The sequence below is a fragment of the Streptopelia decaocto genome (genome assembly GCF_964273445.1).
Source record: "Streptopelia decaocto genome assembly, chromosome: Z".
Classification (NCBI taxonomy): Eukaryota; Metazoa; Chordata; class Aves; order Columbiformes; family Columbidae; genus Streptopelia; species Streptopelia decaocto.
This window is the reverse complement of record NC_138657.1, coordinates 66,704,905-66,933,219: the sequence shown is the minus strand read 5'-3', so window position 1 is coordinate 66,933,219 and position 228,315 is coordinate 66,704,905. Positions and strand designations below refer to the sequence as shown.

The window sequence follows — 228,315 nt, the reverse complement described above, 5'->3', positions numbered from 1 at the left end:
AACCAAATGCAATCAAATTTTCAATCAAATGCACTTTAAACTGTGGAGGCTAGTTTCTCAATTTCCATGTTGGGTTTGGTCACCCACTTTCTTTCTTTTGTAAGAGGAGAAGCAAGTAAATGGGCAATTGTTTAAAAATCAAGAAAGCATTCAGAAAGCCAATGTAGACTGCTGTTCTGCTAGGGCCTGCATCACACACCTTTACAGTAAGTCACCATCAGTGGACTCTAGGGATGGAGAAAAAGGGAATAGAAGAAATCAAAATGACCTCAAGAAAAGTAATGGCATTTCCTGTTGGGCTTAGTTTTTCTCCTATACCCTTTCAATCCTTTCCCTCCCAAATAATCCATGTTTTAATTACTACCAGCAGTGTCTTTTCCCTCAGCATGTTTTCAACTCATGAGCCATACCCAGCACAGCCAGAATGTGCAAAATGAAGGCCTTGCAAGCAACCTGCAGACAGCCTGAAACCTGTGGAAAACCACAGAGGAGACTCTGTAGATCTAAGACAGATTTATTTTGAAATAGAAATGACTGAAGTCTTCCAGACAATCTGCAAACACTCATCAAGAGTCACCTGGCACCTGGCTATGCATTAAACCACAAGCGTATTCAGGTGTGTTGTGTCTCACAGGCTCTGCAAGGCAGGCTGTGGTTGTGCACAGACACTGTTTCACTCTCCCTCTTCCAGCAAACTTCTGCCAGGGGCTTAGAGACTGCCAGAAAGGTACAGTCCTGCCCTGTAATACATTTCCATTAGAGAAACTCTTGCCCCTGTCCATCTGCAGGTGCCTTTCAGATGTCACCTGGGTGCCTTTAACCCATGGATTTGTTGCTTTGCTGTATGAAATCAAGTCCCCTCTGAGGATACGAGGGACACCCTGCAGGGAAGACACAAACACAGGCACACACCCCACACCCTTACAAACCCCCTCAGGAAGGGACATCAACATGACATCAACATACCCTTGCAGGTGCACCCTACTACAAATGTGCCCTGTAGACTGCAGTGGTGGCTTTCCAGCCAGGCAAAAATGCTGCTTGTGCACAGCAAAATTGCAGGAGAGAGTCCTGGGCCTCTTTTTTCACCCCTCTTCAGAGTCCTCACTGCCAAAACCTCAGAGGGGAGCAACATTGGCCTTTCACATTGTGGCACGGGGGTTTTTAATTGCCCTTTTTTGTTTGGTTGTTTTGGGTTTGTTTGTTTGAATTTTTTCTTTCCAAATAGTTGCGTGGTTGTTGTTGAGGGGGTTGCATGTTTTTCATCCCTTTTATTTTTTGCTTTCCTTTCCTTATTGCTTTTGGGGGTTGGGCCTTCTTCCCTCCCCCCTCCTTCCTCCCCCCTCCCCACTTTTTTTAATTTTTGTTTCTGTTTTGATTTGCTTTTATGCTTTTCTGTGCTTTTTGGTTTGAAGAGATTTCTTTTTTTAAATCTGTGTTTTACTTTGCTTTCTTTTTGCCTCCTCCCCACCCCCCGCCCTTCCTTTCTTCTTCGTTTCTTCTTCCTTTCTTTTTGTTTCTCGCGGCTGTTTCTCGCCCGCGGCACACGCGCGTCTCCCGACCGCCGGGGCCCCGTGGCCCTGCGTGGAGCCGCCCCGGGTGGCCCCGGCCCCGCGCGGGGCGGGCGCGGCCGCGGGCGGCAGCAAATCAGCGGGGCCCGGGCCGCGCATAAGAAGGGCGGGCGGCAGCCGGCCCCATCCCTCCCGGCGGCGGCAGGATGCACCATGAGGAGCTGGCGCCCCTGCAGCGGCCCCGCTACGGCTGTGAGTGGGGTCGAGGGGGGAGTGGGGGGCGCTTCAGGCCGTTTTTTTTTTTTTTTTTTGCTAGGTTTGGTTTGGTTTTTGTTTGTGTGGGGTTTATTGTTTGTTTGTTTGTTTTGTTTTTTTTTTGTCCCCTTGCCTTGCCGGCTTTCGTGGTTTAATATTAAAAGAAGGACTTGAGGGAAAGTAGAACCTGGCTAGCAGACGCTGTTGCAGCGTTCCAGTTTACTTTAGGTTTGTTTGCAACGAGCTCCGGCTGGGTTTTGAACAGGTTTTCAGGGGCTGGGTTTTGTTCTGAAACTTTCCGAATGGATTATAGTGGTAGTTCCTCATTGCAACTGCAGAGTTTTAGGTTGTAGCTAGAGCTTTGGGTTATAACTTTATAACGAAGTTGTGACTGTAGTTTCTGGTTGTAACTTTGTAACCTTTGGATTATCAGTGCGGATTACCAAATTGAAACTTTGCTTTCTAATTTTGTAACTTCGATGTAGAACTTTGTAAATATAAATAATAACTGGAGTGAGGTGAGGAGCAGTGCAGGTACCAGGCATCTCTTTTCAGAGGAGATGCATTTAAATCCTAAACCTGTATTCAAGTAAAGCACTGAAGCACCTTCCCCCCTCTTGCTGCAAGGCTTTCTCAGCATTGCTGTGCCGTGCTTGAATCCTGCACCGGGCCGTACTTTCTCCCGGTTCCTGTGGGGAGAGCAGTGTAAGCCTTTGACTTTGCATGTGTGTAAGAAATGCCTTTTATATTTCAGGCATTGAAAAACGTGAACAGACAAATTATTTGCAAAGCTCACAACAACCCTGGCACTTTGTGGTCTGATGAGCAGCTTCCCAGGTCTTAGCATAATAGTATTGTTGAAAACCGGTTCTGAAACCCCTTTTTTTGAAAGAAGCACAAAAACATTTGACAACATTAGGGGCCATATCACTTCCACCCAGGCTGGAAAGAAAAGGTGGTGCTTTGCAGTGAGACCTTCAGCATGGAGCATGCTGTGCACTCCTGAGCATTTTTCTCTACTGGTACCTGCCATTTGGGATAGTCTACAGAACCTGAAAGTAGGTTTTGTTTTTCATTTGTACCACATAGTAGGTGGATGAGAGACTTTTTGAAGGTAGGCTCACTGTTGTAAGTACTAATAATGTTTTCTGCAGTGGTTACTACAGACAAAGGCTGGGTGCCTATGGTAGTGTGTCAGCAAAGTTGAGTATTTTGCTTGTGAAGCCAGTCTCCCAATCATCTTGGCTTGCTCCTGTGGTAAAGCAGTGTATGAACAGTGTGCTGTGTGGTGCACCAGCCCAAGGTCGGCACTTTGTCCACTTGTCTGACATGCAGAAACTCCTCAGATGTGTGTGGTGTGCCTATCAGGCCTCCAGCAACAGGGGCTTTTCTGTGCAGGTCTCATCTGGCTGGTATAAGAACATGTGAGTTTGGTGATGTGGCACTTGCTAGTCTGCTATGAAGTCGAATATGGTCAAAGATGAGGCTTTGACTTAAAGCAAAGGGCTCATCCTTTATGCCTTGGTTCCTATCTGGATGCTGAGGATGATTTACCTTATTGACAGAGACGCTGGGGGTATTTTGAGAATCTCAGGCCTTACTTATTACAAGGAAAGAATGACCTTGTTAAAGATGCTGAATGTATTTTTGAAGAAAAGGTCTGTCCTCTCAGTATTTATACTTCACTGTGGTAGTTCAGAACTTTTTGCAGTGGTGACCAGGGAGAAGTTGGTGTTTGGATTTTTAGCCACTTTCCAGGTTTCTGGTTTTCTGTCCCAGGGACAGGAGCAGATAAGATCATCCTTGTCTTTTCTGCTGCCAACTCCCTTCTGACAAATGCTGCCTGCTTGCTCAGGCCGCAGTGGCTATTCTGTTCTGCCCTGAATGCTGTTGTATCACACTGCATCCTAATTTTTCAGGATGGATTTTTTTTTTTTTTGTCCTGCTGAAACATTTGAGATAACTCTCCTGTCAAGGGACTGGGCAAAAGCTCCTCAAATATGCTAGACTGATGCCTATATTTCTAAAAAAAAAAAAAAATACACCAAAGAACTCCATAGAGAACTCTGTACACCAAAGAACAAACCATAGCCTTGTCTGTAGTGAAATTGTAAGTATGGGTGCATGTTTGGTTTTTCTGCCTGTGCCTAGGAAACAAAATATGCTTTATCTGCACTGTATTTGCCTTCCATTTTGGGACAAGGAGGGAGACAGCATTTTAAAGAGTCGGGGTGGGAGGAAAGCTCCCTAACTAGAAAACTTATACCAGCATTATCTGAACACTTATGAAGCCCATCACAATTTATAGGTTCTTTGTATAGCTAAAACTGCACTTCAGGTCACTGGCAAACAGTCCTTGATGTTGAACGTAATATCTATGCTGGATGTCCTAGAAGAGTTAATAAGTTTTTCAAGTTAGGCTATCAAATTTCCAAGACTCCTTCCTTTAGTGACCTAGTACTGTTTCAAACATTTAACTTGGACTTTTGACTTTGGCTTCCAGCTCATGGCAAAGTTTGTATGTTGCTTTGAAGAAGGTTAGAATTTTACTAGGATAATTCTCTGCTAGGAATCATATGAACCAGTGCATGGTTGTCAGTCATGTTTCATTTTGATAACTACAGAGGAAGATACATGCAAACTTTGGCTACATTTTGTAGCCTGATGGATACCATTTGGGGGGGAGAAAGTGTCCCTGAGCATTAGACCTTGTAGTACAAAACAAGTAACTGAGAAGACATATCCTTGACTTAAAACTAACTTTGCATTACAAGTTTCGCTGATGTAGTAGCACAAAGACATGCATCTAGAAAAAAAATCTTAGAGCTGATCATTCTAATCTTTAAAGTCAGGAAACAGTTGAATGAAACCAGACAAGATGATCCTTTTCTGGGTGGGTGGTACTACTTCAGTATTAACATGGTTCATGGGAGAAACAGGAGCTTGGAGCAAAGCCTTTGAGCCTTCTCTTAGCCCGTTAGGACCAAAGCCTTGTGGCTTTCTGGACTGCTTGTTGAAAGGTACCTCCAAATCTGCATGCCGTCAATAGCTTAAAAAAGATAGAAGATATTTCTGTTTGTCTCCCATTGAGCCTTCAGTCAAGCACCAGCTCAAGTGAGATCACACAAGTAGAAGGAAGCTGCTTATACAGCAGAAAATGTGTTAACAGATGCACCACAACCAAATTTATGTAGCTGCTTTCCACTCTGTGCTGGTATTGAGAAATAAACCAGGCAACAGCTGTAACCAGACAGAAGCAGAGAAATAGGATGTGTGATACAGGTCAAGCTATGAGCAATTTCTACAACAAAAATGCTTGGTACTGTTGAAGATAACAAGGAGAAAAAGTATAAATCTTGGGAGATGCCTCACAGATTAAACACGAAGTCTTGAATATAGGAAGGTGATGAATCAGGTAGTGGTGTATCTTTGAGTATACCTTTTTCCTAACACTTGCAGGTACTTTATAGCTAGTTCTCCCTTTAACCTCTGTGCAGAAACAAATGCCTAAGTTTTTAAGAAGTGTCTGAATGGCTTTGCTGTGCTTCCAGGAATGTCATAAAGGTACAGTGAGTGAGGCCATGAGTGTCTGGATTTGTAAAGGATTTTGGCCATTTCCATACTCAGAGTATCTGAACGTACGCTCCAGGTCCCTGTATACTGATGCATCTGTTGGAGACAAGCAGCTAAAGAAGTCATCTCTCCTGCTGAAGCTGGAAGTTCAGCTTCAGTAGGCATATATCGTTAAATACGGGAGAAACTTGACTTTGGTATCCAGTGATGAGGGCGTTGCTTGTGCTTCTGGTCATGGCTTCCAGGGCTGCTTCTGTTTGGCACTAGGAGTTAGGAGATGAGACAAATAAGCAGCATGAAACATTGTGAGGGAGAGCTGCCCTGCCTGTGAAGACAGGCAGGGCAAACCTAAAGTGAAGCACAGCCTACGCCTCTCTGTGAAACTGTGCCTGGCTTCTTACTTCAGCAGGATGTGAAAACTTGCAAACCACTGTTTTTTTGAAAAGCATTTAACTTTAGAAACTATGAATTTGCCTCTGTCTATTAAATGCAGGGAAACAAATGGTTATTTTTCAATTTAAGAGGGGAAAAAATATTTTGGTAGAAGTTACATAGGATTTTTTAAAGTGAAAACAGATGTTTTTTTTCTTTTTTAAAGCCAAAAAATAAAAGGGCTTAACTGTGTCCTACACATATATATTCTTTTGGGTGTATACTTTCTTGTAGTACTTGTGGTTTATGAGAACACTTTTCTTCTCCTTTTTTATTGATGGGTGTAATTTGGCAACCAAATACACTGTTTATCTCTTCTACTCTTTTGTAGGTTGCTAATGATTAAACTGCTGAATGAGAACTTGAAAAGTTTAACTGCTTTGTTTAACCAAGTGCACGTAATTCATTTGGTAGGAGTGGTTCTCTGTGTGCTTTTTGTACAAAGACTCATCTCCCTTGTAGTCCCTTGGTAAAGAAAGGACGGACCTATGTTACAGCATGCTTAGAGCTACTTGAACACAGTTGAAACAAGAAATATTACTATTGCACTGGAAATGGGATTTATAGCACATGCGAGTGTGCTAGATCAAGTCTAATACTTCAGGCAGGGAAAAGGAAGTACACAGACTTGCAAGCCACCTCTTCTGTTAACTGGAGTTTCATTATGTAGCTGTTCTAGCTCAAGATTTTCTTGATACCATTGCTGATTCAAGCTGACTATGATTTACTAGGCATAATCTTACACATGAGATGGGGAAAAAAAAACGCCTGGCAATGATAGGTAGGACTAGTGGGTCATATTTCAGTGGGATGATAAGCAAATGTGTTCTCCAGTCCTCTGCTCCTTGCAGGAAATTATTAACCTGCTGTGTTTGTTTCATTTGTTCAGGCTGTTTCAGTGTTTTTTTGGAACAGGTATCCTTGAACTGCTGCATGTTGTAGAATGAAAGCATAGGTGTTGGATGCAGGAGAAGTGGTGCCCACCCTGGCCCTCAGAGAGCATGATCAGGGACGCCAAGGGCCAGGTGCGCCCATCCACCTGGCACAGGGGCACATTTGTACTGGTGACCAACACCTTTCCCCTGGCACTGTGCCAGTTCTGTTTTGCCAGCTGCTATGGCATTGGCCAAGGGTATGCTGGTCCATGGTGGTGATGGACTGGTTGGGGCAGGCAGCGCCTGCAGCGTGCTCTGGTGGCCAAGGGCCTTGGTAGATGTTGGAGCGGGCCATGTGGCAGGAGTGGGAGGGGATAGAGTCCTGGTCCTTACATGGAGTTCTTTGGAGAAGAGAAGAGAAAAGAGGTGCTTTGGTTTAGAGATCAACCTCCTTGCTACCCATCAAGGGAGATACTGAATCAGGTGGTGTTCATACAAATTCTGCACAGCTCCCAAATACCTTTTGAAATGTGTAAGCAAATAAACAGCCATTAAGAACCTGTGCTGATAGCTGATTTAAGTGTTAAATTACTGTTTTGTTCAAATGAGTATGCACTAGCAAGAAACACTTACCTGGAGGAATTATGTCAGTTCTCTTATCACTTATTGGCCAAGTTAAGGTCAGCCAGGTATAAATTTTTCAGGAGTCAAATTCAAGGAACACCTTAGAACTCTCACTCATGACTGCTGGCAAACTGCTGCCAGCCCCTGTGGACCTACTGCCTCAAGGTGTGGTGCCTTGCCTGCCTGCCACCCAGGTAGGCAGAGCTGTCAAACTGCTGTCCTCATCCCAGATGCTTCTGTTGGCTTGGGTGTATCAGGCTAAGCAGTCTGTGGCTTCAGCTGAAGTGTGTGATGAAGGATATGGTCTTTGCCAGTTCTCCCCTGTGGACTCTGATCTGCTTCTTTCAAAGTGCAGTAAAAGCTCTCGTGGTATCTAGCAAGGTGTTTAAACTGATTCTTACTAGGCTCCAAAGTCTGATGGGAAATATGTAGTCATGCGTGCCATCATCCTTTACTGGCTGTTCCTCCTGAAAATTAAGGGCATACTCCTGCATTTTTGCTTGATTTGTAAAGCTGCTCGGTACACTGGTTATATTTGCAGGATCAGAGCCTCACAGCTTCTAGGAGTACAGCAGAGATTAATCCAGGGGCAGTCTGAATGTGAAGTGCCCAAACTCTGTAAAGAAATCTGCTTCATGAGCGCAATGGTTCTTTCACAGTGTTGTAATGTTGAACTATAGGCCAGTAAATATTTTACTTGTGTTTTTAAAAGGATGTTTCCAAGCTGTTTAGGGGAATCCTAGATATGTACAGTGATATGTGTCTAATAGTCTGAGTGTTTAGAAACAAGGTAAAAAGCTTGAAAACTGAACAAGGACATGGGTCTGCTTTGCCAAAAAAGCATGATCCTGTATCTTTCTTCCATGAGACAAGTTGCTGTTTTCAACTGTTGTTAATTATATTGGGATCCTATGTGCTCCTTGCTACAGACTCTTGCAACTGGTGAGATTTCAACAGCATGAACTTGCCGAGGTGCCTTCAGCTGCTCTGTCAGACTGCTGTGGTCTTTACCTCCTGCGAATGTTCATGTGATGGCACGGAGATCTAATCTGTCAGGAAGCTAATCTCTCCTTGAAGAGCTGATTTGCAGTCATCTCAGGCCTCTGCAGGGTCTAGCTGCAAACCTCACAGCTGTGCTTGCTGGCCTGAGGCAGGGGGAACTTTCTGGCCAGGTGAAACTGTGGCAGCCAGATTTTAAATGTGCTTAAATTGCTCTGGAACAGCACCCCGAAGTTGTGGTTTTGCATGTGTTTTCAGTCAGCTTTGCTGATGGAAGAAGTGACCTCGACTCCTTCTATGGGATTATTTTTGGCTGGATTAGGTCCCCAGTCTGGCTTGCCACATGAATCTGCAGGCAGGTCTGCCAAGATGATGCAGTAGCTGGAGCAGCGATGAGCACAAGTGGCTGGGGAAAACGGCAGGTTGAGCTGTGTTACGGCTGCATATAGGGATCTGGAAAGTGTATGATGGGGCAACAAAATGTGCAGACAACTCATGAGCATGGACTGGGGAGACACAAGGAAAGACCAGCCTGTATCACTGTGGTCTCCACCTGAGTGCCCCTGTTGTGGTGCCACTGCCACCCCAGTGCCCTGCTGCTGGGGTTGCTCTTGGCTCTGCTGCTGCCCAGGGAGTTTTGAGTTACATAAATGTTTGAGGGAATTTCACTCTTGCACTGTAGTTTAATAAATTTCTAAGTATCAGTAAAGGCATGTCAAAGTTCACTAGGCAGTGGAAAGAAATTATAAGGAAGTCTAAATACTAGACTACTTGAACAAGAAAGGAAAGTAAATGCTTTTTGTATGTAAAGTAAGATTCAAGATGCTTTTCCAACACTTTTCTGTTGGTAAAATTACTCTTGACTTGCAGGGCCTCAAAACTGTAGGGGTGAGATGTCTTGTGGGATTTTTAGGGATTTTTAGCCCAATTGATTTACCTAGTCAATAGCTGTCTGGCCTCTGTTCACTGGTAAACAAGTCTTAAGTTCCATATGTACCATATAGCAGAATAAATAATGCATTGAAATACCAGCATGCATATGTGGTAGTGTAACTGAAAGGAATGCAAAAGAGTCCTGGTGGAGAGCAGGGTTTACATTTAGATGAATCTGGGACAGACTATTTTACCAAGGAAAAATGGTCAGCTGTTTTTACAAAACCAGCACACAGTAAATGTGATTTCACTACATCTGAGCTCTGAAGTTGTTTTGAATACTGCTTTTCAGACCATAGCAGAGCACAGATTTCTTTGCTGTGATTTGGTGGAAGCTGGGAGATGAACCAGCCTTGGTTTGGCATTTGGAACTGTGTGGCAGCTGACTACTGAAGGAAGATTGACAGCTTACCTGCAAGGATTGGATGTGGTTGCCTGCTGCTTTGAATTTATATCACCTCTGACTACAGTAATGAAGTTTAACAAAAGGGTGAGAATGCTCCAGAAAATACACAGCTTTTATCATATGTCAAGTGAGCTCCTTGTTTGTTCTCCGGTTTCTATCTTCATACAGATCATGAGAAGGAAGACCACATGGTTTTGCTGAAGATTTTACTCATGTGAACTATTTTAGAACAAAATGGATCAAATTTCTTAGTATTGTGGGTAGTAATAGGCAAATCAAGGGTTGGTGTTTCCTAAAACACTGAACTTTGGCAGTAACACTCCCTCCTCCTCCCACCCAACCACCCCCTTTATTTTTTTGCTATGTTTAAACAAAATTAAGTAGTTCCAGAAAAGTTTTTATCAGAAGCCTCTGTAAACAAAGGTGGATTTCTGTAACATTTATCTGTATTCTTTTTCCTAAAACTATGGTGGGAGGGTGTTGACTGGTAGGCTGTTTCTGTCCAGGCTGCGAATGCTGCCCATTGACAGGCCTACGTGAACTCCCCAAAAGGTTGAAGAAATGAGCAGCCAAGATTTTTAGGCTCTTGTAGCTGTAAGGGAATTGATCTGTGCTAGCTTCTTGGGCACATCTGAGATGTAAACTTACATCCAGTCAGGTTATTTCCATTTAATTTCCTCAACTTTTGAAGTTTAAACTTCCTTGGAAGTTGACCATTTGCATGAAATCAACACTGTTGATGGATAAGGCTTGTTGTGACACTAGGTATGTACAGGAATAGTTCCCAGATAGAACAGGAATAACAGATTCACCTGGGCAAGATTCTGCTGATAGAATAGCTATGTTTTCAGACTGCTCTGCTCCCTATGGCAGCTGTAAATGCCTTATTGTAAGGAGTCTGATCTCAAAGCATGGGCAGAGTTTAGAGGAAGAACTATTACAAGTCCTAGAAAAAGTCTTGATTTTTTTAAGTAGTGCTTTAAGAAAGGAAACAGACTGTGACTATACGAAATATGATAAAAGTCAGTGATCAGCCCTTGAGGACGTGTATTTCCTTTTTTGGATAGATACTTCAAAACTTGCAAACACATAGCTTAATTTGATGTTAAGCTTGTGTGTTGCTTGTACTGTGGTTGCCATGACAGTGACTGAAAACTAGTTACACTTCCTTTATGTTACTGGTCTTAGTATTGCTATTTCAAGCAGAATGCTTGTTTTGAGGTGCTTACATAATGTTTCCAATATGCTCCTAATATTTTTATTCATGACTTTTTTTTTTTTAAATATTGTTACTGTGGTTCTTTTGTTATTGGAAATGGGTTCAGGGCAGCAAGGAAGCTCTCCTGTGTTAAGTAGTTGTTGCATTAATCCAAACTTTACTCTTTGGAGTGGGCTATGGAGTAGACACAAACAAGTAACCTGAAAAATTAAGTAATTCAAGGTGAGATTGCCAAAGTTTTGTGTTAGTTCAGGGGAAATATGAATTTGGTAGAATTAATACAGTTATACTCACAAACTTGAGTGTATGATTTTTGGTGAAAACTCATTTTGTGAGTACAGCTGTCACTAACTTGTTTTAGAAATGGAAGTACTCCATTAACTGATAAGTTAGGAGGAACATCTGGGTCACTCCATATCTGATTTTTGTAGTGATATGTGTGTTGGTAGAAGTGTCATTGTTTCTCAGAGCAGTTCTGACTCACTATTTAGGTATTGAATGTACTGAGTGGAAGGGTGGTGTCTTGTCTGCTCTTTTCAGACCTTGCTCAAAGACTTAAATCTTTTGTTCTTTTGTTCTCTTGTGTGATTCTAACCCCTGGTGATGAAGGAAAAATTTATTCTTATTACTGAGGGCATGTGAATGAGAAGTAAGGGTTGGAGTTGTCCAGAAGCAGTGTGGGCAATTGCCTGAGAGCAATGTCTGCCTGTCTGTGCATTGTGCTCCTGAAGTCAACTAGCAGGAAGAACTGGGAGGAAGTCACCCTGGAGCCAGCAGTGCCAGCTCCAGTAACTCTGCAAGTACTTCCTCACCTACTGTGGAGGAGAGGCAGCCAAGCAGGTTTTAGGTGATAACTGAGGCCGTTGCTGATATGGGACAACCCTCGAACTGGTCACATGCATGGATACACTGAGTCTGCCTTCTTACAAGAATGTATCACCTCACTCATGAAACAAGAGCAAAGAAAGTACATCTCTACCCTCTGTGCCTTTCTGCACCTGTGTGGACCAGCACAGCTGTCAAGGCCAAGGGGTTGTAGGGTGAGACCCTAGTTTGTGAGCCTGATACTGCATCTCCATCCCTTTGTAGTCATTCATGCTTGTGCTGGACCATCTCAGCTGCAGAAACAGTGGTTTTGAGAGTTGTCTCACAAGTAGCTCAGCTCTCTTCCCAAGGGAACTGGGAATGTCAGAGGGAGGGCAGGAACCCTGTTCTGTTCAGTCTCTGAGTCTGGATGCCCAGGGCCTCTGTTCATCACCTAAACTTAACATATCTGTATGCTGAAGTTCTGCATCATACAGTATTTCTTTACATAATAAATGTATCTGTGAATCAACTTGAATTAGAGACTTCAAAAGTACTGTAATAATCATTTAGGAATGAAAAGCAAGGCAGAGAAATGTGTTATCCAAGTTTAAGGCTGCAGACCTCATGGCATGCATATTTTTCTCTTTTATTCACATGCTTGTGTTTGTATCTTGAAGGAAAAATGTACTGCAATATTTCAGGTGTTTTCTGGAGCTCCTTTGAGAGTAGGAAAAGAGTGAAGCAGATGATTTGTTTGGAGCTGAATTGAAGGACTCTGCGATAGACTAGTTGAGGAAAGAGCAGGGGATGATGAGTTGTCAAAGGAAGAATTAAGACCAGATGTCAGGGCTGGGGGTTTCTACACTGCAGTCTTTCTTATGGTGATTTCAAATTTGCTCATTGTTTAAGTAATGGTCTTGTTTAGGCATTTACTAGACAGGTGTTTCAGTCCTCCTGAGTCTAATGGTTCAGACCTTGAGCCTCATGTAGCACTTATGAGTTATTCAGTGACACTTGGTCACAGCTTTCTCCTCAGGTTCTCTTTCTTTCACTCCACCATTCCTGCTTGCCATCCTCCTTTTTGTTCTCTAAGCTATGCATTACCACATTTCTTCCAGCTGCTTACTGTGCTGTGAGTTTGCTGATAGGAAGCTTTTTGATGTCAACATCCCAATTATCTGAATGTTGAATCCATTTGGCAACTGCTACCTCCCAAACCAATGGAATCATGCTGGACTTCTTTCACTAAATCCGAGAGGCTCTTCCCTTCCCCTCTCTCTGACTCCCCCTGTCCCTTTTGTTCTTGTCTTTCTTCATTTTCACAGCCCTTCCCTAACTAACCTTCAGGTATTAGGGATTTGTTACAAGTTTATGTATAAACTACTGTCCTGGTCTCAATCTGTAATGTGGGTGAGCTTTTTGACACTTTCAAGATAGAAAATGAACAAGTTTCTGATTTAGCCAACAATCCTGTGTAGCATTTTCAGGGCATTATTGGTTACTGTTTAAATGGCCCTAAGTCTTTTGAAGAATAATAACAGCGACAAAAAACTTTACTGGTATGCTCTTCCTTGTGGACTTCAACTAGTTTGCCTTTCAGTGAAGCACCAGTGACTCTTGTCAGACATACTTAGTGTCTTCAGTCTAGGATCCCCCTTTGCCATGGTAAGCCTTGCACTTTCTTCTGGTCCTGCATGTTGACTAGTAAGTCTCAAAGAACTTAACTAGAGGTGATCTTAGCTGCTGTTTGCACAGCAAACTGTCCAAACTGGCAGCAGTAGGAGTGTAATAGAGCTGTGGGTCAACATCAACATGTGCAAACAGATGAGGGGCGGACAAACCTGAATTGGGGTTTCCTGCTGCCAGTGTGGTGAGTTCAGTCTGTGCCCTGCCCTTCCTCTGTATGGTCTCTAGCACATCTTTCCTGTTCTTCCACTCCACTTCTGCAGTAGCTTTCTGCCCTGTACATGATCCACAAATGTTTATGGGTGGAGTTGTGGCCACAGGTGATGGTGATGTGACAACACATAAAGAAAATTGCCTTTGAGGTTCAGCAGAAGGCTGAAGGAACATCTTTTGCTGTTAACTTGCTATGCCTCTGCTTTCAGCTTCTTGTGTAGGGATGAATGCATTTCAGATGAACTTTTCACCCTTTTTGGGTAGTCTTCAAAGTGTTTTATCCTCCACAAGTCACTCCTCCTTCTATGTATGTGTGCATATGCATTTGACTTATTGATATACCTGCAGTTTCTTTCAGAGAAAAATTAAATATAAACTTTCTAATGCTAGAAATAAATTTGATGGCATTTGTGGGCAAGAGATGTAGCATTTTTCTTCTGACTAAAGCAAATTACAAGGTTGTAATCTGTAAGACGTGTGCTGTAGATGCTAACATTTTTCTATATATTTCATAGTTGAGTAGTGTATTTTTAGTTGACTGGCAATATGAAACTGTCCTTTTTCATTGTTTCATTTACATTATGCTTGTGTGTAAGTTGAACTGAGGTCACAACAGTTAAAATGTAAGGAAATGGAATCCATATGGTAAAATTTTGTTTCTTTCATTGAAGATTGTTAATGTATATTGTTAATAAAAAGCAAACAGGTTAAAGTAATTCCAGTGAAATGAATGGAGCAAATGGTGAATGTGTCAAAATACATGGAATTTTAATCACAAGTTCTTTATTTCAGAAAATAGTGGATGTATGAAACTGACAGAGGGAACCTTTCATGCTTTACTATTTGTTTTCTCATGAATTAACCACTGGAGAATGAAAGCCTGTTGGAAATTCCTGCTGGAATGTGCAATATTATTTTGAATGGCTTGAGCCTCCAGTGATGTGCAAATCTGACCAACCAGCCTTTCGAAACAGTATTTTTTAAAAGCCCACATGAAAAATATAACTTCTGTTGTGTGTGGAACCTAAACAAACCTTCCAGCCACTTGACTACTTACCACTATAGCCTTTTCCAAGCTGCCTTCAAATTTGGCCATTTTAATGGCTTTTAGACTATGCAAGTGGAGATAGGATGGCTTGCAAGGGAAAGAAATAACTTGTAATTGCTGTTCATTGTCTCTCCAGGTTCATCAGTCTGAGTGTTTCCTTAGGCTTGGAACTTTTTCAGGAACATGGACAGAAGGCTTCTTAGTAAAGAGTTTTAAGGTCAACTGGGTAATTCATAGAAAGGAGCTAGGATTTTAAAGGTGTCATTTGAGCACCTGAATCTTGGGGAAACCTGTTGTGCACTGAGGTGACCAGCTAGCCAAGTATGCAAAGATAAACAGTTAAAATTTCTTTAACAGGTTACATTAAGTATTGCTGGAAACAGTGACACTGGCAGTTTAATGTAGGTGGAAGTAGTTGAGCAATAGGCTGATAAATGACATTTCATGTTTGTAGCTGTAGATCATGACACTTGAAGCTAACTGAAATTGCTTGGAATTGGATTTTCATATATATTCAAGTCCATTACTGGCTCCTTGTTCTTCCAAACACATAGAAGAATTATACTGAAGTTAAGATTAAATGAACTATGTTATTTTTCTGCACAACATTAAAGGACTCTACTAGAAAAAAGAGGGCCACACTCTGGTACCATTATACAATAAAATAATGTTACAACTACTTGTTTTGCCTCTACTAAAGACTCACTTGATGGTACTATAGAAAGCTGAGGTTTGAAAGTAAAGGATGTGTATACCTATAAGGAGCGAAATGAATGCCAGACATTCTGGCAGCACACGTGGCTACGTGCTGAATGCCAAAGCTATCTTGTGTCTGTGTGGCTACATGAGATTTTTTTTAAACTTTGTGGGAATTTGAGTATCTTGAGACATGTCTGAGGAGTCCTACAGCCTTCTGCCAGTGTTGGAACTTGACAGACTGTGACATCAGTTTTGATGCTTGGCTCCAGGAGCATAGACTGTGGTTGCTGTTGCACCACCATCCCCTTGGTAAGATTGTCCTAAGGTCCATGTATTGTAATACTGCTCTGTCTCTGTAGATGGATGTGGTTGGACTTGTGGGAGCAGATATATGAGTGAAATAGGACTTTTTTTCAAGGAAATGGTTGGAGGAGGACTTAGAGTGAATGCACAAGAATGAGGCTCTATGAGAATGCTGAAGGGAAAAACTGGTTTAGCAAGCATTTTTAACTTTATATCAGGATGCCTTTTTGCTGGACTTCTGCTGTCAACACTCCCATGTTAATGGTCTTTGTTTGTTTTCCCCGTTTGCGCAGTGTCTGGCAGTGAGATCTGGTCCAGAACAGTGACCTTGTAGATCCTTGTGAGGGCAGATAATGTCTATCTGTTGGACAGAAAGTGTGTATGTATTTCTCTATGAAAATCTGAGCCTGCATGCTTTGGACAATGTAATAATTAGATTAGGGGAGACATATCTAATTTGAAGAGAGAGGGAGAGTGGTTCAATGTTGGAAAGACTTGAAAAATACCATACTGAAGAGCCTCATAATTTAATGAAGTGTATTTGTCTACTCTCTCAAGTGAATCTGCTCTTGAAGTTCACAGCTGCTGTAGCTTTTTTGAGTGCTGGCAGTGTTTGCCTTTGTCCAGAGCCCTTTATTGGAGCAAATGTTCAGGGAATGGACTGAATTCCCTCCACTGGAGCCATAGAAAAAAAGCTCAGGCCATCTGGTTTTATTGTTGTGGCACATGCACTAGCTGAATGTGACTGTGTTCTTTAACAGGAAATTTATAAAAAAACCTGTTTGATCAGAGCCTTACATTTTTCATCAAAAGGTAAATGTCCTCTAGTATAACCATAGATCTGGTGGTACTAATGCCTTAACAGAACACCTGTAATAGGTGTGTTGTGCTGTAATTTTAACAAACACATGTAGTAGGTGTTTTGATTTATTCTTAGTATCCTGTTGAATGATCTCTGTTCATATAGTTAAAGTTGGTATACGTTCTTCTGCATATTTAGTGAATCGTTGCATTAGATACCTGTGAATTGATATTGGGAGCAGAGGCTCGGGAGGAAACTCCTCTTGCCTCTGTAGCTCTGAGCAGTATTTTTCTGATATCTATACACATAATTCTGTCCATGGACTTTCTGTTTGCCTGACAGTGCCATAAACTCCTGCCCCACTGCAGTCAGGGCAGCTCAAGCAGCAGTGAGCCTGGCTCAGAGCATCACCAGTTCAGAACTGCTCCAGTTACGGGTGCTGGCTGATGTGGTGTTGGTTCAGTTGCAGCACCTGAATTGCCAACCTAGGAGTCACCATGGAGCTTAACTGTCCTGGACAGGCACTCCTGGGGCACTGAGTATCTGATAGTGCAGATTTTACTGGGAATAAAATATGCAACTGAATATATTGGCCTCTTTCATGCTAGGACAAATTAGTCCTTTTTTTTAATATATATAGCCTAAGCTTTTAAGTCACCTTGACCACATAAAATGCAACTAGCTTTTTCTTGAAACTACAGCACTGAAGTGCGATGGCAAATGCTTCACATTCACAGCTCGTATTCATGGTACAGGCAGACATTAATGGGATGCTGTCTAGACCCTGTTGTATGGGGGCTCAGCTTTCACCAGGGCTGGTTATGGCCAGCAAAGTGTCATTCAGGAGTTTTTGTGCAAGTGAGGCTTGGCTTTTGTTTTTGTGTTTTCAGCTGTTACAGCATAGTTCTGTTAAATGTTTTTCCAATGTGCTAATACTGGGGATGTGGGGATGGGCTCAGGTGGAGGAGGCAGGAAGGTGTGCATTTGGGATAGGCAGAATTTGCAGAATTTTTCACTGGTGGACTGGAGCAATGCACTGCCCTCCTTACTGCATGGCCAGGATGGCACACAGCTGGGACTGCCAAATGTGATTTAGTCAGTGTTTAATTCAAATATTCTGAAAAACTTTTATTCCTGTATTTTACACTATATGCTCGTGTATCTCTTCTCGCTCAATCCTGACTTTTTCTGTCACCCTAAGAGGATTTTATTCTCTGTCCTCTGTTATGTCCTATGTAATAAGCTTCCCTGTTGTGGTGCCAAAAGAGCTGCCCTCCTCCTTACTCATGTCTCACTTTCCATGGGAAAAAGTCTCTGGTAGCAGGAAATTGAGGGGGATTGGCCTTGGGAAATAAAAGCCTCTGTTCCTTTCTTTGCCTTCTTCAGCATAAGAAGTCTATTGGTATGTCTGTGGCAAATGCCTTATTAAAGTGTCTGCCTGCTAGAAGCAGCCATGTGCTGTTCTTGAATTATTGCAGATAGTCATATGTATGAGTGCAAATGAATGGCAAGGAAGCCTTAAATGCTGCTGCATGTTTTGCAGGGATTTTTTTTTTTCTTTCCAGTCTCAGTTTTTTAAAATAACAAAAACTGTCTGTCTGGGGAATTATCTATGAATAACTTGCAATTATGCCCTATAAAGTGTTCCATGAATTTGCATTCAAAATTAAAACAAACATTACTTTTCCTTGCATGCTCTTTGGTTACATATTATGGAAGTTTCAAGTTTAGCTTCATTTAAAAACGCAATCCATGGGTTCATTTGAAAACTGTTGCAAATTAGACTTGTAAAACACCTCTAATTCAATGTTATCTCAAGTATAAAGATACTAATGGGAGAGATCCAGTAAGATCAGTGTTGATGTGGACTGTTTAGGTGACCCTGGGACGTCTAAAATCCTTGGCATGGTTGTGATAAGAGTTAACTCTGCACTTAGGCAACATTCACATAGCCAGGCCTTGTTTTTAAAGTTCTTGTGTAAAATGAGCCTATCTTATGTGAACTTGAAGTTTTGAATCTCTGTCCAGTCACTGTTAGTTAGGTCATGGTTCCAGTGGTTCATGCACACCTGGGCTTGTCACTAGTTTCAGTAATATTATTGCAGCTTCAGAAGCAGTAGCTCTGTAACTGAAAACTTACTCAAATCTGGAAGGTTGAAAAGCTTTTCTGTTGCCTACTAATGCTGAGGCAGACTCAGTAAATGCTGTTTGTGTCATGTTGACTGTGACATGGAATGCCTTGGGTTATGTTGGCAGACCTGTGTTCAAGAGCTGATGAAGTTACAAGTATTAGCCAACAACTGGAGTGTCTGTCTTGGATCAGGACACATCAGGAAGTTTTTCTGCAATTCATAACCAAAACCCAAATGTCTACTAGTCCTAGATATTGTCTTGCCTATTCTTCTGTGTCTTGTGTGATGGTGGTACACAGGACAGAAGTTCTTCAGGCAAAGACTGAGGGTGGATGTGTGATCCATCTGCTGATAGAAGATGCTCAAATCTCTCAATTCATGAACACTCACTAGTGTTCTTTTAGTGACAGATGTGCAGAACAAGACTATGTAGGAAGTTGCTAGTAGAACATAACTTTTACCTTGAAATTAAGTAATTGTGGGAAGGATTAATCTAATCAATTTTTGCATCATACTGAGTACCAGAGTAAGTCTGTTCTCACCAGAGTTCAAAAATAGGTATGACAATTTAATCTGAAATGTTGCTCACTGCTCCATGGAGTGTTTCCTACATCCTTCCTTTAATGTTTTTATTCCATGAAGGAATATCTATAATGAGGGAAGGTGGTGTCTTAACACACTTTGTATGCATTGACTATTGGCTAACACAGTGACAATATCTAATACAAATTGAAATGGAGAGCTCTTAAGCTAGCTACACAGCTGTTTTTATTAGTTCTTGTCAGTAGTACAGATGTACACTTAACATTCACTCTGAGTGAACATTTTGCCTCTTAATTCCAAATCAAAAGTCACAAAATGTGTTAACTGAGTTGTAAGATGTCATTTTTAGATGCCTTTTTTCCTGTTTAGCTCCTATGTAGCATGTAGCCTTGTTCTGTGGCATCTGGATCTCCTCAGAAGCAATATTTAATGTCTGCCTAGATCCTAACTGGGCCTTACCAGTGGGCTGGAGGCCTTCAGGTGAAGTCGAGCCCTGCTCACTCTGCCCTGTAACATCCTTTATTGCAAAACTTTCTTTCCTTGTGAATTGAGCACTATCAAGAAGTTACTGATACAGCAGGAATGTGTTTATTCTTTCATCAATCTTCCCAGTCTTATGACTAATGCTTGCCCTGTTAGTAAGAAAGACTGAGGTTTCTGTCTTCAAACCAGGCTTGTTTGTGTGTTGAACTTGGTGTGGCTGGATTGACAGCTGCATGCATAGGGCTTTTGTCTGAAGTTGAGGAAAGCTATGTGGAGGGTTCCAGTCAAAGTCTGAAGCCTTTGCCAAAAATATTATAGCAGACTAGATTTTAAGGACCCATGGTTTTTAAAGTCTTAAAAGTAATTTCCTCTGCAGCTGAGTCCTGTGGGACACCTCTGTCATACAGATTGTCATTGCTCCTTCTAAAAGTGTCTGTAACCATTTATTTTATGTGATAGCACTGTCACTTTGAAGCCAGTAAGTGCTGGAGGGGGAAAGTGTGTAATCTGTCTTATCAGAAACCAGTGTTGCAAGAGACTCCTCCCAGCACAAGCACTGTAGGTATTGGCACTCCCTGCACTCTGCGTTTTTAGTGCTCAAAAGAGATGCTTTGGCCCTGGCAGGAAAGAAGCCGGATTTCCTACCTGTGAGCTGCTGATACAGTATCTCTTTTAGATAGGATCTGGGTCTTTCACTTTTCAGTACCTTCAAGTTACTTGTTCTTGTTTCTTGACCTTTCCCTCATTATTGGAGAGTTCCCTAAGCAGAACAACTACTACAGTCCCAGAATATTTCAGTGACTTCATCTACCCTCTGAGTCAATATTTGCAAATAACTTTGAGGGATTCGAGGCTGTCCATGGCTTCTTGACCTGGGATGTCCCTGATGAGGATGAGAGGGACCTGTGGATGTGTAGATCCAGGACTAGATTGTAAATCATTAGTGTTATTCGGCTAAATTCCTGGACCACTTATCAAATGGGTTTTGTGGTTTTCTTACTCCTACTGTTGGACATGCTGCCTCTTTCACTGCTTTGCTTATGACTATGGTGAGCTGCTTAGAGGGCAGGTGTAGATGCCTGTTTAATGAGCTAAGAGGAGGAGGCCATAAGACCTGTGTCATAGGAGAAAATGGCTTGGTCTGGTATCAGCTGCCCTGTCCTGGCTGACTGAGCCACAGCCCATTAGGATGGTCAGCTGAGCTCCTCTGATGGCATGTGTGAGGCCCTCATAGCTGAGGGTGAGCAGTGGCATTTGAAAGTGTCCATAGAGTTCAATGTCATGAATGATAAAGTGACATTAAGTTTCAGTGTGGTGGCTTATCAATACTTCTCCTTTGCTTTGGGGAGCCAGGACTGCAGCAGAGGGGCTGTGTCAGGGAGTGGGAGCAGCCTGCCCTGGATATGCCAACAGTGACATGGGCAAGAGCAGCAGCAGAGAAATCTCCATGGCTAGTTTGCCACTCTGAGTGTTCTACTGCCTGCATCATGTGTTTGCCTCCAAGGTAGTGTTTTGGTTTGTAACAAGTGATGACCTGATTACAGTATCTGAGAGCTCATTTTTGAGTGAATCACACTTATCAGAGCTACCAGACTTAAAAGGGACTCAGAGTAAGACACATTCGTTTTATCAGTGTATGAAAATTCTGGGTAATTAGGAAGAGCCATGTTAAAAACAGAGGAAGATGAGAGATAACAAGGCTTGTGGTGATTGAAACTGAAACTACAAAGCTTAAATCAGCTATATGATACGTTAGCAAATGTGTGGTAGCATCAGTTGAAAAGGTGGGTGAGTAGTGTAATTTTTGTGTGTCCCCAGTAAATGCATGTAGGATCATTACTGTGCTGGGGTTTTTTTTGAGGCACAACCTTGAATGTATGCATGTTCTTGTAAAGCCCAGCTTCTTACTTTACTATACTGCCTTTTACTTTATTTGCCTGTACCAGCTACTGGAAGGTGTTTACCCACTACATGAGGCAGCTGTGTCAGGGAAGTGCTGAAAATGTGCTCATGGCGTGTGCAATTTGTGTGATAGTTGAGCTGGAAAAGCACCTCAGTGCATTTGAGGAGGAGAGGTATTCATATATGTAGCTTGTTTTGTTTGTTTTTACTGAGGGATGCATCTTGATGTTCTTGGCTAACCGGCTCATGGGCAGAAAGTGGCTGGCCCAGCCCTGGTTTCTGTGCCCTCCCTTCGGCCAACAGGTTCACAGCAGATCATATCAGGGACCTGATCTCCCTAGAAGCATGTGTCTTTGTAGCTGCTGCATTTTGATGAGGGCTGCCCGTTGTTCTGGTTCATTGACACAGCCACAGCTCTGCTGGCTCTGACATGAGAGGTGATGGGACTATGTGGCTGAGAAACATGAGGGAGGGCAGGGTTAGCTCTTCTGGCAGCTGCTCGCACAAATAGGGTGTCATTTTGGTAAGTGGTTTATGCTGAAGGCTGCTTCCAAAAGCCTTACATGCTGTGATTGAAACTCAGAAGTCAGCAGTACTTTATGGTCCTTCAGGTTAATTGCTATAAATATTTGGAAGAACTGTAGATTTGCTCACAGAGTCCCTATGTACCCTACAAAAACGGGCTACTGGTCATGGGTTACTAGCTGTTAATAACTAGGGTTGTTTGCAGCTGGAGATGTGCACAGTGTCATCCTTAAGCTGAGTGAGTATTTTTATGGGAGGCAGTGTGGTTGCAGTGGTAATTAGGGGTGCGAAAACCACAGCTTGTCACTTGAATTAAAGCCCTCATCACCCCCATCTGTGGGAGGCAGCTCAGTCTGTTGCAGTCTCGTGGGCTGCTGGACCTAGAGCTGGTTCCCAAGTTGCTGTTAAGATATGTTTGCAGTGTGTTGTTGTCTTCATCTCTACTGCTGAGGTTCTGCTTAGCATGGGGCTGCTCCATGGACTGGTCACTTTAAGCTTTCAAGTAAGTCCTCAGACGCCTCTGAAGGCGTGTAAGCTGGAACTCTGTTGGCTACTATCCTCAGCCCCCTGTGTGTGAGTGCTCCACCCTGCCCCCAAATCAGGAAATGGGCAAAGAGAAATACAAGATTTGTTTTGAATAAGTGAAACTTGATGAACTCACTGTACAGAGAATAGCATCTTTTTGGTGATCTAAATATTTGTCCACTGTGCTGTAAAGGCCTTTTTGGGGGAAGAGGATTGGCTATTTTAATTTATTTTCTGCAGTAATTTGCTGAGGTTCTCAGTAAAATCACTCTAAGAATCACTTCTGACATGTGTGTAACCTGATATGGGTTTTTGTTTGCAGCTATTGTGGATGATGAAAGGCTTTCAGCGGAGGAAATGGATGAGAGGAGGCGTCAGAACATTGCTTATGAGTATCTGTGCCACTTAGAAGAAGCAAAAAGGTAAGTAAAGGAAAGCATGCTTATACCTGGCCTTTAAATATGGAAGTTCAGGCCTGTTGTGTTCTCGAGCATTGTAACTTTTAATTCACATTCTTGAATTACTTGGATTAACTTAATGTTGGAATTCTATAGCATGCAGTGTGAGAAACTGATGTCCAAAAGAAATGTTTAATTCAAAGAAGGATTTTAAAATAAGACAATGTCCTCATAGTTAGTGCAGTGACTCTTAAATGAAAGCAGGTGCTGGGTGCTAAAATCTAAGGCTGTGGTTTTGTGAGAAGCTGAGTTGGGATTATGTGACTCACTGGGAAAGTCTTTTGTTCCTGGCTGTGTGGTTGTGCTCCCTTCTTGGCACTAGTGCTTCTGGAGTAACTCAGGTTGCTAAGATGAGAAAATCACATGGGCTTTTACTGGGTTATTGGCCCGTATCATTTTAGTGTTTCAGTGGTAAGTGCAGGCAGGGCAACAAGGTAACCTGGACTCTGCTCTTCTTTTAGTTCCTCTCAGCCATTGGTCAGGAGTAATAATCTCTTGAAGTGACAGCTTGTGACAAAGCACTGATCTGCAAGTGCACAGGGATTTTCTCACCTTTGTGCTAATGTACTGTGCTGTGTACATTTCATTCTCAAAACAAATATTCAACAATATTTTCATAATTACTGAGCAAAGAAACAATGTGCAATATCCTTGTGATTTTGGAGTATCTTGAGGTGCTGCTATTATCACAAGTAAAAGCATATTTTACATTCGTCATGGTCAGAATTTTTCAAAGATGCCTGTTATGTTCTGGGCACCAGTGTTAAGTGTCTTGATCCTGTTCTGCATGTCTTAAGATGATGTTTTTAGTCCTGAACTTATGTTGGGTGGGTTTCTTAGGAACTTCTGTAGAAAAAGGAAAGCTGAATTCTGATTAGTAGTGCAAGCTGGGAAACCTCAGTGTGATGAGAAACCACAGGATCTTTAGAATAGAGAAACCCAGCATACTACAGTCAGGAATCAACCATAAAACATTACCCTGAATTTTTTTTTTTTTTTTTTTTGCAGTGTTCCCCTCACCATCACTGTGTGGCACCGACAGTTACTTATTTAGCAGTCATGGTGCAGCTAGTTCCCAATGATCTTGTAGAGGTGGGGTGTTAAAAAAAAAAAATCAGTCACTTTTACTTCCCGTTCACTTCACTGCCCCATTTGCTATAGCAAATATTGCCTCCTTTGCCCTTTCTTCCTCTTTTCACTGCAGAGCAGTTCACCGTTCACATATTTAACAGGGCGTCTTGCTGCTGCTGGAGATGACTGTCCTGCTCTGCACACTCCTGTTGCCTCCATCATGCAGTTGCAAGAGATTGCCTTTGGTCAGCTCAATCAGCTCACTATGCTGGCAGGGAAGTCATAGCTCTTTTGCTGAGTTAGTTTTGTAGTGGTTTATTGAACTGACTAGTCTGACCAAGGGGTCACAGGAGAATCATTGCTGGTAAGAGGAAGGGGATGGGGTGCAGCCTCCCACTTGAGAGAGGGGAGGGAGCAGGTCTCCACCTCACTTACTGAGAGGCTAGATTAGCTCTATCATCTCAGGAAACTTCAGTAGTCAAGCTTTGATTTTTCTCAAGGTTCTTCCTTGGTTTGTTACAACTCACCTACCTGCTGGCTTCTGGCAAGGCAGGAATAACAATTAGTCTCCAAATTCAGCTTTCTCTATTACTATAATCACTAATTTATCTTCCTGGCTTTTTTTACCCTTTCCACTTCCTAGGGCTACTCATCATACTTTGAACTCAAGTTCTCTAGTTTGTATGAAGCATCTCTGATATTTCACAAGGAAATGTGAAGTTATTTTTACAATTAATTACTTAAATTAGCATCTGCTATGAGTAGCCCACCTCTCTTCCTTATTTTTATATGGATTCATACCATTAGTGTTTCTGTGGTTTGTTTTTAGAATAAATTCTCTCTTAGCTCTGCTTGCAGTTGGTGGGACTTTGCAGGCAGAACAGTCAGTCCCAGGGATGTTAGGCAGATAGAAGCATTTCTGGATCTCAATTTGGAAACATGGAGTTTAATGTTCATGGCCAATACTTGCTGCTGCATGAGGTGGGGATGAATGCTGCAGTGTAAGGAGCCTGGTGCTTCCCCTGCTGAGAGCTTAGGTTGTCATGTGTGTAGCTGATGTGGCAGTCCAATTCTGCTGGATGTCCTTCTCCTCTGCCTCAGCATACTGGCCCCAGTGCTTATTAGGGAGAAGAGGGTGGTGATGATGGGGACAGTGAAGGCTCTGAAGCTGCTCTCAGGTAGACAGAGCTGCTGTGGGAAAAAAGAGAGGGCAAGGGAAACTTTCCTTTACAGCAAACTGTTGGGATAATTCAACTGCATCAGGAGACTTTGCTTCAAGACAGATTCTTAGTAATGTGAAAACAACTTGGCAATGGATACATAGAAGTAAAGTTGCAGAAATAAGAAATGCCTGTGCCTCACAGCTGTGTAACCTCTAGCCCTGCTTCCTTGGTAGAGGAGTAATGCTGTCAAGGGGGACTGGGCTGGTGGCAGGGACAGTCTGGGGTGATGAAGGTGCACAGACAGCCCCACTCTCCCCAGCCTTGCCCTGATGAAACAGCAGCATGAGAAAATGCTATATCTCTTCCTGCACAGTTATTGTCCTCTTTGTGTGCTCAACTTGGGGTGAAATGCATTGATGTGTAGTCTCTGTTCTGTACTTGCAAGGTTACAACATTTTCTTGGTCACAACAAAGCCTAAACAAAACTAAGGAGGCTGAAAAGCAAGATAGCAGCCTTGGAGGGACCAGTAGGGCCATAATTCAAACTACAGCAAATGAGACCAGTGCAAGCTTGGGAGGCTTTGGATGTAGGACATAGACTGCCTCAACAGCACACAGCGGTTCCTGCATTTCAGCCATGCTGGGGGTGCAGTTTGGCAGGTGGTGCCAGGTGAGGGGATCAGCTCATGCTGCTGCTGAATGGAGAGATCCTGGCTGGGTGCTTACCCCTTCTTGCCACTGCTGGAACAGTCACCTTGGGATGCATAGGGCCCCTCCCTCTCTGTGTGCTGCTAGTGGTGAGGCTGGGTTGAGGAAGCAAGGAAGTTGAGGAAGCCTTTGGCCCCAGGTTCTGCAGTCAGTTGTTCAAGGAAACATGGCTGCTACATACTTGCCCCCAGCAGTGCCCTCCTTGGTGAAATGTTGGAGAGGGAATTGCCTCTCTGACATGTTTAGTTTCTGTTTATGATTGCAAGCTCTTTTTGCTTCTATAAAGCCTGAATCCATGGGGAGGATTTCTTAGTATTCAGGATGCTATAGGTAGCAATAACAATAAATATACTGAAATGGGTAAAGCAAGGGAAGTTTTTTCAGTTGGCAGCTGCTGAAAATACTGTTTCAGCCAATTAGCAGTGTGCAAACACAATATGTTTTGGCCCATATTCAAGAGTAAGAAATACTGAAATAAGCAATAAATAGCAAAAGATTAGGACAGAGCATGGCTTTATATACAGTACTGTGGAAGGACTTACGTTCTTTTTTTCTTGCTGTAGTTGTAATCAAAATATTATTTTATAGCAGCTCTGTATTTTGAATGCCAGAGTTAATTAGAAGGGTGAAGAATGTGTACTTTCAGCTGCTTTTCAGACCACTGTTTGCACACTTACTTCCTGTAGCCCAGCTTTAATAAAAACTTTCCCAGTTTAACATGAAAGAAAAATCCTGTTACTGGTAGCTGATGCTTCTGCAAATACCTTCTGTGCTAGGGAGAGGATGTTTTATATGTATACAGCATAGGAAATTGTTTTTTAAACACAATGAGCAGGCTTGCAATATCTGCAGAGGTCAGTTATGTTTGAGTAGGGTGTTATATTTGATAATGGAGGAAAAAAACCCACATTTTGTCCTCTTAGATTGCTGGTCCCTTTCTCCTCAAACTCAGACATCTGATAAATCAAGATTTTCGTTGCTCATATGTCATTTGGCTTATTACTCTTGTCTTGAAGGTTTATTGCATATTAAAAAAGTAGGGGAAAATGGATAGTCTCCAGTATCTTTGAACCTCCTGAGGAGAATAAAATCAAGAATAAGTAATTAGGAGTAAGGGTTTGCTCACTTCAAGCAATATTACTATGGGTGCCTTGAATACAAGCTTTCCAGACACTGCAAGAACACATTTCTAGTATTGCTTGGGAAATTATTCTGTTAAATAAAAAGGTTCAAGGTGGGCATGAACAGCTGTGTTATAAACCCTAATGTCTTATTAGATTAGGTTGATTTTAGTAGATAAAATTTACCTCAATCTTACTTTCTAAATATTATCTTTGTAATACCCAGAATGTCAGATTCTGCCTTGAGTTTGGCTTTTGCTGTTGATTGTCTGTTTGCAGATGTAAATGATCATACAGATTTGAGGGGTTTTAAACCATGATTGAAACTTTGGCATATAATGCAAATCAAGTTTTCAGTAAGGCTGTTGTGGCTGGCTAGGGTTATAATCATCCATAATTAAGCAGGGACTATTTCTCTTTTGCATCTTGGAAATCATAGCTTCTTGTGCTAAGCTTATGTTTGAACGATGGGGGCCTCATTTTACTTGCCTTGCTTCTCTCTGTGAAACAAAGCACATTTTATTTTGTGCAATGTACATTCAGCAATTTCATAACCAGAACTGCCAGCATTTATCTTAGTTATTTTTGCTTTTCTTACTTAACCACCCAATAGGACAAGAACTTCTGTGAAACACTGAAGATTTACTTTCAATATTTGGACAACAAAGACACAGAGAGAGAAAACCATCAAAATTTCTTTTGAGAAGCAATTTTTTTCCTTTTTCCTTTTGGAAATGTAAATCCTAATTATTTTCCAACTACTTTACAATAGAAAATCAAATAATCAATTTTAGGTCCCAAAACCTGCCTTCTTCATTGTATTATAGTTTTTTATTAAATTGCTTTTCAGTGGCTATTTGTGGTATTGGCCACTGAGTTCACAGTTATGTAAAAATGTACAGGCAGTTCAATATACTTAAAAGGTCAAGCCCTGAACAGCTTAATTGGCTTCAGTTAAAGCTAACAGTTTTGAATACTGTAGTATCATAGAATGCTCAAGTAGTTCCATTTGTTAGGACTGTTGGACCATGGAGGTTTGGTTTGGAGCCCACCCTGGTCCTGGAGGGGACTACTGAGGTCCTACAAAGCCTTGCCACAAGTGAATTCTTCCAGGCTATGTGCCGCTGTTTCTCCATAAGCAAAGTTGTGGTAACCATGCAGCTCAGGAGTGAATTAATGCTATTCAAATGCTCTATTTTAAGTCCAGTCCTTTCAGACTACAGGAAACCTTTAAAGCATTGTACTTGGATGTAAATGCATTAAATGGTAATACAGCTGTATAGCTAGCTGACTATAGCGAGAAAGTGTTAAGACACTTCTTGGTAACCTGTTTTGTATGGGTTTGTCAAGAAAATTATTCTATGACTAGAGTCTGACACACTGTAGACTATGAACTTTGGCTCATTTCCCCCTTCTGTCTGCCTTAAGCCTACACCAGTGAACATGTCTATCAGCAGCTCTGTAAAGGCCAAATTTTTGCAACTAAGATGCTCCAAGAAATTAAATTAATCAAAGAATCCCACTTAGCTGCAATATACCTGTCCTTGAAGTAGCTCGGTCTACACAGAGGTGTTGATCAGCAAGTATACTCACTTTTTCATGTCTTGATTCTCAAGAATGCTTACCTACCAGACAAACTGCTAGCTATTGAGTTGAACAGGTTTGTTTTTCTTCCAGATAGTTACACAGTTGTGCAGATGTGCCAGAGTTTTCATATGCAAGTATCAGTGATATCAATCAATCAATCCAATAATTGCTTGGATACTAATATTTGCATATGAAAAGTCTTAATGGTAAGATCTGAAGGGGAGAGAAACCTTCTGTGCTACTATGAGAACTCTTGTTTCTTTACAGGATGCATTGACCTGCTCACTGATATGTTGAGGTAATTTGTGCATGTTATGGGTCATTGCTCAGTGTGTATAGTTGCTGGATAATGGTGCTGAGTAATGATCGATGTGACCTTTGTTTTTTGGAGACTAAACCATATGTCACTTATCCCATAGCATGTCCTGAAGCTAACAGCACAGACACTTCACAGTGGTTCTCTGTCACAAAATTTTCTACTTTTGTTTCAGACACTACCCTCCTGTAAAAGGAATTGGGATTTTTTTTTTTTTCTAATAGAAGAGGAACAAATTTGAAACTAGTTCATGCTCTGATGCCCTTCTATTGGTGTAGTTGTAGGTTTAGCTGAACCAAGAAAGCACGGAGCATTTTGGTTTCTACTTCACCTTCCCCTTTGCAACTTGGATTATCTGTGGTGCAACTCAAAAGCCTGTTTGACTTCATACTCCACCTATAAGACTAGCTGCTTGTCAGATCAAACTGATGGCTTCATTCTGCACTCTGAGTAGTCCATAGTGAATATTCAAGTGTAATCTGAGGTGGCCTCTAAGTTATCAGTAGTAGCTGAGTCAATACAGTAGCACATGAAGCACACCAAGGAGCCTCTCTGTGAGGGACTAGGTTGCTGACAGTTATGACTTGGGAAGAGGCTTTTTAAAGCAACACATGGTCAGACAAAACCAAGTTGGTTAAGTACTGGGGTCGTGTGGGCTGCTGTGTGTACAGTCTGTTTGATTGCTGCTGGTCTCAGTGTCTCACATGCATTTAGAAAGATAGCTTTCTATTCTGCATTTAAATTCAAGGATCTATTAAGAGTTGGGGCATAGCAGTGTCCCAAGGTTGCTGAGGGCATGTATGCATCTCACAGGGTCTTGAATATTTGAGACCACCTCTTCTGGATGTGGAGCCACTGTCATTTGAAGCTGATAGCGTGGCAGCCTCCCATAACTGGTTTTGCTCTTTTCGTTGATAGATGTAGAGATAGGCCTATGCAGGCTTCTGTATGGGGTCAAGTAAAACCTGCAAGTTCCATCTACCTCACTTGTGGTGAGAGCTGCGAAGATGGCTCTCAGTGCTTCCTTGTTTGCTTTTCAGCTGCCCATGCTTCTTCCAATTGCTTATGTACTTCCTACACTGCACAGGGAGGAGAGATCTCAGGGTAATCACTTCAGTCCTGGATTTAACACTGATGGGGAAAAGGTTCTTTAAGCCAAGCCACTGTTTTGAAAATTTAAGTCATGCATCTGTCTTTCAACCGAGTTCAGGAACTGGCACACATTCTTGAATTAGCACAACTTAAAATTACTTGGTTGTGTGTGCAAAGGAATAGTTTCTTTAAAACCCTCCAAAAAGTATTTGCCAAATCTCTTGCCATCACAAATCATGTGAGGTGTTCAGGGGACCTCTTAGAGACCAGCACATGTGTAGATAACAATCCGTGGAGTTACCTGTTTGTTTGTTAAAAGAGAAAGGGTGGCCCAAAATATCCTTGCTGTAACTGTCCATGGTGTATGCATTCAGAATTAGCCTTGTGTTAGCTGCAAGATAAAGAAGTGAGATAGTGGTGGTCTGTTTCTGCAGTGGCAGCAGGACATGGCCTTGAATACTTAATGTATTCTACTGTTTTTACTGCACATTAGCATAGTTCTTGACAACTAAGGTCCAAAATTGGTTTCAGAAATAGAGACTGAGAGCTATGAATGGGTTTTGAGCCTGGCAAATCTGAATCTGGGTGAAGGACTGTGAATGAATCTTCTCAAGTGAACAAATGGAGTTGCTCTCAAGCTTGAAGTGCTGGGAAGGATTTCACACGGCTTTCAGTGACCATAAATGCTAGGCGGGTCCTGGCTTGGAAGCAGAGACCTCCATTAGTTGCAAATGTAACAATTTTTGTTTTCATTTGAGTTGAGAAGTGTTGACAAGTGAGTTGTTATTGTGGTACTGAGTACAGAATTATTCTGGCAGGATGATGGTTAATGGAATGCATAATTTTCCAGCTCCCTAGAGGACAAACAGCTAGCCTGCTCTGTAATGAAAGGTCCCAGATTTGCAATTGTAAAGATGTGCTATAAATGCCTTCAGTGCAGGAGTGCTCTACTTGTATTGTTTTGCATGTCAGCAGGGATGAGAGTCTGGATTCTGATCCTGGCCCTTATTGATCCCACCTGGTTTGTTAAAGCTTTTGGGTTATTGGTGGTGTATTCACCCTGCAAGAGAAGTGATAAACCTAGTCTAACAACTTGAGCTCTTCTGCCATGTACAACGCATTAACTATTTCTAAAACTTGGTTACCACCAAAGTAGATGGGAGTACTACAAAATTTGATGAAGTAAGAGTCTAAGAGGAAGTCTTGTAATGAGTGAAATTGCCTTAAAACCAGTGCTTTTCATGACCTCTTTCATTCTGCTCCTTAACAATCTGCCTACTGGAGGGCTGAAGGCAGAATTTGTGTATGAAGGCAATAAAAGCCTGTAGCCTGTAGCCAAGCAGCAATTGCTGCACAGGAATTGCCCTGTTGTGTTGTAGTTACATTCAGGCACTGGTGTGCTTGTTTCCCAGTGTGGGGAATAGGAAGAAACAGTGTGAGCAAGGTAAAGAGGAATGGTGCACAGGAGTTGTGCAAGAAGTACCCCAGACTGAAGGGCCTGGGAGGAATCTGTGGATGTCCACGAATGCAGGGTATGGATCCTGGCTGCCACTCCTGGACTGGGAGCTTAGGTGGGTGCATGGAGGATTCTGCTGTATGCCTGCCACACTCACCCACAGGGTGCCCTGTTTCTGGTCTTACAGAAAGTGTCAGAGCATCAAATGCATCACAAGTCATATTCTGAGTCTCTTTAAAGCCTGGCTGTCAAACAGGCTCCTCTAAGATGTAAATAGAATGATTTATATTGAACTTATATCTACACATATCAAACATCTTTGTTAAACAAACACAGCAATGAAATAATGCAGCATTGCTGAATGTTAGAAGCTGGAACATCTTCCTTTCCTGACAGCTTCCAAACTGCAGGTTGCATCACCTCCCTTGTCCTGGCCCAAGAAAAGCTCAGTGTGTTTTACTCAAGTGCACCTGCATTTACATGATGTACAGACTTGGTCATGTATGATTTGTTCTGCAGCATATTTGAGGGAGTGCCAGACCTTGGTCTCAGTCACACTCTTCACTGGAACAGAGTTGAATGGTATTTGTGACTGGAGTGTGGTTTTAGGGCTTCCCATTTTTCTGATGAACATCTACAAAAGGGGGAAGAGTCATCTTCATACACCCAGTAACTCCTGAGTTGCACTTTCTTTGCCTGCTTTCAAAAACAGAAATCAAAACTCTTCACTCCTTTGAACATGAGCTGTTGAGACAGGTGGAAAAAATGTGGGTTTTTTAAAATAAAGTATTGATAGCACTGAAAGAGCTGTGTGTTTTCAGGGGTTTGGATTTTTAATAGCAGGCTTTTGCAGTATTTTCACATCTCCTGTTCATGTCCTCTTCCCATTGTTTTGCTCCCCAAGAGCACTGATGTAACTTTTTGATTAACTTAATACTTTATGCTGGAATGGCTACTATTTTTCTTTGGGAGAGCTTATACTTCAGCTGAAGTCATGGTGAATGCAAGAGTAAAGTGTTGACTGGTACTGGAATATTTCTGTTCAGTTTATAAAGCTGTTGGATACTTTTTTCGTATTCCTGCTGCTTTCTGTCCCTACAGAGGGGACCTTGATCTGCTGCTGCTAAATAAATATACCTCTTTGGTTCCAATTTCAACATTTTCTCTACCTGCTTGAGGTCAAAGTAGTATCACTTGATGGCTAGTAGTACATATTGTTTTCCTTATTGAGAAGAAATAGGAGAGAACATAATTTAAGCCAGGAATTTATTCCAGAAGGTGTTATCTACTCATGGGTTTATGCATTCTAACTATGTTAAGGAGAAACTGAGAGTAGAGAGAAACTTCTTGATCATTCTCCAGCATCTTTTCCTTTTAAAAGCTTTTATGATCAGAGAAGACTATAAATGAGAAAGGAGGAGTGTGCCTGAGTTTCCAGTGCCTGAAAGTAATGGGGACTAACCTGTTTGCTGTGGTGCTTACTGGCTGAGATTGCAACAGGATTTTGAATGTCAACAGTAATTATTTTGCTTCTTACCATTTCTTTGCATTTTCAGACCTTTGTGAAGACATCTAAGAAAAGATTAACCTTCTCTATTGTGCAAAAAAAAAAAAAAAACAGGAAAGCTAGGGTAACTGCAAAATTTAACAAGGTTTACCTTTAACCTGAGATGCCAAGGAAGAGGCAATAGACTGCTAAATTGAGACCCACTCTGACATCTGGAAAGGGCTCCTTATGTACTGAGCATTCACTGGGGTCAGCAATACTGTTGTATTTACTCAGCTTCCTGAAAGAGTGGCAAAAATCTGTGTGTTGGCAAAAGACTGTATTTGGTGCATTTTTTTTTATTTGGATTCTGCTTTAATGCAGAAAGAATAGTCTGTCCACCTCTAAGGACTTTTTCTTTCTAGTGGCTTTTCATTAGATTTAAAAATGTGGTTGAACTCCACTGTTGATTCTCAGGTTTCCTAAACACTTTGACACCTACATTGTGGTGGTGAATTTTCATTAAATGTTTTGTTTCTGGCAAGCTCAAAGATGAAACATCCATGCTGTACTTCTGATTTAGACTGATGTCAAGATCCACGTGTTGCAAAAGAAACCACTTTTTCAGGACAGAGCTTGCAGGGTTCTCTGGTTATTCAGTTTCTGTGCTGTCTGTGAACTGAGTGTCACTGGGGAAATTTTATCTTCTGTGAAGATCCTGCTTAGCTGGTACTTCGATAACATGATGAGATTAATAATTAATGCTAAGTGTGCTGTGTGGCCTCTTATGTAACCCAGGATGTGAACAAGCAGGTGACTGCTAGTAAAAATTGGCTCTGCCTGCAGCATATTACAGGATTGGCTTATCTGCAACAACAAAACAGAAGGCATAACAAATTTGTAGAATGTTTTGTTTTTACCTGAATCTTTAACTTGCTTACAGGAATGGCAGGCTGAAAGATAGTGTGAAGACCCCTTGAGGGTTTTCAAGGAAGGGCAAACTCCTTTTGGTTTTTTTTTTTTTCTGATTGTCCTGCAATTGATGAAAAGAAAACTGGTATGAAAATGGCTTTCTGACCTCCAAGAACGCTTTAAGAACAGCACACTGAAATAGTCCCCCCATTTTTTGTAAATTTTTGTAAACTAAATGCTAGGACAGCTTCTTATGATTTTTGGCAGGAATGAAAGCCAGTCCAGTTCTTTCAAGAAAAAACATTTGAGCTTTCGGAGGCACTGAGGGAATGACTTCTTGTTGGCTTTAGTTCTCCCACTGCGCAATTTCATTCTAAGAGGCAGGTAAACAAAGTTCTTCAGCTTTCTCTGCTGGTCACTTTCTTCTTTTAGTCATTTATTTCAGGCCAGAGGATTGTGTGGCAGTATGATGGAATGGGCACCTAGCATGGATGGCCTTTGATTTCTTGAACATCTGTACAAGAGCAGCAGCAGGAGAGATAGCAGAAAAGGTAGCTGGGGGTTCCCTTCTGCTGCAGAAGAGGAACACCTTTTTTTCTGAGTAAGGATTTGGGAAAATGATGTGCAGATTTATTAGCTGAACTAGGCATCCAAATATTTAATGTGAGGCATTCAGATTTTTAGTGTCACTATTAAAATAAGCATGTGTCTAGTGTAAAATGGCTATCACTTTGAAGCAGTGAATCCTTTCACACGGTTTCCTACTAGCAAAACTTCTGGGGAGCATTAGAGTAGGAAAGTATTAAAAAAAAAAAAAAAACAAAAAAACCAACACCCCAACCAAACAAAAAGCCCAAACAAAAAAACACCCCAAAACCCAGAAAAAAAAATACCCCGAAACCCAGAAAACAAAAAAAACCCCACAATAAAACAAAAAACCACACATACAAGAAGCCCTCCTTTGTTCTTTGTTCAGAAGTACATCTTTGGTAATGTCTGATAAAGCACTTTCTAAAATAACAGTTGTTAGAGCTTTTTGTACAATACTGCTTTCACCAATGTCTGACATTTAAATGTTGAAATACTATTGAGTCAGTGTTGCAGAATGTTTTCATGATGACTGTATTACTCTGAGGAGTCTGATCAAGGAGCCAAAAAATTGAATAACCTCAGACATTTTTTCTTCTGCTGCATCATCTATTGGAAAATTTATCTCAAGGCACACATTCAGAAATTGTGATGATGTACCCTGACATAGTATGGAAAGACTAGAAAGTGACTTAATGAGTTTAAAGCACAATACTGACTTGAATAGAAGTCATGTTTTAAAGGTCAAAAGTGCTCATGCTGGTGATAAAAATGAGCTTTTGTTGTAAGTCACTTCTGTTAGCTATGCTGGCTTATGGTGCTACAAGTGAACTGTACTGGGTTTTCTTAGAGGTAGGACTTCAAACTACAATTTATTAATTAGTGTAAACCTGTCAAGGCAGATTAAGACCTTATGGCTTAATCAGCGGAAGTGGTTTTTTAACAGTTGCAAATAATAGGTGAAATAGCTTGAGTCTGGTAGATTTTCCAGGTTGGAGACTGGAAGAAGTATTTTGAATTACAAGTTTGACATACCTGTATAGTAGTCAAAGATGGACTCCTGTGAGTTTCTGGAACAGAACTGTGTGAGAAACATGTAGCAGATGCTTTGTAATGAACCCGACCTCTTTTTCTTTGCCCTGGGAAATATTTGGGATATGTGAGAGGGGATTGATAGCTTCGTTCTTTTTGACTTGTTCTTGTATTCAGCAGGATTGACAGTTTTGGATCTGAACGCTAAGAAAATGTGCACCAGAGTCACTAAGGAGCCTACTAATAGCTATTTTCCTAAAACCTAAAAAATACAATCCCTTAAACTCTTTACATGTTCATCTCTGTGCATGCCTGTTGAAGTCAGCAGCAGCTCTTCTGTTGTGGAAGAATTACAGCTGGCCAATCTTCATACAGATCATGTGCATTGGAGGGACTAAAATACATTTAAGGATACATTGCTCATACCAGCTGCCAAAGTATTTAATGAATTTTTTTTGACACTTTCACTCCCATTAGGTTTCATATTGGAAAAGTGCTTCACTAATGTTATTACAACTAAAGATGTGAATCTATGGATCAGGAGGGCTAAAAGTTCAGATTTTGATGAAGTTATTGTGTTGCTTAAATTTGCCTTTTTATAGGTAAACATGTTGATTTGGGCTTGTCTTTGTCATGCTTTTTCTGCATACTTGAGAAAATACTGTATTCTAGATAGCCTGTCTGGCAATGGTGTGTGCAACACTGAACTTTGTGTGACCTATTTGAATAGATTAGGGATGAATACAGGGAATATCCTGTCTCAGAATCTATAAAATACATTGCACCGTGAATATGGTGCTGCTGTAATGCACATGGCTTTCTGCTAGGCAGGCAGAGAATGAAAACTTTTGAACATGGTGCAGTGCAGATGGTTTACTGCTGTCATTGTGCATCTCAAAGCACAAGATTTGGTGAAGGAAATAGCAATACTTAGACTGGATGTGCACTGGTAAAATAAACAGGTGAAAGATGTTCATATGTTCCTTCTGGTGATATTGCAACCAAATGGTTTCATAAACAGTGAAGGAGAGAAGAGAAAGATTAAGTGCTTTGTTCTGGGTGTGAGGCTTGACTGGGTACTTTTGTCCCATCAGCTGGATCTGAGGGCTAGGGACAGAGTCAGAAGCTGCAGTTCCCTAGCCACTGCTGATAAAGTCTGTTCCAGATTTTGAAGAAAAAGTTGCTCTTCATGTGCTTTATCCTCTGAGTGTGTCTTGGTAGAATCAGCTGGCAAAGTAATGAATGGTCTTTACAGCAGAAATTAACTAGTGTGATGTCAGACAGGCTGAAGTGTGAGCTTGCAGGAGAGGAAATGGCTGAAGAGCAGAGGCAAACATGTTGTCTAATGGTGTGTGGGGGTAGGGGTGGCCCACACAGGGAGCAGAGGAACAGCTCCAGCAAAGTCCACAAGCCTCTCCCAAGAGCCTGTCCCAACAAGGATCACAGGGACCTCAGAAAATCATCTAGTCCAAAACCCCTGCCAGAGCAGGAACACCTAGATGATGTTACGCAGGAAGGCATCCAGGTGGGTTTTGAATGTCTCCTGAGAAGAAGACTCCACAACCTCCCTAGGCAGCCTGTTTCAGTGTCTGTCACCCTCACTGAGAAGAAGTTTCTTCTCATATATAAGTGGAACCTCCTGTATTCCAGTTTGCATCCATTGCCCCTTGTCCTATCATTGGTTGTCACTGGCTCCATCCTCCTGACACTTACCCTTTACATATTTATAAACATCAGTGAGGTCACCCCTCAGTCTTCTCTTCTCCAAGCTAAAGCCTTTCCTCGTAAGGGAGATGCTCCACTCCCTTAATCATCTTCATGGCCCTGCGCTGGATTATCTCCAGCAGTTCCCTGTCCTTCTTAAACTGACGGGCCCAGAACTGGACACAATATTCCAGATGGGGTCTCACCAGGGCAGAGTAGAGGGGAAGGAGAACCTCTCTGGACCTACTAACCACCCCCCTTCTAATACACCCCAGGATGCCATTGGGATTCCTGGCCACAAGGGCACAATGCTGGCTTATGGTCATCCTGTTGTCCACCAGGACCCCCAGGTCCCTTTCCCCTACACTGCTCTCTAACAGGTCGTTCCCCAACTTATACTGGAACCTGGGGTTGTTCCTGCCCAGATGCAAGACTCTGCACTTGCCTTTGTTATATTTCATTAATTTTTTCCCTGCCCAACTCTCCAGCCTGTCCAGGTCTCTGGATGGCAGCACAGCCTTCTGGCGTGTCAGCCACTCCTCCCAGCTTCATGTCATCAGCAAACTTGCTGACAGTGCACTCTGTTCCCTAATCTGAGTTATTGATGAGTATACTGAACAATACTGGTCCCCGTACTGACCCCTGAGGCACTCCACTAGGCTTTCCAGCTTGCATCTCTTGGGGTGCATAAAACCTGATAGTCACTGACCCCTAAATTAAACAACTTCTGAACATGTCAGATTAAAAAGTTTCTACAACCAAGGTACCTGACAATCAAAAAGTAATTTACTATAGTAATTCTGATGTTTAAAAGCAGTGTTAATATACTTAATGTGAATGTGTTTCCTGGGAGTGTTTTTTTGTTTTGCAGATGTGCATTATACTTATAGTCAAGTGTTGAATAGCCAAGACACTTGAAGTGAACAAAACACAACGTTTACCAGAATAGCACTTGAAAGACAGACTTGTGTGCTTGTAGGAGCATAATTGTAAAGCTATCAAACCAATTAAGTAGACTGGAATGGAGAGAGAAGACAAAACCTAAGGAGTTATCAAAACTTGGGATGACTAACATTCTTGGGACGGAGTCTGCTTGGCCAGTATTTCGTACTATCCTGGCAACTCTCCTGTGACCTGTGAATATTCTAAAAAGAAAATTCAGCCAGAAAAAGTCTCATGTGATGTATTCCCTGTCAGCTGTTCAGGATCACTCACTGCCTCCTGCTTAACTTTGCATCTCCTCCTGACTTGCTATTTGTCATCTCCGAGAAGTGAATGTGAAACTTATGTTACAATTCTTGTACTGTGATTTTTGTCTTCTCTTATTTTGACTTCGCATGAGAGGAGAACTTGAAGCATTTGGTTTACTGTACATGTATCTTGTGCAAACTCAAACAATATTTCCTGGGTAAAACATAGAAAGTGTGTATCTTTCTGATTATAGCAGTTATTCTTAACACTGAAAAGCAGAAATATAATCTGTGCAAGAATATTCAACATTTCTTTATGCTGTTCCTGATTTTCTTTTTTTTTTTTTTAAGAAATCATAGAACCCAAGAGCTCTTTTTATTACTTGCTAACTGATGCAGAGTTTTCCTCCCCTGTAAGCACAGCATTGCCTGCTATATTCCTTCTTCAAAGGCTTTCCCTAGCTGCTGTCTTTCCTATCTGTCTGAAATTTATATGCTTGATTTGGAGTAAGCTGGAAATCCTTGACTATTTGGGTAGTCTGAGTAATATTTAAAAAGTTGCTTGCTAGATACTGGCAGGCAAAAAAAAATTAGAATATTCTTAGGGAAGCTTTTAAGAAGCATGCCTTATCAGTGGGAAGGAAAGTAGCTGTGGGGTGAGATCTTGTATTTTTAAACAGATCTTGTTCTTAACCCTAGATGATATCTAGCTAGTGTGTTTCTGGCTTTTTTTGGAAGGGAAAAGCAGCAAAACTCAAACTTCCTGAAGTTTTATAACTCCTGTTCTACCTCCTCATCTTTAGATTAAGAGGTTTTCTTCTGGCTCCCTCCTATTTTTTCTTACAGCCAAACCCAGTTCTTCCTGCTGTTGCATCTTCCTCAGCCTTTGCATTTGGGGTGGTTAAGAGACTTGCTACCTCTATATAACTGGCGCTTAGCTTCCACTCTTTATTGGTATTCCCTGCTTTGCCTAAAACAGGTTTGTATCTGTCTTTATCCTGAATGTCAGGAATAAAAGTGTACAGAATCAATATGATCCCCCTAGCTTTTGTAAAGACATTAAATGATTACTAAAGCACTGTAGCAGTCTTCTTGCATGCTTAGAAAGTTGGTGATACTTTTAAGTTACGTTACTTTCACATTTTAAGCTTTTTGTTCTAATGAGAAACAGTAACTATATGTTTTAAGAGATTTTAAATTCTAGGAAAGTTCATTCCCCCAGGTCAAAATTCTTGTTTCCAAGGGATGGAGGTTTGCCAGTATGCTGTGCTTAAAAGGAATCATTGTGCAATATTTGTCCTTTGAAGCCATCCTACCCCATAAATGCATGCTATCAATTCAATAATACTGTTTTTACATGAGAACAAGTGTGGAAAACAGATCTGCCTTTGATTCTCACTTGATGTTCAGACTGGGGCTTAATAGGTGCAAAATTTGTCAAATCACCTAAACATTTAGTTTATTTATTAATAGGCATGTGTCTGCACCTTAGTGTATTCTGTTTGCATGAGGTTTCCTTTTCATGCAAATCATGCTTCCTATGGCCTAAGCCTCCCTGCCCTGAGTAGCTTTCCTCTTCTTTTGGAGCCAAACCCCAGCACCTGTGGTGTGACCTGGAAGAGGTTTTCTCTTCCCAGCTGCAACTTCTGGGTTCTGGGTAAGGGAACTTCTTGCTGGCTGACATTGTTTATCCCTGGAAAAGAGACTCAATTTGGCTTCAGTACAGCTGTTTATTTTGTGCAGGACTGATACTATTGCTGTGGTGCTAGCATTGTATTCTGGCAAGGAAAACACTTGCTAAAGTGAAGGTGTATGCCATAGGTAGGCCTCCTTACAATAGAAATGTACTCTAGGTTCATTTCTGTTTGCTCAGTTCCTGTTTTCCCAATTCCTGCTGCAGGCAGCCTTGTCAAGGAGGGATAAGAGATCTGTTGCTAGCTACCTGGAATTTATTTTTAGCTAGTAACTCATCCTGAAATGGAAAACCAGAGTCAAATTACATCTGCTCTTTGCTCATTGTTTCTCCACTGCTTCTTTGAATCTGTCCTGTGGATTATTAATCTGTGCCATACATTTTGGCCCTACTGTGGAGAGCAGAAGGGAAGTTTTATTGATGCCTGATTTTTTTTCCAATTGCTGCACTTGAAGGTAGAAACACCAGATACTTTTGGTTCAGCTGCTGCTGTCCTCTGATCCTCAAAGGCTGATTTGATGGTACCCAGATGTTAGTCATTGTCTTAATGCTTGGAACTTGTGGGATGGAAATTAACAATGATTGCCTTTTATCTCTGAATTTGGAAGCTATTGCAATTCACTTGGTATGTCAGTTTAGCATTTGGTGTAGAAATGGTGAGTGGTGCACCACAGTTAGTGCTGGGCAGTAAAGAAAAATAGTGCTGACTGGCTTTCATTTCATCTAGAGATCAAATTGACATTCAGTATTTCTAGGTTGAGGTCCCATCTGATTCTCCCCATCAATGCACATGTGCTGAAGTCCACATATGTATATCTGACTTGCTGATAAGATACTGTCACAATTAAGTAGGAAGTAATTAAATGCCAATATTTGTGGCCTAGCTATTCTTGCTCTTTAGTGTTATCTCAAATAATGAAAGGAGGTGTTTGGCTTCCATTTTACTGAGGAACTCTCTAGTACAGTGTAGATCAGTACTAGAAACAACATTAGTGAGTCAAAGGCTAATTATAATATGTGGAGAAGCAATAATGAAACTTTATGAAAACAGCTTTCTGCTGGACATCAAGGTTGCTCCTTACATAATAATGGCTTGGTTTAGGTTATTGCTGCTTCCATCATGATACTTGTGGAGATTTGACGTATCGCAGCAAGTGTAGTAGCCTGTTCTGGATCAGAATGGGTTAGGCTTAGTTGCTTTACTTTGGTTGAGTAACTGCACTTGGTTAGAGACAGTTGCCAGTCTCCTTTCTGTACAATTTACTGTGATTAAATTGATATATTAGAGAAGTCTTATGTATCAACAATACTGAGCAGATGAAAATTTATCATGAAGGGACTGTTCTGGGGCTTTGAAAAGAAGCAGAAAAAACCCCACCCATATTTTCCTCTTCAATCTTAATGATTCCAAAACATCAGCTTTGGGTTCCTAAGAAAATAATTCTTGATGTTTTAAAGTTATTTCCATCCAGGATGCAATTAAATACCACTTAGTTACAAGAAGAACTGTTTAAACACAGGCTAAGAATAAAAAGAGCAATACATATGGTGTTTTCAGTGATAGTGCTGAACCATTTTATTGGAAAGCAGCTTTTGCAGGTCAGTGTGCTTGTCACTTGAAGTAGTAGTGACAATGACACACAGCCTTTCTATTCTTTTTCTAACTGCTAAAGGTGGATGAGTTACATAGCTGTGTCCAGGTGGCCGACTTCAGATGCTGCATATGTAGCAACAATTTTTTGTTAATAATCCAGACTTGGCCCATAAAACCTGGCCTAAGAATATGGGCAAGAATGTAAACTTACCTTGTGCTGCACGACATCTTAGGTGGATCTGCCCATCTGTGCCTTGACAGTGGAGTAAAACATTTCCAGAAGACTGTCAGTATCACTGTCCTCAGACTCATGGCAATTTCTGGGTTTGTAGAGGAGACGGTAATAGGAAGCATGCAAAGAACAAGTTCTTAAATCAGGTGAAACAGCTGACTTGTGAATGTATCTCCTAATGAAGCATACTGACCTCTGCAACAAAGAGCAAGCATGTAAATCTTTAAGATGTTGGGGTAATGCCCTATAATTTGGTGACAGCCTTTGTTTTCTGCAGACCTCAGTTCTCATTTGTTGTGCTAGCCAAAAGAATTGAGCAGCAGCTGAGGGGAGCAACTCAGCTTTCCAAAGGATAATTAGACTTGTCCATCTTAGTCATTTGTACATTCCATGTAAACACACAAATGTCTAGACATATTTATAAAAAAAATATTGATTAAATTTCAGCCTGAAGTGCTTCTGTAAGTGCTATGTATCAATGCTTTTGGAAGCAACTCAGTAAGTTTGAGCCTTCAGTCCTTGGGAATGCTGCTTGTCTTGTGCACCATCTGCACACACCTGTGCATTCTCAGAGTGCAATTGCTGGAATAAATGACCGAGCTCTCTAACAGCTGTTTAAATAGTGTATAATACTGTCTGTGTGCAAAGAAACCTGAATATTGTACTTCAGATTTGGAGCTAATGAACTGAAGCTAGCTACAAACCTGCTGTATTTCTTCAGGCTTTGGTTATGCTTGCACCCACAAGTTGTCTATAGGTCTTACAAGCTGATCTTCTGAAGTAGGTAGTTCAGACAAATGACAAGTTTTAAAAAATCTCCTCTCAAGTTCTGAGTAATTGAGACTGAAAGGGTTTTGAGTCTAATTAGTTAACACATTTGCATGACTTTGAACATGATGGAGAGCAAAATAGAGAGCTCTGGGATCTGTTGTCCAGACTGTGTAACTGTTGTTCCAGTTTATGTTCTCTGGGCATGATTCTGATATTCAAGCTGTTTTTTGTAATTAAATTTGAAATTAACACAAACATATCCCATTTAGAAGGCTGCCTTATAGACACAGGGCTGGAATTGTCTTAAACTGTTTGCTTTGGGACTGCTGACAGTGTACCTGCCTTGTCCTAATGGCAGGAGTAAACTACATTGCATCAGACTCACTCTGTAAAGTGTGAATTTAACTTTCACCTTTGGATACTGTGAACCCAACTTATTTATTCATGATCACAAATCCTTCTCTGAGCATGACTTAAGAGAAATGTGAAATTAAGATACTTGCCCACATAAGCAGGTGGGAACCTGGTCCTAAAAGTAACAATATTGGAAGTAGTCAGACAAAAAGTGCTTTTTGTAAGTATTTGTAGAACGCTTAACAAAGCAAGAAGCAAATCTGGCTAGTCAGACAGTTAGACTTGGGTACTGGCCTTTGAGTGTGAAGATAAACAGTGCACAGAAAACTGTGCAACATTTTGTTCTGGTTGACAAAACCCAAAATGGTATTGTTGACTAGCTTTTCTAGATCTTTGGTTTTTCATCAGAAATAGTGTTTTCCTCTTGTGGTTTTAACTTGCATGTAGGTATGATAGACTTGACTGATTAGACAAGGTGGACATTGATTACTGCTCCTTCAGCTAATAAGCAACCTGTGGGGAAATCACTCTTTTATTCATAGACCCAATCTGCCTAGTCAGAGTTGTACTGAGGTTCAGGAAGCACAGGAATTAGACAAACCCTTTCCTCCACTGCTTTGAAAACCATATTCTCCTTTCATCTGCCATCTCCACAGGTGCAGAGAAAATGTTTTTCTGCCTTTTTGAGATGTTATAAGGGCTGACTTTGCTTTTAGCTTATCATGCAATTTTAGTGTAGCCACAGGCAGTGGTGTTCCATTTTAGAAAAGCAGATAGAAAACTAACCCTGAATTTGTCTTGAAGCATTTTGCTTTGCATAAATTTATCTAAAATACAAGAACCAGTAAGGTTTTCTGGCATTAAAATTATAAATGTTCAGAAATCCTCATTTACATTTTTTTGTTGAAATACAAACTGTGTGTTGGTAAGCCTTTTCCAGCCCTGCATGAAAACATGGTTTGGTGGAATAAATTATTTTCTAATGTTCAGAAACAGAGCTTTAAAAGTATCTAAGTGCAAAACAGCTTAGGTCAGGGAGCTTTGCTAGTGACTATTTTTTAAAATGAATTTACTGCTAATGTACCATTCTATGATTGTAGCAAAAACCAAGAGGTGGAACTGTGGTGGTTTTTGGTAGTTGAACATGATACAAAACCCAAAACACAAGGCTTCTGTGCTTTCAGTGACTAAATGTGAAGCAGTGCTAGTAGGCAGTGGGGGATGTTGGTCTGCTGATCCTATAGCAACCTGGCAGCTTTGCACTTCTGCAGGATGGTCCTGCAGTTGATGTGACATCTTAGCACATGTGAGTTTTCTCTTGTATATAGATCTAAAGGCACAGATGATGAAGCCCTTCCACTGCTCTTCTGTTGTCAGAAATACAGCTATAGTAGAGAGGTGAGGCATGATGTTTGAGTGAGTGGTGTGGACTGACTCAAGGTAGAGTGGAGTGGGGACAGGGCAGAGCTGGCTTAGAAGTATTTTTTCTCTGTAACCTTCTTCTGCTAAGGAGTTCTTGGCTCATGGAGGGGATCTGGCACATGTGTCTGAATACTGATCTAGCACTGTCTGTTTGTGAGAAATCATTGTGCTCTACGACTGGAGGCCAAAATACTTCAGGATGTTGTGCTCTCTGCTAGAGTTGAAAGAATATAGTGTAGCTTTGGCATCTTATTGAGTAGAGGGCAGAAAGGTGAAGAAGCAGATGACTTAAAAGGAAGTAGAACACACTATAAAATATTGTAACATGGAGAGGGCTTTTTCTAATGGTAATTGTGTTGGTTTGTAAGCTTCATGAAGAGCAGAACCACATGCGAAGTATGTAAGTTGGATACAAATTGCCAAAGTTGTTGTTAATTTTAAATGATTGTTATTACTTTAGTGACCAGAGGTAGCAGCTTCTGGAAAAAGTCTGAGATTTTGGTGTCACGTGAAAGAGATGTACACGTGCAGTAAACTTGGCCACAGCATTTCTCTCTCTTTCACTGTTATTTGGGAGGGGACATATGGTGAAGAAGGGAGACATCAGCACAGCAAACCTGTATCTTGCTCCTGTATGCACCACTGCCTTCAATAAGTGCTTATTCTTTCTTGGAGTAGCTGTCTCCTAAATTTCCCAAACTAAAGCAATTAATAAATCTGTCATTTATATAGCTTAGTATGTAAAGTGATGGTTTCAGCATACAGTTAGCCTTCTGGATTAATAAATACTTTAAATAAAACTCTGCACTTCTGCAAGATCAGATGCTTCCAATATCTCTCAAAATGAGTTAGCGTCAGATCTTACCTAAGCTACAAAATAAAAATCAAAAAGGCAAATAACGTATGTTAATGTGTCCCATACATCTGTATGTGGACAATGTTTCTAGTGTCTTTGTCCGTTGTGGAGAGGCATTTTAATCTTCTGTCCCCATAGTACCCTGGTTCCCAAACTCTGTCAGATTTTATTTCAAAGATTGGCTTTACAAACAAGATCCAATTAGAGACTAAAGAGGAAACATTCTTCTTGGGGTGGATAAGTGTCTGGATTCAGTGGAGAACTAGAAACACTTTTGTGATAATTAGCAATATTCCTCAAAACAGTCTGTAATGAGAATTTTTTTCCATGGTCTTTTGGGTCTCTTTCCATCTACTTCTCAGATTGATTAATTGAAGGGCTGGAAAGGGTGAGTAGAGAAGGCTTGTTGTAGTCCCATGGCCCTGCTTCATGCGCAGGGTTAGAAGCTGCTGCATACAGCTCTGGAAACTCTTAGCTAGCAAATGCATGTAAAGTAGCTTGTAGCTCAATATGCGATTGCATAACTACTATGCATTGACCATTAACAAACCAATACGTGCAAGCATATGATGGCTTCAGGTTTTGGGACTGTACAATTGCGTATCTGCCTGTTTTCTCCTCTAAGACTCTCCTTTTTGTTTAAGCCAATAGTGAGATTTTTAGCTGCTCTTCTGTACTGAGCAGCAACTGAACTTGCATGGACCCCATGGTCCATGAGAACAATAGAAACCTTTGAATCGTGCATTCTTTCATGGTGTGGCTCTCCCCTCATTTTGGAAAGTGACTCACAGGCTAGGCCTGCCGTAGTGGCCAGAAAATGATGTAATTTGGATAATGTAATAGCCCACGTACAAACCAAAGGCTGTTCAGAAACTGGGCTGACAAGAACAAAAAGGAAATAACTGCATATCAGATTCATATCTCAATTTTTAAATCAGTGTAATTGTGTGTGTGCTTATTAAGCACAGAGGTAGTGCAAAAGGCATAAAGAAAAGCAGCAGTGTTCCTTGAACTGTGTTTTCAGATGACTGCAGGGTGGGTAATCCTGTTCTCTTTCTGTCTGCCTTGTGCCAGCAGTAGTTCATGCAGCCAAGCGGTGTCTGTCCAGGGATTTGTTCTGGTCAAGCACTTACACATGTATCTTGTGTTGCATTTGTTCTCGGCAGCATCAGTTCCCTGGTCCCGCTTTCCCTACAGCCACAGGGTACTGGTGTGGCCAAAAAGTAGAATGAAAATGCAGGCAAGAACAAGAAGGGAAGAGCATGTTAACACATCCAGTAGCCATCTCTCTGTACCATAAAGCAACCTGGAAATGATGTCTTTAGCCACTAGCGTGGCTTAACACAATTTCAGCTTAAAATGTCTCATGTATTGAAACAGATCTTCATTGTTTCCCCTTCTCCACTCTGCCACATGGTCCAAAAAGTTGATGTTTACTGATGGTCCTTGTGCTGCTGGTGGGACCAAAGGAAGGGCTGCCTCTAGAGTAACTTGCCATCCTTGGTCCTTCTTTGCCACAGTGGCTTGGGGTGGTCTGTAACCCTGACATGCAGTGATGGGGCTCCTGGCCAGTTCCTGGAATGAGCAGGTAAAGAACTGTGAACCTGCCTCAGATGAGACCCTTATAAAACGACAAAGGCAGGATAGGCCAAGAGGTAAGATTTGGTGGGAGAATAAGCATTCTTATAAGCTCTATTTTTCCCCTCTTTTGTTCCTCTCCTGTCACTGGCAGATGTATCAACTTGAATTCTGCTGCTTTGGGAATGTATGTGAAGTTTCATTTGCTACTAACATCACACTTTCAGATGTCTGACCCTGGCCTGGAATTACAGTATGCAGTGTATCCCCAAGATAAATGAACTGTGCAGCATGTTTCTTATTACTTATTACTCTGTCCCTGTGTTCTGTATTAAAAACTAAACAGTGAATAAAAACTGGCATGTAAACCGACCCACCTGTATTAAGCACAGCACTAAGCAACGTGTCTACATGTTCAGTCTGTGCATTTCATTTCCCTGTGTGATATAGTGCTGGCGCTGCCTATTAGGGTAGTGTGCTTTTCTGCTCCTGCTGCTCCTGATTATTGCAACCAGAATACAAACAGATGTTCCTGGTCAGACCATTAAATATAGTGTTGAACTCAAATTCATTGTAATTCAAACTCCTTTCTGAAAGAGGTCTTTACCCTTCAGCTGTCCCTAACCTAGATCACATCTTGGACCTGTAACTTAAAAGGAGTTAGAAACGGTCATTATTTCACTGCCTTCTACTTCTGGAGAGTGATTTCCCGTTTATGCAGTGATGTGACTGGTAGCATCAGAAAAGATTACTCTTCCACCCATCTGTAACTAAAGAGCATTGAACAGCAGATATTGTTCATTCTGATGCAGATAATTGTCATTCAGAGGTCAGAAATGCATTGCCCAAGGGATGTCCACAATACAGTTTTAAATAACTGTTAAAAACCCCCCAAACCAGGCATTGGGAAAGCAAAGTACCAAACTACATGACACAATTTCTGCAAAATGGAAATGAGTTGCAATGTATTACTTTCCTTGGTTATTTATTTTAAGCCCTGACTCTGAGTTACATCCACATTACTTCAGTATTTCTAGATGCTTTTGAGTGTCAGTAAACACTCCATTTTCCCTTGATATGTATAGCCTCTTTTCTGAAAACTCTGGCGATGCAAACTCACATGTGTTGCACAGGGCTGAAACTATTCCAACACTGAGACTGAATCTTCACTGTGACAAGACTTGTGGATCCAAAACTGGGTAACTGCAGGGCTGTTGGACACACTAATGCATGGGCTTGTAAATGTACATGCTACTAATGGAAGTTACTACAGTAATATAAATTTGAGTCTTGGCAAAACAGCACCATGCAGGAGTCAAATTCTGAAAAACAAACCAACAACAAAACACAAACAAACAAAACCTGACAAAACAAACCAAACTCTTCTAGTTTTCTGAGAAGATGCAACATAAAAGCAGTGGTGATTGCTAAGAAAAAAAATAGTGTTAAGATTTCTCATGTGTCATGAAGGTATTTTGCTGTAGAAAATTAAGTCACTTTGTCAGAGGACCTAGGAGAGACTGAAAAGGGCTTCCTTAAATCAAAGAACTACAGATTTTACAGGTTAGCCTTTTTTATTACATACAGTTCTGCTGTTTCACCTAAATAGCAGAAATGGATACAATACGGAGAATAATACAAAGGCAGAGCTGGACTTCTAGCCACTGTTGAATAGTGGTAACTGGCAATATGAAGACAGTTTTAGTTTTGCTCTCCATAATTTTCTAATATAACTCAAAGTAAAGGCAGATGTGCGGTTACCGCTATATAGCAATTACTCTAATATATGGTGCTGTTCCTTAAGTAAGAGTTTCCTTCTAAATCTTTGTTTTCCTATAGTTTCCTTGACTCTATTTCTTGTTCCACACAGTTGGTGTTTCTCTCTCCAGTTCTTGTAAATACTTCAGCTTGAAATGTGGTGTGCTTGTCATGCAATGCTATGGTGGCATGAGAGTATTTTTTTCAAAGCAAGCCAGAATGAAGCAGAGAGGCAGTGTTTATGTAAAGTAAGCTGTGTGAAAGGAGTGTACTATAATTCAAGAATAACATATATATTTATAAATGTAGAATTAAGTTACTCAAGGTTTTCTTAACAAGCTGCTCATATCTTAAAACTACATCTGTGACCAGAGTCGTGTTGAAAAGAACAGCTTATCTTTCATTTAAGTTGTTTGTAAAAGAATCACTTGGCAGAGAAAATAAACTTATTTCTGAAGAATAAATGCTTACACTCTTTCCCTGACCAGCCATCCTGAACACAAAGCACTTTTGTGCAGATACCTAGAAAAGAATAATTTCTAGCTCATTGTCTGAGTGAGAGGGATATCTTTGAGTTAGGACATCATGCTGTGGGTAAGCTGGGCACATTCTGCTGCTTTTCAGTAGAGCTAAAAGAATTCAAGACTATGTTCTTGCAGCAATCTGTTAATGGACAAAAGAACTAGTCTGGGATTTCTACCAATATCAGTTTTACTGTCTGTTTCAGTGCACAAACATAACTTACACTTGTTGAATAACAACATCATCTATAAGAGTATTAGTGGGAAAACAGTTGCTGTCAAATAATTCGGTTTCCAGTAGCTATCAAGTGAGTTCACTGAATTTACTACTTGGGTAGCACCTGTGTACATTGCATCCAGCTTATTTCCTGTTCCTGTTTGGCTCACTAGGTTGGATGTACATTTTATCTTTTCATATGCTTCCCCCATCCCTCACTTTAAACTGTCACCTTGATATGCTTACAGACTGCCTGCTCTTCACAGCAGTGCCCAGCAGAGGTACAGTATGAGTGACAGATGTTGAGTCACTGGATGGGCAAAACTTGGATCTTGCTGAGCTCTTGAATGCCCTTTGCTCAACAACTTTGCTTGACTGTTATGCCCCATATACTTGGCTTGTATGTTTGCATCAAAATTCCTCAAATGTCTATATGTGTATGTCTATAAACCTCCTTCCCATCCAGATACTGGATTTTCCAGTTACCTTAACAAATTTGGTAGTGCTGTATTTGGTTTCTTCTTGCTTATTAGATACCATCACAAGAATGGAGTTTTTGACAGATCCATAATAGTTGATATGTGTTGTGGTGTGTCTTGCATTTTCGTGTGTCTGTCTGTTTGTTGTTGGTTTTTTTGGTGTTTGTTTGTTTTTTGTTTTTTGTTTTTTTTTTAAGTGAAGCTTTAAGGCTTTTAGCATGTTCCTATGTAGTTTCAGTATGTTTGTATGTGTGGTGTTGAGTCTTGGGACTACAAGGAAGGACACATTGCAAGTATTTTCTGAACAGTTCTGAATTTCAAGGAACTGGACATTTGACACTGTGATAAACCTATAGTCCTCTGGCAAATATGTTGAATGTAGCTGAATGCTTAATTATAAGTTTGGATCCTGTTGCAAAGGTTTTGTTTACTGAAGAATGTGATGTCATGGGAGATGGGGTCGCTTTGCCTTTGGGCAATGTATGACTTAGCAACCAGATAGAGATCTACTTTTCCACTTTGGAGAAACTCCTCTTACCGTAGTGTGGTGATTAAACAATTTGGAAACGGCTGTGTCCATGAATGTCACCTGCTTGTGAGCTGGTACAAGATGCAGCTGAAGTTTTAGTGGTTAACTCTGTTAGGAGGAAGCAAGAATGGCAACATTACTACACTCATTCCCTTTGTTTCATTTGAAGTAGAAGGAAGTCATGAGAGTCTGAGTGGTTTTGAAATCTAGTGAGGAAAAAATTACTTGTATTTCTGCACAAGAAAACTCTGCATCTGTGGACATGGGATTTTAGCTGGGCTTTCCATTCCCATGCAGAAACATTTACACTCCTGAAATAAAGTCTTAGACTATAACACTCACGTTCAAAATCAAGAGCAACTGAGCTGTAAAGTTTCTCTGAATATACATAGTAGTTTTCCTGGGGAGGAAGAGGCAAATATGGAGATATTTTGATTATGTTGCATCTTCATATGGAAAGCTGAAGTAAAATATGCTGTTTAAGGAATTGGCTGGGTATCAAAGGAAGTGTGCAGAAGTTCTGCAAGACATACTTTTTAAAAACTTAGATGAAGGCAAATATCTAAGGATGAAGGCACTCTGTGTCAGAGTTAGAACTGTATATTCCCTAGTTTCAAGTTGCATCTGTTACTGTAATTGTGCATGTACTCTAAGAGTTCCTTTTGAGCTCTTCCCTCTTTTTCTTTGTAAGAATTTGAGTGATTTTTAGAGTCAGTATTTCAGCAAAATATAGTATGAAAATCTAGTGTAACTCTCCTCTGATGTTCAAGCACCTGTTTCAGTTTTCATGTCCAGACTTCTGGTAGCACCAGATGAGTTGACCTGACTGTATGGGTCTTGTGCATTCCTTATAGTTGGGCAAATCTTCCTTTTGCTGGGGTACTACTGTATCTTGTTCTTGACCTAGACTAAAGGACACAACTCCTACACACCCCCTTGCAGACCTCTGTCAACATTGTCTAACAGGCTTTCTTTTCCTCTCTGTAAATCTTGCTGTCCTCATGTCCATCCTGCTGATTTCTATCTGGCTGCTGGTGTGGTTGGCTCTTCCTGCCCATTTCTCTTGTTGACAGGAACTATGTGGCAAAGTGACAGTTACAATCCTCTTCCTTTCCCTCATGGCAGTTGCTTTCTCAGCACTGGTGGATAGCTAGCATCTCCACACCATCCATCACCACCTTGCCTGTCACCCCATAGGCAAATACATTATTTGTATTGTTTTTTAACATTCTGGGCTAAACTTTCAGTATGCTCCAGGAGAGATTACCATGAAAGATAGCAGCATCTCTCTGGCCCTCTTTTACCGGAGGACTTGCTCTGTGCGTTGCAGTCAGGCTCTGCAAGCCACAACTACTGGTAGCTTGAAATATGCAAGCCCTCCTAAAACCATACAAAAATATGCCCTGCAAGTGACAGGAGGAATACAGAATCCCTGGTTTTATGGTTGTGTGGCTTCTGGCCATAACTGCAACAGCATCTTTCTAGTCTCTGTGACTGGCACTGTGCAGGTACTGTACTCACTTGGGATAAAGTGCAGAGAAATGGGAAGATAAAAAGGAGCAAATTCCTCAGTCAAAATAGCAACCTAAGTCACTTAGGCCTTGGTGTAGGGCTGAGAGTTAACAAGCTGTGATGGTTTCCTGATTAACTTGGTTGAAGTGTCTAGGTCATTAATAGGCTTGGCAGCCAGGTAAATTGACTTAAGATGTCTTTTTTTGTTCAAGTTCATGGGTGTGCAGGATGGGTTTTTTCCTGTTTTAAATTGTTGGCTGAGTGTGGATCAGATACTATGAATAAACTTTTTTTCATTAAGAAAATCAAGATTGTTCCTGTAAAGCATTTTAATGTTTGTTCTCTCTTGTCCTATTCCTTTCCACTTATATAAACAGTTGTACTAAGTCTCCTTGGAGGAGTCTCAGTATAGAAGTGCTGTGTCATCTTTTTTTAATGTGAAATTGCATGGTAACTCCTTATGCCTTTTTAAGATGGAGCAATCTTTTTGTGGCAATAGTAGAGTGAGGTCTACCAGCCAAAAAATTAGTTTTCTAATGAAAGAGGGCTGATCAAGATGCTTGGGTGACAGACCTGTGCTTCACTTCGGTGATTTCAAAATAAAAATGACTGGCACTATTTCCATTGTCCAATACAGAAGTTTTTATGTTAATTCATGTGCCTGAAAGCACTTGCAGATCGGGGAGAAGGTAGTACAGAAGTATTTCCAAATAGGGCACCATGTTGTTTGAAGTGGTTTGCACCAGCTTTGTCTCCATTGAGCTTCTCTGCAGTTTTTGTTTTTCAGAGAAATTACTTACATAAAATCAAAAAGCAAACCATTCTCTAGGGTTTGTGTACCTAAAGGCTTGGTAGAGGGTTAGAGCAAGTTGAGATCTCTTTGGAAACACAGACGCAGTGCGTAAGCAGCTTAACTAGTTTGAAATAGTCTCTAAAACTTGTCAAGTTTTTTCTTCTGATTTCAAATATCTTCCATTTTTATTTCCTCCTCATGCATGAACAAGGAAACAGAGCACTTTATGTTTGCTACTTCACATAAACCATTGATATTTCCCATGAATAGTCTTTAACATCCAAAAGTGTTTTTGAGATTTTTCATGTCTATAGCATCTGCTGTCCTGCTAGGCAATCCTGCTTATTCCAAAACTTGTTTGAACAGGGCAACTGGAAATATTACAGCATTTTGTCTGGGATTGTGCAGCTTCTGTGTGCATCAGTTTTGGCATGGGGATACCACTGGCAAGGAGTCGCCTTGTGTTTTTGTTTTTCTGCTGGTGGTTGATGTGATGACACTGAATATCCATGGCTTGTCCTGAGTGGTAGCTGCAGTGGGAAGAGTGTTACAAGGCAGCAGAGCCTCAGTCAGATGTGGTCAAGCAGCAGTTGTGTTACAAGGTGAGGTAGCAAGAGCACTTGGGGTGGGTGGAGGCGGTCAGTTAATGACAGGGATGCTGATATCTAGTTTTCCCATTCCAAATGCTTGTCAAAAAAAAAAGGTTTTGAGTTAGAATAATTTTTTTCTGCACTGGTACTTTAAGTCACATGGTGGTGAGGTTTTTGGCTGACACTAGGTGCCATAATCCACACTTGGTACAGAATTGACCTGGTTGTTGCTGTTGAATCAAGTGATGTCCCAGTAGCTCACTTTTTCCAGCACCTAATATCTTGTCTGGTGACTGGTGTGGTCTTTGAACAAGTATTTCTCGAACCTCTCTTGCTCTTTGGAGTAACCTGAATACTGGGGCATAGATGGTAGATTTTTATAACTTAGAGATTACTCAGATTGATAGCAATATTGCACTGTTTGTTCTTGGAGATGAGATTGTCTTGTGTGTGGAGATGTTGGGAATGGTGATCTCAAAAGCCTTAAACTGAAGTGCTGTCGCCAGACAGTACACTGGGTATTCGTTTTATGAGATACTGTTAATTACACTGTTAAATTTTTACCATACTGATAGGGAGATTTTTTTCCTAGCCTGGTCTTCATTCTAGAGCTTTACTTTCACTCTGTCCTATTGCTACCTAAGTGCATTAATATAAGCTGTTCCAAGGGAAGATTTGAGAGCTTTGCAGCTAAATCAGCTTGTTCTAATGCTTAGTTTCTCTGCTCCATTTTCTTAAAGGAATGGTTTTGCTCCGACTCTTCAAATATTGTCTAGAAAGACATTCTTGAGATGCCTGTGACTATTTTATGCAGTTTTTAGTCATGTCCTCAATAAAAATTCTAACTTGCACTGACAAAATTGTAGCCATGTATTCACCAAGACCTCATACCTACATACTATGTAGAAATCTGTATATCTGCCCTAGTGTAAATAGGTGTTAATTGGCTGCCTCAGATCTCTGTAGAAAACAATCTGTAGTTTTGAAATTGAGATAATGGTATGGTCTTAGAGGATCCAAAGTTTTGTTCAGCAATTCTTAGTTATTGTTCTGATAATAAAGGTCAGGCTGCAGAGCACTTGTGAATGTTTTTGGTGTTTTCTGTTATAGAAAGGCTGCTTATCTTCGCCAGTACAAAGCGATACCATTAATATACCCTTTCATTACATAATGAATTATTAAATGCTGTTATACTGCTGCTTACATTTTTTCTAATCTACTTCAAGCCTAATATGCATATGCTCCTCAAAATTTTATAGATGTCATTGAGTAGGTAGTGGAGTACCATCTTTCCAGCCACTGAAAGTGAAAATGGTAGAGACAAGCAATGGAAGAAGAAAACAGAAAAAGATAACTGTAGGTACTGTTCATGGAGTTTGTCACTTAAATGCCTTAGTTTTAACTTTGTTCCTCTATTTCTTTTTGATATGGGACAAGGTTTAAACTCTGCAAACTCCCTACTGTGGCTGTTTCGTAGTGTTTACATAACACTACATACTTTTAACAGTTTAGCCTTTCACAAGCTGGCTCTTTCAGTCTCTTCACTTGTTTAACATTTTGTTCTCTCATCCATGGCTTTTAATTCTTAATTGGCTGCTGTCCTGCACCCCTCTTTAAGTGTCCCAGCTGCCTGTCTAGTAGCTGTACTATTTGTGTCCTTTTTATGGACTGTGTACCTGCACACTTGTGCAGTTGCTTTGACAAAAGTAACCTTTCTCACAAGTTTGAGAGTAATGTATGAATAACCAAATCTGATCCAGTGGACTTGAACTGGTCAAGGATTCAGAACACCACCATGCATCCTGCCATGCTTGAGTTTGGCTTCTTGCATTGTTATAGGTTGCCTGTCTGGCCTTGACATGCTCTTCAGTCTACAGCTCCTTGAGGGGTTTCTGCTGACGCAGCTGCATCTTCTGCCAAGTAAATATGCAGTTGTGCAGATAGAACTGTCTTTCTGTTGCTTGTCTTGAATTGTGGACTTGGCTTTACCACTAGCCCAACATACAAGCTTTTATGCTGAATCTACACTAGAGTTACTTCCATGGGTCACTCTTCTATCCTAGAAAACGTATTTCTTATAGATATGGTGATAATATTTATACCTATCATCTTGCTTGTAAAGAAAGGCATATCCCTCTGGACAGCCAAGGACTACTACTTGCAGGGAAGGCACTGTGTAGTGGTAACAGGCAAACACACAAAATGCCAGATCTCAGTGTAAAAATGGTGGTGTTTTGATGTTTCTTTAGCTGTCTTTCTGTGTGTGGTTAGCATGACAGCTGCTAGAAACATCTTGTCTGGTAATGTACTGGAGTTTGGGAGAGGGTGGAAAAAAGATGCAGGTTCCATGACAGTCAGGCTGGTTAAGTTTTAGAAGTAACTTCATCAAAGTCACTCTTGGATAGATCACTTTGTAGAGACTACAGCTCTGTTTTCTATGGATTTGAATAGTAATTACTGACATTGTTGTTGTAGACTTTGGGTAAAGATTTACTGTAACTGTGACTTAAGATTAGTAGGGCTATTGCATGATGAGTATGTGAAGATTATCTGGAAGACCTATTATTGGTTGTTTTACTGTAACATTTTTGTGGTTTGCCAAGGGCACATATCTTCTGCTACTCTTCCACTCAAGTAGGTTGCTTGGGGAACTATTAGATTATGCCAGGCCAGCATCCTTTAAGTTGGTGAATCTGAAATACCATATGTTTTCTTTGAGAGGGTGCCTTAAACTGCATTACTGTACTGCAGCTGTAGAAGACATAATCAAGCAAAAAAACCTGCAGTAGCATGTAGAAAGTATAATGTGCAAGTCTAAACTATGATCTTGGACTCTGCAATCAGTGTTTTTCTAAAGCAAACACTGTTTGGGGGAGTAACTTATTTTGTAACATTTCCACACCAACAAATGCTGTACTGTATAAAAATGCTTTTACTGCTCTGTCTGCTTCTGTTTATCAAATCAATGCCTGTACAGACTGATGGAAAAACTAAGTTTGGATAAATTCATATGCCAAATTCAGCTTCCCTCCACTTCAGATAAAAGCATTACTTGATTTGCAGGGTTGGAGAGAGACGCTTTGTGTTTGCATGTGGGACTTGCTACAGAACTCATGTCTGCACTACCTGGAATTTCATTAGTGGTTTGAGTCTGTCATCTGTCTGAAATTATGCTTTCCAGGGGCCACTGAGCCACTACTGCCAGACTAACACAGGAAAGACTTGTGTTTCTGCTGCTGTGGTCTCTGCTGCATCTCAGAGAGAGGGCTATTAAAACAGGTCTGGACTCTGCAGCTGGGTGTTGCATGTCAATCTCAGTCTTGTTAACTTGGTTGCACACAGTTTGCAAGACTTTTAGGGGAAGGCTGATGTATTTCACCCTTTTTTCCCCCTCTTCATCCAAATTAAAAATCTTGTGTAAAAAGGGATACTTCAGCCCACAGCTTTCCCAGATACTTTTTCTCCCTGAGACATTTGAACACTGACTTAACATTGCCACCTTGTTTGCTCAGGTAACCTGTTGGGTACTGTTCTTTCTGTCATGAAGAATTACGTGATGTTTCCTAGGGTGAAGTAGTCACTGTGGCTGTTCAGCCTCCACCAGCATGACAAGCTCCCTTCCTGGTATTGCTTTCTCTCCTGCCTCTTCAGCATTTGTCCCCAGCTCCTGACAGCTTAGAGCAGGGCCACAAGCAGGGAGATGAGGCATCCCTGTGACAATCAGCCTGGGCTTTGTCAGCACTGGATCCTGCTCAGCATGTTGTCTCACAGAGCAGTCCAGGAGTTTGTGGTTGATACTCAGTGTTAAATCTTAATGTCTCTGCAAACAAAGCAGACAGCAAAACAAAGCCTGTTCTGGTTGCAAAGACTGGGGGCTGTCATGAAACACAGACATGTGCTCCTGTTGCCTCTTGGGGTGTTGTTGAAGAGTCCTTGTGGTTTGGGGTTTTTTTCTATTTTTTTTTTTTCCCCACCTTAGAAGTGCTAAGTAAACAGGACTTGGCTGCTGCCAGGTGCCCAGCAGCCTGTGACGACTGCAGGGCTCTGCTGCTGCTCTCAAGGCTCCACAGTGTGTTTCCTGAGGAGCACGTTGCCTTGTAGGCTCTAATAACTGATTAACCCACATAAGGGATGGCTGGGGAAAAAAAAAAAAAAAAGATTAAAACAAGAAATAGTATCAGTGCTGCCATCTTGTGAACCATAATTTTACAACACCTTTAAGATTATTTTGCAAATATAGTAGTGTTGCCATGACAGCACAAATCTGGTGTGGAAAAATGTTGCCAACATGATTTATTACTGATCTAGTCTGCTTTATGGGGTGCGCAAGTCATCACTGCTTCTTCATGCAGGTGTGCACGACTCAACAGAATTCTGTAATGCTCAGTGAGATTCATATTATTTTAATACATGTGCATGAAGAATCCATACATTAATGGTTCATAGTTTTAAGTGTAGCTCTTACTGAAAGTCAGTATTCTCCCTGGTAGAACTGTAATCACAAATATACATTGAGATGCTGCTAAATCTACTAGCTAGAGATGCAGAGATAGGCAACTTTGAACTTGAACTGACTCACAGCAGGGTAAAAAAACTGAAGTACTACTAGTTAATAAACCTCTTGCTAAAGGATTTAGAATCACAGAATCATTAAACAGTTGGGGTTGGAAGGAACCTTCAAAGATCTTCTAGTCCAATGCTCCCCTGCAATGGGCATCTTCAACTAGATCAGGTTGCTCAGAGCCCTATCCAGCCTGGCTTGGAATGCCTCCAAGGACAGGGCATCTACCACACCTCTGGGCAGCCTGTTCCAGTGTTTTACCAACCTCACTGTAAAAAATTTCTTCCTCATGTCTATCCTGAATGTCCCCTCTTTTAGTTTAAAACCATTATCCCTTGTCCTATCCCAACAGGCTCTGCTATAAAGTCTGTCCTCATCTTTCTCATAGGCTCCTTTAAAGTACTTAAAAGCCAAAATGAGATCTCCCCAGAGCCTTCTCTTCTCCAGGCTGAATAAAACCAACTCTCTGGCTTTCCCTACAAGAGAGGTGTTCCAGTCCTCTGATCATTTTTGTGGCTTCCTCTGGGCCTGCTCCAACAGGTCCATGTCTTTACTGAACTTGAGAGCTGGATGCAGGATTTCAGGTAGGGCTGTACCAGCAAAGAATCACCTCCCTCTACCTGCTGGTTATGCTCCTTTTGATGCAGGCCAAGACACAGTTGTCTTTTGGGCTGCAAGTGTACACTGTTGGGTCATGTCCAGCTTTTTATTCACCAATTCTCCTAAGTCATTCCTTCATCTACCAGCCTGTATTGCTACTGGGAATTCCCCTGACCCAGGTGCAGGACCTTGCACTGGGTCTTGTTGAACCTCATGGGGTTTGCATAGGCCCACTTCTGAAGCTTGTCTAGATCCCTCCAGATGGCATTCTGTCCCTCAGGCATGTCAGCTGCACCACTGATCTGATGCTCATTTCATGTGCTGAAGTAGCAAGATCTTGTGTAGTCAAATGAGTCAGTGTCCTCCATAGTGTTATCTTCAAGTTAGTTCTTATATGCAACATAAGAGAAGTCATGCCTGAAATGACCTACACCATGCTTGCCTTCCCCACACTGCTCCAGTGGCCCACATCACAAAGTTTTGACTTGTTTCAGACAAAGTATGTTTTTAGGATAGATAAAACTTCAGATTCAGTAGACACTGTTGCTAGAGTATCAATCTAGAGCATCAGATTTAGAAGATGATGCTTCCAGGGTGTCTGGCTTGAGGAGTAAGTTGGCAGCAGAGGCCTGTATCTATAACTTGAGCCAAGGCTCCTGACTGTAAGGAAGATTTGGGGTTCAATTGCACTAGTATATGAGAAAAAAAGGTCTGAAGAAAGTAGTTTTGTCAGCTGCCTGCTGTCACTGCTCTCCACAGCCTCCTAAGTGAAGCCTCCAAGCTTGTGGGTTTTTTATACAACCCATACTTCTCACTGTGATGCTATTCAAATTGCATATATCTGTTTTCATTGAATGGCTAGAAGCTTTATATGCTTTTGCTTTGGAAACAGCATGTAGTTTGTGCAACAACAGTTTTCTAAGGTTTCTGGTTTAGGAGATATATCATGCTGAAGCCTGCAGTCTAATGAGGACAAATTCCAAAGTTAACACAGACTTTCCTTGTGAACAAATTAATGCTGCCACCACAACCACCCCTGCTCAGCCAAGCAATACACTTACCTTGGTTCTGCCACTCTCTCTCTCCTTTTTAAAACAATATTTATGGGACTGTTGGTGGAAAAAATATTGCATTAAATATTAAATATTGCATTAAAAAAATGAAGAGTTAAGAGCTTAGATTTAACAAATCAGAAAGATTCAGAAACTAGAGAAACAATAATACAGAAGTCTGAATGATGAGTTGTCATGCTTCAGACTTGTGTATTTCTGACCATCTTCAAATAAAGGTTTTGACTTAAAAATAATCTAATCACTTCAGACATTTAAAGTTAGAATCTAGCATTTTGCTTTGGTACTGATTGTTACTCTTTCTCGTAACAAGATTCTTTTTCATCCTTTGTTTGGAATGAGATGGCCATATTGTAGGTCAACAGTCTTGTTTTACTTCCTCACAGTATGTGTGTGCTGAACTGGATTGAAAAGCTGCAGTTGTGAGCCAAGGAGATAGTAAATTGCTAGTAACTTTTCTTCACCTGCCTTTGCTATACCTTTTTAATGGCAGCATCCAGTGTTCTGAGTTTTGGCTCTGGAGTCCTGTCTTTGTATATCCAAAGCTCTGCTTCCCAGGAGGTGAAAACCTGGTGCCCTTGGATCTGCGACTTGCAGCATAAATCTGAAAGGACAGGGCAGCACAAGCGTGAATTTTGTTGCGATATCCAGTCTGTGCCAAATACAATGGGCTTTGGGTGGGCTTTACAATGTATTCTCTCTTTGAACACTGGCTCCAGCATTTCCAGCCCTTTGGCCAGCAGTGCATGCTTTGGTGACCACATGGACTGTCAATGACAACTTCATAACTGGCTAAGTTCGCAGTGTAGCACTGGTGCTTCTAGTTCTCTTGACCCTTGCCCTGAATGAGATCTGGGATTTTTTTGCTTTTAAACTGCAAGTCTGAGCTCATTATACCGCTGCTGTTTTAAGTGGTCAAATGTGGAAACTGGAATCTCCTGGTGAGCAGCATGCTGTTTACTGCTTGTGAGTCTGGCACAGAAGTCACTATTGTTATTTTGCCAGAAATTCACTGCTAAACCTCTCTGCCTCAGATTGCCAAGAGTCAAAACAGAACTGAGCAAAGCAAAAGGAAACTGTACCTTCAGTTCTCACTCCTGACAGGCTTTCCATTACTATGTGTTGGAGTTAGTTTTAGAGATTTATTTCCATTGGTCAAGCCTGGGTTTTTGTTTTCTACTAGGGGAAATTCTCCATTTCTGCACTGGCAAAACTGCAGTATTATGAAAATAAAAGCAGGCTGTATTATGCATACTGGTGTATGATCCCAAGTATCTGTCTCCCTGAAAACGTCTCTTTATGCATGTTGAAGACTTTATGCATGATAAGACTAAACCTTGCATGGCTGTTCAAATAGCAGTTAATGTTTGATGGTGCTACCCAGGACTTCAGGGATGTTGCATGTTTTGGTCTGCTCTCTGAGATTGCCTTTTGTCCCTCCACCATAAAGTGGCATTTGGGTTTAGCTGTAATGAGAGACCAAGTCAATCCTCCCGGTTCATGACTGGTAGTTTTTCAGGGCATACATCTGTCAGTAAGTAAAAGCTGTTAAAAACATGGTATTAGTTATGAGATTGCATTGTAGAAAAAGAAACTTCAGAAATACACGTGGACATTTGATAGCTATAATAGTATTATTCCACGAGATTCATATTAAAGAAAAACGTACTGTCTGACACTGAGTTACAGTTCCTTCATCTTGTATAGCCACTGTATTAACTAGTTTTTGTGGGGAACAGTTTCTGTAACAGACTTAAATCTGATGCTGCAGTACTGTGTGCTCAGGAAACCAGTGGGTGAGCCAAAGGCAACGCTGCTTTTTTAGCCTCAAAGAAAAATAAATTGCTCCAAAGGTACCTATAAATCCTTTTTGTCAGGTCGATATTCTCTGTTTCACTTAAAGAAATAGAAGTAGAAAGATTTGTCTTTTTCAGTTCAGTCTACTCCTCCTGTCGGCACCATGTCATATAATAACTTTCATAAACTCACTGAACTGTGTCTTAAAAAGCAGAACCTCACAACCTGAAAGTAATGCTTCTTTTGGTTTAAAACTGTAATTCCCTTTTAACTGTGCCAGTGTAAAGGGAACAAAGCTATTGTAATTGTAAGCATTGGGAAGAAAAGTGCTACAGATATCTTAATATATACTAGAAGAGAGAGTAAGAGAGTTGAGCAGCTGTATGCACAGCTAAAACTTGCAGGGTTGTTCACATATTGGCAGGCTTTTTTGCAAATCCTGAGGCTTTTCCTTTCTCTGATTACACATGTGCAAAATAGAGAAAATCCTTTCACAGTAGACCTTGTTGTGGCTAAGTTCTGCAACTTCCAAATGTTGGTAAAACTTACCTTAAGTGTAATACAGCTGTAGCTCTGTTCTGAGTCTTGGAGAATGCCTCCCAAAAGCTGTAAGTTACAGTTGCTCTATTGCAGACCTATGAGTTTTTCTAGAATGGATACCACTTAAAGAATTTTAGGTACGAATGGAAAGAAACACTATGCATTTTTCAGGTCTCCTCCACTTCTTTCTACTTCTTTTCCACTAAATTACTGACATTCTACTTTTAAAAAAAGAGATGTTTGCTTGTATGTTTTCTGGACTTGTTGGATTGAGAACTGTTTCCTTTGTTACCCTTATTTGCTGGTTTCTTTTCTTCCTCATATGGTTTCCTGTTTATCCCTGGATGTATTGCATTTACCCAGTAGATAAGGTAGCCCCCTTGTCCAGAACAGAGTAGTTCCAGATTAATCTTAAAGGCTCATCACAATGCTGGAGAAAAATCCACAATGGTTTTGCTGAGTGAATAATAGAAGGTTTGAAAGGTTGAGTAGCTTTCACCTTGGATCAGCATCTCATTTAGAGCTTGTGAAATGACTGTTTTATATGGACTCTTTAATAAAACCAGACCCAACCCAGTCAAATGCATTCATTCTGCTGCCTTTCATAAACAGCAGCAAGCTATAAATAGCAAGCTCTTTGTGTCACAAGAACAAGAATTTGAAGGTTATAAATTATAACCTAAATCTGCTCTGAAGGCTGCTGTTCTTTCCTCGTGTTGTGCCTAGGTGGCTATTAGCCCTTCCTTCTTAGCACTAAGTGATGCCTTGTGAAAACACATTCAACTGTAAGGATGTTAAATGTAATATCTGGGCTGGTTCTGACACATGGAGCTCTTTCTGTTGGTGAACCTCAGTGGTATGGTGAAGGAAAAACCTGAAGAAGAGCTGCTTGTGATGGAAGGGCAAATAGCAGGGTTTGGCTGGCTTTTAGAGGGAGCACCAGCTGGTTCTGGACCAGTCACCTGAGAATCAAGCCAGGGGAAAGTTGCTTCTAAGTAACAAACTTTTGCACCAGAAGGAAGAAAAGCAATTTTGGGGGGCATGAGTGTGTATCTTCAAAGACAGTTCCAGTGTGATCTTTTTTGGTGGTCTGGACTGAAGAGGTCAGAAAAAATGCTTTCATAAGAAAGCTGATACTTAGGAGTGTAAAAAGCCCAATGCAACTTGGCAAATGCTTTTGTATGGGCATATGGTTCATATCACTGGAAATGCTCCATTGGACAACAGGGTCAGTTTCAGCTCGTGGTGAGCTCCTGTGGCTCAGCAAGCTCCTCCTGCTATTCATGCAACTCTTTTCTAGAAGATAAATATTATGAAATAAATTCTATAGAAAGAGCTAACTGGCTCAGGTAAAACCCACATTTGCTGGGAGTTCATATTCTTTTCTTTCTTGTCCCCTGTTTTGGAGAAGACAAATGTCGTGACACTTTGTCTTAGTGTGTGTATTTATTTAGTCTATAAAATGTCATTAATAAGAATGACTTTTGGGACCCTTGGCATGGACCCATAATGTGAACACACAATGCAGGACAGAGCAAGGAAATTTGCCAGAGTTATGATTCTCCTCACTGAAGCAGTTTTTATACTGCAAAACTACAGTTTTCCTAATTATACTTGCTTCATGCAGCTTGGTGTGATAGTGTCCCAGATTTATGGCTGGTGGTTTCCTGAAGAGCTATTTGGGTAGTCTGTGCTTCAGTGAAACAACTTTCATATGTCCTATAACAAATACAAAAGTGTAATGGAGTAGGTCATTTGTCTTGAGTTTTAAAGTGAACTAAAATAATATAGTGAGCTTTTTTTCTTCTCTGTGGTGGGGGAAAAACTGGCTCCATTTCAATTTGGATTCCAGCTTTCTGGTTTCTGAAGTCACCCTTGTGGAGGTGCTGTTAGATTTGTAATGCTGTCTTATGCAGCATATAGCAATGCTGCCTTAGTGACAGTAAGTAAAGAGAACTAATGTCTTCAGCTTTGTTCTTTTCCATTTGTAGTGCTGTTAATGTCCTTCTAACAAGAGCAGAGATTACCTAAGGAAAAAATAATTGGGAAAAAACTAACCAGATTTATAGTTCTTGTAATGTGTTTTAGCTGCTAGAACTAAGAATAATATCACAGGGCCAAAACATTTTAAACACCAATGCAAGGAACTTCTGGTCCAGTGATGAGGTTGCTAATGTTTTTCAGGAGTGCTTTGGTACATCTTTCTCTTGACTACTCCATACAAAAACAATAGATAATGTGGTTTTATGTTTGTTACTGCTCTTCTGAATTGGCTATATATTTCATAATTACTGTTTTCTATCTTACACCATATCTATTGCATCTAAGTAACTACTACTTCGAAGGGTTTAGTCACTGTTTGTAGAGAAGCCATCCCATCTGATGGGTGATGGGCCAAGTCACTGCCAAGCAGACCTCAAATGCATTGAGTACCTTGGGCAGTTTCAAGAAAAAGCTTCAGTCTTTTCTCTGGCATCTCACTGTGTTTCACGGGTAAAGGTGGGGAGTTGCCATGTGTTGCAGGAGGAGGATGAGCTGCAGGAGTGTTTTGTACAGAGATGAGCATTGCAGCAATCTTGGGTTGTAGCACACCTTGGATGCAGGAACTAACATTGACCAGCACATTGCTGGCCCCAGTGCTCTTGAGGTTCAGCCCTGGCATAGGCTAACAGAGCTTTTTTTAAATGCAAACATCAGTAAGACACAGTACTTTGTATTTTGTTCCATTTTCAGCTTAAATTACTGTATTTAAAAGCCTAGTGCTGTTCAACAGATCTGAACATTTTCACACAGCAGTGTGAAAACTCAAAATAAATTAGAGCCCTTAGGGGACATATACTTCAAAGCACATTGTTTGGTTACTGACAGGTTGTGACCACACAGTGCAGATATGATTCTGTCTAGTAATTTTGATCTGCCATGTGAATAAGAATTTTCTCCTTAATCTGTACCTTTTACTAACTGTGATTATGTTGTGGTGGTGACATTAAAAGTATGATGGTTGTGGGTGAAAGATGTCACTTCTAAACCACTAAAATCACAAATAACCATGTTTTTCAAATTATGTCTCTGTAGGTGGATGGAGGTCTGCTTGAAAGAAGAGCTGCCTCCAACTACGGAGCTGGAGGAAGGCTTAAGAAATGGTGTTTACCTTGCCAAGCTTGCAAAATTCTTTGCCCCTAATGTGGTGTCAGACAAAAAGATCTATGATGTGGAGCAAGCACGCTATAAGGTAATAACTTTTTCAGTTCTCTCACCAACAAGACAAAAAAATGTAATGTCTGTCTTCCAACTCTTAAAGATACCCAAGTGTGGTTGATTAATTTTATGCATCTCTTTTATAAGGCTGTCAGGACTAGATAGAAGACACAAAACACTAAGAAGCCAGCACGATAAATTAGAAATACTTTACCCTTAGAAAAACTATGTTAGTGTCATTAAATGTTTTTAATGCTGAACAAATTACACTTCTGGCTCCAGAGAGAACATGAGCTTTATCACTTATACAATTATTCCTTATTAGGAATAGGAGCCAAAAGTAATTCAATAATTAAACCTGATAACTATTCTGAACTTTCCCTATCTTGAATGGGAGGATACTCACTTAATTAGATCTGTGTGTTTATTTTAACAAATTAAACACTGAAAAGCAATGACCAGGCTACCAGTAACTAAACTTAGCTTGCTATGTGTGTAAGCTGTTAATTGCCTCCAAGATCCTCAATAATATAAAAATACATATGTATAGTCATTAGCAGCACTATGGAATGTATTATCTCAACATCTAGAGGTGGTAGAAAAAACTTGAAATTGACATTTTCAAGATATAATCACTAGCTGTTGTTTGAGAGTTGAGAAATCAAACTGCTCTAGGTCCCATATGGTTAACAGAACTATGGTTAAGAATCCCAGTTACATTTAAAGGCTTCTCTTGAAAATCTCCAAAACTTGAGTTCAGGTTTCTTTTAGCCTTTACTTTGACTCTTTAGAAATAATAAAAATAAATAAAATACTTTCCTACTTTGCTTATTTAACGGCCGTTTGTGTAGGCTGTAGGGAGGGTCAAGTATTCAGGTAGATCTGAACAGTGACCAAGAGCTCCTTATCTGTTCTTCACAGTACTGCTACGTAGTGTTACCACTTCTGTATTTTGTAGTGGTTCCTGATATTTGACAGCCAGCTTTTTCTCCAAAAAGCTACTGAACAATCCCCTGAACTTGGCTTCAGGATATAAAATTGAGATGCATCAGGAGGACTAATAACTAGATAATTTGTTTTACACAGTTTTTGTCATCTTTTCCTTCTATGTTTTCAATAGAGATCAGGCCTTCATTTTCGACACACTGACAACACTGTGCAGTGGTTGCGAGCAATGGAGTCCATTGGTCTGCCTAAGGTAAGCCTTAATTTGAGTAAAGAAACTAGCTCAAGGCACTGATTCACTGAGATCCCCTTTTGTCTGCTTAAGCATAGACTTACTGTAAGCACCAGTCTACAAGGCAGGGTAGCTGCAGATGATGGCAAAGCAGTAGATGTGGTCTATCTTGACTTCAGTAAAGCATTTGACGCAGTCTCCCACAGCATCCTCACAGCTAAACTGAGGAAGTGTGGTCTGAACGATTGGGTAGTGAGGCGGTCTGTGAAATGGCTGAAGGAAAGAAGCCAGAGAATCATGGTCAATGGGGCAGAGTCTAGTTGGAGGCCTGTAGCTAGTGGAGTGCCTCAAGGGTCAGTACTGGGACCAGTACTATTCAATATATTCAATATATACTGGCAAATATATACTATTCAATATATACTGGCCTAGTTGGAGGCCAGTATCTAGTGGAGTGCCTCAGGGTTCAGTACTGGGGCCAATATTATTCAATATATTCATTAATGATTTAGACGAGGGAATAGAGTGTACTATCAGCAAGTTTGCTGATGACACTAAGCTGGGAGGAGTGGCTGACATGCCAGAAGGCTGTGCTGCCATCCAAAGACCTGGACAGGCTGGAGAGTTGGACAGGGAATAACCTGATGAAATTTAACAGGGGGAAGTGTAGAGTCCTGCATATGGGCAGGAACAACCCCAGGTTCCAGTATAGGTTGGGAAATTACATATTAGAGAGGAGTGTAGGGGAAAGGGACCTGGGGAGTCCTAGTGGACAACAGGATGACCATGAGCCAGCACTGTGCCCTTGTGGCCAGGAATCCCAATGGCATCCTTGGGTGTATTACAAGGGGGGTGGTTAGTAGATCGAGAGAGGTCCTCCTTCACCTCTACTCTGCCCTGGTGAGACCCCATCTGGAATATTGTGTCCAGTTCTGGGCCCGTCAGTTTAAGAAGGACAGGGAACTGCTGTAGGGGGTCCAGCATTAGGGCAACAAAGATGATGAAGGGAGTGAAGCATCTCCCTTATGAAGAAAGGCTGAAGGAGCTGGATCTCTTTAGTTTGGAGGAGACTGAGGGGTGACCTTATGAATGTTTATAAATATATAAAGGGTAAGTGCCATGAGGATGGAGCCAGGCTCTTCTTGGTGGCAAACAATGATAGGACAAGGGGTAATGGGATCAAGCTGGAACACAAGAGGTTCCACTTAAATTTGAGAAAAAACTTCTTCTCAGTGAGAGTGACAGACACTGGAACAGGCTGCCCAGGGAGGTTGTGGAGTCTCCTTCTCTGGAGACATTCAAAACTTGCCTGGACATGTTCCTGTGCGACCTCACCTAGGCGTTCCTGCTCCAGCAGGGGGAGTGGACTAGATGATCTTTTGAGGTCCCTTCCAATCCCAAACATACTATGATACTGTGATATTCATCAATGACTCAGATTAGGGAACAGAGTGCACTGTCAGCAAGTTTGCTGATGATACCAAGCTGGAAGGAGTGGCTGACATGCCAGAATGCTGTGCTGCCATCCAGAGACCTGGACAGGCTGGAGAGTTGGGCGGGGAAAAATTGAATGAAATATAACAAGGGAAAGTGTAGAATCTTGCATCTGGGCAGGAACAACCCCAGATTGCAGTATAAGTTGGGGAATGACCTATCAGAGAGCAGCAGAGGGGGAAGGAACCTGGGGGTCCTGGTGGACAGCAGGATGACCATGAGCCAGCATTGTGCCCTTGTGGCCAGGAATCCCAATGGCATCCTGGGTGTATTAGAAGGGGGGTGGTTAGTAGGTCGAGAGAGGTTCTCCTTCCCCTCTACTCTGCCCTGGTGAGACCACACCTGGAGTATTGTATCCAGTTCTGAGTCCCTCAGTTTAAGAAGGACAGGGAACTGCTGGAGAGAGTCCAGCGCAGGGCCACGAAGATGATTAAGGGAGTGGAGCATCTGCCTTATGAGGAAAGGCTGAGGGAGCTGGGTCTCTTTAGCTTGGAGGAGACTGAGGGAGGATCTCATTAATGTTTATAAATATGTAAAAGCTGCATGTCAGAAGGATGAAGCCAGGCTCTTCTCAGTGACAACCAATGACAGGACAAGGGGCAATGAGTTCAAACTGGAACACAGGAGGTTCCACTCAAATATGAGAAGAAACTTCTTCTCAGTGAGGGTGACAGACACTGAAACAGGCTGCCCAGGGAGGTTGTGGAATCTCCTTCTCTGGAGACATTCAAAACACCCTTGGACACATTCCTGTGTAACCTCATCCAGGCATTCCTGCTCCAGCAGGAACCAGGCTAGATTATCTTTTGAGGTCCCTTCCAATCCCTAACATTCTGTGATTTTGTAGTTTAGGAAACAAATCTGAAGAGAAGGTTATGCTGACAGCAGTGTCAGTGATGTGCCACTGCTGCTGCTGTGCATGGGCTGAGGCTTCTGTGGATGACCAGTGCCATGGGTAGAAATGCCCAGGGTGCTTCTCCTATGTGTAGCCAAATAGGAACACTAGCAGTGTTTTAGCTATATCTGCTTGCTAGTGCAGTCTCAGTGGGGGCATGAACATAATAGAGTTTAAAACAGAAAACTTAAATATTTGCCCCCTTTAGGTTACTACTTCTCACCATGTCTCTTGCTGCCTCTTCCTTTTAATGTATGTCCCAATTTTTCTGCTTCTACCCTGTTTCCAGACTGTCCTTGCACACTCCAGTGCATCTGTGTGGTCATGCTGCTGCTTCTCTTCTGTCACCTGCTTTCTTGGGTCACCTTTCATATATATCTTCCTCCTTACTGATCTTCATTTGCCATCTACCCTCTGTGCTGCTGTTTCTGGGCATCAGTGAGTCTTTTCCAGATTAAGACTGTTTAAGAAAGGGCTGTGTAGAAACACACACTCTGCTTGTTTGGACTCTTTAGCACCTGCACACAGCCTAAGGGGAGTAATCCCTTGCCCAGGCTGGCCAGCAGCTGCCCTAGGGTGCCTGAGTGGGGCTGGCCCCAGCACTGCCTCATGTACTACGGGGTTTGGCACTGTGGGGTGTTTGGATGGCTGCCTGAAGGACTGTGGGGGCTAGTGGCCAGTCACTGCAGGCAAAGTAATTGCATGTGCCTGTAAGCAGAAAAGGGCATCCACAACTGCCGTCAGAAATGCCATGGAGATGGGGAAAGTCCTGCCTTTCTCAGGTCAGGCTTTTTTTTGTTTCACTTGAGTTCTTCATTCAGCTGGCTGATTTCCACCCTGCCATCCCTCCTCCAAGATGTTTTGGTATTGTTGTGGAGGATGGTTGTGTCCAAAATTTTTCTCAAGTGTCCCTCCTAAAGCTGCTGTGAGCAAACTGTGCTCTTGCCTTACTCAATCTTGTCTTGTTAACCATGGGACACTGCAGCCCTGAGTGCCTGGCCTGGAAGCATGCTGCCAGCTCTCACATTTAGCTAAGTGTTTTTTATTTTATTTTATTTTGTTTTAGTGGAGAAATAGTGTTTAGTGACTGGGACCAAGGCCAGGAACAAATTAGTGGTAGAATCAGAATTGGAACTTATGATGTGACTTTTTGGCTAAATTGCTTAATATTCTTCTATCTGAATATCTTTCTCTATAAATTATGCATTTACAGTTGGGGGTGCTGGCAACTAGAATTTTGCATTTTTAAACCATATTTGATAGTGTTTTGTTCACAATGAGGCTTTGCAAATTGTAACTGCATCCCGGGTTTTGGATGTATGTAGGAGAACACAAGCCCTACTGGCTGAGCTTGTGCTGGAGGACCTTCTCTAAAAATCTTGCTGAAATGCTGTCATCTTAACCTCCTTTCTTGCTTCTTAATAAGTAGCTTTTATGTTTTATCAGTAGTTTTCATAAGGAAGAGGTTATTAAAGTCAAAATAACAGCTGAAGAGGCTTATTCATAACTGTATAGGAGTAACAGTTGAACTTCTGTAAGTCTAAGGTATGGTTCTGCAGAGATATCATTTCAGCTACTTTTCCACTCAGTAATGTGTATTCTCCTTTAACTGCATGTTCTTTGTTTTTCAGATCTTTTATCCAGAAACTACAGATGTCTACGACCGGAAAAATATCCCTAGGATGATATATTGCATTCATGCTCTAAGGTAACTAGTGATGGGAATAAAAGTTACAGTCAAAGCTAGGAATGTAAGTCTTGAATTACTTTAGGCTAATCAGTTTATCAAAACCTGTCAGAATTTACAAGTCCATTACTTTAAAGTTAGAGACAAAAGTCCAAGTTTTTCGGGACTATTAGGCAAATGATTTTCAAAACAAAAATGGACTAGTGAATTTAGCACAGACATCCCTCTCTCAACAAGTGCACCACCCACAAAGTACATATATAAATTCAAAGAACTGCAACAGAAACCAAATAAAGGAACAAAAACTTAGCAAAAAAAATTAGTGCAACCACAGGGCAGGGATGCTGATCAGAATGAAAATGATGAATCAACATCTTTCTGTCCCAAAAGAGGAGCAAATAATGACTGTATTCTGAGGTCATTTATGTGAAAAATAACATCTTTTTTCAAGCTCTTGGAGTTCTGAGGAACATTATTTTAAATGTAAAGTCAGGAAGACTTTGACCTCATCACTGAAGGTAGAGCTTGAAATTATGTCCTGCCTTAAGGATTTTCTTGATGTTGACCAGTAAAAGTACCAAACATCTGCCTTGTGCTGTGTCTGGTGTGTGACACTCATGTTGGTAGACAGCTTCTCCCTCTTGTGGTTCTTCCACCTAATTTCCTGCATATGGAGACCTTTTCCTTTCGTCAGTTTCTTGCATAATATGTTTGCAGAGAACATAACTAACTTCTGCCCCAAACTCTCTTCTATGTTCCTAATAGTGTTCACAACACATCAGTTACTCCAGGGCTACAGGTCAAAAACTATTCAATACGTGCTGTAATTGAAATTTAAGGTCTAATCCTTGAAATTATGTGCACGCTCTAGCACTCTACTATGCACAACCCACTGCTAATAAATAGGGCATACCACCAATGTTCATATTTCTTTTGAATGCTAGGTATTTGGAGTTGATGTTATGAGCAAAGAGCAAGAGTTTTACAGGAGCTGGAAGAACACAATGAGGTTTTCTGATGTTTGCTTCCTCATGTATGGAGGAGGACTTTTTCTACTGTGAATATAAATGCTACAAGAACAATAAACCCATCAATTAGACATCTTCTTAAGATCTGTCTAATTATTGCAATGGCAATAACTCTTTAGATCCTGAAATGAATTTTGCAATGGCAAAAAAAAACCTTTGGCAGAAGTTTTTGTTTCTCCATCTTGACATGCTCCAAGATTTATGCCAGTATAAGAACTGGTCTGTGTTGTCTCAGATTTCACTTCCAAGTTTGTCTTGTTTAAATTACTTTTCCTTGCTGCATATCAACACAAAGCTATAACTCTGCTCTTATGAGCTATTATTTTAGAAATGGACTTCATATCAAATGTGTCAAGCCACACTGAAGGAGAATAGGCCTATAATGCTTTTTCTTATGGTGCTTTCCCATGGAAGTGTAGAGCCACAAGCCTGCATCTCCTGCAGCATGTAGAATCAAAGAAACAGTTGTCAAGATTAATTTATTTCCATACCTTTTCCTAAAATGCATGTTATAAGTCCTTCATTGGAATCTTTCAAATCAAACTTCAGTGTCAGTATTGAATGGCACAGAGTCTACATTGAAAGCAGTCTGAGAAACAACAGAATTAAGGACAGGGCACTTTCCTGGCCAGCAGCCTTCCCAGTTGGGTTGGCATCAGAGGAACACTGAGGTGCAGGAGTCCAGTTCTGTTCTCCTTCATTGTTGTTGTTGTAACTACTGACCTGCTGGTGTCTCTCCCAATGGCTCCATGCTGTGCACCCCACCTGCTCTACTGTCTGGGTTTGTCAGAGCATCCTTTTCAGGGCATCAGTACAGGGTTCGCTGACCCCAGAGAATCCATGTCCCTGTTTTTTTTCAGGGTCCAGCAACACAGCATCTAGAAATATCAATTGCAGGCTGGCTTTTCACCTTTGCAGCTGTAGCATATGCATGTGACCTTTCTATGAAGAATCACCATTGATTTTTAAATGCTAAATTCTAATACATCTTGGAGAATGTGTTCAATTAGCAAAGGCTTATAACTTAAGAAAATTGAGCACTCTCTGAGAGGTGAGTGGTTGATCTGCTTCCCATTCTTTCTTAGTTGTTAGCAAATATATTTCAAAGCAACATGATTCTTGAGCTTTCCAACAAAAAGATGTAAATTTAACACAGCACACTTTCTCATTCCAGTTCTTGCAAATCCTGGACCCATATTTAGCTAAGATGTTTCCTACATTAATTCATTTAGGCACAGTCAGTGTACATAATTAAAGTGTTTAAAATGTATAAGGTGGGTTTTTTTTAATAGCCACTTTAAGAAACATGAAATAGCCTTAACTGCAGGTAATAACAGCAAAAGGATCTGTCTATTCAAAGGGTCTATTTGACATCTGAAATGTTAACATTTCACCTTAAAAGTCTTTGGTTCTTTGGGGTTTTGCTGATCTTTGAGCTGTTAAAGAGTGTGAAGATAGACAAGGACCTTAAGCAAAATGGTGTAAATGTATATGTCCTGGTTCAAGTCTGAAATGATGACAACTGTACTTAAAGTAAGTGGAACAACTTGTGATGTCAAATAAAGCATTGGTCTGCCAGGAAGGAGTGACTTAAACAATTTTGTAGAATCATAAAGTAGTTTGGGTTGGAAGAGATCTTTATTTCAGTGGGGTTGGACTAGCTGAGCTTTAAGCAGAGACATCTTCAGTTTCTAGTCTCCTGTTGAATATAATTAACCTCTACCTTTTCTTCTGCTGAAAACCTAATACTTAAAGCCAGGCTCATAAAATAAGAAGGCATAGTCATCATTTCTTGTATTGTTTCCCTTGTGAAAGTCTAATTTGATTTTTGTCCTGGGCAAAATGAGGTTAAGAACCGCTTGATTTAAATTAAGATGGTAAGTGATTCTTGTTCCTAAATAGCAGTGCTTATGAGATATGATTTTCATTCAAAAATTAGTTTTTGAATGATCTCTGCAAGCAGATCACTGCTATATCCTGGGCAAACTATGCCTCTCAAGCCAGACAGCTACAAAACACTCTTTTCCTAGTAAGCAGTAGAATAACAAGCATAGGTTGTGGGTTTTGTCTCCCACACATGTTTTGGTTTTTTTTTTTTTTTTGTTTTTTGTTTTGCTTTTTTTTTTTTCCCATAAAGCACACTATATTCAGATCTGTTTTTTAAGGCATTTTATACATTAACTAAGCTTAAAACAAGACCTGGGAACCTCTGACTGACATGAATTACAGTTCTGTGTGTGCAATGCAAAGGGAATGTCACCTGAGACCTGTCCTTTCCCTTTTGTTTCTCCCCTGCTCCTGATGCCTCATATCCAACTTTCTTAACCCCAAGACCTCCTACTTTTGATTTTATGTGGATTCAAGTTACTCTATAAAAGCATTAAGCAAGCTGTTTCAAAGGAAATTCTACCTTAATACAGAGTAGAAGTTTCCTTGTGTTCCCTGCAAGACTCAAAACACATTTTCAGCACCATCTGGTGGTTAATGAGTTTACTCAAACAAAGGAGTGTAGGAAGGTAAAACGCATAGCTCAATATCTTTCTAGAAGTCCTGAACAACAAAAATACAAGTCTCTAATGTTCATACCACTTTTCTTGCCTCTGTCTTTTTATTATGGTGACCTCAAAAAAGGTCAATTTAGACCTGTAACTGTTTGTATGATTCCCAATGCTTCAGCAAGGACTATGTTCCTGTCTCAAACTTAGAGTAAAATCTCTTTAAAAGCCCATAAGGAAAGGTTGGCAGGCAGATCAAGGTAATGGAGGGACCTGGTTCATTACTCTAGTAATGTGTGTTTTCTCTGTTGTTGTTAACTTGCAGTTAAGACTGTTTCAAAAATTGAGAATGGCAGCAGCAGCGATGATTTTGAGGGGCTGTAGCAGTCAGGAGTGTTGACCTACATGAAATGTGCTATTGTGTCCATCCAGGTCATGACAGGGCAGAGGAGTAGCTGTGGTAATATGAAAGATAAAATGCTGATTCTGTGTGCTCTGAAATAAATATGACAGCTACAAATACTTGCTTTGAAATCTCATCCTGTAATTTGCTAACAGGAAAAAAAAAAGTAAATGTGCTTCTCTAGAAATAAAAACCCAAGCTATAACACACATTTGCAATGTATAAAGTTGGAGTGAAGACATTTAAATAAGAGGTGCAAAATAATCCATTGGGAGTGAAGTGTTATTTAAGTCCTGTTTTTAAAATCTACCTTTTTTGATCTCTGCTTGCAAAATTCACTTGTTTGTTGAATTTCATTGATAAATTATAGAAACATAGATAAATATAAGTCTTATGTTTAGAAGACATGGAGAAAATATGTATGTGCTTAGCTGTTTTTTCAGATAGCACCCCAGAGCTCTAGGAATAATGAGAATAGATATTTTTTGTGCTATATTGAAACAAAAATTGTAGTTCATGGAGAGCACTTTAAATTGAGATTACTCCATTTTCCAAAAGTTAAATAGCTATTGATGCAAATATTTTTGAGATGTGATCAGACAGACTTACAAGTTCTTTTTACTTCACACTTAGTAAAAAGGTGTCAGTGATTTGTGTGTCTTCAGCTATTAATTAAAGGGATATAAAAATGCAGTCAAAACAGCACATAGATCCAAAGCTATAAGCTGTACTAAAATACATTCACATATTTTGTTTTCTTCCTCCTTCCTCTCATCTCTTTTAGAGATGTTTCTTTGAAAGATCAAGATTTCTCTTTCTGTAAGACTTAAACATAAAGCAAAAAGAAAACTGTAGGGTTAACTTATTCCATATTGGCCAGTTAAAGGGTTAAAGACAAGCTTCATCAAAGTGTTTTTTTCTTGTACAGAAAGCAAACACCTCAAACACATGCAGGACTTTAAATTCTAATTTTTTTTCTTTGCAGTTTATATCTGTTCAAACTGGGATTAGCACCACAGATCCAGGACCTACTGGGAAAAGTAGACTTCACAGGTAATAAACTGCTTATCCAATAACAGATGGTTTCTTTACCCAGTAAATCTGCTAACATAGTACATATTTTCTATTATGGTTTTTCTCATCCTGCAAGGTTGTTCTGAACACATCCTAATTAAATAGGTGGGAGGCTTCTATTTTTAATGAATGTCACTCTTTGAAGGACAGAAGGGAGTGAATTTGCATGAAATACTTGTCATATCTTAGATTCCTTAAAAATGGGGAGGAAAGCCTGCTAAGCAGCCCTCGTCACAAGTGTTTTCAAAAACATTGCACCTGTATTTGTAGGTATGGTGATTCATAGTGAAATTCTTATGCTCTTGTTCTGATAATATTTCTTTTTTTATGTGAGCAGAGGAAGAAATCAGCAACATGCGAAAGGAGCTAGAGAAGTACGGCATACAGATGCCATCTTTTAGCAAAATTGGTGGGATTCTGGCCAATGAATTATCAGTGGATGAAGCTGCATGTAAGTGTGGCTCTTGCTCTGTTTTCTACTGGATAATTTTACAGAATGTTAACAATTTTTTTCTGTGTTTTAATTAATCTAATTTTCCACCTCTTAATAAGTAACAAGAAAAGGAAGTACGTTTTCACCAATTATCATCCTGCAACATTGTTGCAAGATCTCTTGCAATTTTTCAGTCTGCATTTTTAAGCACCTACATTGAACTATCAGAAATGCTACCAGGAACAAAGACTTTATACAGTCTTTTGCATGGCTTTAATGTTTTGGTAGCTAGTGTTTCTCTAGAATGATGATTTGAGGTCTGTGTTTGCCTTTGCACCGTACGAGATACAATAGAGACAGCCATGGGAGGTGTTTCCTCTGTGCCTCCATCCTGTGTTTGGCTCTTGCAGTTTTCCTCTAACACCCAGTCACGTTGCTGTGTGGACAAGGCACTGTTCCAGACAGACAACTCTCACATATGGTGGTGCATATGTGAAGGAATCACTTGCCCCCATGGCCAACTCTCAGTCTGACTGCTGGTGTGTGACTCACAGCATGTTAGAACTCTGCAGGATGGCACGTCCTGCTGGTGCATCCAAAATAAGGTTTTTCCTTTGAGTCTGTCTTGAACAGCTTCCACTTAGAAACGAAATTAAATGCTTTTTTGCCTCTCAAGCCATTTTTTCCCTACATACCACTTCATTTCACACACAAAAAAATGAAATGTTTAAAAAAAAACCAAAGCTTGAACTTAAGTGACAAGAAGTGTGTACTTAATTCCACACTTAAGCTCTGGTTATTTTGTTCAAAATACTAGCCTTTTTTTGAGGGGTAAACTGAAGAACAGAAGGGCTGCCTTGAGTATGTTCAATGGTTCAGTGGATCACCGATACAAAGAAGTAACAGTACCCCAGACAATACCTGGGGTGAGGGGTGGGACTAGGCCTGCATTATAATTAAGTTCCACTGCAACTTTTGCTACTTTGCAAGATTTAGCAAACCAAAACAGGCTGATTCTTGATACTACTTAGTGTGCTGATATTTCCAGACCTTAACTTAAAACATGCTTCTTCATGTTGATTTGCCTTGTCTGTGTTCTATATTTTCGTCCCTGCTACAGCTTAATATGTGCATGCTTCTACAAAGCTAGCTCTTCAAATACTACTTTTGGAAGTGGGGGTAGTTTGTCTCCTATTTTAGCAAATTTTCAGAGATTTAGTGACTACCAAGCTCTTTTCTAGCGATCTTTCTTCCTTCCCTGAAGATGAAAGGACTTTCAGCTCACTTCTCTGAATGCTTTTTATAGTGTATATAGAGTTTCTTTTAACTTAAGTGTTTTCAGCCTTCCATTGAAAAGTGTGGTTTCCTGATGTTGGTTCTATCCCTTTGGGCAAGGAGTGTGCTGTAGATAACACGGCCTGGCCTAGGACAGGAAACATCTGCTATAGGAACACTCACGCACTAGTGAGGTTGGACATGGAGATAGTGCTGCAGGAAAGGGTCTACCACCCTGTTTCCAAAATGGAGTAAGCAAAAGGAGACATGAAGTGACACAGCTCCTGATTACTCCTGCTGTGCTGTCAGCAATAATAGAAATCAGCATGCAAAGAGTAAGCTTAAGTGCTTTCAAAGGAAGCTTATTCTGAAAGTAACTTTCTCTGTTATTCCATGCCTCTAGACTACTCTTTCAAGTCCAATCAGGTTTCTCACTGTTTCTCTTGGTAGATGGGTTCACAACATCCACCAATATCTGTTCACATCTCTCTTAACCATGAAACTATCTTTTCACTACATTTTGACAGCTCCACTTAGGTCAGTGAGGCTTCTTGCACAACTACAGAAGAGATTACTTTCTTCCTATGTGTTTTGTTATGAGAATGCAGGGGTGATATGTGTGTCTGAGAATGGTGGTCTTCTCTTAGTCCCTTGAAGTTGATCTCAGTGCTCATAGAATCATAGAGTATGTCAAGCAGGAAGGGACCCAGAAGGACCATCAAGTTGAACACCCTGCTCCTCACAGAACTACTTAAAACTAAACCATATGACTAAGAACATTGACCACAAGCTCCTTGAACACTAACATGCTTGGTGCCATGACCATTTCCCTGGGGAGATCATTCCAGCAACTGACAACCCTCTAAGTGAAGAACCTTTTCCTAATGTCCAATCTGAACTTCCCCTATTCATAAAGTTCAATGTCAAAGGAACCAGTGTGTCTCTCTCCTTACTTTTCTTCTACTATGCTAGCTGCTTATGATTCCCATCTGCTACTGTCTTGAATTGAGCCAGAGTGAAATTGTTTTAGAACAACTTTCTAGTATTATTTTAATGCTAGCCTATTGATTATCCACCAATAGTTAGGTAAGATGTTCTAGTAACTGCCCTCTCTGAGAATGTATAGCTTCACACATAATTTGAGTTTCCAATGGTCTCTTCTTCTGTTCTACTTTCCTAAATTTGTAGATCCCTTTGTCTTTCTAAAAACTCAAATTTCCTAAGCATTGACAAGCATCTTTCATTTCTTTCATATACTGAAAGGATCAGAAGGCTCTAAACTCAGACATATATATATTGTCAGTCAAACTTAACCTGAAAAAGTGCTGTTTACTGAATGCTTTTCTCCAGTTTAACGAAACTATGCAAGGCCCTGTAGCAAGTACATAGTGACAGAATAAGGAAAGATGGCGTTACTGTTTTCCCTCACACATGTCCTTTGTGGCATGAAAATATGCCCTGAACAAGCTGCTGTGGTGATAAATGGAGAGCTGCTGTGTTCTTCCTTTGGGTTACGATCTAGGTAAACATTTATCAGGAATTACATTTTATACAGTAATATCTATAAAATCCGTGAGATGAATGTGTCACCAGGCAATTGTTGGGGTGTCTTGTGGCATGCAGGTCCAGATAAAGCGTAGCTCCTGTTGAAGTTCTTCATCTGGACTGATCTCAGGGCTAGATGTGTGCAGAGAATACCTGGGAGGGGTGCATTAGTCATTACTCTACACCTAATTCAGCTGCAAGTAGTTTTGATTTTGTACGTTCATGTAAATATGCTGTGTGGAAAAACAAGAGCATTTCAGGCTTTGAAAATCTTGAGGTCAAGCATTTGTTTGCTAGTTGCAGTTTTCTTGTTTTCTCAAAGGAAAGGTTTAACACTCAAAGCTGGTCTATGGCTGTAGTGAGTCCTATAGCACTCTTTCTCCTTCATCTGTGCAATAACACTTTGGGAACCCTGCAAAGCCCTTTGGGTGTTCTTTGCCTCTGTTTGAATCTGTCCAGCAGATTCGCAGTCGATGGAAGTAGGTACCATTATGTCACTGTCTTTCTGGTTCCCCAGCTGCTCATGGAGATCCTCAGGAAAGGAGCCAGCTCATCCTACGCAGGCTCAGATGTGGTGTGCAGGGCTGCACTCTGCCTGGGGAGTCTAACTATGTTTTCCGGAGGACAGGTTTCATGGAGTTTGAATTTAGCTATCTCTGTGCAGTATCTTTCAGATATAGTTAGTTTAAACATGACTTTTGTATGTCTTGTATCTTTAAAGATACAAAGAGAAAAACTACTAAAAATGCTTTCAATAATTACCTTCTAAATGACACAGGAGTTGAACAATAAAATGTAACTTGTTTTGTTTTCTGACAATAAAATAGTAACCCCTACTTGGGAGAAGGGCAAACGTGGAAAAAAATGCAATGTGCCCCCTTTAGGCAAACATTGAGTGCTTTTGTTGTTGTGATGTAGGGGAAGCATTAACAGTGGGACATTGGAAGGGGAATATGTAAATTGTCAGACATATATTAAACACTCACTTAAAATAAATCAGAAGAAACAGTGACAGTTTTTAATATGTTTTACTTCCTGAAATTTAGGATTGTGCTTTTAATTTTAGTGCATGCAGCAGTAATAGCAATTAACGAAGCTATTGAGAAGGGAATAGCTGAGCAAACCATTGCAACTCTGAGGAACCCAAATGCAATGTTGCTAAACGTGGATGAGGAACTTGCACAGGACTATCAGAATGAACTCTTCGAAGCTAAAAGGAGAAAAGAATCAAATGCAAGACTGAAGGTAATCGTATTTTATTAGCACTCCTATACATGTTAATTCACTGATACAGCATGCTTCTCATGCTGTAGTATTACTATTTTAAAAGCTAAATTAACTTTAAAATTCTGTGCAATTAGGAAAAAAATCCACTTTTAAGCTAAATAACATAAATAATGGTAATACAACAGTCAATTTCATAAGCTAGATTACTGTAAGCATGATATAGCTTAACTTTGACCAAAGGATAAAATACTAGAGGACTGAAAACAAAGACTGGTTTTCCTCTATCAGTTGTTTTATGAAAAAAAAAAAAAAATCTGTTGAAGTTCTAAAAAGAACATTTTTGAGTATAAAATGTAACCTCTGCCACAGATCTTTAATGTGAAATTATTTCCTTTGTTTTTTTATGTGACAGGTAATGTCCTCTGCAGTTGAAAAATGTTACACTATGTTTACATAGCTGTTTTACAGGAAGCAGAAAGTGCTTTAAATATTGCTCAGCCAGTACCATGAAGTGCTGATTACTTTAGTTCATGTGGTCAACAAATCCCTTTACAAATACCTACAGGAAATATTTCAGCTGATGCAGTTTTAATGAATCCCACTAATACCTTTCCTCCCTGCGCAGTTTTTGTGTGTACTAGCAACAATTTTATTTTCTTAGAACGGCACCATCTCTGAAGAAGAGAGAGATGTCTATGAGGAGCTGCTGACGCAAGCTGAGATTCAAGGCAATATCAATAAGATAAACAGTAAGCCATTCTGGATGCTTATGGAAGTGTGCACGTAACACGCGATCTCCCAGATTCCAGCTGAACACATTTAAAATCCACAAGAATGAACAAAATATTTCTGTAAAATTTACAAAATACACAGAAGTAGCTAATGTCTGTCTACAACAGTTTTTTCTTGCTGTCCTTTCTCTACTAATCTTTTTGTGGGCTAATGTCTGTGTTTTTGGGTTTTGCTCTGAGAATTCCTCAGTTCAGAATCAAACTTATCACCTGCTCGGTTTTCTTACGTTTGAGTTCCTTTTGTGTGCAGAATACTGTAAATTTTGACCCCCTCTTCTATATAGAGCTGAAATTCATTCACAAGCCGTGGCTGAACTGCCCCCATATGGGCTTTCACAGAGCTAGAGACTCCCTTCATAGGATTGGTCTTATCCAGCAGAGGATTATCTGTTTCAAGTATTGCCACCCTAGCTTGCTTTTACAAAAAGTGAGATGCTGACAGCAATGGACTTATTTTTGCAAAAGTGTATTTGCTGTTTGTAAGCATTGTTTTCATTTCAGTTCACATAGCTTTAGTCCAAGTGAATGAGGCTATTGACCGGCAAGATGAAGTGGCATTGATGGCAGGTTTGAACCATCCTGCTCTGAGCCTACTGGAAGTTCTGCCACAAAATTCCTCATGGTACCTATTGCAATTGTGTGATTCTAAAGAACAGAAAATGCAGGTAATTGAATTGAACACATACTATACATAAGTTTTCATTTTTAGGTGACTTTAATCCAGAGAAAAATGGCCTTTACTCTGCCTTTAGCATCATTTATGAAACAGTTTTTTAAAGGTTTTAAAATAACTGATATACTCTCTGACACCAAAGTAGCTGCATTTGCTCTAAAGAGCATAATGCCCTTATAAGTAGTTACTATAATAACTAAGACATGCAAAGAAAATTTGAGATATAGTGTGCAGACCCTAACACTTTGCTTTGAAAAAGAGCTAATATTGAACAATTAGCAGCAAATGAAAGAGTCATTTGGGTCTTAAGGAAAAATAATGCATCATTTTAACCGGGGTGAAAATTGCAGGGAAAGATTGATGTTGTGCTTATTGTGACATTGTAAATCATGTGCAGGGGATAATACAATCAAATATTAGTGTCCCACCAGGGGGGCTTATCCCTTATCTCCTGTCAAACTTCAAAGCATTACTAAATCTTTTTTCTGATCTGTTAGATAGCAGGGGTTCCAAATATGCTCGACAAGAGTGAAATACAGAAAGAAGTTAGTGTTGCCAATGTGGAAGCTGAGGCTCACAAGCTTAGTGAGTAACTGTTTTAATACTAATATTTTACCATCATGATTTAATTATGTTAAGCTGATGAGCTGAATCTACCATTTGTTACATATAAATGAGATTTCTCAAACTGGAATTTCCTTTTTGTAACTGTTCTTCTCAATTTCACAATTGCCAAGTCACCAATCTGTGCTGCACTGGATATACTCTTATCTGAGGTAGCTAACACTTTTTTCTTTGAATAACTTAACCAGTGTGTTTACCATTGGTTCAAAACTGAAGGCAATGCATGGCTTGATGGCTTGAACAAATATTTATCAGTGCAGTATTAATCCTCACTTGGGGGCAATGACCATCCTTGTAGAATTAAAATAAAATGATCACATGCAAGAATATTTGGCAATCACATCACAGAGAAAAAATATTCTTACTTTCAAATACAAATATCTGAATCTAACCTGATCTTAGCCTGCTAAAGATGTCACAAGATACAAGTTACAGTTTGTAAAAATATAGTTAAGGGGGATCTAAATTTGCAGTGTATGTATTGCTGCTTTTGACCAGAAACTTCTTTGCTAGGAAGCTCAGCTTTGGTTAAACTGCTGTCATTTCATGCTACGTCTGGGCATGGCTTTGTGGCTGTTTTGTCTCTAGTATTATTTCCAATGCTTTGAATCCAGGCTGGTTGCTTTTGTAATGTGATTTAAAAGCTGTACTATGAGGTCAGCTTAAGCCAGAAGATAAGCTTAGCTTGCTACCTCCAATGTTAGCCTGTTTCAGATTGGTTAGGCATGGTGAGCAGTACTTTCTCTAAAACGGTTGCTCCCCTGGAAAGGAGATTAGGAGGAAAAATGTGGCATAAGAAAAGAAGTAAAAGAGTTATGGAGAGCAACTTATTTCTTATGTTTGGTTTGCAAAAGGAAAAAATGCTGGGTTTTGTTGTTGGTATGTAAACAATTTAAAGTGTATTTTGCAAGTTGCATGTTCAGCTCCTGAACTAGAAATCAGTAGGTTGGTTATTGACTACAGAGCTGGTCTAGTCCATTTGCAGACTGACTCTTCTCCTCTTTGCTCTCTAAAAAAGTATGCATGCTGTAGCTTTGAGAGCCTTTGCTTCTTCTAACCTCAGGAATAGCCAATAGAGAGCCTTCAAGAACAGCATGGCCCTGCATAAGCATGCCTCAGAGAAACTGAAATGAGAGGCAAGGGGCTTGTTTAGGTGGACCTGTTTAATTGGAAAGCTCTTCAAAGTCTTTGCGTTGTGCGATAAGATCTGAGTGTTGCTGCATACATGAACTGCGAATGGTATCTGCTGTACAGTCTTGTACAGACTTGAGCAGTCAGTGGTGACTAAAAATATTCCCTGGATAATAGCATACAGAAAAGTCATGCGATAAGGTGGAAGAGATGGGTATTATTTTGCTGATGGAAATGACATTTACATAATTGTGATTCTTCACTCTGCCACATGCAGAAACAACCTTCAAGGTTGTTCCCCTTTGCGCAAGACCAGAGATGTCCTCTGTACATGTTTCTGGGTGTGTCCTGGCCTGGGTTTCTACAGAGTTGCCTCCTTCAGGTGTGCAATTACAGTGGCTATGACTAAGCTGAGGAGTGTTGTAAGGTTTCTGCAACTGCTCAAGTTGGAAGTGTTTTTCAGCACTTTTCTGCTGGGGTTCAAAACTGCTGAAGTCAGTTGAGCAAAAAGACAAGCTGGTGAGTTGTTCAGGTGCTGAAAAGGGTTACACTTACACTCCTCTATGGTGGTCTGTTTAATTTGAAATTTGAACTGTACAAAATGGAATAATTTCTTGGTAGTGAGGCATGGTGAGCAGTACTTTTTTGCTTTTGAGGACTGATCTTCCACACTGCCAGACAAACAGGTGACAGCACACAAAGGAAGTCATAGAAGCCATAGCATGTGGGTTTCCATTAGTTCAGCCACTGAAAATCTCAACACCCCAAAATATTTGGCTGATTTCTACCAGTCTTTCTGAAATAGACGGTAAAAACGTCATTGGTTTTTGCAGGGCAGGCTTGTTCTACCTAGCTGAGTCAGGTCCTGCTGAAAGGAGGCGGTGAGGGAGGAAGCGTGGTGCTGAAGGAAAGGAGCATTAGGGGTGAAGCTAGACTGGGGCACTGGAGCTGACATTACTCAGCAGTACCTGCCACAAGCAACCTAGGAGGGACATTGGGTCTTTTTCTGTGCTTGGGTGGGGTCAGCTCCTTGTTTTGGGTTAAACGTACAACAAGCAGTCTTAAGTGTCTAAAAGTCCAGAAACTTTGAAGTCCTCCAGTCAATTACTTGCTGCATACTTTTTAACAGACACTGGTTTTTCAACATTGAGCAGTTGAGTCTTGGAAGAATCTAACACAAATGTTTTCTCTAATGACAGCAAATTATATTATTTGGAATAACCTAATTGTTATCTACATCGCATAAAGAGCAAATGGCATATGAAAATTAATAGAACTTTCTTTCCCTGCTGTTCTTTAGAACTTATAGCAGTTGACAATATCAATACTGCAATTCGTAACTGTGATCCTAGTAAAACACTGGTTGCACTGATGAAACCGGAGGCACAACTGCCTGTTGTTCACTCATTTGCTGCTGCTGTTTATCAGACTGAGCTGTTCAACCTCCAACAACAGAATGCTGTGGTAAGAGTGGAAAGCTTGTGACCTGCTCGGTGTTACATAGTCAAACACAAACATAGCATGTGTAAAACCAGACCTAACTCTCTTGCTATGGTGTTAAGTTTTGCATGACTGGTTTTGGTTGAATAGGCAATATGAAATCACAAAATTTCTCTTGACACACTTTGCTCTGGCTGAGCTCTTGTGTTGCAACCAATTGACTGACAAATGTAATTGTTGCATGCTCCTAATGAGGACTAACTTTTTTTTTAGTATATGTATTGTGTAGAAAAGTAATGCCATGCTATGAGGGTAAGATCAGAATAGATGGGACTGTGGGGCAAAAGAAGGAAAGGCTGAAGGGATATGTAGCAACCTAGGAAACTCTTCCATCAGTGTGTTAATCTGATAAGTGTATACCTGGGAAATTTGCCAAGTGTTTTAAATCAAGTCCATCTCCCTGATGGTTATCTGGACTGTGTAACTCAAATTCGTTACACTGCTTTTTTAGCTTCCTGATCGTGGTACATTATCATCTTACAGAACTACCTGGCACATGATGAACTGTCTGTTGCAGTAGAAATGTTGTCAGCTGTTGTGTTGCTAAACCAGGCCTTGGAAAATAAGGACATCCTAATGATAAAGAATCATCTCAGAAACCCATGCATTGGCTTCAATAATCTGGAAGAGGAAAACTTTCAACGGTAAAGGTTTTGTCTTGGCTGGATGAGACTTTGCAACTTCTGCAAAAGGATAAGTAGGCATTTTACTAGGTGGGCTATCCTGTGTAGTGGCTATGAAGTTGAAACAGTTGAAAGATAAACATCTGTGGTGTAAGTTTATAAGGGATAATGTGACTATTGCTGAACTAGTAGTACTGAACTAGTATAGTCAATCACACAGCCTGCAGTGTTTGAGAGAAGAGGATGTGTGAGATACAAGGAGAATATCCTCGGAAAGCAAACATTAAGATCTGACAAGAATTTGGAGACACTAACACATGCACCAACCATAGCTGGGAACAGTTAATCAGTAACCTCTCTGCAATACTGAAGGATCACCTTTGGAATGAGATAGTGTTTAATGACTTAAGGTCCAGGAGGTTCCCTAAACCATGGCTGACCCCTTTTCTGCTTGAGAATTGCAAAGGTCTGAAAAATGTAGCACAGTCCTACTTGCTAAAAAGCTGAGTACAATGCTGTAGCACACATGCATGTTCAACATTAATTACAGCCTTCATCCAGCTGCCAGATGCTAGCACTGTCATGTGCCTGACTTGTCACAGCCATGTGCTTCTCTCTCTGCACTCTTTCTCGTATCTGCAAAAAATATTAGGTAACACTACGATTTGTGTGAGACCTGAGCCCTCAGCATGTGGGGGAAAGAGTGGGGACATGGGCAGGTTGTTGCTTCTTGGCCATGGGTAGTGGAAACCTCCATGTGCTGCTGGAACGCATTACAAAGCAAAAAGGGACAGCAGCGGCTGAAGATCTTCACCAGGCTGCCAGCAGACATCAATCTGAGAGCAGCCCTTGCTAGGTGTCTCAAGGCGGGAAAGAGGGCAGTCAGCACAGGAATAAGAGGCTGGTGTTTTGGTTAGAAGGTGCAGAATGACATAAGGAGGAAAGAAATCAATCTGTCACTTGGTCTCTGCTAGTGTGAAACGGTGCTTGTGGGCAAGAGAAGCAACATTATAAATATTTATAAATGGGTCCCGAAGTGTTCCAAGTGCAGCAGTTTTGGCTGGTGTTACTGTGACCTGATCTCTAAATTAAACTGCTAGTCAATACAAATGAAACACTAGGAATTCACTGGAGCAGAGAATAAAATAAAACTTTCTCATGCCATTATGTAAATCTGTGCTGCCAGTTGTATGTTGAACATTGCAGGAAGCTTTGACTGCACAATACCAGAAGGAATACAGTATAGCTAGAGAAGATTCAGCAAGGGAGATGGTGTTAAATGGCTTTCTACCAGAAGAGAAGAACTAGTTCGGAGTGTGTTTCCTGCAAGAGAGAATTTAGGGGGAAAATGCCATAGGTCTGCTAAAGTGTGCATGTTGTGGGGAACGTGAGTTGCCAGCTTCACTTAACTTAGTTTCTATTTTCTTATGATAACTGGAATCAGAAAAGATTTGGCACTATCAGATATCAAGTTTAAAATTCACACAAGGAACTGCCATCTCACAAAACACTTAAATAGTAGGACTCATTCCTCAAGAATATATAAAGTATCAAACTAGAGTAGATAAATGGAGCACAGCATTGTTTGCCGCTAATAAAGTGACACTTAGCCTCCAGATCACAAAGCCCTTAAACTCAGGCTCCTGAATGCTGGAAGGGCAAATATGAGTAGGAAATTATGATTCTCTCCTGTATTTTTTTTTCCTGGTAACCACTCCTTACTCAGACATCTTCTGGAAATAGAAGACAGATATTTGATCTGATGTATTGTGGCAATCGTGTGCTTGATTGAGGACTATTACAATTATTTAGCTTATACATACCTGAGTTTATACTGCTGTGAATGTTTCCAGATCATCTTGATCTTTGATTCTTCTAAGAGTAGACATGCTATAGAGCCTGTGCATGGAGAACCCTGAGTTGTGGGGAGAGAATAATTGTTTTTCATGCCCTTCCTCTGTCTATGGCCCATCTTCCTTCACATGGTAGAAATGTGGGGGTAGTAGGAGGTGCTGCTACCTCATGCTAGGGCATAAATTCTGGTCTTTGACTTAGTGTAGCAAGAAGCTGATCATAGTTTCTCCCAAATTTATCTGTAGTGCCATACAGCAAAGCATTTATCCAGTGTGTATACTACCATCATCGCATGTTGCCAAGAAAAGTGGTCTGAATCAGTGTATAAGGCCATTTTTTCAGATGCTGAAATGCATGCATAGAACCAGCAAAGCAGATGGCATGTCTGTGTAATTTCTGGCAAGTGATGAGTTAGTTTGAGACACATTCATTGAAAATAAATAGTAGGCACTAAATGATAGATGATACATCTGACTAATTCTTTGACAGTTTATCTTGTATATGAAATACATTTATCTATTTTATATCTTCTTGTAGTTATGCTGATACACTATTGTCTATTAAGTCAGAGGCTTCATCTCAAGGCCAAGATTATTTAAGCTGGAATGATATCCAGAACTGCATTGACATGGTTAATATGCAAATTCAAGAAGAAAATGAAAGTAAGTAATTCTTCCTCTACATTGCCTGTAGAGATGATAGTCTGGTCCTTGGTACATATATTCCTGTGCTGAATGGCCTTGTACAGACACTTCAAGAGAGAAGAGGTTAAAGAATTTTGGATGCACTTGTTCTTTAAATGTTCTTTAAATATTCCTGGTCGTTTGGCTGGCTGAAAGATATTCTAGGGTCCCTGCCTTCTGCAATGTTGCAAATGCCACAGTTATGTACACTTGGCAGTATATTTCAGTATTTGCACTGGATGGTCTTGCTTTGGGCATTTCGCAGAAATTGTAAGCAAAGAATGTACTAGGGGATAGAAGTAGAAATTACAGGCAGTGTCCTGTGGAAAAGTGTGTTTTAATGTTAAATGATTTCCAAGCCCTTGTTTTTCACAAGGGAGTTTGTAAGGACTTGTGCAGTAATTATCTGTCTTGTACTTATTTTAGGTAACTTGATTTCCTGAGAGTAGCTTCTTATGTGTGCTTTTTCTAATATAAATGGATTTAGAGACCATTTTTGCAGCTAAATGTAACTGTATTGCCCTAAAACGGTGCTGTGAAACACAATAGCTGGTCATCTGGGCTTCAAAAATGCTAAAGATTGAAGTTTCTCCACTGAATATAGAAGTGGTGGGTTTCTGGTTTTGTTTTGTTTGGGGTTTTTTGGTTTGTGGTTTTGTTTGTTTTGGGTTTTTTTGTTCTTGTTGTGGTTTTTTGTTTGTTTTTAACCAAAATATGAAACTGGCAAGTTATGCCTAATTTGCTGGAGCAAGGAAAGGAAGAGGGTAGCTTTCAGACCTCTAGCCATTTGGGAAGCGATCTGGAGTATCGTTTGAGAGCCTTGGTAAGACGTAGGCTAGTTGTTTCCAGGGTGGCACTGGCACATGGTGTGTGTGCCTTCCCCACACTGCCATCAGTGTTGTGTGTGCTAATGTGTTTCATGCTGCTAAAAGAACAGTTATATTACAGAAATACTAAAACTGACTGGATTGTTTCATTTCTAAATCTAGTCAAGTGGTGGCTGTGGACCCTTGTGGCTTACTTTGCAATGTGTGCCTTCTGGCAGGGTGGGATGCTGAGCAGTTTGACTGACATAATTGCCTTTTTGTGGGGGGGAAGGGTGGCCTCTGTCTACATAAGCAAGCCTGCATGTCCACATGATCTCTTTGGTAGCATCCCAGAAAAGTTGCTTATTCCCAAAGCCTTATGAGGGCATGGATCCATGACCCCACCAGCTGGGCTGTCATGGGTGTGGGAGGTGATTTGTCACTGGCAGGGATGCCATGAAGCCCTTGTTTGGTGCCATTCTGATATGGCTTTAGGGAGAAAGTACCCTGAGCAGCACATTTCAGCATCGTTTGGGGGTCAGAGGAAGTTGATTTTAAAATGCTGAGACCAGTCTGAAGAAAATGAGTTAGAGGTTTTATGGAATACACTGGACCATGTTACTTGCCAGCTGAAGTCCTGAGCGCTACTGGTTTGAAAAAACAAGTGGTTTCTCATAATGCCACCTTTATCAGATTGGTTATTTAAGGTGAAATTTAAAGAAAGCTGTTAAGATACTATATAGCACTGTGGTGAGTAGGTCAGTATGTATGCATGTGTCCAAATGAGGCTTTCAAGTAATCTGGTCTGAAAAGTTGAAAATAAGTCTTTTGGCACTGTAAGCCAACCTGTAGGTGCCCATATTTAGATGTCATACCCAACCTTTCCTTAAGCTTCATGTAGATACTCATCCCCTGAAAGCAGGGAAGCCTTTTTTTGACAAGGATAAATTTGATTTTTATGGAAAGGGAGATACAGATAGGTCAATAACTGTGGCAGAAAGGAAAACTGTACAACTTAATAGATTCACATTAATATTTGAGCAAAAATAATTTTAAATCAGCTGCTGTTGCTGCCTCTGCTTCTTTTTACGTGATTTTTCTGTTCTTCGTGTTACTGCTTTGTTTGTATCTGATATTGGGTGTTACAACTTTCTCTGGTAACTACATGTTTAACTTTTCTGTTTCATAGGAATCATTGCAATTGGCCAAATTAATGAAGCAATTGACCAAGGAAATGCTGAGAAAACTCTAGAAACACTACTGTTGCCCACAGCCAAGCTGCAGGATGTGAGACCAGCAAATGCAAGGCATTATCAGGATGTTCTGCACCAAGCCAAAGTACAGAAATGCAAGGTTAGAGCTTTGATTGTTGCTGCTTTGTCAGAACTGAAATGCCAATTCTTTTCACTTACATGTGTGTCCCTGTTCTGCTCCTACAATGTTTGAATTAGCTGTGCAAATAGGGTAGTAAATAAGCCAACGACAACAAAGTGGCACTAAGTAATTTTTCACTACACCTTATTCTGGCACAAGGAATCACTTCTTGATGTATTAATACTAAGATGTATTCTGCTCGAGTGCCACCTTGCTGCTTGTTAATTCTACTGGGTTGCTGCAGCTATTAAAAAACGTGGGCAGCAGCAGTTCTCATGTAGTTATAAGTCTATGCAAGGATCTGGTTACTAAACTATGTTAGGCAGGTGGTTACTGAATGGGTGGGAATTGAGGGTTTTGTCAAAAATGAGTCATAGTCATGCTGAAGGGATCATGTTTTCCCTTAAACCTCCAGGAAGTACTTTTGAGGAGTCTGTTGCATAACACTGGTCTTTTATAATGGTGGAGTTTTGTACATATTTCGGTTCTGGCTTTATCACTCAACAACATGCTGGCCATCCTGTAAGTGCCTTCAGTTTAAACCCATCTCAGCAGGATATTGCTATCTGCTTGCCCAAAAGCACTGCCCTGGTTAGCATCACTGCTCAGGGAAGCATAAACAAAGATCAGCCTCACAGCTTGCAGGATGTGACTGAACACAAGCTTAGCTACAGCCACTAGCATAACACTGAAAATACCCACTGTCTAGAAAAGATGTATAAAATCTGCATGATTTACATAATGCATTCCTAAAGTCATATGGTCAGCTGGAGAAAATCCTTGAACTTCGGCTTGTAGAAACACCTGCCAGCTATCTTGCCACCTCACCTGTGGCACCTGCTGTGAAACTTTTTCTGTAGTCCTCTGCCAGAGATTTTGAAAGGCATTCGCACATCTCAATTTGTTACTTGGGTCAGTGCTGGTTTCTTTGAGCACTGGATCCTGAAAAGTCACCTCCCTTTTTGTCTGCGCGGGGAAGGGTTTAGTGCATGTCAATTACTTTACCTGTCTTGGAAAGTCCAGGGTTGGTATTCTTATGAAGAGGCTGTTTGAGGGTGGTGGCCCTGTGCAGTGCTGGCCCAGGACATTCCAGACACTTTGTGCATGTGTTGTGAGCAGAGACGTCCCCAAGGCAGAGATCTGCATGCGGCAGCCCTGCCTGGCGGCAGCCCTGCCTGGGCTGGCTCCTGCTGGGCTCCCCAGGTGTGAACCCAGTGCCTGCTCCTGTCCCTGTGTGAATGTGCTGGTAGGAAGCAAATGGGTGTCTCCAAGTTTCAGAACAGAAACTGTGCAATCTCATCAAAATCCTGTCATTCAAAAATTTGTGATGTTCTTAAATACCTCTGCTGGCCTTTCTCTCCTGAGCTGTTTTGGTTTTGCAGTCTTTTGACAAATACTTAAAACACCTCTGTGTTTTCTCCCTTCATGGTGACAAAAACCACACCAATTCTGTTTAGGAAGAAAACAACACATTGTACTGTATCTACTCCCAAAAGAAATACTCAGATGCATTAATTTGACTTACTACCTACACTGTTCTTTAGGCAAAAACGATTTCAACTTCCTTTTAAAAAAAGCAACCAAACAAAAATCCCCAACAGAATAGAGAAAGCGGTACAATAAGTCTGAAGTCTATTCCCTGCTTTTCTGAGTCCTGTTTACAAGGCAGATCTGCTTTTAATCGCATTTAGCATGTTTTAAGAGTGAGCTGTGGTAAGAGGAAGTATTTGATTTACAAGGATCAGATAGGCCTGCCTGTGAACTTCCTGTGTTCCTCAGTGTCTGGAAAAACATATGGGTCAAACCTGCTCACTTATTGTAACCAGCTTGCTGTCACGTCCTTGTAGCTGTGGTGGCTTTGAGGAAGTAGTCTGAACCCAGATCTCCTGTTACTGGTCTTAATCTCAGGTCACACCTGCTTGTTCCTTGCTTGAAATTGAAAATGCAAACCTGGAATTTATTTATTCCTGTAATATTAAACCACAGCTTCTAACAGTTCTCAAGGCCATTTAAACTAAGTGTATTCAGGCTGCAGTGAAGAGAAACTCTGTGTTTAGGAAGCGTATTATGGATAACTGAAAAGTTAAACAGATGTGCCAAATGTTGAAATGGTTCCTGTGTTATTTTATTTTTTTGAGTGATAGGAATACCGGTTTTATAGTTGTCATTTTTTTATGTTTAGAATAATTGTATAACATCTGGATTACTTTAAATTTATCTTTAAAATCTGTTCTTGTGTATGTTGAGGGAATGGAAAGATTAAAACTAATTAGAAACCAGAAGAAACTGGAGCGGGGGGAGGGAGATGGGTCTTACCAGGCTGCAGATTCTTTGAAGACATTTCCCAGTGCAAATGATTTTATTTAATTTTTTTTACAATGCTATTATCAAGCCGAAGTAAAACACATTTTTTCTTATTGCTGTTTCACATTCTGGAGTTAACAAATACAAACACAAGCCACTGAGCTTATTTTGTAGAACTTATACTCAGTATATATGTAGCTTTTGAGTTTCTGTAAATGTAAAAGCTAACCCTTTGCTTTATTAATGTGGACAATCAACCATAACTAGCTTCAGTATTTGTAACACTGAAGGTATTTCCTGTGAGGATGTGGAAACAGAGAATACTGCAAAATAGCTTCACTGTTTTGCTTACCAAGCAAGAATTACACATGCCTGGGTTCACACTGATAAGGGTTAGCTTCCAGCAATCCCCATGAGCTAGAAGAGTGCAGGCACTGAGGAAGTGGAAGAACAAGTCTCCAGAGCAAAGCTGGTTAAACAGCCTCATAGGAGAGGTTGAATTGTGTCTACAGCTGTATATTTACTGCTCCTTGAACCTACAGGGACTATGGCCCTTTATTTCCAACATCCAGGGCAGTATTTGCTTCCTTGTCTGTGTGGCAGGGAGCTTCCACAAAGCTCTACAGCTCACAGGCACAGTAAGTGCTTTTAGTTGTTCCCACTTCTGCTGCACCAAAAACTTCTTTTCACACCACTGTTCCGGCAGTGATTGTGGGCTGAGAGCTAACTTTAAGTATTTGGAAATCATGAATGGGCCTGAAAGTGATGTTCAGCTATTGACTTCTCTTCTGATGTTCAGAGGCTGTGGTCACTGATATTCTGGTTTCTTCTTCATGGACATGAAAGTGATCTTCCCAGAACAAAATGGAGCCCTGAGTCTAGGCACACCAGATGTTGCAATATGTATGATAAAATTGTAGGGCTAAAGAAATGTATTTCTGAGTACATTTCTTGTCTGGTGTTTGGAAGCAAGTACATTTTTACTGAGATAGTATTTTTTTTAACACTTTTAAATTTAAGTTTAACTGTTGTACCTGAGCTTTGCTGCCTAGGTTAATACTACACAAAGTCATAATTCCAGTAATATAAATATAGAACTAAACTCATTTTTCCCTGGAAATTTTAACCATTGTTAGATAAATATTGGATTGACTTCTGATTTTGGACATAAGAAAATAAAGGAAAGGATCAAGACAACTGTTTAAGCTGCTAAGACATAAAGCAATTAGATAAAAAGAATACAACCCATCTGTGTTGTTATAGTAATAGTTAATGTGATGGATAATAAGGATAATATTGCTTGGCACAAAGCAAATAGCAAAGATAGTAAGGATCAAAAGACTGACTTTAACATACCAGAACCATTCATGAGTCTTGAGTGCTCGTATAATTGAGACATAGCAGAAAATGATAATTGCGAGAGGTATTAAAAACCCGAAGGTGACTAAAGAAACATAGTAGTAGAACTGGAAGGAAGATATGGTTTCGCAGGCATTGTGCACATCGTGGCATGTGTAAATGCCCAGTTGTTTCACATAATAGCTTTGCTGCATTATGCAAAGCGGGAGCATATACAGGAAGACGATGATCCACACGGTAGCGCAGACTGCGATGGCATAGGCACGTTTCGGTAGGCTCTTGTAGGTGAAGGGGTGAACAATGGCCACATAGCGGCTAACACTGATACATGTGAGCAGCAAAATGGAGCAGTACATGTTACCGTAAAACACCACAGTGGTGGTTCGACACATCATTTCCCCAAAAATCCAGTTGTTCCCATTGATGTGGTACGCTATTTTGAAGGGCAGCATGATGCAGAAGAGCAGATCTGAAACCGCCAAGTTTGTGTAGAGGATGGCAGTGCATACAGACCGGATCCTGAAGAGTAACATCCACAAAATGATGGCATTAGATGGCACACCCAATAAAACAGCACTGAGGTAGACTGCAGGTATTAGCTTGGTGCTCAGAGAGCTGGCCAGGTATTCAAGTGTGGTGTTGTTCACTTCTGTTAAAGTGGAGTCATTTGACTTTTTTGAAGAGCATTTGTCTTCTCTGATATGGATGGATTTTGTCTCCCCTTCTATAGCATAAGGAGGGATGTAATCATAGTCTCTTGCTGAAATTCCACGAAAAGTCTTGATAAGAGAGACAGTTTTAATTGCAGAGCCATTCAGTGAAAACTCTGAAGCTTAAAAAAAAAGTTAAAATGTTAAAAAGGGCAAATTACTGAATTAGCAATGTAATTCACCTTCAGGTAAAGAGAAAGGTAAACATCCTTGTGAAAAGCGGTATATGTTTAAAAGATTTGGTGACATTTTCCTTTGCTTTGGGTGTTCATATCAAATGTGCTCAAGGACAGTTTTCACTTTACTTGTCATCTCGCATGTGACCTTGAAAACTTAGCACAAATTTAGTGTTAACCTGATCTTTCTGAATTTTGCATGCTTTCAGTAACTTTGGCAAAAATACCAGACATCTCTAATGTTTATCAGCTAGAGAATTTTGCCCCATAGTAACAATGTTTGTAATTCATCATTCAGCAGGCTTGATCAGAAAAGCAAACAGTGGTACTATCTTTGTCACTTCATGGATTAAATGCATGACTGCGAAAGATGCAAAAAGCACTGTCTTGCCTAGCACAGGTTAAAAACCTGTAAATTAGAAAATTGAAAAAACTCAATTTTTTGGTCTCGCATATCCAATTAATAAATAGTATTTTGTATTCTTCAGCTTCTGGCTAAAGAAAAATAGATCTTTTCAGCTTCTCATAAGTGAGGAAGGGCAGTTAATCTTGATAACTGAAATGACTGGGCTGATATTAGATCAGATTTATTGGTAAGTGAATAAAACTTTTCATGCAGGAGGAAAATTTTCAGTAAATAAACACTCTTAACATGTGGGCAAAGCCAGTCCTGCCACTTTTATTAATGCCTGACTCTTAGTCTTTAGTAGAGAATTTTGTACAGACATTGACATTTCCAGATGAAGCACAAATGTGTGGAGCACATGGGTTTAGAAAGTATTTTACAAAATAAATTTTGCAGAATAAACAGCAGTGTAATCAATTTTGTAATTTAAAAATTGTATTAGCTATGTGTAATACCAAAAGACTTAGTGTAAAGCTTAGAGCATGCATCTTGAAACTAGAATTCAGAAGTTTACTGAAATTTGGATTAAACCCGTGGGTTTTTCTTTTATCCTTCCATATGGGAATAAAACACAGAAAACGGGGGTTTTTTTGTCCTCACTGGCAGATTTATGGTAGAATGCTTTCAAATTATAATTAGTAGTCTGCATCCCTTTGAGTGATTTCTGGATGGTTAATCCAGAAAATGAATTTTAGTCACTCTTTAAGATATATGTGCATGCATGTGCGTGTATATATATATAGAGAGAGAGAGAGAGAGAGAGTATATATGAATCAACTCATTAAACTTATATTGGTTTGAAAACAGTTTTAATTCTAGTGAGGAAAAAAACTAGGCTTATTATTTGATCATTTCCTTTGGTTATTTTTGTCACAACAGTTATCTGAGCATTTCCTTCTATAAGACCACCCGAAGTTGTAATTTTGTTGAATGTTTTAAAGCAGAAAGAACAAGACTACAGGTTTATGATTATCAGATCATTACAGAAATACTACAGAGAAGATCTGCCTCCAGTAAGTGCAGAAAGATCCTTTAAACTAGCTATAGAAAGTGACTTGGGCAAGGGGGGGAGGTAAGGTGTCACTGAAATGGAAGAATAAAAGTCTGCCTTAAGTGAGGCTTCCTAGCATATAGTTGTCTGTAATGATGCATGTACAATCCATTTGGCAAAGCACAAACATAATAAAAAAGCCCATATTTTGATAAAGACTGAAATATAGAATAGGTACAGAAAGGAGGACTCACCTGTTGTGAAAAGACAGGAGCTAAGAGACAGCAGTCCACTGAAAAACAGTATCTTCATTGTAGTATGTGAAATTCAGCTGGGCAAACAATGATGCTGTTCTAGTTCATCTCAAGTGGCATTTCGTGTGGGGTTTTTTTTCCCCTGTGTAGGAGACTAGAGAATGATTGATCTGTTCTCCAGAAGCATCCTGTATGCATGAGGTTTATAGTAAGTAGCTAGTTTGTTCTTTGTCTACTACAGCAAGAGGGTGTGACGTATCCAAATATGCACACATGACTCAGTTTCAGCCTCTGCCCAACGCAGATAATATTGCTTTACAGCAGCAACTTAACTCCTAATTTACCATGAGCCTGAAGTTAATGTGGGGGGTTATACTGAAATGTGTACATACAGATATAAGGGGCAAAAGATGTTTTCTGAAAAAAATCAGAGAGCGCGTTCATTAAACCCTGAAAGGTCTCATCCACAGACTGAAATTCCATGTCGCTGAATTCTGCTTGAGGAAGTGTGGTGTTCCCAGTTTAGCAAATGTGAAGGTGAAAGCAAGCCATACGTACAAACATGTCTTAAGACAACTGTTCTCTGCTTTGCCTTTTACCTACCTACCTACCTACCCACTATTAACTATCTGTGCTTCTTCAGTCCGGCTGCCTGCTCTGCTCAGACAGTTCCCACCCCTTCACAGCCTGCAGGCTCTGAAACCTTTCCCCTATTTTCATCTGCTGTTTTGTTGATTCCCTTCTTTTTTCTCTGCTTGGATTTTTTTTTTTCCTTCCCTGAATGCCAAATAACAACAGCTTGCTTCCAGCAGACCAAATTAGCCCAAGCGTTGGTCTGGCTTCCAAGCTGGCAACAAGGCTCAGCATAAGCTGTACTTGGCTCCAGAGCAGTATTTGTGTCTGTTCTTGTATTTGGTGTGTAGAAGCTGGACACCAGATACAGAATTTTTTTGAGTCCTTTTCACAAAATTGCCAGCTGTAGTTTAGGAATTTAGTATGTAGTCTCTCAAGTGTTAACTCTAATTTTATGCTACACTTGTGGTATGTGTCCACTGTCATGCAATTGCATGATACTACTTCATTTTATTTATTCTGTTACCTTGTTTACATATATGATGCAAACTGAAGAGCCTATCTTTCCTTATTTTTTTTTAAAAAACATTTTGTCTTTAGTTTCTGTGGATAACACATTTATTGGATTTTTGCCCTGGAATTGTGTGCAAAACCAGGGATATTCATTGTGAAATTGGTTCTTTATCCACACTCTATAAGCTTGAGAGAGTTTCTGTGTTTTGGTGAAATATTTGTGTGCAGATACTCCTAGATCTTTATCGAATGAATGCATTCCTATTTCTTTCATCATTAGTCTATTATAGACCCGGCACTCCTGTTTCCTCTTTAGAATGAATTTTGTTCCCTCGCCTACTGGATTAGATTTTAAATGTCTCTTTAGCCCCTATTTTCTTAGCCAAAGTGCTGGTTCACCTGTGAACCAGGGCAGCAGGAGCACAGTTGGTTAGTGGGGATGATGAGGCCACTTTCCTACATACTCTATTTTAACTTGGGGATGAATGCCACGCACTGTTAGCCTTTAAGAAGAGTGGTATCTGCTCTGCTGTTTAATTCTTGAAACGTTAGTTGCCTGTGTTAAGTCATCATTACTAAACCTGAGTTGTCACTGTATGTCAGTTTTTGTTGTTATTTTCTAATGTAATGCATACTCAGGTACACAAGTGGATCCTTTCCAAATAAGGGATTCTGAAAGAAAGCCAGCTTCCTTGGGTCTTCTGCTTTGTGCACTTCACACAGATATCACAGTGCTGCCTGATAATGTGTGGTTTTATTTGACACCCAGATTACTTCGCTTATGTATCATGGAAATGAAAACATTTCTAGCTTTGCTCAAAATTCGTATTCATCTTTAGCAAGATCATGTCTTCTATGTATGAAAACTTTCAGAGCTTTGTATTTGAACAGGGTTTTATTCAAGTCACTAAATAGAATGTGTGTTTTATTGCTTTTTTAAGTGGTCAAATTATTTTTAGTGTCCAAGGGCTTTGTAAGGGGAGTTTGTATATAGAGCTCATCAGTATGCTCAGACAACTTTTGTTGTAATTCACTCTTTTAATGGCTTTTCTCTCTTCCTTTTCCAGGAATCCCAAGATGAGTCAGCACTTCTCTGGTTGGATGAAATACAAAATGGAATCAATGATGCCAATAACAATATAAACGAAGCAGCAATCTGTAAGAATTTACTTTATCTGCATTGTTCTTGTTCTTCTTAGTCTTCAAAAGCTGGAATTGATAATTTATTTTTTCCACTTCAGGAAAGTGTGGCAGCCCTTTAAAATACATCAAAAGGAATTAATGCATGTTCTTTATTCTACTGAAAACAGGATGGCTTAGATATCCAGGGGTGGTGCTGGTTTTATCTGAAGTGGTAATCTTTACAGTTTGGCTAATGATTTAGTGGATTTGGTTATATAAGTTATCAATATGACCAAGATCCCTAGAGTTAGTGTATCTTCACATAGCTGGTGAAACAGAAGAAAAAGAGAACAGGGAGGGATATACTATGCAAGAGCTTATTTTGCTTATATAAGACTAAAATCTTAATGTATGTTGCAAGGGCATATTCTTAGATGTTTACAAATTTGCTTATTCTTCTTTCATTATAATGCCTTTTATTAAGTGCTTACCAAAAAAAAAAGGAACGTATTAACTTTAAAAATAGCATACAAAGAACATTCAGGCTTTTTGGAGAAGTGCATGCTCTTCCAATCTGTAAAGAGGAGGAAATCTGCAGGAAAAATGCTGAGGCTTGCCCTGTCAGAGCATTATGTACTGGGTGTACTCAACATCCTCTTACTATATTTAATCCTCTAGATTAAATATAGTAATATTAGAGAAATATCCATAATGTAATAAACTTTGAGTGGCAAGTGATGTAGAGAAGGTGTAGCTGGGTGTGTGTGTCATGCTGGAAAGCATGGTGGCACCCCTACATGTGTCTGTCTGGGGCCAGCACACACCAGCCAAGGCTGTTAGCTTGGTGTTTGGTATTCAGTCACCTTCTGCTTGAGTTGGCTTTGGGTGAGTCAGTGTTGCCTTATTTTGCAACCCTGAGAGCTTGTGAATACAATTGCTGAACTCTGTGCATTCCTGCAGTGCTGCATTCAGCCTTCTTTAGTGCAGTGTGGCAGCCTCTTTACTTATAGCCAGGCTGTGTCTGTTGTTTGTGCTTTGTAAGTTGTAGGCGGAAGAAAACAAACACAGCTAGCTGTTACAAAGTGTTCCATCCCTGCTACAGAAACATTGAGTGTAGCGTTACTATTACTTTAGAATTTATTTAATCAATTAGTACAGTCTTAATGTAACCAGCCAGATCTACTGAAGAAGCTTGAAGTATTTTTGTAGGTCATGCATCTGTTGTGAAAAGTACCCAGCTTGTGTTTTCTGAGGGAATCAGACACACATTTGTTGTCCCAACCAAGCTCTTGTACTCAGGAATGCTGATACCTTCTTTTGTGGACAAAAATGGCTTCCCACAATGCCATCCAGAGGCACAAGGAAACACCTGAGTGCAGAGAAGGGAAGGAAATGCATAGCTTATAAACAGATGTAAGCTAAAGCTGAAGAACAACTTGAAAACATCCTCATTTGTGTCCACTGGTGTAAAAGCATTAAGAATGTATCTCATAAATGGCCTTCAGGAATTAGCACAGCATTATCCATATATCAGCACCATATGATGTTACTAAAGATACGCCACTGCTCCATCTTCTAGTTAGTTGTTGTAGTAAAATCTTTTCATTTAGTGTGTGGCACTATAGTTGTAGTAAATGTACAGCTTTTCTTAATCAAGTGTGATCAGTAGAACTGTTTTAACAAGTCACTTGTAGCAATAACTACTAATCTCTTGTACTCTGCCCTCTGGGTTGAAAGGAAGCAGTGTCAGCACAGCACATTCCTCAGAAGTGCTCTAAGCTTTTGCAGCTAAAAACTGAGATTTAAAATTTCCCCACAGCACAGAACTTGATACTTCCTGTAACAAACAAATCCTGTCTCAGGAAGTTAACATGTTGTGTTCATGTAGTCTAAACTTAGTTCAGCTTGATCGCAACTTAAAAATAAACTTTTATTTTGATCTATCTCAGAGATGCTGTTTTTGAAAGACAAACTACTCCCCACCTCCCACTCAAACTTTTGCAATGCAGTCAAAGATTTATTTGCTACAGTCAGAACAAAGTGTATTTTTGAGGCTGCTGCTGTAATGCCAATAAAAAAAGCAGTAAAATAAGGTACTGACAGCTCTTCTGAAACAGTCTTGATTCTTTCCAAAGTAATTTTTATTCCTTATATAAAGATTGAATACTAGAGTATTAAAATGTTTAAAGGTTTTTTTCCCTGTCAGTAAGGACTTCCTATCTTGTATCTTTATTTAGGAAGACATGTTCAGTAAATGCTGGGTGCTTCCTAATTTTTTGTTTGTTCAGTTTGCATCATCTTACTTCACCTTTTGAATCAGATTGGCTATATATGAGCTGTATAGCCTTCAGGAATAGATACTATAACCACCCTTCGGTCTTGTACAGGAAGAGTGTGTCTGTCAAAGCAGGATCTGTCATGAGAGAGTCCACATTACAGGAAAATGCTGATCTTTGGCCCTGTCTGAGGGTTGAGGCTTATCACACCAGACAGCTGCATCTTTGTGTATCTTAGCTGTTTCAAGGGAGGATGGGTGCAGAAAATAGCTCTTCACGGTGTTGATCTGGTATTGACATCACAACTGCTGCAGGAGCAGACTGGAGCCCACAGGTCTCCTACAGCTGGTGATGACTGAGCTCTCTTTAGCTTATAATTTTACAGAGGTCACATGGCCTTTCTTTAGAGCAACAGCCACAATATTAATTGTTAGCCCTCCAATGTAAAGGAATAACCTCTACTGAATTGGTATTTTTCTTTGCTAAATATTTTTCTTACTTTTCCCTTCTAAAACACAAGAATAATTAGTTAAAGGATAAGAAAAAGGCAGCAGGGGACCTACTGTTAGCTAGGTTGTGTGCCCTTTTATCTTCATAACAATAGTTTCTGGCACCTGTAATTATAGGATGAAAAGGAAGAAGAAAAGCATTCAAATATGGGTGACCAGACTTGACCAGATGCACAGGGCTGCATTTAAGTAGGGCTGACCCCCCAGAGCCCCCTGGACAGCAGCAGCAAGCTGATAATGTGTAGCTTTCCCAGTTTTTCCAGCTTCTCGGCTACTGAGGCCAGATGCCTGGGCACTGCAATACCACAGCTGTGGTACAAAGTCTTTGCCAGTTTTCTGGGGAGCACATGTGTGCTTGGCATGGGTCTCTCCCAAAGCACAGAAAAATAGCAGGATGCTATCTGGTAGAAATCCAGATGGTGGTGGTGTGGTGTTGTGCATTTACTGTTTCTCAGCTGGATGCCAATGCATATGGAGATTATTCTGTTGTCTAGCCAAATGTATCCATTCCACTTTAGTCAAACTAGCCACAAAAAAATTTCTTCTGCTGAAATGCTCACCTGCCAGCTCTCATGTGCCTCCTATATGTAGGTTTCTGACACTAATCACATTTTAGGTGAGCTCTGGCTGGAAAAAATGTATAGGCAGAGCACTGAGCATGGGGAGAGACCTTTTTTGTATTCATCTGTATATACACAAGATAAGAAAGTGATTGGTGTTGCAGTGTGAAGGGCAGCTGAGGGATGCAAAAGCAGCCAGATTCACTTAAGCCAGTATATAATGTATGTTCTAGCCATACATGTCTATTCACTTGCTCCTCTGTGCATGGATCTTGAATTTAGATGTCAAGGAACACCATTAAAACCAGAGCAGCAGTTTTTAAAGCAGCATGAAACTCTGGTGTGTTTGAAGTGATGTGTGCTGCTACATCTTGTCAGATATGGTGGTATCAGCTCCTCAAGTGATGGTGGGACCTCAACAAATCAAATGACAGTTAGGAAGTCCTCAATAAGAGTGTGGGAAACTTCATAAATCCTCGAAGTTTGAACATGTTTCACAGTATCACTTATGTGACATGAAAGCAAAAGCTGTGTCTCTGGCAAACTCAAGGGCATGAACTTGCTATATCAGCTTTAGACAAGCTCTCAGGCAGTGAGGACAAGACAGAGTTGCTCGAGAATCCTGACTAGGATGCTGTTAGTGTTTCAACATCGTGCAAGGCAATTGGGTTTATTCCCACTTCACATAGTAGAAGTGAATGTTAAGGTTTACAGCTTCATTCTGTAAAGGCTAGTAACATCATGCATCTGTAGAAAGCTCAGGTGATCTGCTTGGTAGCCTGTCTGTTAGATCAGGCTGAGTGTGGGGTACCTGCCATCCTCAGCCCCTGACCTGGTGTTATCTGATGTGATGCTTAACGGAGGAGTAGCTATGCCCTTAGACCACTCTGTCATGCTGTGGATGCATCCCAGCCTGGGTGGAGTGCAAGCGTTCTGTCTAACAAACTTGCTGTTCTCAGAAATACTTGTCCTTACAAGCAAGAAGGAAGCTACAAGTGGGTGAAGCACTGAATTGCTGTGTATGTCATGCTGTCTGTGTGTGCCAGCCTTGGAAGTCCATTATCAAGTTGCTGGAGGCTAGAGTTGTGGGTATGTAGAGTACAAACCACTTAATTTTCTATGTCATTATTTTACCCTAGTGGCTGTTGGAACATCAATGATTAACAAGAGCTTGGAGAAGGGCGATTCGGAGCCAATCCTGATGATACTGCAGTCCAAGTTTGGGTTACGAGTTGTTCCAGAGTGTGCAGAAGCCTACTTCAGGAACCTCTCAGGAGCCAAGCAGCTGAAAACTAGAGAAGGTAAAAACCTTCCTGAAGAGGACAGTTGCACATCTCCATAAGGCAACTGGAAGACTAGCACAGAAGAAGCTTACATAAATATCACTGTAAACTGAAGACCGCAGTTGCTGGTTTTTGAAATCTTTTGAGAAATATGTTACACTTCCTCAAGTGCTTTTTACATGATGTTGAACTGCTGCACACATCCAGACCACAGTGCATGCTGAGAAATGTCTAGCTATTTCCAGATTCTAGCTAAGACTCCTAGAATCTCAAACCTAGCCTCTGAGTGAATTTAGGGCAGTTTCTCTGTGACTGTCAATGGACTACTCCACCCTCTAAGAAATCCATATTATTCCCTGATTTTCTCTGTTAGCAGAGAAGGCACTTTGACCTTACAGGTTACTGTTAAATGTCAGGCCAGGCTTTGCCAGTTTCCGTGGCTTGGTTATGATCACTGCACTGCCAGAGCAGCAGGTATCAGTTAAAGCTGGGGCTAGAATCTGCCCATAGTAAGACAATGTGATGTTTTGTCATGTAAGAGCTGTGAGGTGGTCATAGCTAATGCAGCCAAAATTAGCCAACAACTGAAAAAAAAAAAAAAATATATATATATATACTGTCTGTATAGTACACTTTCTTAAAGTAGATGGTTATGTTCCATCCTGCAATGTGTTTTGAGAGGGCATTTTGCACAACTGACGTTATCAGCTTTACCTTGAGACCTTTTGTCTGTGAGGAAATGAGGCTTTTCCTGCCTGTCAGGATACAGCTTTGTATACAAAAGCACTGAAGATGGCAATGACGTGGACATAGGAAATGTCCAGTGTGAGCTAAGTGTCAGTAAAGCCTAGCATTTGGTCAGAGGACAATATTTTTTTTTATAAACACAGTCTCAGTTCCACTTGTGTGAGTGATGATGGAAAACATAGCATACACTGTTTCAGGACCAAGCACCAACTTGGCATGTTGGGTTTTGGAGAAGCTGGCAGTGGTTCTGTACTAGTTGCTGTTCTGTTCTAGAAGAATGATCCTGATCCATGTAACTGCAAATTTTGAAAACATCCTTACTGCAAATTGGCCTAAAACATATAGGGACTTTGAATGTAAAATGGGCTTGTTGCAAATGTAGAGATGGGAAATACATAGGGAACGCAGTTATTTGTCAGTGTAACAGAACATAAATGTGTGCTAATGGTATGTATTATCTTTAGATCCTAATGAAAGTCCATGGATTAAACTTGTAATGAAAAACATGTATGATTACTATTACAATGTGGAAACAGAGGAAGGAACCTGCGTTGCCCCTGAAGGAGTTGTACCAAAGACTTCATGGTTAACTGGTGAAGAAATCCAGGTAGGTAGCTGAAGCATTTGTTTTTACTGGAAATGCAGCATAAGTGTTTGAGAGAAAGATAGCCAGACATACCAATATCAATGCAAGAGGCTGTGCTGGGTGAGACTGAAGATCATTTTAGTTCAGTATCTGCTTCGGACAATAGCAGCACCTTAAGTCTAAGCAGATAATGGTAGCACACCTCTTGTCTGATATCCAACAATGATTCAGAGACTTCCTAACTGTGGTTTACAGCATTGCTTTTAATGGCCAGCAGCAGACATCAACGGTAGGCAAGTCTGATTGTTTTCATATCCTTTTATTTTTTGGACTTCACGTTGACCTATGAGAAGGAATTTCATTATGTATTTGGTGGCAGGTGGAAGCACTGTTTTGTTTAAATTTAATCGTCTGACAGCATTCTCATATCTCCAGATTCAACAGGATGAGTGTGATAGTTAATCCTTCTTATTGTAGAAGTTCTGTGCTGGCATGAAATGTAACTTAGAATAAGGTAAAAAATAAACTGTGCAGAAGCTTGTGTGATCTGTTCTGATGCAGCCCATCTAGCCTATGGGTTTATTGTTCTGCACAAAGAGCTCTTATGTCCTTCTGCACTTCTGACTTCAGAATTACTTCAGTGTGCTTCTTCATAGTGAGCTCCCTGACTCAGTGAGTATTTCTAGATGTCTGACTTCTACAAAAAACTTGTAAGTATTAGGAAAGCAGAACTCTTCTAGGGTATATATAAAAAGTCTCAGAATAGCATGTCCACCTAGTTAACTGAGGCTTGAAAGGAGTTTATTTTCCTTCATAAAACATTCACTGTTAGCAAACTAGCTCTTCCTTCATACTGACTAAAATCTATGGGTAAATCAGAGGGGCTTGGACAGGATGAGCGTAAGCTGTACAGATGGATAAAATAGAGGCCAAATTCCAGGAAGGTTTTGGCTTTGGTTTTTTGGTTTTAAGTGACCTTTTTCCATGATCTCTTAACAGAGTGTTGTTGGGCAAGTTACAGCAGATTACAATCGAGAGCAGCTGTGGCTTGCTAATGAAAATCTGATTGTTCAGCTGCAAGCCCGAGCAAGGGGATTCTTAGTCAGAAAGAAATACCAAGAGAGAAAAGCATACCTTCGAAACCAGGAACCATCTACCATCAAAATACAGGTATTGTTCTAGAACAAGAGGCTTGGGCAACTTTCTCTATGTGGCAGGTGATGTGGCTCACTATTGCCACTGATTAAATTCTTGAATAGGTCTGTCTTCCTGTCTTCATTAGCAGCCATTAAAACTTCCACATCTACAAATACATTAGTGTCCTCATTGGAGTAACTGTTCTTTTAAACAGTAAATCTCCACTTGTAAGGGATCATATCTACCTGCAGTCTAAGTTATTTCAGTGGGAGAAACTCAAAAGCACATACCCCTGGCTTTATTCTGAGGTGTTTAGTTTCTGCATGATACACCTAATTATACACAGTACAGATTAGGAGACGCTTGTTGAGTATTGAAGCAAAAATTCCTTGGCAAAGCATGACTTAAATACATTCCTTTCTAGCCTATTCCTATTTGGAAGTGGTTTGCCTCTGTTCCATGAAGTCATAACTGGGTAGGGCCTGGCAGCTGCCCTGATATTCTCAGGCTCTGGCAGTATTTCTTTGATTTCTTCAGTTTGCTGAACTGCAAAAGGAGTGTAAAAGAAAGTTTCTGCTGAGGGTGTGAACACTGACAAATGCATGCACACTGTTTTTAAAATTGTGAAATAGCCACCTCCTGTTAGAATCAATTTATTCCCGTCTTGAAAAAATACAAAACCCCTGCCCCCCAAAATATAGCAAAATGTACAAATATTTTTTTAGTCTATAGTAATTTAATAATTCATGATGATCAACATCTTTACCACTAGAAACTATTGCTTGCATAGGCTTTTCATTTTCTGTCATGGTGACTGAGCCTAGTAAAGGACTGTATTGTTCTTTGAGGAATTCATGTTCAAAAATATGCAAAAATGAGGTAAACAAAGTTCTCTGTTTTCTATGGGCATTAAAATCAAAATGGCTTGTGGAAAGATAACAAGTAAACAACAACACTGGTGTCATTGACTGGATAGAGGTGAAAGGCAAACTGTGGTAAAGGTGGTGAGAGTAGCTGTTATCCCTGAGTTTTTTACCAAGAGTTTGCTTCTGAGCTAGCAAAGGGAGAGCCAAGTGAGGGAACTGGGAGGCTTTTATCTGTGCTACAAGATGATCCTAAGTGACTCTGGAAGACCAGGGACTGGAAAGGAGACCAGGCTAATAACAATAGGGACCCAGCTAGGTAAGAGGACAGCTTTTGGATGGTGTAGGCAAGAGCTGGCTGACTCTTGATTTGTATGGGATGAAGCCAGTGACTAGGATGCTAAAGGATACAGTTGTACCATTGATAAGAGTAAGGATGGCTTCAGGGGAGGGAAGCAAATGGCATTGGATCAAGTGTGCAGAGATTAGCCAAAATTGCCATGAAGTATATCAGGGTGCCATAAAGACATAGAGGCAAGCTTACTTATACCTTAGTTATATTTTTACCTCAAAGTCAATTTTTCTCTACAAGATAAAATTGCTACTGATTTTGGTGTATATATGTAGACTTTATTACTAATAAGAAAATAATATTTTATTAATGTTCTCCCACCTGTCATAAAATAGGCTTTCTGGAAAGGATTCAAACAAAGGAAAAGCTATGTTGACAGATTGAAGGTGTTTCAAGGCAACGTTGATGCTATTATTAAGGTAAGATCCCACTGTGCTTTTGGGCCTGAGTACACTGTATCTCTTGGCTTGGTCCTCTATCAGCTGGGAATCCAAGAAGAGGAGCACAACCTGGAGGGATTTGTGCTCCAGAAGTTTGTATGGTGTTGAAAGTTGTTTAATGGACAACTTAAGCAAATTTATTCTTGAAAGCTGTTTGACTTCTATCAGGCTTTGCTGAAATTGTATGGCTCATAATAGAGAGTTCCTGATTCTCCCCTTTCTGTAATACTAAATTAGAAAATATTTGAGCTGACAGTATATTATTATTTCATTAAAAGCTGACAAATCTATCTGTCTAAAAAGTATTTACTCTTTTGAGATGCTAATTGGATGCTGTGTTATGAGTAGATTGTAAATTGCAGATGGGGTCTACTGTCTCTGAAATAGGCTGGTTTACAACTGAGAGCTGAGACTCCCAGTGTCGAAATTACTTCCAAAGATAATGCTACACAGGAGTGGTAGGTGATAGGGCCTTGAATTCAACTTGCTGTTTCAGTTCAAGCCCATTAATCTGGGCACTGGACTGTAGGAGCTCAGTGGTACAGTCATATATGGCTGCAAGTATGTGAGAATGACATGCCTGCAGAACAGGACTGTCAGAAGCTAGCTTAAAGCACACACATGCAAAACAGATTGTGCAGTGTCTCTAAAGTATTTATTTAATTTTATTTAATTTTCAGATTCAGTCATGGGTCAAAATGTGGCTAGCAAGGAGAGCTTATAGGAAACGGCTGCAATACTTCAAGGATCATGTAAGTATTTTTTTCCATTTTGGAAAAAAAGAGCATTAAAACAGGATCATACAACTGCACATGCAGTTTGAGAATATCAGGAAATAGAGTGCTGGTTCTGCAGCGTATTTCTGAGCAGAAATGTGTTGTAACTTGATTCTTTTGTCTAACCTTGTTCCCTTCCAGAATGCAGAAATCGTGAAGATCCAAGCATTTCTCAGAGCAAACAAAGCCAGGGATGACTACAGAACACTAAGTAAGTGGTAACAGCTGAATGTTGTGTATTTGGGAGAAGTATGTTACTGTGTTCAGACTTTTTTTTTAAACTTTCACCTGGGATTTCTCAGTCTCCTATTCCACTTCAAAAGCAGACACAAATGTTTGTAAACTGGTTTGTTTTACAGCTGAAACTGGTTTAGATATCTGTACTTACACAGTTGGACAAAAATATTCAACTCTTGCTCTAACTGGCATAAACTTCTCTCTTCTTTCTTCAAAATCTTCTGTGCAGTGATCAGTTTCCTGAGGGTTTTAGGGGCGTTCAGTATTCTGCCAACTAACAAGCCTATTTATTTCAACTATAGTTGGTGCTGAAAATCCACCTTTGACTGTCCTACGCAAATTTGCCTACCTCTTGGACCAAAGTGACTTAGACTTTCAAGAAGAACTAGAAGTAACAAGGTTAAGAGAAGAAGTGGTTACAAAAATTCGATCCAATCAGCAGCTGGAGAAGGACTTGAACTTAATGGATATAAAGATTGGACTATTGGTGAAAAACAGAATCACTCTTCAGGTCAGCAGGCTCTGTTCAGGCTCCCTTGGTAGCATGCAATGAACACTTCGTGTGTTGAAGGAGCTCAGGATTACACTATCACAGCACAGTTGAGGTTGGAAGGGACCTTCAGAGGTCACCTAGTCCAACCCTCCTGCTCAAGCAGGATTGCCCAGAGCAGGTTGCCCAGGACCATATCCAGACAGCTTTTTAATATCTCCAAGGGTGGCGACTCTACAGCCTCTCAGAGCAACCTGTGCCAGTGCTCACTCACCCTGATTAGTTAAAGTACACCTGCTAAATTAAGTGCTTTCTTTCTTTGTCTTAATCTTGTCAAAATACCTTGTTAGAGGTTGCTCTGAGTGGTACGACAGTTTGCTACTGAATGTCAGTCTTTGTTTTGGTACTTGTGGACAGTAATAATTGCTTGGCAGATTTCAAGCATCAGTAAACTTCTGATCATACTTGAGAGCTTGTTCATTGTTAAATAAATGATGAATGAGTGTGTGCATGAGATCAGGTTTCCCAGACAGATGTTGTTGGCAAGCCATATCTGTGACAAGATAAAGATGTTCAAAAGACTGGTTAGTGAACAGAGCAGCAAAATACAAGAAGTTGCTAGTAAGAGCCCTTGGAGGAATACAGCATTTTTAATGGTTGGAAAAAAGTGTTAATTTTTTCAATATGCCCTTTTGTGAACATATAGTCTAAACTTTTGATCACTCTGTCTGCAGGATGTTGTACTTCACAGTAAGAAACTTAACAAAAAGAGCAAAAGTCAGCTAGAGGAGATGGTTATGGTTGACAAACAGGGTATCAAAGGTTTGAGTAAAGAGAGAAGAAAAAAACTGGAGGCTTATCAACATTTGTTCTACCTTTTACAGGTAAATACTAATGTAAAAATTAGCATGGCAGTGAACTACTAAAGAAAACTATAAATATATTGCTTGCTTTGTTGAAGTGATTGGTAGTAGTGGTTGTGAAGTATGTAGACTGTAGCAGCGTCATCAACTTCTAATACTTCCTGTGATAGTCCTTGCTGTCTTTATCATACAAAAAACATAGTGTTTGTTTGGTTGGTGTTTTTTTTCTGGGGGATAACTTCGGTCCATACTGAAGCCAAAGATAAATGTTTTCTTCCATATATCTTTTAGTCCATGTAAGTTACTGTCACTGCTACTGTGCATTACATGTGGAGGAAAGCAAACTGTCTGCTATACAGCTGACAGCATATAATGCATTTGTCCTTGTGCTCCTTTTATCTCATCTTGTTGAAGTTTTTCTAGAGACTCTTAGATCTTCCCAGGACATATGCCCTCTGTTGCTTAAGTGGTCATGTAGTATGCAATGTCTTCTTGGTAGGTAGCCACTGTCATTTCATAGATTATCATTGCCGTCAGATACACAAACTTGATGCACAAAGGTACTGTTTGGAGACTACAAACAAAATCCTTACTTGGGCTACTCACAAAGATCTAATTGTGCAGTATTTGGTGTTTCTTATACATTAGGATTTGGGGGGGAAAAAAAGTAAAGCCAGTAGGGAAAAGTGACATATAGGAATCAACAGAAATACTTTTGGTATTAATGGAAATGTCAAAAGCACTGCAGGTAGGGGTAGTTTGTCTTGAACAATAGAATTTAAGTCATCTGTTTGTTTTGTAGACTAATCCCACATATCTGGCAAAGCTGATCTTCCAGATGCCACAAAACAAATCAACCAAGTTTATGGATACAGTCATCTTTACTCTATACAACTATGCCTCCAATCAACGAGAAGAATATCTGCTTCTCAAACTCTTCAAAACTGCTCTAGAAGAAGAGATAAAGTATGTACAATTTAGTTAATTTGTGTGGCAGACAGTTCAATGAATTTTTACCTAAAGGAATTCAATGATTCATCTTTAAACTTCTGTAAAACCATATACATATTTTTGTTACTAGAGAAATTTATTTTCAGGGTAATTTATTCATCGGCTCGAGCTATTTCCAATTCAGAAAAATATTTCTATGGTGCACAATACTTGTGTATGATAAAATGGCATGAAAAAATAGGCATCAGGGTTTCTTGCTTTTGTGGTTGAGTATATAAGGGTGGAGAAAGTCTCTTCTTTCTCTATGTAAATGTATGTTCTGTATCTGGAGAGTGGTGGCTTATCCTGAAACACTAAAATCATATCTTACACCTTTAACAGGTATTTCCTCAACAGCTATTTGGGCCTAAATCAGGTATATATTAGCTAGCACTAACTATGCTATGTTCCAGGGTCATTATTATAATACACATAGAATTCAGGTAGTAGTTTCTATAATCTTGTTTCATATGAAAGCCTAAGAAATATATGATATAAATAGGATAATTTTAAAAGTGTAGATTTTGAAAAATATTTAGAAAGCAAGGTTAACTGTGTACATATGCAAGATCTGAAAACTCTTCTGTTCTTGATACAGCTCTAAGGTAGACCAGATACAGGATATTGTCACTGGCAACCCCACCGTCATTAAAATGGTTGTCAGCTTCAATCGAGGTGCTCGTGGACAGAACACTCTGCGCCAGCTCCTGGCCCCAGTGGTGAAGGAGATCATGGATGACAAGTCCCTTATAATCAACACTAGTCCTGTGGATGTGTACAAGTCATGGGTAAACCAGCTAGAAATGCAGACCGGTGAAGCTAGGTGAGTTGGGCATACTGTACCGTTTAAATACTTGAGGCCTCTCTCTATTCTGCTTTCCCTTTCCTGCTCTGACAAATTGCCCTTCCCCACCTTTCTGCAGCACAAGGTGAGTTTCTGGGGAGAGGTGCTTGAAAAACGGGTACTTTGACCTATTCTGATCACCAAAGAGATCACTTTCCTGGTCAGAAACTTCAAATGTCAATTACTTAATCTTTAGAAGTGTAGTAGACTATGCCATGGAAGAACTTACAGCCTTCTTCCCAGGTTTTATAACAGCATCCTAAGAGTGTCCTGGGCTTTTGAGAAGCTATGCTGGGACTGGAATGCAGAGACATATGCCTCACATGTTTTTAATCTCTTTTTAAATTAGTATTCCCCTTTCCTAATTAAGGCAAGGTACATCATGGTGTGTTCACCCCCACCTAAATGAACTGCCTCCTTCCATATAAAGGAAGGTAATGCATCTGAGACACTTGTTGCTTAACCAACTTCAACTATATTCATTTTTTGTGTTGTTTTTTTTCTGTTCACTAATGACACTTATGAAGCAAATAAAAGCTGTATTTTATTCTTTTATTCATTTTAATTGTCTGTTTTGCAGCAAATTGCCATATGATGTGACCACGGAACAAGCATTAACACATACAGAAGTGGTCAATAAACTGGAATCATCAATTCAGAGTTTGAGAGCAGTCACTGACAAAGTTCTTGCATCCATATTTTCTTCTCTCAATATGATGCCGTAAGTGCTGAGTTAGGACTCTAAGCTGCAGTTCATGTAAATTCAGTGATGGAGATCCTTTCAAATAACATGGTTTGTGATACGTGCCTATTGAATTACTTTCCCAGTAGAGGGAGTTGTTTCTCTGCTTGTCCTGCTCTGCTTTAGCAGCCTCCTGAATGTCTCCCTGTACTTGAATTTTTATTTTCCATTATCATCTCATCTTGTGTTTTAAGTGGTTAGGGGAAAGGTGAATAACTTGGCTGACTAAAATGATTTTTTTTTTTAATTGTTTGCTTCATCTAAGTCTTTCCATTATTTTCCTTTTCATCTGTTCCACATGTAGTTATGGAATGAGATATATAGCCAAAGTTCTGAAGAGCTCGCTCCATGAGAAATTCCCAGATGCAACAGAAGATGAACTGTTAAAGGTAGACTTCTGAAGGCAAACACTCAACAGCTTGTTCTTTTAATGGCAAAAGGGATTTTTATTGATATTAAGCATTCTAAGGAACTGAGAACACCAGCATCTATTGAAGGAATTTGGTGATTCCTGGGTTGCAAAGAGGTGGTAGAAGGGGAGGAGAATGGAACTCTGTTGCCACAACCTAGCTATCTTAATGTGGGTGCTCGGCAATTCTTGTGGGAAGAAGTGTTCAACATGCTTGGATAGTCAGCTCAGTAACTATTCTTAAAGGGCTGGAGCTTATCTGAATCATCATGGGTTTTGGTATTGTACTATGGTCCTTAACACCAGCAGTCCTTTTGTGGAGAATGCTATGGTCTTATTTTTTTTTTATCTCACCAAAAATCATTAATATATTAAAAAATAGTATATTGGAAAAATTTGTGCTAATACTGTAATTTAAATACAATTAGGAGGGGCTTTACAAATTATTTGCAAGTAGACCATTCCATTACATACACCCATTTAAGATGCTTGTAGAAGTTGTAGGGATTACATTTGTACAGACTGAAAAGTAAAGTGTGAGTGGTAAGCATGGTGCTGGCAGAGTACCCGTCTCTAACATACCACAGCCATGGTGCCTCTTCAGTGAGCTTAGAGGAATTGGTCCATGAGCCTCCCAGCCAACTGAGAGACTGAAAACTCTCTCAAATTAGAACTATTTGCACTTCAATAATGTGCTTTTATTAGTATTTAATGAAATGGTTCTAAAACTGCAAGGTATGTATTTCATTAGGACTTTCCTACTATCCTTCAAAAAGATACTGTTTGGTGTGCAAAAAATATATATATCTGTATCCTGGGGCTTAAAGGAATTCAAACTCCTCAAATAAAAAAATAATTCTGCTTTTGTACATTTTAACAATGCATTGGAAATCCTTGCAAGCAGCATTTATGGGGTACTGCTGTACATCACTCCAGCAATACAGATTAAGGCATTTGTTCAACTTACAAAAAAAAAAAATAGTAGCAGCAGATGGAGCATAAAGAACCCAACTGAAAAAGAACCCAACTGAAAGCCTATAAATGTAAGTTGCAAGTTCTGCAGGTGACTACACATAAACTGAGGCAAATTGCAGAAAGAAAAGTTCTGCCTGTTTTTGAGGTCAGGAATTATTTGAAACCACAATCTGCTCAATACAATTTACTGTAACTTCATTATAAAAATGGAAATTTGGAAAATCAGTTCTCCAGTCTTTAAGGGCTGCATGCAGTCCCCATGAGAAACAATGAGTCCCTTGTCAATGGATGCACTTAATGCTGGCAGACATCTGTAGCACTTAAGAGAATGAGCCTCTGGAGCTGAGTCCTACAAAATGTAGAGGAAAGATGATTTGTATTGTCTTTATGTGTTCAACTCGATGCCTTGCATTAGCTGACATAAAGCTGGGACCAACTGAAATGTGGTTGCAAAAGTCCATAACTGATGTTCTTAGAGGTGTTATAAGAGGCACATCTTATAAAAGGCCACAGTATCTTCCAGTTAGCCACACAGAAAACAGTTGTGTCTGAGAAGGGTTTTTCTAGCACTGGTTTGAATGGTCCAGTTCAGAAGTAGAAATGATTGTGTTTTGTAAAATGCAATTACTATATATAAACGGAAGATATTTTATATATATATTTTTTTAATTTTTATTTTATTTTCCTTTTAGATTGTCGGCAACCTCCTGTACTATCGCTACATGAACCCTGCCATTGTTGCTCCTGATGGTTTTGATATAATTGATATGACAGCTGGGGGCCAGATACACCCTGACCAGAGGAGGAACCTAGGTTGTGTGGCAAAAGTCCTCCAGCACGCTGCTTCTAACAAGCTCTTTGAAGGAGAGAGCGAACATCTATCATCTATGAATACTTACCTCTCACAGACATACCAGAAGTTCAGGTATGAAAAGCCCTCACAAATGCCTAAACAGTAAAAGCTCTTCTCTAGGATGAGGAAGGCAGGTGGACTCCTGGTCTATAGGAATTCCCTGTTCTGAATTAAGTGTTGAGTGATCTGCCATAGAGGAAATTCTCACTGCTGAGGAAGCTGCAGCAAACGTAACATGTTGCACTTCTGCTTGAGCATTGCTTTGAGAACAGATCATCCGGTCACGAAAAAGTTGTGGGTTTTGTTTTTACTGTTTCATCTTTGCCAAGAGATTCTGTTCAGATTTTATTCTTTCATCTTGCACAGTCATAGGAAATGTCATGTGCTACACTCTGGGACACAAGTTCTTTGTGATCATTGCCCATCTTTTCAGGTGGTTGCTATTATTAGTTTGAATTGTTATTCTGACCTGTGACAAACTCACTTTTTAAACTTCTTTTGTGTCTGTCCTTCATGAAAGCAAATTCACTGTTCATATAATGGATTTCCTTGAGAGATCAGCTATGAGTATAAACTTAGTCATTCTGTTTATTGAAGTATTTAAGGGCATGATGCAAACATGAAGAAAGAATAGAGTAGAAAGTCTTATAGCAAGAACAACAAACACTAATGAGAGAGCCTATTCTAGTTGGGACTTTGATCACTGCAAAAGGAATGATCCCTCTTCTAATTAAACTAACTTTATACCAAACTCAGTCTCCGGGTGACTACACTCTGTATTTTAACCACCCTTGGACACCAGCAGTAGCTGATTTCAGCTGCCTGTTCCCCTTGTCCTCACCAAGCAACTGCATGCAACTGCAATAATAGCCATGTTAAAAGCCATCAGCTTTTCCTAAATCTTTTATTATGCATTTATGATTTTGTCCAAGCACTTCTTGAACCTTTGAGACCTCTGCAACTTCCTCCTGCAGCAATATTCAGAAGTGTTACTTGTCAGTTAACAGTGTTGCATTTATTTGAAACAGACATTTTCCTGTTAGATTCATTGCATGCCCCCTCATACTGTTACTGTGGGATTTGGTGAATGAATTCTGCACCCATCTTATTAAATACCACTATGATCTTGTACAACTTGATCATATCCCTCAGCTTCTCCTCATCAGACAAGAATTTGTCTTTTTTTTAACGCAAACTTCAAGGATTCTCTGAACCTGAAATGTGCATCCTCATCAGCAGTGCGAGGCAGGCAGAGTGAAGGCAGGATGGCTCCTGCATCTTCCTGATAGGCCTCACCTGGAAACCTGTTTCTCCCAGCTGCTCCAGTTCAGGTCCTCTCACTTGGGTAAACAAAGTGGTCCCCTGATAGTAGGACCTTTCTGTTTCTTGGCCATCTGTGCACATCCCTGGAGCTGTCAGTAGCTTGGAGACACACTTGTCATCTTGAAAAGCAGGTCTCAGCTTGTCACCTACATGCTAATCAATTAAAAGTAATGCTTCAACCATACTTTGCATTTTTTCCTCTCAACATTCTTGCATTTATAAACAATATCACATTTTCCACCACTTCAAGGATCTCAGTTTCTGACTGACAGCAATTTAAAATTTGTAAGCCAAGTGGTAATTTTATGCAGCTATTTCAAATTTCTTCTTGGTACACTTCATATTACAGTTTCTCTGCAAAATCAAAACAATATTCTACCAGCTGTCCAAGAGAAATGGAACACTTCATTTGTATTGATGTGTAAATGCGTTGCCTACAAAGGGTTCCTTCAAACACCAAGAGTAGATTGCAGGTTGTAAGACAAATAGGATGTATGTCAAAGACTTGATTGTGTGTTTTGTTGTTTATTTTTTAATACAGGCTAACTTGAGTGAGTTTATAGGCAACAATTATTGAAGACTTTTTTCTTTTAGGAATTTTTTTCAAGCAGCATGTGATGTTCCTGAACCAGAGGAGAAATTCAATATCGATGAATACTCTGACATGGTGACTCTTAGCAAACCTGTCATATATATCTCGATTGAAGAAATTATCAATACCCATTCAGTAAGTCAACAAAAATATACTGGTCAACAGACTAAAGTGTGTAGGTTATAAAACACTTGGAACAAACAGCCTCTGGGGAAAGCTTAGTGTTTCTTCTTCCTTTCAAAGTAATGTCTTCAGTTGACCTCTGAAATGGTTTGGAATTAAGTATTAGACTTCACTTTCCCTAGGAGAGAGCTTCATGTAGAAGCATAATCTTGAACAACAGACAAAATATAACACTTTCTGATGGGAAGGAGGAAAGCTTTTGTTCTCATCTCTTGCAGCATTTCTAACATATTCACAAATACTTGTGTCTTGGCTAAGAAAGTGGCACAGATTTGAAGAAGTTCTGACTCTGGTAATAAAGAAGAAGTCAGCATATTATTGACTCTGGCATTCTGTCATGTGTTTTGTTGGAAGCAGATGTAAATGTCTGATTTAGGACTGAAGCTGTGTCATCCTGCCAGCTCTTTATTGTGGATAAAGAACAGATTAACTTTAGTCTGTAGTATGACTCATTAGGGTAAAAGTTAAATCTACCAGATGGCCCTCCTAAAGCTGGGATATTGGTATCTGCTTCCTGGCTTGCAAATCCCTCCCCCTGCCTAAATAAATAAATAAATAAATAAATAATCTCCAAACTTTCCCCTCGTAAAGCCCACAAACCCCACAAAGAACGTGCCCAAACTATTGTCAGATACACAATGGAAAAGGTAAAATAGTCAGCTCCCAGCACATCACATTAAAAGTTGGCTTTACTCATAAAAACTAAGAGCCTACTCTGCTATAAATATATTCACTACATTCTATTAGTGCCTATTTTTTTTCTAATTTTTTAAGGCATAGACCTGTGCTGGCATGTTTATGATCAGTGGTTACATTTAAACACTAGTTTCAGTAAAATATTCCTGTTAGCGGGGCTGTTGCATTTCTAATATTTTCTTTGAGCTTTATATGACAAAGTTTTACTATCCTGTTTTATACTAGATGTTAAAATACTCCACAAAATACGAAGTAATTTAATGAAAGTAAACTGCCAAAGGAGGTAAAACAGATGGTCTTTTTCTATAACATCACTATGGGCACTTGCCTGCCTAGAAAAAGCAAGCAATTAGGTGTGAAGACAGTACGTTATGTGTGTACAGTACACTTACCACATGATCCTCCTTGTCCCACACCATCTGTTCCACCAAACTTACACTGGGAGCCTGAGCCTTCATCTGAGTTGTCTTCTCCCACTACATCTTCCCTGCAAATGTAAAATAAACTTTCCAGTCTGGTCATAGAGTTAAAAAATAACTTAGTTTGAATAACAGAAGATACATAATTCTCTTATCTGTTGTCATGTGTAGTTCAGCTTCAGAAAAAGTTCTACAATCTGTTCTGTTATCATCTCCTGTGGCAATTTTTATCACAGACCTCTGTAGGACCTACCTAGAATGAGGGATCTGTAGAATTCAGCAGCTTTTTTTTAGCACTTGTGCCTCTGTCTCTTGCCTTCACCTCAAATAATTTGTCCTGAGTAACTTTTTTTTTTTTTATTGACTATAACTTGCAGTGTTTAAAATACTCAGAATACTGGAATTTTTGGCTACTGTGTGTGTTTTTCTGTAGCAAGTTTTCAGTGACTGTCTTTGTCAGTCCTTCAAGTAACAAACAAAGAAAAGTGAGGAATAGACTGTTGAATCCAGTGGTCACTAATGCTTCTGGTTTCATCTAACTCAGCATGAAGTTACTTTCCTCACGAATAGTGAGAGCCTGTTTCTGAGAATATATTACTGCTCCATTTATGCCATTTGTTTATCACTACTTCTGTGGCTTAAAGTTTTGATGGTATGCCCAGGTACAATGGAAGTAATTGTGATCATGGTCACAAATATCTTGCAAATTCTAAGTTTATATGAAATTGTGCAGCAGGTGCTGCATAGCTAGGTTCTCACTTTAACATGCAGTAATCTCTGAAAGGTATCACTGATGCTATTTCAAGCTACTGGGATATTTATATGGAAAAAAGGTGGTTTTCTGTGGGTCACTGTCCCTTTCTTCATTCTCTTGTGTGCTTAGTTCAGGATGCAGCACTGAAATGCCTTGCTTGGGATTATGAGCCTTTACTCTCTGATAGTTAGTCCTGAAGGCAAATCTTTAAACTTCTCCTCAGCTGTGATGTCCAGCACTCTGAAGACAATTGCTAGAGGAGCAGAGAAAGCTGTCTTACAGCAAGAGCAATTCTAAACTTGTAGTCCAGAACTGAGCATGCTTCCCTCCTTGTGTCCTCCATAATCCTGATTACACTAGGCCTATGTGTTTTAACACTGAGTCTCCAGATTTATTTACAAGTATAAACACACTGAGAATGTCTTTGGTTTTTTGGTGGTTGTTTTGTTTGTTTGGGTTTTGGTTTTTTGGATTATGACTTCATTTACATTTGTCTACAGCTGTTACTGGAACACCAAGATGCCATTGCCACTGAGCCAAATGACCTGCTGAACGAATTGCTGGAAGGGCTGGGACCTGTTCCTGATGTAGAGTCTTTCCTTGGTATGTTTGTGTTATTCTTCATCTTTATTTTCACTCCTGAAGTAGAATTAAATGGGGGCTTGATTTAAATATTCTCATGTCTCTCATGGTGACAGCTTCTTCTACTACAAAATTACTTTTTGAACACTTTTTGTGATACCACCTCCTACAGTTGAACTGTCTTTTAACTGCAATATTCATTCCAAAGATTAATGACGTGATTCAAAATCCAAACATTAATAATATTTGGAGCAGAATGATCTAGTTGTGCTCAAATTGCAGAGAGAAACAAGTGATTTTTAATAACCTTATCTTAAATTACATTACTGTTGGCTAGAAACTTACAAAAAGTTTAATGACTGTTGTTAAAACAGCTATTTTAAATTTTGACAATTATCCAAAGAAAAATGAAGTCTTAAATTATGCAAATTTATCAGAAAGTTATAAGGAATAAATGTGACTGATATTTAATTTGCCTTAACTGTAGTAGGATGTGAACTGTTTAGAAAGCAGCTAGGATGTCATGGATAATACCAGCTTCCACATGAGCAGACTGTTAACATAGCTGCTACTCTTTCATTTTTTTGCTATCACTGCTTGCTAGGACAAAGGATATGAAATTGTTTGCATTCTTGGAGAGGAAGACATTAGTCTCTTGCACATCAGTAACTTGAAAAGCAAGAATTAGTGGCATTTCCAGAATATTCTAATTGGGCTTGTAAATAGCAGGCTTATGGTTTTGACTGTTCAATGTCCAAAAAAAGACTGGTTCTAAATGGTAGGGATGGGTCTGATACGTAATAAAGTTAATATTTCTGATTACATACAGTGATTTTTCTAGGTTCTTGTTTCACGCACTGAATCTTGGGAAAGTTGGCAAATTGAAGTAAAAGATGTTTCCTTACAGGGGAAGGAGCTGTTGATCCCAATGACCCAAACAGAGAAAGCACGCTGAGTCAGCTCGCTAAAACAGAGATTTCACTTTCTCTAACAAGCAAATATGAGTTACGCGAAGGTGAAGATCAGGATCTCAAAAGCCTGATGATAAAGTAAGTTTTGCTCAAAAACCTATATTGTGGTCATGTGTGTGTTTGTTTTTGCATCGTGGGGGGGTTTGTTTGCTTGTCTTTAAATTGCTTTCACTCTGTTCTCTAAGTGCTTTTTTAGACATTCAGTGCGCTCAGTTTTTGAAAGCCAATTTATGTTCAGTCCTATTCAAACTTTTGCAAAAGTCAGAGAAACTGACAATTCTTCCAGAATGTTTATCTTCCTGTAAGTTTACTGCGACTTGCGTTTTGGGCCATGACTGGACCACTGTCTAACCTAGTAAGTGCTTTTCTGTGAGGCTGTAAAAGCATTCTGCTTTAAAAGACCACAGCCTTGGGAAAGCAGAGATGAAAAGCTGTCAAACCTTCTAAGGGATGGACAGTATCACACTGTTCTCTCCTTCCCCTCAAAGGAAAAGACTTCTGTGACCTACTGCTATCAGGCTTTTGAACAGGATGTGACTGTCACTTCAGCAGTAGTGTGTACTTTTTTCCAGGGAAAGAAAATATTTATTCTGTATAGTAAGCAAGTTAAGAAATTGCTACTGGGATACCTTGGGACTTTTAAAGTCAAAAGTCCATACTTTAAAGTCCAACTTATTTAAGATCCTGGTGCTTCCACACAAGGAGGAGAATGGGAGGCAGATCCCCCCTAGCACTATACTTATTTTTACCCTGCAAGTGTGAAGATTAGAAATTCAGTTTAAAGGGAAATACAACATAAGGATTTTATACCTTTGCAAGCACTGGGAGTATATACAAGTGGTAATTGAACTCTAATCTCTTAGTAATTTTTTTTCAAATCAAGAATTAGCAAGCTGAATTTATTGGGTAATATGTGAAGTTTTACTTCTGAAGAAAGTTCTTAGCTATAATGTCTGCAGTAAGTACTATAATTTCTATAAAAGCAATAAATGACTGTTTAAAGTCTGGAAAAAAAGTCTAATTTTAAGTGCAAGAAAACTCTTACTGAAGAGAAATTTTTCCACTGTAAATTGTACATATTTTTTCCTGAATCACAAACATGAAAACACTGAGGGTTTTTTGTAACTTGTTATCAAATTTTATTTGAGATCTAAAGAAAAGGGTGCAATGACAATGTTAAATCGAGACTGTGTTAGTCACTTGGTATTCCAGAGACCAGCCTCTAGACCTGTTCCCAGGCTGGTTTTGTAATAAGGATATGGCTGCTGCTGTCCCTTTAAAAAAAAATTTAAAGCTTCCCACCCTTTTTTCCTCTGTGTAGGAGTAGAATGCTAACCCTTAATGGAATCCCTAAAAATATGCAAAATGAAGGCCAAAAGAAATGGCTTAATCTTCCACACTGTAGTAATATGTTGAAATAATAGCATGAGAATTAACAAAAGAATTTAACTTCTCTATTGCATAAGTGCTTTCAAGTAATATTTCTCATATTTTGAGAAAATTTAGTAAGTAGTCTGAGAGAAGACTAATTCACCTAAAAGAGGTGTTTCTGTAAAATTACATTGCTGAGCAGGTTTGGTATGTGGGGAGAGGAAGCAGAAATAAGTGCCATGGCTTATTGGTCATATCAGCATCTGTTTTAAGGCAGTACGTAAAATGATAGTGCTACCCCACTTGTTACTGTAGGCTATAGTGGTGACCACCAATGACTGACCAAGGTTGTAGTCAGGCAGAGGAAGTCAGCATGTGTTGATGCAGGCCAAATGAAATCAACTTTAGGGAATCTTTTTGTGGGGTTTTTGTGTTGTTTTTGTTGGGGTTTTTTGGCATTTGTTTTGTTTTGCTTTGTTTTCCTGGTGAACTGGAGGGGATTCAAGAGTTTGTGAAGGAAAGATACACTTAAGTACAGTCCTTCAGAAGCTGTGGGGTGTATCAGAATGACTCAATTCAATTAATAGCAGCTCTGGGTGAGCAAACTAGTTTCTAGGAGGTTTAACAGGTTGCTTTTGAAGATGAAAGGTGCAGTGCTTCAGGTGTGTGCTGTCAGTCAATCCTACCTTGCTGCACCTTCCATGGAAACTTGGTCATGCACCTTCCATGGAAACTTGGTCATATTCAAATACTCAGTGGTTTTTGATAGTGTTGTCTGTATATGAGTAAATCTTTTGTCCTATTTAATTGTATTTTTGTGAGAACTTCTAGTCCTGAAAACACTAACAAAACCACCAACTTTCTGTAGGTGAACTATCATTTTAAACCAGGTCATGAGGTTTCATCACAGAAGTCTTGATCATATAGAGACATTTTCCTGAAAAACTTAAGCTGCAGCTTCAATTTTCTGTTAACTTTTAAGAATAATATCCTATATATATAATTTGTAACTGTGTCCTCTAAATTAACAGAATTCTGTAGCAGGATGTTCTTGGAAGTATTATGGGTGAAGAGGCAGCAGGAATGAGATAAATTCTTGCCAAAAAAAGAGCCAGTTTACATATCAGGGTGTAGCAGCTTCCATTTTTTTTCAGAAAGGAAATGCTCCTTGTCTTTTGTCACTAGGGAAATATCTGCCCTTAAGTGGTGTGAGTAAATGCACTGTGTTGGATGTAAAATTACTCCAGAAATTCAGCAGTTTTGAGTGCATTTCAGTAAATTTATTCTGTAAATGTGACCTTTTGGATAACTGTTTTCTAAAATAAAATGTGTAAAACTATGCACATACTTATCTATTCAGGCCTATGTAGAAACCAGATGTTCAAAATTATTAATGGAAACTCCAAAACATAAAAACCTAGGGAACACCAACATTACCAAGTATCCATAAAAGGGTATGAGCCTGCTAGTTTTAATGTTATAGATATGAAATGCTCAAGTGAGACATTAACAACTGTTTTGTAATATACATATATCCTTTTTAAAAGGACCAAAAGACTTATAGTGGATGTGATACGAACACAACCAGGGGATACGCTCTTAGAAATATTAGAAACACCAGCCACTGCACAACAGGTAAGTACTATACTGTGTCTGAATAGGGAAGAAAGTACGTATTTTATTAAAGCTATCTGAAAGCCTTAACAGATATCTGAGAGCTTTCTCCATCACTCTATAACAAATAAGTAATTATTACTGGTTTTTAGATTATTCAGATCTAGAGCCTTCAAAATGTGAGACTTGCAAATTTTCTTCTACAGTATAATTGGTAACAGCTCCTGAGGAAAACAAAAATTAAGTCTTCTTGTCAACTAGCACATCCAGAATCTTTTTCTTTGCTTTTTCTCCCTGCTGGATTTCTTTTTTCTCATGAACTTCAGTATGTTAACTCAAGTTCCCTGACACACAGTTTATTTGCTTAAGCAATACAAGCAAATATCTGCCTGAGGAACTGCTGCTATCCTTGCTATGGGAATTGAGTGGGAAGAGCACCCAGTTGAAGACTTCCCTGTAGATACTGACGCACAAAGCTGTGTCTCCATAATGTGCACATTTTAGCTTATCTCAGTGTGTGTGCATGTAATGGAGACCCGTGGCATCTGGACAGTCTTTCCTCAACTATGTGTAGTCATTGATAAGTCTGGCTGATTTTAGACATGTTTTGATTAATTGAAACACATATCTAGGTGTTGTGATTCGATACTTAAGTTATGTCAAAAGGCATAGTAAATGGAGGACTTTCAGACTATGTGGTAAGAGGATACAAATAAAGCCAGCATCTCGATTCTTTATAATCTCCTCTAAGAATTCAATGTATTTGAATACTTAAGTGTTATAATGAGCTGGAAAATAACTGTTCTAGATTTTTTTTTTTTTACTTAGGAATCTGAGCACTCAAAACTTGCAGAAAAACGTGCCATCTTAGATTCCAAAACTCCAGAGAAAATGAAGCACAGTAAGTCTATTTTTGAAGATGGGCAGCTACCAGTAGAACAAAAGAAAAGGAAAATCCAGAGAAATCTCCGAACATTGGAACAAGCAGGACTAGTATCTTCAGCAACCAAGTACCAAGAAATTATAAATGAGATTGCTAAGGTAAATGGAACATTCTTCCCTGTATATTGATGGATTTTAGGCATGTAGCCTAAATCCATTCCACCTAGAGATGTACCATATAGTTTCTCACGAGAATGCTACACTAAACTGCTGAAGTATCCACATAAGAAACAAATCATCTTTGCTGATAAAAGAAGTGAAACACAGTATGCTTCACGCATAACTATCTGAACTGAATAAGAAACAACTGTAGACTGTTTTCCAGAATTGATATTGATGCTGCTTTAATTTCTCCAATACAATGTGTTTCAATATAGTTTTTTATATTTTAAAAGGAATCACAATTACTCATCGATGTTTTAATTAATGTAGTCTTGGTAAGGTTTAAAAAGACTTTACCCCAAAATATTCTCTGATCAACACTAACACTGATCTGCGGTGGTTAGGCAGGACCCAAAGACAATAGTGGGCTGATGCAGTGCTCATCTTTGGGTTTCAAAAGCACCAGGCCTGTTGTGTTCAAATTGGCTAATCCTGTTCCAGGTCCACACCCAATACTGGCTGTATTTTAGTGTATTGGATTTTCTTTAATTACTCATGAGTAAAATTGGATTATCTTTCGTTACTCATGAGTAAATTACTCACAGCTCACAAGTGATTCATGTATTGTAAATATGGATTTTTGAAGTTGCAAATATATTTTCTATATATAAATAAATTATGCATGTGAGCTAAGTCTCTAAGTGTGTCATGTTGCATATGCTCTGAACTGCCATTTTAAATCCCTGCTCAGTTTAGATGTGTACCTGCATTTGCTTCTACTTGAGAAAAAAAAATAATACATAGGTACTCACTGTCCCTTTTTTTTTTTTTTTAATTTCTTATCAGTAAGCCTAGATGCTTTGTTTTGAGCTGGTAAGGTAATCTGAAGACTAGGATGAGCCTTAGGACTGGAATTTGCTTTTATTTTATTTTTAACTACCTCAGCTTGTTACCTTCAACACAAGCTCTAGTTCAGCAGCAGTTAGTTCTCACCTAGTAGAAGCCCAAGCTCTCATTTTCCAAACCTCTCACTGGAATCTAGCTGTGAGTACACCTTCCTTTATAGCATGAAGACAATCTCTTCCTTATGACTTCTGTGTGTCCCATGCCCTGGAGACCTTAGCAGTGTTCAAGGTATCACTACTTGTATTCATTTAGGTCTTAACTATTCTCAGTCACCAAGAACACAGGTGTGGGATAGAATTTTCTCCACAGAAGGCACAAGACCAGCATTAGCAAAGACACCCATGAGGTTAGCTCTACAGCTGGGACACCCCAGTCCTTGACTTGGATTTCCAGCTGGCCAGTGACAGCAGCCTGTTTGGAGCAGCTGCCACCACTAGCAGCACAGAGATGACCCTGCACTGCAACATTAGAATTTGGAGAAATACACACTTTGCAACCACCCGTGCAATGCCCTTTCTAACCAATGTTTAACAGCTCAGCTTCCCACAATTGGCAGCGAGGTGGAAAATGATGACGTAAGACTCCAGATAGTTGTTCAAGGCCCACAACAGGCAAAACATGGGTAGTGATGTGATTATTGTCTTCTATACAGTCATGTAAACTGTAGTAGTCACTTACTGGTACCCTGCTTATGAAAACTAATGTGACAGTATATGCTTTCTCACAGTAATTAACTCAGGTTGTGTAACTACAGATTTGAATGGTAACAAGCTGAGAATTTTTAAATTAACAAATTAATAAAAAAATTACTTTTTTTTATTTAGGATATCCGGAATCAAAGAAGATATAGACATCATCGAAAAGCTGAATTGGTGAAACTCCAGCAGACTTTAAATGCACTTAACTCCAAGACAGCATTTTATGAAGAACAAATTAACTATTACAACACCTATATAAAAACTTGTTTAGACAACTTAACAAGAAAGTGAGTTGAGTGCTCTTGTCTTTTATTGGGAGGGAGAGCAGGTGTTAATCTGTAGTTGAAAGTTTTTATTCCAACAGATTGACAATCCATGGATTTAAAAGTCCATGGGAATTGTCACTGTGATGTGAGTCAAAACCCAGAAAGTGCAATCTTGTATTTATTTAAAGCTGCCTGACAGAAGGAGGCCTGAGATGTATGTTTTCAATATATTTAAGTGCTACTTCACAGTTACTAGCATGCTCTGAAGTAATGCAGCTCTAGGCTACAATTACTGATTTTTATTTTTTTTTTCATTTAAAAGACTGGGTTTTGTCTTTAGAATGGAAAAAGGGGAAATAAATGCCTAAAGAATATTACTTTTCATGTATGGTGCAGTTATTTGAGAGCAAGCCCTACTAATGCCACTGAAGTGTCAAAAATCAAGCATTTTACTAACATGATCAGGAGATTTCCCAGTGCATACCTCATTGGTTCAAAATTGAACTATAATGGTCAATCTTATTTAACACCCATGTCACTGTATGCTTCCAAATTCCTACTTTGAACTGATGATTTTGGGCTTTTTTGCATCAGGTTTGCATTTCACAATAAAGCCTATAAACAAGTGCTCAAAAATGTTGATTCAAAATTATTGCCAAAATGTTTAGACTGTTCACTGTGTGCTAAAAATTCCTTTAATTCTTAGACTTGTTTTGAATGTTAATTCTGTTCATTAATAGGAGTTAAAGAAGGCAAAGAGTGAAGGAAAGCTAAATACGGCTAGAAGAGTAGCTGAAGTATAAAGACTTAGTAGATTAATCAGAAGCTATTTCTGTTGTTCTCTTCCTAGAAATTCACGGAGGTCAATTAAACTTGATGGAAAAGAAGAGGTGAAGGGAAGCAAAAAACTGAAGCAGGCCTCATTAAAGTACACAGCTGCAAGACTGCATGAAAAAGGTGTCATCCTAGAAATCGAGGATCTTCAAACCAACCAGTAAGTGTGGTATAAACCAGAGCATTTTCTAATCAACAGCTTCTTAAGAGGTCTGGTTTTTATTAAAAGAAATCCTCACAATTTCATAACTCTGTATTCTGTACACCACAAAGTCTCCAAGATGACATTGCAGTAGAGATGGAGTGGTTCATTTGACACCAGTTACATTGCTTATAGAGAAAGCTTTTTTCCCCGAAACTTTTTCTGTACTATATAAAACTGCACAGTATACACAATCAATTACCTTTCTTTTAACTTCAAGGTTTAAGAATGTGATGTTTGATATCACACCTGGAGAAGAAGTGGGTGACTTTGAAATCAAAGCAAAATTTTTGGGGGTCGAGATGGAAAAAGTGCAGCTCCATTTCCAGGTAAAGTTTGAATTTTGTTACTTTGCTGTATAGTTGCTGTTGCATTTGCTCTAAATATACACTATTTCAGATCTTTTGTGTAAATACTCATGAACTTGTCAACCACCATAGAGCAACAGATGATGTGGAGGATAACTATATAACTTCCCTAGGATGCTGGGCATGGAGTTGGGTTAATGTCTATATTAAGGCAACTGCATGAAACCAAACGCCACACTAGCTCAGTGGCAAGCAGCAAATACCAAGTGAAAATTAAAATTACACAGAAAATGTGATTTATTCCGGTTTGCTGTTACTGACAGTCTACAACTTGTGATGTACAGGATGTGTAAAGTTTTCTACACCTATCCAATAGTTGCTTGCAATTGTTTAAATTGTAAAGGATGTAGAGTCTGAGATTATTACACAATGAAAATGAACTCATCTTGTTGCTGAAGGATTCAGAGACTAATGATTTTATTTCTGATTACAGGATTTGCTTCAGATGCAGTATGAAGGTGTGGCTGTAATGAAAATGTTTGATAAAGCTAAAGTGAATGTGAATTTGCTCATATTCTTGTTGAATAAGAAGTTCTATGGAAAATGAGTGTCTTCAGATATCATGGACTGCATCCACTAGTGGGAAGTCTATTCAGTATTTTTTTTGCTTTAAACATTTGAAGTTTGTCATTGGATGCTTTTTAACTTTTAAAAAAACCTAAACCACCAAATGTTCAGAGGAACGTACTCAGTGCCTTTTCAGCATTGATAATGAAACAGAAAAATAGGAAACATTTATTTAAACAGTTCCAGATTTCATTGGTGTTGGTACTTTCAAATCAAAATACTGGTTAGGACACTCAGCTATTCTGGTTGTGTGGATTTTAAGGTAGGCAGAAATTGAATTTAGTTGGATAGATAAACCTCTTCCTATTAAAACATTTTAAAATGACCTCAGATACATAATATAGTTCTTACTAGACTTTAAGTATTTACCAAAAGAAATCCTAATTTGTTTCTAGGGGATAGTTTAGGCAAATATTTAGTTACATACTAAGCCGATTTTCTGGCAGTTGTCAATTGTAAAGCAAACTTATTGTGCAATTCGAAAAATTTTATAGGTAATTATAAAGTGACAATAACGTCTTACTGTACAAAAATGTATTTTCTGATTCATTCCTACTAAATGCACTACTGCCTCGTGTAAAACGACATTTTCTACTTTCACAGCCTTTGGAGTGGCATTGGGGAAATCTGAATAGTGAACAGTTGTTGTTCACTTTGAAGTATTTGAATACATAAATTGTGCCTGTCTGTCTTTTTTTGTAAGAAAATAAATGCAATAAAATCAGTATTTAGATTGTTGTTTTTAAAATATTCTTTGGAGATTGTTCTATGTTAAATAAACATTACTTAATTAAACTGGCTTGGTTCCTTAAATTTCATTTAAAAGACTAATTAAAGCAGCAATCCAGATGGTGGTGAAAGAATTTTCCTTTCAGTGTTTTTATGAAATTGAATGTAATTAAGCTGGATTGTCCTACACTTTGGGTAGGATTTCGTGGTCTTTATGCCATTGAACATGATGGTGATTTTGCTGATGAACTACCTACAGAGCAAATGTGGGTAGAGCAGGTAATGTGACAAATACCAAGAGAAATATTTCCCACTCTCACATTCCTATGACAAACATTTTCAAAGATGGACAGTGAGGCACTCTGGTATACCTTGTAAAAGCAAATATTAAACAATAATTAATTCTGAAGGTAGAATAAAATGGTGTAAAGTCAGTGGCAGACATATAGACTATGAGTTTAGCTGGTATTCTGATCTGTGGTACTATATAAGCTGAAAAAATTACTGTACTTACTAGAAATATTCATTTGTGTAGGGCATTAAATTTGAACACTAGACTACTTTAAAACAGCTAATATACCTAATTAAAAGATAAACAGCTGCTATGTGTTTTCATTTATTATCTAGCTAATTATGTATAAGCCATTTTATTTTGACACATATGCTGAAGCATTAATACCCTGGTTCACTTAAAATAGCTGGATGGGAAGGTGAAAGCAGCACTTTACTTTTCCTTCCAAAGGAGAGAAGTGAATTGTACTTGAATATGAATTAAATTCACAATCTTTTGTTTCCCTTTTTATTTGTAACAATTTGACTAATCCTGCCTATTTTTGCCAAATTCTAGCTGGGTGGGTAAATCTGCACAGGTGGGATGTTGATCCTGAGACCAGACCTTTCAGGTGATGTGTCAAAGCCTGGGGTTCTGCTGGTGAGACTTACTAGTGCCCTGCAGCCTCTGTAGGAGTACATCGCTCCTGGATGTGCTGCACTTGACACTTCTAGTAGTGACTGCTTCATTCTAATGTGAACAGCATCTTCCTCAGTTATTTCCTGATGTACACAAACTTTGGTTCCCAGGTAATGACACTGTATTAAAGGTATGGTCTGTCTGCTAGGACTCACCTTTTCCAGTGCACATCAAAGAGTAATTTCCATTTAATTTAACTCCTTTAGAAGCTTTTTTTCTTAATTAACTAGTTCAGTTTAAGGCTTTGTTACTGAACAAATAATGAACCCTGCTGAACAGGACAGACCACAAGGATTCCTACCTAAATGTAAGGTTGATGGCAGCAGCAAGTACCATGCAAATGTGCTGTCCTGTGCTGCTGACAGCTACTAAATACAACAAAAAGAAGACACTTCCGGAGGCTGTTGTAAGATGCAATTTAGTGTTTTCAAAGTTAAACAGGATTTGATTAAAACAGTTTCATTCTTGAAATGGTCTATGGAAAGGTTTAATTGCTGGTGCCAAAACCTGAGTGAAAAGCCAGTACAGCTGAATAGAGCTTATGAGCCAGTTGTCACCACAGGAAAAAAATCCATCTTTCCTTGAAAGACTTGCCTATCTCTCAACTTTGTCTTCCTTAACTAGTGGTAGTGAACAAAAATAGCCAATACTCAGTCTGTTAGCCCCACAGTTTGCATTTTTCTGCTGTGTGTGTGTTTAGAGTTGGCTAAGAGGGTCTGGCAACTAACAGTTTATTTTGGAACTTTTCTATTCTGGGGCTCTAAAGCTCCAAAACTACCCACAAAATTGCAGAATTTCTCTCTTTTGGCCAAGCAGGCAGTGTGATAGCTTTGCTCTGTTTCACTTTTCACTTACCTTCAGACCTCCTTTAGCTGTCATAAAAAACACAGGTGCAACACAGCAAACTTGCCTCTAAAGGCAAATTCAAAGACTGACAGGCACATCTGTTTTGAAGAAGTTCATAACTAGACAGCCAACCCTCTTCCTGGAGGACTGATTTTTTTTGTCTCTGAGATACGCTTCTAACCTTGTCCTCTTTGAGCACCATTCCAGGCATGCACCAGGGTAATCTGTGTATTAAACAGCAGAAAGATGTCTCCTTCCCCAAATGGGAATGATGCAGCGATCTTAGTAGATAGCTGTAAGCTTTTTTTGATAGATCTGGTGAGTTCTACAAGAATGAAGTTTTGTCCTATTATATGATTCTGCTTACAAACAAAGCTTTGTAAAAGGAGCAAGAAGTAGAATTAAAAAGTGGTAACAGGTAAAAAGTTTTAAAAGCCATGAACTCTTCATTGCCATTACAATCAGTTTATCTAGAGGGAAAGTAACAAGCTTACTTGCAGAACTACCAGATATAAAAAATAACTTAAGTTTGTTCCTGTATGCAGACAAAATTTAACAGTCTTTAATTCACTTGCTATATTCATAGTGATCTAATTTACAAAGATGAAAGTATATAGCCCTATTACTGTCCCTTATATCCACAACTAAGATACAATCTGCGTTTCCCTCTTTATCTTTCACAAACTGGTTTATGCCTCAAGCACTGGTTCACAGGCTAAGGCTTCTGAAACTTCAAAAATACAAATACTGAAAACATATGCTTTCCCAGACTCTGGTATAACGTTTACAGACATTTTTATTTTAAGAAAGACTGACACTTGGTTTACTTCTATTTTGGATTTAGAAATTTTGAAGTGTTATTTTTGGGTATTTTTATAAAGATCACAGAATGGCCAGGAATAGCTTCACTTTCTCTTCCCAATTAGATGAAAAGAAATTGTATCTGATTACACTATTTTCTAAATAAATGAAAAATACTAGTTCATTATAAGTATCAAGTGTTTTGTGTAGCCTGCCTAGGATGTTTGGGGGTGACAGGCTGGTCAGCTGTAAAACTTGTATTTATTACTTCCTCTTGCTCTACACAAATTGAGGCTGCCTTAACAGTGCTATAACACATGTAAGTGGTAGGCTGCAGGAAGAACAGTGTAGAGCAAGCAAAGACTAGAATTTACTGGGGGCCAGTACTTGTGATTAGACATATGTGATTTTCCATAGTCTCTACTCTTAGTTAAGAGGAAAGGTCGGTGTTTCATCAGTAATAAAGGCACTTCATACACATGAGCACATGCTAATGAGGCTTCCTCTCCACCTTTTATGTGTGTATTGGTGTAAACAGAAGGATACAAAGCTGAAGATGGGACAGCATATCCTAGCACTCCAGTGTTCACTTGTAAAGCTTTTTTACTACATTACAGACCTAAGGTGTAATAAGTAATGGTCAAAATTGTTATTGTTGAACAAATCTAGTGGAACTCAGTTATATTATGCATATTGTTGTAAGCAGTAACTGTGTTTGTACAAGTTTGATTCTGTTTTGTAGAACTTTGTAGTGACAGTTAAAACCAAGGCTTGAATGCCTGGATAAGGCAGCAAGGTCAAATAGGACAAGCACCCCCCCAGTGACTCAGCTTTTTCAAGCCAGAAACCAGCGACATCCAGTGGCTCAAAAGGCAACATTTTCCACCGCAAATTCTTCCACAGCAACACCTTCCACCAATCCGGAGAGCTGCTGGAAGCCCGCGAACAGCATCAACCAATGCATGAACACGTGTAAAACTTATATAAGCACCCACGAAGACTGGAGGGTGTGCCCGTGGCGGAACCGAGTTCCACCGGTCACCTAGCGCTGTTTTGCCTAATTACCGCTTGCCTTAAATTCGCTTGCCCAATAAAATTAATTGGCTTAAAAACTTGTCTTCATTTATAACATAAGGCATTCAAAGCACTCAAACTACCAGAGGAAGAAATCCTTTCAAAGAAAAGAGCCTAAACAATAGCTGCAAAGTTACTGAAATATTTTCATCTATAGCTTTCATATATGTTTTGCTTCAACCACTTCTTGAATTATGACCAACTCTGAAGGACAGAACATGCTTTTTTGTCCAAGATGACACATGCCACTGGAGTTCCGGGGTGGCACCACTTCCAACATGAGGATTGCAAATCTGTTTTTGAAGTGATGATGAATTGTCCCGTATTTGTAAAGCAGTCAGCTTACGGAACCCATGCAACACAAGCAGCTTGATGTTGTCTCCTTTGTACAAAGCAGATCTAGGTATTAAGGAGCTTTTCTGAATGAGTGTGATCTTTCACTTACGAACAATGCACGTACTTCAACTGGCCTTGTAACTGTTCTCCTGTGGGGCATTAGCAATTTGGATTGCACAAACAAAATCTGGCAAACTTAGCACTAACCCTTTGTTCTGCCCCTCCCGGCTTCCCACCCTGCCCGCCTCCACGACCCTTTCCCGTTTCTCAGCTGGGTCCCGTGTCTCTCCGCTGCCGCTTCCGCAGCGCGGGGGCCCCTGGCCGGGCGGTTGTGCTGCGGGGGCGGCGCGGTCTGCCCCCCTTCCGCCGGGGGGGCGCGGCAGGATGGCGCCCCCGCCTCCCCTGCCCCCTGAGGAAGCCTCGGCGGCCCCGGGACGGCCCTTCCTCAGCCTCTTGCCGCCGCCCCTCGCGTGCACTCCCGTTCCGCTGCGCTGGCCGGACAGCCGGGCGAACGGAGCTCCCCGCCGGCGCGGCGGCCATGGGGCCGGGGCCGCTGCCCACGCTGCTCTACGCCTTGGCGCTCCTCGGCTGCCCGCGCCCGCCGCCCGCCGCCGCCGCCCGTGTCGGTGAGTCACCGTCCCCGTCGCGCACGGGGGAGCTGCTGGGGACGGGAGGGGAAGGGCGCCCCGGCCCTGCCGGGCCTGAGCGGTGCTGGGGTCCCCAAGGACGCGCTGGCCGGGCGGCTCGGCGGGAGCCGAGTGGGGACCCCGGCCGTCCGGCGAGCTGCGGGCAGCGGCCCCGCCGTTTGCCTTGGTAGCGGCGCCGGAGCCATTGCGCCTTGGCAGAGGAAAATAAGAGTATGCGTTATCCACAGGGTCGTTGCCCGGCACGTCAAGGGTCTCCAGCTTCGAAGCTTTAATTGGATCTTAGGATCGAGTTTTCTTTGGCATTGTGAAACACAGCTCTAGGTTTGTTCTCACAGCAGAAAGAGAACAAGCTAAAACATGAAGTTAGCCTAGGTAAAGCAACGTCAGATACTTTTTGAGAACTGTTTTTCTGAATAAAGGAAATGTCATATGTCTGAAATATATAGATCTGAGAAAGACACAATGACAGTCATTGGAACAGGCTGCCCAGGGAAGTGGTGGAGTCACCATCCGTGGAGGTGTTTAAAAGGTTCTTAAGGATGTGCTTTAGTGCTGGAGTTAGGTTATGGTTGGACGCAATGATCCTGAGCATCTCTTCCAACTGAAATGATTCTGTGACACAGGTAAGGTTATTGATGGTTAAGAATGCTTTACGGTTGACCCATGGCTAAGGAGTTAGCTGGGCAATAGCACGTTATGACGGAAAGAAGTGACCAGGCTGGCAGGACATGCTGGTGGACTTCTTTAAAAGCTGGCATTGCTGTTCATTAACAGCTTCAGAAGATAACACTGCCAGCTGAATTTGTAAGTAACACAAAGTTTGGAAGATCCATCAGCAAAAAATAGTTGAAAATATCCACCCCAAATAGATAACCTTAATGGTTATTCAATCAGAAAAAGCACTAACAGCAACTTCAGTGTTGTAACTGCTGAAACAGTGGATCCGACTAGCTCAGAGCTTGTCTGACTGTGCAGCTGCTGAGGGAAGGTTAAGAGAAGACATACATGCATGTAAACCTCTCAGTTTCTGGGAGGCGTACAGCAATATGAAGGGCAAGAATATGCATTTAGAGATTATCAACATTTTTTTTCTGTAAACTTCAGTTTAACATTTCAGTTGCACAGTGGTCTTAGTGCTGCTGTACAAATAACCCCATGAGATGCATGCTGGGAAGACTCAGTTCAAGCTCTACATACCAAAAAGGGCTGATGAGAGGAACAGCTAAGGGGAAATTTCAGAGTGGGGCATACTTTGACTACTAAAATTAAGTCTGAAAGGGGACAGAGCTAGTTTTTGTAGCTATGCTGAGAGAGGAGTGTGAGAGAGGGCAAATGATTTTGACTAAACAACTTTTTGGCACAAGGACAAGTGGGAATGATGAGGTTACAATAATGTTCCTACTGGAAGTCTAAGGAAAATGTCCTTATATTAAAAAAAAGTGTAAAACTAGATATGTTAGTTGTAGAAAAAAGGATTAGTCTGTTGGGTGCTATTCTTCCAGTTATGGAAACATTCAGACTTCTTTTCCTGCCTTTTACCATTACAGTACTCATTAAAGAGCACCCTGAATTACTCTATTTGCTGTTTCCTTAGGAAATAATGGTTGAAATAGTTACTGTATTACATCACTAGGAAAAAAAAGAAAACTTCAAAACAAGTGAGTTCATGTGTTGAGAACTAATAAAGCCTGGCCTTCTGAACATGTCTTCTGCTCTCCCTGTGCTCACTCCTACTCTAATAATTTCCCCAGTGCCCTGGATAACCTTCCCCATTTTCACCACAATGTACTTAATTCCCAGTGCCCATGCACTGCAGTATTGCCAGGTCTGCTCTACCTTTGCACCTGCGCGTTCTCCCCTGCTTTCCCCTTGGTGCCTCAGTATCTACAGTTATCACGTTTACTGACCTGTGCTGGTCCTGTGGGCAGGTGAAAAAGCAATAGCTTAGCAGTGGGTTGGTGCTAAGTGCTTGCAGATTAGCCAGGCAGGTGCTCTGGAGGTGGCTGGCTGAGGTTTGAACCTGACTGGACTTTCCTGCATTGAGACACTGATAGCGAGATAGGGAGATTTTATCATTGCTTGAATGCGGCACCTGTGGTGTAAGACATTGAGAAAGGAAAGCAAAAAGTAGCAGACATCTGGTTGCAAAAAGACAATGTGTTAAGAAAATGTGTTCAACTTGTTACTACATCATTCGTGTAGCACGATGATGAATTCTGTATAAATGGACATGTGGGCTAACAAAGATTTTTTTTTTTAAGACAATATGGTGTTTATTTTTAACAAAAGCAAGTAATCTGTCCTCTGTCCTGAAAGATTGTGTCTTACCTTGTTATAAACAGATCTGGTGTGCCCTTCACATTCTGCCTGCAAGTTCCTAATTTATGGGCCACTGAGTGATTAAGATCCTAGATGCTAATCTCTGTGGGTTATACAAAGCGGAGATAAGAGAAACCAACTTTTTGTTACAAACGATGGATATGGGCACAGCTCTCATCAGTAATGCTCAGAAATCAGTATTAATTGTTGTGTAGCAGCATATAGGGAAATATTTAATTGGTTTGAGCCTATTCTTTAATTTTCCACCTCCCAAAGATGTCCCTTGGAACATAAACATTGCTGTTTTATAACATCCTGTCCAGATTTTCGGGTGTAGAGAAATACTTGAAAATCTTCTTCTGGAGCTCAAGAGTGCTTTTTAATAATGGTTGAAGCTATTATAATTTTTGCTCTCTATTTCTCCTTTCACAGAACTGTATGTGCAGTAGCCTGTTGCATATTAAAGTAGACATGAAAGGAAATTATAAGATAGCTCTGTGGGAAAAAAAAAAAAAAACAACACAGTGTCTTTCAGGTTAAGCAGAATATGCATATTCTGATCATGAGACCAGCAATATGTAGTACTTGATGGAAAACAGCACAATACAGATTGTTAAAATCGAACAATCCTAAACTTACGTAAGTTCTCTATGTCCTTGTTGGAGAATCAGTGCAAAGACCATAGGCAGTAAAAGAAAACTTCAGGCAATTTGAGTGTCATACTGATTCTAGGTATTTTTTGCCCTTCAAAGTCCTTATTGGAAGCAAAGACTGTATGTATATTGTTTAGTGTCCTGACTGCACACCATGAAGATAAAACCCCCTCAAGGTTTTATCCCTCTCTTTGTTTCTTAGTTCTGTCCTTTCATACCTATTTATATTTTACAAGTACTTTGATACAGCTGTTAACTCAGTTATATCAGCAATGAGAAGAGTTATTAGTCATAAAAATAGTAATCCACCAGGTTTGACCTCTTCCAAAAGGGCTGAATGAAAACCTAGCAAAAATAAGATGACTGAACACTTAGGATCATTATACAAGCTTTACCACTGTCTTCCTAACAGATTATTTGTATTATTAAAAATTACTTAAGCTGTAGTGAAATATGTTTTAGACAAATTATATCTGCGGCTTTAAAACAGCAAGAAAGGAACATCTGACAGATTCTGGTATAGCTGCAGCTATATAAGAGTAGTTTGTTTAGTTTAGGTTTGGTTTGGTTTGGTTTGGTTTGGTTTGGTTTGGTTTGGTTTGGTTTGGTTTGGTTTGGTTTGGTTTGGTTTGGTTTGGTTTGGTTTTTTTAGAGCTACTGTGTTGGCTGTCTTGTACTATGCCAGCTTATAGGTATGACTGTTTCCCATTGCTGACCTTTATGTTTATTGTCAAGGTTCATGAAGATCTTTTGAAATAAGATGGCATCAATTCATCCTCTTCCCTTCTGTGTATAAATAATTGGCTTTTTCAAATAAACATTGACACAAAAGGAATCCAGAACCTCAGGGCAGTAAATGTCTTCCTTTCTGTTTCAGAAAGCATGAAGTTCACTATTGTTTTTCCTAATAATACACAGACACTATGTCATACAAATGTACAAGCAGCTTTGCAAAGGAAAAGAACTGATATGTAGCTATCATTCTTTTAAATTAAAATTAAATTTAATTTCATCACAAAAGTTTACATTCTCACTCTGTATTACCAAGAGGCAAAGAAAGAGCAAGTTTGAGGTCTCATTGCATTTTTCCATAGACAGGTCTGTCAAGTGGTACCTCATGTCATTTAAATTCACGGTGGAGACATGGACTGAGCACAGGACACAGCACAGAGATGTTAACAGCATCAAGGTTGAGTTCAACTCTGACCGTAGGAAGTCTTTGCTTACACAAAGAACTCGTAGTTTCTGCCAAGTTGAAGTATTATTCCAGAGAATTATAACTAAGCTAAAATTATTTATGAAATGTTTATGGCCTGAATTATTGTAATGGGATTCTACTTTTATGAAAGTTTGATAATGGAGAAATGCAGGCTCTAAATCCTTTCATCTAAGAAAGCTGTAAATTAGCTCCAAGAATTGATAGGATTAAAATTATTAGCAATGTTAAAATAACTATAAGTAGTAGCTGAGACAGAGGTCAGTAGTCCATAAATCATCGTTTTTTTCCTTTAGCAAATTTTCACACTGTTCTAAGTTAGGAGTCACTGACGAGAAATTGGTCAGGTTACCACCTACAGCTTCCACATTAAGTGGTGAGTTAACCTGACCCATTAAGGGTCAGTGACTCTGACTGGTTTACTCATAGTCCTCAAAAAGTGAGGCTCTGCTAGCTCAGGTCCAGGCATAGCCTTCAAAGGTCAGGGATACCGGGATGAGGGAGGTGGTTGCTGGAAGCACCTCAGTTACCACATCATGCAGAGGTCATCTTAGCAGTACAGTTCCTGACTCCAGACACGGGTTTACCATGCCTCTCATCACGTCCATCTGTATCTGTGTTCCCCAGAAGCATGCCATCTTCACAGGAAAACAGTATCACTTCTTCATTGTTTCTCCACACTGTTCTTTGGTTGTGGAGAAGCCAATAAGGACATGTAGACCTTCAGGTACTGTGATCATTGTCTTCTGTTTCAGGAATTTTCTGGTTTAGATGTGTCAGTGGAAGAAATATATATTCACTGCATTTAAAGTCTTGAATTCATAAAACTTGTATATACTGCAGATACCAGCGATATTGTTTTTTATCATTTTTACTGATGTCTGTCATGGAGGCAAGCCTCTAGGCACGAGAAATTAGGTTGTTTTCATTCAGGTATAATTACAATCCTCCCAAAAGAGATTGATACCGATTGTATCAGTTCTGACAGATTTCTGTTGCCATGATCTTTAAGTACTGGAAATCACCTAACAATTTGATATCGGCCACACGCTGCTTGTGCTGATGCCTTGAGCCATCTGACTGCCTGGACTAAATATTTAAAGTAAGATTACAGATTAAGGATCCATAGTTTCACCTTTAGTATTCGCTTCCAGATTGCAGAATAGACTCTAGTACAAATTTAGTGCCCTTCTGTGCAAACACTGAATCTCACATACTTCTGTGTATTTGTGTTTTGGTAAAAGTACTAAATCATTCCTACTGCAGTCTATGCAACAAGCTCCTAGGCTGAAATTCTTATCCAAAATCTTTTTTCTGGCCTGCAGAGGTTGCAATCTAGTCACTTTGCATATGAAAACCATTATCTCAAACACTTCCCTCTTTTGTCCTTCTGCCCCCAGAATGCTGCTGTGGCCCAGTGTGATACATACGGCACAGCATCTTTTAAAAAATCCCCAAAATTCCATATCACTCCTCTGATCTCCCCCCACATTCAAGGCTGAATTACACCAAAATTCAAGCTGGGCAGGGCCCTTCTCCCACAGCACAAAGGAAGGTAACTGCCTGCTTAAAGCTGCAGCCACTCCTCTCTTTGCCATCTGCCTCCTTCGGGTGCTTTTGTTCTCATCTGCATAAAAGAATGGTTTGAATTACTGTAGAACAAATAATTGCTTCTAACGAGTAGCATCTTAGATGGATGAATCATGCCTCTGTACTTTCAGCTCACTGATTTAAGCTAACACACCTTCATTTTTTATTTTAGTTGTCTAGGATTCAACAGAGGATCAGTTGCACAACTAAGCAGAGGAATGATACTTAAGTATCTCTCACTTCTGTCTGCCCATAACGTGTTTGAATTATCCTATGCCTAACTAGATTAAGCCGAAGCTGAAAACTACAGTCTTCCAAAATAAGTCTCCATACAAACAATTTTTTAAAATACTGTCTAAAGTAGATACTTTGATAGTTTGGAATTTTTGCTGTTATTGAGGTTTTTTTGTTGTGTCTTTTTGTTGTTGTTGTTTGGTTGTTGTTGTTGTTGTTTTCTTTTCAGCTTGTTTTTAGTTTTTCTTACCTAAATAAACTTATACCACACATTCAACACTTTGTCATGGTAAATTCCTAACTCGTTCCATCTACATTAAAAAGCAAAGAAACTCTGTCCTGACATTTCTCAGTCATAGCCACTGAACCATGCTGGAGAAGACCTTGTTGTATGAGGAACACTAATGGCAGTCTTCAGAAGTGCCTTGAGGGCACACTGGACACATGCTGTCCTCAATGATGCACACTGTGGGGTAGGATAAGTAGATCTGGGGAAGTGTTTCAGTACAATGTGTGACCACCTGTCTGACACAAGCAAAAGGTTGATCCACATCTGCCTTGAAAACTGCATGCAGGCTGCTGCCATCTTTCTTGATGAGGCCATTGTGTTAAGATGTCCCCAGAGTACACAGAAATATTTTGGTAACTTGATGTTTGAGTTGCACTTTAACTTTTTGTTATTTTGGTGATGAATACTTCTAATGGGAATTTTGTATATGAATGCTAGTATTTATCCCAGTACCTCATTTCTTACAAACTGTATGAAGGGTCTAGCAAAGACAGTTTAAGGGTGGTGAATTTACTGTTATATTTGTGTTAAAGTAACCCAAAGATCACATCAATGAGGTTGGGTCCCTGCACACAGAGTCAGTACCATAACAAGCTTCCAAGCTAAGAGATAGGAGACCAAGGAGGACATCTTACCTGAACTTGTAACAAGAGTTAAAATAAAAAGGGCTGGACTAAAATCTGTGGGGGTCTGCACTTTGAATCAGGAATGGACCTTATTATTTTGTGTTGCTAATACGATCTTAGCTTTCCTTCCTGAAAGATGTTTTCACTCCCCATACCATGTAAGTATTTGCTCATTAATCTTACTATTTTCTTATTTTTCAGCCTCCCCATATAATGGCAGCTTACCACGAGTCAGAAGTTTTGTAATCTCTTCTGTAATTGACCAGGATGACCTTATACCTACTGAAGGTGATACTGAAAATTACTTGGAAATTGGATCAGGAGCCACCAATCGGACTGGATTGTTTCAACGTGAGCAACGAACAGTGTCAGTGCAAACAGCAAGATACCTAACTAGTCCATGGCTAACTCGTTTTGTTCCTTCAGTTTACACCTTAGTCTTTGTGCTGAGTCTGCCTTTGAACATCACAGCGATACTTGTGTTTCTGAAAAAAATGAAAATTGAAAAACCAGCTGTGGTATACATGCTCAATTTGGCCCTTGCGGATGTCCTGTTTGTAAGCGTCCTTCCTTTTAAGATAGCTTATCACTTTTCTGGAAATGACTGGGTTTTTGGACCTCAAATGTGCCGTTTCATCACTGCGGCCTTTTACTGTAACATGTACTGTTCAATAATGCTTATGACAAGCATAAGCTTCGACCGCTTCTTAGCAGTGGTGTATCCCATGCAGTCTCTTGGGTGGCGTACATTAACCCGTGCCTCACTGATATGTTTTATCATATGGCTTGTGGCAATATCTGGGGTTATACCTTTCCTCATCAGAGAGCAAACGATGGAAATACCCAAGTTAAATATAACTACTTGCCATGATGTGCTAAGAGAATCTGAACTTCACGGCTATTACCTCCACTTCTTCTCCATCTTCTCTTCTGTGTTTTTTGTAGTACCATTTATAATTTCTACTGTCTGTTACGTGTGTATTATTCGATGTCTCAGTTCTTCTACCATTGTTGCAAAACAAAATAAGAAGACACGTGCCTTGCTCTTGTGTGTGGCTGTTTTTACTGTTTTTGTTATTTGCTTTGGACCAACAAATGTCCTCCTATTAACTCATTATATCCATTTTTCTTATGACAATAGCTTAGAGTATCTCTATTTTGCCTATCTACTCTGTGTTTGTATCAGCAGCTTTAGCTGTTGCATTGACCCCTTCATTTACTACTATGCTTCTTCTCAGTACCAGAGACAACTTTTCAGTCTCTTCAACTGTAAAAAGACTTTTGATCCTAACAGTAGTAACAGCAGTGGCCAGTCAATGTCCACTACTAGTAGAAGGGGTACATGTTCTACTACTGTGAATAACAGTGTCTACAGGAAATTACTAGCAATGCATTGAGATAACGTGTCTTACGTACGCTTAATTTCAGACAGAAAAAAACACTGTATTATCTCCAAGAAATGCAAAACCTTAAAGCAAGTTCTTTTACAGTACATAGTTCTATGGATTCATTATAGTAATGCACAATTCAAATTATAACTCTCTATATGTATATATATAGTATATTTAAATAGGTAAACACAGAGGGGATAAGTAATTTCTTAATAGTAGCTGTTGAATGTTTTTCAAATAAACTCATTTTTTCAGACAAATCCTTTGCATTGTTAGTTCAGTTGATTGCAGGGGTTTTATGAAATCCCATTTTAGGATTTCGAACTGTCTCAGGTTGATTAAATACTTACTTATGGAACCACTCTTTCTATCCAGTACTTCCTGAAGAAAGTGAAAATATCTTTCCAGGCTTTTTTTTTTTTTCCTTAATTGTCATTGTTTCTAGAATTACCTGTAAACTTCATTTTCATAGTGTTATTTTGCATCTGGGGCACCAAAACTGTTTATTTCACCTTTTCTATACTCCACTTCAAAACATTCTGTATGGTTTTAGGAATGTGAGCAACTGAAAGCCAGCTATTGATTGGTGTAATCTGTCCGGAGAGATAATTCTCAGCAGCCAGAACTAGCTTTTCTTTTGGTGTTCCTACCATTATTGTACACTAGACGCCTTGTTTAGGACTGTGGTATTTTTCACAATTAAGTGCATGAAAAATTGGGAAATTTTATTTTACAGGAATTCAATGTTGGATGGCACTCCAGAAAATGTACCGAAAAAGCTGTATTCATCACTTTGTTACACAATTTGCAAACGTGTTTTTGTGCACATGATTAATCTTCATGTATGTTTAGGACTTGTAAATATCCCTTTTCCCTGCCAAGCCAGGATGTTTTTTTATATTTTACATTTTGTCCGACGCTGTCATATAGAGCCGAATAACTAACTTTATTCAGTGTAGCATTCTTTTACTACAAGCCAAATAACAGCAGTTTAGTTTTAGAAACAAGCGTGTAGGTAACAGGACTGTACACAAAATTGGAAATCAAATTAAGTAGGAATTTGGTTAATGTACGGTTTGCCATAGGAATCTGCTGAGAAGTACAGCAATGAGTAAAAGTTGTCTTCAGTCCAGCACAAGTGATCAGAAACCTAATCTTTCTGCATATAGTGTTACATAAAATTCTAATAATGATGTCTTGTTGTTTTGTTTCTGTTCCTTAACAGACTTAAGCATAATTAAGTATTGCATTACCAGGGCCTCTATAGATTTTTCATTCTCAACTATTTGCCACTAAGTATATGAGCACTAAAACAATGTATATATATGTAGTTGCAAGGCTAAAACCCCACAAATATCTATGAGACTTACTCAGTTACATTCTCATCTTTTTTAATATCCTGTTAGGGATGGTTTTAGTTTTCAGCAAAATAAAAATGCATCTTGTAACTATGAACATCTGTTTCTTGCTGGCAGAAAAAAATTTTCTTCTGTGCTTCCCGTAGTTACAGGCTGGAGTACTGCTTTTTATATCTATTACATAGTTAGAATTTGTTTCAATTTCCTGATATCTTTATTTTGCAACAGTGGTTTATTTTTAGGTAGCCAAAAAGAGACCATCTAGTCTGCTTTGCAAGAGACAGTATAACATGCTAGGAAGGAAGAAAGCGTACGTGGAAAACAGTTCGACAATCATAGTGATTGTTTATTTACTTTTGCTCTGTGGTTGGGTGGTTTTCCTTGTAACCTCTGTGTGCTCAAGAACATTTGCAAAGGAGCTGCTTCTTCCTACCTTGTAGTAGGAAAAAATGAGAGGGCTGAAAGCAACTGTTCATCCTCATAGCTAAGAGCATCAACAAATATCCTGAATAAGTACAACTAGAAAAGATTTTTGGCATATTTGTAAACTAGTATCCCAGCTCTGCCATGCACACTGCTGAAGTTGGGCTTGCTGATGATACTGTGCCAGGTCCTGCACCTGCGTTGAGGAAACCACTGGTATCAATACAGGCTGGAGAATCAAGGGTTTGAGAGCAGCCCTGCAGAGAAGGACTTGGGGGTACTGGTGGGTGAAAAGCTGGACATGAGCCAGCAATGTGTGGTTGCAGCCAAGAAGGCAACAGTATCTTGGGCTGCATCAAAAAGAGCGTGGCCAGCAGGTTGAGGGAGGTGATGCTGCCCCTCTGCTCCATTCTGGTGAGACCCCACTTGGAGTCCTGTGTCCAGCTCTGGAGCCCTCACCACAGGACAGACATGGACCTATTGGAGAGGGGCCAGAGGAGGCCACAAAAATGAGAGGGCTGGAACAGCTCTGCTGTGAGGACAGGCTGAGAGAGTTGGGGTTGTTCAGCCTGGAGAGAAGAAGGCTCCGAGGAGACCTTACTGTGTCCTTTCAGTACTTAAAAGAGGCCTATAAGAAGACAGAGGGGGACTCTTTACCAGGGCCTGCAGTGACAGGACAAGAGGCAAAAGGGGAAGATTCAGACTAGATATAAGGAAGAAGGTGATGGGGCACTGGAATAGGTTGCCCAGAGAGGTTGTGAATGCCCCCATCCTCTGAAGTGTTCAAGGCCAGGCTGGATGGGGCTTTGAGCAACCTGATCTAGTGGAAGGTGTCCCTGGTCATTGCAGTGGGGGCTGGATTAGATGAAGGTCCCTTCCAACCCAAACTATTCAATGATGCATGCATAGGCATCCTACTCTTATTGGTGCTCTGTGTTTCTAGCAAGCTTCTTGGCACTCAGTAAATGCATATTTCTGCTACATATAGAGAAGTGATTAACAAGTCAATTGCCACACATTATACTATTTGCTAAAACATACAGCAAATATCACTTTTTCATAGCAAATGAAGCATTACAGTTATTCTTTCTTTTAAGCTCCCACAGCTAGTGCCACAACCTCTACTTTCTGTTTTAATTTTGTTGAGGCTTCAGCCTGATCAGATTACAAAAATAAGCAAACTGCTACATGACTGAAGGAGTCTCATACCAAGGCAACTGCAGCTCAGCTCTCACTAATTGGGCATTTCTGTGCAACTGGTTACTTGGAACATGCTATAGTTTTCAGCATCTGCTTTTGCTTCTGTATTTTATGGCATGGAAAAGGGCAGGGCCTGCTCAAGCAGCAGCAGTTTATGGAGCCAACCTCAGCTGCAAACAGCATTTGCAAAACAGGGTTATAACTGCTGAGGATGGCCATGCAGCAGACTGCAATGTGGTAGCCATTTGAGGAAATGGAACCAGAAAAGTACCGCAATTTAGACTGACACGCTTAAGGTAACAGGAAAAGCTAACCATTTCTTCATGCTTGATGTACCCGTGCACTGCTAGCTGAGACAGAAAGTGATCAACGTGTTTCCTGTGGAAGAGAAGGAGGGAAAATCTGACCAAATTAAATGAAACCCATTGATGTTACATGCTGTTTCACCCCTACCTTCTCCTCCTCATTCTTCCTTCTTTTTTTCACAATGTCTGGGTTTGGCTGCATCATTTTCTGTATGAAGTAGGCTAACAAATTTGTGCCAAATAACATTTGGAGATGAGGAGGTGTCAGGCACTAAATATTTAGAGTCTTGTGTCTGGGCAGGAACAACCCCAGGTTCCAGTATAGGTTGGGAAATTACGTATTAGAGAGCAGTGTAGGGGAAAGGGACCTGGGGGTCCGGGTGGACAGCAGTATGGCCATGAGCCAGCACTGTGTCCTTGTGGCCAGGAAGGCCAATGGCATCCTGGGGTGTATTAGAAAGGGGGTGGTTAGTAGATCGAGAGAGGTCCTCCTTTCCCTCTACTCTGCCGTGGTGAGACCACATCTGGAATATTGTGTCCAGTTCTGGGCCCCTCAGTTCAAGAAGGACAGGGAACTGCTGGAGAGGGTCCAGCGTAGGGCAACAAAGATGATTAAGGGAGTGGAGCATCTCCCTTATGAGGAAAGGCTGAGGGAGCTGGGTCTCTTTAGTTTGGAGAAGAGGAGACTGAGGGGTGACCTTATTAATGTTTATAAATATATAAAGGGTGAGTGCCACGAGGATGGAGCCAGGCTCTTCTCGGTCACAAACAATGATAGGACAAGGGGTAATGGGATCAAGCTGGAACACAAGAGGTTCCACTTAAATTTGAGAAGAAACTTCTCAGTGAGGGTGACAGACACTGGAACAGCTTGCCCAGGGAGGTTGTGGAGTCTCCTTCTCTGGAGACATTCAAAACCCGCCTGGACACATTCCTGTGCGTCACCTAGGCGTTCCTGCTCCAGCAGGGGGATTGGACTAGATGATCTTTTGAGGTCCCTTCCAATCCCAAACATACTGTGATACTGTGTGATACTGTGATATGTGTAAGAAACCTTACTAATGCTCCAGATATGCCAGCTTCATGTTGTGGCAATACTGACAGGAGCAAGAATTGTAATCAGCATGGTTTCTATTGGCAAAACAACTCATATAGCAGCTGTCATGGGTATAACTTACTGCACAGGGAAAGGTTTGCTTAATTTAGCATGGCAAGAATTTTACAGGGATTGGTACATTCACACTAGAAGCATTTTATCAGTTAATGCCAAGCCTGCATCTCCCTTACAACCTGCTCCATACAGCCTGGCTGCAAAGTTTGGTCTGCTGGCTATTAGCTCTGTTTCCCCATTTACTTGAATCCTAGCGAGAAACGTGAGCATGGCTGCAAAGTGTGTTCACGATGTTTCACATCAGGCAAACATCTCTGCTGGAGGTGGGATCCAGAAATGGAAACAGAGTACAAGCCAGCTACTGGACTATCAGGTATGGCTTTGCACCAAAGCTCTCCAAGAGCTGGGGGAGGAAACAGAAGTGCCTGATATACCAGCTGCAATATTTAAATAAATTCCTGGGTAAGGCCCTTTTTTATTGATCATTTTCATCTTTTTTGATCTGATCACAGTTTGATCTTACACGATGCTGATCAAATTAAAAAATGAATGAGAACTCTTACACATTTAAAATTAATGACCCACATAAGTGCCTTTTCATAGCATTTTGCAAGTGCTGTAGAAATGGTTTAACGATAGCTAATACAGCTGAAGAAGCTGAACAAATAACATGCTATAATCTAACCCAACACTAGAGAGCATTAAAATAACTAGGTATGGTTGTTGTAATTTGGCTTGTTGGGGAAGAGACCATTAGGAACCAGATCTGAACATAACACTGAACTGCAAAATACTGATTGGCCCTCTCAACAAACATGTCAATTTAGAAAGGTAAAAAAGTGTTGGAATTGTGTTGGAAATGTGAGTGACTTTATTTTAAACAGAACCTGTAGAAAGGTCCAGCAAAGTTTTGGAGAATAATTTTTCTTATCTTTGTTCTCCTAGACTTATAATAGTGGTGCTTGTAGCACCTCAAACAAGCCTTTCTCCTCAAAAGCAAGGCCCGATATTTAAAGCATGGCACTAAGCTCAAGCACATTGCAAACAGTGGCATAACTCCATCAAAGTCAGAGCTGATTAAGTCAACTCACAATCCCTCATCTAAATAAAAATGAATGACGGTTAAGCCTGGAAAAGTCACTGCCCTTGCCTTTGTTTGATCAGTTTTGGGTTTTGTGTTAGGAATTTGGAGTCTTTGGAGGATTTTTGTGCTGCGCTATTACGTACTGGAGGCAGCAATCCTTGGGAAGTTCTCACATGTGTTTTTTCATGCTCATGGATGGGGCAGCATGTGCCCAGGCAGCAGCGAAAGTGGTGTCACGGGGCTGGGCACAGAGCTGTCCCAACTTCTCCTCCTGCAGGACTCGCAGCCTGCTCACACGGGTTTGCCATGCTTCTCCGTCCGACTCAGCTAGAGACAGCAGGCAGGACACTGCTGCTTCCCTCAGAAGCCTGAACAGAGAAAAGGAAAATAATTGAATAGACTTTCAGAGCCAGATTATCTACAAATATTTTATCACTATTGGCTCCTTATAATGTTCTTTTTTTTCTTTAAGATGTATTTTTAAAAAATTAAATGTTTTGGCTTATAAACAGGAAAGAGCCATCACCTCCAGCAATACAGGAAGCAGGTTAGAATCCTAAAGCCAAATCTTTCAAACCCGTTTAAACCAGACACTGAAGTCCATCTATTCAGCTTATACTCCAGCACGTGTGGAGCCTCCCTTGGACCCTGTGTACCTGCTGGGAAGGGATACAGTGGTACCTCTGATGGGAGTGATGCTGGAAAACACATCTTGTAGGAGTCTGCTTACTTTCCCAAAGAACGGCACTTAATTGGAAACAGGCGTCCAGCTCTGGAGGGTACATTTTGTCATTACCACCTCCTCCTATAATGTCCTGTTTACTGAAACGTGCCTAAACACCGAGTGTTTCTTGTCCAAGACAATATCCCATGCAGTCCTCCTCACCATTTACACATCAAGGTGCCTTGGGGATCTACTTTCAAATCACACGAGTCTTAATGCCGACTAGTTAGTCTTTAGTCAATACAACTTAACACACTGATTTAAATGTTTTTTTTCTGATATGGTCACTCTTGTGATTTTCATCTTCTCTTTTACAACAAACAACTTTTCCTGCCTGTCCCAGTTTTTCATTGTTCATCAATATTGTTGCAAAGACAAATAGAAGACATGTTCTTGCCTACAGCAAATTTGTGGATTTGTAAAGTGATACCACTCACATCTGACATCTTTTCCAGGAACCATAAAATGCAAGAAATTTGTTAAGTTCAAAAACCAGGTCAGCTAGCATAACTGGAATAATTGCATTGCATGTGTGCAGATGAAGGTTTACAGCTGCCTAAAGCACAGAGTACTGAGAACTCAGTCCCAGATGGGCAAGAATAGAGAGAGAGGGGGACAAAATTTTACTACCCAAACATTTACATTGCTTTATCTGCCTGTTCAGGTGCTAACAAATCCCTCTCCTTCAGAATAATTCCAAGAATATTTTTCTTCCGTGCTATTCCTGTAGGTCACATAAGGAATAAACCTGTGTATCAGTGTCACTTGTCGATTTTTTTTTCTGTTTATTTTCACTTTTTGTCTCCACCTTTGCTGACTCTAAGAGGTACATGCAAGTCTAGCAGCAAAGAATATGTCCAAGTCAATGAAAAGATGCATTATCTTTCATTAGCCCAACTGATACATTGGAGGACGTGGGGGGGAACAAACAAACAAAAACAAATGAACAAACAAACCAACATTTGGGGAACTATAAACCATTCTTGGTAGCTTTCCAGGTTCATAGTTTCTTATCTTAGTTTCTAAACTTAGTAGAGCAGCAGACCCTACCCTACTGCTGACATGTTCAGTTGAAGCAATGAAACTGTTTCCTAACTCAAAAATCAGTCATCAAGACCTATTGTTATTTTGAACAAAATATTTTATCTTTGCTTGATCTCAGTATCTCCAGTTTGTACTCTAATGAAATAAGATCTTGGTTGTGGTGGTTTAGTTAGTTAGTTTTTGTTTGTTTGTTTGTTGAGGTGGTTTTGTTGTTGTGTCTACTTGCTTGGGTGTTTTTTGTGTTGGGGGGTTTGGTTTGGTTGGTTGGTTTGTTTTTCCTCCCCTCTCCTTCCGGACTAGCATATAAAAACCAAACTGAGCAAAGAGAAGCATCAAGGAGAAGCCACTTCTCCATTCAGTGATATTTTTTGACACTGGGGGTAGACTGTCTGTAGAAGCATCGCACGTACATGAGGGTTACAGTTTTCTATTAATATATTGGAAACTCTACAAAGATATTAACATTGTCTTCTTTTACACTTTTGCATGCTTAACCAAGAGGCTCAAGGGAGAGAGTTTCCTGTAGTGGTTGGATAGTGATACTAAATGGGATTTTAAGTTTTCTTCAGTAGTTACGATTTTCAAAACCATTAAAGAAAGGCTAACCTATTCTTGCAAAACTAGTGAGATGCTTCTCAGCAGAGCAGGCAGACAATTGCAGCCACATAGAGAGCTTCATGTACGCAGCCTAGCATCACCTTCCCAAGCTCAGGCTTGGGACAAGGTCACTGAGGACAGCTGGGGCAGCAGCAGGTGCCTCTACAGCTGTGGTTCAGCTGTCCTGACCCTCCCCACCCTTCAGTCGCCTACCTGCCCAAATCTTATGAGCACAGTTGCACAACCAAACTGAGGGGGAGAAGGAGGGGCAGGCAGGATGAAGGCAGCTGCCACCTTGCTCAGTCTGCATGGCTGAAACTCTCTGCTACAGCCTGGGCTCTCTCATGCAGCAGTGTACAAGCTCTGGGGTGTGCTCCAAGCAAGCCTGTGCCTCAGGTTTTTTGGGTCTCAGGAGCTTGCCCAGCCTCTGGCCTCAAGCACAGACCATCTCTGAGGGTGCTTGTGACACACTGAGCCTGGACTTCCTCTAGCATACACAGGGCAAGGATTTTTTTGCTGCCCCCATTAATAAGCATGTGCTAGCCTTGTCTGAGCCACAAACCAGGCACAGCTCTTGAGTTTTACAGGACTTCATTAAGGTTTAGCCACCTTTGGTGAGAGGAAACAGTACTTAGCTTAATGAGACAGCAAATGAGCTTCCTCTGCCTAAAACTGTGGGTTTGCCAGTGTAAGTGACCTTGGATAGGCAATTTAGGACTTTACTTTGACTGAGGAATGACCTCTTTTGGTCACAGTGCCCAAAAAGAGCCTATCTGTCTCCAGCTTTCTATCAGCGTTTCATCTTCCTGAGTGAGGAAAGTACAAACAGCACAGGTTTACTTATCTCCCAACATGAACAACCTGCATCAGACCTTACAATGGGAGATGAAGAGGAGCTACGTGAGGGGGGTGGGACAGTGGAGCTAGGGGTGCCATTATGCTTGGGTTAGTGAACTGGAACAGCCTCTCTGCTGGCCTGGAGACCTGCGAGCACATGGGGTCTCAAAGCAATCTTACCAAATGCTGCTGATGCACAAGCTGCAGCCTTTCTGGAGCATATGCAAGACGGAAACCCACCCTGACATCTCCATGACCAGCATGTATATGTATGTGTATGTGTATGTGTATATGTATATGTATATGTGCATGTGCATGTGCATGTGCATGTGCTAGTCACTTATCAGAGTTTTATTTTAAACCATTGCTGCAACTGTGACAGCAGTATTATCAAGCAGGCATTTCCTGAATTCCTTTCTCAAATATAGATACCGGATGTTTTACAAGCCATAATCAGAGTTGATCACTTTTCATAACAACACTGATAAAGACATCCAGTCCCACAGACTAAAACCAGCACTTCTCCAGCAAACCACAATTTACATTCTTCAGCAATGAGACGGCATTCAACAAAAATACGATATTTTAAAGGATGATCTTCCAATATAGTTCAGTGGGAACAAATATCACATGGAAAAACATCTGGAGCTCACTTTCATAAGAAAAGTTGAAATATCATGTGTAAGAGTCCTTGCAGGTGGTGGTAGCTCCTGAAACTCATCAAATAAATGCTTCGGGACAAAAGCAGGGACAAATAGGATTGCTGTCCATTGTGTCAGAATTTGCTTAGAGAGTTTCTTACTCTTGCTTGTTGTATTGGACAAGAATCTACTATAATTGTAATATGTTTTGACTGGACCATAGTAAGGACAGCCTGATTTGCACTATGATCAAGGCAGTTTGATATCACAGCCCTCGTTTTATAAGCAACTTTCAGCATACAGTACATTTGCTGCTTATTGTAAGACTCTACTGAATGTTGTAAGCAGTTCATCTGAAAGGGTATAAATGATGAAGTTGGATGTTTACTGTGGCAATTCTGTTCATTGCACTAAAAATTTTAATTACACAAAGTCTGAAGGTATTAACTGGAGAACAGCAGGGCTCTCTTTCTCCGCTCACAGCTCCTGATATTGTGTAGATGGTGTTCAACCCAGAAAAGCTTTCTAGGCTTTGTTGCTGAGGTTGCTGTTGAAGTCACCACCAACGCATTTTGTAAATATCTTGGGTTTAGTATCACAGGTTGTATGTAGGGTGTAGCAGCTAGTGTTCTATTAAGTATAACTGTTTTTTCAATTAAAGGCAAGTTGTTACACCCTGCAATTTCAGTGAGATTCAGCACAGCGCAGATCAACATTGCCAAGTGTGTCAGAAATGCTCACTCCATAATAGCTACTATAAAATTCACTGCCAGGTAGAAAGCATGACTTCATAATCATCCAAACGCTAAGCTGTTTTGCAGATTACTTCCTTCCACACATTATTCTTGCTGCGCTTCTTGTCACCGTTTTATGACTCCGCAAAAAAACAAGCCTGGGAAAAGCTGACAGTAGAGAAACTCTCTCTATGAGTTCACAAAATTAATGTATCTTTTGATCTAAATAGAGGATATGGTAATCATTAATAACCATGAGATTGCCACTGTTTCAGTAGCTTTCACTATTGCATTTAAGGTAGTTTCCCTTCTTTTCCCCAGTCTTTGGCAGGACTGCAGAGCCTTTTATCTCCTGAAGGTCGGCCCTGCTTTTAACCATGTGCTGAAGTGCAGTTCTTGCATGTTTCCCAATGGGTTCCGCAAATAGACTCACCTCTTACTGAAATGCACAGACCCTAGAAGTTCTTTCCCCAAGTCAGAACCCCGCTTAGTTCTCTGCACACAAAGTCCCTCCATAGTCAAGGCAAAAGGAAAAAAAATAAAAGCAAGCACACCTCTGCTGATGGGAGAGGTTTTATTATTTAGCCCTTTCCCACTGAAGTTTCTGGAAGCAACCAAGATGTCGAAACTGAAGAGGACTGCCGAGGACTGCCCTTAGGGCTCCTCTCCAGAAGAGGAGCCTCTCTTCGACTGTCACCATACACTGGTCATGGGGACTCCTCTCTCTTTTTTTTCACCATGCACTCCGAACGTATACAGGAATGCAATTTCTTAAGCCCTCCTGTCTTCAAATGCTGTGGGAGCAAGTCCACATTCACAATTCTGTCTTTCGTCTTCTAGCCTAATATCTATGAACTCATTGGTTCTAATAGTTTTACTCAGAACGCCTACAAAACAAGTGGCTTACTCAGACTATTGTGTAATGGCAGTTGCCCTAATGAGTCAGAAAACCTATCACTCACCTGTATGGTAACACAACAAAGTTAATAGCCATGAAAACCTTTCCCTCTAATAAATGCTTAATCATGCCTGCTCTATCTGTGTTGATTGCTTACAAGATAATAAATGGATGCATAGCCAGATATGTGCTTTGAGCAAGGTAAGGAGTTACTCCTGCTCTAGTCAAGGGATAGGTTTAGCTATTCCATTTCTGTAGTCTGTATGTCAACAAGAAGAACAGAGGAACAAAATTAGGAGACAGAGCTTGCAAAGACTATCCTGGTATCTCATGGCAACATGCTCATCTTGGTAACTATAGAGTGTAAAGGAATGGTAATGTTCATGTGCTGGTGTCGCTGAAAACAGGATAGAAATAAATGTCTTCAGGAAAGCATTTGGCTTTTGGCTTGCCACAGGACAAGATCAGCTGTCTTTGCATTATTCCTCATTGATGCTTGTCTAACCTGTTTCTAGAAACCTTTGGTGACGGAGGCTCCACAACTTCCCTCAGCATCTGATGCTGGCCTGTTTATTTCCCTTTCTTTCCCTTGTTCTGCATTATCTTTTGTGTATTTAAAGATTTCTACTGGTCTTCTCATTTCTAGATTAAACAACTCCCATTCTTTCAAACTGTCTTCAAAGGTAGTTCTCCAGATCTTCCATTCTCCTTCACTGGCGTCTCTCTTCTGTCTGTATCTTTCCTGAAACATGGTGCAGGCACCATACTTGAGCTGAGACTTTGTTGATACTGAATACAGTGAAGTGGTTCAGTTTCCAGTTTGTACTCTTTTTGCTGCACCTAGTATAGGGTTTTTTTGGTTGGTTGGTTGGTTTCTTTGAGGTTTTTTTGGTGGTCATTTTTTTTTTGTTTGGTTGGTTGTGGGTTTTTTTGTTGTTGGTTGGTTGGTTGGTTTGGTTTGGTTTGGTTTTTCCCAACAGCATGATACAGCTGACTGATAATCAGCTTTTGTTCCTTGGCATTCCACTCTAGAGACAGTGCTAATTGGGACTTGGAAGCTCAGTGGTGGAAGAACTGGGTCAGTATAAACCATTCTTTGATAAGCAGCACTGTAGCCTAAGCAAGTTTCTTACATACAAGCATCAGTGTGGGAAACCCAGCTGTAATACAATACGGACCCAAATTAACCATCAGTTCCACAGATTTTATTAATTCATCTGCCTTTAAAAAAATCAGATAGTATTTTGTAATGGCCTTTGTGTGTATTTACAGTGATCGAACAGGGGCAATAAACTATGTTGATCGCTCTAGACACTTGTCTGTTATCTGTTGTCAAGAGTTAAAAAAGAGTTAAAAAAAACCCTAGTTATTTAAGTTCTATGTCTTGCCATTCTGCTTGTTGTAACAATAGTGAATAGTATTATTTGCACTAAGACATTTTTTACCACTGTAACTGTATTGTAACTTCTTACAATACAGCTACTTCCAGTGGCCACTACCGTAGTCAGACTGAACACACCACAGGCTTAAAAACTAATAGTGGGTGAAAATGGTAGGAAAACTTATAGAGTATCTTAATTGAATGATTAAAATGTTTTAATCTTCATGTTTGGATTTAACATTTCACAATCAACTGCATTAAAAAAAATAATTGCTGAAAGACAGAGATCTGTCCCTTTGAACTTCTGGGAGGACAACAGACTGTAGGGTCTGGATGCACAAACTGCAGCTACTGTTCATGCTTTTCCTTTTTTGTTCTGTAAGTATCATAGTCAGGCTTATGTTTTTTAGCCAAATTTAAGTCTGTCCTTTTTTTTTTTTTTTTTTTTTTTTTTAAGGGATTAAAAGAAGATAGCTCTAGTCAAAACTGGTCACTCTAGAAAGCACATGATGTAATGAGATCTATTTAATCCTTCAAAATAATTCATCACAATTTTTATCATGTCATATATCCAAATTTAGTAATGCAAGGCTTTTCTGAATTATCTGAAAGTTAGTAGTTTTATTTTGTGAAGCACTTGGAGATTATGGTCTTCCAATATCCTTTTCAAGCCCTTTGAAAGCAATCAATAGCTACAATGTGTGCCACTTAATACATAAGCCTCTGTTCCTTAGAGGCCAACCCCAGTAAAGGATCAAGTGTGATATTTTCATCCCTTGAAAGTTAGAGGAAAAGGTCCCAATAGCCAGGTTCTCAATCCCTATTTCAAACATAGTTACAATGAACTGAGAATACATGGACCGCAGCAAATGCAGATGATGGAAACTACCCACTAACATCTACTGGAACCTTACCTCTGTTGTGACAAAAACAGTGAGATAATAGGCCATTCTCAGGAATAACACTAACTACGGGAATAACTAACTACAAGAGATAAATTGTTCTTTTAAATATAAGAAATTACATATGTAAATAAAAGAACTGCCTATCATATATCATTTAGTCCTATTAGACTGCTGAAAATAATCAGAACACACCAATAGCATACACAGGTACAGGCTTACTGAGTGAGCTGGGAGACCTCCAAACCTTTCCTTTAGCAGTGTCCAGTGAGGAAGATTTCCTGTATCCTGTGGAAAGGAAGATAAGGCATAGTACCATCTGACTCATTTTACCGTAGCAGGAGTACTTACACATGGGTGGGGAACAGAAAACAGAAAAGAGAAAGGCAAACAGAGCAACACGCACCCCAGCTGCCTTCTGTGCACAGTGAGCTCTTGTGACAGCAGCTCAGCGCTGGCATCACTCCATGCTACCTACTCCTGTCTTCACTTCAGGCTGGGTTTTTCCTTATAAGTGAGGTGAAAGTATATTTTCATAACACCTAGAAAACTCAAACAACATCAGCATAAGCCACTATGCAAACCTCACCCTGAAGAGCTGATAATTACCATCCAAGAGGCTTTATTATGAAGATTATAATAATAACTGATTTTTTTCTTAAAGTTTAAAGCTAACTTAGTTACATAAGAATCCAATTTTAGCTTAAAATAAAATAGTCCTTAATTACCAAGAGGAAATAAAAATCCTTTAAAAATGCAACTTGTGTATATTCTTATGGCTCAAGCTACAGACAATAAATGAGAAGCTGACGCTTATTACTTGCAATGTAATATGAACCCGGGTGGGGACTGTCAACACATTCCTTTTAACTCTTGGCAACAGATGACACTGTTATACTGTCTAGCTTTCAACAGATGTGATATTTTTCCAATTGCCTGGTATGTGGTAACATTTTGAGAACTAAAGAGAAAGACTTAAAGTAAGGTAAAATACACAGTAGTTAAAAAGCCATGAACTATCAAGTTCAAATGAAAGGCAAGCATTATTTTACAGCTCCATAGCCAAACACTCTTAAGAAAGGTTAATTCTATGTGGGAATTATATATTTGCCATTATGTTAGGAAATCAGTGATGAAATAGGGGAATTGATTGCTTTTGAGGGATGACCCTGAAAATTTTGTGAAGCTTTGCTGCACCTTAATTGTTCTCTTTGTTTTTATGGGCACAGAGAATGTGGAAAGCAATGCAACAATCATCCCTTCATGGTTTTATATCACATTTTAAAAGACTTCGTGGTGTTAGGTCGCAACCTGCCATGTCACTTAATAAACAGGATGCAGGATGCCAGTGTGCCAATGAACACCGAAGTACCTTAAGCAAAGTGGAAAAGTTTCACTTGTAGAAAATGAAAATGTCCAAGCACTACAATCTCTTTTAACTTGGAGGAAGGAACTCTGTCTCACCATAAGTAGATACGTGAGCTGAGAACCACTTTACACATTAGTCCCAGATCTTCACAGTCCTCAAGGTAATGGGTAAAAAAGAGTGCTCCTCTTCCTTCTTTTTTCTTTTGTTTTGGGAAGAAGAAGGTTGAGAACAAGGAAGAACTTTCACCACATTCACTGCTGCAAAGCAGAAACAGGATTTTCTGAGTTAGACAACTGATGTCTCTTAGGCACGGGGCAGGCTGCACCCTCTCCTCAGCAGTTTCCACCTCAGCCCTTAGGCACTGAAGGGCATAACTCAGTGCCTGCAGAAATCCCAATCCAAAACACAGGTGTTTTCTTATGCTGGGTGTTTTTGGCTGTCAGTGTGTTTACTCTGGTGTCAGGCTCTTACAGAACAGAGACAGCAGGACACCTCGTGCCCTGGCTCCATTCATACAACTCGTCTTCACCTCTCTTCTTCCACAAGAGGATACAGATATCTCCCAAAAGGCCCAAGGAAGCTGTTTTTTCTCCAGCATGGACAGCTTGTACCTGCAGTTCACCTACAGGGTACCAGCAATCATGTCCAAGGTCACTGGGGCTGCCTCCTGCTGCTCTGCCCAGCATGGGAGGCTGACAGGAACAAGGCTACACTCCTTTCAGGGGGTCACAATCCAGATACCATGAATTTTAGCTCTTTGGAACAGGTCTTCACCCTGAACCACATAATTACTTTTCATAAATCCTTCAAGTCTTCATACAATACTTCACTGTAGCCTCCTATGACCTGTACAGAGTATTTAATTACATATTTTAAATGTAATATATGCCTATAAAGAGGTAATTTAGTCATATTTCAATTACTTTAGTGTGTAGGTAATGGTATACATGCTAAAAAAAAATTAAAAGAAAAAAAGAGAGAGAGAGATCTGTCACTAGGTCAGGAAAAGTAATACAGTAATGACTCCATCCTAGAAAAACCAGATCAACCAGCTTTCCTGCCAAAGCATAAACTAAACCGAATACACTGAGGAGAATAAAATCCAGCATCTTATTTCTTTCAAAACTCCTTCTGTTGCAGTAGACAAAAATAGGTAGGAAAGCATCACACTTCATTTTGCAGAAAATGCACAACAATAAGGCTAGTGTTGAAACTGTCATCATCAACTGATATGTTGAATTAAATATGAAGAATTAACTTTGCAACCCTTGAAATATAGATTTCACTATGCAAACATTTCTGGAACATTTGGACTTCCTTGATTCTCATGCCCATGCTCCTAGTTAATTTGCTATCAAACCCAATCATGATACATCAAGCACGTCTAACAACCACGCAGAACTTTTTATGCAATTAAAACGCAAGAACTGCTCTTGCATCTCAGTCCTTCATACTGTTTTGCAAAAAGACATTCATCAACTGCTAGAAGACTATACGGAGGTAAGATTACATTGTTTAAATGTAAAATTGTTAAGTATAGTGTAAAAGAATTTTACTGGATTTAGCAAAGAAAGCTGGTGTGTGTGAGTTCATAACCAAGCTTGAGAGAGCTTCCTCATATCTGGCTTGAGATCTCCAACCTCACCCTGCCAGAGCAATGCAGAAAGAAGCCAGGAGGATCTGTGCCTGTGTAAGACAAGCCTGGGCTTACAGCAGACACTGAGCCAGGACCTTTGCAAGAACAGGGACCTGGAGCCTCCACAAGAGGTCCTGGCTCCTGCCAGGTGCACCACTACTTTGGAACTGGGAACAACTGGCCATTAGAGAGGATTTTCCTTCACTAGAAGCAGGTGAAGGACTGGTTCTTACTGAGCATTGTTATGCCTGTCCTGTGGCTTGGGGTGAAGAACTTCACTGCAAGGAGTGGTCACCTAGCCACCGAAGGGTTGAAAATTGCCTGGGACTGGTGCAATCCAGCATAACGGGAATATGCACAGCTGTCAGAAGAAAATATTTCAGCCCCTCTGAAGGAACTAACTGCTTTCTCATTATGTTAGGGGCTGACTAACAATCCAAATCCTGCTTTCGTCTTTTACTTCCCCCAAAGACACTCAAAGGTTTTAGGCAAAAAGAGTGGAAAAGGAAAGGTTTCCTGATTCTGTGCCTTGCAGTAATAGCGTCACATTTGTGGTGGACTCCTGTACTGCCATGCTGTGCTCAGGAGATGTGGGTAGGGATGTTGGGGTACAGTATTGTGTAGAATCAGTTTCCACTGCCACCCCCAAAGGAAGACCCCAAAGGGAGCAGGGAAAATGTGGCATCCAGAGGTTGCAGCAAAGTTCCCTGCAGCAAGGCAGAGGGAAGAACCTTTTTTGTCCTTGCCATCCTCTCACTTTCACCACTTTAGCAGTGAAAGTGGCTGTTGTGCACGTGTAGCAGATAACCTGCAAACCCTAACAGCTCTGTTCACTTCACTTCTATAATGCACATTGACTAAGCATTGTCATAATCAGCATTTAGATCACATAAGACTTATGTATCTGGAGTTTAAATGTTTAAGAATTATAAGCTAAGTTGAAAAAAATATTTTCTAAGTGTGAATAAAAATTATGGCTATGTTGTTCATTAAATTTAGAAAGAAATTAAGCAATTCAATCACAAATTGAATAATTAAACCACAGTTATTTTACAAATAGATAACTCCCTCTCAAAATGTAATAATGGAATAATAAAATTATTACTTTTAGTCATAATGCTAGCTTTTTTTGATAGTGTGATCCTCCACTACTTTGGGTCAAATAACAACATCAGATAGAGCTTGTGGTTTTTCCCTGATCATGCAGACAGTGGGAGGTGTGCTGAGATGCTGGGAGGGGATGAGGCTGGATCCTGCCACACTGAATAAACACTGCAAGAACAGACAAGTTGTCTGTGTGGAAAGTGTGTGACTCAGCACAGCTGTGTGCATCTTATCCTCACATCCTTCCTTAGCATGAGGAGTTTCCAAATAGTTTTCTGAAGTTTCTGTCCAACAAGCATACTTCTTCCTAAACTCACTTCTTTGTGGACACTAGGCTCTGCTTCTAGACAGACCACAATCTCGCTGATAAAATAATCACACAGATTGTTCCAAACTCTGTGGTTTTTTAACAAATAAGCCCTAAAGAGGATAAAAGTAGTCCCCTTTCACCTCAATGACAATGGCAGAAATTCCCAAAAAAAGCAATTTGCAAACTGCTTGATGTATGGTAAAACAGTATTTAATAGAGCTGGAGAGATGGGTGACACTGAAACTATGACCTTATATGCTCAAAACCAGAGACACACATCCTTTCCATGTTAGAGAGCTGGGAGATAGCCAGCTTTGAGCACAGACATATTTTCTCCTTCAGCTTTTCTAATTCTCCCATCCCCAAGCTAAAACTAACAGTATCTGTTCTCAAACCAGTGGTAAGGTATGTGGTCAGACCTGCTCTATGCTCCATCAGATAACTTACAACACAGGGAGCTCTGAAAAGACAGGTTAAGGAATGCCAGCACCCCCTCAAATTGTGAGCTTTACTGCACTTGCTGCTGTGGGATTTGACTGTGCTTTCCCAGCCAAGCCCATGGGTCCTGCTGACACATGACACACGTGTTCTCAGAGAGTACAGAGCTGCTCCAGGAGTCCTGTTCTTCAGCAAACCGTATTTCTGCTCGATGTGCAGGAGGAAACACAGAACAGCACTGGAGAACATCGGAGTGGAACCTAATACTGCCTGGCCATATTAGCAGCTGACGAACTGGCTAACTTAAGCTTAGCCTCTGTCTCAGAAGAGCCTGAAAACCAGGGCAAATAAACACACTTTTCAAAGAAAGGATCACTGGCCTGGACACCAGCCACAACAGTGACCATAAGTAGATGCACAGAAAAGAAAAAGAGGAGGACAAACAGAAATCGTATTTCCACAATTACTCTCTCACTCTTACGCTACATTCTGCTCAGGGAAATTCCCAATCAGTTATGGTTTGTCTCTTCAGTAATCCTCAATGGGTCTCTCTTGCAAGCATTGTCCACTCTTTCTGGGAACTTATGGAAATCTCTTGTATTCACAGCATCCTTTGGCAAGCAGCTCCACAGGTCTCCTACCCACTGAGTGTTCCTCGTGAAATGCTTTTTATGTTTGAACCTGGCTCCCAGTATTTCAGTGCACAGCCCCGGCCCCTATTTGTGCAGTAGAGGATGTAAGCAGAGAGACTGAAGTGTTCTGAATAACTGAAGTTATTCAATACTTTCTATCATGTGAGATAAATATTGTTGGCTGCTATCAGGGCCTAAATTGTTAGTGTGACTGGATCACCATACTGTCTATTATTCCCAGTTTTAGAAGTTAACTTAAATCCAGTTCAATCTGGTTTTTAAGAGACATTTGTGTGTCTGCTGCATAACTTAATTCATTTTAATTTATTAGCATAAAACTGCAACAGGCAAAATATTAGTCTCTGCCAAGCCAGAAAATGCTAAAACAATAATTCCTTCTACTTGACCTGCTGCCTCTTGAACACTAATGCCATGTACTATTTAAATGCCATAAGCCGGGTGTGCTGCCACATGAACTGCCCAACCTGCTCAGTGCCCTTGGACTTTTGTACATGCCTCTGGAACACTCCCTCTTTTACATCAACACAAGTACACCATGAAGTATACTGGAACACTGATCCTGTTAAAATTCTGCTTATCTTTGGATTAATATCTCATGATCCCCGTGTGTTTGTACCAACATACGGGCCGACACACAGGGGTGGAGTGGGATAGTGCAGATTCACATACATACTGGAAAAAAAAAAAGTTATGGCCTTAGACATATTTATCTTTCCCTGCCTTACTCCTACAGGATAGCCCTTGCAATATTTCATTATCATGACAGCTAGAAAAGTTATGACTTTTCATATCTTATTTTAGATCACTGATAAAGAAAGAACATGTGGATATGACATGGACGGGACTCCAGAACACACCACAGATACCAATGGACCAGCTAAAAAGTCAAGTCAAATGCTTGAAATGGAATTAATGGTCTGAAGTAAATAAATGCATGATTCTGTTAAATGTCCACAGTTAGTCAGGAATGTGGTCCAAATGCCATGTTTTGTACATGCAAATTGCAAAACAATTCAGACTAGTAGCAACCATAAACTTCCAAAGAGCAAAGAATAAAAAAGGAGAGATGGATTGATACTGCACAAACGTTATATTAAGTTCACTTTCCATTTTAAAAGATGATATTGTGAAACAGCAAATAATATTTTTTTATTTATTAAAGCAGTTATGACTTTTACTGGTTATCACAAGTATTAGTTTTCAAGGAAGAAAAGAGACAGGTCCTAAAAATAGAGATTTGATTAGGCAATCACGAAATCACAAAGACAAATACTACTTAGAGTAAGAGGGTCTGCAGATCTAGAAATTTTGTTCTCAAGTTCTCCTTTACTTTACAATGCTGTAATTGTTCATATAATCTTTACATTAGTTGGCACTGTTGTCAATAAATGTCATCTGTCCATCTGTTCAACTGAACAAAAAGCTTACCATAGAAACCTACTGTGAAGATCTCAGAATTATTTTCCATTTCCTCTTTTTGCAAATATCAATTTGAATCTTAAAAGACACTCTGATTAGACAGATCTCAGCATTAGCAAGTACTTAATGTTGTGCACAGGACCTCATTGTTGCCATTAAGTAACTTATTGGATGCTGACTCTTGGCATCTACTCGCAACTGTGAATGGCAATACTGCTTGCATAAAGCATGTGTTCCTTGGGAGCCACCAGCAATTCTTAGCCATAGTTCATCCAACCCTACAGCTGTCCCAAACCTTATGTACACAGGATATTTACGTAATGTCAATAAAACTGTGGTAATCAGAACCTTCTGAAACTGAGATGGGTAGGACACACTGGCTAGATCACAGCTCAAATTCTATTGCCTGTTCACTTCAACCGTTCCTCATGTGTGAAAGCACAACCTGCCTTTTATTGATTATAATTAAGTTAGAGCAAGCCTACAGCTTTAACTCGGTGTACATTTCATGAGATTGTTCCGAGGAAGACTGTTCTTCCTTTCACACAATGCTTCCTCCACCCATCCCTACATTTCCACATACACTTTTCCATAGATTTACTTAAATGTTGCACTGTAAGTTGTAATTCTAGCAAGACGTCAACAGATAAAGTGATCTTGAGGGTGGAGTAAAAAAAGTATTTCCAGGTCACCACTCATAAATAATTGGGTTTTTTCCTTGATTTGTGGGTTCCTTTCCCACAAGCATCTTCTAGATGTGAGTTAGAAGGAGAAAAAAATCACCTTCTGAGAGTGTTCTGGAAACTGTGGTGTGAGGAGTAGAAACTGTGTGGTAGCAGAACACCACTAGAAAAACATGCACACTTCCACTAATCTAGGAAACACAGAAGGGCTGGTGAAAGCAGATGGTTGACGTAGGTAACCCCATTCCACAGGCTGGCAGGAGAAATAATGCAAGTAAACAAGTGCAGTAGGGAAGACAATACTCAGGCAATAACTGCATTAGAGTGTCTGTAGGTTATTTCTATCAAGGGTTACTCTTACTACAGATTGCTAATAATCTGAGACGCATTCCCACAAGGCAGAGATGGCATCTATTCAAAAATGTCATGATAAAACCAGGAAACTGTGTCATACTCCACTTTGCTTTTATGGTGTTCTCTCAACCTAGTGTAGCTCCACACAGGCAAAAGGACAAATTCTAACAGATTGTTTTGGAATTGCACTGTTTACTGGAATAATTATTTATGCATCTAATCTTACTGCCCAGAAAGACAGGGGAGGGGTTATAATATCTCTTAAGTGGCCTATTAACCACTGTCTTTTTTGGACATTTTTGGTGTTTTAAATGCAGGAGTAAAACACACATAAAAAATTTTAAGTAGTTAACCCCACACAATATACTGCCTGTCCCTGTGGGAAAACCATGAGTCACACATGACTAGGATTGCATTTATTTTGTACACAGGATTAATTTATTGTAAAGCTCTTGTCAGAGAACTACTGAAACGTCTGGCAGCACTGACTGTCCATGGCTCTCTACCAAGATTTTTATTTGTATCTCCCCAGTTTCCAAAATCTGGCTATGATTTAGTCAGCTCCCAAGTCTCTGAGACCACATCTTTGAAGGTGAACAGGTGTGTAGTCCAATGTAATTCTCTTTGTGTTCTTTAGCTCACACTCACAAAGCACAGCTCTCCCAGCTGTCCACCAAACTTTCTGGTTCAATATTGGCATTTTTCCCATACCTGTTGTCTACCTCTTCAAAATGGGTACAGTGTATGGGGTCTCCTGGAGCTCTACTGCTACCCCAAGACCTAGCTGATGTTGTTCTCCCTCAGTGCCCCACCTGGATGCTTGTCCTTCTGGGCTCCTGGTACTTCATTTGTTTAGAAAACTGCTGTCATGTGTGTGGTGAGGAAGCAAGAATGCAGAGGGGCTTGAAGAAGTTTCTCTCAGCAAAGACAAAACCATGATGGATCTCAGCAGGAGACCTTGCTGTTGCCTGAGTCATGATTGCTCAGTAATGATGAGCATGACCTAAGGATGTGAACTCTTCCTAGCCAGAATCAGATAAGACAAGGCCTAGATAGCATTTCAGTATCATTTGGTTTTAAACAGAGGTACATGAGTGCAAAACTACTGAGATTCACTCACAATGCAGAGCACCATGTCAAATCTTACTGTATTCAGATCCAAAACAACAGTAAGACCACTGAGGTCAGTGTATTGATAATAAAAGACTAGGTTTTTATTCTTCTAGGAACATTGTTGTAGAATCACTAACACCTGGGCTGGAAGAGTTTCTCAAGGCATCACCAACTTCTCCTGCCAGGATGCCATCAGAAGCCATATCCACCTCAGTTCTGTTTGGCTAAATCACTTTGAAACTGCCAGTGATGGAGGTCCTACAGTTTTCCTAAAAAGTGAGAGCTCAATAAAAGTAGTGCAAATTGTTAGAACTTTTCCAAATACCTAACTTTACTAACATTTCAGCCTACTTAGTGAACAAAGAAAACATGCTGAAGACTTGGACATACTTTAAGTATGTCATCACGTCTCTCCACAATCTTCTTTAGACCAAACAAAATTAATTATGCCAAACATTTTCCAGATTGTTCCAATTGTTCACATCTTCTCTGGACTTTTTTCCAGTCTTCTTTAAGGGAAGATACAGACTGAGTTAAAGATATCCTCCAATAAATATCTTACTGGTGCTGAATGAAGGAAGGACTTCACATACATTACAGACAACAACCCTCTTTGCTACAAGACAATATTGTTGATGCCAATTGTGTTTGTGATTCACTGTAATGATTCAGATTACCTTAAGAAGAATGGTTATTTTATACACTCCACCCTATATTCCTTCCAGTGCAGATGTAGAAGCACTAGGCAAGAATTGTAATAGACTCATTCTGAAAACAACTTTCAACTTCCTTCAAAATAGTTTTACAAACCAGTACATAAAAATAGTAACTCAATAGTATGGAAGGGAAAAAAAAATACAAAAAATAAATCCCTTCTCAGTTTGGTCAATGTATCCCAATATTAATTTAATTAATCTCTAGAAGGCTAAAGTGCTTACCTCTTCTCACTGGCTTGGACTAACATTTCACTATACTTAGCAGACTTTGCAACCTTTTCCTGGCATCAGAAAGGTTTATCTTGTAAAATTCAACATAAATAATTCTTGGAACTGGTGTCATTTAATTATATTACTAAAAGAAAGCAGAGAGTAGAAATTATCTGAGAAATGTTGTGTTATTTTAAAATGTTTCAGGATGCTTTCAACATTTTCAGTTATTGCTTTTAATGGTTACCTAAGAAAGATCCATTCCTAAAAGTAATTTGGTGTTTAGATAGCCCCATAGGGTCAATACAAACTGAGTTATCTCCGTGATAATCCATCAATAAACTTCCTATGTGAGATGGACCAATAGGGTTCAGAAAGAGAAAGATGTGGAAAACCTCTATCCAGTTCATCACAACTAATACTATGATTAATTTTCCACCACAATCTTCCCACTGTATTTCTACTGCAAATAGATTATATACCTAAGCATACAGCTCTTCAGTAATCTTGTTTACACTATTGTAACACTGAATTTATTTTAAACTCCACGAGTTGACGCAAGCTCCCATTTATCATTGTCTGCTTGCAGGTGATTTACTCTGGAGACTAGTTAGCTATTACAAAGGACACATTCTAACAAACATGCCAACACATAACAATGTTTCATTTTGTTGAGCTATTATATATTTTTATCCTAGCTTAATAATGTTTCATTTCCTCAGCACAGGTAACAGAATGGCACTACGTACATCAGACAGATACAGACTCAGCCTAAACTAATAGTTGTACTCATGATTTGCAAGCAAAGCAATCTGCACATGACTTTCTCTTCATTCTTATCTATGCAGAGAAAGTACTTCCCAGTTTACAACAGCAGCAGGATAAGAAATCACTACTAGCTAAATGGGGGTATTCTGAGTATATCTATACACATAAATAGAGACTTAAGTACAAGATTATCTGTTTATTCATGAGCACACACTGTGCAGTGCACCACAGAAAGACTGGCTATGATGTCATAACTAAACTCCTTTAAAAATGTAATAGCACGATGAATTATAATTTCAAAAGAAGCACAAATTATAGCATTTCCTAATTTTCAGTTGCTTGATTTTGGCAACTAAACATGCTTTTATTTCATGCAGCTGTAGGCACACTTGAAGATAGACCTACTACAGGTTACACAACTGTCAACACAAGTGCAGAAGCACTGCATTATATTCTGCTTAGACGAAGATGTTTTGTTAAATTTGTATGTCTGTTAGCACTGCAAAGTCAAGGTGAACATGAGTCACAGCTCTGCTTCCATGTCAGTGTGAAGTCAGGCTTGGGCCACCTATGTTTCTAGTCCCCAGGCACTGGGCATACCCAACATTTTGTTCTAGATCTTCTGCTACTTGTGTTTGTCATGCCTCCAGCCCAAGCCCTAGATCTCCTTGCTTTTGAGAAAAGTGAAAATACAGGAAGACTTAAAAGGCAAACATCAGGAACATAGGACACTGCTGACAGAAGGTCAGAAGAATCAAGATGACAGCAAATAACCATTAAGGGACCACCTTGAACAACACATATTACCTATCCCTTCCCCCAACAAAGTGATCCCCAAATGCCGTGAATTAATATGCTACCCACACTGGTACTTCAAGTAGTAATGACAAAACAGCACATCAGCATGACAGACTCATAAAACACATATTTTCCGTGGCCAGAATTTCCAAAACTGCAAGAATTTTGCGGTAGATGGGGTAAGAGAGGGAATGGAAGTGACTTCCTAAATACAGAGTGAAATAAAATTTATCTTTGCTACTGGAGAAACAGAAAAATATACAGCTGCTGCCCTTAACCCCCATGTTTCCTAGAATCCTTGCTGGACACACATAGAGCATCAAGGACATCATTGACAGCCATTAGATACTACCTAACAAGCCTGCCAGCAAGGCCAACAAGACCTGAGCAGGAAATAGAGTTCTGTTCAAAAGCTCAGGAAAACAAGCAAGAGAGACTGCTTAAGATGGCATGGGGGCTTTTATGGATGAGAAACACAGAGAGGAAGGACTGATGGCTTCATCATGTTAAAATGAGTTATCAAAAAGGCTTATTACACCCAGAGACCTGGTCTGGCACTGCAAAAGTACAGCCTCGTAGTAACTTAGTACTCAGGTACTCTTCTAGTTGCTAAAATGACATGTGGCTACTGTGGGAATAAAACACCAAGAGATTATGCATCAACTTCTTCTGAAACAAAAACAAAACTAGTTTTTAAAATGAACCTATTCACATTTTTTCATTTGAACAAAACTTCACCCTCCCTCCTTGATTCCTTGCACTAACTGCACTGTTTGAAGCATATTTTAAGTGCTTGTGCCATCCCTAGAAGACACATTGATTTTTAAAGTCAGATTTTTATTTCCTCCCACTTCCAAAACCAAGCTCTTCTTGCACCTTAAAAAGCCCATACATTTATATGAGACATATGCACAAACAGCCCTCCCTTACCTTCTCCCCCAACAGACATGTGGTATGATTACAATAAGCCACACACTGAAAACAGATTTGCCATCTGAATTCAGAAATTCACAGCGAGACACAAAGTACACAAAACAAGCTCTATATATCTCTATAGAAAATACTCCCACCCATTTATCCTAGCAAAACTGCACAAGTACTGACAAGTGCCTTGTAATGAAACCACATCCATTTCTCATTTAATAAAGGGGTACCAAGCATATTTGGCAGTCACACATCTTCATTATTAGATCACATAATTATGCCATTAAGCTATTAAAAATGAATTGAGATCTAAAGGATGTATCCTGGAAGGTACCCTTTGGAATCCTGCGCTAAACTGTGTTAATACCACCACAGCCACCAGCTACTCAACATGCAAGGGTGCACACACTTCCAATGATGCTCTTTGCCCAAATATGGACAGGACTTTTGTGATATTATGCCCCCCAGAAACATTGCTAGAGATGGGAATAATAAGCTGATGCTCACTTATCTTTTTGTCAGTTTGGGGTATGCTTTGATAATCAACAACCCATGATATGCTAGTTCAAAGCTCTGTTCAGGACACAGTATAAAGGTGGAAGATGATTCTTTCCAACTCATTATAGCAAATTATAGTAGTATATATACACATACACATATATACCTTTGTAGCAGAGAAACCAAGAAACTACCAATTTATAATGGAGAATTGAGATTTAATAGGCATCTATAGTCATGTAGTTATTCTTCCTGTGGCAGTAGTATTTACTACAATTATTTTCCAATTATAAACAAGCATGAACAAGAATCTAATTGGTTTGTGTTTATTTATAAACTGTTACATTTTCTTTCCAATTTGTTTGATAAATGGCACACTAAAACTGTCAATAGGTCTGACAAATCAGTTGTCTTCAATAAAGGTTACTATAAATCATGAAGGCTTGACATTACTCCATACAGAGGTCCCAGGAATTTGAACATGATGCAGAACTAATTTGTAGACTATAAATGAGGAATCTTCCTAACAAATATTATCCCTGCTGAAGATGTTAGCTAGGAACACCAACTTCTCCATAAAAGTAAATAGAACAAAACCAGAACAAAAGCCTTGTTAGCAAGGCACAGATGGAGCAACAGGAACTATTGCTTACAAGACCATTGCTTACAAAGACCATTCGTTTGTTATAAAATCATAGAGTGATTTGTGTTGGAAGGAGCCTTTAAAGATCATATAGTCCAGCCTCCTGCTGTGGAGAGGGACACCTTCCACCAGACCAAGTTGCTCAAAGCCCCATCCAAGCTGAATGTTGAACACTTCCAGGCATGGGGCATCCACAGCTTCTCTGGGCAGCCTGTGCCAGTGCCTTCCCATGCTCAGAGGAAAGAATTTCTTCTTTATATGTAATATAAATTTACCTTATTTTAATTTAAAAATATTACCCCTTGCCCTATCACTACAGGCCCTGATAAAAACTCTCCCCATCCTTCTCCTCAGCCCACTTGAAGTACTCAAATTTCACAATAAGGTCTCTCTTATAAGGCAGGTTGATAGAGTTGTCTGCTATTAAAGTTGCCTGACATTCCCTCTTACAAGCTCCCTTTTTAATTGCTTGGGAATCTAATAAATCTTTTATTAGATTCTGACACTTGCTTCTACACACAGCCACAGAAGAACTTCAGTTGCAGCTCTGACCTGTCACGAGACAGCCTAGAGCTGATTTTGTTTAGTAACAGCAATTAATCTTTTTTCCCCTTGAGTTATCAATCCCTTCCACTGTTGCTGGATCCAAGCAAAAGAGGGAAGGAGCTGTCTGCTTTGAATGCTAAGGGGACAAAAAAGCAGATTGTGTGGAGTAACTCAAGAGAAAACCAATAGTGAAAACTAGGACTGGGTGCTGGCAGGAGAGCACAAGCTATAGCAGAACCAGATGAGAGAAGGGCTGACCACTCCTTGTACTAGAGATCTGAGAGGGAAAACACTGTAGAGACCAGTAGCCACCACATATGTACACACCTGTTTGAAAGGGAGATTAGATTAAAAAAACAGATGAGAAAGCTGCAACTCACTGGACAAGGTGATTAGAAGCAGAAGACTAAGTACCCATGAAGCGGTTTGTAATGGTAAAATAAACAGCACTGTGAGACAGAAACAGACCGGGAGGAAGTCTGGAGGGATGGGCTGACTTTCCCAGTACTTGGCAAGGAGTCTGGGACTAATATGAGAAATCTATGAACAGTCTTAGCTGGGTAGATGATAAACAGGAACGGTGCTTCAAGTATGGAGCAATTTACAACAAAGACTCAAAAAAAGAGAGACCCTGCATATCAACTCAGACCTGCAAAAGCTCCACATGTACTTACCTTCACCCTTTTGTACTCCATTTCCATTTTCCATCTATAAATTGGAAATGATTCTGCCTTCCTCAACTCACAGCCATGCTTCATGGTCATCACAGAAAGCCCACAAAAAGCACAATTTTCTTTTTAGAACAACATAAAACAGTATATTCATAATAGTCATTTATATATTCATAACATATTAAATAAAAAAGAACAAAAAAAACAAACAAAAAACCACACAATTTTGTCACCAACTGAGCACCCAGCATGTTGCAGACTGACTGAAACAGAGGGAGCTCTACTAATGTAACCGAAGAACTGATCTAGAGGTGTGAACCAGGGCTGAATGTGTAGTTGTGTGCTTTATTTTAAAAAACTAAAACCATTTTTTAAATCGGTCTTTGCATTGATAAATTGGAAAACGCTTCTGGCATTGCATTGTGCTTAATTCTGTCCTTGGAATCCCTATTGCAAAAACAAAAGAGAGTTGGTGTACTCTGAGTTTTAGCGAGGTGACAAGCAAAACCACCCCTTTCTCACACTGGCTCACACCAGCGCAGCATCATGAATGCATTTGGGTTAAGATGGCATTATACATTTTCCTACCTGTTATACAGCAACATAACAAAGAAAGGCAAGAAACTTGGCACACACAAGTCAGAGTAATGCTGTCCCGCAACACACTCTTCCAGCCCGCTTCCTCGCCAGCTTGGCCCCGACCCCAGCCCATGCGTCCCAAAAGGATCCTGCTCCGCTCCAGCAGCAGGTCGGCGCGAACCACGACAAACTCCTGGCTGCTCAAACAGGACGCCGCGGATTTACCCAGCTGCAAGATGATGACAGAGCACCTGCCGTGGGTCAGAGCCGCACCCGCCCTCCAGCCGCGCTCCCACCGGCAGGCGTGGAGTCAGGTGGCCGCCGGAGGGCCAGGCTGAGAGTGAAGGAGGGAGAACGGAGACCCTCGGCACCTACTGGGCCCCGGCAGCCACGGAGCGGGAACACTGGCGGCGAGACCAACAGCCGCATCGAGAGGGTAACGGGCGCCCGCGCCATTTCGAGGCGATCGCAGCGCACCCGCTGGCAAGCGTTACCCAGCCATTTTAGGGGCAGCCTCACAGCCCTTCGGGCGTGGGGGATGTGGCTTGTGGCCTGGCTCGGCTCCGCCCGCCGCCAGGCTCGTGTTGGCCAGACCGCGCCTTCCGCCCCTTCCTAGTTCAGGTATCAGGTGAAACTGGTCAGGCGTGCGTGAGAGGCGGTGGTGCTCGGAGCGCGGCGGGAGGATGGCTGGGCATCGTGGGCTGTGCCTGCTGCTGTTGCTCTGTACGCTGTTGGGACCCACCACACCTGCAGGTAAGAGGAGTGCGAGCTGCGGCTGACGGGTGCTAGAGCTGCCAGCGGGGCTGAAGTCATCTGCGGACAGCAGAGCAGGGCTGTGGTCATCTGCGGACGGCAGAGCTCTGGAAGGGCTCCGTGGGTGCCACGTTGGTTGTTCGGTGCCCCTTGGCTTGCGGGCTGGGCTGTGGGCGGTGGCGCTTCAGTCCGGGTGCGGTGCGGGGGCACGCTGAGCTCTCGGTGGGTGAGGCGTGGGGGCAGTGGGGCTGAACCGCCCCGAAGAGCAGGTTTCTGGCCTCCGGCTAGGGTGCGAGGGGCCCGGAGCGGGCTGGGAAAGGTTCTTGTGGAGTCCAACGGGTTCGAAAAACTCGGGCCGGTAGCTGCCGAGCTGCCGGGACGCGCAGGGAGGGCGCCGCCGTTCGGCCGGCCTCCCCGCCGGGCCGGGGAAAGCAGCTCGACGGGCAGGCAGCTGGCTCGGCTTCCATCCCTGTTTGGACTTCTGGGGGGCACGGAGCTGGCGGGGAGTGCTGCGGGACGGCAGGTCCTGCGCGGGGTCTCCTTGGGAGCTGCCTGGCACGCGTGGCCTGGCTCAACTGCCTCGGTGCTGTACCTATCTCTTTTTAGGATAGCAACCTACTTACAAACTGTCTGTAAACAGAAAAAACCCCTTAAAAGTCCGTTTTCTCGCTTTTTTTCCCAACTCTGAAAAGCTAAAAGGTTTGGGCTTTTTTGTTTGGTTGTTTTTGGGTTTTTTTTGTTTGTTTGTTTTTATTTGTTTGTTTGTTGTTGTTTGTTTGGTTGTTTGGTTTCGTTTGTTTGTTTTTAACCGTAATTCGTATATTTCTTACCTTATATTATTGTTTATTGAACATAAGTGCTTTTTTGGGGAAAAAAAATCAATTATTATTTCACTCCTGTAAGGTTGATGTCTCATTACCTTTTCTAGCAAACCTCACTGCCATATCTATGCATGTCTTTGCACTGTGTCCTTCTGTATTTATTCGTTCTGGGCTTCTTTACATAATAAAAGTGTATGTGTAAAGATTGGGTAAATATTCACGCCAAGATTACAGTGGGTCCTGTTTTCACAACAAATGGGTGCTAGATAGCTGCAAATTTTGTTGTTCAGATTGGAGTTTCTGAAATTAAACTACCTCTTAATATCCCGGTTGCCTGACCTGGGCGGGGGGGGGAGGAGTTTGGAATCATTTTGGGGCAGGGGGAAAGGAAGTAGTATGCTTAAAAGTTTTAGCTGCGTGCCTATTCTTCTGGAGTAGAGAGATGAAATGACCTGGAAGTGTGATGCTATGCCAACCAAGGGAGACAGACTATAAGCCAGGGGCTTATTGTGGCTCTTTTCTAATAGGCTAATGCCATTACAGAGTTGTGGTGAATCTGGGCTGCAGATCCAAGAACAAGGGTAATCTTAACCTTAGTCTTGTGTGGGTATTACCATGATCTAAGCTAATTAATTTGGATACTCTGTGCTGCTATCACTTTTGCGTGTGGAAGGTAGGTATAATCCTTCGTTTTTTATGCAGTGGGTTATGTCTTCTGGACAAATGGCAAAGGTGTTGAAACAACCTTTTGTTGTGGGAGGAGAGTACGTTTTTCCCATGATGCCAAGGAAGCTTTTTCCGTGGGCAGATTAGCAAGTCAATTGCATTCTCTACATGTGAGTCAGGCAGGGTGAAACTCGGCTTGGAAAATAACTCAATTGTTATGGAAAACTGAAAGCTCAGAAGGAGTAAGAAGAGGATGTAGAAAATGCACATACCTAACAAAGGATTGGTTGCTTGGTGAGGGAGTGTTAGCTGCGAAGACAAACAGGACGCTGAACCATCTCCCTGTGTGGCTGCCAGTTGGTCTAAGAAAAGCTGCCCAGTATCTGCAGTCAGAACTTCCAAGACTATGTCTTAAAAATATATATATAAAGCAAACCTTTGTCTCTGCTCTACCAGTTTTGCCATACTAGGTCCTGTCTGTGGTTCACGTGTCTGTCAATGTGCTTGTTTATAACTCTTACTCTAAATGTGTTACACAAGTACTTTAGAGCATTTTTAGTGAGTATTTTTCTTTTTTTTTTTTAACCCAACCTTTGTACATCAATTGCAAAGCATTGTTTTATGTATGATAACAAACAAGTAGTAAGAACAAAGTGGTAGTACTTGCTCTTCCAGTTTTCTACAATAATTTAAGTCTTTGGACTTAAATACAAATAGTGTGACTGCAATCTGATAGTATAAGGCATTTACTGGTGGATAGGTGCTTAAGATAGCATTGCACACTGTGCTTTATTAGGGTACTCTAAGAACTGTTGTCAGTTTAGAATAAATGGTCTGCTCCCAAACATCACCAAGGTCTTTATCAGCTAAGCTATAAGCCTGAGAAAAGAGGCTTTGCTTAGCTGATTATCATTTACATTATATGAATCTATGTAAATTATGTTCCTCAAGCTGGTTTTATGGTTTCTATTATGCACAGCTCAGATTAAGGACCTGAGTTTTCTGTATTATACAAGTAGACTTTGCAGTTTTTAACAGTATTGCTGACATAATCATGTGACTTGAAGATCTGAGAGCAGAATTTGTATAATTGTGCCCTCTTGTAATTTTACCACATATAGGCCAAAATGACTGTTTGGTATTTGGATTCATTTTCTTTGAGTGTTGTTTTATTGATATAATCCAGATTTCAGACTTCATGCAGACTACTGCAAAGGGTTGTCCATATAATTGTACTGGAAAAAGTTTTCTTACACCTCAGTTTTCCAGTGAAGCCTGCCTGTACCTGGAGCTTACCAAATACTTGTTAAGTGGAGCTAGGGTAACTGAATTAAAAACTCTAAAAAGCATCAATATATGCTATATTTCTGTATATCTCTTTAGGTCACACAGTCTAGACAGGATGGTAATGTTGTATGTCAGGCTCTTGCAGTAATAACTTGAACTGCTATCTAAAGTTGTGCTGCTTTTGAGAATCTGTACTGGAAAACACACATACTTGTGTATTTACATATTTCCTGTGTGAGAATTCTTTTCTTATACTTAAAAATGTAAGATGTAAACATTTTTCATTCTGGAACTGTATCAAAACACTGTTTCTTGAATAACAAGGTCACGATTCTTCAATACCATTCGTGGCTTGTACACAAACCTGCTGGTCAAGAAGACTCTCCTTTATACTCCACTTAGGGGTTTTTTTGTGGCTAAAATAATCCTCAAATATTGATAGAAACTGAGATAGGGTTAAAAATAGTTCTCCCATGGACAGTCAAGTTTCATGTCCAAACAGTTTAGCTCGGTGGATATCTGACCTATTGGACCAGTGAGAGTTCATGGACGATATCTGCTCTTGCAGTTTAACCTATAAGCACGAGAGGACAGCTTTGGGTCTGGAGAGGTTCTGAACTTAACCGTATGGAGGCTGTCATACAAGACAGAGCAGTTAGGAATGGCTGGCTTGCCTATATGGTTTGTATGTTACAGTGGCATTCAAAGAGGCAGAGCTAAATTGAAGTGATAGCTGTCTTGTGTATGAAGCAACTATAGCTGTCATCTCAGCTACCTAGCACTCTTAAATAGAAACTGCACAGACTGTCTGACCATCTCACCCATGAACTGGAAGCAGAACCCAGATAATTTATCCTGTTGCATCTTCATACACCATGTTAGCCTATTGAAGTTTCAATTCAGATACAGTGTAATGTGCATCTTTTTTTTCCCCTAGAGGTGACATGTGTATAGCTTTGGCATTACATTCTGAGTTTCCATTCCAGCTTCTCAGAGGCTAGCATGTTTTTTTTTTTTACTGCATACCTGATTTTTAGGCCATCTAAACTGAGGAAACTCCTTCTGCAGTTACATTAGCCTGCTGCAAAGTTTTATGAGTCCCAGCAAATGGGTAATCTGTCATTGCCATGTTAAAGGATAATGTTTCCCTGGGGTACTTGAAGGTGTTTTTATTATAACTATACAGATGGTAGGAGCACCTGACAGCCATTTTAATAAGGTATTTTTAATATATCTGGTGATCTGGAAAAACATTTTGTTTGCTGATACGATCTTTGAACAAGGATATAGGTTGCCTTTTTCGATAATAAGCCTAAAACACAGGAAAGAAAAATTATCAAGTGTTGAAAAACCAGTATTAATTTTTCTGTTTGAGACCCTCTTTAATTCTTCATAGTATATCATGATGTCTAGTTTATTTTTAAAAAAGAGAAAATGTCCATATTTCAGTAACATCTTTTTCTTTTTTTTTTTTTTTTTTAATTTTAGAGAATAGAGGAACCAGCAGTTCAAAAGGAAGAAGTTTTGCTGGCCAGAAAGTTTCAAATGCAAATAATGCCTCTGAAGAGTTATATGAAGTGGATGAATTTGCAGCAGAAGTCCTCACAGGAAAGCTGACTACAGTTTTTCTTCCAATTGTCTATGTCATTGTTTTTATCGTTGGTTTGCCAAGCAATGCCCTGGCCCTCTGGGTCTTTTTTTTCCGAACAAAGAAGAAACATCCAGCTGTGATTTACATGGTTAACTTGGCATTGGCAGACCTTCTTTTTGTTGTTTGGTTCCCACTGAAGATTGCATACCATGTAAATGGCAATAATTGGCTATTCGGTGAAGGTCTCTGCAAAGTACTTGTTGGATTTTTCTATGGAAATATGTACTGTTCCATTCTCTTTATGACATGTCTCAGTGTGCAGCGGTATTGGGTTGTAGTGAACCCCATAGTGCATTCAAGAAAGAAATCTGAAATTGCCCTGGGCATCTCCCTTGCTATCTGGATTCTGATTTTGTTGGGCACCATTCCATTGTATCTTGTTAATCAGACAGTATATATTTCAAATCTTAACATCACTACCTGCCATGATGTGTTGCCTGAAAATGTTTTGGCTCATGATATGTTCAATTATTTCCTCTCACTTGCGATTGGACTCTTCTTAATCCCAGCTCTACTCACTGCTGTTGCTTACATACTAATGATTAAGACTCTGAATGCTTCTATCTCAGATGTAAGCACTGGGAAGAAAAGAAAGAGAGCAATCAAACTCATTATTGCTGTCCTGTCCATGTATCTTATCTGCTTCACACCTAGCAATGTGCTGCTTGTTGTGCATTATTTGCTCCTCAAAACCTACAACCAGAGCTATCTGTATGTGTCGTACATAACTGCACTGTGTCTTTCTACTTTGAACAGTTGTATTGATCCATTTATCTATTACTATATTTCAAAAGACTTCAGAGACAACCTCAAAAATGCTCTTCTTTGTCGAAGCGTGCGAACTACACGGAGAATGCAAGTGTCTCTCTCATCAGGCAGATACCCCAGGAAATCAAGTTCTTATTCTTCAAACTCTAATGGGACCACTAAATCAACCTACTGAGTTTAATCCTAGAAAAGTGAACTTTTATTACTACTGCTGAAAGGATGGAAGTGACAAGAGAGTTACTTTGTACAAGCAGAGACTTCAGACTCTCCTCTCTTTTTAATCACATTGAAGCTTGGATTTCAGAACTGGCAGCTGCTTACGCTGTGTAGAAATCATAAGCAGACAAATCTTCCTTGCTAGACTGGAGAAAAATAATCATGACATTTCAGATGCTCTGCAAGAATGGAAGAGCATTGTGGTTGAAGACATTTTTGTTTAATATTGAAGCTGTTAGAAAGCGAAATGTTACAGGAATGTTATGTAGTATTGCTAGAATACAGGGTGTTTCAAAAAGATGGACCTAATTTCAAGGGAGTATATTTTGTGATGGCAACAGGTTACAATTACACAAAAAATTAGGCATCTAGTGGTAATAATTTGAAACTGTGCCCCGCTCTTTCAAGTGATAAGAGTTTCATTCATGGGCAGTTTGTGGTTGCAGAGATATCGGTTGATCTTTTTGAAACACCCTGTATATCTCTGCAACTGTAAACTGCCCATGAATGAAACTCTTACCACTTGGGAGCATAGAACATTCATAAAAAGATTACTAAAACTTAATAACTCAAACCATTTGTAAATTTTTGTGTAATTGTAACAAGTTGCCATTGTGAAATATACTGTTTTGAAATTGGGTCCATCTTTTTGAAACGCCCTGTGTTTAATTAACAGAGAAATCTGTTTTGTTTGGCTTTAACTGTAATGTATTAAACAGCTGAACAGATTGTGTATGTAGGACCTTGCTCTATGTGCCTGCTCACAGTGAACATTATTTGAAACCATAAAGAGAAGCAAAGGAGGATCCATTTCACCATCTTGGTGTAGACTGTTTATTATCTTTAGTATAACACAGTTTTATATTGCTTTCAAAGTTACCAATGCTGTAAATACTAACATGTCAGAAGCCTGTAAGGTTATCCTGTTGAATTGACAGGCTGAACTTGTCACCTAGCACTGAGATAAAATATTAGTTGAGATTATACACTGTTACTTAATACTTGCCAGTACATGATTTGAAGTGGGGATATTTAAAAAAGTTTTGATGAATAGCTATTTGATTTTTATATAATGTGCCTTGTATTTTTTAAGATATCTAAATAAGATTTTTTTTTAAAGTAACATATTTGAGTTGGGTGCCTTCTTTTATGCTTTTACATGCTCTTCAATATGCTGAGTAGTTCAACTTTCTTAGCTTCAGGTAACAAAGATATTATTCTTATCAGTGAATTAGAAGTCTGGCAGCTGTAGCCATAATGTCTAAATGGGTTAAATGACGCTAATGACGCTTTTCATTAGAGTGAAACTTTTCCCTTATTAGCAGATAAGTGGTTCAAAACTGTGGGGGAATGATGAGATACAAACAAACACATTAACAAGATAGCAAACTTCAGCCCCAGTGGATTTCTGAAATCTTTTAAATTGTCTTCCCTCAGTCACAATATTTGTGACCACTCAGGAATATGGAATCCTATTTAATTTTAATTTGCAAATCTGATGGATATATGTTTGGTGAGGGAGGATTTAATTGCATTTTTTTCAAAACTTGCAGTCCTGATACATTTCTCCAAGCTGTACATTAAGCATGCACATCCCAGTGACCTGAGACGCTACGAACACAAGCAAATGGAGAAGAGCCCTCAGTCCAAAAAGTACTCTGGGACAGCTGGTACATAGATAGGAAATGTTCACCATTTCAGATATGGACGGTAAGGAAGGGGATAGATTGAACCACAGCAAGAATTTGAGCAGTCTTTTACAGTTTAAAGACTGTTAAGTATTGACATGTATATTATTTTTTCTGTGTGCTGGTCTGTTCCTTCCCTTGTCTGATCCTTTGGTTTCCATGTTCTCCTTCTACTTTTGTAACAAAGTTTTTTCCCTCATACATAATAAAGATGAAGAGGTTTGTTTCATGTGTTTGATCTCTCATCTCAAGGTTTAATTAAGCTCTAGCTTTCCTTTTATCTGCTACAGTTTTGCCTACTAAGTCTTAGGAGATGCTTAGTATGAAATAAGGTTGTTATGTGGTGGTATTTCAGAGGCCCAAGCTAAAATAGCAACTTACATTAATTAATGTGTCATTGAGGAGCAGAGAGTTTACAGCTCTTTAGATTTTGTGGAACACAAATGCTTCCCAGCCATAAACTGCTTACTCTTTCTGTTTCCTGACAAAAATGCAGGGAAGGAATGCCTTATTTATTACTCAACTGAAGATGTAATGCAGCATCGTTACCGGAAAATAATTGTACATAAGAGGCCATAGTTCACTGGAGGATTTAGGAAGAAGGGGGTTGCACCATCTTCAGACTGCTGTCTGAACACTTCCCTTAGCCTGTATGTGATAAACAGAGTATGAGAATGTCCTCGCTCTTGCTCAACGGCAGTGTGCTTCTTGCTCTGTATATGGCAGTGAGTAACATCAAGGAAGGGCATCCAGTTCATGTGATCACAGCACTACATGTGTTCTGCCAGAAGTCCAAGGGTTGTGGGTTGTATGTTGTAAAGATGATTGTCTATGTGTGTCTATATAATACCACAAAGATAGTGTTCATGATTCATGGATGACTGTTAAATTGCTGAAAAAATAGCCAGTCTTTTGGGGGCCAAGATTTATTTCTTGTTATTTAATCAGAAGTACACCAAATAATGTTTTTATGTATACTCTCACTCTTTGTTCTTCCTTTACTGTCACTGATGGGGTCAGAGTTGGGGACTATCATTCACTCCACTGCAGCTCACGTGAAGGGGAGTGCTGATCCTCTTGGCCACTTCTCCCTTCCAGTTGTCTTCATCTGTGGATTGACAAAGCAGGTTGCAAGGAAGAATCTTTCATCTCTTACCTGCAGCAACAGTGGATGTCTGCCCATGACACGTGTAAGAGTTAGACATCACTGCAGTGTTGTTGAAAGCCTTTGGATAAAAAGTTTTAATTAATGGAATGATTTATTTTAAAAGAGAAACTTAATCCTTCATGTATGACAAACTTTGGAGAATGCTACTTAAGGACCCTACAGTCACATTAAGTGAAGCTTATTCATTCAAATTGTGTTCCCTGTGAGCTGAAAAGATTTTTTAAGTCTAGTTTCTTTTTATAATAGAGACAACTAATGTCCTTTTTGCTTTACCTTCACTATTTTAGTGATACCGTATGTGTTTGTGTTTTTGAGGGCCATTAAGGGGCATCTTTCCCTGCATTTAACTGTTGTGTTATTAGGAGGGGAAGAAGAGAACTGGTACTCAGAATTTAATCAAGCATTCAGTTGCTTTCACTATCCATACCTTCTGGATGTCTTTCATTGCTGTAACCCAAGTGCAATGAAGACTAAACTAATATGCAGATATAGAGAGACTTTTATAAGAATTTATTTGCTTTGTTCTTTTATTTGTCCTGGAAAAAAGGGCAAATTGTAGGGAAATTTTTCCCATCTGTAGCTGCATTGTAAATCCTCATCTTGAATTTGGTATGAATTATTTTGCCTCAGTTAACAGAGCAGGTAGATGAGGCTGGTGGTTCAATCACTTTGAATTAATTCCTTGAACTGACAATTGTGTGCCTGTGCAGCCAGGTAGTGACAGGGACAGAATATGCAGCCCAGAAGGGTGGAGCTGGCTGCTTAACCTTTTTTTTAGGACTGTACCATGAGGCAGGACTGATTGGTACTATATAAAGGCAGTCATCTTCAACTAACAATAATTATATTTCTGAACAATGTCAACTTTGCAATTCAAACACCAGAAGATGCAAAAAACTCTCCCAGCCTGTGGCTGACTTAAGGTTTGGATGTTATAAAAAATAATCAGTGTAACATCCATGAAAGCACTGGAGAGTTTGAAATCAGTGTAATTTATATACGGAGTGTTATGGTTTCACAAACAGCTCAAGTATGTGCTGCAGCTAAGAGAGGAAGACTGGTCTTTTCCCTACCCTGACTGCTTGGTCACACTGTTCCCTCATACAGTCACAAGCATGCATGACCTTGGGGTGGATTGGATCAGTTCTGGGTTGAAGTTAAACCAGGAGGAGGGAGGATAGTTTACATTTGACTTGTAACAGTGTTTGGCTGGTTTGCTGGTTGAGCTCTTGGCTCAGCATAAGGGAAAAGGTCACACTGCATCTTTCATCATCAACACAGGCTTGCACTGCACATCTACAAGGCAAGCTGAAGCACAGGAGCTGTAAAGTGTGTGCCTAACCTCCTAGGCAGCAGGAAGCAAGCCTCCACCCGTGACTGTGGGAATGGCTCTGCTGGCTCAGACCAAGGATTCATCCAGCTCAGCCAGGGTAATCTGCTCACCTGTGCCTTTGAAAGTCAACAAGACAGCAAGGTGTCAATGAACATATCAAAAAAACAGCAGTGCTGTTGCACAAGGCACCTCACCAACACATCAGATGCACAGATGTGGTCAGGGAAGTTCGTTGTTTTGCACTATGTGAGTGCTATGCTATGGGACTGTTGATATGTGCGTTGAAGTTCAGAAAAAAAGGAGACAAATGAAGGCTGGAGGAGCTAAGTTAATTGGCATTTGTATGAAGGCTGCTGCTGAGAGGGACTAAGTCAAAGAGCATGCATAGCAGCAATAGCAATTATAATAGTTGCAGACAGGTACCCAGGGAGCAGTAAAAACAGTGCAGGCACATACCTTATCTTCCAACATCTAGCTATTTTCAGCATGACGGTTTATGTCTGATTTTACTGGTCTAGTTCATAACACCTGCTGGGTGTCTTGCTGTGAAAATCAACCACATTTTAGGTGCTTTGAACGAGGATCTACTATGCTTATTCAGTGGCCCCAGGTTCTTAAATAAGAGGCTATGAATGAGTCTCTAACAGTCTTGTCCAGCCACTTGCAATTTTGCAGTCCAATATCATACTCCCTCTCCGCTACTTTCCAGGTTGAGGAAGCCTAGCCAATTCAGTCCTTCCAATATAGCCACTATTCAACACATGATACTCCTGTTTCCTTTCTCTGAGACCTTCCTATTCCCACACACAGTCATCAAGATGCACACAGTATTCAAGCCATGGATGGTACAGTGATGACTTCTGCTTTGCTCCCTGTTACTTTCCCAATAGCCCCTAACATTTAATTTTGTTCCTGCTCCTGAGCATTGAGTTGATGTTTTCATGCAGCTGCTTTTAGCTGCATCTCTCTCCTGAGTGGTTACAGTCATTTTTCAAGCCATAGGTCTGTATGTCCAGCAAGGATGCTTTTCCCTCATGCACCTCACTTTACAGTTATTTGTACTCAATTCATCTCTCAGTCAGTCTTACAAGGTTCTTCTGCAATTCTTTGCAGCTTGCCTAAGTCCTTATTGTCATGACTAATTTTTTGTTATCAGCAAACTTTTGTTCCTCGCTGCTCAACCCTCTTCAGACCGTTTGTAAGTATACAGAATAGCACAGGTCTGGCATCACACCAGTGAGTAACTGACATTGTGAGAACTGACCATTTTTCTGCTACCCTGTATTTCTTTTATTGTAATCAAGGGGTTTGTTGTTGTTGGGTTTTCTTTGTTTGTTTGTTTTCATAAGGGCACCTTCCATCTTATTCCACGGCTGCCTAATTTTCCTTGAAAACCTTTGACCAGGAATTTTGCCAAAAGCCTTTTGGAAATCCAGGAACACTAGATCCCCTGGATCACCCTTATTTCTATGTGGACCTGGCCTCTTGCAAGAACTTCACAATGTTATTAAGCCCAGATTTCTCTTTACAAAAGCCATGGTGGCTCTTCCAAGAAAGATCCAGAAGTTCCTTAGTGATGTCCCTTCTTAGACTCTACACTAATTGTTCAGTACAGATATTAGCCTTATGGGACCATATCTCCCTGGACACCTCAGACTCTTAATTATTGATTACAGCATTGGCTCCCAGTATCCAAGTATAATTTTGGCAAGAGGTAACGCAATTCAATTGCTAATTCAGCTATTTTGTCCCTGAGTTGTCACAGAACTCCTCAATGAATACCATCTGGGCCTACCAAGTTTAGCATTTGTTTTGTCTGACTAACTGTGGTGTGATGACCAAAGACATAGCACATGTCTAGACATGTAGTTGTCCTGGGAATCAAGCAGCATAATGTCTGCTTACTATAACAGCTCTTTGGGACACAAGTTTCATTATAGATGTGTTTGATCTGTCATGAGCACTTTGAACATAGTGAATATACACCATCAGTGTTAAATTCAGCATGAACACAGTAGTCACAGTCATTTTGATTCAAAAGTAGCCAGGAGAATATGTGTTACCTAATTTTTTTCGCAGGAGTGATAACCTTCTGTAGGCTTGCAAATATTCTCCAGGCACTGTTTGCCGGCAGAACCAGTACAACAGGCTGACTACAGTCAACTCTCTGACATCTAGGCCAAAGGAGGTGGAGATGCTTCAGATAATGAAAAAAAGACTAGTGATTGTGAAGGATGCATTAAGTGCTGTGCAGAGACACAGTGACAACTTCCTTGGACCCATCATGACTCACTAATTCAGTGTTAGCTTTGTGTGACTTGGGCTTCACAGTCATTTACATGTCTGCAAACAGCTTCCCTGATGGTCCAGATGGCTCTCTGGTGGGCAGGTAAAGGGAGAAAGACATATCTGTCTGTGTGTACATTAAGGTAGGTAGGTTCATAGATGCACTGGAGTTCACAAACCACGTGGGATTTCTCATGTCTTGCAAATACCAGAGCAAGCCAACTCAAGGGTATCAAGATCTACCTGGGATTATCTCTGATGAAATTCTGTCAGAGGCAAGCTCCAGTGTCTACACTTCCATATAGAGGCTGCATTCCCAAATGCAAAGATAACTGTGTCCACTGACATCTCTCTGGGTACCCTGCTTCCCTGTCACATACACTGCTAGCTGTGGAATGCTGTGTGCTACCTGTGTTGGCCTATTGTGTTTTGCCACAGCATAGAGCACCCATGGGAGATAACCAGTTAAGTCTCTGATTGCCAAACTCACATTGGCAAGAGCCCAGTGTAGCTGTAACCCAGAGACTGCCCTTTTGCTGGTAAAGCTTGTTCTATCTGGTCTCCACAGGATTATTATGCTGGTTGTAAAGCATAGTCCTGCTGCTAAATTTATGTCTGCATTTTGAGTGCTTTACCAATGCAGTCTGCTGGTAGCACACTCATCATGTGGACTAAGCTTTATTCCTTTGTTCTGGAGGTGTTAATAATATGCAGTAATGAGCATTAATGAGCACTTGTGTAATGAGGCAAGACAACAAAGTGTGGGAGTGAAAGAAAAGCCTACATTTGACCAGTCTACGTTTGGGAGTTCAGAGAAATGCACTAATAACGACTCTCAACATTAACTGTTAGTCACCTCCAGGTATTGCAGCTTCCGTGACATGTCAACACAGACAACTCCGTGGAAACAGTGGACAGGAGGGCTGTTGTCTGTATTTTATGGCAGTTCTAAAAATCAATGTATAGTAATTCTCAAGGCTGGCAGGATTTTAATTGCCAAACCTTGCATGCACCCAATGACAAGTGCTCTGGCTGAGAATGAGCATGAGTTGGCACGAGTGGTTGTCTCTCTACTGCAGTTAACAGCTACATCTGCTTTGGCGACTGCACTCCACCTTTGTGCCTCACCTTCAAGAGCAAACTGCTGGGAATTGAGTGTTTACCATGTTTGACTTGTTTCATTTTATTTCTCCCCTGCTCCACCGTAACGTTTGCCAGCTCTCAGCTGCTGGAAGGAAGTGATGCATGGACGTGATGCCGTGGGGAACACCATTAGCATTCATGCTCTGTCTGCATTGAGTCTGAATTCAGGATGGTATGTACTCCTGGTGCTGTAGGTTAGCAATTGGGTCAGTGCTTCCCCTGTCTGAATGTCTGCAATGGGGACTGCGCTGTCACATCATCTCGTGGACTGCAGGATGTGAGGGGGTGTAGTCTCTCTGCATGGTGACTGCATCTGTATTTCTGAGCACTTGGGAAAACGGAGTAATTTAACATGGGAAAACAAAGGGTATGCTCTGCTGCTTCTTTGGAGAGGCTGATCTAGTGAAAAAGAGGATATGAAGGAAATTATTAACTTGTAGAACATAAATTAAAAAAAATAAGATGGAATGGGTAGAAGAGTTGCCTGAAAGTCCTGAAGAGTCTCCTGTGTCATGCATTTACAAAAGCTGCGGAAATATGAAGAAAACACAAGAAGCAATCAATGAGTCAAAACAGCAGTGTCAGCTGGAGAGGGAACACCATGCTCTGGTGCTTGTTGTATTTAGCTGGCAGTGACTCAGTACTAGTGCATACTTCCAGTTTGACACATCATGACCCCTTGACATTTCATCTTCAAATCCCAGTTAAGCAAACCCGTCTGGCTTTCTGTGAGTGGGTGAACTGAGTGACGTGGTTCACAGCGTAAAAATATTGAGGGTGAGCCTTTAGCACTAGTTCAGGATGTGTTGGAAGCAAGTGATGCTGTATCACATTCAAATGAAGTTGCCTGCTTTTGGTCAAAACACCAGTGTCTCTCCATTAACTACAGGAGTACAACTGGAAACACTGGAGGTGGCTGTATTGCAGTGATGCTACTTGTGAGCTGAAGTGGAGGGTGCTGTTGCTGTGAAGTGTGATTTGATGGTAAAATACAATGCTAAAAGGAAATCAAGGAACTGCTCTGTCATAATTTATGAAGACTGCATTTTGTGTGTTCGGCCAGTTGTCTGGGAGCTCCCCATGTCACTCTGTGCTGTTAAATTAGTAGAGTTGTGGATAGCACAATAAGAGCCAGTAATACAGTCCTCAGTAAATGTCTGAGTTGTTGCTAGATCCTGGGTGAGTAACCAAGATTAATGAGCCTCACTCCAGCTCCCAGAGTCTACCAGTATGAGTTTTGATGAGCAGGGCTAGTAATGGAGATGACAAAGGAGCTCTCTGAAGGTCATAGCTGGTAAACTGTTTGTCAGGAGCCTGCTTGGTTGGATGTCTCTGAAGAGTGCAGATGGCTTTGCTCAGGTTTACTACTGAAGGATGTAGAACTGGCTCCAGCATTGACAAATCTTAGCCCAAAGTGAGCTATGCAGAATTAAATTCTGTGGCATGAGCTGAGAAAGGGCTGGAGAAGGAGAGATGGCAGAAGAGAGGGGCAAGAGAGTGGTAACTGTGCTATGGCAGGGTGTGGGCAGGCAGATAGGTAAGGTCCTGGATCTAGGGACAGCACAGAGTGGAGGTACTTCTGCCAGAAGTGGGGAAATAGCAATGCCTGACTGCTGCTAAGGTCACAGCTTCCACTGCCTACTCCTCAAATCAAGATAGCAGGACTTTAGATAAGAGATACTGCAGCATTTCTGTTGTTTCAAGATCCTTTTGTCTTCATTAAATCATAGAATAGTTGGGTTTGGAAGGAACGTTTAAAGGTCATCTAGTCCAACACCCTGCCATGAGCAGGAACATCTACAACTAGATGTTGCTCAGAGCCCCATCCAGCCTGGCCTTGAATGTCTCCAGGGATGGGGCATCTACCGCCTCTCTGAGCAACCTGTTCCAGTGTTTTACCACCCTCACTGTAAAAATTTTCTTCGTCACATCTAGCCTGAATCTTCTCTCCTTTAGTTTAAAACCTCTACTCCTGGTCCTATCACAACAGGCCCTTCTAAAAGGTCTGTCCCCATCTTTCTTATAGGCCCCTTTTAAATACTGAAAGGCCAAAATAAGATCTCCCCAGAGCCTTCTCTTCTCCAGGTTGAACAACTCCAGCTCTCTTAGCTTGTCCTCACAGAAGAGCTGTTCCATTCCTGTGATCATCTTTGTGGCCTCCTCTGGCCCCTCTCCAACAGGTCCATGTCTTTCCTGTACTGAGGGCTCCAGAGCTGGACGCAGGACTCCAAGTGGGGTCTCACTGAAGTAGAGCAGAGGGGCAGAGTTATCTCCCTCAAACTGCTGGCCACACTTGTTTTGATGCAGCCCAAGATACAATTGGCCTGCTTGGGTGCAAGCACCCTTTGCCAGTTCATGTCCAGTTTTTCATCCACCAGTACCCCCAAGTCCTTCTCTGCAGGGCTCCTCTCAATCCTTTAATCCCTCAGCCTGTACTGATCCTGGGGATTTTCTCAACCCAGGTTTAGAACCTTGCACTTGGCCTTGTTGAACCTCATGAGGTCATCACTCATCATTGATCTTCATCCAGACATCGAGCCCATCCTCTGGATGGGACCATCAGCCAATTCCTCATCCACCAAACAGTCCACCTATCAAATCCATACCTCTCTGATTTAGGGGGAAGGACGTTCTGGGGGACTATGTCAAAGGCCTTACAGAGGTCCAGATAGATGACATCAGTAGCCCTTCCTTTGTCCACTGATGTAGTTACTCCATCGTAGAAGGCCACTAGGTTGGTTAGGCAAGACTTGGTGAAGCCACACTGGCTGTCTCAAATCACCTCCCTATCCTCCATGTGCCTTAGCACAGCTTCTAGGAGGATCTGTTCCATGAGCTTCCCAGGCACAGAGGTGAGGCTGACAGGCCAGTAGTTCCCAGAGTCCTCCTTTCTATCCTTTTAAAAAATGGGTGCAATGTTTCCCTTTTCCAGTCACCAGGGGCTTCACCTGACTGCCATGACTTCTGAAATATCATGGAGAGTGGCTTGGCAACTATATCAGCCCATTTCCTCAGGACTCTGGGATACATCTTGTACGGTCCCATAGATTTATGTATGTTTAGGTTCCTCAGGTGGTCATGAACCTGTTCTTCTCTTACAGTGGGAGGGACTTTGCTCCCACAGTCTCCATCTTGCAGTTCATCCACTTGAGAGGTGTCAGAAGAGATGTTGTCAGTGAAGACTGGGGCAAAGAAGTTGTTGAGTACCTCAGACTTCTCCTTGTCCATTGTTACCAGTTTGCCAGTCTTGCTCATCACAGAGGGAACACTTTGACCTTCCTTTTCTGGTTTACACACCTGTCGAAGCCTTTGTTGTTATGCCTTGCATCCCTTGCCAAGTTCAGCTCAATCTGTGTCTTTGCTTTCCTGACCCCACCCTTACACAACTGGGCAGTGTGCCTGTAGTCTTCCCAGGATCCCTGTCCCTGCTTCCTCTGCCTGCCAATTTCCTTCTTGCCCTTTAGTTTGGCCAGCATGTCTAGACTCAGCCATGCCAGCCTCTTGCCCTCCTTACCTTATTTCTTATACCTGGTTACCCGATATCTTTCATCTGGGGATCAAGAGCTCTTGTGCTTCATGGAAAGCATCCTTAAAGATCTGTCAATTCTATTCTGCTGCCTTGTCCTGAAAGGCAGTTTCCCAGGGGATCCTGTTCACTAACTCCTTGAAGAGCTGGAAGCTGTCTTTCCTAAAATTCTGGACCCTGACTTTACTTTTCACCTCAGCCACATCCCTCAGGACTGTGAACTCCATGAGCGCATGATTAATGCTGCCTCCAATATTGACATCACTGGTTAGTTCACTTGCATTGGTGGCCATCAGGTCCAGTATCGCATCCCACCTGGTAGGGCTGTTTACTACCTGGCTTAGGAAGTTTTCCCTAATATATAGCAGGAGTCTCTTGGATTGCCTCCAACTTGCCATGCTACTTTTCTTGCAGATATTGGGGTGGCAAACGTCCCCCTAGCAGAACAAGAGTCTCCTGATCAGGCAGCCTGTAGTAGACGTCAGCCACAAGATTTCCTTCTTACTTCCGTCTCTGATTCTTACCCATAAGCTTTCAACCTGCTCGTGGCTGTTCTTCAGGGACAGCTCTTCACATACTTCCCTCAGTGGGGGCTGAGGGAGCTGACTGAAGTCATTGCTAGACCACTCTCCAACATTTTGCTAAGTCGTGGGAAATGAGAGAGGTGCCTGAGGACTGAAGGAAGGCAAATATCACTTCAGCCTTCAAAAAGGGCAAGAAGGAGGACCCGGGTAACTATAGACCGTTCAGCCTCACCTCCATCCCTGAAAAGCTGATGGAACAACTTATCCTTGGTGTCATCTCAAGGCATATCAAGGATAAGAGAGTCATTAGGGGCAGTCAACATGGCTTCACCAAGGAGAAGTCACGCTTAACCAACCTCATAGCCTTTTATGAAGACATAACCAGGTGGATAGATGACAGTAAAGCAGTGGATGTGGTCTATCTTGATTTCAGTAAAGCATTTGACACAGTCTCCCACAGCATCCTCACAGCTAAACTGAGGGAGTGTGGTCTGAATGATCAGGTAGTGAGGTGAACTGTGAACTGGCTGAAGAAAAGAAGCCAGAGCATTGTGGTCAATGGGACAGAGTCTAGTTGGAGGCCTGTATGTAGTGGAGTGCCTCAAGGGTCAGTACTGGGACCAGTACTATTCAATATATTCATCAACGACTTGGATGAGAGAACAGAGTGCACTGTCAGGAAGTTTGCTGATGACACTAAGCTGGGAGGAGTGGCTGACACGCCAGAAGGCCGTGCTGCCATCAGAGACCTGGACAGGCTGGAGAGTTGGGCAGGGAGAAATTTAATTATATATAACAAGGACAAGTGCAGAGTCTTGCATCTGAACAGGAATAACCCCAGGTATTAGTATAAGTTGGGGAATGACCTGTTAGAGAGCAGTGCAGGGGAAGGGACCTGGGGGTCCTGGTGGACAGCAGGATGACCATGAGCCAGCATTGTGCCCTTGTGGCCCAGAAGGCCTTGGGTGTATTGGTGTATTGGAAAGGGGGTGGTTAGTAGGTCGAGAGAGGTTCTCCTCCCCCCGCTACTCTGCCCTGGTGAGACCACACCTGGAATATTGTGTCCAGTTCTGGGCCCCTCAGTTCACGAAGGACAGGGAACTGCTGGAGAGAGTCCAGCACAGGGTAACAAAGATGATTAAGGGAGTGGAGCACCTCCCTTAATAGGAAAGGCTGAGAAAGCTGGGTCTCCTTAGACTGGAGAAGAGGAGACTGAGGGGGAACCTCATTAATGTTTGTAAATATGTAAAGGGTGAGTGTCATGAGAATGGAGCCCGTCTCTTCTTGGTGACAACCAATGATAAGACAAGTGGCAATGGGTGCAAATTGGGACATAGGAGGCTCCACTTAAATATAAGAAACTTCCTCATGGTGAGGGTGACAGAGCACTTGACCAGGCTACCCAGGGAGGTTGTGAAGTCTCCTTCTCAGACATCCAAAACCTCCCTGGACACATTCCTGTGTAACCTGATTTAGGTGTTCCTGCTTTGGCAGGGGGATTGGACTAGATGATCTTTCTAGGACCCTTCCAATCCCTAACATTCTGTGACTCTGTGATTCTGTGACTCTGTCAATGCCTTGATGTAGAGGGGAATGTCTCCACCCTTCCTTCCTTTGTTGTCCCTTCTGAACAGCCTGTAGCCACTGATAGCCACACTTCAGTGATGGGATTCATTCCAACAAGTTTCGGCTCATCTCCATAAGACTTCAGGTGTGCTCCAGTGTGGCCAACACATCTCAGGGTCACCAGCTGAGGGTTCTTGCTAACATCTTGCTCCTCTAACTTCGGGATTTAGTCCCATAGCTTGTCATGGGCAAGCCTGATATTGTCCCCCTCCCCCATCACGTCTAGTTTAAAACTTCTCAATGAACCTTGCTAGCTCATGGTCTCAGGCACCCAAAGACACTGAACCAGACCTGCCAGACATGATGAAAAATAACAAGGGCTCCATAGGGCGCTGTGGCCTGAGGACCATTCAGGCGACTTGTCCACTTAGTGGGGTCACTGTAGTGTTCACGTAGAATGTGTCCTATGCCAGCTAATGCACAGTTTCCCCTAGCATGAACTCATGGTGCCTTTGTGCTGCGTAGGTCATTCCCTCTTCAAAGGAGATCTCCTCATAGTTAGTTTACACTTGGGAGGCAAGCCAAGACACACATCTCTGCTTTGGTATCTGAGCATGCTATATGAGTGCTTAGACATCCATGGAGGGTGCTTCAGTATGTCTAACCTAGTAGCCTTCCTTCTTCTTCCCAGAGCATCCACTTCTCCACCACTCACAAGAGGAGCCAAAGCTGTTGCGTTAAAGTCAGAGATGCAAGCATCTCCTTGGCTCTTGGTGTTTCCGTGGAGTAGAGTGTCCACCTTGAATCACATCCTCACTTTTACCTATTAACCTCCTAGCTTAAGGAGACTTGCAGTACGGGGAAATGGTATCATCACAGTGCACCAAAGGGCACAAAGTGTGATGCAGAGTGTGGCTTTTCAGCAACGGAACAGAGGTATGTCTCACTTGGGCTCTCTGCCCAAGACGAGGGAGATCAGTGGTATTCAGGAGCTGGCTGAGGACTCTATTCAACAGCTGAGGAAATAATTTTATACATGTAAAATAGTTTCATTTCATTTTCTCAAAAACTGCAAAAAGAGCTGATACTATGATTAAAGGCTCCCTCTTCTGTTTCTAGCTACTATTGCACATTTTCTTTGAGAAATATACAAATGTGTAAGACCTAATCCAAGTCTCCCTGTGCTGTGAAAAGAGTATTTTAATTCCTCATTTCAACACACACACATATATCTGATATTAGAGAAGGAGAAGGACTTAACAGATAATATTAAATATCCCTTCTAAGTTTGGGTTCAGGGAAGATTGCTAAAGAGAGATACAGGGCTCTTGGAAAGTATCTTTTGAAGCAGGATATTCTTACAATATATTTCTGTCTCCCTCATTTTTCTTGGATCTAAACTACTATTAAAACTAGGTCTTCCAAGGATAATCTTATCTGAATAAGAAGAGGTGTTGTATTTTATGTCCTGAAACCCCCAGGTTCTTGAAATAGTACAACATGCAGAAGTTTATTGTCAATGATAGCTGATTTTTTTTCTCATAATTTTTTCCAGCATCTGAGTTCATGTGAAGCTTACCTTGGAAATGTTTCTTCACCTGCAAATGTCTGGCTGTAACTGAATGCATGTTTACTAGGGTCATTGTAGCTACAAATAACTTTGTGCTGGTGAGAGTGGTGACTTAAGCCACTTCACAAGAGTAGACTCAAGTAAGAAATAAATGTATTTCTTAAGTAAAGAATGAATCTTCTCCACCCTTCGAGCAAAGGCAGAGTCTCATTTGTGCTGGTTTTTACCAGCTTTTTGTCTTCCTCAGTGAACTGTAATACTCTTGGAAGATGCTGCAAGTGCACTTCTGCTTGGTATCAAAGGCAGGACTGAGGCTGGAACCCATCATGTCAGGTGAGTCAGGAATAACTGAGGTGCTGGACCTGTCCCATCAGTGGGGCAACATATTTAAAGAAGAAGGTGAGAGCGTCTGCTTTTCATTTTGCCACAAACTTCTCTTGACTGTGAACTGAAGAGTGAAGAATGGAGAATGCCTGGACTCAGTTCCCTGACAAAAAAAAAAAAAAGCCTGGATACTTTGTAATATCATCATTTAGGAACTTTCCATGAGTCAGCAATATCTGTAGTTTTGGTTGTTGAAAACAAATTGTTCACTTTTTCTGGAAGTGAGTGGTACAATTTTATCCAAATGACCCTTAGAGTAAAAGACATCCATGCCTGTTATACTTGTTTCAATGACCACTAGAAGATACAACATATGCATGTAATTACTAAAGGTATCATAATCAGAGTTAAAGCAGCAATCCTACTGATATGATACTGATTTCTGCTATACTTCTGCCACAGTGTGACACCAAGGAGTCCTAACAGCCTCAGGTAATTGAGCTTGCTTCTTTCTATCTGAAAACAAGGGTACTTAAACTTTTATACCAAACTGAAAATATTTAAACACAACTCAACACAATGGAAACACGATGGTAGCATGGATTAATACCTGTTCCTGAGAACCTGCTAGCCTTTTATATCTGCCAGTTACTCCAAGAAACAGAAATTCTCTAGAAAAAAAGAGCAAGGAAGGATGCTGGTATCATAATCACACTTTTTAGGTTAGGGATGACAGTGCTTTGTACAATCAAAATTACATCTGAAATCTCATTTAATACCAGTCACTGTGTCACTGTATTGTCCTTCTTTCTCTGGAAGTATCAGGGGTACAATGAACTTTTAAACAAACTTTAAACAATGGCAAGAGTTGATTTGGAAAAGACTTTCTGTAAAGTCCATTTTCAATCTAAAATCACTGCAAAAAAAAGGCAGAAAAACACTTGCAGAGGAAATAAAAGCTTGAATTTAAAAAGGTTGCATATGATATCAGTCACTGATATTTTCTTTTTCATAACTCTGGGTCTTTGGTCGAATACCTGAAAAGCAAATAACAGAAATCATATCGTTCCAATTATGAAGGAATATCTCTTCACAGAGTTAGATGCCTCTAAGAAGGTACAAAATAAACATTATTAAACTCTTAGGTATAATGGATATAGAAAGGTCACTGGAATCTGAGAGTTTGAATGCAACCTTTACAACGTTTTGTGACTGAAAGGGTTTAAACAATGTTACGTGGCTCTTTGAAGCAAACAGAAGACCCACTGATCAAAGGTGGGATATTGTTCAGCATGGCAGGGAGGAGATGAGAAAGCAGCTCTGTGAATGTAAGACCAGCTCTTTCAAGGCTTTGTTATAGGGGTACTTGGAAAATGGGGTAAGAGCAATAAAATATTACTCATCCTTTTAGAAGGCAACAGAACAGTAAATTTCTAAGTGGGTTTGTGCACGATTGCTCTGTTTTCCACAAAAGACATGATGACTATTTTTAGTCGCACACAGACAAAGTAGATAATTACTTTGTGGGTTTTCTATCTGTCAAAACTTTTACTCATCCATTTCCACTCACTTCAGTGATTTTATTCCATTTTATTTCCAAATTTTGATAATGTATTTTAACTATGATGTGTATTAGTTGAATAATAGTTCTGCAGTCACTTGTGTCTACTTCTCTTCCAACATCTAACTAATGTCTTTGTTTTTACTCACTAGAGGTGCTTGCTGAAACCAGTTCCATTCAGACTACTCCTATTCATCTAATATAGCAGACTTGAAAGTGAGCTAACAGATCAGCCACAGAAAACAGGCTTCCCATAGCAAGGTTGTGGGAAATGATGCACAACTTTGTAGAAGAATCTCATGCTACAGAGTGAGACCCGAAGAGGTCTGCGGAAGCTGCGGGAGTCGCTTCCTGCAAATGTAAGAGCTGAAAGGCTACATGAGTGTTATGCTTGTGAGGTACAGAACTGTGCTGGTTTATGAGTTAATGAGTTAATTTTCTTCATGCAGTTAGAAATCTTTCTGTTTTCATAGCTATCACTATCATTATTTGGGCTTAATTTGAGAACAAGAGATAACACCACAGCACAGAGTTAATGTTTTCAATTGCTCTGGTCTGAGAGCCAAGGACATTGTGAGTGCTCTGCCCACAGGTGTGAGGCAGCAAGGAAGGAGGACATGGATGGGGCAGAGCTTGACTGACATCAAGACAGATCAATAAGAGTATTCTGTCCCACTAGCATCATGCTTCATATTTAAGGAGAGTTGGGACCTTCAAGTCTCTCTCTCTCAGGCGTTCTTGCTCTTGCTCTTGGGCGCTTTTTCTCTTTTGCGTTCTTTTTTCACTCTTTTTAATTGGAGCTGGGGGAATTTGGTTCGGGATGTTTAGTTTGACCTTTTGCCATTTTACAGAGGCCTTTGGGCTTTTCTGCCTTTTTTCTTTTTTTTTTTTTTTTCCTCTGTTTGGGACCAGGTGCTGCTTCCTGGGACTGGCTGCTCAGTCGTGAATAGAATTTGTGAGAAATTGCCTTGAGTATATTTTATTTCTATTTTATATATATATTTACTGGTAGTGCATTAATATTTTGTAATTTTATTAAACCGTGTTTATCTCAATCCAAGTTTCTCCCTTCCCCATCCATGCTCTCCCCTATTGGGGGTATAAGGGAGGGGGTGAGCAAGCAGCTATCATCATTGTACTGCTAGCTCAGGTTAAACCACGTCAATAACCAAGGATAAAAGCAGCAAGGATAAGTGAAACAAAAGGATCAGAACAACGCTCCATGGCAAGTGCTGCCAAAGGCTGAAGAATGGGTTTTGCCATTGTTTGAGTTGTGTCCAGAGACACACAAGTGCAAGTGTCTTCTCTGTCACCGTGGCCAGCTTCTGGCTTACGGCCAGTCTCTCAGCATCTGACATGGCAGGTGAAGTGGGACTGTGGTATGAGATAGGAGAGTGTCTGACAAGGGTGTGAGCCAGGAGACCAACATGAAGCCCATGGGGCCACCACGTTGTTTGACATGAAGTAACCCCACCACTGCCCAGTGGCTTGGATGAGGTACCTCCCAGAGCTGGTGGAGCCCAGAGCTCTTGCTGCTGCCCTGCAAAGGTGAGGGATGGACACACCACAGCAAGATGTATCTGTAGAGCACAGTGTATTCTCAGTTTCTGTTCCAAACTGAAGAAAATGTAGCCCCAAATTCTAAGTAAACTCTAATGTGTGAAAAGGAAAATATACCCCTTGGCTTTCTCTGTTCCTCTCACCATCTCAGCTGTTCTTGGTTTGCACATTCGTGCGACATGTCTCTGGGCCATTTATTGTGTTCATTAAACTTGAACTGACAATGTAATTTCCTTGTCTTTTAAAGACAATTAAACCAATTTTACCTTAACAATGTCTGCCCCTGGCTCTTAATTTACATCAGCTTTTAACACTCAGACTTGTTCCTGCTGAGACATACATCACTCCTGTAGCATTTGTCCAGCTCCATTCCTAGTACCATCAAAAATTCACTTTTCTAGGGCAGATCCCTCAGAGCAACTGCAGCTATAATAGCTATGAGAACATCCACAGAGGATTCCAAGCACTTTATGTTTTCACAGTTTTGTTTTCCTATAACCTTGTCCTGGAAATTAATGGTTTGTCTACCTTGGACTTTTTAATGAATTTTCTCCCTACTCCAATACTACTGGGACAGCCATTTAAACTACACAGTCCTCTAGGAATGCAGAAACTGTTTGTCAGAACTAGAGCTGGTCCCACATTGTTGTTGGGAGATGTAGTTTTACAGATGACGTAAGAATATAATTGGGTTTTCACATCAGGCAAAAGCTAGTTCTCATCTAGTAATCTGCTACAAACAGTGGTTGATGGAAGTATGGAGGAAAGAGGGATAGAGTGGGGCAAGACTGGTACTTCGCCAGAATACTAACTCAGTACCCCGTGATTTGTGTTTTGAACATGTCTTGACAACACAAGCTTTTGTATTTAGTAGCTCTCAATAAGTATTTCCCAGGAATTTGTCACAGCAAGCAGCCTAGCAGCTTTAAAACATTCTTCTGTTTGTTTTGAACTAGGTGGTTTTTGTTTCGGTTTGGTTTGGGTTTTTTTGATGGTTTTATTTTTATTGCTGGCTGATTGTTTTCTGTTTGTTTGTTTGTTTCTCTCCTTATTTTTGTCTTGGAAAAGATCATGAATAATTACTTCTTACCTTTTCCATACCGCTCTTGAATGTATGGACTTCTTTCTTATCCCCAGATACGTCCATCTGCAGACTGAGATGCCTTTGCATTTAGCTATTTCTAACACAGAAGCTGTTTCTTTGCTGCTCTTCTCCTTTTCTAATCCTGCTGTCCTGTTTGTAAGATGAAGGTAGGAGGACCACCATGATATTGAAGAAATGGGCTTCCCTTGGACTTATTTAGTGGCATAAAAACACTTCTGTATTTCTGGTTTCTGTTTCTTTCCTAATCCCGTTTATTTTCAGATTCTCATAGGACCAACATTTTCGCTTGCCATAACCCCAAGATCTTATTCATGAATCCTAAAAGTTAATGCAAAGCTCAACACTGTGTACAAAAAACTGATTTTCCTCACATCACTTTGCATTTATCTATGCTGAATTTATCTGGCACTATATCACTCAGTTCCATAAGGTTCTTTTGCATTCTTCACAGCTGGACTTTAACTCCTTCTCTCTGTATAGCTTTAGATCAACAAAAAATGTTTTCTCTTCATAATTCATTACCTTTCCCAGATCATCAATTAATATGTTGAATATTGGCCCAAGGAGAGATTCCTATAGGACCCCACTGATGGTGTCAATTAACTTGTAAACCCCAGTTATTCTTTATTTCCTATCTTTCAGTTACCCATCTACACTGTGAGTCTTTTCCTTGTATCCAATGGCAACCTAGTTTCTTTAGGAGTGAGGAATGCTTTGTGGGAACAAGATGGATAGTAGTCAGAAAGGTCACCAATCATGGGCTCCATCAGGGAACATCAGTAGTTTTGTGTTATGGTTTCTCTTTACTTACTAGTGTACTGTGCTTAGTCATGTTCCCACCTTGCTGGTTTTCAGGCTGGTCTCAGCCTACAGACAGCAGACTTATCTTCAGCAGCTCTCTGCTTGGCAGTGTACCTGCCACGTTTCTGTGCTGTGGTCCTGAGGCATATTTCAGACAGGCTTCCATCATTCATCCACTTCAAATTCCTCTAGAGCTCCGGGCTAGATACCACCCAGTCCTGGCTTGTTACAGCTTGTTTTGAGGATCTGCCTTACAACATCTTCTACCTATACTTCAGTCTGAGACAGATCCCTCAGCATGTCCCTTTCTCTGTCCTGTGAGAATCTCCTCAAGTTCCACTACAGTGAAAACACATGCAAAATATTTATTTAGGTTTTCTGCTACAGCCTTATCTTTGAGCACTCCTCCTATACCCCGACCATATACTGGCCCTCAATGCCCTCTGCAGGCTTCTTGATCTCATTGCATTTGGATAAGAATTCATGACTATTTGCAGATTGCTGATGTAACAGCTCTGGGAGAGATTACATTACTCCAGACTTTTATTTCATTTACTCTCCAAACAGTGGCATTGGGCTTAAGTGCTTCTGAGCTTTTTTTTTTACCACAAGCAGATGGTAAGTTTGGAACGAGTTATTAAGGGCCATTAGTGGAATATACAGCCTGAATTCAACAAAGTGTGTGCCTATACCCCGTTTAAGGTTAACACACTGACCTGTGTTAAACACTTAAATTCTCTGCAGACTTTATAGCTCTAGCTAACAGGCTGTGAGCAACGGGTATTTGTTTTCTCTGTAATTTTAAATTATATACCTTCTCATTTGGCTTGTTGTTGATAATGTAGACCATTATATGGATCTTGCTGTAGTAGTGCAGTGGTGAAATACCGTGTGTCTTGGAGAAGTCAGGTGGGAGTCTGTCTCCCTCGGGCCTTGCAGTTTTTGTAGTCCTTGCTAGCATGAGAACTGGAAGCAGCAGTTCTTCAGCAGGACACTAAGGGGCAGCCACAGACCAAAGTTTTCCTCATTTTTTAATACACATACAGACTAGAAGAAAACTTCATTTGCCTCATATTTCTATATTGACTTAACATCAACAGTGCCCAGGAATATTGAATCAAGTCAGTCTGGAGTTGTTTTTTTCCTTGCATCTTTTGGTAGGTATTTATTTTGACCCTGGTGATAAGGAAGGTGAGTTTATTTGCCAGTTATTTCAAAATGAGTCCACTTGAGCATGTGGCTCACAAACAGAGCAGAGAGGATGTAAAAGGTGCAGTAGGCTCTGCATCTGGACTCTTGGTGGCCACCTGTGCATCATGGCATGGCCAAAAACATGTAGAAGCACGTAGATGTACAAAACAGGGGCCTTCACTGCTTGGATGTGTTCCTTGCCCCCAGAGGACTAGTCGCACCAGCCCTAGAAAACCCATTCACAAAGTAATGGCTGCTGCGTGAATAGCTGGAGACCAGGAAGGAGGAACTGAGGCAGGAGTCTTTCAACAGCTCACCTAGGACCAACAAAAACCGGTGGAAGGTTTTCCTACCACTACAACCTGGTAGGTGACTTGGCCACTGTCCTGTGACACAAGATCACCCCCTCAAGGAGAGGTCCAAGTATTTATGAAGCATAACCCAAACCTAGCTGCAAAAATCTCATGGAAAGAACAGGACATTGAAGTGAACTAGGACAAAGGCTGCTGCACATCGACATGAGTTTGAACCAGGAAGAAACATGAGCCAGTCAAAACCAGCATATCTCAAAAGTGTGGATTTGCCTTAGCAATCAATGGATTTAACACAAAGGGAACTACTGTCTTGGCTTTGTTCAGAAGGTGATGTATTGCCACATATTAGCCCTAATGTGAGCTACCAAAGCCAGCTGGCACTGGGTGTGTTCTCTGGTTATGGTGTGGGGGAGCTGGAGGTGGGAAACTACTCTGTAAGGGGACACCCTGCCTCTAGCTAAGGCACAGATATCTTCAAATCTGTGTCTACACTGGGGTATTTTACACTATCTTGGTGTCCTTCCTTGGTGTAATTGGTATAGGTAGACTGCATTAAAGTAATAAATGGCTTGTCAGATACACAGCTGGATAGATATACCTGCTTCAGAGCTTACAAATAAGAAAGGACTGAATAGCTGGAATATCACTTCAGAACTCCACTTTAGGGTTAATGAAGGATTTCTAGGTGATTTTCCAGATAGCAATACATTCTTATACAGCTTGATGTTGCCTTCACAGGCTAGTAATGGGTGGTTGCTCACAGTGGGAGGAAATGGTGGCTGATTTTCTGGTAGGGGGAGAAGAGAGGAGTAGGTGGTAACCCAAGTCAATAGCTGAAGTATAGACGATGCTCCAATTTCTGCCCTAAACAAGTATCACAAGAGAAATGACCACTATGGGAACAAGCAGAGTTCAATGGTCTGGACATTTCAATGAAAAAGCAATTTACATATTTGGAAAAGAAGTGTACAATCTTGTCCAAAACAAGACTGAGCAGAGAATGAGATCATGATACACTTCAGTTGGGCAGCTCTTGAAGTCTAATCCATTAAAAAAGATGCTTACAAGAGTAAACCACCAAATTTAGGCAGTAAAAACTATTAGCAACAGCTTTAATAGCTTCTTGCTATTCTTCTGGCTGTGGGATCACAGCAGCTAAAAGAGTCTTGAAGATGTGAACCAGACCTGTGAGGAAAGGAGATGTGCCTGACATAAATGGATAAATCAATCAGCCACCCAGATACAGAAACAAAACACAAATAAAATGCTAAACCCTGAAAATGTACAAATGCTGATTATAACTTAACATGAAATACTGGTGCAAAAGGAAGTATTTTATAAGTTTTTCAGTCTAATCAAGGGTCTAATCTACTGTAAGCTTTTTAATGTATAGGATATCTGTCCTTCTGAGCCTTGTGGTGTTCCCCATTGCTTCCTATCACACCTTTTGCGACTTTGGGGGGCACAATATTGATTTAAAACATGTGCATGCCAAGAACAGTGTGAGCTTGGGAAAAAAAAAAATATATATATACATATATATATATAGGATGTGGGTGGGAGGCTTATTTGCCTTTCCCAGGCAATAATTATTTGAGAAAATATTCCCCACATGCATTCTGGCAGGTGTTGAAAACCAGATGCCCTAAGTATGAGATACTTCCACTTAAGATGACCAGTATTTTACTGTGACTTAGAATGTCACTTTATAGGCTGCTCTGACTCAAAGGCAAACAGTGTTATGTCATCTCAAGAAGAGACCAAGGCAAAATTCTGGTAAAGCAGCTGAAGCTTCTCCTTCCCAGCTGTGGAGGAAAAAAACTGCTGGCCCATGCCAGGGGCTGATTGCTGTCACACAGGGCAGAACTCTGCTCAGTTTTCTGGGGAGCAGAGACCAGTGATAAGATTATCTGCCTGTATTCTAACTGGCCAGTGTCCATGTAGGAGGGGAGGAATGGTCCTGTAGAGCCTCCCATCTGGGTGTACATTACCCCAGCTAAAATTAAAGGAAGCACTCGTAGCTAGTTGAAGCCTTTCTCAGGTTTACACAGCAAGGAACAACCTGTGCCTCTCTCAGCAGCCTCCAGTAAAATCAGATGGCTGACTCATTCTGTAAGCTTAATATCTATCACTGCTTGAGCAAAGACAGCAAAATTCATCCCTATATAGTTTTTATGCTATGCCAGGTGAAAACTTTGTCTTTCTGCTTCTGACAGCCATTGATTTTGCAGTGCAGACTTTAATACTGAAATACTCCTTAGGAGAAGGGCAAAGCTGGAGCAGTCTACAAGGGACAAACACATAACACGATGGGGACACTAAAAAGGGCACTAGATTGGGCAAGTCAGGGGACATGCTGCTTTCAAGTTTATTTTTGAGTTTGAGTGAGGAGCCAAGACTATTCAAAGGGAATTCATAAAGTCAAAGAAGTCAAACTCTTTGTGGTCATGGTAGGTGGTGCAGAAAGGGCCAATGGCCACAGTTGCAGCTTGGGATGCTCATATTGGTTATTAGGATAAACATCTTCCCCAAGGAGGTAGTGTAGCACTAGAGTAAGTTGCCCAAGAAGTTATGAAACCTCTGTTCTCGGTGTCTTTCAAGATTTAACTGAACAAAGCCATGGTTGATCCGGTCTGGCACTGGTGATCATGTTGCTTTGAGCAAGAGGTGGGACTATACATCTCCAGAGGTGCCTTCCCATAAACAGAGCCACGATTTGGCAGGATGTGATGGACAAAGTTTGGTCAGGAATGCGGAAAACACCAGTCTTCATGTCTACAGTCCTGATGCAGTCCTACTCCCCCTGTCAACCGTGTGTCTGGTGCTACTCATGTGTTTAGCCTCCTGGAAGCCAGAGTGCAGGGGAGGGCTGATGGGTGAATGGTGGTGGCTGACACAGACTCAGGCCTTGCCCTGATAGAGAAGTGCTCACAGGCCGCATTGACTTTAGTTATTTTCAGTGCCTATTAGATATCACACAAAACCAGATTGTGCTGCAGTTTTGGATGAAATATTAAAACCAGTTGATTAATAATAATGGATTTTCAATAGCCTCTGGGACATGCCCTCACAGGAGCTAGGAAATTTCTGCTCTCACTGGAACCACTGGCAGAATTTCACTAGCCAGGGAGGAAAGGGATGGACACAGCAAATTGGATGGACCTCTTAATAAACAAGCTCAGTGCAGCTGTTTCCCGTGTATGCATAATCCACTAGTGTATAATAGTTTCTTATACAATTAGCTGGAGTGAAATTAGCTGTTGAAAGAGACTGCACAGATTATATCACTGTATAAATTATTGAGCTGATATCCTGGAGATGATAGAGGAAACGCTTCTTTCTTTTGTCCTGAGGATGACATCTCTGAAAGTTTATACCTGCTTCCTGGAAGTTGTACCTCCTGTAGACTCTGGTTAGATAATTCATTTGCAAAATTCATCAGCCAGAGGATCAATGTAATATATAGATAAACAGAAGGATTTTATACTTATGTATTGATGCAGTCGTGTTTTTTTTCTGGTTGTAGGTGAAACTGCTGTTGAATAAATGGCAAAAAAAGCTCAGGATGTTGATGTTTATCTGATTCATATTTCTGAGCAATAGTTATGACCACTAGTGAATTGCAGGCAAGACATAGCCCTGCATGGTTGTGACTATATAAGAAACTCCATGCTTTTTCTTAGCATCTGAAAAGATGCAGAGAATCCCCAGGAACTGTGTGGGAGAGCTCTGCTGCACCTGATATCACTCATGCTCTTCTCCCATGTGCTGCATATGGTGCAGCTAGATCTGCATGCTTTCTGGAGCACACGGACTCTCTCTGTACAAGACTGGACACCCATTAGCTACCCACACTTACAGAAGACATCTGGAGAGCAACTTTCCTACCCAACTCTCCTGTGACTCCAGGAGACATTAGGTATCTCTTGTTGCATATCAACAATTCCAGGCTGGTTTGCATCTGGACTTTTTCTAAAATTTACATCAGCATTGGCTCCTCCCATCCCTGGTGAGCACTCATAACTGCAGTGACGGGAAGTGAAGGTGTATGACCTGTGCGCAGTATTGTGCATGTCCACAGGGACCTCTAGCCAGAAGGACCTACCTACTGCTTCAGAAACAATGCTCTACACACAGTCACCTCCCATACCACTGGGATGCAGCATTTTTCTGTGGCCCCCCTTCCCTCTCCCTTCTTCCAGAAGCACAGCCAAGACCCCTCAGGTTGTGGATACTTGTCACAATGGCACAAATGAAAGAAACATCATGTTCGGAGGCAGAGCAGGCAGGCAGAGGGTAGGCTGAGATATACTGTGGCGCTCAAAATTACAAGTTCCTGGATGTTTTCAGAGCTAAAAACAGTGCCCATCTCATTCTCTTCACCCCTGGCTGGAATAAAAGAGAGGAAGCGCTGCAGCTCTGTGCCCTCTTGCTGTTGATCTGCACAATTGAGCTTGCTGGATGTGCATGTGCAGCAGGTGGAAGGCTTTACTGAGGGAAAGCAAACCTGAAGCAAGCAGTTTTGCATTTCATGTGGCTGTCATGATAACTGTGGTTATTTGGTATTTTGGGTGGTAAGCAGGCCCTATCATGGTCAATCTGCTGTTTCTTGCATCCCCCAGCCATTGTACCTGGGGTCAGCAAGTCCCCAGGGTCGGCGCAGGGGAAGCCCTCCTGGGGGAAGATCACTTATTAAAAGAGAGATTCTGAACTGCAGTTGTTGTGCAGGACCAATAAAAATGGAGCCAAGCCCCTTGATCAATGCACACTGAAATTTCAGGCACACCTTCCCCTGAAACAGGCTTCCTTGTTTCTTCCTGAGCACACAGGTGCTACAAGCAAGAATTTCATTCAGAAAGATCCAACGTTTTAGGCATATTGAGACGTCTGACCATAAAGGTAAGTGTCTCAAGGGATTTGTGGCAAACTCACCTACAAGACTAGCCCTAGGTACCTAGAACAGAAAGAGTTATTTTTGAAAATGGGGGAAAGTTGTTTTATACTGACTTGGCGATTGTTAGCATTTTCTAATTTTGAACTTCGTGCCCTTGGATAAGCATATTTGTAAAAAGTCAAATGATAAAAACTACTCCGTATGTTCCACACACAGCCTCCTGTCCTACCTAGTGAATATTTTAGTGACCCATTTACAGCAAGTGGTTTTTATTGAACAGAGAAAGCAAATGCAGAGAGAAACAGAAGCCCTGTCATCCTTGTGACAATTATACGTCTGTCTCTATTTGTGTAATCTACCCTCTCAGCCTGATAAACATGAGCCTGTGCACAGGTTTTGAAAGAAAGGTGACCATCGCCTTCTGTGATCAGAGTATCTTCTGGCATATACTTCAACTAGCCTGTAAACCAGGTAAGTCTTGGCCTTTACACAGTGATATTGCTCAGGATGTGAGTCTAACCTTGAATTTTGTTCTGGCTTTTTAATCTCTCTCCTGGGGCTTAATCGACATAATGTTTCCTTTTCGCTTGATTTCTATTTAAGTTATTTTTTGAGTCAGCTACTCAGCAACTAACCGTATTTCCGTCTTTTTTCTTGGTGGTGCTTCCCTGTGTACCTTCTTACTGCATGCTTGATGAAGCAAACCCTTGGGGATGCCTAGCTCACATTTGTTTATTCCAGGTAACTTACAGAATAAAAAGGTCAGCCCAAGCAAACACGATAGAATAAATTGAAAGCTGATGCTTCTATCCTTACTACTGGTGGCTTTAACCACCAAAGAAACTGGTGTGGAGTCTTCTTTATAAATGTGCATACACTCTGGCTGTTGTTGTTTGCGAATCTCATTTTCTTGAGTAAAATTTTGAATAAGCAGGTAGGAGGGTGTGCCTTAATTTTCCCTGTGGTTTCAGCTATGGGTACAGGAGGTTTTCTTTAACAGTAGCTTTGCAAAATGGATGCACAGTAGAACACTCCCTTAAATAAAGGCCTTCATTTCCCTTTGCCTTTTTGAAATAATTGCTAGCCAGTTCAGGACAATGCTTTATTTTATAACAGTCTAGCCTTGCTCGCATATAGCTGTCAGGATGGATCAACTGAAAATCCATTTTTTCAGTACTGGTAACAATTTCTCTTTTCAGCTAGATCTTCACGCCTTCCCTGAGATCAGCCTTTGGTCTGGCTCCCATGCAATGTCACTGACTCTGAATATTTGCCCCACAGCTCTCACATTCACAGCTATGTCCACACCACTGGAGGATGCGATGGACACCTTGATCAGGATTTTCCATCACTACTCTGGCAAAGAAGGAGACAGATACAAGCTCAGTAAAGGAGAACTCAAGGAGCTCCTCACCAGCGAGCTCACTGACTTTCTTTCAGTAAGACACAGCCCCTGAACCTCTTGAGTTATTATTTCATGGGTGGGATAAGCAGCTGAGCGTTCAGGAATAGCATCTCCTTCTGCAAGGCATATCCTGCCACAGCATCTCAGATGACAGTTGTCTTTATGGAGCCAGACAGAAGGAGATGGGATCAAATGTCCAGCTTGATAAGTGTGTTTTCAGGGGGTGGTGCAGCCCTCGTGCCGTGTCGTATGCTGCCAGCGGCAGAGCCAGGTGTCTGTGCTCCACTCACTTCTCTGCACTTCCGAGCAGGAGGACAAGGGCAGTCTAGAAGCAGTAGCAAAATCGATGATAAATCAGGCTTTAATCAGTTTTTTGTTTGTTAGTTCATCTTTACTAATGGAGCATAGATAAGTCCTTTGAAGAACTAAATCCAGCAACCAGTTCTTATGAGACAAGGAAGTGGTTTATGCACAATGACCATAGACACAGTACAGCAGCTTGTGTTCCCTGCAGAGAGATGCTAAGAAAATCCTTTCATCAAAAAGCTACTGAGCTGAATATTTCTTTGCACATTTGTTATGTTCTGCATTACACAGCATGGATGCTTTTTATGAAATAATGACCAGATTCATAGTTGGCTTTCTATATCCTTATAACTGTAAAAATTGCTGTGGACCCTATCACCACCAGAAGGATTTTTAATTTTTTTTTACATTGTATCCTACCCATTTCCTTGAATTGGATTTTCTTTTAATCTTGCTATTGATTTGTTATTACAAGATTCACCGTTCTGACTCCCACTGAACACGATGAGTTGTTTGCTAAGCAGAGATCTTCCAAATGTGATGAATAGATGTATAATATGACCACTTATGAAAAGCCTGTTGAAAATCTAAGTACTGTTTGTTAAGGGATGATACAGATAAATGCACATTATAGATCCATCTTGTCAAAAGAAATCAGTGCTCAGCAGCTCCTAAAATCTGTTTGGTTCATTTCAGTACCTACTTAGGACCTGTATTCCTTCTAAGACCTACACTGTCTTTGGTTTCTGTTGTGCATTTTTGGAACTCTGGACCTATGTTTTTAATGCTGTGGCTAGTTGTATATTACTATTCAGGTGCATATTTCATGCAGCCCTTTCTTTAGTAGTGCTGGGGCTTGTGATATAGCAGTGGGTTGCACTGCCAGGTGTGTCAGAATTACACATTCAAGACCTGCACAGCTAATTCACTTTTCTTTCTCTTTAGGGCCAAAAGGACTCCCTTCTGGTTGATAAGATCATGAAAGATCTGGACTCCAATGAGGACAATGAAGTGGATTTTAATGAATTTGTCATTCTGGTTGCTGCATTGACTGTGGCATGCAATGATTTCGTCGAAGAACAGCTAAAGAAAGAGGGATTTTAAAAGTGCTCAATACAGTCTATCTGCTGGCCACAAATGTGAGCAAAGCACACATAGTTATGTCCCTCCTCAGGATTTAGTGAAAGCAAACCATCATCTGTCCAACTGTTACTGCTCTAAGACACTTACAAGGCAGATCACCAGCTGGTGTAAGCCGAACTGAAGCCAGTTTACACTACTTGAGATCTGACTTTTAATATTTTCAGTCTTTGCACTTCATGCATCTGTAACATTAATTAATCAGTTGCCCAGGTCAAGGGCTTGGGGTGACAGATCGTTTGGCAGGAGTTGAGACATGTATTTCTTAAATGTCACTGGGAAGTAAAAGGCAGAGGGATGTTACTTATACACTTTCTGAATTGAAAAATTTGGAATGAGGCATAAAACTTGCAATTTAGTTTTCAGTCATTCTGTAACAACCATATGTTTGCAGCTCAAAAGAGCAGCTTGTTTTTTGCTCAGCTCTGCTTATTCTAAAGCCCTTTTTAGATGCAGCTCCATAACTCCTCACACTCTTGTTTTTCAGATGTGGTCACAGCTGTCTCCTGTTGCCTGAGCAGACAGTACCACTTGCCATTGTTATGGCTTCATCTCCCCCACCTCCCCAGCTTCAAATTTGTTGTGTTGGCATTACTGCATCCCAGTTGTCCACCTCTTCATTTGCACAAATGAATTTATTCATATGATAATTTATTCAAATACATAGAAGATTTAGTCTGCAAACTGCTCCAAGGGTTGATGGAAGGACTGGGTCTTAAGGGGAAATGTAAATGCCTTCTGCTTTCACTATTCTGGCACCATTAAGAAGAGGGCTTTTAAAGGACCACTTGTGGGGGATTTAATGATGGGATTCTAGCACACAGCTTTGTAGTGTGAGTCATCTTACAGAACAATGATTTCACCTCACGTTGATCCAACCCGCTGTGTGCAAAAGGGGCAGTGGGACCCCGTGGCCAGGTGTGGAGAGAGTAGGACAAAGTGTGAACTTGCTTTTGGGTTGCATTAAGAGTACTTCTACACTCCTGTTTGAATTAAGCATACTTCAAAAGCCTTGTGAATCCTCAGCAGCAGGGTGTCATAGCTTTTTTCTTGCAGAGCTCTCTTTGTTCTTTGTTATTTTGTTGATAACTTCAAACTATAATAAAAGGCATCTGAATTAAATGAAGATTTTCTGTTTGGTAAGAGGTTAATAAAAAGCCATCCTCCAAAAAGACATGCCCCGCTAGGCAATATTTGAAGAATGCATTTCACTTGTCTCTCCTCCCCAGACCTCTGGATATCATTCAGTAAAGTCTGTAGTATTTGTATAAAATCATGTATCATTAAGAAGAAGGGGCTTTGTATGTTCTAGTAAATAAAACAATCCACTTGGCTAACAAAGGGGCCACCACCAAATAATGTTATCCCAGCTAAAAAGGAGACTTAGCAGTGTTGGCAGTGCCACAATGTGCTGCCTCTTTAACTCTTCTGTGACAGATGTTGGATTTACAGAAGATCTTCTAGGAGAGCATGGCGGAAAGTATTAAACTGATGACAATTGCACAACTTTTTGCTTCCTGCAGTGTCATGCACTTCAATATCATTGCAGTTGTTGGATCAGGATGTCGGGAGTATCAGCCATAAAAAGTAGGAGTGCTTTTATGATTCCACATAGGTCCTGAAGACTGTTGCTACTGTCCAAGCTTTTCTCCTTCCTCCAAGAGGAAGGGAGAGAGGGACATCTTAAAGCTTCAAACTCAAGCTAAAATGAATAAGATTGTCCCATTAGGGACCAGTTTCTTCATTATGACTTTTGAGCAAGAGGCTTTTTGGAAACAATCTCCAGAAAGTTCATAAACCCTCTGCTCATCCCTGATGACCCCCTGGACACATAGCAGCTCATGTGCCAAGCAGAGTTGTGCTAAGTCACAGCTGGCAGCAGAAACGTGCCCCAGGGTCAAGTGGCAAGATCTCCTGCCATGATGGGGAGGGTCAGGAGGGCCACATCATCAGCTGAAGTTACTACGGATTGAGGGCAGCCTAATTCCTCTGTGGAAGGTGCTTGCTTGCATACAAGCTGGGAGAATCAGAGGAGAATCACTCAAGTGATCTTTATTCCAATAAAAGTTTTATAAAACTTCATAAATCAACATTTTTGTCTTGGCTGGTTAGGTTTTTCAGTTGTCAGCTTTAAAGAAGAAATGTTTTTTGTACAAAGACTGGATACCAAGCAGAAAAGGAAGAAAATGGCACAAAGTGCATTCAGATGCTTGAAAACCAAAAACCTTTGCACAATTTGGGGTCCTGGGGCAATGGACTTCCCATCTCAATCTTGGGCTAACTGTGGGCTAACCCACTGCACCACTAGGTCATTCCTCTGCTGTCCCACAGGAGCCAACTAGTGCTGCATTAGTAGACACCACTTCCAAGGAAGATACCTGAAGATCACCTGGAAATTTTGAATTGCCTCTGAGTCAGAAAAAGCTGTGAGCAATCCTCTTTTCTGTAAACAATCCTCAGAAAGGAGAACATCATTGAAGCCACTTACACTGGCTGTGTAAAATGGTGCTTGCACAGCCAACCTCGCTACGGCCACTTTGTCCAGCAGATGTGAACATCTGTGTTTTAGCTTCCCTCAGAAAGGAAAAATGTCTTCTTCAAACATTAAGGCAGTGTTTTTTTCTCATTGTTTACTGACACTTTTCCTGCTGACCTCAAGTTTGCATGTAGTTCATTAATCTAGGAAGCACTTTTAAGTTTTACAAACAGAGGAAGCTTGCTGTGTGGCTTTCTCTAAAGTCTCTCAGCTTTAGGAATGATATATAATTACAGGCATTTTTTTTTTCATTGGTGTTATCAAACTGTCTGAAAAATCAATAGAAAATTGAACACCACAATATGGCCTAATATTTTCAAGTTACATTACAGACCAATAAAAATATGATGCCAGACAAGGTCTTTTCTGGATATTGTGAATTTCTTTTGCCTGACATCTAAAAAGCAGATTTTCAGAAGATAAATTATATTATCTTGAAAGCCTCAGCCTCTGCAATTTGCTTTTATTTCAGTTCACAATAGACTTGTAGTGCCAGTGCAACTGGGTACACAAAGCTTGATGCACTATTGGTAAATAAATTTATAACCTCTTCAGATTCAGTATCCAACTACAGACCTTGAAGAGCTGCATATGACACCACGTTGATGACAGGTGCAACATAGTAGTCCCTCCAAGCTCTGACTTACCAGCCAGGCCCACTAGGAAGGCACCAACTTTTTCACTCTACAGCAGTGTAGAGTGTGTCGAGCGCAATGGGGTAATCACCATTCTAGAATATTGCTTCCTTCTTATGAAAATGAGAAACAAAGTTGTCTGGGGTTGTGGGAAGGGAGAGAGAAGTGACACTAGGAGACCCCAATAGATCAGGTGATGTTTCCAGCAGCCAGGAATGTCATTAATTGCTTTCCACCAAATGCTGTTTGAGAAAGAATTGAAAGTTATTGCTAGTGATAATTTTATATTTGTGGATAGGAATCTGGTGCTGCACTTGAATGGATGCCTTGAACACATGGAGTATCTGTGTTAACCTGCCCTCACTAGCAAAGGAAATCCAGCACCTCCAAAGCCAGTCACAACTGCTGCGGTGGTGCAGAATAGCATGTGCAGCACATGTGACACAGCCCAGAGCTGTCAGTGCAGCACAGCAGTACAGCAGTTTGATGTGCCTGCCTATTTGGTCTGGGAAATCTGGATGGGGTTGCTTTTCAAGTCCTGGTGGTTATTAGAGTATTTGCTTCTCACCAAGCAAACTCTCCAGGCTCTCAGTGCAGTGTGTGCTCTGCTTGGGCACACACACTTTTCCCTTAGCAAAGCAGATATTTCCTCCTGAGTCAAAGGCTCTAGGGTCTCCCCCAGCACAGCAATCACTGCAATGGGTGCATGGCCACAGCAATGTGATGAGTGTATGCAGTGTGCATAGGATGGACTGTAACATCTCAAAACCCTGTTCAGGTATCTCAGTTAAGCATGGCTTCATCATATACCAGGCAGCCAGGGAATTAGCACTGTGGGCAGAAGAAGGCAACTCAGATCCACTCCAAGTCACTCAGCTGTGCAAGGCAGAGCCCCTCTCCAGGCTCCATGCCACAGCATAAAGCAAAGCATGGCCAGGAGGGAAATCTTAGGGACAGCCCAGAGCACATCATCCTGTCTCAGCAGCACACAGAATACATTCAGCTCCTCTCCAATTTAAGCCCTTAAGAAATTGGGTAAAAGGTCAAACACAAAATTTGCCTCTGAAATCAGATTGATCTATATAAAGGTTTTTGACTGGCAGGAAGATTTGTTAGACTGTGATGTGACATCATGTGCATGTCTAATAAGGGTTTTGATTGACAGGCCAACAATTATTAGATGTCTCTAGGGATAATTAAGTCCATTGAATGGCATGGCATTATTTGAAGAAAAAAGGGATCACATTTTCAATTTTATCTTTCTTCTGCCACATGATATGCATGAGAGATAATGTTTCATTTCTGATCTGGTAATCTATTTTCTAAGCCAGCTCTATCCACATGCTTTCCTATGAGTTAGAGTAGGAGTTAATGCCCTGAGCAGCCATCAGAGAGGGCACATGAAGGAATTTCACCAGGTATGTTAAAAATAAAACAAAACAAAACAAACAAACAAAAAACCCAAACCACCACACTTGCCTTTTTAAATACCATGTCTCAGCCACCTGCAATCAGTTGTGTATGAGGAGCAACTCCCAAGGAAGAGAACTGCAGCTGCATCCACTTATTTTGCCCTCGCAAGTAGTTTCTCAGCTGATGGAAAACAACAGAGCCTATAGCACTTAGTGGCATAATTTTGCAACAGCTGAGGACATGTGTTTGAGACTTTGAATTAGCCTTCAATGGAAAGCTTTGTTCTGTTAGCTGCTTTGCTAAATAAGGACATTTGTAAAACTGCAAAGGTTGCAACGAGGCATCTAGCAGGAAGACAGGATGAGCAGTTGCTCAGAGGACAAGTATTTGGGGGATAAGTAGTCAAAAATGCTCCTGTGACACATCTGCTTTAAATTCTAAGCAGGTCCTGGTTGACTTCATGGGTTGCAGAGCAAATTGTCATAGTGTAGCTCTCAAATACCTATCTGTGAAGTCTGCCTTGAAACTCCACATACTGCTCCGACTCTACCTTCTCAGCAGTTGCATGAACTGAGAAAAGTGCTATGTGGAAACACAGAATAAAATTGCGGTAGGAAAAAAACTGTGGTTAGAACATGTTGCAAAGAGCATAAAAGCAACTGAACCACCTGGAGCATTAGTTAATGTTGTCTTTTGGGAGCTGAAAAATGGCAAGAATTCGAGAATGCTACAGGTTCCCCAGCTGCGGCTGAGGACATCTAGTGGCAGCAGAAAATACGTCCCTGTGGCTGAGCAGAGGGTGACTTGATAAGATGCGGGGCTGGAGAGCTCCATCCCATTAAACCATTAATACCTTGGGTATGTGAAACCAATGCTCTTTTTGCCCTTTCACTAATGACCTAATTCTGCAGTTTTCACCTAGTGACATTTTTTGTCATTTCTGATACTCCAGGAATAGTATTATGTGAAGGAAAATCATCAGCCTTTGAAAGCTGCACAGTTTCTGTTTGAAATTAGAAAGACTGTGGGCACACTCAAGGTTAAGATGGTCTGTAACCTTGCTATCAAAGATAAAGCTGTCTCCAGACTCCAGAAAGTTGACAAATGCTGACCAAGTGATCCCAAAGTCCTTCATGATTTTTACACTGCTGTAAAATATTCTAGTACTTTCACCTAGAAGTGTTTGGCACTGCAGCCTGTATAGTACTAAGGATAACTGGTAAGGAATCACATGCATGTGAAAAATAAAGGATTATGTGGTAGGAGCAGTTGAAATGATAAATAGACCATTATGCTGGGTATGCTGGCATCTCTTATCTGAGTCATATTGACTAGTTGTATTGTGTAACACTCACAGTGTTTCTGAAATGGGCCCATTACTGTGATGCCTAACACTACCAGAGATGATAGTGTTGAATCACAGTTTTTTCCCAGATGAGAAAGACTCAGTCAAGGAGATAGTCACTTCAGCTGAGAAATACTTGTCCTTGAATAGGAAAAATACCTTACAATTGTACTTATCAAAGTGGTGGTTTGTCAAAGATAAAGTTTGTTCTTCATGGTGACCCAGGTCTAATTAATTTTAGAATGTGACATGTAAATAATAAGATTTCTTGATACATCTGAAAATCGTATTCTGTATAATAAAGTGACCTCAGCATTGAAAATAAAGTGACAAATATTCTAGTAACCTAGAGCTGAACAGGACATTTGGGAGAGGAGGAACAGAATCTGCTGCTTGGGGCAGAGTTACTGGGAGAAGGCTGCAGTGACAGAACAGGCTGCAGCTCCGTGTCCTCTGCAGGTCTGGCAAAGGACCTGACCTGGGCCACAAGGGGTATGTCAGCAAGCAAAGTCCAACCACAATAACTGTGCCATGTTTTGGAGAGGAGATTGTTCTTCTGCAAGGGAACTAGGACTGATCAGAGCAGCTACTGCAGCTGGCAAAAGCAAATGCAATCCACTCTGGTCTGTAGAGATGGACTGAAGGAGACATCTATCAAGGTCCCTTGCTTGGGAGCCACGCTGACATCCACGTGTGGCTCCGGTGGTGAGGTCTTCCTGCACCAGCCCTTCAGAGGGGAGGTACCATGTGGGGGATCCACAGAGGAACCAGGCCCAAGCTAAAATTAAACAGCTTGGTGAATGTCCAGCACCTCTTCTGATGCCAGAGCAACAGCATACACCTTTACTGGTTATCCGTCCCGCATCTGTTCCTGGGAGAAAACTTTTCCCTGCTCCCACTTCTCGGCCCTGACTGCTATGTGTAGATGCTGAGTTGAGTCACAGGCAGCGTTGGTTGTGGTAACCGCCCTCAGGGTAATCTCGGTGTTTGAATATAATGTTTGCTTGATTATTTGTAACCTGCTAAACCGCAAGCTTCACAGTCCTTGCTCTTATTCAATGCCATAAATAGTGTTAATGCAACACTTATCATCAGGCCTGCATGATGCTGATAGGCTCTCAGTTCATAAATCACATGCATTTGTCATTTCTCTAAACTACTCAACATGACAAATCACACATCTCTTGTGTCAAACTGCCCAGAGTTAACAAGCTATGCTTACTTCACCTTAAAGAAAGTTCAGCTCTATTTAAAGCCAATTTAGACACATACAGAAACGTAAGAGAAGTGCTGTTACAGGGGGATGTATGGCAAGGCTCAGAAGAGGCTTGCTATGCCCAGCACAGAGCTGGGGCAGACGGGTAGCGACAGAAGTCAGTGATGGAGATGCTCACTGACCACGGGGGGAGGAGTCCTGGGCTCACCTTGGATCATGGACTGTGGGGAAACCTACTTGGTGCTGAAACCAACACAAGAGTAAAGGAATGAAGCACAAAATGCAACCTCCAACTTGTTTATTCTGCTGCTGGGAATGCTCTCCTTCAGCTGTCACTGCAACTCTGACTTGGTTCCTGTAAAAGGAACATATCAAACCAGTGACAGGGCCAATTTAGTTACTTCAGTCAAGTTGAACTCTACTGTTCCTATTATATGTCCATAGCCCAGCTGCTTAAACTGTGTTTTCAGTAGTCAGCTGACACATTTTCTAGAATGGGTGGTTACCCATTGCTAACTGCCATGGCAACAATCAAACTTATTTCTTATATGACAAAAACAGTCCCCAAATGTAGCATGATCACAGCCATACTTACAGTCCCAAGCGATCAAAAAGTCACAGTTTAGGTCTTCCAGACAATGAGGACTTTGGAGATGTTAACAAGCTCCACTTTTATTTTTCTGGGTCTGCACTATGGGTTGCCTTCTGGCTGGGTCCTGGTCAGGACAGTGATCCATCACAATGGGAGGCAGTGGTGAGTGCATGTACTGGATACACAGGGTGATCTGGCAGCAGTATCTTGATAATTAACTTGCCCTTAGCAGCAATGATAACACAAAGCCTGGTGTAACCTCTTAGTGGAGAGGAAACCTGATGGTTACTGATGGGATGTGGTTGCAAAGTCCCTCAGTACTGATGTGAAGTTTTCAGTAAGATTTCGCAAGCACTGAGTATGGATTTAGTTACCCCGAAGTTTTCTGTGGTGACTTAGGGGTTGACAGAATGAGACCAAATGCAGGAGCTCCATACACATTTGACTCTAGCTTCTCGATCTCTCAGACAGTTTTTGAAGTGAAGTCTTGTGTGAGTCTGTGTGTTGACAATATGGCTTCCTAATGACCTCCAGGGCTTCGATGTGCCATACAGCCTCCCTTTTACTTCCTTTCCTGTGGTGTTCAGAGCGATAACTGATTCATAGCGTGCAAAGATGGGACCAAAAATTTAGCCCTCACTGTAGCACTTGTGACACTTCAGAACCATTAGATTCCTTTCTTGCTAGGCTAGCTTATCCTGCTCTTCAGGAATAATATACTGAAGGATTTGCAACCAGTTGAATGGCATAAGTGTATAATAAAATATAAGTGAGGTACACCAATCCCCTACCCTTCAAAGACATGGACATTCGTGTGAGACCTGCAGCGACACAATAAAAAGCAAGGACTCAAGGACTGGCTAGTGCTACGCCTCCCAGACACTGTGAGGGAGAGGAAAACCTAGTCCCTGAATTAATTCTGAGTTACAGTGGGGCTGAGCATAAGAGTAATAAATGTAGCTTAGCACAACATTTAGCAGCTGACATGATAGGAAGTTTAAAGTCCAGCCAAATGTTTCACAGTGTGCATCACCCCACACCACATTTCTTCAGCCAGTGCTAAGTAGCAGTGAGAAATAAACGTCAATAGCCAAGAATGGAGAGCCCGAGGCAGCAGAAATACTCTTCACTTGAGCAGTCATGGTGAGCACTGTGAACCTGCTGCTGCTCCTATCAGTTCAAGAAACCACCAGGCACAGACAAGCGAAGGGGTCCTCATGGGATGTGCAGCAGCCTGTTCCTTGTGGCATGGAGTCAGAGCCTGCGTGGAGTTGTGTCTATACAGGAAGATTTACCTTGTTTGAGGTCCTGGTGCTAGAGGGTGGTCTGGTCTGCTCTGGCTGCTTGTGCCAGCAGTCAGACTGTAGCTGAGGAGGGAGCTGCTCCAGAGGGGAAGAGATGGTGGTTTTAAAATGTAGCCTGAACCAGAAGATTGCTGTTTTCAATAAGTAGCTGGTAAGAAGTCTGAGAGCTGTGGTTTGTACAGGTTCTCCAGAGTCAGCAGACCTCAAGGTTTGTGCCTTTAGCCACGTGCCAGGTCCTGTACTTGGGTCACAACAACCCCAGGCAGCGCTACAGGTTTGAGGAACAGTGTCTGGAAAGCTGCCTCGTAGAAAAGGATCTGGGGGTGTTGATTGACAGTGGCTGAACATGAGCCAGCAATGTGCCCAGCTGGCCAAAAAGGCCAACAACATCCTGGCTTGTATCAGGAATAGTGTGGCCAGCAGGAACAGGGAAGTGATTGTCTCACTGTACTTGCCACTGGTGAGGCCCCACCTTGAATCCTGTATTCAGTTTTGGGCCCCTCATCATAGGAAGGACATTGAGGTACTGGAGAGAGTGCAGAGGAGGGAGACGAAGCTGGTGAAGGGTCTAGAGCACAAGTCTGATGGGAGCTGGGGCTGTTTAGCCTGGAGAAAAGGAGACTGAGTGGAGACCTTATCACTGTCTACAACTGCCTGGAAGGAGGTTGTAGCATGGAGGGTGTGGGTCTCTTCTCCCAAGTAGCAAGTGATAGAACAAGGTGAAATTGCCTCAGATAGTGTCAGGGGAGGTTTAGATTGAATATTTGGAAAAATTTTCCTGGAAAGAGTTGTCAGGCATTGGAACAGGCTGCCCAGCAAAGTGGTGGACTCACCATCCCTGGAGGTGTTTAAAAGGTGTTTAGACAAGGTTCTTAGGGACATGGTTTAGTTCTAGAGTTAGGTTATAGTAGGACTTGATGATCCTGAGGGTGTCTTCCAACAAAAATAGTTCTATGATTCTATATGCTGCAGGCGAAATTTCCACATTGAGTGAAGGGAATGGGGGCCACAGCCTGCAGTGTGTCTGTGATGAAGTGAGTGCTGAAATAACACGATCTTTTGCAAGAATTAATGCCAGTGTGCTGTGTTAGTGTGCTGCAGAATCAAGGTTTCCCTTTGGAGAGCAGAAAGCTCCGGACCTGGACACCCGGACCTTCTTTGCATCTCTAAGGGGTGTCTGTATCTCAAGCACTGCTCACTAAGAAATCTCACTACCAAAAGCGTCATCCACAATCTTGCTATACCAACTATTTTACCTTTGAGAAGAAACTGCATTTAGCACCTGTACTATAGCACCAAGCATTGCTTGATCACCACGGGGGCAGGTAAATGGAGTTTGTTTCACTACTCTATTGAGCTGTATTTTTTCCACCTCTCACCACAGCTGGGATCTCTGCTCTGCTATAATAGCTGACAAGACACCTACAAGCTCTGAGCATGAGGCAGAGGATTTCCACCACAGGACAAGCGGGTCCTCCCAAGCATGTAGTTGAATGGCGTGAAAAACACACCCACAAGGACTGCTTTAGCAACCTGAGGCTCTGCAAAGGCTGAGCTGCCCCAGCAATAACCCCCTGAGGTGTGGCAGGGCAGGGTGGGTGATACCCTATATGCAGCCCCTTTCACCAGCATGTTGGCATCCCATCACTTCTGCCAGGGAAAAGGGCTGCTGTCGGGGTGAATTATGGTTGCTAGCAGAGTCAAGGTGTCATAGGATGAGAGCAACTGGATTGTATTGCCCCTAGCAGGGTCAGACCAGGGATGTATTTTACTGTGTTGTGTAATTTGCTATTAATAAAGAAAATCGTCCTACAAAGCGTTAACATGACTCAACCCCATGAAAGAAAAATGACATCCTCCTCATTTGCTGAAGGGTTTGTATCACACCAAAATGCTGCAGGGATGTTTTGAACTCAGTTTAAACTGCTGATTTTTCTTTGCTTTACTAGTCTCAGTCTCATCTTCTGAAGAGCTCTGTCTCTATCAGTGGCCTTAAACAAAAGCAGCGCTGGAGCAGGCAAGGGGAGGTGCAGGGGAGAAGGGAACCTATGATAACCTGTAAGGAGGCAGCAATGTTGAGTGAGGAGGTCTTCCCCATCCTCTCTTGCCCTCTGACAGCCAGGATGTAGGGCTGGGAGGTGAGCCAGCTTCTTCTCCCAGGACTGGTCCCCCCTGGAGGTGTATCTGCCCAGAATCCACCTGAGTGAAGGCACTGCAAGGTAGATTCCCCTGCAGCAGCTGCACCTCTCTGCATGTGGTTCTCTGTCCCCATCCCTAATATTTGCCTTCCACAGGCAATGGAGCTGCAGAAAGGGAAGTGTATAAGAGTTTGGGGGCTGAGGGCAGCTCTGTGTTTGAAGACACAGGGAGTTAGCCCAGGCACTGGGAGTCTTTGTGATGAGGCTGGGTAGGAAGTGATCATGCTTCATCAGCTCCCACTGAGCCCAGAGCCAAAATACAAATCAGAAGATGTTGCAGACTAGATCACAGGTTGCCTTAGCACCTCTGTTTAAACCAGGCTCCATATTCACAGCAAGAGGTATTTCAGTTTAGCTTTGCATTAAAGTTATACGGAGTATTTTGAAATGCTCAACGCAAAATCCTGTAAGTATTGCACAGGAGATGAAAAGCAACTGTAGGTCCCCTGTGAGTGAGATATTGCAACTGACATGGAGGTGGCTCCTATCCCTGCCTCCCACCACCTTGCTGTTTGGAAAAGGACAGTCCCCATACCTCATCTGCCAGGATGTCCTCCAGCCCCTGGAGATACCTGCTTGTCTGGTCACATTCCACCAACAAATGCTACACTAGCCCAGACCTCAGCTATTCATGAACAAGAGTTTAAGATATGTTGACTTTGCTGTTAGTATCTTTTATTCTGAGTAGATGACCTCACAACATTTTTAACAGACAGTCATTTTGATTTAGGTGCAGTGTCATTTGTCCTTAACTCATCTTTAGAGCTGAATTTAATCAAATCTTCAATAACTAGTCAAATTCTCACACAATCAAATACTCTCCTTTACTTAAGATATACAAGGACTCAGCATCTGAAGTCTAGATGGGGGCCAACAGGGCAAAGTGGGACACCACGGCCAGAATTGGGACTGAGTTCTGCAAAGTGCCTTGAAGATGGGGAGTGGAGAGGTCATGCTGTCATCCTAAATTTCTTCATCTCTTCAGAAAGTGAATGTGTGATAATAAAAGCAAATGAGCTGGCTGGGGTCCCCTGAAGTCCCCCTTGGTCCTGCAGGATCCCAGTGGTCTCTAGGGCACCTCTCACCACCCTGATTAACCTCCTAGCCATCCTCTAATGCAAGCTGGGACTGAACCCTGCAGCTTTCCAACAAAACTTGTAATTCCCAAGGAACTTCAATGAATTTCAGATTCTGAATTCCCTTGGATAATCCCCTGATAATCCTTGCCTAAAATCACTGTATTTAAACAATTCCAGGCAACTACATGATGATGAATAAATTCAGTCTTGTTTCATGCAGATATTAACTACTCAGTTTTCCAAAGCAGTTTTAACAACCTTTGAATGCAACTCAATGTTGAAATTCAAAAATAATGTTATCCATTTCCTTAGTACTTTTTATGCTCTTGAAACCCAAATAGATATGACAAATTCACGGAAGTGCCATGCAGACATGGAACAATATTATAATTTACATTAAAGTAAATAATAAGAATTACAGCATAATAAGGTTAGAGCCCCAGATGTATAGACAGAATAACATTTATTTATTTGCTGTTCAACAAACAAATTGAGTGAAACAGCAAGGAAATATTTTTGTCCACCAGATCGAACAATGAAATCAGAAGCAGCAAACTTAAAACTTTGCAAGTATGGATCACATTATTTCTAAGTTTTGCTGAGCAAAAGTGGCAGTTTCACAGGGAAGCATAGAGCAGAAGATGTTAGCAAGAAGCCTGAGATGAAGAAAGGATAGTTACTGTCTGCAGAGTATTGATGGTTCATCCTGGGTCAGGGGAAAACAAGAATATACCCTAAACTGATATCTATACTGAGTTCCTGATTGCTAGTGCTTAGCAGAGTTATGAATTTTCACTCCCAGGTTCAGCTTTTGAAGGTCTTTCTCAGATTTCGCTTGAATATCAGGGGAGGGGCAGTAATCAGCTATTCTGAGAAGAACAGGCCCCTTGAGAACCCCAGTTTTTCCTAATTTCTGTATGAAAGCCATGTCTGGCAGGTAGAGCTCTCTGGTTTTGCCTGTGGACTTGCTGCAGACCCCTTGTGCCCCACCTGCAAAAGCAGGATCTGGAAGCCAGTAGGTCCTCCTGGACCAGGAGGATGCTGGCCCCAGGGTGCACACCTGGCAAGGATGCAGACGCACCCACACAGGCCTGGCTGGTGGGAAGCACCTGGCACGGGGACTGCAGAGAGCTACATGTCACAGAGCACCAGGGAGGAGGCAGGGAGACCTGCGGTTCCCAAATGCCCTGGGACTGGAAAGCTGGAAAAGAGAAGGAGGGAGGGATACTACTTGTTCCTCACTTTGGAATGACTGGAAATAAGCACATTGTGTGAGTGTCCCAGATGCACAGGGATGTGCTTTCCTCCCCAGAGCTTTTTAGCTCTGCCAGACAGATAACTAGAAAATACATCTGCCAGTGAGGCGAGTTTGACCAGCTTGAAAATTTGTGGCTGTGATTTGGACCCTCATCATGCCCACGTACTGTGTCACTGCAAGAGGAATTCAGTTACCATGGGTTACCCTATCAGTACAGGGACCAAGTGCCTCCCCTCCCAACAGCTCTATAAAAAGAGTCTCTCCAAGATATCCCAGCGCCTCCTGCCTAGTGGCGCAGACCAGGAGAAACTTGGCTGCGGAGAGAGAGGGAGGGAGGGAGGGAGGGAGGGAGGGCTGCCAGAGGAGGTGTCAGCATGCCGTCTGCTTTCCAGTTTCAGTGCCACTTCATTCTCATCTTCCTGGCAGCCTCCAAGGGGGAAACCAGATATCTAGAGGTGAGCAATGGGGCTGACAACTAAAGTGCTTCACTGTGCTTTTAGCTGCTGCCTTCTAACTTGTTCTCCTAGCTTTTGAGAATTGTGCTTTTAACTCTCTCCCCTCCTATTCCTACTCCTACTCCATTAAACCTATACCTGGGTAACATTAACGCAACAGTCCCACTCCCCCCTCTCCACCCATCTGTGTATCCTCCCTTTTTTCAAAGTTGCATTTTTGCTGAGGATTTAAGAGGCTTGCTGTGCACTGAGCTGCTGAGCTCACTTCTAAGATGCCAGGTTTGTTCCCTCTACTGCAGGTTGGCAGTTTTCTCACTGAGCTCTTCCACAGCTGTGCTGTTTCTGTAGGAGTGATTCAATCCACTGGTGCCTGTTCTTGGAAAGTGTAAGGAGGGGTCCACATCTCATTTTGACTCAGACTCTCCCTGTCCTCTTTCCTTCACCAGGTGAGGGATGCTGTTGAAGATGAGCCCTTCTTACTCCTCAGTGAAGATCTGAAGCGAGAGCTGTCTGCAGGACAGATCTACCGGCGGTCACTCCGTGAGTTTCTTTGGTGCTCTGATGGGGACCGTTGGTCAGTGGGAGAGTCTTGTGGGGAGATCAGGGCTCAGGGATAGGAAATAGGCTATTTGGGAGTGACAGAGCTGCAGGTGCTTTTTGCAAGCGTGGAGGGAGAAGAAGGACAAAGTGTTAAAATCTTAGAAAAACTGTGGATGAGGAACAGGGATCAAAACATGGTCTGAAAAGAGGTTGGGGCTCAGCGTTGAGGGGCTCAGCATTGAGGGGCCTCAATAACGAGTGGAAGATGGGGATCATCCACCCATGTCCCTGGGTAGAGTCACATCTCCAGGGGACGGGACAGGTGGAAAAGCTATGATTAGAGAGAAATCTGAAGTAATGGGGTGTTTGTGCACTTGTGCACATATACGTACAGAATTTTCTGCTCAGAGATGCTTTGACATGTCATCCCCCTGCCCCCCCCTATTGCATACTTGTGCTCACTTGTGCGACTTACTACTCATCCTCTGATGCTAAGCAGGCTCCTAATTGCTTCAGCTGGGTCTCCCTCTCCTCACCTCCAGCCAGGTCTCAGTGTGAGGGTCTCCCTTCACTCCCTCCTTTCCTGCACTGTGGTAGCTGGTGCTGGGTCTCCCTTCCCAGCAAGCTGAGGCAGCAGCCCTGTGTCTCTGTTCCTACAGGGTGCATTGACATGCTGAGTATAGAGGGACAGTTCACCTTCACTGCAGACCAACCGCAGCTGCACTGTGCGACCTTCTTCATTGGGGAGCCTGAGGATCTTATCACAATAGACTACGACTTTGTAAACATTGACTGCCAAGGGGGTGATTTCCTAAAGGTAAGAAGCTGACAAGTCCTGGTGCGCTACCCCTTCCCTGGTCTCATCTTATGTGTGAGACATTTGCTATGTGTGGAAGGGGCAGGCGAATGTGTGTGTGTGTGTGTGTGTGTGCTTGTGTGTGCAAAATAGGCTTCTGGGATGACTGTTCCTCCTCCCTGAGGCGATTTCAGTATGTCCCCCCCGGTACCATCTCCCTAAAGCAAAGCTGGATGCAGGCTGATGTTCCCTGTCCAGACTGCAGTACTGGCTCTACTGAACTTTTGCAAGAGCACATCTACTGAGTGTCCATATCTCAGGGACTGACTGAAAAATGTGGTCAGTACAAACTGAGACCCTCAGTCCCATTAGGAGGGTTCTCTCATTGCACCATGAGTTGCATGAGCCCTGCAGATGATGATACAGCTCTCTGAACAGCTGTTGCTGCTCCAGGACCTCTGCTTGCAGGTCACTTAGCATCAGTTTATTAATGAGTGGGTTGTTTGCAGGCTTTCTTTCAAATGGCCCACTAGAGCTTTTCAGGACGTTGGCTCTGAACAGAAGGAGGCTCATGACTCATAGCCATTTATATTCCAGTACCCAAAAAACTTTACCAGCACATTTTGCTGGCAGGCAGAAGAGCTGACCAAGACCTGAACTCAGTTCAGAAAAGAAGGGGAGGTTCAATGGCCCCTGGCTGCTCCCCTCGCCTTGCACTCTGCCAATTGTCCTGAGGTGGCCATGCACCGGACAGACCCCCTCCTGTCTGGTGGTGAGCTGGGTAGGAGGACAGGAAAGTTGCCCTTCAGACTTCTCCTTGCCTCCCTCTCCTGGAAAGATGATGTCCCTCTACCACTTTACCTTGGGGAACCCTCTCCCTCCACCCCATATCCCTGGCTGGGATCTCTCCCCACATCGCTGCAGGGAGGCTGATTTCACCCTCTTGTGGGATTTTGTACTTAGACTTACAGCCCTTTATGGAGGCTAGAAAAATGGCAAGAGATCTCTGAGGCTTTACAGAGGTTTCCTTCCCTTGATCATGGGGTCCCCAGTTCCTGTATTTCATTTATACAGGTAGCTTTTCCCTGGCATAATTTGAGCACTCACATCTCATTACTTCAGAAAATTCACAGTTCTGGCAAATCCAGAGACTGATCCTGCAGCTTTTCTGTGAGGAGTTCCTACACATACATTAGGAAAACTCACTGAAGCAATAGCAGGATTTGGTCTTGGATTTTTGAACTACTGACAAGCAGAGAAAGAATTGCCAGGTGAGAGCAGCTGGAAGACAATTGAAAGAGCAAGGCAGGCAACTGCCCAGCTGTGCTAGAATTAATACAGATTTCTAGTTCTGACACATTTCCCTGAAGATGGTGAGGGCAAACTGTTGCTATTTTTGTTGTGAAGGAAAGATTGCTGCTCAAGGCCCAGCCAAGTAGGCAGCATTTGTTCTGCTTTCTAGTGGTTAGGATGAACTGAAAAAGCAGGCACAAGTTAGAGCAATGCCTCTGCCAATAATTCCTCCCCCAAGCTTTATTGTATTCCAATACCTCTGGAAGGTCCTCAGGCTCATTCATGACAAGCTGCAAAACATGGGTTGTGGAAAATTGCAGGCCAAATCAATGGACTTAATGCCCAGAGTTTGAAAGGGTGACCTCTGTTTCATGTGGCTTCCAAATCAAGCTGGTCAAAAATCTCTCTCAGAAACAATGAAATTACAATAGTAAGAAATTTTGAAAATATATGCGTATGTGATGATGCTGAAGCAAAAAAAGCTGCTTCCCTCAAAAAAAAAAGTCACCAAAATTGTCACCTGAACAAAACACAGACATTAAAATACAGAGTGAAGCCTGAATAATTAGCTAAATGCTAGGAAATCAATAAATACAAAGAATTGTTGTTTTTAATTGGTGACTTTAAATAGGCCATCTGGTGTCAAAATAAAACAAGCCTGTAATACTTCATGTTTCTGTTCTCTTCTAATAGAGTGATAAGCAAAGGCCTTGTTTTCAATTGTTGAACCCTTGTAGGTATTTGATGGCTGGATACTCAAAGGAGAGAAGTTTCCCAGTTCCTTGGACCATGCCCTCCCCACTTCCCAAAGATACGTAGACTTTTGTGACAGTGGCAATACTCAGAGGAGCATCAGGTCATCACAGAATGTGGCAATGATCTTCTTTAGGATTCACCAGCCAGGCAATGGATTTACCGTCACAGTTAAGAAAAATGCCAACCTCTTCCGTAAGTCCGTGTTTTATACCATCAAATGGGCTTGCATTTGTAGCGGGAAGCAAAATGAATATATTGGTTTGCCTTGAATCCTCTTGCTGGTGTTATCTGCACTGGCACAACTCCAGTAATGCCAGCAGAGCCACGCATACCTGCATGCCTGAGGATCTGTCTTGGGCTTAGTGTGTGTCTCAAGGAAAAAAGGTGAATTGTAAGAGATAATTTAGGTATGGCTTCAATGTTCAGGATCAGAAGGTTCATTCTTTCAAAGAACATCTCTTCCAATCTAAAACTGTCATGTTCCAACAAATTTGGCTAGAACAAATAGTATTAATTTAGGGAGTTTAATCTCAGCATTTTCTAGATCTGGGTAAACAATGAGGAAAAAATATTTGAAAAAGTTCAACAGCAAAACCACTGTCTTGAATATTTATGTAGTAGTTATGAGTGATATATGATCCTAAGGGCCTATTTGCAAATTATTTCCTTAAGCCTGAGAGCTGGCAAAGCACAAATAATCGTCACTTGCATTGTTTTTCCAAGAGGGGAGAGGACATTTAACAATTATTGTTCAGGCCAGTCTGATTAATCTGCCTTGCCATGCAAAGGATGAAGATGACAGCATGTCTGACCTGCCCTTGCTCTGAGTTGTTCAGATGCAAGCCTGCAAGCTGGGTGTCCACTCTGGTGTGGCTTCATTATTGTGTGCAGCTGCTGGAGATGGGTTGTGTCCTTCACAGCTGAAGCAGCTGCAGGCCTCCAGGTCTGCATGGAGGATCCTTTGGGTTGCATGTAGAGATGATAAGCTGCTCCCTTATCTGAACTGTTAAGTTTGAACTTTTAAGATAAAATCAGCATGTACCTGCTCTAGTTCCAATGAGATGCTTTGCAGGGTAAGGAACTCCAGATAAGAGGAGTAGAATAAGACTTAGTGGTTTGCTGGCAATATCAGGCGATAGCTAGTCAAAACTAAACAAAAGCCCCACATCCATATTTAACCTCCTTCAAACTTGCAGACAGTATGAGACCCTGATGTATGGGTTTGGGGTATGAGCCCTCCTGTCGACAGTTTCACCCTCAAGTTCTGCCAGTCCTCATGCTACATGGTAAGCAACAGGCAGTGAATTTTTAGGGCACATATGCTCTGCAAGAACCCCAGAAAATACCGTATGTGTGCATTTCAGCATTTGGTTGTAACTCTCAGCAGTTAAATCATCTGCTCTTTGTTAGTACTGAAAGTATATAATTTTGCTACATGCAGTGATGACTGCACAAGTAACTCTTGTACCTTGTCTCATGCCCCAGCTTGCAACGTCATCTCTCAGACTCCCTCAGGTAGGTTCACCATGGTCAGTCCTCATCAGCACAGAAACTGCAGCTTCTCCATAATCTACCCAGTGGTGATAAAAATATCTGATCTTATCCTGGGACATTTAAATGGCCTCCTTTTAAAGGTGAGTTGTTTGTCTCCTAAGAAATTAGTATCATCTGCAGGTTTTTGGGGCATGGAAGAGGGTGAAGCGGGGATAGTCTGTGGCACTGCCTGCTAAGGCATATGCGCTCCCAACCACACGTGTTCACGCTGAGGGCTCTGGTTTTCCTCCAGAGACGAGAGTTGGGTCTGTCTCTGTCACTATTGTTTCTGCAATGTTGCACAGGCAATCGAATTATGCAAAGTACCATTAATGCATGTAAATATTGCTTGCCATAACAAAGGGTAAGAATTTGATTAGAAAGAAAGGGGTGCTCTCTTGGAGAGCTGTCTGTCTGTATTTAAACTAATGAAAGCAGCAGCTGCTCTGAACAGAGAAAGGAGACACAGGTTAGACAGCGCGTTATCAGCATGGAGAAAATACAAATGAGCTCACAACTGATTCTGTGCTCAGCATGCTGAGCATCCTCTGCTCTATCTGCTCTGATGCACAGCACAATGGTCAGGCTTGGCCACAGCATTTGGTGCTTGGTGATGACCAGACAGGAGCGGACAAGAGCTCTTGATGGCACCCTGTGCCTGGGAGGTCTAAGAAGGTGCAAATTCAAAAATATCCAGAAAGACAGGAGCATGAAAGTTGCTTCTTTGTTTTGTTTTCTACTGCCGGTGAGACTGGTAGCCTAGGTCCTTCATGGGGACTGCCGGTGTCTGAGCAAACCAGGCTTTGAGAGACAGGCAAGTGAGTTGACTTATTCAGCAGCAGGCAGAAAAGAAACAGCAGAGGAGGACAATAAAGAAATTTGGCCCTGAAATAGATCATATGGGTGACAGCCCAAAGGTGCACAAGTTGTCCGTGCAAGATGTTTTTGGCAAACAGCATTAATTTTCAGGAAAAGAACACTGTGGGTCTAAAATATAGTGAGCCATTGTCGTCACACAAAACTACTCTTTTTGTTAATTCCTACTGTAATTAAACTTTGCCAGAATAGCGCATTTTAGCAGAACTCATTGCTTAGGAATAAGTGTGGTATAATGGAACTTAAGTTCCTGCCTGCCAGCTGAGTGTGGGCACGTGTGCAGCCCATGCCTGTGTTAATTTGATTACATGCCTAAGCATCCAGAATCAGATTGCTTATCTGCACTAAAAGCAGTTGAATCAACACCTTAACTACTTGTCAGTAATTTTCAGAGCCTACTTAGGTCTTTCTTTGGAATTCCTTAAGGAAATTTACTAATATAAAATTGAAGTAGTGCTACTTAGGATGAGAACAGCCTGATTTCACAGAGCTTTGAGCACAGAGGACTTCTAAAACCTACTGTTGGCTGCGGTCATGTCTAGAGAACTGCTACCTTTTGAAGACAAATGATAAATAACTGTTAATTTCTGCCTCTTTAGAAACCATCAGCTGGCTGTGCAGGAGTGGGAGATTTTGTAGAGCTTCTAGGAGGAAATGGCTTGGACCCATCCAAGATGTTTCCACTAGCTGATCTCTGTCACTCCTTTCAGGGGTCTGGTAAGAACTCCTTCTTACACTTACCTCCACAAGATAAAATAACTAACCAGAGGGAGCCATGTAGCCCCACCCTCAAACCCTGGTTTCCTGCTAGACTAGCGAACTTCACATGTAGCAGAACATAACAGCTAGAGCTATGCAAGCCTACAGCTGGGCTGTGTGGTTCAGCACACCCACGACCACCTTCACTTGCCCTTGCAGTAATTATTATTACAAGGTTAAGTTATACACATGTTTAAATGCTTGTCCTATGAGACATATGATTATTACAGTCTCAGCAGATAAATAACCCTGGAAATTGATAACAAATGAAGGCAGAGCATTTACATTTTCAGTTAAGGAGTATTTTCTCACTTACTCAGTGTTTCCAAAGCCTCCTTTTTTTTTTTCTGCTGCAGGAGTGACACATACCCCAAAACCCCAAAGCTCCCATTTTCTGATTTGAATGCTGGAGGAGCTCTGAACTTGTGTCACTATCATGGCGGGTTGGTCACCTCTTTCTCTCCATAAAAATAAGAATTCCCTGTTTTCCCAATGTTCAGTACAGCAGACTATGAAGTGTTGCAGCAATGTGACAGACTAGCCCCTGAGCCACACGTGTTGTACCTTGGGAGTATGAAAGGGTGCACCAGAGAACCAGCACTTCTGCAGGCCTTGAGAGCAGGAACATTCCTGGCTCTTCACCTCTGTTGTCTCCCTTTGCTGTTCATCACACCACAAGTTAATCCAGGCACTGTTCAGAGCTTTAACTGGCAAGTACTGGTGCTGAGTGAGTACTGAACACTGCAATGAGATTAAAATGTGCTTTCCTGGTGGTGTGAATGAAGGGAAGCAGCCTCCTCAGCAGCCTCCGCTCTCCCAATGACCACCAGATTTCTCCTCCAGTAAGTAAAGTGCTTCAGGTTCCCCAAATGAAACAGGCTGTGCCAAAGCCCCACTCAAATGGCTCATCTGAAGCAGTTGTTAGTGAAATGCTAGATTTCCCCCAGAGTGAGTCCATATTCTGCGCACTGCCATTTGATTTTTGTCTTGGTGGGAGTCTCTCATGCCTTTGTTATTGTGAGAAATCTCTTTATGTACAACACCACTCATCCCCCTAACGGAACACATTTCACTATTGTTAGTTTTGGATATCTCCAGGATAGGGTGCCATTACCGTCACCCATCACTCATAGCATCTAAAAGTAGCATGCCTTCCCAAGTGCAAACATGTACAGCCCTCTGCCATGTCTATCTATGCGTAGATGAGACTGCAGGTGGAAGGCAACTGAGTGGCATTTGCATGAGTTGAGCAAAGGTTACAATACCTGATTGCATGCCCAAGCCATTGTAAGGTTACACTAACAAATACAAAAGAGGGTATTTAGTCAGCAACACCACTATCAGGCCAGTCATTTCTAAACAGAAATTAGCTGTTTTTCCAAAATTGCATGTATCAGTGCTTTGTAATTCACAACACTATAAAACTCTTCTCCCTCTTTCTGATAAAAGTGTATCATAATATGTCCTCTATATCTCTTTCCCTAACTAGCCCAAATGAAGATTGGCTGTGACAATACTGTGCTGCGAATGGTCTCCAGCGGCAAACACATCAACCGCGTGACATTCGAGTATCATCAGCTCAATCTGCAGGAAACAGAAAACAGAAAGGAGAACAGCATTGAGGAATTCTGCCTTCCTGGTATCTGAGAAACCAGATCACACATTTTCACATAGATAATGAAAAAAACCTTCTAGTGAATTAAAAATTGTATTTTTTCCTTTAACTAGCTGATATTATCAAGCCTTTCTATGGTACAGAAGTATTTCTGTTGTCATACAAATCAGTCATTCCCATAAGCAAGCAGGAAGAAGCAATCAATGTATTAATCTTTGTTATTATATTTTTTTGCAGTATTTAAGCTCATTTACCATATCCAAAATCAATAGCAAGAACAGAAGGCTATGTTTCCCATATAAATATTATTAGGAAGACACATGCCTTCTGTGTATCTAGTCTGGGGATATATCAAATCCAAAATAAGTATAAACTTCATGTAGCGACTTTATCCTTTTATATCAGATACAAACAAAAAAAGTAGATGGTGGAATACGCTTCCAATTTTGTAAGAGGGAACTCAACATTAGTGTGTGTAAAAACTACTGTTTTGTTTAAGACTGTAAATGTACCATTTATTTCTAATGACATGTTTTTAATAAAAATTTATAGCATGGAAACTTCCTTACACAAATCCAAACATAAATAAAT

The 228,315-nt window shown here is 40.9% G+C and overlaps 6 protein-coding genes across 9 annotated transcripts; 5 read left to right on the top strand and 1 right to left on the bottom strand.

Moving 5' to 3' along the window:
• The first annotated feature begins 1,662 nt into the window (after window positions 1-1,662).
• On the top strand, window positions 1,663-128,355 carry IQGAP2 (IQ motif containing GTPase activating protein 2). 4 transcript variants are annotated; one of them, XM_082074931.1, is made up of 38 exons: window positions 1,663-1,763; window positions 22,818-22,917; window positions 64,922-65,078; window positions 66,165-66,242; window positions 70,242-70,318; window positions 75,209-75,276; window positions 75,635-75,748; window positions 79,617-79,795; window positions 80,439-80,526; window positions 81,070-81,233; window positions 81,739-81,826; window positions 84,297-84,460; window positions 84,980-85,140; window positions 87,511-87,635; window positions 89,652-89,815; window positions 98,190-98,280; window positions 102,729-102,890; window positions 104,084-104,226; window positions 105,205-105,375; window positions 106,893-106,976; window positions 107,678-107,749; window positions 107,915-107,984; window positions 108,313-108,521; window positions 109,235-109,384; window positions 110,166-110,329; window positions 110,952-111,176; window positions 111,778-111,918; window positions 112,244-112,328; window positions 114,016-114,248; window positions 116,094-116,226; window positions 118,644-118,746; window positions 119,633-119,774; window positions 122,615-122,702; window positions 123,510-123,722; window positions 125,456-125,616; window positions 126,446-126,589; window positions 126,852-126,960; window positions 127,433-128,355. In XM_082074931.1, exons 1-38 carry the CDS (start codon window positions 1,718-1,720, stop codon window positions 127,544-127,546), a joined length of 4,980 nt encoding a protein of 1,659 aa, XP_081931057.1. In that variant the 5' UTR covers window positions 1,663-1,717; the 3' UTR covers window positions 127,547-128,355. The 4 variants fall into 4 exon arrangements, with proteins under 4 accessions (XP_081931057.1, XP_081931058.1, XP_081931059.1 ...); XM_082074932.1 differs by lacking the exon at window positions 84,980-85,140 and having other exon boundaries at window positions 87,539-87,635; XM_082074933.1 differs by lacking the exons at window positions 81,070-81,233; window positions 81,739-81,826.
• F2RL2 (coagulation factor II thrombin receptor like 2) lies at window positions 93,088-96,264 on the bottom strand. The gene is made up of 2 exons (XM_082074935.1): window positions 96,037-96,264; window positions 93,088-94,331 (listed from the first exon to the last, which is right to left on the bottom strand). The coding sequence occupies exons 1-2, from the start codon at window positions 96,092-96,094 to the stop codon at window positions 93,244-93,246; spliced, it is 1,146 nt and encodes a 381-aa protein (XP_081931061.1). The 5' UTR covers window positions 96,095-96,264; the 3' UTR covers window positions 93,088-93,243.
• A 4,255-nt stretch (window positions 128,356-132,610) lies between the features above and the next one.
• Window positions 132,611-142,742, top strand: F2R (coagulation factor II thrombin receptor). Its single transcript, XM_082074521.1, has 2 exons — window positions 132,611-132,948; window positions 140,098-142,742. The coding sequence occupies exons 1-2, from the start codon at window positions 132,861-132,863 to the stop codon at window positions 141,291-141,293; spliced, it is 1,284 nt and encodes a 427-aa protein (XP_081930647.1). The 5' UTR covers window positions 132,611-132,860; the 3' UTR covers window positions 141,294-142,742.
• Window positions 142,743-170,309: 27,567 nt separating this feature from the next.
• On the top strand, window positions 170,310-177,759 carry F2RL1 (F2R like trypsin receptor 1). The gene is made up of 2 exons (XM_082075175.1): window positions 170,310-170,711; window positions 174,974-177,759. Exons 1-2 carry the CDS (start codon window positions 170,642-170,644, stop codon window positions 176,077-176,079), a joined length of 1,176 nt encoding a protein of 391 aa, XP_081931301.1. The 5' UTR covers window positions 170,310-170,641; the 3' UTR covers window positions 176,080-177,759.
• A 26,213-nt stretch (window positions 177,760-203,972) lies between these two features.
• S100Z (S100 calcium binding protein Z) lies at window positions 203,973-205,489 on the top strand (the record flags this gene model as incomplete). Its single annotated transcript, XM_082074994.1, has 2 exons — window positions 203,973-204,113; window positions 205,331-205,489. The coding sequence occupies 2 exons, from the start codon at window positions 203,973-203,975 to the stop codon at window positions 205,487-205,489; spliced, it is 300 nt and encodes a 99-aa protein (XP_081931120.1).
• Window positions 205,490-219,475: 13,986 nt separating this feature from the next.
• On the top strand, window positions 219,476-227,756 carry CRHBP (corticotropin releasing hormone binding protein; the record flags this gene model as incomplete). Its single annotated transcript, XM_082075543.1, has 7 exons — window positions 219,476-219,556; window positions 220,003-220,096; window positions 220,756-220,913; window positions 222,923-223,133; window positions 224,427-224,575; window positions 225,950-226,067; window positions 227,599-227,756. 7 exons carry the CDS (start codon window positions 219,476-219,478, stop codon window positions 227,754-227,756), a joined length of 969 nt encoding a protein of 322 aa, XP_081931669.1.
• Window positions 227,757-228,315: the final 559 nt, after the last annotated feature.

What these genes read in the sequence shown, in the direction of transcription:
- IQGAP2 (XM_082074931.1), top strand. Translation starts at nt 1,718, where the DNA reads ATGCACCATGAGGAGCTGGCGCCCCTGCAGCGGCCCCGCTACGGCT. An exon ending in TGCAATACTTCAAGGATCAT is followed by an intron (nt 107,750 to 107,914) that starts GTAAGTATTTTT and finishes GTTCCCTTCCAG; the next exon opens with AATGCAGAAATCGTGAAGAT. An exon ending in TGATGTAGAGTCTTTCCTTG is followed by an intron (nt 118,747 to 119,632) that starts GTATGTTTGTGT and finishes GTTTCCTTACAG; the next exon opens with GGGAAGGAGCTGTTGATCCC.
- F2RL2 (XM_082074935.1), bottom strand. Translation starts at nt 96,094, where the DNA reads ATGAAGATACTGTTTTTCAGTGGACTGCTGTCTCTTAGCTCCTGTCTT. An exon ending in CTCCTGTCTTTTCACAACAG is followed by an intron (nt 94,332 to 96,036) that starts GTGAGTCCTCCT and finishes TTTTTTTTTAAG; the next exon opens with CTTCAGAGTTTTCACTGAAT.
- F2R (XM_082074521.1), top strand. Translation starts at nt 132,861, where the DNA reads ATGGGGCCGGGGCCGCTGCCCACGCTGCTCTACGCCTTGGCGCTCCTC. An exon ending in CGCCGCCGCCGCCCGTGTCG is followed by an intron (nt 132,949 to 140,097) that starts GTGAGTCACCGT and finishes CTTATTTTTCAG; the next exon opens with CCTCCCCATATAATGGCAGC.
- F2RL1 (XM_082075175.1), top strand. Translation starts at nt 170,642, where the DNA reads ATGGCTGGGCATCGTGGGCTGTGCCTGCTGCTGTTGCTCTGTACGCTG. An exon ending in GGGACCCACCACACCTGCAG is followed by an intron (nt 170,712 to 174,973) that starts GTAAGAGGAGTG and finishes TTTTAATTTTAG; the next exon opens with AGAATAGAGGAACCAGCAGT.